This window comes from Perna viridis, chromosome 4, assembly GCF_037379345.1.
Source record: "Perna viridis isolate PV_CMFRI_1.1 ecotype Kerala chromosome 4, ASM3737934v1, whole genome shotgun sequence".
NCBI classification, from domain to species: domain Eukaryota; kingdom Metazoa; phylum Mollusca; class Bivalvia; order Mytilida; family Mytilidae; genus Perna; species Perna viridis.
In genome coordinates, this window is record NC_142448.1 from 32,782,181 (window position 1) to 33,070,538 (window position 288,358).

Here is a 288,358-nt window from a genome sequence, read left to right on the forward strand (position 1 = left end):
AATTGTTGTTAAAGATTTGGATATACAAAACTAAATAAATATCACTAGTTTTATGACAAAATTTATTCAATTCGAAAGTAAGGATTATTTTTCATTTAGTCATTGTTAGTTATATAAATAAAGTTTGATTTTGCGACATAAACCACTAATTGGTTTAGGTTAATTATATAATATTCTTTTAAATATTGGAACAGTTAGATTATTTTTTTTGTGGTTGCACTTTAATAAAATTATGTCGAATCATATCCTACGGATAATAACTTGCTTCAACGTGTTTTCCTTTCACATTTTAACTTCTAGTAGCAGAGGCTCCTTAGCTAGTTTTTTTCCTCATAAGTATAATTAATAACAAAAAATTCAGCTCTTACATCATCGCTTGACTTCTAAAACGTCATCATAAATTTCGGGTATTTTTCAACCCGAATACACATTTTAGCCAATACACTTATCGTCTAGACTACTAATTAGTTAATCCCAGTGACATGCAGACCGATAATTGATTTATTACCATACACAATACAGTTTTAACGGAACTGTTGATCTTATCATGCACGGCCCTACTTCAAACGGGCACTCGGTATGTCCCACTAGGTGATGAGAATTGCAATTAGCCCCGACGGGACATTAATTACATATATTTCATATCACATTGTATAGGTGTTAACTAATTATCATTTTCATACGGACAGTTATCACATTTAATATTGAAAAATGATATTTTAATTGATGACATGTGCTCTGGACGTCTGGTTCAGTCAACAAATTGTAATTTAAAAATGTGTATTGAGGATCGAGACTTTCTAATTCAATTCAATAGTTTATTAATGTTTCACCACATACATTCATATAAAACATGATAACAATAAGATATAAAACACACAAATTAAAATGCATGAGCCATTCTAAAAAGAATTATGAGAGACTATTGAGAACATAGTATTATATACAGCTAAAATACAGTTAAAAAAAGGTACGATTTATAAAAAGTATCATAGTATTTTTAATGATATAAAATACTATTTCTTCTCAGTAAAATACATGTAATTCTATCTACATCCATTTTACTACATCTAGACCAGTGTCTAAAACGTTGACCCATTGTCGAACGTATGAGGGTTTTCCAACCCATATCACCAGCTACCGCATCATTCTATTTCTGCAATGGAAGGATATGTAGAATTTGCTATCCAATTACTCGTTTTGCAAAACAAGTATCGTAAACCCTATTTTGAGACTACTTTTATTTGTTAATAAATCGATATATATATATTTCATCAAATCTCCTTTACATCTGAGAAATTTAAAAATAATTTAACTAACTAATACTAACATGTAACTAAGAATTAAAACGTCCAAATTCTATTATCCACAAATTACATTGTTTTAATATTTAAACATGCAAATTTATGCAAACTAGAGTAACCGCATTTTAAAAATTATTCAAATATTATTTGTCTTTAAAATTTATTTTGCAATCATTTGTCTTAAAGGCTCTATTCAAACTTGTTGAGAGTACAATGTGCATGTAGTTACATCTTAAACAACTAAAGACGAACGCGAGTTTGTGGCAATTATGACAAGAGCAAGCGTTGAATTGCATTGTATATCATCTAAAATGTATTCGTCTACAAAACTCATGCGTTTGACTCCGTTTTATTTGTGTACTTTCATAAGCATCGAACAAAGCAACGATTGCTTACGTAGAGTGTTTTATTTGTGTTTTGAAAATAAAAAAAAATAAAAAGTGTACCAATTGGATAATAAATACTAAAATTCTATGTTGTTCTTTCTACACAGCTTTATAAATTTTGATAAAACATGAAATATCGACACAAAAAATAAAAAATAAAAGACTAATATTTTAAACGAACATGCGCTGTAAATGTTTTTTTTTAATCATAGCACATTTATCACAGTAATTTTGACAAAGAAAGTAGATAATAAATAAATAAATTAGTAGATTGAAGCAAGGATAACTCCTTGATTGAAGTAAGAAAAGTTTAGGAATTTCCTCACCATAAGACAATTGTACAAATCCCATACAATGGCACGTGTAATTCCCATTTTAAAACAAAAATCTTAATGTACAGCTATTTCGGAAAGTTAAAAAATACACATGTACATATTATACGATTCTCATGTTTCATGAAATTATTCTATGTTTGTGAAAAGGTCATTGTAAGCAGAATATTACAAACGTTAATTACGAAAAGGCTGTAAACACGTAAAAAAAGATAGGGCTTTTTTATTATTCAAATTGAAATGCAATTTTAATGCAGTAAAAGACATTGGAAACTTACATTTTTATATGTGTAGACATTTATTTAGTACTTGTATACGCTATGAGAATAAAACGTTTGTATTTATTAATTAAATCAATAATATATACATATATGTACATGTACAAATATATACTATTGTAGTTTAAATTTTTGCCCCGACCTTCAGGAGTAACCTCACTTCTACTTTGTATTGTGTTCGTTTGTTTGTCTTCTTCGTTTTTGTTAAATGCGTCGAGCATTGTAAAGCTTAATAGAAATATTTACGCTTTATCCACAGCTACAGTGTATTTTAATTTCAAGAGCAAAGAGGAACGTGATTCTGAGGGAAAATGACCGTAATAAAATACAGATGGGGCTAATATTGAATTGACGACCACAATAAAGACAATAATTTTTTGTAATAAATTCCGTCTTCATTCATTCAATTATAATGTCTTCTTTGCTAAAATAAAACAATTTCAAGGATGTGTCCTAAGACTTTAAGGTCTTTAATACCCAAACGTGTCAAAAGGTGTTTGAAAATTCAATTTTCTCACATAGAAAGATTGGTAGAGATCTAATAATGATCGAAATAGATAAAACCACTAAAAAATCGTAATAATTAAAAAGTGTCAAAAAGGGATAACAGGGGACTTAATTCGCAGTGAATTGTTACGGATTAGCAATCTAAGGTCACAAACCCGATAATAACATTAGCAAGCCGTTACCACGTTAGAGCAAAGTGAAATCATCTCGGGCCAAAGACGGACTAATTGCAATTAAGATCCAATTTGGCAAACATAACCCTAATTTGTTAGTAAACATTGAAATCGGTAGCGATCTTCTAAAAGGTAGTGGTCGGAGTAAAAATCTGTTGACAAAAATGCGCCTCTTGAATTTAAACTTAACTTTGAAAAATTGTTATACAGTTCATTCCCAAATTTTAAATATATTACATTTTAAAACTGAAGTGACCACGAATTGCCATCTAAACAAACAACGGTACTTTGTATATTTTCAGCATATATTCTAGGATAGAAGGAAAATGTGCGTGTGGCTAGGTTTTTTTCAATCCAGAAGATTTAAAATACATTTACACTATTTTGTTAATTTTGTACAAAACAAATTCTTTTTATTCCTTTTTACTTGAATATTGTGTTATATTTGTATAGACCGAAGAAAAAATAATTAATTTCCAAAACAAAAGACGAAATGTAAAGAAAACTGCAACATCTATTAACACAAAGCCCGGAGACTACACAATATACAAATGTCCCGTACCAATTTTTTACACTTACTTTAATTTTGCAAAACAACCTCAAGTTTACCAAAATCTCAATAAAAAGGTAAACAAAAAGGAAGGGAACCCAATATCTGCGCATATACTAGGCCTGAATACGTACGGCTTAGATTTGAATAAAAACAAACCTTTTCTTTAATAAGTCATTCTTAACTTTCCAGAAAGACATGAATATAGAGAAATAAGAACGTTTACATTACATGTGATAAATCATACACATTAATAGATATTTGAATCACAAAGCTAAACTTTACAATGATTTTTTTTTTTGTAAAACGACACATTAGCAAGCCAAAAATAAAGCTAAATGTTTCTTAAAATTTCTGGGGGAGGTATTAATCATACACATCTTTGACACCTTTTTTATCCCACAAAGAATAGACTGCTTTTTATTCCTCTTCATTAATAGAGGGATTAGGTCTATCAAACATGTAACTAGATTTTCTAATGCTAATGAGTTTGAAGACATCTGCCAGCGAATTTTACCGAGGTGCAATACTGACCAGTTGTTATAACGACTTTTCACTGTCAGTTTTACAGAATGTCATTAAAATTTTTCGCATCGATTGCTTTTGATGTAACGATAGATATCTTAGAGATAATAGTTAAATCGTGTGAAAAGGGGAACAACTAATCACCCATCCGTATTAATACCCGGAATCGATTACTCCCCTTTCCATTATTTAAACAATTGATATTACACCGGCACTCGAGATACACTTGAACGCGACAACTGTTAAATTCTTTTCTAAGTTGAAAAACATGGTGACAAGAGGCCAATACTGACGAACATGCGTATTAGTTGAGTGCATTTACCTCTTCTTGTGTATGAAAAACGTACAACTTATCAAAGTCTCGACTCAGTCAAAGCTACACTACTCTGACGAAAAGAGCTGAGAAATACGACCGAACTCAATGGCAGCATAGGCAAACAAATTACTGCAATACAACAACACACCGTACATACGTGCAGTGTAATAGTATGTATAGAAGCATTAAAATGAACAAGAAAATCTATAGATATTTTGAGAAAACGATGTTAAACAGTGACTTCCACGATTTTCATTTGGCAGTGTCCAGTTTGCAACCTTTGTCAAGAGCTTTGTTTGATCGGTCATAAATTTCTGTAAACGACCAGTTTAAATAATCCCTTGAGAAAAGATAGAAAGACAAATAAAGACATTATCTTCTTTTGTGCAGGAAGAACAGATTGTTGCAAGAAAAATGACTTCGATAAAATATTTTACGGATATCATTTCAATTATAAATTATGATGCGGTTCAAACATAACGGGACTTGTAATCAATAATTCTTATGCAAATTAGCGGCGAACTTGTATTGCCAGATGAACACTTTAAAGATCTATTTCTTATTATGCAAATTAACTACAGGACATCAAACACTGAGTGAATACAAACACTCGAAAAAGACCGAGTACAATACCCGTACAAAGAGTTCCGTTTGATGTAATGACGTTCTAATGACGGTGCCCTAATACTTTTAGAGAGAAAGTACTTGAGAATTTTATAGGTGGCCATGTGCTGTGTTGTTGTGAAAAGTTGTCTTTGACATTAAACATGGGAAAGGTGGATAAAAATTACAAAGAGGGACTCGTTTTGTGCAATAACCTGCCCTCCATTTTTGACAGCTTCTCTTACAATCACTAGATTTCTTCATAATTTATGATTTTCCGACCAAGAATGTGTATGTTAAAATTCAGCAGTCTGTGCATATAAACAAAATTATTTAAAAACATTTCAAATTTATTTACTATAACAAGATGCATTTGATAAGGTTTATTTTAAATTAGTATGTAAAAGTCTTTTTTCCTAGTAAAGCGTAGGAATGTTAAAAAAAAACAGTTCATTCAAACCTTAGGAGTGCACTTGAAAATTGAGGTTTCCAACTGCCTTCGCGTGGCTCCACTGTTGAGATAGACTCCATATAAACCGCTAAAATTACAAAAAGATTTAGTAGAATCGCGATACAATCTTATATCTACGTTGGACACCATGTTATATATTTCATTTCATTTCTTATCATTATGATGAGTTTTAGGGTTTATAAACCAAGTTAATTTAACATTCTTTGAATAGTAATTTTAACTCATTAAGTGTCGCTTGTTACGCAAGAAAGTGCTATTTGAATATGAAATATGATTCAGATATATTATAGGGAGTCTGAAATTGATTATAAAGTGTACATTGCCGAAATTTCCATTGAAAATGGGGATCAAAGTAACTTCGTCTTTGGGTTTAGTAAGGATTTATTTCGCTTTAGGAGACATAATTTATTGACACGAGAATTAATGCTGCGAAAATGAAAAGTAAAGTAGTTTTTAACTGAAAAACATACTACCAGATGCATTTTTATATAATTTCGTACAAATTGCGGTTTGAATAATTCGAATTTTGATGAAGCTTTTCATTTTTCTTTTAAGCAGGGATTAATGGCTTAAAAAGAAAATCCCTTCTCTTTATGACGGAATTCACAGCTTTCATTTCTAATTAGTGACAATATTAAAGGAAGTTGAGTTTTGTCATAAAACATACGGCTCCCCATTCGGCGGCATCGGAACTATATACCCGCATCATTCACTTTTCCCCCTAAATTCAGAATCTGCGCTACATGATAGAGATGGTATCTAAATAACCCCCAAATAATCATCAAGTTACAATGAAATTCGAAATAAAGATTCTTAACTTGTCTGTCTGAATTAAATATGCGCTAAGGTCATTGTGACTTTAACTTAGACCGCATACGGGACGGAAGACGTTAGACATTTACAGTCTTTTTTAAACGCGGAGGAATTAAAAAAAAAGACCAATACATTTAAACAAAGTCTACAATATCCACATATTAAAAAAACAAAGAAATAAACCTAAACGGTACGAAATGGAACGGAATAAAACATAACACAAGTAAGAAGAAAAGACCGACACATTCCGTCTCTAAACTTGGGGTTGCCCGATACGCTTTCTTTGTACTATGCTTATTTCGTTTAAAAAGTTAAAAGCAATCTCACAGTGAGTGAAATAAAAGACAGTTTTATTTACAATTTGAAAAAAAGTATGTTTTTATTTTTACAGATATCTGATTCATGTTACTGAAACGCTTAAGGAGGTAGATCTAGGGTAAGGGACATAACTCATGAAATCAGTGATATGTTTGTATCATATTCAATTTCACCAAAGCCTCTCAAGCTTTTGTTTGAAGCAGAATAAAATGAATTCAAGTTAATTAGATGCTTACATAAGATTGATGTAAAATACTGAATACATACGTTCCAATGATTTTTAAGAGTTGTGTCCCTTACCCTAGGTCTACCTCCTTAACATCAATGTATCAGTATAAAATTATATAAAAGAATTGATGACCATGATACATTTAGTTTAAAGATAGACCTTTCAACATCTGAAGAGCAATCCTTTTATTCATTTAGTCAGAAAAAAAAACTGTGTACTCGGTATACTCTTTAGTAAAATATGATCTATGGAAATAATGATGAAAAATTTTTGGTTTGAGCGTTCACTGCCCTTCAGCATCGAGTGGTAGATTTTTTATTTTCCTGATGATGAGTTAGTACATGTACATCAAAGTTTTGTCACAGTCATTTAAAGATGTCAATTCTAGTGATCACTGGGGTGTTGCGGATGAGCAGATAGACTGGTGAGTGTTTTTATATTACAACACTACCTAAGCGAGGGATCATATCAAATGTAGTAGATATCAAGATTGCTTGAATGGTGCTTTTGTAATAAAAAATTAAAAATCATCAACCACTCTTAAATTATACATAATTCATTTTAGTTACATAGAAGCTAATATGTTACTTTCATTACTGGGTTCGTTAAATTAGAAATGATAAAAAAATAATGCATTTTTACAGTCAATATAGTCGGGACAACTAACGGAAGAGCGGTAAAATATGTCCTACCAGCGGATGGGCTGCTGTATTGGAGCTCTGGCCTATTCGCAGATCCTATACGTGGTCTGAGAGCATGTCCACATTCAAACCGTCATTGAGGCAAATGCACGCCAACTAAAGAGCGGTAAATACTTATGTACCGTGGGTATACCTTTGATAAAAGAACACCCTATTTTCAAATAAACGTCAGTACTTATAAATGTGCATACTTTAGTGCTGGGACGCTAATAGTTTATGTTTATGATGCTTGAAATAGCCTTTTCATGTTTTCTGATTATATTAACTAGCTCAAATGTGGACCAGAAACGGTTGTAAGCGGCCAGTCATATTACTGTAAACCAACAAATTTTCGCGGTTTAAGTTAGCGTACACAAATTTTCGCGAATCCGTGAGCAGAGTGAGTGTTTTTATTACGATTTGTTGTAATATTGCTGTGATTTTTAAAAACTCTTCATATATACATCTCATTTTTATTCAATAATCGGTATAGATGCCGATCAAAGAAAGTCGTGCGATTGCTTACCATAATTGTTACTCATTGCAAATTTCGACGGGTATACGTCCACATTCACAAGTAAAGACACACAAGTGCCATTACTTTCAGACATAAGTTTTAAGTTAAACGTTTAACAATGTACAGCAAGATTCATGTATGTAGTCTTGATCTTCCACATGAATATTCTTTAAAAGAAGATGACGGAGGTTTTAGTGTAGTAACAAGCTTATGCTCTCATTTTTTGCGATTTTTTTTCGGATTGTGTGCTAGATATATATTGCTCCATTATTTCTCGATTTTATGCTGTTTTTCCTCGAATGCATGTTAAGTGCGCTCCCTGGCTGAAACGCATATTCTTTCAGTCCCCGGAGTTTCTGTGTAAATATCATTACGAAAACGAGAGGATATATACATTATTTACATGCAGTACACAATTGCAAGAAAACTCGAGTTGCTTTATCTCTGTTTTATGATATTATTGTACACTTTTGCTTTTCACTATTGCCACTAGAAAGTTACACTATTCAAGAGAACACGATAATATCAACAAGAAGGAAATAAACTAAAAATAAAAAAATAATGACAATTATGATACTATGTATCAATATTTTAAAGATTTAATAACAGAGAGAATTACCAAAACTGAAAAAAAAAACGTTATGCATAGCATAAGGAAAACAAAAAACAAAACAATACATGAAAATAAAAAAAGTAAAAGAACATAAATATATGGACTGGATGCTTCGACAAGGTAAACAATCCCAGCCTAGAACTAAAATTATATTTAGATTTTCTGATAATCAGATGAGTATTTATTGAATTGAATGACAAGGCAAATTGTGAAGGATAAGTATCGCTTACTAGCGCTTTGTTACTAGCTTTTAACAGCACAGGCTAAAAGAGCCCTAAAATCTCCAAAGCTTCTCACAGATTTTCCCAGATCTTCTCGATAAATGTTCGAAGTATGAAAAACTGTAGCAGAGAGTATAAAACAGATTCCTTGGTTTCAATTACAAATAACTGTATCGTCAAAGTTTAAGACGTTTTCATATCCACGAAAAAGTACGTTAAGCTAGAAAGAGATTGTGCTCAAAGCCCTCGCTAGACCAGAATCACTATTTCCATACGTAGAGACAGTAATTCGGGGGCTTTCGTTATATTGCAATTATATTTGTTTGAGGAGATTGGATGTAATCCCTGGATGATGATGTTGTCGGCTTCAACAGAACGTTTTAATACCCCAGGATTACTGAAGGAAATTGAGTTGGCATATAGCTTCGTAATGATGCTCGTTACATCGACGGAAACTTGGTTTGAAGACAGTCGGTAAAAGATAAAATATTTTGATGTAAATTTCGTTCAATCACATCCAGGGATCTCCCCCGTTACGCACGGAGAAAATGTAATCATTATATCGCAGTTTGAATATAAATTTTTGTTTTATACGCAATAATATTAATTAGATATGTATTAATTTAGCATATGGAACGAATAGTCCGAGAAATATTGCTTTCACAAAGAGTGCCTCTTCGAACTAAATGCTTGTAAAGAGATTAAAAAGTGCAATAAATTATTTCGCTTTTCCTTTCTACTCAACCAAAGGTGATTCTTTTGTGACCTAGCCTAAATGCTGACTCAAATCTAGGAATACAAACATTTGTCATTAATGTCCTACTGCATATTTAATAGACTAAATATACATGCTTAATGTAACTTAAAATCTATATTTGAAAGAATTGTATTGGAAATAAAAAGTTACATCGAGCATCTCGTAAAATTTACGATTAAATCATTCTTGACTTTGGTACTGTGACTGATACACCCGACCAATCCTTCACTGAAAAACTACGATGTGGGAACTTTTTCAGCTGACATCAGACTTTATTGTAACCGATTTTGGAGGGTTGACTGCTTTAGCCGAACACTGACTTAATCATAAACGAGCTCGGTGTGGTTTCAACTGACCTCGCTAAGACATCTCTATAAACGACGTAGGGGATGTTTCACTGCAGATCTTAATATGTACAGCCATTTTTCGAGATTCGATTACTTTTATGTTGAAAATGAATTTCCCTCAGTTAAGACCAGACATCTAGATGAATGACCATGATACTCTATTAAAAGTTATTGGTACAACAGTTTTAAGGGTTTTTCAACGACAAAATGTGTTTTTGTATTTGTTCCTTTTCCATAGTTTTCCTTTCCTCTTTTGTCTACTCAAGACTTGACGTTTTATGAGCAACTCGGCGGGTGTCTCTAGAAAAGCAGAGAACGCTTACCCTACCGGTGCACCTGGTCAATGCTCCCAGTTTTTAGTGGAGTCCGAGTTGCTCATTTGCTTTTGTTTCTTTGTGTGTATGATTTTAGTTACTTATGTTCTTTGTTGTGTATGTCTGTTTTCCATGTTTGGTCTTTGTCCCTGGATTACATTCTTTTGATTACTGCTATAACCTTGGCTCCCTTGATTACTCCTTCTAAACATTGACTTCCTTCATTTTAATCAGTGAGATACTTATTTTGCACCGATATTTACAATTAAAGAACCCTAGTGAGCGCGCTCACATACCCCACGCGTCCATATATTGGACTTTGAAATAAAAAGTATTTGAAAAAAAAGAGATTTCAAGGATCTTAATTCACAGACAATCTCAACGAAACATAAACTTTATCTGTAACTCATCATGGTACACTAGTGACTCCTAAGAGAAGCTCGAAATAAAAGTATGTCATGCTACCGAAGGGAAGACAATTCGATACACGCATCTTGACACAAATAGGGGAACCAGTAAATACTATAATATTTGTAATCAGGGGTTATGTCAACGAAGCTCTCATAGGAATAGGATGTACTATCCCGAGTCATGTCAACAAAAGTCTCCTAACTAAGATACATTGTACGTCCTAAAATTTGCCCTGAAGTTAGGATACTTCAACAGGTATCCTAAGATGAACTTATGATATTCATAATACTTAAGACAAACTTAAGATGTCCTAATTTGAAGAAATAACAACAAACGTGGCGCTGTGTTTGTCCATCTCAGACAACAAAGGAATAACATTAGACGAAACAGAGCATTTAGAGACAGAGACTACCCATTAGTTTATTTGGGTTATTTAGATGATACTGAAAGTGTACGCAGGTAGAGATAGTCAAGGCTTCTGAATTTTTAACTTTACAGAATGTTCCAATAGGAGCTCGCACGCCCGACAAAACGATCACAAGCATTTCCAGTTTCCTTACAAATAATGGTGGCTCTTAGATTTTATGCGACTGGCAGTTTCCAAATGGTGAATGCGGACGTCCACCGAATTTCAATAGCCAGTGTGTCTCATGTCACTCGTGATATCACTGAATATTTAAAAGGGTTTTGTAATCATTACATAAGAATAAAAACAGACCAGGCAACCCTTCATGCAATAAAGCAGCATTTCTAACTTCCCTTATGTTGTAGGCGCTGTAGATGGCACCCATGTATGTATCAAAGCTCCAGGCATTGACGAACATTTATACGTCAACAGGAAAAACTGTCACTATATAACAGTAACGGGAGTTTGTGACGAAATGGTATAGAAGCAGCCAAGACACTTTCGTATTGAGCATTTCTAGATTATGTGAAATGTTTAATAATGGTGAAATAAATGATGATTGGCTACTTAGAGATAGTCCGTAGCTCTTGACTTCATTCCTGAACCTAACAACAAGACAGGAACAGTGTTATGATAGTTTCCATATGAGAATAAGGAACTTTTTTGAGCGTGGTTTTGGGGTTTTGAAATCTCGGTTCAGTTTTATAGATACTAGTGCAGGTACACTTTTTGTATAAACCAATGAGATGTTGTACCATTATTATAGCCATGATTGTTCTGCCCAATAGAATTCCACTTCCTGTTGGGAACAGTTTCCCTTGTGATAACGGAAATATATAGGTGGACAGCAATATGCCGGAAACTAGAAAGACTGCCTCGCTATTCGGAGAACTGATAATAAACAAGATTTAATTATTAATAAAAGCAATACATATCACTGAATGGTTGTCTCATTAGTATTTACTTCATTATTTCAACATTTTAGAACTGCTGAATGCTGAGGTAATATGTTTTCCTTCCAGAGGAAAATATTTTTTACTGGGAAAATTTCACGAATGGACGACGGACCAAGGTAATGATTTTAGCCCATCTTGATTTTCAGTCAGGTGAGCTAAAAAGACTGACATACTTTAAATATCTTTGGCGAAGAAGAAATACGTATAATACTTCATAATTTTAACTACTATACAGATATCACTTGTGTCAAGTGAAGTTGTTCCTTGGCTGTTCCAGTATCAAACGCTTGCGGTCTACATTAAGCCTCTCCTTTTCAATATCACGTTCGTCGTTGTCTATGGCCATTTCGTCTTTCAAAATAGTAATCTTCTTCGCTTTCTATTTTAGTGCTTGTTTTTTTTCCACAGTAAGTCTTTCTTTTTCATTGTCCAACCTCTCATGCTAATTTTTAAGATCAGAAGTTGACAAGGTACTAGTACCTCTACGAGTCTTCTGAAAAGGGACATTGTATAAAATGTTAACAACGATCATATATTTTACAGTAATTTTAGTGGTTTTACATGCGAGACATTGTAAGCGATATTTTTTCCTGGTTGATTGATTGATGCTTGCTGAACTCCAGTATCACATATTGTATGCATATATATGGTATGTTACAATTTTACCACTATTTGACATACGGAATCACGACGACCTTCAAGGACATACGGCATCACGACGACCTTCAAGGACATATAGTATAGGAATATACGTTGGTGTGACTTGTGTCAACATGGTCGAATATAATTCCTATATCCACTTTTGACTGGGTTTTTTTTTTATAGATTTAAGTGAAGATAACCATGTTAAATACGTGTAAATGTACAAAAAGTAGGATATCTCCGTCAACTTAATGGAAAATATTATGAAGATGCAAAAGTTACGGTTATACATGAACTTCATTTACTTTTTTTAAGACAAGTATTATCATATCATCTTCAAACACTTACCAACTTCCTCTGTTGCTGAGAAATTATCCACGTGTACTGAACATGATGCCGTTTGTTCCATGCATTATGGGTATTCTACAGATGCCATGTCTGTACCCCCTCTAATGTTATCACCTATAATTCCAACGACAATTTCCTCCATTGCTGAAATCTCATCAGGAGGAGGTCTACCACATGTCTTTCTCGATTCCCGTCTATGTTTAGCAAACTTTGCTTTGGTGCTACTCATGTAGGTTTTCCATTTCGTACGAATGACAGAATTTAATGTCCAAAGTTTACCGCATTCACCTAAAGGCAAATATTTCCCCACATCTTTCTTATTTAAGTGTAAGTGTTTGTAAGAATCACGCAAAATGGGAAAAATCAGAAACATGCATGTCAAAGCCCCACCGATCTGACAATGTAATATCACTCAAGGATGCTTTCTCTGTCTTAAAAGACCATTATTTGATTTCTGCTTCACTGGCTATGCTCAGTAATTTTTCAATAGAATGTTAGAAAATGAGGTCTGACAGAAATATCTGCCCTTAAAATGTTAATTTTTAGTGCATTTCAATGAAATAGTAACTCAATGCTGCAGCATGATATGAAAAATATTGTCTGTTTTCCTTGATTCTGATGATGAAAATAGTTAAATTACATGATCAAAATGATGGTTTTTTTTCATACCATGTTTCACCTACTGCCTGATTCTTACAGGGACTGATACTTAATAATTAGTTCTAACATTAGTTACTCTGTTGAATAGTGTTGCCCTATTCTTCGTATCTTCAGTCAATATAATTTTAATTTCACTTTCCGAAAAAAAATGGATTCCTTTTCCTACTACTCATTATTCGTGCAATACATGTTTAACGACTTGTGATATTATAGATGCAATGTAATCAATATATTCACCTTTCAGTTTTTGAATAATTACAAGGCGTTAAATCACGATAAACGTTAAATCATCTTCGGACCATCTCAGAATGATCATAGTTAGGATCATCCTAAGATAGCTTCGGTTTACACCATGTGACGTGTCTCACACGTGTCCTAAGACCATCTTAATTGTATTCCTAAGACATGACTAAAGACATATATCTTAGGATACTTTCATTTTGGACTGTGCATATAGAAAATTAATTGTTAGAGAGCAACTATTAGCTGAGCAATTGATATACGATGATGTACAGTTATTTTCGAATGATTGGTTACATTGTATTATATACACATTTATATATTAAGGAATGTTTTGTTTTCATAATACACCAACTGTATGTTTTAAATCAGTAATAATGGCCATTGAAAGACTACAACAGATTCCAAGTAATGCTTCGAACCATGCAGGCTTCTTTTGGCCATCATAAAATAGCTTAAATATATTTAAAAGTCTATAGAAACACAAGTCAGAAAAAAATTAAAACTAAAGCAGTAAAAAAGAAATAATACAAGAAGTTTAAAATTCACTCGTGATTTGACGATGACGAAGGTCATTTGTTGGTCGAAATAAAATTGCCAATATCCTCGTAATATATATTTATCAGTACTGTTTTCCAAATCTCTTTGATTTAATTTGTATTGTTATTCTTGACAATCTGGTACCTTTTAAGTCATTTATAACGACAATTTCTTTCGACCATATCCTACTGCCAGTGCATCACTATATAGACATAGCATGTTTAATTTTCCTAGCACATAATGTTTTCGATTCACGATAAAGATATCTTCGTCTGATATTGATTTGTTTTAATAATAATGAAAAACTTGGTGTTAAATATAAAGAAATGAATTTGTGCTGAGATATAATGCATTTAAAATGCTTTTAATGAGTAGTACATGATCAAGTAAGCCTTTATAATATATATTTATAGTAAATAAAATAAAATTATGTCTGTTGACCAGTAACATAATGATAAGATCAACAATGTATGCTGATGCATTGAAGAAAAAATATTAAGTAGCACTCAAGCTAAGGATCATGCAAAATGTGATTCATGGGTAAAAAACCTACATATTTTTATTTTTGATATTTCGTTTGAAATGTCACAGTAAACAGAAATTAACATGTGGTTTTTCATATAACCCGTGCTCTTAGGAGATAAAAATTTATAGAATGCACTGTAGATTTCAAAATGAAGGGAGATAACTCTGTAAATGACGCTCAAATACAATAGAATCTACTGGATTTTCAATGTTGATTATCTCCTAAGAGCAGGCAGATTTGAATGAATAATTACATATTTCATAATATAGACCCATAAAACATCTTAATTACAAAAATAAAAATATGTAGCCTTTTTCAGGGTGTATCACATTTTTCAGATTTTGCATGATTCTTACAAAGACAGCTACTTAAATATATAGGTTTTAAATCAAGACCAAAAGTATACCTAAACTTTAGAATCGATTCAAGGTGATCTCTTAATTGGTCGATTCCTCGGCGGGTTTCTGACCCTTTCTTTGCTGACATCAATGGCTACATCGCCTGTACGAAGACCAAATAGGCTATACTTTTACTTAATCGCTAGTTAATACAGAGCGTGTAAGTCAGCATGACACATACGAAAGGACATTTCATGCTATCGGGTAACTTAGAGATATAAGATGATCTGCTACGGTGAACTGATTCAGCGACACCAAGTAATATATTTAATTTTTTATATTTAGTCCAATAAATTTCATGAATATCTTATGAGAATTGATAGTATGAACTATTGTTTTATAAAGATTGAAGGGATTTCACGGACGTAAGCATTTTTTTAACGAAAACGTTAAAAATATTAAGCATTGCATATAAGTCCAACCAAAAAGAACCGTAAAAATACCAAGAAAAAAAACCACACAAACAAAAGGACTCTGACTGTCCTGTTGTACAATCATGCAAAAACTAAATGTAATTTTAACCCGAAAGCAGTCTTACAGAAAACCTAAAACTACGTTGCTCCTGAAAGCTTTAGAACAGAGATTAAAAAATATACACAGCAACAAAGGTGTTAACACCCAAACGGATAACGTGCCATGACCTCCTATTTTCTCGACAAAGACATGAAATTCACGATTCGCGCTTTTTTCCTCTACATAATTTTCACCGAGTTTGTACTGCTACTTATGATCAGCCGTTTAGGGAATATCTGATAGATTTAAAAATTGTTGTACTTTTCGACGTTTCTTGGTGAGATGTTTATGTAACGGAACGCATATTATTCTGAATTGTTGATGAATTTTAGTCAAGATTTCTAGGGTTTGTAAGGATCTTTATACGTACCTCACTCGTTATGCTAAATGAAAGCATAAAGCTTACATACATAATAATAAAAAGCCATCCCACCGGATCTAGCGAAAGCTTTAACGACGTTCAAAATACCACGAAGGAATGGACTATGGTAATTTTCTCGGAATTTATATAAATACAAACTTCCTAATTATTTGAAAAAAAAGAAGTAATTGTTATTAAACAAACACCTAGAGGGGTTTATTGGGTACCATGTGTTCATTTGGTAGATGGGACTAAACCGCAAAACCTCTTTGAATAACATAATTATTCAAAAGCTCAGACTAAATTGAAGTAAACTGATGAAAGTTTATGACTATCTAATGAAATCACGGTTTGCATTTCAAACAGATTAAATGACCCTCGCCGCGATAAGACATTTGTATGCTAATATCCAATCATCGATCGCGTTACATGCCGATCAATTGTCGAAGATGGATTACATTTGGCAGCAGGATAAGGAATGATTGGTATTATTACCGCAGTTAAATATGGATAATCAAATCCCTTAGTTTATTTCAATTTGCAATTGTACAATGAATAATGACAAAGATGACAATACGTCTTTCTCCAATGAATACTGGTGGGTCACTATGGGTAATTGAACCATACTTCTAACAAATGTTCTGTCAACGATGATGTAAACAATACATCAATTACAATTGAAATGGCGGGACCAGGGAGATGAGGACAATTTGTTTGAGAGGCAAATGAAACCTGCTTTGAAGAATGCTTATTACATTGCATACTGTTGGGATTTTTCTTTTTTTTTTAATGGACGGACAGTACCACATATATTCTGCATTATATAATCGTATTATGTTATTATGTAAAGTATAATACTACTTGCTTTGGATTTATCTCATAATTAGAAGTTACACAAGCAAGGAAACAAGCACAAATCACCATTTATCTCATTGACTTAAAAACAAAAAACAAAAAAAAACGAGACGGTAGTCACTGACCATGCTATTTCATTACACAAAGACTTAGCATTTATGCTGACTCAAGGCTCAAGGGATATCGAAATCTTCGATCCCCATTTGGTTAGATTTGTAACAGAACCATCTTAAATATAGATTGGACACTGTAAAAACATATGTTTGTAGTCAAACCCAACAGAACTTGAAGATGGAGAAATGTTTGTTTGTTTGTTTGTTTGTAGGGGTTTAACGTCCGAGCAGCAATATTTCAGCTATATTCAGACAATGAACATGAAATGGATGATAAAATGAACATGAAATGAAAAAAAGAAAGGATGGGTCACAAGGATAATAGGGTCGACAAATTTTGATTGCCACTGGAAAAAGGGGGCATGGGTAAGGTCGGGCAATTTAGCCTCCTGTGGCGGAGCGCAAAGGTTCCTACTCCTATCGAATACCACAGCAGGGTTCTTTAACGTGCGAGGAACGTGGCATCTTTCCCAACACGGTGCAACACTATGGTTTGCGGTCAGGTTTTCCGTATTATAGCCTGACAACCCCAGCATGTAACACGCCAGGGGTACCCCATTCCACCACCTGGGGCACACATCCCAGTTGCTCTGTGGGCAGAGCGCCTAGCCCCCGGCTAGGTTTCTGAGCACTATTTAGTCGCCTTATACGACAAGCTTAGCGCTACTGCAGGCCTATTCTTTTAACACCCGGACCTGCACGGGGCAGATGGAGAAATATAACAACTAGAATGTCTCTACGCTGATTACTTACTCGTTGGCCTCGGGAAGACGTGGTTTAGATTGCCGGTCGGGTCTTGCATGTACCTAGGACAAAAAATTGTAGTCCTTGTTTCTCAGCCAAGCATGCAGCATTTATGAGATGACTACTGTGTGGCTCAGAGTCGGAATAATGTGCTCGAATGAGTTTTTATATGTGTATGTATGCACATTTAAATATTTGTGTGGCAACACTACATGCTCAGTGCGTGTTAATAATTCTTTAACATCTATGTTTCGTGGTGTCAAACAGGGTTATTTAATTCCGCCTACGCTTTTTGCATTATATATTAATGATTTATCAACTGAGATTAAATCTCTAAATAAAGGTATTCATATTGATAATATAAATTTAAGTATGTTGCTACATGTATATACAGTTGATATTGTGTTACTAGCACCAAAATGAGGCGAATTTACAATGCATGTTAAATTGTGTAAACTAATGGTGTTACAGATTGAGATTACGTAACAATTGTAGTAAATCCAATATTATACATTTTAGACCTAGCTCTGTTCAACGTTGTAATTTAAACTTTTGCTGTGGTAACCAAAATTTAGAATATGTAGCCTCTTAAAAATTATCTCAGTATATGCATGGTTTTCTGAACACGTTACTAGAAGCAAAGCAGTGAAAGAACTTTCAAAATCTGCTAGCCGGGTGTTGAGTTGTGTGACCTCTGAATTTTATGCCTGTGGAAGAATGTCTTACAAAACTGAATGAAACTTTGGTTCAACCGATATTGTTATATGGTTCCGCTATATGGAGGCTCAAGGAACATTGACTTATTAATAACATTCACAATAGAGCTGTTAAAGTTTTCTTGGTGTGACGAAAATAACAGTGATTGATCAATTGTTGGGGTTTAACGTCCGAGAAGCAATATTTCAGCTATATTCCGGCGATGAACATGAAAAAAAAATTACAAAATAAACATGAAATGATGATGAAATGAAAAATGGAATGGGAAACAAGTATAATGGGTCGAATCGGGAAATTTTGCCTTCTGTGGCGGAGCCCAATTGTTCTTACTCCAATACAATACTACAGACGGTTTCTTTAACGTGCAAGGAATGTGGCATCTTTCCCAACACGTTGCACTACTATGGTTTAGGGTCAGGTTTTCTCTATTATGGCCTGAAAACCCCAGCATGTACATGTAACATGCCAGGAGTACCCCATTCCACCACCTGGGGCACACAACCCAATTGTTCTGTGGGCAAAACGCCCTAGCTCCCGGCCAGGGTTCAGGGTACCATTTAATCGCCTTTTACAAAGTTTGCGCTGCTACAGGTCGATTCTTTTGATATCCGGACCGGCACGGGCCGAAAATGACAAGCAACGCTGCAGTTCAAGGAGATTTAGGTTGGTTTACATGTCTTGCCAAACAGCAACTTTTTGAGTATACTGACAATAGCCGGTTGTTATTAAAGATACACAAAAGATTTTAAGCGCAAACGAAGATCATGGGACTTTAATGTGACCAAGTTTTGATATAGATAGCATACTTCAAACTGGAATTAGTAAAGATCTATTTCTTGAAGAAGTCAAATGTTAAATTCGAATTAATGACGAGCAATCACGGTTTATTAAATTGTGGAATGACAATTCAAATAGAAACCGCAATAAGCTGAGAATCTATAGACGCCATGAAAAGGATCTTATTCCCGAACACTCTGTGATTTACACTATGCCACGCCACCTACGAAGTTATTTAAGTAAACTTATATGTGGAACATCACCATTGTCTGTAGAGACGGGTCGTTATATGAAAACATCACTTTTTGTTTGTTTGTTGGGGTTTAACGTCCGAGCAGCAATATTTCAGCTATATTCAGACGATGAACATGAAATTGATGATAAAATGAACATGAAATGATGATGAAATGAAAAGGGATGGGACAAAAGGACAATGGGGTCGACAAATTTTGATTGCCACTGGAAATAGGGAGAGGTGGGTAGGGTCGGGCAATTTAGCCACCTGTGGTGGAACCCTATGGTTCCTACTCCGGGAGAATACCACAGTAGGGTTCTTTAACGTGCGAGGAACATGGCATCTTTCCCAACACGGTGCACCACTATGGTTTGCGGTCAGGTTTTCCGTATTATAGCCTGACAACCCCAGCATGTAACACGCCAGGGGTACCCCATTCCACCACCTGGGGCCCACATCCCAGTTGCTCTGTGGGCAGAGCGCCCTAGCTAGGGTTCTGAGCATAATTTAGTCGCCTTTTACCACAAGCTTAGCGTTGCAGCAGGCCTATTCTTTTGACACCCGGACCTGCACGGGTCGTACCTCTTAAACATCATAGACATGTGTTCTAAGTGTGTTTCTTGTCTGTATGAGAACGGGAAGTTTACATGAAATGATAGGTTAGCATTGAACATTACCCAGTTTCCGATTCAGGGACGGGCTCGTTACAAGACTATATAGGTCATATACATTAGCACGGCCCCGATATCTATAAATATTCATTACCAGTTGTTTAGCCTGGTTCCTAATCTGGTTCCTGGTCAATATCATAAGGAACCAAAAGATCGCTAAATTTACCTCTTTTAAAAAATATCATACACATATCTATGTATGTTTTTGCTTGTATGAGAAGGGGAAGTTAACATTAAAAGATAAATGAAGTAATCGGTTAGATAGCATTGAATTTATGTAATATTACTCAGTCTCCTATTCAAACACAGGGGCTCGTTACAATAGACTGTATAGGTCATAAACATTATCAATACCCCGATTTCTATAGTAAATTGTTGTTTAAACTGGTTCCAGGTAACCAGTTGTTTGGCAATCAAAATTTGTCGACCCTATTATCCTTGTGCCCCATCCTTTTTTTCTTTATTTCATCATCATTTCATGTTCATCGTCTGAATATAGCTGAAATGATGCTGCTCGGACGTTAAACCCCAACAATCAATCAATCGATTGAAAACTTCCGGCTCATCACGGTTACGAAAGAGTACGCAGTCATATCAAGGGAACCAAGATCCTAGCGGAAGTTACCCGATTTAAGAGCATATCGCATTTGTGCCATTTCGGATGTTGAAAGTAAGCCTAAAGCAGTGGCAGAGATTTTTTTACGATTAGCGACTTTGAAGACATCAGTCTTTTATTTAACTACATATTTTATTGATTATACATATTGCGTTATATTCCATGTAGACAGATATGTGACACTTTCATAAAATATGCTGTTTATATACATGTTTGATAGTTTTGTATTTACTTCTATGAGCTAGCATATTAAAAATCCGACACGCTGGACTAATTGAAGACAGGGTTTGCTCGATTGGTCAGGCTTTCTCGTCTGATTATGTAAAATTCATGCCTTAAAAAGTCTATCTACGATCGATCAATCAATTTATGCAACATTGTATGACAAACGGTCACTGATCAGTGTCATGTCTGATACACGTGGAATACTCACTGTGTGAATACTAGCATAAGCGCCAACTAATTTAGGTCTCTATTTACCTACGAATTACTTAAATCGTTTAAATATTGAAGAACTTCAAAACATACTGTAGTAAAATTAAAGCGAATAACTTCTTTAACTGTTAAGATTGCCTAGTTCGTGCTTTCACTTAAATTACAAGATAATCGTTTATAAAAAGAAACCATCCAATCAAATATCGCGTCATTCCTGCTTCACATAATCAGCCAGACTGTCGTTAAGATATCGGTTCCATCTTCTACGATTCAAATTATGATGAAGTTGATAAGTTAATTTAGTTAAATAGATTACTAATTAATCCTTTCCAAATGAAATGCTACGCACAACAATCGGTAACATTTCTCAGATACAATTCCCACTGGTGATAATACGAGATACTCGTCTCGATCTCACGAGAGCTCTTTATCAAGATAGAATTGTCTTGGACAAATCTTAGACAGAGAAGTGACTTCATAGATTGTTCTAAAAATGAACTCGGATGATTTTGAATATGCAGTTACCACACGATGTTAATTTAAGTGTAAATTTATCATGAGTAACACATTTTTTTTGTTGAAATCAGAATATCTCAATAATTGTAACTTTTTCCGTTATAGACAATACATGGGTGAAATGACTCTGCAAATCATGTTCTTTAAAACTGAAAAACAAGTATAATTAAAATAAAATTCTCTCAGATGGAAAATCATATTAAAGAAAATGACAAAGCTAATCGTTTACACAAAAGATGCTACATAATTATAACTTTTTAAAGCGCTATTTGTGCGCTTTGTATTATTATGAGGTCCAGATAGGTAATATAAAGTATGGTTCAATCTACCATTTCCATCGGAAATTCCTGTATCAAGTCAAGACAATCGTTCTTGTTTCCAACTTTCCGGGTTTTGTCTTGATATTGATATTTATATCATGGACATTTCTTTTGACAGTTGCACCAGTTCGGTATTTTTTTTTTTATTACACTAACGTACTACCATTTATTGTATTTTTTTTTATATTTGTTGTCTTACACTCAGTATACAGTAGAAGTCATTTCCGTCTGTTCTTGACTTAGTCCTCTTCTCTTGCGTTAGAGTTGAGGGTTATATCATCCAAAACTACTGAACATCGATACTTGTGCACACTGCCTATCGACTGTTTATCGCCACTTAACAATATGATGACAGAAAGTTTATTACAAAAAATGTATTTCCTTTTCTAAATTGCAGCTATTCAGTTTCAATTAAATTCTCGACCAACCGCCTGAAAGACTAAAACGGCGTGATAGCAAACAAAGTTCAAGTAAATAAGATTACAGGCTCATGTTAATAAAGACATTGACAGTTATTAAATGAAATTAATTCATAATTAATAAAATCTTTACGTCTTTGCAGATGCTGTAAACCTTTGTAAGAACTTGCCAACACACGGTAGCAAATGGCAATTCGGGATTCTTATTTAAAGCGTTCGTTTAGGCAACTTGGATCTACAGTTCAATGCTTATTAATTCATGTTTATATCGATCTAATATAATATTGACTTTAATAAATCTGGAAAATTAAAATTAAGGCAGATGACTTAATTATTATATTCCGTTAATACACATTTTACAGCATTTAAGTGATCTATGGTTTAGGGAGGATAGAGATATGACGCTTGCGCGGGATGTGAGCCCTAAATACCAGAGGATTCTGCAACGGTAAAATAGCAATTTTGACTAAGTCTGGATTTGTGACAGAAAGCTAGGTTAACAAGAAAAGTTTTCAACCAAACCTCAGAGTAAGCTGTTATAACATGATTAATAGGGTGATATATACCAAAAGAATCCGACTCTTATTAATGGCTTTTCCTCCGAATTAATTGCCTTTGAATTTTAATGCAGAATGGATTTGCTCGATTTTCTGGCTGAATGCATTTTCCGTTAGTCGATAAACCCAGTCATATTGTATTGTTTAAAGTTAAACGGCAAGAGTAAATGAGCATCGATACAATTCTATTTTGTAATTATCATCCAAAGGACTATTTAACGATCAAATGGCCGTAAACAATTCCGAATGAGATTACTGTCATGTCGATTGCCGTTCTCTTGGACAAACAAATCAGGATTAATTTGTATATTGAATATCTAAATGTGGTATCGTCTGTTTCCAAATCAGAAACGTCGATGATGAAAACGATATCGTCATAGAAACGACGTTCTTTTACAATGGAAACTGTCGACCTCTGGTCTTGTCAATTTTGTATCCATATCAGTATATCAAAATATTAATTGAAAAGAATGAACATTCAAGATATACTTAATTGATGCGATGGGTTACAATGTAGAAATTCTTTTTATGACAAAACAATTGCATCTTCATGTAGCTCATTGCATGAGTTTATTTTAGTGCTTAATTCAACTTTGTAAACAGTAAAAAACGATGATTGGTGTTTTGATTTTCTTTCAGTTGGGTGAATTATTATTGTTTCTTTCATTTAGAATTGATCATACTTTGTAAATATGGAATATATATTTAGTTTGTTTGTTTGTTGGGGTTTAACGTCCGAGCAGCAATAAAATATATATTTAGTAATTGGTACGAATTTATGTAGTAATTGGTACGAATTTAGATATCTTGAAGTAAGCTTGTGTCCAGAAAATTTGCATGAGAATGCATTTGTATTAGGATTATTTATTCATACGAAAACAACTATAATTAATTTTACAAGGAGTTAAAAATATAAATCGTGAGCAAAATGAATAGTCACAAGGTCAGAAAAAAAAAAACACCTTGACGGCGACGACTTAAAAACATGTAAACTCAAAAAAATAATCGTTAAAAGTTAAATCTAGTTAAAAGAGAATGCTAATATCTATCTAATGTTATCCATAATGCAATCAAATTATTAGTTTTGTGAAAAATCTATCTTTGAAATATTTGCAGACATAAATGATGCAATCGTGTAATTTTGGTACCAAATTATGGCATCATAATAAGTGGTTTTCTCAGGATCTAAACTTCAAAGTAAAAATGTGTTGGGTGTAGAGAATAGTATGTCGCCGCTTAGATCGCCGTTCTCTCGCGTGACAAGTGCTGTCACGTTTGATGTTAAAATTTTAGTATTTATTTCGAATAAATTGAGGCACCGTATCATGGAGCGTTTTAATTTTCTTGATATTTATTCGGGAAAACTAATAAGAAGATTTAATTTAACTTCGTGTAATAAAGCACATCAAACTCAATCCAATTAATATTGCATTTTATTATTTTATATGATGCTTGAAGCAATAATTATCAAATTTATACACTACATCTACAGGTTCTAAAGGGTTTGTGCTTGTCATCTTAAAACAAGTGTAATGTAAAAATTAAGAGGTACTTCTACCAGCTTTGAAGATACTTACAACCCTAATACCTTCTTCACACACTGGAGTGCGAATAAAAATGTAAATCTACTTCTATAGATGTCAACAAATTAACATTCACATTCATTGACCAAAGCTAATTATGTTGAACATAGAAGAACATGAACATTTCAAAGTTAGTGGTAATTAGTAAAGTTGTTAGCAAAAAATTAATATGAGGAGGTTACCACTTTCCCTTGAGAATATTTAAGCCAGCAAAATTTAAGTGCACCCACCTCCAAAATGACAAAGATGCCGATGATGTGGTAAATTCTCAGCGTTTCTCTTGCACGCATTGGCCATTTTGGATGTTCGTCCAGTAAATAATGAATTCTATATTGAATATGGACGGAAAAATATATTAATGTATCGAAATAGTATTCAAGAGCTTTTAAGGATCGCTTTCATACATGTGTATCAAATAAATAATTTTCTTGTGCATTATTTTTTTTTATAGTAACCGAAATTACCTATGATTAAGGCAGTTAGCAAAATGATTTTAAAAAAAAAGACTGAGGCTGAACCAAAAATTATTTGAAGTAACTACATTTGTACATTTATTTAACTACTTAAGTATTAGAATCTACTACTTCAGGTTCTTAACATATTTTAATACACTGTAGAGATTCAAACATTTTTGCCAAAGTTTTGCTTTTCAAACTTTTCCTTTGCATTACATTTTATAAACTACTTCCATGATTTGTTATATAAAACCATTGCCTGTTATTATTAAAGAACGCTTAATGTATTGTAAAATGTTATTAATGGCCATTATTTGCAAGAGGGTTCTGGTTTAAAGCGACATTTAAGCTATTTTTTTTAAGGGGAGTTCGGTTTGTTTGTTTGTTGGGGTTTAACGTCCGAGCAGCAATATTTCAGCTATATTCAGACGATGAACATGAAATGGATGATAAAATGAACATGAAATGAAAAAAAGGATGGGACACAAGGATAAGAGGGTCGACAAATTTTGATTGCCACTAGAAAAAGGTTTGTTTGTTTGTTTGTTGGGGTTTAACGTCCGAGCAGCAATATTTCAGCTATATTCAGACGATGAACATGAAATGGATGATAAAATGAACATGAAATGAAAAAAAGGATGGGGCACAAGGATAAGAGGGTCGACAAATTTTGATTGGCACTAGAAAAAGGTTTGTTTGTTTGTTTGTTGGGGTTTAACGTCCGAGCAGCAATATTTCAGCTATATTCAGACGAAGAACATGAAATGGATGATAAAATGAACATGAAATGAAAAAAAAGGATGGGACACAAGGATAAGAGGGTCGACAAATTTTGATTGCCACTAGAAAAAGGTTTGTTTGTTTGTTTGTTGGGGTTTAACGTCCGAGCAGCAATATTTCAGCTATATTCAGACGATGAACATGAAATTGATGATAAAATGAACATAAAATGATGATGAAATGAAAAAGGGATGGGACATAAGGACAATGGGGTCGACAGATTATGATTGCCACTGGAAATAGGGAGAGGTGGGTAGGGTCGGGCAATTTAGCCTCCTATGGCGGAGCCCTATGGTTCCTATTCCGGGAGAATACCACAGTAGGGTTCTTTAACGTGCGAGGAACGAGGCATCTTTCCCAACACGGTGCACCACTATGGTTTGCGGTCAGGTTTTCCGTATTATAGCCCGACAACCCCAGCATGTAACATGTCAGGGGTACCCCATTCCACCACCTGGGGGGATAATGGGAGTTCGGGTTGCACACTACATTTGTTTCCTTTAACTTGCTTTTTCAGGTATTTTATGTTATTTGTTATGTGTATTTTAACCGCTTCGTCTTTATCCTTGTAATTTTTCTTTTTGATTTCCGCTCGAATCCTGGTTCCCTTATAACTCCTTAACGACTACTTGCTCTCGTTTTTTATATTTAAAGAAAACATCACGATCTATTAGGTTACTGCTGATTTAATATATGTATTTATATCTGGGAAAGAACATGTCAATATTAAATGTATAAATGATTAAGAAAGAAGAAAACACAAGAACAAAATAGTAGCAGTTTTCATTCGAAATAAAATCGAATGTATAGAAATTAACATATCAATAGATTTACCTAGACCTGACAATATCTCACGAGGCTGTGTGGTTTGAGGTCATAGGGCTATTTCAAACAATAGGCTACATGGCAAGGTCAACTACTCGTTTGTCTCGTTAACTGCTATTACCCTACCCTGATGGGTCTACAACATCTGCCTTATTTGTTTTTGAAGATAATAATTTAAATATTCATAAGATTATGTGACCTATAAGGTTAGATGCTGTACATATCAAAATGTCGGGTTAGACAAATACAGGAAAAGTCAAGTATCCATCTGGTGTCTCTAAAATCATTTCTGACTGTCTTTTTAATGTATATTCGAATCAAAGCACTTGATATTTACTATAAGTTCAATGAAATTTAATCGCTTTTGTTAGACTGACTAGAGTTACATTGTCCTTTTTTGTACTTCTCGCATCAGTAAAACTTTGTGAATAAATACTATTACAAGCTGACATGCAAAAATAACATTGCTCTGAATATTTGCAAACGTCTAATTTTTGTTTTTTTATGGCATTATACGTGTACTATTTATATAAAAAAAAAAAACCCAGAATTTCAATGACTTCAATGTTGATACTGGGCATCTTTATTGGAGAAGGCAAATGGATATGTTAATAGCAGTTAACGAGACAAACGAGTAGTTGACCTTGCCATGTAAACTATTGTTTGAAATACAAATGTAGTCCTATGACCTCAACATACACAGTCTCGTGAGATATTGGAAATATTGAATATTGTCAGGTTTAGATTCTTTTATTTTTGGTAATTCAATAGTTTTCAAAGGCGTTAGGTGTCAAGTAACAATAGAGGTGAAGTCAATTTTTAAAACTACATTGATAGTATACTTTTACTTTCAAATAAAATATTAATGTAGGAGTCACGTACATGAATGACCCTATTGGATTACAAATTTGTAAGAAATGTAAGGAATATCCCTTGACCACTGACTTCAAAATGTCCGACGACAATCGAAATGCCCGTGTTTTTTGTCCAGTAAATTGTTTTTTTAAAGGAAATCCCAAAACCTTCGTGGAAAAGATAAGCCAAAAATTATCTATGAAAAAGAAAAATTGCAAGACCGACAATAGTATTTTGGACAATTTTGACAGAAGACAAGGTTGATGCGTAGTATAACTGGGACATCTAGCGGATATGCTAAAAGGTTGAACAAATTGTAGTTCCCCTGTTTATTTCATGATTACAAGACGGAGCATCGATACGGCCTTGGTTACATTCTCTATGTTCAATGTGAAAAAAATGTCCCTTTCAGACCACATAACGACTGTGAAAAGGCACAGAGAATATATTATGTCAGAATAGGAAAACATTGATTGATTGTTGGGATTTAACATCCGAGCAGCAATAATAAAGACCTCAAATAGAAACACAGTAATGACTTTGGGAGGAAGTTTAACTAGAAAGCCTTTGTTCTCTCTTGAAAATACTTAGTATTTGTGTGCGCTTTAAAATCACATAAGTTATATATAAACATTGTTTGTTGGGGTTTAACAACCGAGCAGCAATGTTTCAGCTATACTTAGGCGATGAATGTGAAAGGGATGATAAAATGAACATGAAATGTTGATGATGAAAGGAAAAAAAGGATGGGACACAAGGATAATAGGGTCGACAAATTTTGATTGCCACAAGAAAAAGGGAAGGATGGGTAGGGTCGGGCAATTTAGCCTCCTGTGGCGGATCCCTATGGTTCCTACTCCGGGAGAATACTACAGTAGGGTTCTTTAACGTGCGAGGAACGTGGCATCTTTCCCAACACGGTGCACCACTATGGTTTGCGGTCAGGTTTTCCGTATTATAGCCTGACAACCCCAGCATGTAACACACCAGGGGTACCCCATTCCACCACCTGGGGCACACATCGCAGTTGCTCTGTGGGCAGAGCGCCCTAGCCCCCGGCTAGGGTTCTGAGCACTATTTAGTCGCACTTTACGACAAGCTTAGCGCTGCTGCAGGCCTATTCTTTTAACACCCGGACCTGCACGGGTCAAGTAAATCTGTGATATTCCGAGCACATTTTTTACATTTTGCAATTAAAGGTTGGTTTAATGCCAGCACGGGAACGTTTTCGGTATATTCTCAGGTTTAGAAAGTCGCATAACAGTTTGCCAAAGTTTAGTCACGACATTTTTTCATACACTTTCCATTCCATTGAAACTATAGACGCGAGAAATAAAGACCACGAAATTTGAAACCGTTGAAATTTACTCGGTATACGGTATACAGCCTCCTGCTGGACCGGGTGTCAAAAGGATAGGCCCGTAGCAGCGCTAAGCTTTTCGTAGAAGGCGACTTAATAGCGCTGAGAACCCTTGCTTTGGCAGTGGCAACTGGGTTGCTTGCCTTAGGTTGTTGAATATCCTATCCGAGTAGGAACCTTGGCACTCCACTACAGGAGGCTAAATTGCCCAACCGTAACCATCTGTCCCTATTTCCAGTCGTAATCAAAATTCGCTGACTGTATTATCCGTGTGTCCCATCCCATTTTCCATTTCATCACCCGTTTCAAATTCATGATAAAATATGTAAAATAAAATGCCTCTTAGGAATTAAACACTAACAATCAATCAATAAAATACTATTTACACGAAAAACAAAACAAAACATAACAAAAATCCTATTGGTAAAATTTGCTACTCGTAACAGGTGTCGCAACATGCCTAATAGTTCTTAATTTTTCGTTGCACATTCACAATTATATAAATATGTAAATACAAATGCACATGCGACAATGTCGTAGTAAAATTTATCTGAAAAAAAATTGAAATATATCACAAGCTTTATTGAAGGCCTGATGTATTATTGTTTTTGTTTGTTTTTCCCTTTTTGGGACAAGGCGTGATAATGTTTTAATGGTTTAATAATTATGAGTTTTGTTGTTTTTGAACTTGTCTTTCTTGCTTGGAAATTGTCTTGATCTATACTTATGAATTTATATCAGATTGAAGTCATCACTACAGAAGTTTTATGGTCGTCATCATGAACTCGTGGATCGTTACGTTGTATCCATCTGCGCCATGAAAACTGATTTGTTCAATATATCATAGTTTTCCTTTCCTCTTTCGGCTACCCCGAACTTGACATTTTTATGAACAACACGGCGGGTGTTTCTAGAAAAGCAGAGGACGCTTACCTTATCGGTGCACCTGGCCCTGAGCAACTCGGCTGGTGTTCCTTGAAAAGCAGAGGACGCTTACCCTACCGGTGCACCTGGTTCATGTCCCAGTTTTTAGTGGAGTTCGAGTTGCTCATTTACTTTTGTTACTTTGTATATGTAATTTTAGTTACTTTACGTTCTTTGTTGTGTATGTCTGTTTTTCATGTCTGGTCTTTGTCCCTGGATTGCATTCCTTTGATTACCGCTATAAAATTGGTTCCGTTTATTACTCTTTCAAATTAAATCTACATTTTATTTGCAAAAGTTAGTATTATCTTATTTAATTAAAAAAAAAGTTTCTACACTTTAAGAACAATCCGGCGATGAAACAGATTCGCTTCATGCTTACTTTTGTTTTAACTGTACTTTATATCTAAGATCAGTTTTAACAATCAACACGAATTTAACCGAGTTAAATAAAAACACCAAAGCAAAGGGTACAACTGTCGCCACAACATACATCTATTATTGTTTCACACATTTTTGTGTGTATCTAGCATTTTATAACAGCCTTGGTAGAAAATGTACCCAACAATCAATCCAATTACCTGTTAATTAGTGTTTTAAAAGTACTCTTGAAATTAAGAACATCTTTTTTTTAAATAATGAAATGCCAAAATAACAATTATGTATATTGCAAATATCGATATGCTGTACGTGCATGTTTGGATACAAATCGTAGTTGTCACTCTTAAAATGTATTAATATTTTCAAATACTAAGCGTTCACTCCACTTTTTTTATTATATACATGGCAGAAACACAGTACATGCAATTTTAATACCATCAACACCAAGGAATATACAATACAAGACTTGTATTTTAAATCCCTATTCTCCGAACATAAACTTAACAGTTCTCAAATAAACACAGCGTATTAGCTCAAAATAAATAAACGGTAGCTGCCAGTCAGGAAAAGAAAGATAACTCTATCCTTTTGTTTGCAACATAAAGATGCATGCTTTAAAATTGGGAAGAATGTACAACATATTTTCTATGGATATTAGAAACATTCAAAGGGATAATTTCAGAAAAATATATAGCCCCATGTGAGGTAATATGGAATTGGAACGTTTGACGTGTGTGAAATTAATGTTGGGAACCCTCCCTACCAACAATTAACCAAAATCAGGCTTATATATATTTCATACTGAGGTATTGACTTTTGATTGTTTTGTTTGTTTGTTGGGGTTTAACGTCCGAGCAGCAATATTTCAGCTATATTCAGACGATGAACATGAAATTGATGATAAAATGAACATGCAATGATGATGAAATGAAAAAGGGATGGTACACAAGCACAATAGGGTCGACAAATTTTGATTGCCACTGGAAATTGTTTGTTGTTCTTTGTTGGGGTTTAACGTCCGAACAGCAATATTTCAGCTATATTCAGACGAAGAACATGAAATGAAGAAGGGATGGGACACAAGGACAAAGGGGTCGACAAATTTTGATTGCCATTGGAAATAGGGAGAGGTGGGTAGGGTCGGGCAATTTAGCCTCTTGTGGCGGAGCCCTATGGTTCCTACTCCGGAAGAATACCACAGTAGGGTTTTTTAACGTGCGAGGAACGTGGCATCTTTCCCAACACGTTGCACCACTATGGTTTGCGGTCAGGTTTTCCGTATTATAGCCTGACAACGCCAACATGTAACACGCCAGGGGTACCCCATTCCACCACCTGGGGCACACATTCCAGTTGCTCTGTGGGCAGATCGCCCTAACCCCCCGGCTAGGGTTCTGAGCGCTATTAAGTCGCCTTTTACGAAAAGCTTAGTGCTGCTGCAGGCCTTTTCTTTTAACACCCGGACCTGCACGGGGCACATCTAGATAGATGTATCCTAGTATGATGTAGAGTAGGCACAAGTTGTATGTATATGTAGCAAAATAGAATGTTTTGATATGTGTCCATTTATTTAAGTTGGGTTTGTATCAACTACATGTACATTTGAATAAACTTGGTATTGCATTTTGAACATATTATTTTAATTATATGTTTTAGATGTATTCCAGTATGTAAATTTGACATGGTTGGCAGTGTCAGTTGCAATGTTTGTGACAATTTCTGTAACTGTGGTGTTCAGGGTATACGGATGGCAAATTCAGGGTAATTTTCTGTCACTTTTTTCAAATCCAAATGGGATAAAATTGCTACAGTCTGCAGATTTTGTAAGGATTGTTATAGCTGTCTTCATTGACGAGTATCATGTTTTTGAAAAATGGTGAGAAAACCAAAGTTTTAAAGTGTTCGATGTTTGGAAGAATCTACATTTTCATCGTATTGAAAGTGTACTTTATTGAGTATTAATGGCACTATGTACATTGCAACACTCGATCAAGTGATACTTTTCATCTAGGTATGCTTTAATCTATAATTGTATATCATCTGAAAAGTATGGTTAAATGGAGACTATCAACGGACCCTCTATTTGTTTAGATTTCTTATTTCCTGTCTTCTTTTGGTATTCGTGCTTCCTATTTTGTAGTGATCTTAAAATTGAAATGGATATTCCTATTTCAAATTTTGTACTATATTGTGTCTAAAACTAGTTGTTGTTTCCATACTGAACTGGAAGTCCCTATGCATATGTGTGTGAAAAACTCAGTGTCCACACTTGCCCTAACTGTTACAGATTCGACCACTGTGGTCTTATCATGCTGTGCTCCATGAAGCTCTTTATTTAAATTAGGATCTGAAAATGACCACAGGAAAGCATTTCCTGGTTTTCTGAAGAGCTATATTGTATGAATGAAAGTATGATGATCTCTTTGATTTCCACACCCCAAAAGGTTTTGATTTATATTTTCAGCAATCAGCAATTCCTAGTCTTGAATGGAATTGTATGGATCTCTAAGAAATTGCTTTATTCACAATATTATGTAGGTATCATCAACATTTTTTCTTCAGTCACATTACTACAAGCTTATTACATTAAATCAGCAAAATTACTGAAAGACCAGTTTCCCTGATTTTTTTCTGAATGCTTTGAAATATTGAACTGATTTTTTTATGCATGTGTATATTGATGAATTACAGATCAGCTTGGACTTTTTTCCAGGTCCCTTTTTTATGGAATATTACCTCTTTAAATCAGAAAAAAATTCTTTGATCATTTTTGCTTTTCTAAATGACATGATGTTTGGTATGTAGGTTTATATTGCTCCCGTGCAGGTCCGGGTGTTAAAAGAATAGGCCTGCAGCAGAGCTAAGCTTGTAAAAAGCGACTAAATAGTGCTCAGAACCCTAGCCGGGGGGTAGGGCGCTCTGCCCACAGAGCAACTGGGATGTGTGCCCCAAGTCGTGGAATGGGGTACCCGTGGCGTGTACATGCTGGGGTTGTCAGGCTATAATACGGAAAACCTGACCGCAAACCATAGTGGTGCACCGTGTTGTGAAAGATGTGACGTTCCTCGCACGTTAAAGAACCCTACTGTGGTTTTCTCCCGGAGTAAGAACCATAGGGCTCCGCCACAGGAGTCTAAATTGCCCGACCCTACCCACCTCTCCCTATTTCCAGTGACAATCAAAATTTGTTGACCCCATTGTCCTTGTGTCCCATCCTTTTTTCATTTCATCATCATATCATGTTCATTTTATCATCAGTTACATTTTCATCGTCTGAATATAGCTGAAATATTTCTGCTCGGACGTTAAACCCCAATAAACAAACAAAATAGGTTTATATTGTTATAAGTTATACATATAGGTTGAATTCTGTTCTGGTGTATTTATTTATTTTTTTTTGTATGTAATAATGCCCATTGAAGTTCGAAAAATTGTACTGCAGGTGGAGGCATTTGTGTCGTCCAGACATCTAGTTCAGTGTCGACAAAATAAACATCCGAATTTATCTTGATATTGTCAACTCATTCTCATAGCTTAAATCAACTACCGTGAAAGTATTATTGTTCGTGGGGTGTCAATTTTAATGGTTTTGGTTCCCAACAAAAAGGACATTTTCCATTTGTATGTGATAATTCTCAAATCCACGAAATCAATGATTTACGAACTAATCATTTTGCACTGAACCATGAAAATTAGAAACCACAAATACAAGTACTTTAACAGTATTGTGTATGGTTGAATATTGTCCTATTGATCAGCACAGTTATTTGAATAGAGGATTAATGTGTGATGAAATATCAAATCACTACATCAACTTTGTTTAGTTTGGCACTATCTGCAGAATAAATGAAAAATACACAGCAAAAACAAGTAACTATTTTAGTATGTCTAGATAGAAATGGGTTTGAATTTGAATTATCTATGTCCAGCCATGCTGTGTATTATTCCAAAGTTCATAGGTTTGTCAGGAGTCAAAGAGGAAAAAGTCTGTATTTGTCAAAAGATGGTGTTGAACCTTACAATATAAGTGTAAGTTGTTCCATACTCCGTTAAAATCCCGACTTAAAAACATTATACATCGTTGTTTTTCCAAAAAGATGGTACACCTAGATACAAATATATAGTTCTTGGTAGAGATTCCTCATACTTTATAAGAAATAATTCCAAATCATCTTCCAAATATATAGAGGAAGATGTTTACAAAATGCTGGAATTTTTAATCGACAACATATTTGTCCAGCGTGGTGGACGTGTTTTTCAACAAACGGTCGGCATTCCAATGGGAACAAATTGTGCTCCTTTACTTCCTGACCTATTCCTTCACTCTTATGAGGCTCATTTTATAGCTGATCTGATCAGAAAGAAAGAATATCGTTTGGCTAGATCCTTTAATCTCAGTTTCCCCTATATAGATGACGTATTATCTTTAAACAATCCTAATTTCGTGGATTTGATACACATCGCATCTACCCAAAAAAACTTGAGATAAAGGATACTACAGACACTGTGAAGTCAGCCTCATATCTTGACCTACACTTAGAAATCGATGGTAAAGGAAAACTACTGACCAAACTTTACGACAAACGTGATGACTTTTCTTTCAGAATTGTCAACTTTCCTTTCATCTGTGGCAACATCCCTTCGGCTGCTGTGTATGGAGTGTTCATATCACAACTCATACGTTATGCCAGAGCTTGCCGAAACTACGCAGACGTTTTGTATCGCGCTAGAATTCTAACAAATAGGCTTCTGGAACAGGGTTATGTTACTACAAGATTGAAGTCATCACTACAGAAGTTTTATGGTCGTCATCATGAACTCGTGGATCGTTATGGTGTATCCATCAGCACCATGAAAACTGATTTATTCAACGGGTCATAGTTTTCCTTTCCTCGTTTGTCTACCCCAGACTTGACTTTTTATGAGCAACTCGGCGGGTGTTTCAACAAAAGCAGAGGACGCTTACCCTACCGGTGCACCTGGTCCTTGCTCCTAGTTTTTAGTGGAGTCCGAGTTGCTCATTTACTTTTGTTACTTTGTATGTATGACTTTAGTTACTTTATGTTATTTGTTATGTATGTCTGTTTTCCATGTCTGGTCTTTGTCCCTGGAATACATTCTTTTGATTACCGCTATAACCTTGGTTCCCTTGATTACTCTTCAAAAGCAGCTGTCCATTTTTCAAAAAAGAGAATGTGTGAAATCAATGGTAAGTTCTGAGAGAACAATGAGAGAATATATTGTGATGTTAAAACAATTGATTTCACACTTACATTTTTTTGTGAAAATGGCTGCAGGTTATTTTGTATGGCCTGTTACATGTAATTACATGCAATAAATACTGTTGTAGATACTTAATATAATTTGTAACCCACAGTTTTCTTTAACTTGCATAGTGTTTATACACTGTATTAATGTGCAGACAAATATATGACTATGATGCAGGTTAAGACCTATTTTCGGTTTTATAATTATAAATGTAGGGACATTTTTATCTTGTAGATGCCATATTGGGATTTTGTTTTTTAGAGACAACTTGAAAACACTGGGTTGTTGACCTTGGCCATTGGATTAAATGTTAAGTTTTTTGTTATGCTATAAAATCATGGAATATATTTTTTTAACATTCATATGGATTTCTTAATTTATTTTGTGGGATATTTTACCATATTTTCTGTAGAATGTAGTTACAGAAACCGAAAATGATGGATTACATCTCGTGACATTAGTGTACAGGGTCTATCCTCCCAGTTTTCAGTAGAGCAAGATTTCAAATGGTATAGCACTTTCGTCATCTGTGGATACATTGTCTTCATGCAATTACTTGATGTTTGTTTGTTTGTTTGTTGGGATTTAACGTCCGAGCAGCAATATCTCAGCTATATTCAGACAATGAACATGAAATGGATGATTCAATGAACATGAAATGAAAGAAAAAGGATGGGTCACAAGGATAATAAGGTCGACAAATTTTGATTGCCACTGGAAAAAGGGGGATGGGTAAGGTCGGGCAATTTAGCCTCCTGTGGCGGAGCGCAAAGGTTCCTACTCCTATCGAATACCACAGCAGGGTTCTTTAACGTGAGAGGAACGTGGCATTTTTCCCAACACGGCGCACCACTATGGTTTGCGGTCAGGTTTTCCGTATTATAGCCTGACAACCCCAGCATGTAACACGCCAGGGATACCCCATTCCACTACCTGGGGCACACATCCCAGTTGCTCTGTGGGCAGAGCGCCTAGCACCCGGCTAGGTTTCTGAGCACTATTTAGTCGCCTTGTACGACAAGCTTAGCGCTGCTGCAGGCCTATTCTTTTAACACTCGGACCTGCACGGGGCTTTTCGATTTAGAAAGAGCCTATGACACGACGTGGAAATATGGTATTTTAAAAGATATATTTGATATGGGGTTGAAAGGAAGACTTCCTCTGTTCTTGTCTAATTTTTTTGTCAGATCGTGCCCCGTGCAGGTCCGGGTGTCAGAAAAATAGGCCTGCAGCAGCGCTAAGCTTGTCGTAAAAGGCGGCCCCGTGCAGGTCCGGGTGTTAAAAGAATAGGCCTGCAGCAGCGCTAAGCTTGTCGTAAAAGGCGACAAAATAGTGCTCAGAAACCTAGCCGGGGGCTAGGCGCTCTGCCCACAGAGCAACTGGGATGTGTACCCCAGCTGGTGGAATGGGGTACCCCTGGCGTGTTACATGCTGGGGTTGTCAGGCTATAATACGGAAAACCTGACCGCAAACCATAGTGGTGCACCGTGTTGGGAAAGATGCCACGTTCCTCGCACGTTAAAGAACCCTGCTGTGGTATTCGATAGGAGTAGGAACCTTTGCGCTCCGCCACAGGAGGCTAAATTGCCCGACCTTACCCACCCCCCTTTTTCTAGTGGCAATCAAAATTTGTCGACCCTATTGTCCTTGTGACCCATCCTTTTTTTTTATCAGTTCATTTTCATTTTATCATCCATTTCATGTTCATCGTCTGAATATAGCTGAAATATTGCTGCTCGAACGTTAAACCCCAACAAACAAACAAAACAAACTTTCTGTTACTCTCTTCAGTATAAAAATTAATAGTTTAGCCCAAGTTTTGAAGGACAATATTGACGGTTCCTTGTATGTAGACGACTTTTTGATCTGCTACAGGGGACAAAATATGAATAATATTGAAAGGCAGTTACCAGTCTGCCTCAAAAGAATTGAGAAATGGGCTTTGGAGAATGGGTTTAAGTTTTCTACATCTAAAACTGTTGGTATGCACTTTTGTCGAAAGCGAAAGCTGCATCCGGACCCAGATCTTTTTCTTTATGGTAATAAAATCAAAATAGTGGAAGTAACAAAATTCCTTGGTTTACTTTTTGATAGTAAACTTTCTTTTCTTCCCCATATCAAATTACTTAAATCTAGGTATCTTAAGGCACTAGATATTTTATGTTTGTTTGTTGGGGTTTAACGTCCGAGCAGCAACATTTCAGCTATATTCAGACAATGAACATAAAATGGATGATACAATGAACATGAAATGAAAAAAAAGGATGGGTCACAAGGATAATAAGGTCGACAAATTTTGATTGCCACTGGAAAAAGGGGGATGGGTAAGGTCGGGCAATTTAGCCTCCTGTGGCGGAGCGCAAAGGTTCCTACTCCTATCGAATACCACAGCAGGGTTCTTTAACGTGAGAGGAACGTGGCATTTTTCCCAACACGGCGCACCACTATGGTTTGCGGTCAGGTTTTCCGTATTATAGCCTGACAACCCCAGCATGTAACACGCCAGGGGTACCCCATTCCACCACCTGGGGCACACATCCCAGTTGCTCTGTGGGCAGAGCGCCTAGCCCCCGGCTAGGTTTCTGAGCACTATGTAGTCGCCTTTTACGACAAGCTTAGCGCTGCTGCAGAACTATTCTTTTAACACCCGGACCTGCACGGGGCTCAATATGTAAGTAAACTTATGGCCTACCCAGATAGCCCTGACTAAGACTGTGTCATTAATCCTATTTATGTCGACATTTATCGAAAACATGAATGCAAAACCCCTCCTTTTGGAATTCGAATAAAACCTCATTTGGAAGCAATTGATCTGGAGACCAATGCAGTGACACGTGTTGTTACTTCAAAATGCCCTCCATGGGAGCTTCCACACCATTTTTTCATTTTTGATCTGCGTGAATATAAAAAGTCCGATACCAATCCTTTATTTTTACAACAACAATTTTCTGAAATTAAACCAAATCAGGCAGATTTTTCGATGGCTCGAAAGATGGCGATAGCGTTGCATGTGCTGCTGTCCATGGTGACGAAACTGTAACTGAACGGTTGCCGTTGAGCGCTTCCATATTCACAGCTGAAGCTCGAGACATCTTATTAGCACTTAAATTCATTACTCAATCTAATCTGTTATTTCGTCTGACTCTTTGAGCTGTCTTTTGGCAATTAAGAATCACAAACTGAACGACACTCTTATCTTACAAATTTTATATTTATTCATCGACTTCGGGAATTTGATAAAGAGATTGTTTTTCTCTGGTAACCCAGTCATGTGGGTATTCAGGGTTCCCAAGAAGGCATTAAATGAAATATTTAAGGACGTTAGTTTGCCATACACCGATTTTGAACCTTTAATAAGGAAATATATTTTAAATATGTGGCAGGACCGATGGGACGGTCTTGAACACAACAAACTCATTCCATAAAACCCGATCTAGGTATTCATCAATCCAAATCGGGCAATCGCAAAGAGAAAGAGATCATGACTAGATGTCGCATTGGCCATTTGTTTGTTGGTGATCCTAGACCGGAGTGTATCCCATGTGATTGCCCTTTCTCTATCAAACATGTTCTTCTAGATTGTGTGGATTTTGCCACCACCAGGCAAAATTATTTTGACTGCGCCAATATGTTTGATTTGTTCAAGACCGTTTCATCTAAAAACATTATCGATTTCTTGCGGGACATCTGTTTATTTAATAAGATCTAAATTTGATACCTTCCTTGATTTTTCCATGTTTTAAATGTTTTATCGAAGTGTTGTTTCTAAATGTATTTTATGTCTTAGGTTTACCTTTTGTGTACCTTTATACATGTAAATAGCTTTTCGTTTTAATTTCATTATTTTATGAAGAGACCTTGATCTTGCTTTTAATATTTTCATTTCATTAAATGTTCTTGCCGTGATATGGCCCTAGTCGCCGAAACGGCATTAAAACACAACAATCAATCAATCTAAGCCCCGTGCAGGTCTGGGTGTTAAAAGAATAGGCCTGCAGCAGCGCTAAGCTTGTCGTAAAAGGCGACTAAATAGTGCTCAGAAACCTAGCCGGGCGCTAGGTCCACAGAGCAACTGCGATGTGTGCCCCAGGTGGTGGAATGGGGTACACTTGGCGTGTTACATGCTAGGGTTGTCAGGCTATAATACGGAAAACCTGACCGCAAACCATAGTGGTGCACCGTGTTGGGAAAGATGCCACGTTCTTTGCACGTTAAAGGTCCCTACTGTGGTATTCTCCCGGAGTAGGAACCATAGGGCTCCGCCACAGGAGGCTAAATTGCCCGAACCTAACCACCTCTCCCTATTTCCAGTGGCAATGAAAGTTTGTCGACCCCATTGTCCTTAGCGCTGCTGCAGGCCTATTCGTTTGACACCCGGACCTGCACGGGGCCTAAGCTTGTCGTAAAAGGCGACTAAATAGTGCCCAGAAACCTAGTCGGGGGCTAGGCGCTCTGCCCAGAGCAACTGGTACGTGTGCCCCAGGTGGTGAAATGGGGGTACCCCTGGCATGTTTCATTCTGGGGTTGTCAGGCTATAATACGAAAAACCTGACCGCAAACCAATGTGGTGCACTGTGTTGGGAAAGATGTTACGTTCCTCGCACGTTAAAGAAACCTTTTGTGGTATTCGATAGGAGTAGGAACCTGTGCGCTCCGCCACAGGAGGCTTAATTGCCCGACCTTACCAATTTCTCCTTTTTTCTAGTGGCTTGTTTGTTTGTTGGGGTTTAACGTCCGAGCAGCAATATTTCAGCTTTATTCAAACAATGAACATAAAATGGATGATGTAATGAACATGAAATGAAAAAAAAGGATGGGTCACAAGGATAATGGGGTCGACAAATTTTGATTGCCACTGGAAGAAGGGGGGATGGGTAAGATCGGGCAATTTAGCCTCCTGTGGCGGAGCGCAAAGGTTCCTACTCCTATCGAATACGACGGCAGGGTTCTTTAACGTGCGACGAACGTGGCGTCTTTCCCAACACGGTGCCTCACTATGGTTTGCGGTCAGGTTTTCCGTATTATAGCCTGAAAACCCCAGCATGTAACACGCCAGGGGTAGCCCATTCCACCACCTGGGGCACACATCCCAGTTGCTCTGTGGGCAGAGCGCCTAGCCCCCGGCTAGGTTTCTGAGCACTATTTAGTCGCCTTATACGACAAGCTTAGCGCTACTGCAGGCCTATTCTTTTATCACCCGGACCTGCACCGGGGTTTTCTTATGGCAATCTGAAAAAGCTGAAATATTGCTGCTCGGACGTTAAACCCCAACAATCAATCAACCTATACAGACCTTACATAGACATCTACAAAGAACAAGATTTAAGCTGTCTTGGAAGGGTAATCAATGGAACCAAGGTTATAGCGGTAATCAAAAGAATGTAATCCAGGGACAAAGACCAGACATGGAAAACAGACACACACAACAAAGAACACAAAGCAACTAAAATCATATATACAGAATAACAAAAGTAAATGAGCAACTCAGACTCCACTAAAAACTTGGAGCATGGACCAGGTGCACCGGTAGGGTAAGCGTCCTCTGCTTTTCTAGAAACACCCGCCGAGTTGCTCATAAAAAGTCAAGTCCGGGGTAGACAAACGAGGAAAGGAGAACTATGACCCGTTGAATAAATCAGTTTTCAGTTTGGAATCAGGTCATTCGTATAACTGAAGTCATTTTATTGAAGTAAACAAGGAGTCGTAGGCAAAGGTCTTTTTTTTCATTGAATGAAATTGGACTATACTTTATAGGGTTTGGGTAAATATCTTCAAGTGAAATCCAATACAATTTTTAATACACAGCTAATCAATATATAGAAACATAAACAAATTAATACAGTTTTGGAACTTTGTTACTCTGGGGGGGGGAATGAAACGAGATGTCCATCAACAAATAAAAACCTAGTATAAATGAAGAAGACCCAGTCACTAAGCAGAATAGTTAACTAAGTATGAATATTTTTATTTATAGTAAGATACATAATACCGATGGTAGCATAAGAATTAGATTGGAAATATTGAATAACCAAAATGTGATGGAACGCCAGTATTGAACGATTATGAGAAGAAGATAGGTTACACAAAGTATAATATCATATTAATGTAGTTTTTCTTTAAATTATATCATATTACTGTACATGTATTGTCATCAGTTATTAAAACATTGGTGTTTTTTTCGAAATCAATTCGTTTAAATGTTAGTCTTGTCAATAGTTATATATCATTATAATAGAATAATAACCCCCCAAAAAATGACTGTATTATACCGGTTCAAAGTAAAGCAGGATAGTGAAGTTTAAGAGTCAAAAAACGTAAGTTGTATTTAAGATTTATATATATATATCAAACAAATAAATAAATAAATTAAAATTTTATATCATATCACTGTACATGTGTTGTCATCAGTTATTAAAACATTAGTTTTTTTCGAAATCAATTCGTTTAAATGTTATGTCTTGTCAATAGTTATATATCATTATAATATAATAATACCCCCCCCCCAAAAAAAAAAAAAAATGACTGTATTATACCGGTTCAAAAAAAAACCAGGATAGTGAAGATTAAGAGTCAAAAAACGTAAGTTGTATTTAAGATTTATAAAAAAAAAAATAATAAAAAATAAAAAATAAGCTTAGCGCTGCTGCAGGCCTATTCTTTTGACATCCGGACCTGCACGGGGCAGAAATTACCCCTGTTCCTCATAGTGCTGTGAAAAATGTTCTCATCTCATTTTAAAAATTTAAACAGTTTCTGAAAGGAAAAACATTTCTGTACACTTTATAGGTGCATTTTGCTTCTTGTGATGTGAAGCCTAATCTCCATAATGATTTCTAAATATACCCCTATCTTGTGAAAACACTGGGATTTCCCATGCTATTTATAGACACTTCACTTCCGGTGACCAGTACTGCACTGCAAGTCTGCTAACCCCACACGCCATTCTGAGGATTGTGAGCTGACATATGTAGAATCATGCGGATATACAGTCCTCTGCAGGTTAAAGTTAAGGTAAAGTCCAGAGCAGCCATTGAATATTGTGAAAATAGCATAGAAGCCTATGGGAATTGGAATTAGTGGTTTTTAGCCTACAGACCTTACCTACAAATCTACAAAGAACAAGATTTAAGCTATCTGGGAATCAGGCCATTCGTATAATTGAAGTCTTTTATTGAAATAAACAAGGAGTCGTAGGAAAAGAGCTTTTTCTTTGAATGAAATTGGAATATATAGGTTTTGTGTAAATATCTTCAATTGAAATCCAATACAATTTTTAATGCAGTTAAACAATATATAGAAACACAAACAGGTTAATACAGTTTTGGAACTTTGTTACTCTGGGGGGGGGGGGAATGAAACGAGATGTCCATCAACAAATAAAAACCTGGTAGAAATGAACAAGACCCAGTCACTTAGCAGAATAGTCAACAAAGTATGAATGATGTATTTTTATTTATAGTGAGATACATAATATCGATGGTAACATAAGAATAAAATGGGAAATATTGAATAACCAAAATGTGATGGAACGCCAATATTTAACGATTATGAGAAGCAGATTGGTTACACAAAATATAATGCATGATTGTAGTTTTTCTTTATATTATATCATATTACTGTACATGTATTGTCATCAGCAATTAAATTTAGTCGCCCTTTACGACAAGCTTAGCGATGCTGCAGGCCTATTCTTTTGACACCCGGACCTGTACGGGGCTCCAGCATTATGAAAACATCTTCGGTATATTAGGAAGATGATTTGTAATCTTTTTATTTCATACCCCCGTGCCGGTCCGGGTGATAAAAGAATAGGCCTGCAGCAGCGCTAAGCTTGTCGTACAAGGCGACTAAATAGTGCTCAGACACCTAGCCGGGAGCTAGGCGCTCTGCCCACAGAGCAACTGGGATGTGTGCCCCAGGTGGTGGAATGGGGTACCCCTGGCATGTTACATGCTAGGGTTGTCAGGCTATAATACGGAAAACCTGACCGCAAACCAGTGGTGCACCGTGTTGGGAAAGATGCCACGTTCCTCGCACGTTAAAGAACCCTGCCGTGGTATTCGATAGGAGTAGGAACCTTTGCGCTCCGCCACAGGAGGCTAAATTGCCCGATCTTACCCATCCCCCTTTTTCCAGTGGCAATCAAAATTTGTCGACCCTATTATCCTTGTGACCCTTCCTTTTTTTTGGTAATGTAACTGAAGCAAAAAATGTTGATAATACCTAATAGTTTGATAATAGTTTTCCGTCTTATAGCCTGACAACCCCAGCATGTAACACGCCAGGGGTACCCCATTCCACCACCTGGGGCACACATCCCAGTTGCTCTGTGGGCAGAGCGCCTAGCCCCCGGCTAGGGTTCTGAGCACTATTTAGTCGCCTTACACGACAAGCTGAGCGCTGCTGCAGGCCTATTCTTATAACACCCGGACGTTAAACCCCAACAAACAAACAAACTTTTTATTTCATAAGTTATGAGGAATCTCTACCGAGTACTATGTATCTAGGTGTACTCTGTATCGTCAGGTTGTGAAGTCTACAAGACCCGAGTTTTTTCAAAGATACTTTTAAAAATGGAATAGAATACAAAAAAAAGACCTTGTTTTTTTCTACAGCGGCAACTGCAGTAAGATAACCTTCCAATTCAACAGAAACATGGGATATCCGAATCTTGGTAGATGTCTGTCTTTTACTGCAGGAAGTCTTGGAATGATGATATCAGGGGGTGTTTTTGCAGTACCTGTGTACATAAATGCCATAAAGTTAAAGTTTAACTACGAGCAGTGGATAGGTATTGATGTTACTAAATGCTATGTACCGCTTTCAATACACACAAACTCTTGCCAGTATTATATGAAGAGACTTCAGATTAAGAAATACTTTTTCCATCATCAATAAAAACGTGAATAAAAGAGAATGTAAATCTATTTTACTAAGATTTCATTTGATATCTACAAAAAAATTATAATACTAACACTAACGGTCCTGATGCTAAATAGGGGGTAGGTCGGGTGTTTAACCGAACTTTGCCTTTATTTTCTTACAGCCTTTAAGAGATGCAAAATATTTTGAAAAATAAATCAAGCTTTGTATATCGATGAAGGTTGGCTTCAAGATATTCGACTAAGAATTTTTTTGTCTTTGCTTTGGCACGCGGTGGTATAATAAAAGACACTCACTAGATCCCATTCACAGTTGAAAATTTAAACTACGTTGCGTTCAAATATGAAAAGAAAACAAAATTATGCGCCCCACTCACGTATGAAGATGAGAGTTATATTCCTTAACAAAACAATTAACATTAAATTAAAAAAAAACATGAACAATTATGTAGCACTCAAGCTAAGAATCATGCAAAATGTGATACATGGTTGGAAAGCCTACGTATTCTTATTTTTGATATTTTGTTTAAAATGCTTTAGTAAACAGAAATTAACATCTGCTTTTTCATATAACCCATACTCATAGGGGATAAAAATTGTATAGAATGCACTGTAGAATTCAATATTAAGGGAGATAACTCTGTAAATGACACTCAAATACTATAGAATCTATTTGATTTTCAATGTTGATTATCTCCTAAGAGCAGGCAGATTTGAATGAATAATTACACATTTCATAATATAGACCCATAAATTAACTTAATTACAAAAATAAAAAAGTATGTAGCCTTTTTTGGGGTGTATCGCATTTTTCAGATTTTGCATGATTCTTACAAAGACAGCTACTTATTTACAATTCAGTACTTAGGAAGCAACTATTGAATCTTCGGGGCTGTAAGAGTGGGTTTGATTCGTCTGGAATTTGTTTTCTTAAAATCCATAGCCTTTCCCCTTCACAGAATCAAATGATTGTTACCAAAAGAAACTAAATTAACCTTTAGTTCAAAATTAAATTAAAAGATAAAATAGTACACAAGGAAAACATCGTGGTGTATATTCTACTGTGAGTACAAATATTTGTAATAGAATATTACACAAGTTAAGGCATCACAATTTCCAAAAAACATTTTAAACATCGAGGTTCATTCCATGTATTGTAGATTGTAGAATACCTCGGCACATGATTAGGCCTCTTTATGATTCGTTTCCTTACAATTATTTTTTGTATACTATTTTTTTTTAATTTAAATCTTCCAATGAGTTTGGTTGTTGTGTAGTTGATGAGAGATTATTCCTTCAAATATTATACAGCACACCTAGTTTTGTCTAAAATACGATAATTTTGTAATTATCTTTAAACATTTAAGACTTAAAACTTGATTTTAAATTATCACATGGTTCTCTTGGTTTTCTTTCAGTATGTATTTTAGTAAATGATGATTGCTTTTTTTAAAAAGAATTTTTTGTCTTTCATTAAAAAAAATTGTCATATTAACTACATTATTTAATTGCAGTAGATGTACTTTTGAAGCTCGCTTAAGTCTCTAAATTTTCATAATTTCAACGTAACAAAATTAGTAGGATAAATCTTAAAAGTGTTCCGATTTTGACACTTAATTAAGTGATGTCTATTTCTAATACATGCAAGTAAATCTTTTGAGAATGATTGACAAACCATTGTTGCTATCATTTTAGAATGCCATAATAAAACTAGTATCGAGAACAACCTGAAGAGAAAAGGCTAAATTAATGTTGTTTGTACCAAAATTTACTTTCAGTTACGTCTTTATTGACAAAATATTTCAATTTGATAAAATTAAAATACAAGTGTCTTGTATGTATTTATTTTCCTACAAAGAGTTCTTAATTTTGTTTTTGGTCATACTTGTAAAGGAATACATCATTCGAGATTTCTTTTAGATACGGTTAGTACATAATCACTCTTTATACCGGATTCACGGCATAACCTGTATTTTAGTTGTTTAGTTACTGAATAACATTGTGTAACTAACTGATGTTTGTTGCCATAGAAACGAAGTATCGTATAAACTTCTAAAATAAAACAATTTTGTATCAAAAGATGCAACACAGAATGTACTTGCGAGTTAGTAACAATACGTTTCATTTGATTAAGCATGGTTATATTACACGTCAATTATTAATTAAAAAAAATCAAACATTAAATTTCCTTACAAAAATTAAATAACAAGCAAACTATCAATTCACTTATTTATCTTAACGCATATGACATCTTTACTGTATTTGAAGAGGTTACAAGCATTGTGAAAAAAGTATCAAATGCAGAAAATTTCACTAAAATACAAAATTAATTGAACACAACATTATTTATTCCAGTGGAGCTTATAGTAGCTTTGTTCAGCTTTGGCATTTTTTTCCAAATGCCTGCAGGCATTCTCTGTGAAAGATTTGGTCCTTCGTGGACATCGTTCGTTGGATTTTTATTTGCTGGAACGGGTTATATGATGCAGTTGTCTACAACATTTTACGTAGAATTTTATTCTAACAAAGGAGAATTGCAAGCCGTTTTCCATTTCCTGATAGGTACGTACTTGAGTTGAATAAAATGCGTGCTTTTTACAGTGAAGTAATTATTCTCAAATAAAATGAGTTTTAATCAACATATTCTTATCCATCTATTCACATCAAAGTTAAGCACAAGAATAAATTAAGGTTTATATGATTTTAATGAACCTAGATTAATGTTAGTATAATTTTATATAAAGCTCCCTCCCACCCTTTACTGCAAAAAAGTTATAACTCCGAATAAATAGAATCATATGTCAAGGAAAGAAATGCAAAAAAAAAACAACAAAGAAATTAATCCAATGTAATGTATTCTGAGTTATTATCTACATGATTCATGTTTTTTATTTTCAAGGACTTGGTTATGGGTGTTTATTCATATCAAGTATAATGACTAACATCGACAACTTTGCACCACAACACCGTGGAAAAGCAGTGTCATTTATGTATACGGCTTTCAATATAGGAACCATTCTTACTTCTTGGATATATGGTGCAGCGTTTGTTAATGGTCATATAAATGACGAGGAAAATCAGGATTTAAAGGGATTTTATATAAGTACCACTGTAGTCGTTTTGGTTATTAGTATTATGTGCATAATATTTCTCAGGTCATTTCCTGTTGACTCTGAGTTGATCGGTTTAGTAGATAATGACTCCCTACCAAACACTATGTGGGAACATTGTATAGAAGATGTTACAGGTTGTCAATTATTTAAATTACTCGATTTCGAATTCCTTTTGTGGGGATCTATACTATCTGTATGTGTACAACTAGTATTTATAAACAACGTCGGAACTATCCTGAAATCCTTTCGCATGGAGGAATACTCGATAATATTTGTGACTGCTACATCTATTTCTCAAATGGTATCAAAACTGTTCACAGGATTCTTAACCGATGTATTGATTCAACGTGTTCCCCGAATAACAGTCATACTAGTATCAACTTTGATTCAAACGGTTTTTGCGATACTTTGTATATTTTTCTCTGACATCTTTACAATACTTATGTTAACTAACATTGTATTAGGTATGAGTGATGCTACTCTGTGGTGCATTGGTGCAGTTGCAATTCGCGAGTACTACGGTATAAAATATTTTGGCAGAAACGTAGGAATGTTTTCAACGATAACTGCTACAAGTGCTATAGGTATGCAAGTAATTTTTGGATGGATGTATCAATTAGAAATACCGAATGAAAATGAGAAAAACTGTTTTGGTGAAGAGTGTTACAAATTGACCTTTGTGCTACATTCAGTGATGTCTTTTCTGTCGGTATTGTTATTCATAGGCGTTTATCGAAACCACTGTAAAAAAAATGAGCATAAAGGTTAAAACTGTTTTAAATATTTATATGGAAATGTGGGAAAGTAATAATTTTTTGAAAAAAAAAAACAACTTGCAATAACGTAAAAAACATTTACACTGTTAACACTATATCTAGTCATTCAGCTCTCCATGCAGCACTTGAATGTGGTTAATGGTAACGTTTATTGTCAATTCAATTTTTGTTTTCAAGGTATGAAGTATTTTCATTTCCAATATGAAAACTTTTCATTAAAAAAAATAAAAATGGGAACTCCATGTTTGTTTATATATGTAATTTAAATACTTTGTTTTATGTTCTAATTTTATTGTGTTATTTATTTGGTTAAAAATTGACGTCTTTGAATTAAATAAATATATGGAATAAATACAATGTACTGACATGGTTTGTCTTTTTTTAAAATATGAAACAGCCATCATTGTTGGGTATATGTAAAACAAAAAGAACTCTTGCGTGGTATTATAATGAGAAAAATCAACTCATTTACAATCTGTATGCAACTTACTTAATTATTCCTTATTACAGCCCCGTGCGGGTCCGGGTGTCAAAAGAATAGGCCTACAGCAGCGATAACTTTGTCGTAAAGTGGGACTAAATAGTGCACAGAACCCTAGTACTCGCTGTGCCCGCAGAGCAACTGGGTTGTGTGCCTCAGGTGGTGGAATGGGGCACACCTGGCGTGTTGCATGCTGGGTTGTCAGGCGACAATACGGAAAATCTGACCGCAAACCATAGTGGTGCACCGTGTTGGGAAAGATGCTATGTTTCTCGCACGTTGAAGAACTCTCCTGTGGTATTCGATAGGAGTAGGAACCTTTGCGCTCCGCCACAGGAGGCTAAATTGCCCGACCTTACCCATCACCCCCTTTTTCCAGTGGCAATCAAAATTTGTCGACCCTATTATCCTTGTGACCCATCCTTTCTTTTTTTCATTTCATGTTCATTTTATGTGAAACATAAACACATCAGCCACATGAGCCTTACCCAGTTGACATATAAGCTACTTGAACAGTGCTATGATTTGATATCAAAAACAGTCCCTGTCCTTTATAGATATCATCTGGCCCCGTGCAGGTCCGGGTGTCAAACGAATAGGCCTGCAGGAGCGCTAAGCTTGTCGTACAAGGCGACTAAATAGTGCTCAGAACCCAAGCCGAGGGCGCTCTGTCCACAGAGCAACTGGGATGAGTACCCCTGGTATGTTACATGCTGGGGTTGTCAGGCTATAATACAGAAAACCTGACCGCAAACCATAGTGGTGCACCGTTTTGGTAAAGATGCCATGTTCCTCGTACGTTAAAGAACCCTACTGTGGTATAGGAGTAGGAACCATAGGTCTCCGCCACAGGAGGCTAAATTGCCCGACCCTACCCATCTCTCCCTATTTCCAGTGGCAATCGAAATTTGTCGATCCCATTATCCTTGTGTCCCCTCTTTTTTTTCATTTCATTATCCACTTCATGTTCATCGCCTGAATATAGTTGAAATATTCCTGCTCGGGCGTTAAACCCCAACAAACAAAGATATCATCTGTATATTGTTTTCAGACAAAGGTTTCAATGTGATTATCTCTATTTAGGTTGCAAACCACTGTCACTTTCAATAATTTCTTCAAAGTTTAAAGTTATATGGAGCGTTTTTTTCTGATAACCTGAAGAAGACTAAATTTCACCGGAGTGCTGCATGTATTCATGAATTTAGCTCTAAACATATCGTGTGAAGTTTACTATCTTGCAATGAGCTTAAGGAAATGAACATTAATTGCAATCCAACATTTTATACTTAATGAGGCCATCAATTCATCAACGAGAGATATATATATTGGATTTTCATGAACTTTCATATCACGATCTTCCACCGAAATATTTTGGTTCCTACATGAAAAGCTTGGACTGGTTTCAAGATGTCATCGGAGGGTCAACATAGCCACACTATCGTTGAGGCAAGGTTGTAAGGTTCTGAGCACTATTTAGTTGCCTTATACGACAAGCTTAGCGCTGCTGCAGGCCTATTCTTTTGACACCCGGACCTGCACGGGGGCCTCTGATAATAAACATTGGATGTAAAACGTTTTGCAGACAAAAACAATGTTGTTTTGGGTTTTGTCTGCTGGTACGACAACATACTTTTTAAGTATAGTAGACAATGTTTTTGCTTCATCGGGGTCTTTGAAAACTGATTTAACCTTGGCACTCATTGACCTACTTAAAACTTTCGTTTTAAAATTAAAGACCTCACGGCCATTAACCACTCTGGCAGAGAACCAATGTCTTATTCTCGTTTTATCCATTTTCTTGTAAAGTCCCCGACGGCATCCAGAGGAACTTTTAAAGTTATAATTCCAATTTATGGAGCGTGGTTCACGGTACTTGGGATATTACGCAAAGATTCGTTTTCGATGATGGTTAAATCTCCCGTAACGACGTGACCAGAAGGACCATACTTGAATGGAGAGCTTTTGCAAGAACAGTCAGGTGGTTTAGCATTGAAGTCCTCAATCTCGAGGTTCTGCAATAGCCTTCTATAATTGAAAATGTTACATGCAATGGGTGAATTATAGGAATATGAAATAATTGGTATGGATTTGTCTTTGCAATACAGGGGAATTATATTCACATATGATTAAGCAGTCAATGAGGCCTTGTTTAATTTTGATTTTGAATCAGTTTGTTTGTTTGTTGGGGTTTAACGTCCGAGCAGCAATATTTCAGCTATATTTTGAATCAGTAACCGTATGAAAAAAATATGTGGATACACCGTTGCTGGGACAAAACAAACGAAAATCCTTGATTTCGATTGTTTTCAGTCTAAATCATGGTATATCGACTGAGTGTACAAGCTATCTAATTCGCGAAATTCTTTCGTTGACGATACAAGCAATAGTAAATTGATCAAGCTGACTGGAAGCAATAACCATCACGAAAACACAAACTGGAGCATAGCCACCTTTTATTATTTCATGTACATAAACTTTATTTTATCTCCATTTTTTTTTTTGTTCGTATAAAGGTGTGTATATACAAACAAGTTTTTATGACCTCTTATTGGATAGTTAATTGCAGGTCTTAAATGGAAACAGTAGGTTCATGAACATCTATATAACTCTTTTTTTATATCAAGAGAAATTTACATTATTTTGCTGTAAGAGGAAGTTGTAGTGGTAATTAAACGAATGCAATCCAGGTACAAAGACCAGACAAGGAAAACAAACATACACAACAAAGGACATAAAGTAACGAACCTCGTACATACAAAGTAACAGAAGCAAATGAGCAACTCAGACTCCAGTAAATATTGGGAGCATATACCAGGTGCACCGGTAGGGTAAGCGGCCTCTGCTTCTCCAGAAACACCCGCCGAGTTGCTTATAAAACATGTAGATAACTCATTTTTGTTATGAAAAGAAATTTACATTATTTTGCTGTAACTATGGTAAATATACACGATATTGAAATCGGTCGGATATACTAATTTCACAGTTGGGTTTTAGAAAAACAAGATCTGCCCTTCCAGCTGACGTAAAATATAAAGAAAAATAGTATATTTGTATAAATATATCCCTTTTTTGCGTAAAATTGTTAAAATGATCAACATCAAGAAAATTCCTACTTTTGTTTAACTGGTTTCCAATTGTTGTCAGTCTATATTTGGCTGATGTGTTCGGTCTACAACAAATGTAGCCATAATTCATTATTGATCGTTTTATTTCCTTGTGTTTGACAAAATTAGTTTCACAAAGATATGTCACATGTTTAATCGACCAATTTATTTCATGCATAAAGTGGTAACATAATTTTTTTTATTATTCAAAACATTCTGTTCCAACAAATTCAAAGTAAAAGTCCAAAATAGACATCCCATTAACGGCAATAAAGGTGAGCTGAGACAGCATTAAAGGTAAGACGTATTACGGCATTAAAGGTAAAACGTTATTAATTTCATTATGAAAACTGGTGCAAAGGATTTCTTAACTTGTTCTCTTGACCTGCTATAACGCAAGATCTAATTTTTTCTAACAACTTACTATATATTTTATTCTACCTTTAAATTGGAATGTTGGCGAACAAAGTTAAATTTTACAATACAAATGTTTGTTTTGTTACAACAAAACTATACCAAGATGAATTTTAATCATTCTTAGACATTTAAATTTATTTAAAATATCTTACTCTCCCCTGCTTTATGGGAGGATCTACAAAGCAAGCACGCAATATACTTATTCTTTTATTATTATAGCCGAACCACTATCTGCAACCCTTCATACACCACTGATTAATATTAAAAGAATAGGTCTGCAGCAGCGTTAAGCTTGTCGTATAAGGCGACTAAATAGTGCCCAGAAACCTAGCCGGGGGTTAGGGCGCTCTACCCATAGAGCAACTGGGTTGTGTGCCCCAAGTGGTGGAATGGGGTACCCCTGGTATGTTATATGCTGGGATTGTCAGTCTATAATACGGAAAACCTGACCGCAAACCATAGTGGTGCGCCGGGTTGGGAAAGATGTAGGGCTCCGTTACAGGGGGCTAAATTGCCCGACCCTACCCACCTGTCCCTATTTCTAGTGGCAATGGCGATCTGTCGACCCTATTATCCTTGTGTCCCATCCCTTTTTCATCATCATTTCATGTTCATCGTCTGAATATAGCTGAAATATTCCTGCTCGGACGTTAAACCCCAACAAACAAAACTATATAGATACATAGCATGCACGGCGAGGATCAACATAAAATGTTAATACAATGATGCATTCATATATATAATGAAGTCTAAACTAGACCCCAACTCTAGAATCGATGCAAGGTTGCAAATTTGGTTGCTTCCTCAGCGGGATTTAAACCCCTTCACTTCTCTGATATTTATGGCGTATGGCGCCCCGTGCAGGTCCGGGTGTCAAAAGAATAGGCCTGTAGCAGCGCTAAGCTTGTAAAAAGCGATTAAATAGTGCTCAGGAACCTAGCCACGGGCTAGGTGCTCTGTCCACAGAGCAAGTGGGATGGGTACCCCTGGCGTGTTACATGCTGGGTTTGTCAGGCTATAATACGGAAAACCTGACCGCAAACCATGGTGGTGCATCGTGTTGGAAAAGATGTCACGTTCGTCGCACGTTACGGAACCCTGCTGTGGTATTCGATAGGAGTGGGAACCTTTTTTTTCATTTCATGTTCATTTTGATCATCCATTTTCATGTTCATCGTCTGAATATAGCTTTGTTTGTTTGTTGGGGTTTAACGTCCGAGCAGCAATATTTCAGCTATATCCAGACAATGAACACGAAACGGATGACAAAACGAACACGAAATGAAAAAAAAAAGGATGGGTCACAAGGACAATAGGGTCGACAAATTTTGATTGCCACTGGAAAAAGGGGGATGGGTAAGGTCGGGCAATTTAGCCTCCTGTGGCGGAGCGCAAAGGTTCCTACTCCTATCGAATACCACAGCAGGGTTCTTTTACGTGCGAGGAACGTGGCATTTTTTCCAACACGGTGCACCACTATGGTTTGCGGTCAGGTTTTCCGTATTATAGCCTGACAACCCCAGCATGTAACACGCCAGGGGTACCCCATTCCACCTCCTGGGGCACACATCCCAGTTGCTCTGTGGGCAGAGCGTCTAGCCCCCGGCTAGGTTTCTGAGCACTATTTAGTCGCCTTTTACGACAAGCTTAGCGCTGCTGCAGACCTATTCTTTTAACACCCGGATCTGCACGGGGAATTTATATTTCGTAATTATTTTTCATCGAAAGAATTATTTATATTTTGATAAACCATTCAATAGTGTTATACATTACATATTTTAGATATTTTTCCTTCTGCCTAGAATGAAATAAGTAGTATGGACTGTCAGGATCTTGGTAGATGTTTGTCATTTATTGTGGGTTGCCTTGGAATGATGCTAGCTGGGTGTATATTTGCTGTTCCTATATACACCAATGCTGTAAAAGAGAAGTTTGACTATGATCAATGGATAGGTATAAATGTATATTCTTGTGATGAATTTCCTAATTTATCTTCAAATAATATTCAAGTACCACGCAGATAAGAATATCATGCGAATTCTGTAATATGTAATACACCCCACAAAAATGTTGCACATTTTTATGTTTGTGTTTTAGTTGCTTTACAAGACTATAAGATAAAATGTAAAATTATTCGTTCCAATTTGTCAGGTCATAAGAGTTAATCCACATTGAAAATCCAATTGTTTCTATGGTAATTTAGTGTCATTTTTCTCCCTTAATTCCAAATTCTACAGTACCTTTTATATATATATAATTATACAAGTCTAAAGGATTGTACAACGATACCGATAATGATGTTAATACACTATAATAAAATATATAATGGGCAAAATTTTCATTAAATATTACACTCAGTTTATTTAAGGCACTGAAGAAGGTCATTTGTTGACTGAAAATTTGTAGTAAATGTGCCTTTTCATTTTAGCTAGTATACAAACTTACAAAGAACACGTGTCCGTTCTGATGTACGATCAGTATTTGATATAAATTTAGTACCGGTATGTAAAACAATTTAGGTTTTTTTGATTTTGATTTTGTATTATTTAAACAAAACATAGTAAATGAACAAAAACCAACAGTTTCATATAAAAACCACTATTCTATTCTTTTTCACGTATGTCTAATCTTATAAACGTCCAAACAAATTAAATATCTAAAGTTGAACTAGGACTACAACTTCATATTTTGTTAGCCCCGTGCAGGTCCGGGTGTTAAAAGAATAGGCCTGCAGCAGCGCTAAGCTTGTCGTATAAGGCGACTAAATAGTGCTCAGAAACCTAGCCGGGGTCTAGGCGCTCTGCCCACAGAGCAACTGGGATGTGTGCCCCAGGTGGTTGAATGGGGTACCCCTGGCGTGTTACATGCTGGGTTGTCAGGCTATAATACGGAAAACCTGACCGCAAACCATAGTGGTGCACCGTGTTGGGAAAGATGCCACGTTCCTCGCACGTTAAAGAACCCTGCTGTGGTATTCGATAGGAGTAGGAACCTTCGTGCTCCGCCACAGGAGGCTAAATTGCCCGACCTTACCCATCCCCCCTTTTTCCAGTGGCAATCAAAATTTGTCGATCCTACTGTCCTTGTGTCCCATCTTTTTTTTCATTTCATGTTCATTTTATCATCCATTTCATGTTCATCGTCTGAATATAGCTGAAATATTGCTGCTCGGACGTTAAACCCCAACAAACATATTTTGTTAAAGGTGGTTTTTGTTGTCAGTTTAATTTTACTTAAAAAATAAAAAAACGATAACAACAAAATATGCTAGAGTATATATGTTTCTTTTTCAGTTGAGCTAATGGTAGCCTTGTGCAACTTTGGCTACTATTTCCTTATACCAGCCGGTTTTGTATTTGAAAGAGCTGGACCTTCATGGACATCGTTAATTTGCTTGTTACTTGCTGGAACGGGATATATGATGCAATGGTCTACGACCTTTTACATAAAATACTATTCTAAGATGGGAGAGTTGCAGGCGCTATTTCATTTCTTAATTGGTTTGTGTTTAAAACGAAAATGATCAATGGGAAATAAATAAATAGTCAGTATTTTGTTTCCTCTAAAGCAGTTTTAAACGCTATATTACTTGTATGCTATAGTAAATAATTTTGATTGACGTAAACATAACATTTAAAGTATCCTTGTAGAATTTTTTTTTCATTTTTAAATACTTTGTCCTAGTTTAATATCGTTTTTTGAACAATTAAGCTCCGAAATAAGACAAAAAAGATATATGATCATTTGACACCGAACACTTCATACGGATTAGTATACCTATTAGATGATATGTATTTCGTTTTTATTTGGCGACGTTGTTGCTCTCTTGTTTGGTAAACTTCCAACTCTCCCAGACCCGTGCAGGTCCGGGCGTCAAAAGAATAGGCCTGTAGGAGCGCTAAACTTGTCGTAAAAGGCGACTAAAAAGTGCTCAGAAACCTAGCCGGGGGTAAGGGCGCTCTGCCCACAGAGCAACTGGAATGTGTGCCCCAGATGGTGGAATGGGGTACTCCTGGTGTGTTAGATGTTGGGGTTGTCTGTTTTGTTTGTTTGTTGGGGTTTAACGTCTCAGCAGCAATATTTCAGCTATATTCAGACGATGAACATGAAATTGATGATAAAATGAACATGAGCCCCGTGCAGGTCCGGGTGTTGAAAGAATAGACCTGCAGCAGCGCTAAGCTTGTCGTAAAAGGCGACTATATGGTGCTCAGAACCCTAGTCGGGGGCTAGGGCGTTCTGCCTACAGAGCAACTGGGATGTGTGCCCCAGGTGGTGGAATGGGGTACCCCTGGCATGCTGGGGTTGTCAGGCTATAATACGGAAAACCTGACCGCAAACCATAGTGGTGCACCGTGTTGGGAAAGATGCCACTTTCCTCGCACGTTAAAGAACCCTACTGTGGTATTCTCCCGGAGTAGAATCATAGGGCTCCGCCACAGGAGGCTAAATTGCCCGACCCTACCCACCTCTCCCTATTTCCAGTGGCAATCAAATTTTGTCGACCCCATTGTTCATGTGTCCGATCCCTTTTTCATTTCATCATCATTTCATGTTCAGTTTATCATCAAATTCATGTTCATCGTCTGAATATAGCTGAAATATAGCTGCTCGGATATTAAACCCCAACAACAAACAAATAAAATGAACATGAAATGAAATAGGGATGGGACACAAGTGTCGACAAATTTTGATTGCCATTGGAAATAGGGAAGAATACCACAGTAGGGTTCTTTAACGTGCGAGGAACATGGCATCTTTCCGAACACAGTGCACCACTATGGTTTACGGTGAGGTTTTATGCATTATAGCCTGACAACCCCAGCATGCAACACGCCAGAGGTACCCCATTCCACAACCTGGGGCACACATCCTGTTGGGGTTGTCAGGCTATAAAACGAAAAAACCTGACTGCAATCCATAGTGCACCGTGTTTGGGAAATATGCCACGTTTCTCACACGTTAAAGAATCCTGCTGTGGTATTCGATAAGAGTGGGATCCTGACCGCAAACCAGTCGTGCACCGTGTTGGGAAAGATGCCACGTTCCTCGCACGTTAAAGAACCCTCCTGTGGTATTCTCCCGGAGTAGGAACCATAGGGGTCCGCTACAGGAGGCTAAATTACCCGACCCTCCCCATCTTCTCCCTGATTCCAGTGGCAATCAAAATTTGTCGACCCAAATGTCCTTGTGTCCCATCCCTTTTTCATTTCATCATCATTTCATGTTCATTGTCTGAATATAGCTGAAATATTGCTGCTCGGACGTTAAACCCCAACAAACAAACAAAACCTTTGCGCTCCGCTACTGGAGGGTAAATTGCCCGACCCTACCCATTCCTCCATTTTATCTTGTGGCAATAAAAAATTGTCGACCCAATTCTTGTGTCCCATCCCTGTTTTTATTTCATCATCATCATTTTATGTCCATGTTATCATCCCATTTCGTGTTCGTCGCCTGAATATAGCTGAAATATTGCCACTCGGGCGTTAAACCCCAATAATCAATCAATCGTACATGCTGTCTCAGGAAGTCTTAGATGCTCGAACAATTACGTCCCACAAATTTTGGGCCCCGTGCAGGTCCGGGTGTTAAAGGAATAGGCCTATTGCTGCCGGACGTTTGTTTGTTTGTTTGTTTGTTTGTTTGTTGGAGTTTAACGTCCGAGCAGCAATATTCCAGCTATATTCAGACAATGAACATGAAATGGATGATAAAATGAACATGAAATGAAAAAAAGAAAGGATGGGTTACAAGGATAATAGGGTCGACAAATTTTGATTGCCACTGGAAAAGGGGGGGATGGGTAAGGTCGGGCAATTTAGCCTCCTGTGGCGGAGCGCAAAGGTTCCTACTCCTATCGAATACCACAGCAGGGTTCTTTAACGTGCGAGGAACGTGGCATTTTTTCCAACACGGTGCACCACTATGGTTTGCGGTCAGTTTTTCCGTATTATAGCCTGACAACCCCAGCATGTAACACGCCAGGGGTACCCCATTCCACCACCTGGGGAACACATCCCAGTTGCTCTGTGGGCAGAGCGCCTAGCCCCTGGCTAGGTTTCTGAGCACTATTTAGTCGCCTTATACGACAAGCTTAGCGCTGCTGCAGGCCTATTCTTTTAACACCCGGACCTGCACGGGGCGCTGCCGGACGTTAAACCCCAACAAACAAACAAACAAAATAAATGTAATTATAGTTACATGTTTCAGGCTTTGGTTATGGATTCATAAATATTGCAGTAGTAATGGCCAACGTCGAAAATTTTTCGCAACAACACCGAGGAAAGGCAATGGCTTTTATCTATGTAGCTTTCAACGCAGGAACTATGGCAAATTCATGGTTATATGCCATTGCATTTGCTAGAGGTTATTTAGAAGATGAAGGGAATCAGGATCTCAGAGGATATTATCTATCAGACGCTGTTGTTGTTTTCGTCGTCTGCATTTTATGCAGTTTATTTCTTAGATCTTATCCTGTAAATACAGAGCTGACTTGTCTAATAGTCGACGATACGCAAATGAACCGCGTTCAAGAGGTGACAGGTTATCAGTTATTTAAATTATGTGATTTCCAGTATTTTCTGTGGGGTTCTATATTATCCGGGTGTATACAACTAGTATTTCTTAACAACACTGGAACATTTCTGAAGTCATTTAACTTTGAGGAATACACGGTGTTATTTGTGACAACATTTTCTGTTTCCCAAATTGTATCAAAGGTGATATCAGGATTTTTATCGGACTCGTTTATTGAACATTTTCCAAGAACAACACCTATACTAGTCTTAAATGTGATTCAGACGATTTTACTGATTTTAAGTATATTTTTGTCGGACAATTTCACAATACTTCTTCTTACATACATAACAATAGGTCTGGCAGATGGTTGTCTTTGGTGGACTTTGGCGACCACATTACGAGAATACTATGGTATGAAATATTTTGCCAGAAACTTTGGTGTTTATTCAACGATCATATCTGTAAGTGCTATTGGTTCCAATGTGCTTTTTGGTTGTATGTATCAGATGGCGATACCGTATGAAAATCAGAAGGATTGTTATGGCAGAGAATGTTATATAATGATATTCACATTCAATTCTGTGATGTCTTTTATATCAGTAGTGTTATATGTTGGTGTATATAAAAACCACAGTAAATAGTAAATATCTGTGAAATGGAAAATCTTGAAAGCCAGAGGTAGAAACAATTAAACGGATAAAAGGTTTTGAACTATTACGAACGATATTAAATTGAAATAAATGATGCAACTCGAACCGTTACACTTTTCATGTACAAGTTTCGCATGGACCTATGAACCAAAAAGCGACACTGACCGTGAATAAGACTTATCTACTACATTTCCCAAAATAACCATTATAATAATAGCAATGTGAAAGGGAGTTTTTGTTACGTTCTCTTTTTTTTCACAGACACATACTAGATGAATTTTAAGCAATGCCGGTATAATACGGAAAACCTGACCGCAATCCATAGTGGTGCACCGTGTTGGGAAAGATGTCACGTTTTTCGCACGTTAAAGAACCCTGATGTGGCATTCGATAGAAGTAGGAACATTTTCGCTCCGACCCTACTCATCCCTCCCATTTTCTAGTTACAATCAAAATTTGTCGACCCTATTATCGTTGTGTCCTATCTTTTTTTTTTTTTCATTTCATCATCATTTCATGTTCATTGTCTGGATATAACTGAAATATTGATCGTCGGCTGTTAAACCCCAATAATCAATCATTCATCAAGCAATGCCGGAGTTTCCCTCCTTCATTTAAACCCGAATGACATCATTTATTTAAGAACAGATCTACGGGCGCTTAAAACTGCATTAGCTACTAAATTTGTTCAGTTTTGATTCTATTGAATTCTGCTGATTCAATGAAATTAATCATTGTAGTAATACAATGAGAGCAACTAAAGTCGCCCCGTGCAGGTCCGGGTGTTAAAAGAATAGGCCTGCAGCAGCGCTAAGCTTGTCGTAAAAGGCGACTAAACAGTGCTCAGAAACCTAGCCGGGGGCTAGGCGCTCTGCCCACAGAGCAACTGGGTTGTGTGCCCCATGTGGTGGAATTGGGTACCCCTGGCGTGTTACATGCTGGGGTTGTCAGGCTATAATACGGAAGAGCTGACTGCAAACCATAGTGGTGCATCGTGTTGGGAAAGATGCCAAGTTCCTCGCACGTTAAAAAACCCTGCTGTGGTATTCGATAGGAGTAGGAACCTTTGCGCTCCGCCACAGGAAACTAAATTCCCCGAACCTACCGACCCCTCCCTTTTTCTAGTGGCAATCAAAATTTGTCGACCCTATTCTTCTTTTTGTAATTTTATAGTGTGATAATTTCAGTGGAAAGGGTGAGACTAGAGGAGTTGGAGTTACAGGAGATAAAGATGGTTAGTTAGAGACAAGTTGGACTTTCATTCATGTGCTGCCCGACCCTACTATCATCTCCTTTTCATATCACAATTCATACACTATGCCATAACTTGTCGTATATTCGCAAACTTTTTGTATCAAGATTTAAGTCACCACTACAGAAGTTTTGTGGTCGTCATCATGAACTCGTGGATCGTTACAGTTTATCCATCTGCACCATGAAAACTGATTTATTCAACGTGTCATTGCTTTCCTTTTGTTTGCCCCTGAGTTGACTATTTACGAGCAACTCGGCGGGTGTTTCTAGACAAGCAGAGGACGCTTACCCTACCGAGGCACTTGGTCCATGCTCCCTGCAGTTTTTACTGGAGTCCGAATTGCTCATTAATTTTTGTTCCTTTGTATGTATTATTTTAGTAAGTTCTTTGTTTTCCATGTCTGGGTTTTACGTATTACGAGTAGTACGAGTATCTTAAACAAAGGTTAAAATCCAAGGTACGTTTTCAGATGCAGTGTCACTTCTCACACAAAAATTGGCCGATATCTATTTAAAGCATTAATGTTTTATTTTAAATTAAGTCTATCAATTCTACATTCATTAAGTCTACAATAATTCTGAATTTTTTTCACGTCGTCACTTCCTATTTTCGAGGCTGTGATCTAACTTTTTTCAATCCATTCAAACAATTCTACATGCGTGTATGATTCCTAACCTACCTAAACAACTCCACGAATCCATACGACAGATTGATAGAAAATAGTGCTTATGAGTTTTTAACATGTAGTACATGTAAATAGGCTTATCTCCCTTTGTAGATATCAGAGATCAAGTGATTTCTTTAATGCGTATCTACATATCATTCTTAACCTTCCTATTATACTCGCCCTGTCGAAAGAATAGGCCTGCAACAGCGCTAAGCTTGTCGTAAAAAGGGACTAAATAGTGCTCAGAAACCTAGCCGGGGGCTAGGCGCTCTGCCCACAGAGCAACTGGGATGTGTACCCCATGTGGTGGAATTGGGTACCCCTGGCGTGTTACATGCTGGGGTTGTCAGGCTATAATACGGAAAACCTGACTGCAAACCATAGTGGTGCACCGTGTTGGGAAAGATGCCACGTTCGTTCCTCGCACGTTAAAGAACCCTGCTGTGGTATTCGATAGGAGTAGGAACCTTTGCGCTCCGCCACATGAGGCTAAATTGCCCGACCCTAACCATCCCTCCCTTTTTCTGGTGGTAATCTAAATTTGTCGACCCTGTTGCCCTTGTGTCCCATCCCTTTTTTATTTCATCCACTTCATGTTCATCGTCTGAATATAGCTGAAATATTGCTGCTCGGACGTTAAACCCCACCACACAAACAAACCTATAAAACTCATCAATAATCAGTGTGGTTTTTGTTTTCGTTATCTTCGTTCAGTCACCTTTTGGACCATTTTTTCATTGTATGTTCGGTTCAATTCATGACGCAATTGTAGTGATTTTGCGAAAAGGTGTAAATAGTTGATCATGTGACCTGACGCATTCTATAAATTTGTTGATATCAATGAAAATGAAAGTAAAAATATTTTTTTTAAATGACAACGATCAAACTTAGCAGAGGGCAATATATATAGGCATTGACACCAAGCATAATTGTATTCAATATGTATAAAAAGACTAAGGAAGAATAACTACATCGTGGTTTTCAGTTTTTCATGCGTAATGTCCTTGGGATAGCATATACTGCTGAAGAATCGCTAAATTCAACATGCTCCAACTAAAGGTAAATTTCTCCGTAATAGGAGGTACAGACACACACACACATACAACGTCTCAGAATATGACGACTCTATTCGCTACACTGCTCCATCGGATCAAATTGATACTGGGAAGATAACGTAAACTTATAGAAGGGTCTGAAAAATTCCAAACGATGTTAGAACTGTCAAATTTGCGATGCAAATTTTTGGTCGTTCCCTCCGCGGGACTCGAATTCGTACCGCTGTGACATCTATGGCAACACAGCCTACACTATGTCCAGCGCCCTAGACCACTCGGCCAGCTAGGCTATATAAAAATGTAGCTTTCGCTGGCCGGGTCATTCCACCTCGTAGGATTAATCTAAGGCTGTAACTTAGTACATGATGTATGGTAGTACGGGACAGTTCATCTAGGTGTTATTATGTAGGATAGAGGATCAAATTAATGGTGCATGTCACAACAAATCAATATTATACAACGTCTCAGAATGTGACGACTCTTTGCAGTCAGGTTTTCCGTATTATAGCCTGACAACCCAGCATGTAACACGCCAGGGGTACCCAATTCCACCACCTGGGGCACACATCCCAGTTGCTCTGTGGGCAGAGCGCATAGCCCCTGCCTAGGTTTCTGAGCACTATAGTCAGTGGCCTTTTACGACAAGCTTAGCGCTGCTGCAGGCCTATTCTTTTAACACCCGGACCTGCACGGGGCTCTAAGTGTTGCACGAAATGTTGGTCATGTGTTTATCTTTTTAGCATAATGATTGCTGTGGTCTAATATAAGTTATAAGCTCCCAGATGACCGTCTACACTCTTCACGTTGACGTATTCCCAAATAGAGTGGGGAAATGCTCTCGGACCCACGTGGGGTCTGAGAGTAGGCTAGAGCGTCGACAGAGCAGCCCAGCCGCTAGTAGGACAAACTCTGAGTTCTTCGGTCGGGTATACCGAAGGCTGGGCTCCGCTACCTCCAAATACTAACATAATCCCCGTAAGGGGTGGTCGTGCGAGAATCGTAAGGATAATCAAGACCGTAAAAACCCCAATCATCATCGATGACCGTCTATGATTATCTAGACAGTAGATTTTGTTGGAGAGTGAGGCGTTTAAATCCCTCAAACAGATCTACTGTCTAAATAATCATAGATGGTTACAGGAGTTTAATAAGATATGTGTACGATTTTGCTTATCAATATTATGGCGTAATCAATTAATTTTTGTATCGAACTTATATTTCTTCGAAGTTATTTTGGAGATCCTTCAGCGATGACTAGGTTAAATCTATTTTTGTCTTGGCGTCCAGATAAAATGTTCACACTGGCCGGTGGCGTGGTTGAACTATCCAGGTCATATTGTTCCATTTCATTGATAGAATTATATTGGTATCAACTCATTTTGTAACTATTATTATCATTGATTATCAAAGGTTCCTACTCCTATCGAATACCACAGCAGGGTTCTTTAACGTGCGAGGAAAGTGGCATCTTTCCCGACACGGTGCACCACTGTGGTTTGCGGTCAGGTTTTTCGTATGATAGCCTGATAACCTTCGCATGTAACACGCCAAGGGTACCCCATTCCTATTCTTTTGAGACCCGGACCTGCACGAAGCTTCAATGCTGAAATGGTCCTTCCAAAGACTTCTTGAATCAAAATTGTTGGATTGATTGATTGATTGTTGGGATTTAACGTCCGAGCAGCAATATTTCAGCTATATTCAGACGATGAACATGAAACGGATGATAAAATGAACATGAAATGATGATAAAATGAAAAACGGGATGAAACACAAGTACAGTAGGGTCGACAAATTTTGATTGTCACTAGCAAAAGGGAGGGATGGGTAAGGTCGGGCAATTTAACCTCCTGTGGCGGAGCGCAAAGGTTCCTACTCCTATCGAATACCACAGCAGGGTTCTTTAACGTGCGAGGAACGTGGCATCTTTCCCAACACGGTGCACCACTATGGTTTGTGGTCAGGTTTTCCGTATTATAGCCTGACAACCCCAGCATGTAAAATGCCAGGGGTACCCCATTCCACCACCTGGGGCACACATCCCAGTTGCTCTGTGGGCAGAGCGCCTAGCCCCTGGATAGGTTCCTGAGCACTATTTAGTCGCCTTTTACGACAAGCTTAGCGCTGCCGCAGGCCTATTCTTTTGACACCCGGAACTGCACGGGGCCAAAATTGTTGGACAACTCCTTGTTAAAATTATTGCCTTTGAGAAACAAACTATAACCAGGTGAGCGATTCAGGTTCCTGGGAGCCACTTGTTTCTTGATATTACATCTCTTACTATTTTTGTTTACCCTGCCATTCTCTCTGATAGCAAATCACCAGCTCACTTAGATTAACATATTTGATTTATTTTTTCAGCAAACGCGATATTTTTTTTATCATATTGAGCAGTTTAATGAATGGTTCCAGCCACAATTGTTCAAGTGCAAAGGGAAGAGAGTTTAAATCGAATCACAAACAACATGGTATAGTTGCCGTTAAGGATTAGTTTCACTCATTAAAGTATGAACAACATTATAACCATTATATAATATTCGTCGTTGTTATGGAGTTTGTTTTACCACAGTAAATATTTTTTGTAATAACTCGTAAGCTAAATTGGAAAAGTGAAATTAATCATTCATCAACAATTTCTGACTTGGTCATTCACAACGTACATATGACATCGCCGAAAAGAATTCAGTTTGGTTACGGGGAAATTACTTACAAACAAGTGCCACAAGTATTTTATATGTATGCCTATTTGTATCTGTGATCATTTGTTGTATAAATCCAGGTGTCATGAATAAGTAGAAATAATAGTTTAGAATGTGGATCTGGCATGTGTTTGGTGCCGCTTCTTATTCAAAGGTTCGGCGAGGCGGGTCTTCTTTTGGAAACGGTGGTTTAGGTATCTTGTCGTGAAGTTCGTCGTCTTCGACTTCCTAGTCCCTCTAAATCTCATCGCCCCGTGCAGGTCCGGTGTCAAAAGAATAGGCCTGCAGCAGCGCTAAGCTTGTCGTAAAAGGCGACTAAATAGGGCTCAGAACCCTATCCAGGGGCTAGGGCGCTCTGCCCACAGAGCAACTGGGTTGTGTGCCACAGGAGGCTAAATTGCCCGGCCCTACCCACCTCCCCCTATTTCCAGTGGCAATCAAAATTTTTCGACCCCATTATCCTTGTGTCTCATTCCATTTTTCATTTCATCATTTCATGTTCATTTTATGATCCATTTCATGTTCATCGCCTGAATATAGCTGAAATATTGCTGTTCGGGCGTTGAACCCCAACAAACAAACAAACAAATTCAGTCTCATCTCATGATTACTATCATTGCCCAGAGAATTTGTGTATGCCGTTTTTGTCTGAACCATTTATTGTTCTTTGTAACTTACTTTTAACGCTTCTCTACGTCCTAGGGATTAATATCATATTTACGCATGATAGTTTCCTTATAAAACCAGACCTTTATCTAAATGAACGGAGAATACATGTATGGAACAAGAATGCGATAATATGTTGTTGAATATGTCCGTGTGTGTGTGATTTGAAGACATTTTTATTTTCCATTGTTTTACATTAATTTACTTATTTAACGGACCTTTAAATTTAAAACGCATTTATTAAAAAAAAAAATAACCAAAAATCATACTGGAACATTTTCATTTCAAGGATTTTGATACTCAAACACTAAGCTGTGAAGCTTTTTTGATCGCCAGGAATACAGCACTGTGACGTTATATTTCTCTATGCTTACCGAGAGTTTGAAAGTCTTAGCACAGAACGAAACATTTCAGAATTTTGTCATGGTATTGAAAATGATAAAAAAAACTATATTTCAATCACCTTTTAATGAGAATTCGAAGATACAAAATGCATGCTAGTTTTATGCAAATTAAAATATTTCTTCTTTGGAAGATCTAGTATTTAAAGTGACATCTCATTAGCATAGTTGATAAAATAATGACGTAAATCAAAATGCACGTTCTAGTTATTTTAATCAGAGGTTATATGAAACGCACACTTTTTTGAAAGCCTTTCAAATTTTCTCATTGATTATTTTATGTTATTATCAAGGCCATTTCATTACTAAATGTTCCCTTTTTCCCAAATATCTGTAACATTTTTAAATTGTACGAAGCAGAGCAACCGGTTTCTTCTTTATTATGTCAGTTTACAGTTAATAGTCGTGACTGAAATTATTTTTTTATTCTTTGTTGAATTCAAATGTCTTGCATGTGGTATAGTTAACTAACGAGTAATCAAGGGAACCAATATTCTAGCTGAATTCGAAAGAATGTAATCCAGGGACAAAGACCAGACATGGAAAACAGACAAACGCAACCAAGAACATGAAATAACCAAAACCAATACGTACAAAGCAACAAAAGTAAATGAACAACTCGGACTCCACTAAAAACTGGGAGCATGGACCAGGTGCACCGGTACGGTAAGCGTCCTTAGCTTTTCAAGAAACACCCGCCGATGTGCTCATAAAAAGTCGAGTCCGGGAAAACGAAAGAGGGAAGTTAAAATTATGACACGTTGAACAAATCGGTTCTCCTGGTGCAGATGGATACACCGTTACGATCCACGATTTCATGACGACGACCATAAAACTTCTAGGTTCGATCATGTAGCAATATAACACTGTTCCAGAAGCCTAATAGGTAAGAAGTCTAAGCGCGGGTACAAAAAGTCATCATTTAAATTACAGAATGTAATTTTGTTCTTTTATAAAATACTTTATTGAACTTTGCTTCGTCATGTATTTAATCGGTTCCACTAAGCTTTATAATCATAGGTTCAAACTTTAAATGATAATACTTCGGCTTGGCAATTTAAACTTTTAACTGGTATTGAATATATAACGATAATTTTGATGTGCACGAACAGTCATACTTGATTTGCAAATTGCAAACAATTGCATTTAACTTGCAGTCCAAGTATTAAACAAGTGTTTAATATATTTTAATCTTTTGACTTGTTTGCATTTCAAATGTTTCAAAACGACACATGTTTTCTTAACAGAGACACTCATATGTCTTGAACCATACTAAGTCCTTAGTAATCAGGGATTTTTAGATAATGGCTGACAATGCTGAAATTAAATTTGCTTTCAAGAGGCTAAAATTGTTACGTAAATTGTGCAATACAAATAAAACCCAGTGGAAAATTAACGGTTATTGGCATGTTATCATTTGGTATTTTAATTTAATACTTATCGGATGGATTTAGTACTGTCCATAATGCAAGTTAGTGCAATTTAAAAACCACGACTGTCAATATAAAAAAAAATCTTTACAGCAAACTCTTCTACAGTTTACGAATCCACCTGACAACTGAACAAGTGCATGAACATTAGTAAACATTAGTGATTAAGACTTCGCTTTTTCTATTTACATGCACATTTACAGTTTTTTTATACATCATTATGAACCGCCCATAAACTTGTTTCTAGTTACGTTCTTTACTTAAAAAATTTTTTAAGTATGCAAGAAAAGACCAGACATGCAAGGAAGGTAAAGGGTGATACATGTAAGAAAACAACCATGGATTGTTAAGGAAGCGTTGAATGATATTTTTTATACGATCATCCATATTAACTGCTGGTAAAAATAGCCTGCCGCATATATAGCAAACCATCTGTACAATGAAATGAAACATTGCATTTTCATCAATATCAAAAACACTTTGTGCGCATGTAAATATAAGGCATACACAGCAGTGTGTATTTCAACGGTTGCCAAATTGATAAAAAATAAAACAAATGTGCTTGCAACACACTTTATTTAAAATTGTGTGCAAGTACGAGTTTGCTTGTAGGACCTTGTTCTATTTGTGAAATATTTCAGTGTTTTAAGGGCCGCAAGTTTTAGAGTCTAAATTCTGCTTCTCTATGAGTTGTATTATTATGAAAATGTCTGAGTGCCTCAGTCTGTGTGTAAGATGACGACGGAATGTGAGGCCCAACATATGGGTAATGTGGTGTGATCATTGAAGGAAGTGGGAAGGATGTTGTACACGCTACTGATCTTTGAAGTTCTAGCTGCTTCTGATATAATGAATTTGCAATCAGATGATTGTTCCAATTAAATACAGAAAATGGTGGTAACTGAAGCTGACAGGTTTCTTCCGACGAACTATCTGAAATTAGAATTGAGGGTTTTCGTTAAATTTCAATAACATTAGTATTGTGCATACAATAATATAAACAGGAAAATAAAAAAGTCATTTATCAAAACAGCCTACATAAAACGGACGCAAATATGAACATATATAAAATCATCACAGTTAAATTCTCATGCCCGTGCGGGACCGGGTGTCAAAAGAATATGCCCGCAGCAGCGCTAAGCTTGTCGTAGAGCAACTGGGTTGTGTGCCCGAGGTGGTGGAATGGGGTACTCCTGGCGTGTTACATGCTGGGGTCGTTCGGATATAATACGGAAAACCTGACCGCAAACCATAGTGGTGCACCGTGTTGGGAAAGATGCCATGTTCTTCACACGTTAAAGAACCTTGCTGTGGTATTCGATAGGAGTAAGAACCTTTGCGCTGCGCCACAGGAGGCTAAATTACCCGACCCTACCCATCCCTCCATTTTTCTAGTGGCAATCAAAATTTGTCGACCCTATTATCCTTGTGTCCCATCCCTTTTTATTTCATCATTATCATTTCATGTTCATCGTCTAAATATAGCTGAAATATTGCTGCTCGGGCGTTAAACCCCAATAATCAATCAGTCATAATAAATTAATATCTAGTCATTATTACTCCTACAATCTTTTTTGCAAAAAATATATGCTTTAAACTAATTTAGCAATAATTGTTTATCGTGTGTTTGTTTTCTCCGTTTCAATTTTTCAACAAAAAAAGTTTGATTACATGTTCCCATGTTTCTTGAAAAAAAAATAGATCTTGAAAACTGCACGTTACTACGCTATTACTATTACATTTAAATCATCATAACACCATGCAAATGAGGATATGTAGTGATAATTTTCCTCTTTGTTTTAATTAGCAGTCATTTTAAATATCAGACAAGTGACTCATGCATGTCAAAAACCCACCGAGTTCAGTTTTATTTCTTGTTCATTAAGATACCCATATAGGTCACATTTGGGGTTACGCTTTTAAGATAAAATTTGTATAGATTGTACATGAAATTAGCACTTTGCAAGAGTTATCGTTCTTGATTTTGTCGATTTTAGTGGATGGTTAAAGTTCAGTTTTCTCAAATACCTGCATTTGTTGGTGCTTCGCTTTCTATATCAAAAGTGGTTTGTAATGTTTCAGATTTTATACTACGGTCATCTTCACCAGTACATGTAGCTCCTGAATCGTCTAAGCACAAAAAAACAATAATAAATTATAATTAATAACTTTTATAAGCGGTTGACTATTTTTTTGCAAAATAGGGTGCGAAAAAAAAACTATAATTAACGCGATTAAAAGTGAAACTTCAAATAATGATTTACATACCACACCCACAGATTAGGTCCTTCCAAGAACTTTGTAGTGTATATCCTCAGAAATCGTTGAATGGATTTTTACTCAACTTTAACTACGATTGAAACAAGAAAATGCTTATAGTTTCAAAGCATTTTTTTTCTATGTCAGTCTCTTGGGACGACCTTGTATACTGAGAAATATACGGAACTCTAGTAAATTATTTATTTGCAAACGCTCTGTATTTCTAAACGTATTTTTTCATTACGTAATTATTACTGAGACAACTAAAACAATCAAAATAAAGTATAATAAAATCTTACAAGAAGACTAACCTGTTGTTTTTCTTATATTTCGATCTAATTCCTTTTCTGTAGAATCATGGTCTTCAGTTTCGTCTACAACTTCTATAATTTGTTCATCAGAACAAGATTTTTCCTTGTCGTTGCCGTCGGTATATTCGATTGGTCGGCCTTTTTGTTTCTTTCTGTATTTAGCTCTTCGGTTTTTAAACCATACCTGAAACAACAATAGTATATTTCTCATCAGAAACCCGTTACTGCAGTCAGAACAAAGGATAAAAACGATGGATTATGTAAACCGCATTTTTGTTACCCTCCCTCCAAAAGTTCTTCTTTTTTTATGGTAATGGTAAAAAGAACAGAAAGTAAAGTCGATGAAATAGCACAAAGGGCTGTGTGTTGATGGTGAAATAAAGTGATATATTGTAATTCATATTGCAAGGTTATAGAAAATTATCGGCGAAATATGTAGAACAGCGAAGAAAACTTACTGGATTATATACACTTTAAAACTTCACAATTCAGTATCCAACTTCAATTACGATAGATTAACGTACATTGGTAATTTTGTTTAAGAAGAGTGATTACATTAACTCTTTACAGAGTCTGAACAAAGGTGAACAAAGTATCTTAATTCGAAAAAAAAGATTAAATTTTAATAAAACTACTGTTATTTGATTAAAAAGTTATATACTTATATTTTTATTACCTGCTACAATGAATAGTTTAGTTTAACCATAAAGTGTCAAAAATCGCCATCGTAAGATACAAAATCTAAATGAAAAGTACTCCTTTTATTGTACTTCAATTACGTGTGTACAGTAATTATAGTATAACATAAAAGTATCGTACATGCCCGTAACATACATATATTAATGTGTGAGAATATAAAGTCTTAATTGTGTATTCCAACTCACTTGAATTCTTGCCTCCGGTAAGTTTGTCATCATTGCAAGCCTCTCTCTCATAACAACATCCGGGTAATGTGTTTTAGTGAATGTTTTTTCTAATGTTGCCAACTGATGATTCGTGAATGCCGTTCTACTTCGTCTTTGTTTCCGGTGATGACCAAAACGAGCTTCAAACAGCAGGTCAGCTGCAATACAATCATATTATTTTATTCTCATTGGTTTTTAACATACATTGTACATGTATAAGCTTATGCTTCACTATTTTATTTCATATTCACTATGAAATTTGGGTTAATAGCTGAAGATGAAAATAGTTAATTTGTTTCACGCTAATAAGGAGTTGTCATACAACAAAAACCTTTGTTGACTTTCTAGTGTATGCCTTAGCATTTGAAAGTTTTCATGAAGCACAGCGGCTTGTTCCAACTATCAAATATGCGGACCCACTATTATATAACAACAAAAAGGATGATTGAAGATTATGGGGTGCTTCGTTTCAACTCAATTATTTTTTTTCAAATAAAATCGAATATATCACTATTTACTGCTCAGCAATCACTTGACTAATGATGAATCTAAGGAATAAACACATGTATCACCATCAAATACTTCTTACTGAATCAACACAATGATTTGAACATTCAAACTCCAGATTTCTACAATCGCTTGGACCGAACGTTTAACTGCTGCGACTTTGACATCGCTATACAGACAACAGAAAGCGCGGGAAAAATGTGTTCCTAGAGATATCGCAATTACGTACTTCTCCGTCTAAGAATGAGGCGAAATGGGACTACATGTGAGTTGTGGCACATGAAGAAAAAAAACAGAGATCTTATTGCATCAACGAAGTACATGTATTTACACCTCATAACCTCCAGAAATGTGTTTTTAAAGTTTGCCTTTGTAAGATATTGAAAGGCCAAATTTAGTTGAAATGCGCCATGGAAAAGTGTTAGGATAGTTTTCCCACACTTTTTTCCATATAAGCAGGCAAAAAATTTGTCACAGCTGCTTCATGATTGCTGAGAGTAAAGTAAAGAGTGATATATTTGATTTTATTTGAATAAAATTGAGTTGAAGCGAGGCACCCCCTTTTATAGGATATATGCTAGTGGAGCTGCTTATTTGATATTGGGGGCAAGCTCCTTTATTTACATGTATGTATAAATTTCAGAACATTTGATCTTTAACTTTATATAACACAACAATAGATCATAGATATTGAAACCGTTTTAAAGGAAATGAAATGTATCTCTGTGTAAATTCAATGCACTTACATGACGACCGTAAAACTTGGATGATATTAACAAGGGCTGAACGTGTCCCTGACTAAGAAGTTTGATTGACAGTATCCACAGTCCGTGCACAGATCACAGGCTTGACAGTAACAGGTTTATGAAATATGTATACCCTATAGGCAGGAGATGTCGGTATATTACCACCGAATAAGGGAAAGTTTACAATTGGGAAGTAAAAAAACATCACGTTTGTCATAAAGTTCCCTATGTTTCATTAGGTCTAGGTAATGAGGCAGAAGAAAGAGTACACTATGAGTTGTCTCTTTAATTTTAAAGGAACAGTGGGTTGTCCTTGGGGCCTCAAAACATGATTTTTTACATGGTCTCATACCAACATTGATAATGAAGGGCTTGCTAGTAGATTACACAAAGACCCATAACTGATACAATGTATATGTTCGATAACGATATAGTATTTAAGTTCGGGCGTAGGAATGAGATAAAAGCTGTATGTATCTGTTGTTTCCTTAATTTTAAATTCATGCGTGTAGAACCTCTCGACCTAGAGTATCTGTTCAGCAAAGATATATCATTGAAAACTTGAAATAACAGAAATAATAAAAAAGAACAATTGTAAGTTACTGCGTATTTTTTTCTGTCTTTCAGAGTTTACTTTAGTCAAACAATAATACATGGAACACAAATATTTTATAACCATGAAGTAAATGTAAAATTCTTACCTGCCAGTCGCTCGGCAATCGACATTGATGGGAACGAATGGGGGTATTGCGGAGGGAATGCCTGTAAAGGGCCCGTAAAAAACGTTGGGGCTGGTAACTGTCCGTGTTGCATTCTGATTAGGGTAGAGGCATGTTGTGACAAGTCACCAAATCGCTGCATTTCGATATAACCTAATAAAATTGTAAAATACTTATTTTTAAAACTGTCTTTTAAGTTATGAATTTTGAGTTTTACATGTCTATCAATTGATATATTTAGTACAAAGTTTACATATATACATGTAATAATGTTGATGATTTGTTATTGTTTATTGTTAATAAAAATTTAAATTGTAAACTGTATTTCTACGAAATAAAGAACAAATGAAAATTTCATCGTCAAATATGGTTATTTCACTTATGTCTTCCGACGAAGGTTTTGCAGAATGACACATTTATGTCAGATCAGGGGGAAATCTTGTTCCGTGTGTCATAATTAATATCGGCAAAACAGTACCCATCGTTTGACACTAACTTCATTCGTTTGGTGGTCAACAGGACTACTTTAGAGGCAAAACAGGTAGGCTGCAGTTGGTAATGTCGGTTCTGGTCTTAGATCTTATGAAAAATAAGGCAAACTTTATATAGCCCACAGGACTACCATAAACATTTTTCAGGTAGTCCTCTCCAAAATAAGGCTGGCACAGGACTACCGGACTACTGTTAGTGTCCGTCCATCCCTTCCACCAAAGCGGCATAATTGGAATTTTTCAAATACGACTGACTGATTTATTGATCGGAATTTTACACCCAAGCACCATTAAATTTGGACGGGCACAAGGAAAATAGGGCCGACGAATTTTGATTTGTAATTGGATCTTTAATAAGCAGATGAGGAACACTGTAGTTGAAAGTTTTTAGTTCAGTCATAATTGTGTGTTATAGAAGAATCAAGAAAAAGTAAATTAGCTACCGACCATTTTATAAGCAGGTGTAGGGGCTGAGTAGTCAAATAATAATAAATGTTCCAAATTTAGGGATTTTGTTTTACTTATACATTTAAAGAAATAAAAATAATGATTCCGCATTTCCTCATAACTTAACAAGGCAGATTTTCAAATCAAAATATTGATTTTGGTTGCTGCTGAAATATAAATAAAAATTTTGCTCTTACGCGAAAAATATCTTATCCGACTTCAAACTCAAAACCCCCCACCCCCATTCATAATAAAAATGGTCCGTGTCTTAGTATTCCAAGCATACCATGGAATACATGTTTTCTTACAATATAAAAAGTAATATCGTGTACACAAAGTTACAATGAAGATGAGGTATGTTTTGATATGACGATTGATCCACAAACTTTTTTGCAAACTTAAACCGTGCAGAGAGATGAAATTCAATATAAAATGAACTTGCTAAAACGTCGTTTGAGCATCTAAACAAATAAATCTTTACAAATAACTCATACCCTTAAATCAAAGGCTAGGTGTTGGCTAACACACAAGACCAAAGACGATATAATTGTTTGATAACGATGTAGGTAAAAAAGTTGACAAACATCAAATGTTAGTGAAAAAAATATCCTAAAATGTAGAATCAGTTAAATGTAGAGTAAGGAACATTCATAAGGTTTTACTTCCTCAAACAAGAAACAATATTTTAACTTTTGAAAATTACTAAAACGTGTGGCCGCTTTGCCGCTGCTAATTGATTTCTTTTTTTTTCTTTTTTTTCAGATTAAAATTTTCGAAGGTATACATTTCCGCAGGGAAAATGTGTTTTATTTACCTGTCAAACATATCCAATAAATTTTGTGCTAAATCACAGTGTAAACGGTGAAAATTGTTATGTTCAATCGAACCAACAACATTATTCGTAATATCAATTATTAATCAATCAATAGATGCATGCATATTCACATACCGGTATGCAGTTGCACTTTAGCATAAACCATACATTTCATTTACAATAAAGATATATACATACATGGTCATGTTAACTCAAATGACCATTACAAATTGACTTAAAATGTTTAAAATATTTTAAATTATAAATAACTTTCGAAATAAAAATTGACTAAACTTTTAAACTTAACTTACAATTTCTTGCCTAAAGCAATCTCCCCAAGGGTGTTGCAGTATGAGAAGAGTTGCCAGTTCAAGTGAAGTTTTGATTTTAATTTAGTCACGACTTTTTGATTTAAATGGATAGTATTTAATTTACTCACCTCGTTAATAGGGCTTTGAACGGCAGCGTGTGAGGTGAAGAACATACACGTACTAAATTTGACAAAAATACGTCGAAAACAAACAAAATTATGAGACCAAAAAGATAATTGGTTCTAATCAAATATCGCTTTGTTTGTAGAAATCATTGACAAAATTAAATAAATGGCGATGTGATGGTTCTCTAGTGTCATATTACTGTTTAATTCCCTAAATATGCTCATCCTGGGTTTTACCATAAAGATGGTCTCACTTAAACATATTTAAGAGTGTTTCCCAGCTTAATCTGTTTGAAGAAGGTGTAAATTTCTATATACTGATAGGATTATTTTTCTACCCGCTGTTTACACAGTAATTGTCAAAGAAAAAAAGTATAAGGTTCCTAAATACTGTTAAACGCGATCAAATATAATGGTACTCTACCGATAATAGGGTTTCATTTCATATGATTAATTACAAAATATTTATTGAAGAATATTGCTTTTTTACACAGAATCATGAAATCTATGTACAATTCTGAATTAAAAATAAACAACATTGACCTTAATTTGGTCTTTTTTACTTAACTCGAGCTGTTTTTCAAGGTTTACGTGAAAGGCAAGATTTAACCAAATCGTTATAGATTATTAATTTTCATTGGCTATTTACCTTGTAAATAAGTTAGCAATAGATTTTTAGAGAAAATGAATGAAACGTGTACTAAGGGTATTATAAATTATAAGAGTATATCACAGAAAATCTTTGGTATAGTTAAGTAATTTATTGCTTCTAATATTATTTTCATGAACAAAAATAATATACGTAAATGTACGTAATTGCATAACAGTTTTTAATTTGAGACAATAAAACAACTAGGATAAAAAAAACTTTTATAATCATAATTAACCTTAATAAATCTCTCTTTCATGTTGTTTTAAATAAAACTGTATCCTTTACTTTAATAAAACTCTTTTTGTTTTAAAAGTAAAAATGTATCGCATAGTTTAATACTGCTTTTCAATCAGATAAGTCCCCAATCTTGACTAGGATAAATAAAGGTGTAATGTGTGACCGGACAGACGGGCGCGCCGGGCGTACATTAATGTATTCTTCATTTCTTATAAAATAGACCGAAATGAAGAAAGTTATACCAAAAACGGAAACAAAGAAACTACAAGAACATTGTTTTGTAATCGTCGACTGGACTGAAAATACAGATAGTAAAAATCAGTTTATTTATATGAACGTGAATTATCAAAATAAACAAAAATCAATTTCATTGTAAATTTAAAGATTTTCTTAAAAAGTCTGCTTTATATTTCCTATTGTAATCATAACTGTAGGTCAAGACGGATTGAAGTGAAACCCCATTTTGATCAGCCATACCGTAATATATAGTGACTACCCTGGGACGGATCCAGACACTTTGAAAAGGAGGGGATGCAAGGCGGGTTTCCTCAGAAAAAGGGGGTGCTAGGACATTATAATAATAATTTACCATTTTTGTTAATTTTACACATGAAAATGGCTCATTTTCCAATAAAAAGGAGGTCAGACAACCCCTTGCTGATATAATATATAATTATGTTGTACTGCTTAATATCAAATTTCATCTGTGCTCATCAGTAAATCAACATTCCTACCACAAATAGTGTTATTGTTTGAACGAGGACACTTTATTTCAATAATAGAAATTCGTTATTTTTTCATAACCCTTTTCTGATCTGATTTAGACCACTTAAATGTTATTATATTAAGAGTCTAAAGGTGTGAAATATTTGATAAAAGTACCAACCTTATACATAAAATAAAAGTCGGTGTAACCAATGTAAAGCATAGTTTGTAATTAAATATTGTAACAATTAACTTTGATTCAAATAACATTGCTTAAAGTGACATGTATCCCAGTATTGAACACTGCAACAAACCGTTAGTATAAATAATTATGTATTACCTTTTCCTGTCTGTAATTCCGATCAGCAATGCACAGACAGGAATTAACAAAGTAACTTATAATGGAGACAGCTAAGGGTTTACAAGAGGGAGGAATCAAATCAGATCAAAATTGAGAGTAGCCACTGGTAGCGTGCAACGTCAACAAAATTGATCACAAGAGTTGCAACATTTTACTATTTAAACTTGGCTATATTATATGATATCATTGAGGTTACAAGAGTTATGTTTTGGAATGTTCGGCCAAACTAGTCGGGTCTGATGAGTGACAAGTTACGGATTATCTGCTGTGACAAGTTTATACTACCCCCATTAAATACTTGAACTGTGATATGAATATTAATTCCGTTAAATATTTACACAAATGAAAAGCGATTACACAAACTAATCAAAGACTTTCACCTATTTTTGAATTGGCGGGCTATGTGTATCAATGTATTGCTTTGGGTTTAAATAGCGACCTATGAGGAAACGGTTTTTAGTTGTTTCCTTCTATACGCATTAAACTTGTAAACAATATTATATTATCTTTTGGTTCAATTGTTTTTTTTTATTTTGTTGTCTATGCTGTAAAGGATAATTGTATTTGTTAAAATGATGATAACAGTTATATTTTACAAACCTCAATTAGTTGATACTAAAAAAGGGAGACGTTTTTAGTTTTGGAGTACATCGCGCTTTTGTTTTGATTGGGAATAATAGGGTATGATATATATTGAAAGTTTACACAAATCACGAGTCCTACTTATTTAAGATTCTACATTTTGTCGCAATAAGATTAGACAATATTCAGCTATTAGCATCAACGCAGGTTTATATATTTTCTATATGCCTTCTGGGGTCCTACAATTATTTTAATTGATACAATAAGTAATACATTTTCTTTACTTAAGCTAGATAACTCGTCATGGGAATGATTTAGAATTTGGTATTCAGCTTCGATATCTTGTTTGCTGCAATGTTTGGCTGCATTTTTAGGAGGGGGTGTAATTAAGAATACGATAACTTTTCATGGGAATTGTTTGCTATGAAGCTTCAGATGAAATTGTTGTGCTAAACTTTTTAGGTAGCTTGTCGTAAAAGGCGACTAAATAGTGCTCAGACCCCTGGCCGGGGCTAGGACGCTTTGCCCACAGAACAACTGGGTTGTGCCCCAGGTGGTGGAATGAGGGTACCCCTGGCGTGTTACAAGCTGGGGCTGTCAGGCTATAATACGGAAAACCTAACCACAAACCATAGTGATGCACCGTGTTGGGAAAGATGCCACGTTCCTCGCACGTTAAAGAACCCTTATGTGGTATTCTCCCGGAGTAGGAACCATAGGGCTCCGCCACGTAAGGCTAAATTGCCCGACCCTACCCACTTCTCCCTATTTTCAGTGGCAATCAAAATTTGTCGACCCCATTGTCCTTGTGTTCCATCCCTTTTTCATTTCATCATCATTTCATGTTCATTATATCATCCACTTCATGTTCATCGCCTGAATATAGCAGAAATATTGCTGCTCGGGCGTTAAATCCCAACAATCAATCAATCATAATTTTTTTAGGTTGTTCTGTACCATCCTCGTGCAGGTCCGGGTGTTAAAAGAATAGGCCTGCAGCAGCGCTAAGCTTGTCGTAAAAGGCGACTAAATAGTGCTCAGAACCTTAGCCGGGGGCTAGGGCGCTCTGCCCACAGAGCAACCGGGATGTGTGCCCCAGATGGTGGAATGGGGTACCCCTGGCGTGTTACATGCTGGGGTTGTCAGGCTATAATACGGAAAACCTGACCGCAAACCATACTGGTGCACCGTTTTGGGAAAGATGCCACGTTCCTCGCACGTTAAAGAACCCTACTGTGGTATTCTCCCGGAGTAGGAACCATAGGGCTCCGCCACAGGAGGCTAAATTGCCCGACCCTACCCACCTCTCCCTATTTCCAGTGGCAATCAAAATTTGTCGACCCCATTGTTCTTGTGTCCCATCCCTTTTTCATTTCATAATCATTTCATGTTCATTTTATCATCAATTTCATGTTCATCGTCTGAATATAGCTGAAATATTGCTGCTCGGACGTTAAACCCCAACAAACAAACAAACTATACCATCTTCTTACTTGTCATTACGTGTTTTATTTTCTTTTAAGGTTTTGTGTATTTCTGTCCTGTCGCAAAAACTCGCGATCCATTTTGGAAACAATTTAAAATTTAAAATATAGCTTCAAAATTCTGAGTTATGGCCATGATTGTACGTATAAGCTTTGGGGTATTGTGAATAGAAATTTCATTGGGTTGTTAAAACTAAAATCACTAAACGTTACTACAGTATTCACATTGGAAGGCGTAAATTAATTTGTAATTTGTAGACTACGCCATTCTTGTTATTGTACTTCTTAACCCCCTCCATTTTGAGTGGGGATAAAGAATGACGTCATTTCCTTTATGTTAATGAAACTTTCACACAATCTTTATTACACATTCCCTTTGTGAACGTTTTCTTTTAGATTTTGATCCAAATCTACTCGAAGGTCAAAAGGTTACCAAATGGGGGAATGGAGAATGAAGTTCGTAAGCATTGCTTATAGTGTTTTGGTCTGTAATAGGGATGGTAAACAACTCAGTAGTGACCCGTTTTCTTTCTGTACTGTCAATATTTATCGAAGTTTGTATTTTATTTTAATTTTCAACCACGTGGAAGCCTCTATGCTGCCTATTTATTTTATCTTTAGTATGTAAAGTTTTACAAAGTATGAACTGTAAGATAGCCTATAAGGATGCAAAATAATTGTATTGGTTCAAATTCTTTTTACCTACCCTATTATCCTTGTGTCCCACCCCTTTTTTCATTTCATCATCATCATCATCATCATTCCACGTTCATTTTATCCTTTTCATGTTCAGCGCCTGCATATAGCTGAAATATTGCTTCTTGTGCGTTAAACCCCAACAATCAATCAATCGTACCCTGTCTATGAAAGTCTTGTTTATATAAGCTTTTAAATTCTTTAAAAAAAATTGAGAGGTTGATTTATCGTCTGAAATGTATCAAAGTAATGGTGTACATGTAGACTAAATTTAAGATTTGTCCCGACTCATACAGTAATATTGAGATGTGGTTGAAAAAGGTCCGTTAGAAATGAAAAATTTGCAAAAGTCAATAGATTAATCCACGTTTTATAGGCTAAGAAGTTATATCTATTAAGTTTGAATGAGCTGTTTATACATAACATAATCAACGAAATCAGTTATAATCCAGATATTTTTACAAAACTTTCAAAGTTTAATATCTTAGACTGTAACCGTGCACGAAACCCAAGGTCTAGTGACGCTAAAACATTCTCCTGTGTTTGTTTTTATTATTTTACTAATGCAAAAACTTGTCAAACTGTCATAGTGTTTGTGTTAAATATTTTAAAATATCAAAGAATCCTAAATAATGAAATCAAATGCAAGGTTTTTATGCTTAAAAAAGATACTTCAATTTGAAATATTTTGAAAACCTCCAACAATTTAAGGACAATTGTTTTATTGAAATATGCAAACTCATAAATCATACTTAGCTTATGAGGATTTCTAAAGACAGAAGCGGCCTATGATCAGATCTACACAAACCATTAATCGAACAAGGTTCAAGCCGTGCACTACGTTGTAGCCAGTGAATGTAGCCGGCTTGAAGAACAACATAAAACAACTCAAAATCCACTCCAAATAGTTTTTACAGAGAAATCATCCAGTAAATTCACAGCATCTATTTCGAGAGAAGCCAATGCATATTCCGTAAAACAAGCAGCGATTTGGAGGTCATAGAGTTAGATGCAGAAAGAGCATTTGATACAGTGATTCATGATATCCTGCTTAATAAGCTGTACCACGAAGGAGACATGTGGACTACTTTCCAACACGAACATGACATTAAAAGTAAAATGGGATGGCAATGTAACAAGACATAGCTATCAATCAAGGAACACGATTAAGAGCAAAACTATCTACTCCATTATACAAGCCTTAAAACAACACGATACTCAAAGGCATTACGGCCAGTAGCCTGTTTATTTTATCATCCATTTCATGTTCATCGCCTGAATATAGCTGAAATATTGCTGCTCGGACGTTAAACCACAACAAACAAACAAAAACAAGCCAGTAGCCTAGAATCGAAAATCGGACAAATAAATGTAGCTTCTCCGGCCTGTGCAGATGACAGTCTTGTTAGGACCAAACACTGAAATGCAAGTCATGACCGACTTATTTCAGTTTAACACCAGACGAGATCTCGTCAAACGTAATGCGGAAAAAAACAGAATTTATCAAAATGTCAAAAGAAAGCAGCCACACACTAGAAAGACGGAAAGTAAGAAGAGTTCAAGGCCTTAAACACCATGGAATAACCCATCAAGAAAATTCTCAAGTCAACGTTGACGAAAGAGCACAAATTGGGCGGAAAGACGTTTATGCGCTTAAAGGATCAGGTCTCCATACTTGATCAGGAATATCACCAGTTGTCCAACTGAAAATATGGAATGTATAAGTAGATCCCAGGTTCATGTATGTAACAGAGGTACAAAAGCCAAAACAATCTGTCCTGAATAAGTTAGAACATCTGCAATGATCCATGCACAGACATTTCCAATGCTTACCAGACCGTACTTCATCTGCCGCACTATATACATAATAGGGGCTGAACCAATAGAAGCCACTTATGATGACCTATGTCAGAATTTACTTTATGGAATAGCCAGACTAGACACAGCTATCGAAAAACAAGTTGTACTATGGGAAATGCAGAATGCACACCAAGAAAAGGTATTTTCAACAACGTTGCACGTACTTTGGAGAAATATCAACTACCAGTCCAACTGAAATTTTGCAAAATCCACCCAGCAAAAATATATGGAAGCATATTATAAAGAAAGCCTTCAATAAATATTGGTATGAGAAATACTGTGCTGAAGGGTCTACAATGATTAATATTTGTCACGTTGATGTATAACAAGAACAAAGTGGAACTCCACATAAAATCTGAAAATCATTTTAAAAAATCATGAGATATAGAATGCAAGGGTTAAGTCAGGCTCGTCACAGTTACATGCATGTTACAATACCACTTGATAAAACTCAGGAAATGTACAAACGCAGGGCGATTCAAAATGTGAAGGGAACAAATAGAGGACATAGAACTTTTTAAATTGCAATGCAAGGCCTTAGATGAATGCAGATAGATGCATCTGAGATCAAGGAGGTAGTGGATGGAATAAAGGGGTGGCGAAGAGCTACTGCAAGCTACATGTATACTACATAGCACAGCAACAAATGTGAGTAGTCTGCTCAGATATGATCACAAAACTCGTGTGGTTGTAGAAAGCGCCTCGCAAAGACTCTTATGTGCTCCAAAGAAAAAAAACGCAGTGCTAGCATGCTCAACATAGCTCAAATAAACACTAATCTACTCAAAATATATTAGATTTTAGATCAAATGTAGGAATAAATAGGTATGCGAGTGCTCCGAAGACTGAGGTTTATTTCACTGATATTTGTTTGTTTTGTTTTATCATTGCTTATTTCATTGTTTTCTTAAAATAAGATGGGTTTTGAGACCTTAAACATATTTACGTGCAGAGTAGTGAAAATGTAAAAAAAAACATCAAAAATTAAAATAATAATAATAATAACCTTTTCCTATGCAGCAATGATAAGAAGACGTAATATATGGACGATTTAATCGATAACAACTTTACGACCTTTTAATCAAACTAGCAGCTATATTTATCTTGAATAATAGCCAATATAGTAATCACCTCTTATAAAACCAATAAGTTTGAAGTACTTCGGAGATGATTTGATGGAAACAAATCCCATTTGCTACAGATTATGAACCAATTGGGTTGTTTATTTTGTTGTTAAATTATGGTCTTAATCAGATAAATAAACGGGCTAACATAATGATATGCTACTTTACAATTAATTATCCCCCGTTTCTGTCGGGCACTTTTCAGGTTTGTCCTAGAGCTAATTGGTTTGGGATCCTTATAATGACATATACCATAACATTGTAATCTGATTCGTGTCATCAATAAGACTACTAAAGCAAATTGATGATCGGATGAGAACTTTGGATTAGAATGCTACTGTCACATCATCGGTCATACGAGTACTTCACACTGCATTTAGTGAAGGTATTGCAGATTTAACCCCCACGATTCAAGTTCAAGAAGACAAATGCTGTTAATATTCCAATAAATATTTCAAAAATATAATTATCCCCTTCCGCATCTTGTTGGTTCGAATATGTAAAGTAAAGTAAGCGCTATTTTATTTAAGTATCACTACCCAACCATTGATTATATTATACATAGTTGTCGCATATAGCAAATGGTTGAAAGATTCTTTTAGTACAAATTTTATCAAAAATGGTGATTTTTTGTAAAAATTGCAGTATTATTCTTTCATTTTATTTCAGAAATTTAGACTAAAGTTTTAGACAGTTAATTTTCTTAAGTTAGATTTTAGAATTATTAACATTTTGTGAAATTAAATAAATCAAGTAAAGTATTTTGCACATACAAGAGGATTACATCCGATATATTTCCTTTCGGGTAAGCTGTGAATGTTTTGTTGTTAATTAAGAGTTATAGCAATTTGAACAAGTCAAGTCAGATTAATTTTCTTTGTTGGATGTTGGATTTCCTGCCAGTAATTAATTATGTAAACAATAAAATAAGTATGTCCAAGAGGTAAACAATTTAAGCTCCTTTTTACATACTTTAGCACTACGCGACAAAAATTAGTTTTAAGGTTTTCGGGTTCAATTCTTCCGCTCATTTTACTAAGCAACGAGATATATTTTATATTTTGATTGGTTGAAACAAGAAAGTGTGATTTTAGTAAATACAGCAAAAAAAGTAGTTCCAAGCGTCACTTTTCATTGTGCTTCGGAACAATAAAGAAAAAAAATCATTTTTGTGTCTTAATAAGGCTAAAAACCACTAATTCCACTTCCCATAGGCTTCTATGCTAATTTCACAATATTCAATGGCTTCTCTGGACTTTACCTTAACTTTAACCTGCAGAGGACTATATATCAGCATGATTCTACATATGTCAGCTCACAATCCTCAGAATGGCATGTGGGGTTAGCAGACTTGCAGTGCAGTACTGGTCACCGGAAGTGAAGGGTCTATAAATAGCATGGGAAATCCCAGTGTTTTCACAAGATAGGGGTATATTTAAAAATCATTATGGAGATTAGGCTTCACATCACAAGAAGCAAAATGCGCCTATAAAATGTACAGAAATGTTTTTCCTTTCAGAAACTATAAATTTTTTAAATAAGATGAGAACTTTTTTCACAGCACTATGAGGAACAGGGGTAATTTCTGCGTAGGACTATTTTTGCCTACGTTCCAAATGCTCATTGGTTGAATTGGTGGTCTGTAACCTTAAACATATACATGTATTTCAGCTATGCTGTATTATATTTTATATTTAAGATTATTTAGTTGTAAATATTTTAATTAAACATTAATTTGAGTTTTTTATCTGTAATGAAATGAAAATATTATTTATAATAATGTTAGTAAATAGTTTTCAAGAAAAATATGCCATATCATGCAAGACAGTTTATTTTAGTAGTCTGGCAACTTGTAAATACATAAAACTTTGTAAATAGTTTTAAATAGAAAGAAAAGATTGCGAGTAAGATTGTTGTGATACGATTATATTATCATTGCCACTGTCAATTTAAGTGGTACGTTTAGCCTGATATGGTGGTATTAAAATTATTTTGTGCAAGGGAAGTAACCATGATTACAAATGTTGAAAAATAACAAGTCCTCTAATTTTTGATAGTTTAAATAGAAACAGCTGGTTAGCAAGCATGAGGTTTGTTTATTTAGAAGCCAATATGGCAAGATTTCTCTTTGTGAAGTTTGTTTTGAAGTTTTTACTCTGAATTTTCATAACAAAATGCAAGACGGTTTTCCTGCACAATGAGTTACGAAGCTATTGTTACACAATTAATAGAATAGCGGATATAACGTGCTTAAGGCATGAAAAAGTATCCCGTAGTATAGACATAGACATTCCCCTTTTCATATTTTAAGTTATGTATTCATCAACCAAGTTCAGTGAGCTAATTTAATAGAGTTATTCCTCTTCATCACTTTTATTGTGCAAGTTTGACTTGCACCCATGACTTTTAAGTCGGTTAGCTTTTTGGATTCATTCATGTATTAAAGTTCGTTTGCAAGAGTTACTTAGTAACAATGTATAACATATATGCTACATGTTTGTTTAGGCATTATTCAATATTTTACATTATTGTTATATTATTTTTATAATTTACAATTATTATATGGTCACTACATTGCGCTTCGGAACAATAAAGAACAAAAAATCATTTCAGCCCTTTACCCAAAGTCTACCTAGACGTAATGAGGTCACGTTGGCAAGAGTTCAACCTAAGAAACCTGTAAACAAAAATCCGATACTCATACAAAAAATACCCCGAAAAGCAACTCTGACACATTGTACTGCATCACTTGACGCCCGTCGTCTGTGAACAGAAAAATATTCTCCTAAACCTCACGGAAAACCGATTTGGTCATATTTGTTTTTATTTCTCTTATGTTTGTCATAAAAACATAGTGGGTTTCATAACTTTATATAACATATAATGTAACTTCTGTGTAAAGAGTACTTTATCAAAACTAGAAGTGGTAGAGAAATTTCCAACATACTCTTAAATTCGGAATTAAACCCAATAAATATAAATTTGGTCCAAGTGAAACTTCATCTGATTGATGCATTCGTTCTTGTATTGCTTTGTCATTTTGTGTATTCTCTAAAAGGACAAAAAAACTAAAAATTTATACAGAAACTCCCATTGAAAATCTGCCAATAATATGAAAGAGTAAGCAAGGGAACCAAGGTTATAGCGGTAATCAAAAGAATGTAATCCAGGGACAAAGACCAGACATGGAAAACAGACATACACAACAAAGAACATAAAGTAACTAAAATCTTACATGCAAGTAACAAAAGTAAATGAGCAACTCGGACTCCACTATAAACTGGGAGCATGGACCAGGTGCACCGGTAGGGTAAGCGTACAAACACAACAAAGAACATAAAGCAACTAAAATCATACATACAAGTTGCTCAAAGAAAATGAACAGAATTTTATCACAGAAATTCAAGACACAATAAAATATGTAAAGCACTTTACAAACAACTCTGTATAACATAGACCTTGGTTACAATTCATTCTCTACACTAAATGATCATTAAAATGCAAATTTCTATTGACATTAATTCGTTTCGAGGTGATTATAATATCAATTAACAAAAGACAGATCATGTATAAAACAACGTCAAAACCATTTTCAATGCTTATTTCAACAAACTCCCGGCTGTTGACACAACCAAGAGGAAATGATATGTTGATATTTTTTCATCCATGCTATGTTTCCTCTGATACTTTCCAATGCCTGCTCTCTGCCGCGTTCTCCAGCGCCAGCTTCTGGGTATTGTTTAAAAAATGCTTCAACCTAAAATTTTACAAAATACGAAACTAATTACAAAAGAGTTAAAAAAAATAGTGTTGAACATCAATAGAAACAGTGTGTTTAAGAGAATGCAAAGCTTGCTAAAGCTCATGTTAACTTGTCTCCTTGTTTTTTTGTTGTTTTTTTTTGTGTGTGTGTAAACATGTAGAAGCCTGAAAAAGAAAACCGGAACACATAGAAAGACGAGAGGCAGCTTCCATTTATAACAATACGTGGAGAAAAATAAGTATAATCCTTAAAAGCGGACGAACGAAACTTAAATATCAAAGAAAATAAAAACGTTATTAAATTAATACCCTTTTCTTGTGATTTTGACATCTGATTTTATTCGATTTTATTTATTTTATTTTTTTTTGGTTATCATCTCCTGTATGGGAAGGATAATTTGCGGGTTTTAATATAGTTCTTAATGGGGACACATAATAACGAGTTGTAAAGTGCTTTTATATATGGGGAAACTTCCTATTCTACGTTAATGGTGATTTGAATCAGGAAGATGGAGAAATTAAAGTTTTAGTATGAAAGATGTACTGGATTAAATTAAGAAATGACATTGTAAATATCCCTTAAATTAAAATTTTATTAATTTAACTTGATAATGTGCATTGTACATATCGATATGAAATATGCAATTGGAATCTTATAGGGGATGGTGATTTTTCAATGGGGAATGGGTAATGGGGATGGTATATGGTGTAAGTGGGAAATTTATACCATTTAAGAGCTTTATTAATTAAAAATATTCAAGTTCATCGAATGGTCGAGTTTAAGGTTCTTTGCGTTAACCATTAACTTGTATAAGATCTAGCCTAATTGCCTTTCTATACTATAATATTACACACCTTCAATCTTTATAAGAACTCAAAGATAGTTGAGAACAAAATCATAATTTGTAGTAAATATAACATTTAAGTGTAAGTGTTCGTAAGAATCAGGCAAATTTGAAAAAAAAAATCAGAAACATGCATGTCAAAACCCCACTGATCTGACAATGTATTATCACTCAAGGATACTTTCTTTATTTGAAAAGACCATTATTTGATCCGTGCATCACTGGCTTTGCTCAGAAATTTTTCAATAGTGTGTTAGAAAAATGAGGCTTATGACAGAGTTGCCTGACCTTGAAATAGTCATTTTCAGTGCATTTCAATGAAATTATAACTCCATGCACCAACATGATATGGAAAATATTGTCTTTTTCCTTGATTCTGATGGTGCAAATAGTCAAATAACACTGTCAAAATGATGTTTTTTTCATACCATGTTTCACTCACAGCCTGATTCTTAATGAGACTGAGACTTAAATCAATTTTGCATTTAATGTAATTATGATACACACCTCGGATAATTGAAATTCTGTGTTGAAATTTGAGACAATGCTGGGTATTAATCTACCAAATGATCTCGAAAAGACCGTAAACCTGAAACAGACATTTTACTATGTATCACATTAAGTGTATTATTGTATCCAAATTTCAGTGGAGCTCATCTTAGTATAAATTATATTACTCGTGTTAAGCTCAACTAAATATATGAAATAATTTTATAAAGGCGAAGAATTGTTCTGAAATAGCTTCATTCCCCACGAAGTAACTTAAAATACAAGTCCAACCTGAAAGTATCAGTCCATAGACTTGAAGGGAACAACTCGCTCTCGTATTAATTTCATGATGAGGTACCTTACTTTCTTCTATTCACGAATCAATTGCCCTCCCCCCCCAACCCCACCCACTTTTACTAGAATATTATTGGATTCTTTTTCAGTATAACTATGTCCAAATTTGTAGAGCACAAAGCTAAAACATCAAAATATGTTCGCTTTGTTACCTTCTCAAGGGTCGAACACAAAATGCCATCATACATTAATAGAACAACACATAATGTACTGGGTGGTTTTAAATATAAATCAGTTCAGCATACATACATGGCTTAACAAAAACTAATAGTAACCAATCCAAATACGACCATTACGACTAAAATGTAGTTAGTACCAAGTTTGCTTAAGTTTGCTTTAACGGCTTTACCATTCATGGAACTATTTACTTAAACATCAAGATCTGGCTGTTCAAAAGGTTTATCATATGAAAAACATTCCCCCACATTCATCAAGTACAATCTATTCTTTTACCAAGTAGACCAGACTGCCAACTACACTGGTCATGCGTTCCGTGTACTCACCGGTGAACCATGTATTCCCAGTTAGTTCTCACCCAGTCCCAAGCCAAACTACGTCCAACTGGATTTCGCGCAATATAAGTTATAACAATGAAAAAGTCTTGAGACTTAACCTTCGTTGTGTCTTTTGTGTATTCCAAGTACCTAGATAATTAAAAATTATCAATGAATGACAGAAAAACAATTACTATCTTTAAAAAAAAGATAGCCGACGCAGTAAAATTTGTTCTTTTTACTTCTGATTTTCTACATTTCATCTAGGAAATAACTTCAATTTTTGATACAGGTTTTTCAAACGCCATTAAGTTATCACTATTTGACCAATCGCGAAACAGAATTGCGATCATGTGACTTGCGTTTCCAAGGAAGAGCGTCTATAAAGTCAAGGGGTAAAAAGCGTACCGAATGAGCCGGAAAAAATTAGGAAAACTACTTCGCATTAATCTACTATAACAGTGGAATAAGAACAAACTACATAATCATATAAAATTACATGATTTACCGCTATAGTTTTAAATTGTTATATTCTCTATCAATTTATATTATTCGATTTAATTACATGTACAACATCTTCCTGAAAGCGGTTTCTATCATATTGTTATTTGGAAAAAAAGACTTGTTGGCGAAGCAAATCATGCATTGTACGTTACATGTTACTGCAAATAGGAATTTGCCATTTATTAAAACACAGTTCTCTGTACATGTAACTAGTGATGTTCAAAACCATATTAGTTTAAATGATAAAAGATAAATGGGTATCGATCGGTTGTGTGTTTCACAAGTCAATCTACAGATAGTGTTAGAAATACTGATCAACTAAACATTTTTTATACATGTAGAAACGTAATCTGAACGTTTATAGATACAACCTCATTAAAAGCCAAACTGTACGTGTCCTGGATAAACCATATAATAATTTAGACTGTTCCTGTGGAACGGTTTCTGTCAAATATTTATTCCACATATAATTCCAGTCGCTTTCAGAGTTAGTATTCTGTATACCATATTTATACACCAATGATCTCAGATTTGGTGGAATGCTGTTAACAAAAATAGATACTCATCTGTAACATGGAGACAAAGAATTCATAAAATAGTCTTCTTCATATTTAATAGGGAAATCCGAATTTCTTAATTTCTTAAAAGTGTTTCATGAGTTATTGGTATTTAATTCTTTCATAGTACACCTAAATACAAATATGTAGTTGTTGGTAAAAATTCCTCATACTTTGTAATAAAATTATTCCGAATATTTTTTCCAAATATAACGAAGATGTTTTCAAACTGCTTGAATTTCTTATCGACAACATATTTGTCCAGTGTGGTGGACGCGTCTTTCAACAAACGATCGGTATTTAAATGGAAAAAAAAATTGTGCTCCTCTACTTGCTGATCTATTCCTTTACTCTTATGAGGCGGCTGACTTTATAGCTGATCTGATCCAAAAGAAGGAACATCGTTTAGCTAGATCCTTTGATCTCCGTTTCCGCTATATAGATGACGTATTTTCGTTAAACAATCTATTTCGGGGATTTTGTACATCGCGTCTACCCCAAAGAACTTGAGATAAAGGATATTACAGACACTGTGATGTCAGCCTCATATCTTGACCTACACTTAGAGAGCGATGGTAAAGGAAAACTATTGACCAAACTATACAACAAACGCGAGGACTTCATTCCGTATTGTCAACATTCCTTTCATCTGTGGCAACATCCCTTCAGCACCTGCGTATGGAGATTTCATATCAACTCATACGTTATGCCAAGGCTTGCCGTAACTAAGCACACTTTTTGTATTGCGCAAGACTTTTCACAATTAGACTTCTGGAACTGGTTATTTTGATACAAGATGGAAGTCATCACTAAGTCTACAGAAGTTTAATGGTCGTCATCATAAACTCGCAAATCGTTACGGTGTATCCATCTGCACCATGAAAACTGATTTGTTCAAGGTGCCCTAGTTTTCCTTTCCTCTTTCATGAACTCCGGACTTGACTTGACTTGACTTGGTGGGTGTTTCTGGAAAAACAGAGGACGCTTACCCTACCGGTGCACCTGGTCCACGCTCCCAGTTTTTAGTGGAGTCCTAGTTGCTCATTTACTTTTGTTATTTTGTATGTAATAGTTTGGTTATTTTTATGTTCTTTGATGCGTGCGTCAGTTTTTCATGTCTGGTCTTTGTCTCTGGATTACATTCTTTTGATTTCCGCTAAAAAATTGGTCCTTTTGATTACTTTTTTGAATTTCTAAGCGTTGGTTGTACTTTCAGTTCTTATTTTTTTTCTTTTCGTTTTTGTCCGTCTTTAAGTAGTTCCCCTATTATTACTTCTAAATTGATTGAATTACACCGTATAGTTGCAATAGTTTTTTTTTTTATTTTGGTTTAATCCTCTATATCAATAATTATTGTAACCAATACTTTCAAGCAGATTCAAAGTTGACAAAATTTACGGATAAATTATATTAAATCTTATGCAAACGTAAGTTGACAGTTTACCTTTGTCCCTTCTCAATCCAATTTTTAAATTTTTGAGTAGCATTCTGTAAACATTCACGATCACCAAGGTTACAGGCAAGTTCAATTATATTCGACCTCATCAGCCTAAAGCAGAATATCTTGAAATTAATCAATACCGCAAACATATGCTCTAAATAAATCAAATGGACAGATTCGGAAACTTTCAGTGTATAAAGGAGGGGTTTATTCCAGAATTTTGTGGAGTTGGAAAATTCCCAACGATGTTAGAACTGTCAAATTTTTGTCGTTCCCTCCGCGGGACTCGAACTCGTACCGCTGTGACATCTATGGCAACACCGCCTGCACTAAGTCCAGCGCCCTAGACCACTCGGCCAGCTAGGCTATATAAAAATATATAGCTTTCGCTTGCCGGGTCATTCCTCCTCGTAGGATTAATCTAGGGCTGTAACTTAGTACACGATGTATGGTAGTACGGGACAGTTATATATTTGTGTTTCTTAAATAAATATAAACAATATTAACTTAATTATTTAAGTAGATTATGCTTACTACAAATTGTAGCTGAAGGAGATAGATCTAGGGTACGGGATACAAATCTTACAAATCACTGGAACGTTTGTATTCACCATTTTACATCAGTCTCATGTAAGCATCAAAGTAACTTTGACTGGTTTCATTACGTTTCATTGGAAAGCTTGAAAGGCTTCGGTGACATTTAATACGATACAACATATCACTGATTACAATAGTTATGTCCCTAGGTCTACCTCCTTAAGTTTTTTGGGGGGGGATTTGCAAAAATTAAGTTTTGAAAAAGTAGTATAGAAAATGTAAACTATTTAGTGTGTTCATTTACAGCGGGTAACACATATCAAGTTATGTATTCAAAACATTTTCATCTATTTGAAGTCACAAACTCATCTTTTTAATAAATACATGTAGAATATTGTTTGGTTTTGTTTAACTGAAATAATAAGAATGAAATAAATTACATAGAAAGCACTACAAAATTAAAAACAAAGTGGAGTAACATTTTGATCTGCTCGTAATTTACTTGATTTGTTAGGGAACTTGATCATTTATTCTATGTAATTCACTATTGATACAGATAAACGGCCTGTCCTTCCTGTCTCCAATAACGAGTTTAACATTACATTGGAAAGAATAATTTTGGTGGAATAAAAATTTACCCTGTGCCACCCATATCTAGGACCTGTTTGGTTTCTACATGGACAGTCTTTCAAAAGAAGTTTTAAAAAGCTTAGTTGAGGGTATCACCCCACTTTTTGGACTTGGGATTTTGGTCATTTTTAGAGTGTACTTTAAACGTAGGCACACAAGTTAATGGACTTAACATTTCAAAACGGCCGTACTTTACCAAAAAGTAAAATTGTACCTGGGACTTCACCCAAAACATGGAGTGTAATTTGGACTTGAAGCGAGGGGATGATACCCCTTAGTTGTACCATTTAACATGTTTATTGAATACTTACTTCCGTAAATGGTCTCCATTGTCATCCCATCCTATTATGTCTAAAACTGGTTTTACTTTACTTAAAACATATTTCTACAAAAGATACATATTGTCTCTATGATCCATTTTCGTATATGTAATCGACATGTCTTGGAAACCACGACCTAATCATTTATGAATAAACTGGAGAAAGTAAACCATTGCATTCAAGTTCCATTTCTGAACATGAAAGAGAATTAGAGGCTCAAAACAGCCTGAATCGCTCACCTGGTTCGATCAGCAACATTCGTTTTTGTAAAAACGGTCCTATTTTTTCCTGGATAAAAATTCATAAGGAGGAACAATCATATCAATTTTCATTAAATTCTGTCCAGTAGCTTGTTACAAGTAATTACATTATAAATATCAAAAAGATGTCAAAAAAGGGCGATAACTCAAACATGGCAAAACAGATTTACATGAAAATTTGACCACAGATACAATGTAGATCTCTTTTCCCAATGTCAGAATTTGGCTAAACCTTGCAGTTTTGGAGATACACGCGAAAAACTTCCGTCTGACCCCTATGTTCTATTTTTTAGTATGGACGACCATATTTTTCGACGGATCACAAACCTCCGTATCAGTTCTATGCAGAAAACCCTAAGGAAATTCGTACTAATTTTGGTTCTAATTAGCCGGGCAGTATCAGAGCAGAAGATTTTTTAAGAGAAATAACATTAAAAACAGCGAAAAAAAAACCGCCGAGAAAGGACAATAACAAATTTTGGGCACTGATAGATCTCATCATTCTTAATACTTTCCCTCCGTCAGAGTTTTGATGATTCTAACGGTTTTGGAGATATTAGCTAAAAATTCTGTCAGACCCCTATGCTCTATTTTCAGTAAGGGCGGCCATGTTTTTCGAAGAATAAAAAATCCCCACATCAGTTCTATGCAGAACACCCCCCCCCCCAAAAAAAAAAATCATATTAAGTCTGGTTCAAATTGGCCCAGTTGTTTCAGAGGAGAAAAGTTTTGAAAAATTGTTGACGACAATGCCAGACGCCAAGTGATGGCAATAGCTCTCCTGGCCTTGTGGGCAGGGTGAGCTAAAAAGAAACCGGCCTTAATAGCGTTCCTGCTAATGCTAGCGACACTTGCGATTAAGTTTACATGTACATTGCCTCCTTTGAAAATCTGACCATATGTCAAATGGGATGCGGCGCAAACTAGGTGCGCAGCTTTTCCACTGAAAAGGTGGGTTTTTTTAAACACGATAAAAGTAGGTTTAACCTATAAAAAATAAGGTAAAGCCTTTGATTGAAAAAATAATTAATGGATTTGATACATTGTAAGTATGCATTTTGTGATGTTTCCTTTTACATTTAATTCTAGTATAATTATAATATACATGTACCACTATGCAACATGTAGGTGATATTATTATAAGGTAGCATGTGCATTTACAACTACATATATGTTCACTGCATGTAGTGAATGTGGATGTTCTATTGAATAAGTTATCCGTGTGCAAAACTATTCATAATAAGCTTACTGGGATGACAAACGAAATTTAAGGAAGCGTGACTCATCGGTGCAAAATTTCTAATTGTCGATCACATCAATTCAGGGTGACCCACATTCCAATACAAACAAAATTGGTATAGTAACTGTGGAAATACATGAACATGTATGTTGAAGGAGATCTTGAAATTAGTTTACAAATAAGTTAAAAATTCTATTTAACATTCAAACAAACCCTAAATCCAGAGAAGTCTCCACCATATTCAAACATGTCCCGTATATAACCAAGTCCCGATACCGCACTTTCCCATGGTAAATGGTCCATTTCCTTGTCTAAGTATTTGGTGAGGTCCAATGCCACATCGTAATTTAGGTACCCTCCACGTGCTAAATTGAAAGCGTCATCAATAAGGCCGGATTTCTCAACGTCAGACATCGTCTGGAAATATAGAGAAATAAACTTTGAAGGAAGTTCTGATTTCGGTATATCTGAGGAGAAATACGCAAAATACAAGTACATTCTATAAGTATTGTAATGCATAATTTAACCAAAAGATTTGGTCAAGATTCCTAGGTCAAAAATCGTTCTTCTCTCGTAGTACATTATTTTCATTAATATAATAAGATGAAACAAACTTTCACCCTTAGTAAAATGTGCATTTTTTATCTCACGACTATTAGATTCATGTTATATTCTTAGGGAACACATATTGTTTTTATCTGCAAAGTGAATCCGCAACTTTATCTTTCACCGTTGTAGGTTTTTGTGTTTACTTTTATGCTGTTGTTTACATTCAGGCAAATTCTATGACAATAACAACTTCAACTTACATTGACGTTTTGTTGCAGCTTTGCAGCGAAGATACGCCAAAGATTGTCTGGATACAATACTCTATAGAAGCCTGTTTGGTTGACGTTAAACTTAATCCATCCGTTACTGATATCAGTCTGAACATTAAACGTTTTCTCTGAAGCAAAAAACAAAACATATTGTTCAAATGAAGTTTGCATGTATTTTTTTCCGACGCAGTCTGTATAGTTTCGCTTTTTACCCTTTCACCTTAAAGACGCTCCTCCATGGAAACGCAAGTCACCTGATCGCAAGTCTGCTTCTCGATTGGCCAAAATACTGATAACTTAGTGGCGTTCGAAAAAACTGTATCGAAATATGTTATTTCCTAAATGAAATGCAGAAAGTTGTAAGTTAAAAGAACAAATTTTACTGCGTCGGTTATATTTTTTAAAAGATAGTACTTTTTGCGAGTTTATTCACAACTATTATATGCATATATTATTCTATTATTGCATGTATAACTTTATTTCAATTTTCTTTTCAATTCGATTATATTTTACATTGGATAACTGTCACTCAAATATATTTCTAAAACGCACTCTTAAATTACATATGTAATTTTGGCTTTTATACACATCTGTAGTCATGTGTTGGCTTAGATATCGTATAGGCCACAAAGACAATCGTTAATGTATATATGCCGTTAAATGATTGATAGAAATTATTCTGAATTCTTGGAAATTTCATATTATGTACATTTATTTAATGTGTTCCTCACCACTCTACTTACTGAAATTACATTTTTTTTATATGTACATGTACATATAATATATCACTTAATTATGTACACGCGTCTCAATAAATATAATAATGAAGTAATCAGAAAAATGGTCAAATGTAAATGTACATTCTAGAAGCTTAATTAATGAAGAAAAAAATCATTTTTGTTACCATCTTCCTTATTCATCCATATACCATCAGATTTTCCATCACTTGTTTCATAGTCCAGATACACATACCATTTATACCTTAAACATATAAAGTACGCTCGAAATCATTGCAGTTTACTTCTAAAGTGTTTCAATCCATAAAAAACTGTTTCGCTCGGATATCGCAATGTCAGGCTATAGCTCTTAAAGTAACAAAGTTTATCGTCTATCGTCACGTAGGACGCGTTTCAAAACATTACTTAACAGCAATGTTTCACCTTTGTTGATCAATAGATTGTAATTTTGCTTTAAAATCAAACTTCGCAAAGCATGATCAGTCCACCGATTGTCATTAACTTTCAATCAAGACTTTGACAAGAAGACCCATGCGCCTTTTTGAAGAAATAAAACGTTGGAAATGACGCTGTTGTATGCAGATATGGAATTTTTATGTTAGAAATTGTAGTATTTTGAACTTAAACTAATATTTTACACCATTCACAAGTTTAATAGGTAGGCTCTTTGATACACATCTTGCATGTTCACTGCGGAAAATTATGTAGCTACACACAAGATAACTTAAAAGAAATAGCATCAGATCTGATACCGAAATCGGATTTAGTACTATTAACGTGCGCAACTTTTGTTGTCGTTATCAGGAAAGGTATTTTTAACAAATTACAGTGTCATATACTTTATAAAAAAAATGGACTATTTCAAAACCGTTTCCATTTCAAATACTCACTTGTAAGGAGACTCGTTTTCATCATATTGTGTACTGATATCTGCGAGAAATCGTTTCTGTACAGCCTTAACAGTGGTCATACCCCCTGTGCTTGAAACTGATATATTGATATAAGGAAGTCCCATCTGACGTGTCCATGTGTCCATCATATCTTTTACACTTATCCTTGGTTCTGTCTTAAAATAGAAATTACGAAATCTTCCTGACATTATGCATTATCATAGAATAACAGTATACATGTACATGTATGATGATTCAAAATGCTGTATATTTGAATATTTAAAAGAAAACAACCTGAAAGGTTATGAAAACTAGCACTTGCTTTATGATTTATGTGCTAGTACATATACATATATTTTCCTATTATATGATGCATTCATGTACAATGAATGTGGTTTGAAACAAAAATGTAATATTTTGCATGATATAAAGGGATTAGATCTTGTTATAATGTTTATTTTCTGTTTTTAATTGAGATTACAAGTTTTAATAAGTTAGAATATCAGAAATCATTCATAAAATCGTTCAAAAATTTATTAAAAGTTGATGGACGCAGCTACATGTAGTTCAGGAAAATACGCACGCTGTCATTTAACTTACTGTAACAACGTTTCCCAGGGCAGACCAAAGATCGTCTGTTTTAGCATTTGCCCATTCATGCTGAGTCAGGTATTTCTGAAAATATAGATGCATGAAAATCATATATACAGATATAATAGTTGTATTACAAGACACGCAGTCTGTTTTATATTTTAGACAGTGTGGGTTCTTATATTTTTGAAGTCTTAGCTACAGGTACACAGTCCTCCTCTTCAGGTACACTGTAATGGTACACACATGTATACAGTATTTGTATGAGATAAACGTTCCATTCTATGGTATATGAAGGATGGGGAAATACGTTTTTTTAAGTAAATTTTGATATAAAAAAGATATATTATAGTTAGTTGAATAACAGTAAATGTTTGACAAAGAAAAATGTAATTGGTAATGGGAATAGGGACAATGGAGAATGGGGATGGGGACATTAGGGAATGGAAAATGGGGATGAGGGATGGGGGTACGGGACATGTGTATGGAGTAAATAGAAAGTTTTTCAAGACTTGTAAATTATGGTTTTGATCAGTTGTTGACTTGTATTTTTAATAGTTGGTTAGTTACATTAGTATAAGCAAACATACATGTAGATGTATATCTTTTTTCCTGTCGAACGACTTCTAATTAAAAAAAGTTTCTGAATCTATTATTTAACAAGTATTTCAAATTTGTGTATTCAATTATTCAAAGTGAGAAAATACATTTTTAATCCAAAAAGAAGAGAAAGAGAGTTTACAAGTGTATAATAGTTGTAACTTACACCAACACCCTGGAAAAATCTGTCACGACCCATGATACCCTCCAACATCGCAATTACAGAGGCTCCCTAAATGGAGTTAAACGGTCAGATACATATGTATACTTCTTTTAAATGTAATTACAATCTAATTACTTTGTTTTGATATTTTGTGCCATGTCGCGGTTAAACTATAACAGTTGTTATATACATGTGTATGCATGTATATATTGTTTGGTACACCAATGACTCTTCGTGATGAAGCAAATTGCTATCCTGTTTGGAATGTGTTGACGTGTGTTCCAAAACTGAACAAAATTTTACAAGATGCCGATGGTAAAATTTTAACTGAATATTCATATATTCATAATAACTATTTCTATGAGGTCATGTTTGATACATTTGTATGCAAATAGGAATTATTATTTTTCGTGCACGCAGTATTAGATATTGAACTAAATAGAATATATGCAAAGTGTTTTTTTTTCAAATTTATATTTTTTCTTATCAGTTACCTTGTCTTGATTATGTGTAAGTTTTTGTAAGAATCAGGCGAAATAAAAAACAGAAATATGCATGTCAAACCCCACCGAACGAACAACACAATTTCACTCAATAATGCTTTCCTCAATTTCCTCCATAATGGTCGCCATCATGAACTCGTGGATCGTTATGGTGTATCCATCTGCACCATGAAAACTGATTTATTCAACGGGTCACACTTTCCCTTTCCTCGTTTGTCTACCCCGGACTTGACTTTTTATGAGCAACTCGGCGTGTGTTTCTGGAAAAGCAGAGGACGCTTACCCTACTTGTGCACCTGGTCCATGCTCCCAGTTTTTAGTGGAGTCCGAGTTGCTCATTTGCTTTTGTTACTTTGTATGTATGATTTTAGTTACTTTATGTTCTTTGTTGTGTATGTCTATTTTCCATATCTGGTCTTTGTCCCTGGATTACATTCTTTTGATTACCGCTATAACCTTGGTTCCCTTGATTACTCTTCCCTATTTGAACAGACAGTTATTTGATCTCTGCATCACTGGATTTGCTCAGATATTTTTTAATAGAATGTTAGAAAATCAGATGTTTTAAATATCTGTCCTTTAAATGATCATTTTAGTGCATCCAGTGAAATTATAAATCAATTGACCTAGAAGTGATATGGAAAATCTTGTCTTTTCCCTTGATTCTGATGGTGAAATAGTCAAATTAAACTTTCAAAATGTTTTTTTTTTCAACCCTTGTTTCACCCACTGCCTGATTCTTACAGAGACTTACACTTAAAGTTTCTTCATACTTACCTTATTATAGGAAATACTGTCGAAGACTTCATTAATTTGATTCGGGTTCTGAACATTTACTATAATTGGATGGGAGGATACTTTTGAATCAGTTACCATCACTGGTTGTGCTTCTTCTGATGGAAATTGTTCCATCTGAAATACATGTGTAAACTGAAGATCTCGTTTTGTAGCTTCTCTGTTAATAGAGCATAGTTTTACAATACAGGAGCAAGCGGTTCATTCTCCGAGGCCGGGGTCCTCGATTATCTGAATTTTATTTTTTTTTTATTTTAGAAGCGGTCAATATACATCCCTATTTTTATTTATATTATTGACCCTGTTTGTTTACTTTCTGAATTTAACTTTCGAAGATCCGCTCCCTCCCCCCCCCCCCGATTTCCGCATGCAGTCATTAAAAAGTCAAATCATAAATTCAAAAGGTTATTGGTATCTCTATGTTTGTTAAAAATACCTTTAAAAAGTCGTAAATATGTCAGAAAAGAAAAGATAATTGTAGTAATTGTATTTATACCATTTTCCATTCTGGTTTGAACGAGTTAGAACCAACATACTCCATAAAACTGGCAAATCCTTCATTCAGCCATAAGTCATCCCACCAGTCCATGGTGACAATGTTGCCAAACCACTGCATTAATATTTGAAAATACACATGTGCATTGTAATATATTTCATAGTTTGTGTCAATTTTTATATTGGCAGACTAAATTTACATTCTTTAATCTACCAAAAGTGACTGAATAATAATGCTCACGATCTTACAGTCAAAGATCTCTGGCATCTAATGATATTCTTCAGTATGTTGTTATGGTGACTTTTGATCGTTTAATCATTTGAATAACACTGAACTTTATGCTTCGTACATTGTATTTGAAAAAAAATTCGGTGAAGCAAGCTAGGTTTTCATTTTTTTTTTGTTAACCGATGAACTCGGGAAAGAATACGTTATTATTTTTCTAGTTTTGTATTTCTTTTCGTGTGAATACATACATTTGTTCAAAGAAAGCCATATTTTTTCACGTGCATTTTTTGTAAAGTAAAGCTTGGTTGGTATGTATTATTATGCCACGTCTAAGTTGCTCGACTCTTCGGAGGTGATTCAAAAGTAAAAACCAACTATCATACATAAATGTGACAAAAACATATCGAAAAATGGCAAAAGGCGAAATTGTCCCATATCGGCAATACTTTCGTTAAGTAGCACTCAAGGTAAAAAACCATGCAAGATGTGGTTCTTGGCTAGAAAGCCTACACATTTCATTTTTGATATTTTGTTTAAAATGTCATAGTAAACAGAAAGTTACATGTGGCTTTTAATATGACCCTTGCTCTTATGAGATAAAAAAATACATAGAATACATTGTAAAATTCCAAATTAAGGAAGTTATCTCTGTAAATTACACTGAAATACAGTAAAAACTAATGGATTTTCGATGTGAATTATCTCCTAAGAGCAGACAGATTGAATGAAAAATTAAACTTTTCATCATATTGACCTATATGGCAGCTTAATAACAAAACAAAAATAAAACAAAAACAAAAATGTGTAGTCTTTTTTTGGGTGTATCACATATTTGCATAATTCTTATATGGAGTGCTACTTAAAAATGACAAAACAACACTATCGAAAAAATGTAATGTCTACCTAACGATAATCTTCACGAACCTGATGTGATATTTCATGAGCAACGACTACGGCCACCCTTTGTAGATTTGCTGTAGAAGCTTCTTGAGGATCATACAACATGTTTACTTCTCTGTAAGTAATAAGGCCCCAGTGTTCCATAGCACCAGAGACAAAATTTGGAATACCAATCATGTCTAGGAAAATAAAACAATTTTTACGTCTTGAATTTCCCATATTTACATGTACATGTACGAATGTTTCATGCTTGTGTCCTTTTGCTTGCATTCAATATTAACCGAAAATATCTTCAGATAGATTTTTAAGTTTTTATGATACCATGTACAAAAAAATCCGTAGAATCTAGTATACTGATTGCCTAATTTTAACACAACTAACGTATAGCAATTATTTTATACAAATGACTATAGATGCCAGATCTAGTTGCGGCTTTCGTGTGGGTATAATAAGTCAATGTTTCAGCCTCTCTTATGAGATTGAATTTAATTTTTCAAAATGTGATATTTTTGTGTTAAAACATTGAAAAATGATAAGACAGAAATAGTGTTCAATGAATAATTAAACAAATTCGTTAGTTATAATTGTAGTATTAACACAAGGCAATGTGAGGGGTATTTAGCGCCCCTGGTAAGCCCCCTCCACACCATCGTAAATTTCGGAATCCGCCACTAAGGAAGTTTTTTTATTTTCAATTTGAAGTGAGTAAGGAGTAGAACAAGACCTTGTTTTGGAAGTGGATATGATACATTGAACAGATCCTGATATAACTCCATTGTGTGTACAGCTATATCCAGGGAAAACTGGGTCTGGTTGACTCTGTCGGGTGTTGCGAATGTTCGAACCTATTAAAATAGAGTTATCATTCTTTATTCATGTGTGCACTTGACGTCACTATGTATATTGCTTTTATTTATAGGAAGAAGGTACACTTTCTTTGTTTTATCACATTTTCTGTCTTATCGCACAATTTTAAGATGTATTTTTCATGTATTTCAAAGGTTTCTACATAGATAATTTCTAAGACTAGTTAAATCGATTTGTCGAGGGACAAGCTCATAAATGCACGACCACATGACCGTACGCCATTTCAATACCGTTTTTAAAAAGTATCAAAATTTTACAAAAACGCCTTGTTGATATTATTAAAAAGGGTTTCTTCTTCACATGTCGCGTAACATCAAGAAAACGTCTTTTTAAATTGCTTCAAACTTTACATACATGTACAAATCTGAGTTTTTAATGGTTATTTTAACGTCTGTATATTTTTTTTATGGAAATCTTTTTTTTTTGTTCACAACATATGGCAGTGTTTAGTTTCTCGCCAGATGAGATGCTCGTGGCGCAGCTGTTATAAATGCATATGTACAATTATGTATGATTATGTTCGGTTTAATTAAATATGTGCATGTATATTACACTTGTAACTAGCAATCTTAATTTAAGTACTACATGTACCTGTATTCCATGCTTAGTGTTCTTGGTAAGATATTTAAAATCACACACTATGAAACACACAAGGTAAGTGCTCATTTTCACCGATGTTTCGAAAACTGTCTTGTAAAGGGATGAATCCTCCGACCACTGAGTTTTCCTCTGCATAAAAAAGTGTCAGTGTACAAGTTGAAATATTCATTATACACGTAGCTACACTAGTTTAGCTGAGATTAAAATACATTATTTACATTGGTTTTTTTTATATTTTTGAGTCGAGTTTAGAAAAGAACAACAAAGGATAAATTAAATTCGTTCTGGAGCGTTCACAGCTGTATGCTACAGTAACTTTGACTGCCAAGAAAGATTCCTGAGTGGAAAATATGACGATCATCTGAAGAGACCCTTGTAAAAACGACACTCATATACCAATTAATCAATGTTAATCTTTGGTTGTAAGTATGAGGAAAAAATCTGCGGGTGGAACTTAGTCCTAAGAACAGGCCCGTCCAAATACCATGCAGTGATTGATTTAACGCTTTCTACATTTGTACTAAGAGTTGAATAAATGAACACACTATCAGGACAATTCGATGGTTCTCTAAAATATCAATGCAAAGTTTTGTCTTTCAAACCTATAATGAGCAAAGATGTACATGCACATATTATATCATATATATTTGTACGTGTACTACCTCTTCTGGCATATTTGATAGAGCCGTGAATCCATTTCTGTGAACAAGATGTACTGTATAGTTAGCTTTAATGTTGGGTTCGTCAAAACATGGGAATGCCCTTCTAGCGTTGACTGGTTCAAACTTTGATGATACAAGATAGCTAAAACAAAAGGGGAAAATGGGGTACATGTACGTATGAGAAGGCTTGTTTTGTTCTTATGACTTGAAAGCTCAGCCGTCAAAACTGTTCTCGGTATTCGTGTTTTTTCTTTGAAATCTTCTCCATAATAGTCTCCGAATGTTCCTTTATGATGCCGTACCGAATTTAGATTTTTTTTTTTAAGAACAAACTGGATTTTTTCATTGATTGTTAACCGGAAGATAAGTAAATTTTATTTGAAGGTAAGAGTTGGAGTGGAGGGGAAAAATCCATATTGTCATTTTGCGCATGCATGCAGTTTTCCTTCCATCTTATGAAAGAAGCAGAGGAGTATTCCGTTGAAGAGTAATCAAGGGAACCAAGGCTATAGCGATAATCAAAAGAATGCAATCCAGTGACAAAGACCAGACGTGGAAAACAGACATACACAACAAAGAACATAAAGTAACTAAAATCATACATATAAAGTAACAATAGCAAATGAGCAATTCAGACTCCACTAAAAACTGGGAGCATGGACCAGGTGCATTCTTCTTCCTGGTGAAAAAACAACTTATATATATATATAGTACTTTTAAATTGTATTTGGGCCGTTATAACAGTTATTTGGTACGGAACAGTAAATCATGTTGAATATTCTATTAAGATGTCAAAATATACCAACATAAATAGATTCTGTATTTGCGTTTTAGAGATAGCCAATTAAATTTACAATCTTGTTTTCGTATTAAAATTTAAAAATTGTTACACCAAGTAATAAAACAGTCTGTCAACGAAAGTACAAAGAATGGATATAGCACTTTGTTATCTTATCTATAAAATTGTAACGTGAGAGGGACTAAGAAATGCTGGAGTTCTGCTGATCTCCCGTCCGTCCGTTACAGCTTGAAAGCGCTCTCACACCTACATTTCTCAACGGATTTATATAAAATTTCAACTAAGTATACTGCTATGAAACCTTCAAACAAGTTTGAAAATCAACGACGGCCGGCTGATATCATGAGTAATTACATGTACAAGTACCTTGGACGAGGGCATGGTACACTTATCTTTTATGTTGTTTTAAGTGGTTTGATGGATCACCGAGGTTAGGCATGATTGTATAATATACAAATTTAATCTCGTATTCTTATTGAATTTTTTAGCATTGTTCCACTCTCATAAAAGTGTATACATGTGCATACATTATATTTTCTAAATAATACATGTATCTGGTTTTTTTTTCTTTTTAGTAATACGAAAATGTACCTTCATTTTTATTGTTATTCTTCATAATTTATCTTCATAATTATTATTACGCAGTAAATAAACATATCCAGTTGTTTAAATGAAAATGGCCGAAAATAACAGTTGACCTTTGGTTGACCTTTGGAGTAATCAAAACAATCAATTAAATATCAAATTGATTTTGTTCGCTTCCTTCTAATATGTAAATGATTTTATTCAAATAAACAAAATTATAATAATAATAATAATCATAATGATGATGATAATAATAATAATGATAATAATAGAATGGTAGCCTGTTAGATATCAAATATAAACATTCCGCATCTACGAAAACAAACAATTATAATTCGGACTCCGGATTTTCCATAGACCTAAATATAATAAAGATTTCACAGTACTTTCGCTTGACCGAATTCGTGCACCTCGTTTATGTTTTGTTTAAACTAAAGTCGTTATCTTACCAATATATTTCATTTACTTGATATATAACTTATTCTTTCCCCACTTTATTTTTGCCACGTAGATATTTAAAATGTTACGGTCAGTTAAAAGGTAAGCACTTCATCGGTACTTGGAAATACAGATATTTACATGCTTATAAATGCAAAATTTGTTGACTTGTCTCTGCCGCCCTTGTGAAGATGATAGATGTTCTTGTTGTGTAGAACCTAAAGGCCGTTCTACTTAACTTGATCATCCCATCACGGGAGAGAAATGATCATGAACAAGTCGATAGTGGGTGTCAACAATTGCAGCTTGTTTGTAAAAAAAATCATGTTTAGGGTCGTTACCAACAATATTCAAATTACTTTTTCGACAATTTCAGCAAAACTACAGCTTTTATGAAACAACCCAAGAATGTCTGATAAATGAGAATGGGAATCTCGAACTCTAGCAGCGGATCTTCTTGTGTCGGAAGATGGGGATCAAGACTAAGACTATAATTACAAATCCTTTCGAGTCCACGATAATAAGCAACAAATTAGTCAATTAATGATGCATTATTTTCTTTTCTTTTAACTTGTTATTGATTGCTGATATAATAATAGAATTAAACAGTTCATTCCTTTTATTTGGCCGTGATGGTTTCTTTCTGTCGGAAAGTCCAATAACAATATCTGCATTTCCTTTCACTTCTCATATAGATAAAAACCCATGTGCATGTGTAACCTTTTAACCTTTTATAATACGTTCATATTTTACATCCGTTTTGATACATGTTAACTTGGTGTAAACACATACAATTGTAAGCATAAAAATGTTAGTTTATGAATAAATTAGTATCACGTACACTTGCAACATGGTCCTGAATAAAATATGTTTAAGGACATCCTGGTGATATTTTTATTTAAGTGATACATACACACATTTTGTACATCTACAAATTCGTATAAAATGAACTGATCCCCTTTTCTCAAAAGAACAATATGAAGTTGCATGCGTTATACACTCATTTATATTTGCTGAGGAAGTTCATATAGGATAATAATTAAAATACCTTACATCGTATCCCCATTTATACAAAGCCACATTCGACAATTGAAATCAATCAATCCATGGGGAGTCGAGATAATTGCGATGACATTCTGATGGACGGACGGGCAAGGTGATTCCAATAAACCATCCGCTTGTGAGTGATGGTATAAAAAATGTCGATAAACATACATGTATGACAATTAAAAATTAACAGTTACGCGAAGGAAAATGGTATCCCAACCTCTATTTCTAGTATGTTAAATGCCACAACTTTCGAACGAAGTTATTAAATTTAAATTAAATGAAAAACGTTTGAAATTTTCTTTCAATCACATGAAGACAAACACAATTCAAAAACGTGCTTAAGCTATTGGTTACACCTCCAGTACATAACCGAATAACCGTTTTCTGATTAACCACAAATTATCCTGCTAGTTTAAAATTACATCTGTCACACATGATGTGCAGTTTTTCTCTATACATGAACTGTATTTTATTAACTATCCCTGAAGCTACTAACGTTGTACTGTATTGACTTACATTACGAGGTCGGAAAGGTATTGAGTAATTATGAGGCCAGGTAAGGTATAGAGTATGGCAGAGTAATAAAGGCTTTGAAATAGCGAATGCAAACTGTATATATCTCTGTACAGGAGATTGCGACAGTGGTATTCTTAATAGCATGTACAAAGATTCCAAACCATCATTTGCTATTTCGAACCCAAATTTTGCACACACACAAAAAAAAAAAAATTTTTCAGACAAAATTTTTTTTAAAGGCATGAAAAAAGGAATTATGTGTATAAACATGTAGGACTTTACATATGTGTTATAAACAACGAAATTTAGTTGAAATATCTAAGGAGGCACAAAAATGAAATTTAATTAATACATGTACTTAGAAGTGCTTGTGTTTTTTTCGTAACTAACGATATTTTAGTAATTGTAAAATTACTATTGCAGCGAGTGATATTATGCAGAAAAATAATTTGGCATGTTCAACTTGCCTACACGAATGTCCATGTACAAATATTTTTCCGTTTGAACGATAATTTGTTATTCGAACTCTTTTACCTCAGCACGAATTTATTTGCTTACATAAACTGATATAAGTGATGAAGGCAACGAAAAACAATGCTAACATAACATGTAAGTTGAAAGGTGAAAACAGACAGACGGGCATGTGATGTCCTTTAAGAAATGACAACACTAAACGACATTAAGACAGCCTTTTTTTATTTGTAACTATCATTAATATCGTTCATGTTTACAATGTAATACACATAATTTATCAAATTACTTGTAAATTATACTCAAGTAACATGTACTGTTGTTTTTTGCACATGCTGCACATAACTTTTAGATAGAGCATGACTTACGGCAACCTATTGTTTTGTATCTGTATATATATGTATTGTTATCAGTAGAGAAGATTTCGTATGTATATCTCATTCACTTTTGACTCATCCGTCTTGTGAATCGAAAATATATGTAAGAGTAATCAAGGGAACCAAGGTTATAGCGGTAATCAAAAGAATGTAATCCAGGGACAAAGACCAGACATGGAAAACAGACATACACAACAAAGAACATAAAGTAACTAAAATCATACATACAAAGTAACAAAAGTAAATGAGCAACTCGGACTCCACCAAAAACTGGGAGCATGGACCAGGTGCACCGGTAGGGTAAGCGTCCTCTTTTCCTTATCTTTTAAGTAAAAAGTAAAATTTGGGCAGTCCTGTACTTCAAAACCTGAAGTCGGATTATGTTCATATTAAAAGAACCCAGTGTGATATTAATGTTTATGTACTACATACACTTCGTGTACATGTATGTTGATAATTTTGTTTCCGAAGCATGCAAAAGATTTGCCATCTTGAAATATTTTAAAGGGAATTTTTAAGATCGAAACAGCAAATCATTCAGCATTAAAATACTTTATTAATATATTACTTAAGGTTATTTTGCGGTTTTCAAAACTTTTAAAGGTGTAAACAGGCTTAAAAACAGTTTTTTTTTATCACCTGTCAAAAAAAAAAAATAGAAACCTCCCTGAAATAAACTTTCAATGAAAAAATATGACTATAGTTGCACATTGTCCATTTGTAATGATTAGAAAAAGAAGATATTAATATCAAATTAAATAAGCTTGGTTTAAAACCGTATCATACATTTGTAACATCTTTTACCATATTTTATGATGTCTGACGGAGCAGGACATACCTACCCTTTCAGAGCACTTGTTGTAACTCCCGGTTTTTTGTGGGAGTTTATATGGCCAGTGCTTTCGTTTTTCTTGTTTCCCTTATCTTCAGTTTTTATGTTTGATATATTTTGTTCAGTTGGCTACATTGTGTCTGCAGATCGTTCTTGTTCCATGTGTTCACTTTTAGGCCATGTTTTTTTTTTTTTTTTTTTGGGTGGGGGGGGGGGGGTTGACGTATTTGAATGATCCCACTGCTAACGCTTCGGTTATTTTTTTGTGTGTGGATATTTACATATGTTAACCACTTATATAAAACATTATGAATCACATCATTGAATGCCAACTTACCTCGTCTTATTAGTGATCGAGTTGACATAGCTACTTTTGTAGAAACCTACAATGGACCTTGTAAGCGACCCATCAAACTGAAGTTCAAGGAAAACTGTTGAGTTAGCCTGAAGTGGAGATATGGTTTCAATTATCCAGAATTGGTTTTCATCATATCCACGAGGTTGCTTAATGCCAATTTCCACCTTGTTTGCATCTCTAAGAACTGTTTTTGTCATATTTAAATAAAGATAATGTATAAGAATAAAAGAAGTCGTTTTATAAACTTCAATTTCCACGGTTTCATTACCGTAGAACCAACTATTTCCATCGTAGAAATCTGGGTATAGCGTCACGTTATAGTGAACCGGAAGAACATCCCTTGAAAGTCTTAGGTTCTTCCATGGTTCTGAGGGAGATGGCGGAAGCGTCGTCCCGAACGTCGAGGTAGGTTTACTAGTCACTAAAGTTGATTCAGCGCCTCCCTGGTTTGCACCAGAATTTCCAGCAGTGTTCGTGTTATCATCACATTTTGGCATGAAATACCATACTAATATACCAACAGCTATTGGGATGGCTATGAATAAAAATCCGACAAAGTACACTACTCTTTTTTTCACAGCGTATGCTCTATGCTCCTTAACTTCCATTCTAAACTTTGTTACTAATAAATACGTACGATCTTCGTAGTATTATCACATAGAACTAAAGGTATGCACAGTGGTGTTCGGAAATAATTTACTACAAACTATCAGCGTCTCTAATACTTAATTACCTACATTTTTGACAATACATTCGTAAATCCAAGAACCCGTCACACATTTAGCATTGTCGGCAAACGCCCATCGGATAGTACAATTCTTATTAAATGCACTTTCTTTCATTTGCGAACAACGTACCGGTATTAAGTATATACAAATAGATAATGATTTGTACTATATACAACTGTAGTAATCTGACCGTTTCATTTGGTACTCAATGTTATCAAGTAAATTTATACTGGTAAAACGTTTGTAAAAACGGCGTCACCTAGAATTTGAGCACACAGTGATCTTAATTTTGTCCTCGGTTCAAAACATGTTTACTATGATCTTAATATGAGAAATGTGAAAATATATACTCGTTAAAAATAATAACAAGGCATTAGCTGCGTTATATGATGTTTTACAGTTTTGTTACATATAAACCGTACATACACGTAGAGTATTAACGGTGATTGAATGAATCTGTATTGTGTAGTAGGCATTGTATGAGAGCATCGTGTGGTTCAACATTTTGTACAATTTATAAATATAACAGTTCTCCACGGATGTTGGGAATATTTTACATACAACCTGTGACGTAAACAACTGCATATCAAACAGAAGCAACTGACAGCTATGCACAATTTCCAAAATGATTACCAATCCTATCTTAGAAAAGCTATGCTTCAAATTGAATAGTAAGATCGGACCTATATTTTATCTTGCTTCTATAGGGTCTTGAATAGCAAATGGAACTTCGGAGATACATGTAGATGTGTAAGTACATGCATGCAATTTTTTTTAAATACGACTGTTCCATGAATTGAAAAAAAAAGAGCAGAAGAAAATAAAACGATTCAATGCGTTATAGACGAGTGTATATTTTCCATGTTTAACCAATGGCCTTAGAACCACTGAATATCTGATTTTAATCCCGGTTACATGATGAATCTTAATCTGAAACTTTCCTCAAATCCATCTTCAACTCAAATGATGACTAATCAAATCGCTTACAGTTCAAGATTTGAGGAAACACTTATGGATTTGTGGAAATATCAATTTGAGATTTTTTTATGAAAGTCAGGCCAGTTGCAAATACGGCAGTTAAATTTCAATCTCCTGTGCAATTCTATAGCCATTTCCTGATTTACTGCGTATCGCTCCGTTTAATATAAACAATATCACCGTCTGTGGGTTTAACATATATAAGACAACTTGACCTGAAAAAAGTCGTCCAAAATCGTCACCCAATCTCTAGTTTATACACTCCTTGAAACTTTCACGTTACCCATATTACCGTTCGTACATCGTTTATCGTACATTTTCACATCGTTTTGCGTTCGTTTAAATGCTAGATAAGCGTACGATAGAAGCGTTCGTGTAAACGCACGCTGTTAGCTTTCGTTTAAACACACGATAGAAGCGTACGTTAATTTGTATACGTTCATTATTTCCTTTATTCAACTGTTATTTTGACATTTTTTTGTATTTTCATTAGTTCTATTTTCTGTTTTTTTTTCTTCATGTTTGTTTACACATGTATTATTTTGTTTTTCATCTATGAGCTATGAGCGTTTGTCTATCGTGCGTTTAAATGCCTGTTACATTTAAGAGCTTTCGTTAACGTGCATTTGGTGAGCTTTTTGCGTGTGTTAAGGTATCGTGTGTGCGGGAAACCTATAATGTCTCAAGAAGTTTAACTTCGCCCATATACAATACCTGCTTTATATTATATTTATGAATTTGTTTGTTAAAACATCAACTTACCTAGAAACGAATGTAATTCAACAAAATGATGCAAATTTGTAAATCATTATTGTACTATTAAAACAAGTGAACTTAATTACCTTTTTCCATTTTTTTGGTGGAGGGTCCATATTTTCCCTTACTTTATATCTGCGTGAATCTGCCACTAAACAAAATGCATAAAAGACAGGGGATGATCGGGGATTCAGTGGTCACTTTTGAGAAGGTCAGCTGTAATAAACATTTCATGATACAGGGTTTTACATCGAAATGTTATATTAAAAAAAAACGCTTTAACAGAATAACTACAGAACTAAGATTAAATAAATACAGAATATAAGGCGATTGGTTTATCACAGGTACATGTATCTCAGGTCGAATCAGTTGGATAAAGAAGTTTAATTAATTTTAGTTCTTTGGTAATATTTGTGACATTTTCCTTGATGTATGCTTGTCACAACGTACAGGCACTGATGCAAAAAAATGACAGGTCAGTTTTAAACCAGGCATGCGTAAAAAATCGTAACGTCACAGTGGAGTTGAATGACATTGGCTCATCCGGACACAATATATATACAGTACTGTTTGTCATTTCAAAGCTTTTTTTCAAGGGCGAAATAATGATTTTTCTATTTTACTAACTTACAAAAAACGAAAATAAAAAAGTTACCTATAAATTTTCATTACATGTACATACAGAATATTGGGCGAACATCTGTGCTTAAAATACATTTGTATATATTGTTCTTGCTCCGTTTCTTATTGTTTTTATTTTTATTTTCTATTGTGGGTATGCCATTACATACATTATATAAAGGGATTGGTTTTTGATACTGGATTTCTCACGGGAATCTAAGGCTCGCCTTAACGGAGTCGACCTGAGATACCTTTAATAAACCATTTGACTATATCTTTATGTAATGACACCGAAGAGCGTAAGTGTCAGTCCCTGTAAGAATCAACCAGGAGATGAAACATGGTATAAAAAAACCCATCATTTGATAGTGTAATTGTAATTTGACTATTTGCACCATCAGTATCAAGGAAAACAGACAAGAGTTTACATATCATGCTGGACTAAATGCCCTAAAAATGAATATTTCAAGGGCATGCAGATAACTCTGTCAAAAACCTCATTTTTCTAAGATTCCTTTTAAAAATTTTGAGGAAATCCAATGATGCAGAGATCAAATAATAGTATTTTCAAATAGAAAAGGCATCCTAGAGGGATACATGTATAACATTTTCACATCAGGGGGATTTTGACATATATATTTCTGATTTTTTCCCATTTTGCACTTCAACAAAATAATCGTAGTGGATCTATATAAAGGTACTAATGTACTGTGGTAAAATACTTTTAAAATGATGATTCAGCCTAGAAATACATTACTCTAACGTGTAGGAAAGGTTTTAACTGATACATTTTTCTACATGTACATTTTTGTACTACTGTTATCTACATGTACATAAATTTTGTATACGAACTATTATAATTGATATCTACATGTACATGTGCATTTGTATCAGATATTGTATTATCATGTCATTTGTACATTCAATTTAAATATTAGTTTTACAAGGGGATCATGATAAAGAAAAAAATGTATTTTGATATTAAAATATAATTTCGTTTTTTTATCAGGATAGTAAGAATTGTACTTCGCCAAAAGCTAGGTGTTTTTTTTATTAAGCACTCCTGCTAAGAATCATGCAAAATGTGATGGAAAGCCTTAGGCTACATATTTTTATTTTTGATATTTTGTTTAAAATGTATAAGTTAACAGAAATTGACATGCGGCTTTTCATATAACCCATGCTCTTAGGAGATAAAAATTATATAGAATGCACTGTAGGCTTCAAAAGTAAGGGAGATAACTCTGTAAATGACGCTCAAATACAGTAGAATCTATTGGATTTTCAATATTGATTATCTCCTAAGAGCAGATAGATTGGAATGAATAATTACACATTTCATAATATAGAAGTATATAGAAGTATAAAGAAACTTAATAAGAAAAATAAAAATATGTAGCCTTTTTTTTATATTATACAAGTAAGCCTCAGGCTTTGAGACCACAACAGTGGTTGATTTTCGCTATTGCTCGGGGTAAAATAATGCGAATAAATGGACAGCCCGTGATAAAATAACTATAACATGGAACTTCCGTGATTTATTTCTTAAATATATATATATATATATATATATATATATATATATATATATATATATATATATATATATATATATATATATATATATATATATATATATACACCACACATAATTATCTGATAAGAAACTAATTGGATGACAGGTGCATTCCAGAAACCTCTCTTGATGAGTTCTATTGACATGATCCTACTTCATTTGTGACATCAATTGTGGATGTGTAACTATTTACCTTAGTACTTATTGAACATTTATTTCATGTACGCACATACTTTTTGCATTTGTTTGTCATTATCAATGCTTAGTATCAGCACTATATCATTTGGGTAATTATGGAATCTTATAATATGCACTATACATGTTATAATCGACTGATTTGACTTTGTGAAGTGCACGTTAGATAATTATTTACCAGAATTATCCATGTTATTGCGGTTAGAAAAAAGGAAAGAATTATCGTGTTTTTATCCATTTCTCTAGTAATAAGCAAATCTAACATTTCGCAATTTTAAAGCTCAATTTCAATTAAGCTACCAAAGTATTGCAGAAGTTTTAAATTCTTGTTGCTTGACTCCGTCAAATTGAATGAAGATTATTGCTTTCGATCGAAATGAAATATTTTTCATTGCATTTGAAAAGCTTGTCATAGGAAACGGCTAAGACTTATTACATGTCAAACATACTAGTAAGTATGCTTATTATTTTTTCTAACCGCAGTAACATGGATAAGTCTAGTAAATGTTATCTAACATGCACTTCACAAAGTCAAATCTAATCGTTAATTAACTGGAAATACAGAAATATCAAAAGCAAATTTCTATTTGAAGATTTGTGCGATGCCCTTAACGACCATTTTCGTCAGTATTTATCAGTTAAAAATTGAATCAAATCATTCTAAACGTGATAGGCAAATGTATACATTGGATATCTTGAGATTGGACACAGTGTAATCTCTTGTTTATATTGATAAGGTATGAAAGAAAGTCGTGTGTCCAGTTCTCAAATGTCATAATTAAGTAAATACGTAGAAGATAATAGCAGTGTATGAAACGTCAACTAGATAGGGATTAGATTATATACGGGATGTTCGTAAAACTCCCAAACGAAGTTAACGGTCTAATTTCTTATTTCAAGGACCTCAACCTATTTGATGCAAAACAAATTCGTTATAAGTGATGAAAGATGCATCTTCATGTACATTCATAATTGTATTTATTCTTCAGTCGCACAATGATTAAGAAACTACATCAAAGAGTCTCTGATTTCGTTATGAGGAATCACTTGGTCTATTGACACCAATTCTAAGTCCAAGTCTAAACTGCTAAATGTACGAACATTTCTAATAGCTGGTCCATTAAACACGTTACTTCAAACTTTACCACAAAAAAATAACCAAAAACAAAACAGAACAAAAACAAGAAAACAAAACATGTAGTATTTTTTTCTGTTGCATAATTTATTATAGCAGAAAAAAAGTAAATGATATCTACGAATCTGCAACTTTCGCAGTCCACCTTACCAAATCATGCAGTTAAGCCCGCTCGGTTCTAAAGATAGTTTCTGCCATGCCAGACGAGTACTGTCATCAAATGTATTCTCCTAGTGGTATCAGTCTTGTATTACATATTCCTGAACAGGTGTACGTCAAAACATGGAGGCTAAAAAATATAGTGCGCTTTCTTTTTGCCTTTTCCTGTTTTTGTTTCTTGGCAAATGACTATCATTTTTCATCAAAAGTACAGAGTAAATATCAAGCTATGACACAAAAAAAACTTTTTTTGAATTTTTGAGGAAAACAGTATTTTCATGAAAAATAATGCTTCAGAAAAGGGGTATATTTTATTAACTCAAAATAAAATTGAAAGTAGAAAAAGTCTATGTTTAGTTCGACCAGTCCTGGTATACCAAAGTTCGTGCCTTTTTTCTAAAATGGACCTAAAATTATTTTTTAACATTTCCTTAATGGAAAAAACATGGTCAAAAGTTAGATTGAAACTTCTTGCTTATTTTTTTTTTTTAAATCATGAAAATTTAAGGTATACTATAGAAGCCTATGGGGCAAAGAATACAAGACTGAGACCTAGTAATGTATGACACAGTTTATATTTTAGTACTAGGGTTATTTCTCTTTGCAAAGAAAATAAGATGGTATGAATATTTAGTATTTATAATTAAATGATGAAGACCACAATCCATATTTACACTAAAACAATTACCTTAAGATTGCATTATTATTTGTATATGTTACATACAAATGTAGGGTAAGAGGTGCGTACATGTAGTTTGGTCAACAACCTTGTATCCACATATTTACACTTGTGGGCGAAGTGTTGAAATTAAAGAAGCTTTGAAAGAAACCACATTCTTGTTGTCAAAAGATCACTATAATAATAATCAGAATATAATATTTTGCATTTTTGTATCGATAATTCTTACGACTTCAGCTTCAGTACCACTTTTTAAGCAAAAATTACTAACATTTCATTGACTATGATCTATCATTTTCCGATGAAATTGGATACAGAAAAAAGGTATTTATTTTTAATTCATTGCTGTGAAAATATCCTGTAATTAGAGGTGTCCTACTACACTTTATCATATAAAATTACATGTACGATTTCATACAAAATTTTACGTCCGTATGACAAACCCTTGGATTACTTGCAATGCTGTTTTAAAGATAACACGGGGAAGGTATTTGCCTTAAGTCCGAAGCAAAACCTTTTCAATGAAGTCGACTTCATGCCATTTATTAATTTTGCCGAGTTTGATTAGGATACTTTCATTAGTGGAAGCCTGCGAAGAACTCATTTCTGAATAAATAACGTAGACCTCTTTTTAAATGGTTGTCTAGGCTGCATTTTTGTTATTTCTAAAGCTTATATAGATCGAGATGTAGTGTTTCGCGTTGACGATAGTTTTTCGAATGTCAGTATGATGACATTTTAGACAACTCCTATTAATTTAAAGACACGATTTATCTCCCTTTTGCAAGTTCCGTTTATAGTGAGTGTTGCAATATTAAACTGTCTTTCCAAGAGCGTAACTATCACCAAGATTGATTATTATGTTTTACCTGTCAGAATGACGAACGATCTCCTGTGCAGAGTGAATATGCACTATTTCAAAGTGAAACGAAGTAAATCAGAAACCTGTTATCAGTCTAAGAAGGAGAGCGAAAGAGGAGTTTTAAAAGTTAACCAACGAGCATCAGTGGAACTAACACCTACGACAATGGAAAATATATAAAAGAAACAACAAATTTAAATTTAACTTGCATGCATATGTTATTCAAGGGAACCAGGATTCGAACGGTAGTCAAAAAGACTTATCAAATTATTCCGGGACTATTGACTAAGCAAAGAGAAGTGCTCCAGGTGCCCCGCCCGCAACGAAAGTAAAATTTAATGGAATATTATTTTCTTACCCCATAACCTTCAACTGTCCAAGTTTGGTATAATTCTATGTAGGCGTTAAAAAGTTATGCTCTGTAAACCAATTTTTACCCCCAAATTTTATTTTGTTAAGTCTGTGTGACCTTGACATTTAAACTAATGACCTCAAATTCAATAGGTTTCTCTCTAATCCAATAAACCTTCAACTATCCAAGTTTGTTGATATTTTATGAAGGCGTTCAAAAGTTTAGCTTCGGAAACCAATTTTCGTCCACAAAATTATTTTTTATTAAGTCTGTGTGACCTTGACCTTCAACCAACTAACCACAAATTCAATAGGTGTCTGCCTTACTTCAGAAGTCTTCAAGTGTCCAAGTTGGTAAAAATCTATGAAGGCGTTCAAAAGTTAGCTCCCGAAACCGATTTTAGCACCCTAAATTATATTTTGTTAAGTCCGTGTGACCTTGATCTTTAACCTGCTGACCTCAAATTCTATAGGTGTCTTTCATACTCCATTAGGCTTTTACTAATCAAGTTTGGTGAAATTTTATGAAGGCGTGCAAAAGTTACGCTCCAGAAACCAAATTTCATCTAAAATATTCTGTTTCATAAAGTTCATGTGGCCTTGACCATCAACCTACTGACCTCAAAATCATTAGGTATCCTCCTCATATCGTAAGCCTTCAACTGCTTAAGTTTGGTGAAATTCTATGAAAGCGTTCAAAGGTTACGCTCCGAAGACAAATTTAGGACGGACGAGTGGAAAGCCGAATTCTATACTCCCACTTTAGCGAAAAGCTTGGGACAAAAACTGACACACACAGCAAAGAACACCAAATAACCAAAATACACGTAACACGCATATAGAAACAAAAGTAAATGAGCAACCTGTACTCCACTAAAAACTGGGAGCATGGACCAGGTGCCCCGGTAGTGTAAGCGTCCGCTAACATAATTTATATATTGCTAAATTTTGTCCGACATGACATCGAACTAGTTTGTTGTCACGAACAGCCAAGCCTTACGATATTAAAATTCAGGTAGTCAAAGGCTTTAAAAACCCCTCAGTCAGTAAAAAATCGAAATTATAAAAAAAATGATAAAAGGAAATTGAAATAAAACATACAGGAAACTGAAAGGGATTGAGGAACCTAGACTTCACCAATAACTGGGAGCAAGAGCCGTATAACTCCCCCGTCTACTTTTCTGACTTTTACTGTCTACTAATACCTTATAGATCAAATGATACTGATGGAATTTGAAAATGTAGAATCTTTTAAGTTGACGACTTTCCATCTTTTACTCTGCTACAAATTTGGAAAATATCTGTAAAAAATACACGATACAAAAAGTAAATTTAGTTTAAAAATCAAAGACTGAATTCTTCAAAGTCGCTAATCGTCAAATATTCTGCGCAGATTTTGTTCTAAAATCGGATGACTTCCGCTAGTATCTTGGTTCCCTTACTCTTTCGTAACCGTGATGACCCATATGTAATTAAAACAACTGGTTACCAGGAAGTGCGGGTAATGATTTCGTTCCGCAAGTTTTTCACAAATTATTAGCGATCTTTGGGTCGCTTATGATATCGACCGGGAACCAGATTAAACATCTGGCAATGACCTATATAGTAAGTTGTAATGAGCCCCTGTGTCTGAATCGGAAGCTGGGTAATATTTCATTAAGTTCAATGCTAACCAATCATTTCATCCTTTAATGTAAAACTTTCCGTTCTCATACATGAACAAGCAAAAAACACACGCAGAACACATGTGTATGATATTTAAGAAGAACATTTTGATCTCGAATAACGCTAGAATTGACGGTAAACACGGCACCGGTCAGCAGCATAATGTGGTGTAGTAATTATAATTATGCAAATCATATGCGAATGCAAGTACTGAAACTACAAGTGGCAGGAAGTCGCTAACAATATTAGCGTGTTAAGTGTATACTATATAAACGTCTCAGAATGTAACGACTCTATTTACTACAGTGCTCCTCGTAGGATTAATCTAGGGCTGTAACTTAGTACATGATGTATGGTAGTACGGGACAGTGGTCTAGGGCGCTGGACTTAGTGCAGGCGGTGTTGCCATAGATGTCACAGCGGTACGAGTTCGAGTTCCGCGGAGGGAACGACCAAAAATTTGCTTCGCAAATTTGACAGTTCTAAAATCGTTGGGAATTTTTCAGACCCTTCTATAAGTTTACGTTATCTTCCCTGTATCAATTTGATCCAATGGAGCAGTGTAGTGAATACAGTCGTCACATTCTGAGACGTTTGTATAATATTGATTTGTTGTGACATGCATCTTTAATTTGATCCTCTATCCTACATGAACTGTCCCGTACTACCATACATCGTGTACTAAGTTACAGCCCTAGGTTAATCCTACAAGGGGGAATCACCCGGCCGGCGAAAGCTATATTTTTATATAGCCTAGCTGGCCGAGTGGTCTAGGGCGCTGGACTTAGTGCAGGCGGTGTTGTCATAGATATTACAACGGTACGAGTTCAAGTCCCGCGGAGGTAACGACCAAAAATTTGCTTAGCAAATTTGACAGTTCTAACATCGTTGGGAATTTTTCAGACATATATATATATATTGAATGTTGTAACATTTTGTGAAGATGTATTTTAATTCAGTTTTATATTGCGTCAGTTCTTAATAATATAGAAATCATGTTTTTTCCCTCTCTATCTGCCTTTATTACGATAGGTTTGCTTTCTAAATCGATCGTCGATTACGGGTTGAAACCACATCTTACTATTACATGTATTTACAGGAAGTCCATCTAAAGTGTTACATGTACTGAAAAAAGCTGTACTTATTGGAGTCCGAGTTGCTCATTTGCTTTTGTTACTTTGTATGTATGATTTTAGTTACTTTATGTTCTTTGTTGTGTATGTCTGTTTTCCATGTCTGGTCTTTGTCCCTGGATTACATTCTTTTGATTACCGCTATAACATTGGTTCCCTTGGTTACTCTTACATGTACTTAAAAAGTTTTTCAGGTTTTTTTTGTTGTTGTAAAGTGTTAGATCCAAACAATTCGATAAGGAATTTAAACATACGTTTTTTTCAGAAATTTTAAAACGCTAGTAAGCCAGTTAACCTGAACCTCAGAAAAAAAAAATAAGTTCTGCATAACTGCATTTTCTCCTGATTGGTTTAAGAAACGTTTTCTCTTCCATGTAGACTTTTTGTCCTTAGTTTTTAACTCTATCTGATGATGAAAAGTTTATATATTTATTTAGTAATGAAAACATATGTTTTTATACTGCCAAAATCTGCCATGATATTTTAATTCAACGAAAAAAAATATTTTATATAGTTAATTTTAAATTTAAATTTTTTATTTGAAAATGTTTATTTTACATGTTTTAAATGTAAATATAGTCTCTCTTAACTCTTTAGAAAGTGACTCTCAATTGTATATGTTTTAAATGTCTGTATATACTACTAAATTTGTTTGTGTATTTATGTGAGAGGTGAGACTTAAACTATTTTGTCTTTTGTCTTGTCTTTTGTTTTGTCTTTGGCATCGGCAGACGATTGGTTCTAATTCAGTCGTAATGTCTCAAAACCATTTGTGTTGCTTAAGGCATTACACTCAAGAGGCAATTTCTTAGTTGTTGTTGCCAGTATCAAGTACAGACCAATATGATAAGTCATGAGAGAAACAATATTTTTTACACTGCTTTCCTTGTCAAACCAAATTTTTACCCTCTCGAAAGTAAAATTTCCATTGAAAAAAAAACATGCTAGGCCAGACTCGTGCTTCAAATTTGAAATTTCACCTATCTTGGATATAGTGTAAGATTCTAAATTCGCTGTACCTATATATCATGTACATTGTATACATGAACATCGCTTTGCGCCATGAAAACTGATTTGTTCAACGTGTCATAGTTTTCCTTTCATCTTTCGTCTACCCCGGACTTTTTATGAGCAACTCAGCGGGTGTATCTAGAAAAGCAGAGGACGCTTACCCTACCGTTGCACCTGGTCCATGCTCCCGGTTGTTAGTGGAGTCCGGGTTGCTCATTTGCTTTTGTTTCTTTGTATGTATTATTTTAGTTACTTTATGTTCTTTGTTGTGTATGTCTGTTTTCCATGTCTGGTCTTTGTCCCTGGATTACATTCTTTTGATTACCGCTATAATCTTGGTTCCCTTGATTACTCTTTCACAAACATTTGCAGGACGAACATAACTGATTGATTCAAAAAGAGGAAAACAAAACTATACAGTAGAAATAACCTCTGTAACTATTACAATGCAAAGTGGCTCAAATTCGCTTAATCAATTAATAAGCTATCCGTAACAAAACTAAACAGTAGAAATAACCTCTGTAACTATTACAATGCAAAGTGGCGCAAATCAAATTCGCTTAATCAATTAATAAGCTATTCGTAACAAAACTACAGCAGCTTGATTCAAGTTTTTATTTGTAATAATCTAACATAAATTATGCTAATTTTCCATAAAACAATAGTTACATGTATGCTCATACACCATCACCTCAAACTTTCAACTAAATATTTTAACAATAATCATCATTACAATCAGAAATATTTTCTTTAAAATAAAAAAAAATACTACGATAATATCAATACCGCAAGTATTATGACCTGGCAAAACGCTTAATCTATATTTTTTTACACATTAACTTATACAAATGATTCGGCACTTTTTTTATTTATACCAAAGACGGAAGAACAACACTGGTGTCTTAACAGTGCATCACATTCCACGACACACATCACATATATGTGATACTAAAACTCAACTCACCAAACTTAACAAACTTTAAAACCATAACATGATTGTGTTTATATTTATCGAGACATGATTAACCTAGTATAAAAACAAAAAATCTAATTCATTGACAGTGTGAAAGACTTGTCAGGACAAAATAATAAGGAATCACTCATTTTTGCATTATATTTCTATCTTAATCCTGCATGCATTTTATCGTTCTTCCGTTCTTCATTTTTCGTATATTTCGTCTTTCTGATTCTTAACAGTCAATGAAGACAGTATACCATTTTGTACATGTAATAGGTTTTGTTTGATATCAGCCTGATGGTTCATGTTTTTTGTAGATTATCGTTAAGTAATTCAAATAAGCTTCCGTTACTTAACTTCATGACCTGAACTTCCAAGTCTTTTTGATCTCGCTAGTCGTCTTGGACTTGATGCAACACTATTGCAATCGCCATTCGAAACACGAGGCGTGCTTCCGTTTCGAACCTCCGGGTTACTCTTTACTTCAAGAGAATTTTCACGGACAGTTTGAAGAGGTTTACACAACTCCGATGTTTTCAAGCATAGTTCCTGCATCTGAAGGAAGCTGCTTTCCAATGTATATGCAAAATAATCTGATCTTGTTTCAGAGTGACTTTTAAACGAAGTAATGCAAACAAGTATATTGTGAGGGTGGGGGTTGTAACATACACCGTATCCATCCGGTACAACGGGTCCGTAACACATCATTGCATCCATTGTTGTTGGAACCTGCAAATCAAATATGCAATATGATTGATCTCGAACAGCTCATGGAAAAATTCATGTAGCATGTGGTTATTAAAATCCTATTCATACATTCGATTTTTGATGTTGGAAAACTTGTTCGTTAGTAAAATTAGTTTTTCTCACTTATGTTCATTTCTAAGAAAATGACATGTGTCACCAGGTACGATGCCAAATGCGAACATTTTTTTCAAAAGAGGTAAATAAGTACAAATTCCCACTTTTTATCGAAGAAAACCGTAGGTGGCGCTTGTACAACCTTTGTGTCTTTAATTAATTATTCCTTTGGGAAACGGAATTTTCAGTCTTTTAATTTCAATACTACTTTTTTTCTTTGATAAGAAATATAATGGCACAAGAAGAAGGAGTCGATGTTTTCTCAATGAACGAATTTTATTATTTTTTCTCCCTGTGTTTCGATCATGATTAGTACCTAGATTGATTGGCGTTTGGTATATAATTTACATAAAATCGTAACTTGACAAAGATATCTAATAAATGTTAACAGCCATTTAAAAAAAAAATACATATTTTAGTCAACAATTCAAACAGACATTATTGTGTGATCGAGATGAAATATGTAGCATATATACAGTAGACAGCACGTTACCTTTAACTTAAGTTCATAAACTCATTATGTATTACTATTTTTTATTAAATACTGGGTGGTCCAAATTAATTTGCATACGAGTCCAAGAATAAAAAATGATTTCTGCTACGTAAATGATTTTTTGTTATCTGTATCTATAATAGACTACAACTCAACTGCATATGAGAAAATACTAATCATGAACTCGAATGAATAAAAGCCAACTTACTAAAGTCTGGAATGGGGGAATCAAGAAAACCATGAATCGTGCGGTATCAAAAAGAAAATTATCCTCGGCTAACAATTAGACCAAGAAAATAGACACAAAGAAGATAATCAAAATCACATACAGCTTACAATAAATATGGGAGTAAGGACCAGGTGCCTCGGTAGGGTAAACGTCCTTTGCCTTCTTAAAAAACCGCCGAGTTGCTCACAAATGACACATCCAGGTTAATAAATAAAGGTAACTGATAGCTACAGAAATGTATAATGTGCATAATCCGATAGAAATGAACCAGAATCATTCCTCCTTTTTTATATTTGTATTATTGTATTTCATATTATCATACAATAAAGCCTATTGATTGTATAGCTGATTGATAGGGTCAATACAAAAATGACCAAGGATGGATAATGGAATTTTTAAGTTTTTAACAGCTTTTAAAAATAACAATGTTTATTAACCATGTTTTTACATGTAACAACAGCGTCCCAGTGAATTGTTGCTTTAGTGTAGTTTCATAGTTAATGATTGGAACGGGTATATAGCCAAAAGGTTTTTTAATTGATTTTTGAAAATGGTCAAAACGTAATCGAGTCAATCGATAGACTCCATTTATTGCATTTTTCAGTGATTTAACTGGTGTTCAAATATTACTCTCGAGAAGATACAAGAGTACGCGATTCTAATTGGTTCAATAACAGAACTTATAAAATATAAAATGTAACATCGCTATTTTTTTCTAATATTTTATGTATATTGGTGTCATTCTATTAGTCAACCAATGATTGGCAATGAAAAGTCATCACTTCAATTTTCATTAAGGTACATAAACATAACTCACCTGACTCGTTGACAAAGAAAAATGGTTCGCAATTTTATAACCATCATCAGTGAATATTTCTGGAATGGGACGTCCTAGTTCATTTGCCATTTCCCTCAATCCAAGAAGATGACAGTCGGTCCCATGACCAAGGATATTCTTTAAAACAATTTTTAGTATTTCACTGCGTAATTATGTTTGTAATATTATGAAAGAAACATACGGATTTTTCGAGTTTTAACTTTCGTATTTCATCTCGGTGAGTGTCTCTGGAAAAGCAGAGGCAACTTATCTCCTCGCTGCATCTGGTCCCAGCTTCCAGTTTTTAAATGATCCGGGTTACTCATTTACCTTTTGTTCCTTTTCGATTGTTATTTTTGGTTGTTTCAAGTTATGTCCTTTGTCTAGTCCTTATTCTTAAATTATGTTACAAAACATATTGTTCAAATGAAGTCTGCATGTATTTTTTCCGACGCAGTCGGTATAGTTTCGCTTTTTACACTTTGACCTTAAGGATGCTCTTCTATGGAAACGCAAGTCACCTGATCGCAATTCTGTTTCCCGATTGGCCAAATACTGATCAATTAGTGGCGTTCGAAAAACTGTATCGAAAATTGTAATTGCGTGCCATGTGTTATTTTTTTTTAATGAAATGTAGAAACTTATAAGTAAAAAGAACAAAACTGTACTGCGTCGGCTATCTTTTTTTAAAGATAGTACATGTGTACTTGTTTTATTTCCGTCTGAATCCTTCTTCCCTTGAATTCCTTTCACCCATAATGGCAATGTTATCAAATTATCACTTGTATGATACATGCGTATAATGTTGATAATCTTGGTTTTACACTTACAGTTATGTGTTTTATGCTACATGTAAGGGAATGCTCTTCCTTATAAAAGTGATGAAACAGATTAGATGTCTATGGTTTTTAGAGAATAAAGATGTATATATGAATAGATGAGCTAACATACTTGAACAAAAGACGGGTTGTATTTTCAGTATGTTAAGGAACGTGGTAACGGATTCTAGGACATTAGAATTACATTACCTCTGTCATAATTTCGGTCTGTTTTTGCATAGCCTTCCTCAAGAGTTCCATCTTTTCTGTATCCTTGAAAATGGGAAAATGTTTTTTTTTTAATAGGTACATACAGTAAAGTTGTGATTATTGTTTGTGATCTATATGTAAAAAAATGTTTGCAATTGAACGATTAATTAAGAGCTTTTTAAAATATTTTCTTGGGTGAAATTTAAGATGTACATATATCTACATTTTTTGGGGGAAATACATTAATTGATTATATAAATTATAACAAATTTATGACTGAAATTTCCCGTGTCAATTTATATATATAATGTTGCATTACAGTATCGTTTTTAATAGGACTTTGTTTATATTATTGTGTAATATGCCCTTATAAATTTTAAAACTCTCACGCAGCTTTTTGACAAAAACTGATTTAATTTAGATTTTTTTAAAAGTTTGAATTTTTTAAAACTCGGTTCATTAAGTGTATATGGTAAAAATAAGTCTTTATTAACACAAATTTATGTACACCTTATTCTAATTTTACCAAAAATGATAAACAGTCATTTGTATATGGTAAAATGGTATCAGGTAATAAATTAATTTAAGATAAATACTGTAATATGATTGGTTAAAATAATTTTGTTATATCTCAATGGATAAAACAAATATTGACACGCCCCTATTCAGTTAAATTCAGTGCTACTTTTCTCATGTTTAAAGATATAAACATGTTTTTAAATTAATTATAAGAATTGGCTATGAAAAAAATTTTCTCAATTGAAAAATAACATAAATTTTCTATGTGCATATTTTGTTTATTGCACTTCGCGCAATAAAGTTTAAAATATGCACATGGAAAATTTATGTTATTTTTCAATGTACAAAATTTTTGTTATTGCCAATTCTGAAATAACAACAAACTTACCGATAAAAAATAAATTTATAGAAATATTTTTTGTTTTGTTTTGCGGTCTGTCCATCTTGAATAAAAAACACAAAAATAAGTACATGTAGATTCAAAAGCACTTTTCCCGTGAAAGTACATTTTTCTTAATCTACTTTTTTCTATCTCAAATACATTTAAAAAAATGTATACCAATATCATTTTTATACCCATACGGAATGATCTTTTCAAGAAATAATGCTTCAGTTATTTGTCTAACTAAACAAAAATAGCAGATATCAAATAAGGTTTGATCGACACGTTCAATGTAACCTTTGCTGATTTTAACTATTCAAGTTTAAGTTTTTGTAAGAATCAGGCAACACGGGAAAAATAAAAAAAAAACCATGCGTGTCAGTAACCCAACGACCCGACAATGTAATTTCACTCAAAGATAATTTCTGTATTTGAAAAGACCTCTATTCGATCTCTGCATCACTGAATTTGTTCAAAAAGTTTTCAATAGAATATTAGAAAAATGAGGTTTTTGACAGAATTATCTGCCCTTGCAATGTTCATTTTAGCGCATTTCAATGAAATTTTATCTTAATTTACCAAAATGATATGGGAAATCTTGTCTTTTGTCCTTGATGGTGCGAATAGTCAAAATACACATTTTAGGTGGTTTTTTTTTCATATCATGTTTCACCCATTGCCTGATTCTTATATAAACTGTTACTTAATTTTCTTGTTCCCAAATGTGTTTAATGATATTCAAGAAAATATATTTTCAGGTAAATTGTCAACGTTTTATCATTATGAAAACTTTTTAAAAGATCAATTGTTGCAAATGTCATTCTTATTCTCAACTGGCCGCTTAATAACTTTCAATCGCCGTGTAAAATCACCGAAGAACAATGAAGCTTGCGATAACATTTCATAATGAAAAGCGATAGAACTATGAAGAAATTAAAATGATCTGAGCATTTTGTCTCGAGAATATTTATTGTAGTGTATTACTATAAACATCAAAAATATTTCTTCGGTAATGAGAAAGGTTAACACAGTCAGCTTTATCTTTAATTTAAAATATGAATTTAGGCTTCGTCTATAAGAGTGGAGCTATTTGTACTCAGATATAAATTTTACTTATCACGGACCATGTCTCCAGAAACGGGAATATGCTATACTTCCAATAACAGTTAAAAGTTCCGAACTGCACATGTCATTTCCGAAATATGTCAGTTCCGACAAAACGATTTTGAGCCATTCATATTTCGTAACATCTACATATACATATATATCGGGCGTCGCTAAAGCTTCGTCCTTATAATTTTCCCTTCATACTGTTTCGTCAGTGACATCAATTGTCATAATGTAAATTTATGTCTTAATTTGTTCTGTTTGCTGGACATCAATATATACATAGTCCATAGATATCACAGCGGTACGAGTTTTAGTCCCGCGGAGGGAACGACCAATTTTGACAGTTCTAACATCGGTGGGAATTTTTCAGACCTTTCTATGATAACTTCATCTTCTCTGTATCAATTTGATCCGATGGTGCAGTGTAGCGGATTGAGTCGTCACATTCTGAGACGATACACACACACACACACACACATATATGAAAGATCAAAATGATAATATAATAATACAATTTTAAATCTATTTATGTCAGAGACCAATCTAAATAAAATTTAGAGTCTTTTTTCTCATCCACAATTCCGACAAATAAATCACAATTGTCAGCCGAGACCTCATCGCTGAAAACTTCGACCATTTATCAAGTGTTTAGCCATTTTAGGAGAGTCATGCAATCATTGATACCAAAAGTATATTTTATTTTTTTTAATGTCAAGGGTAGTCAATTTTTGTAGATGGTACATGTAACCAAAGTTTTAACTTTAATAACTTGGTCAATGTTCAATGTCAATTAACTTCAGACATAATGTCAACAACGTAGAGAAATATATGATCGTCTACGATGACTTGGAAATCAAATAATTTGTAATTTTCAGAAATGCTTTCTACACTTCATTTTTCATTATAAATTCTCTTTAGGCACCGAAGAGCAAAAAAAAAATAAACAAACAAAAAAAAACTAAAAAAACAAAAAACAAATACAATGCCATCCTTTCAAATTAAATACTACAAGTCCTTAGGCAAGGTAAAGAAGTCACTTGTGTAAAATCAAAAGTACTCAGGATCATGTTTGATGTTAGAAAATAATTATGTCTTGTAGGAGTGAATTTCCTTCTATTATGAAGTATACCAAATGCTCTTTCCGCCAATGAGCGAGACATATGAACTAGTACTAGTAACGCTTTATGAATCATATCATTTGAATTTCTATTAAACTTCAGGAAACTTCTTGTTTCATATTTCAGTTTAATTCTGAGAGTATTTATGTATTTATGCGATTGACAGAGAAACATCAACATATAATCTAAATGTCTCTTCAGAGCAGTAAATTGATTTGACATTGACTTACAAGGAATTCGAGGTGAACAAAAATACAACAAAATCAAAAGTACAAATTAAAGTTGAAAATCTTAGCCAAAACATAAATTCTGATTCTGTTTACCAAACATTGAAATATCAATATACAATAAAGTGATCAGGATGAAACTTGAGTCTAATTGATTAAAACTTCATTGTAAAAATTGATATGATAAATATTTAGAGTGGTACTGATAAAAAAGAAAACGTTTCACTGTTTGGATAGTAAAATGTCATCATTAACACACACCCACAACTATTTGAATGCGAGAACGTTAATGATAATTGTTTCATATGCTTTTAAATGTTATTAAGTATATAACCATGATTGAAGATCGTATCGAAAATCTGACAGCATATTGCATTGAAAATATATGGTTCAACAATCTGTTTGTGTCAATGCAGGCATTTATTCACATATGTATATTGCATTGAAAATATATGGTTCAACAATCTGTTTGTGTCAATGCAGGCATTTATTCACATATGTATATTGCATTGAAAATATATGGTTCAACAATCTGTTTGTGTCAATGCAAGCATTTATTCACATATGTCTAGGCTTGTATTGCATAAGGTAGAACCTCTCGGTGATGGATTTGTCTTCCTCTTTCGATAGACTTGGTTTTGAGTACTTCTTGTATACAACTAATATTTTGATTATGATCTTCCTACATATTTGATTTTAATGCTGCTGATTAGGGGTTACTCCTTGAAACACGTGTACAGCATATCGAAATTTATAATATATAAAACTGGTATTTTGTTTAGTATTTAAATCCGTTTTTTTTTTAATTGTAAGGTAATGACATAGAAAACCTTCAAACTTTAAACAGATTACCATTTTACATATTTTATATGTTAATAGTATTTCTTATTTGTAGACACATAGCTGTATATGATAATCAGGATGTTTTTTTAATGAAATATTTGTGTTTGTGGTTCAATACCGGATTACTTATGACAATTTACACAGAGATGAAAACCATTTATATTTATGTTTCGTCTTTGTATTATATTTTTCACTAGTCAATTTCGATTATTAACGTACATACAAAATAAAAAAACCTGTATATTTTGTATGTCGCAAAAAATATTTTGATTGTTAATTTGATGTAAAATACATCTGTTTTATAAAATAATTGACGTACTGATGATGTTAATTCCCCTGTCATTGACTTGACCCATTCCAGTGCTGCAGGAGAGTTAGCCCTGATGTTGTCTACTCGCCCAAGGCGGAATCGTCGCGTTGAAGCACTTTCGTATGTCGATACAAGTTTTCGATGTATTCTGAAAAAGTAACAAACATATTAAACTCATATAAGAAAAACATATTACAATAAATGAGAGTAAAACATGAATCGATGCAACGCTAAGCATTTCTAAACCTATTTGAGATGCGACTTTTACAATTATGGCAGCTGTTCTAAGAGTAATCAAGATAACAAAGATTAGAGAAGATATCAAAAGAATATAACCCAAGGATAATGACCAGACAGGGAAAACAGATAGATACAACCAAGAACATGAAATAACCAAAATAACACGTATAAAGGAAAAAATCGACTTAGCAACTCGGACTCTACCAAAAACTTGGAGCTAAGTTATATGAGATAGGCAAATCAACCAATAAGATGTTTTAGACTAGAGATCCAATTTTCGTTTGATACATTATATGTAATATTTACTTGTAGATTATGAAAAACGTAAATACGCAAATATTGATACATGTATAATAGGTCTGAGGATAGAATATCTCTTGCTGACAAAAATAACGTATTAACAACATGTTTTATGATAGAAATTTTGAAACGTTTTGAATGATTCATAAACAATGTTATCAATTTCCTGACAAACCTACTTGTAAAATGTAAGTTGCAATGCAAGTTGAATGAAAGAATCTGGACTCATGGACTGTGCCTTTGGAAATTCCCTTCCGAACTCCTCAAACCTCAGAATGTACAAGTCCAGGTCTTGTATTTGTCTGCAAGTTTTTGAAGAAAAGAATCTCGTATAATTGTAGTAAATGAAACATAAACCCCGAAACAGAATTAACTGTGTGCAAACTTCATGTAAAGCTTGGAACATTTTTTTTTATTTAAAACGTATTCTTATCTGATTTTTTTTTAACTTAAGAACTGTAAAAGCTGTGTTAAGAAATGCGTTTTTTTTGTTACTTTCTTCAAATTAGTTTTCAGGGTAAAGTGAAAGTTGGTAAACTTCAATGCAACAGTCCATTTAAGATTGCTACTAGTTTGCTAATACCTTATATGTTGCTTTTTTTTGTCATTTTTCTGTTTTTCTTGCCAACACTATTTTATCCCTTAATACCTCTTTGGAATCCGTTTCCCCTTGCTATTTTTAAGTAAAAGTAAGTATGAATTACTTGTTAAGTCTTTCGGATACTACTTCAAATGCTTCGTGAACTTCTGGAAATATTTTCCAATGTAACCGTCGTGGACATGCTAATTCACAGACAGAATTCATTCGCACCAGCTTACGTACTCTGATTTCCTCCCTGAAATGTATTCAATATAACACCACCATATTACAATCAATTAGGAAAATTAACACATAATTTAGAAAAAAAAGTGGATTATAGTTTAAAACAGACCTGAAATAATTTCGTCTCATGGCATTTAATATCTTTGAATTATCCCTTGTTCTTAATTAACGGTTGTAGAGAAATGTGTGTATTGAACTAAATAGTGGCATTCATGGTAAGAGGTGAAATGGCCAACTCAATGAGTTAATCTCCTTGTTCTTACAAAACTTAAGTTACTAATGTTACTGACGGGTTTCCATGTTTCTTTCTTACTTTGTTCAAGATTGTCTTTCATTATTTTGCCGACTTGTTTAATATTTCAATAAACAAAAGCATAATTTGACCTAAACTTACATGTATTTTAGCAGGTGTTCTATCAACTGAACGACAGCTATTCCCTCCGATGGAGAGTGTTCGTAATTAAGCCCACAAGCACCATCTTGCGAAATAATAAACTGCATAGTTTTATCATACCATCTATTAGCACTGTTATGATTAGTCCCCATACCATGTAACATTTGAAAGGCTAAAGACACATCATCTCGTATATGTCTATTTGTTTCATCGATACTATTTTGATGATTAAATGATATGGGTATCCCTTTATCCAGGCACAGTACAAATATACTACGTTCTATTGCGTCTAAAGAATCTCTGTTTGTTGAATCTGAAATAGTAAAGGAATTCAAATTCGGTATACGAAACGTTAAAACGTCTCACTCTAAACTTCAACGGTTAAGGCATACTTCTTTTATTTCTTTATACGTTCTCTTTACACCTATTTTTATTTCCCATACACATTTTCCGCTATTCTCTTTCCTAAACGCGACTCATCTTTCAGCATTTACAACATACAAAATTTACATGCACTATTCCCTATTCATAACTCATTACCAATACACAACACCCTTGAATAGCCATTACAATTACACAACACTCTTGAATAGCCATTACAATTACACAACACTCTTGAATAGCCATTACAATTACACAACACCCTTGAATAGCCATTACAATTACACAACACTCTTGAATAGCTATTACAATTACACAACACTCTTGAATAGCTATTACCAATACACTATTCCCCTTTCACCATGTATCAACTTTACCATTCCCAATACAACGATATCCGACCGTTTCTTTATCATTTCCCATACAACGACATCCGATTGTCAATTTATCATTCCCCATACAACGATATCCAACCGTCACTTTACCATTCCCCATACAACGATATCCGACCGTCACTTTACCATTCCCCATAGAACGACATCCGACCGGTACTTTAATACTTTGTTAACTAAATATCGTATTGAACTTTTTAAGTGATAACATAGAAATCTTATTTTCGGCGAAACTGGGCTTAAAGTCCACAAAAATAGGGCGTTCTCATTATATATGAAGATAATTCATTAAACCAGTTGTCAACAAGGAGGAGGAACTGAAACTAGTTCTTGCATTCATTTGTCAACTGCTGCAAAAATAGCAAGTGAGATTGTTGACGAACGGAACAATGTCGTCAATTAGTTGTAACTCGACTGTTAGAGAGATTGGTTTATCTATCAGAAAAGGATTGGTTTCTCAAAAAGGAAATAAAGGAACTTTGTTAATTAAAAATGGAACTTATAAATTCATATTTGATGTATTTATTTCAGCCATTTCCTAAGAAAAAAAACTGATTTATTTATTTTTCTTCGTTTTTTAAACTCTTTCATTATGGTTATGCAATTATGTTGTTTAAATCACGTCAAATGTTATTATGAATAAGATATGATATCATAAATAACAAAAGTTGAAATTAGTTACTTATATGACGGAAACATTATTTGTAAATGAATGAATTTTAAATTAAACTATTTCTATTTTATTATGAATGCAATGGTATGATAAAAGGATGATTGTTTACTATTAGGATATATTCAAGAACACTAGTTCATGGTCAGATAACTTGACAATAGTTAGGCCTAGCTACATGTATCTATTTGGTACATGTTGTTGTTCTTTCCTCTACCCCAGGCAAGACTTTTTATGAGCAACTCGACGGGTGTCTCTAAAAAAGCAGAAGACGCTTACTCTACCGTAGCACCTGGTCCATGCTCTTGGTTTTAGTTGAGTTCGAGTTGCTCATTTACTTTTGTTTCTTTGTACATAATAATTTAGTTATTTCATTTTTGTTGTTGTGTACATGTTGTCCTCGTCTGGTCATTGTTTTTTTTTTATTGTGTTCCTTTAATTTTTCCTTTAGAATCTTGGTTCCCTTTATTACTCGTTTATTTATTTAATGAAGTCTTTTGCCGTTATAATACTTTCTGAGCTAACAAACTACAAACTGTTTAATCTGGTAATGTAGGTGAAAATTTTCATTTTTTTTAAACTCCACTAATTGTTTGAGCTTAGCACTTTGTTTTGACAAATTTAAAGAAGTTTGCTTTCGTTGTTCTTAGATTGCTTGATTGTTGGGGTTGAACGCCCGAGCAGCAATATTTCAGCTATATCCAGGCGATGAACATGAAAGGGATGATAAAATGAACATGAAATGATGATGAAGAAATTAACAGGGATGGGACACAAGGATAATGGGGTCGAGAAATTTTGATTGCCACTAGAAATAGGGAGAGGTGGGTCGGGTCAGGCAATTTATCCTCTTGTGGTGGAGCCCTATGGTTCCTGCTCCGGAAGAATACCACAGTAGGGTTTTTGAACGTGCGAGGAACGTGGCATCTTTCCCAACACGGTGCACCACTGTGGCTTCCGGTCAGGTTTTCAGTATTATAGCCTGACAACCCCAGCATATGACACGCCAGGGGTACCCCATTCCACCACCTGGGGCACACAACTCAGTTGCTCTGTGGGCAGAACGCCCTAGCCCCCGACTAGGGTTCTGAGCACTATTTAGTTGCCTTTTACGACAAGCTTAGCGCTGCTGCAGGCCTATTCTTTTGACACCCGGACCTGCACGGGTCTTAGATGTTCATGATGAATCATTAACACGTTAACAGTTCCGGTGGTCGCAATTGGGTTTTTGTTATTTTAAACCGCCGTGAAAACGATTTATCAGAGAATAGTTACATACAAGTATAAAGTCGACACAAGTTTCTAAACCTCGTCTGTGGAATTTTTTATGTTCTTTTGAAAGTAACAACTGTACAGCAAATATCCTTTAAGGTCATTTCAATGCAAAACAAATATTCTTATGAAAATTACTTTGTTAAAATACTAGCCTTCCATTAGCTTCGCTCTGGCACGAGACCACTGGTCCCTGTAGGCTGCTGTCAGAATGCCCACGGGGTCTGATGTGTCTTCATTTTCGTCCGCCATTCGGTAGATTCTGTTAAGCTGCGTGTATAAGTCATCCTCGCTTAGTCTTGTAAAGTTGTTAATCACGTCCAGGACAAAAAACTTTGAATAACAAAATAATTCCAGATCTTTATCATCCATAAAAACATTAAATTGATATTCAAAACTAATATTCAATGCAATAAGAAAAAGTATAAAACTAAAACTAAAATAACGAACTGCACACTAAAGTAAAAATAAAAAAAGATGAAACCCGCATATACAACCAGAGTAAATTAGCAATAACCCCGGACTCAACATAAAGGGATTGTACGAATCAGATGCAAATTATGATAAACGGCATTCGGCTTTTTAAAAATACCAACTATGTTGCTTATTTCCAGTCAAGCTTTATAAGGGTGAATGTCTCGAAATACCAAATAACATAACGTATGGGTAACCAACATAGTAAACAAATGGATAGAAATCAGGATCCTTAGTCATATATAACATAATATTCGGTGTAATATCATGTATTATTATTCATAATGGTGTTTTCCCATTTTTTTTTTTTTTTTTGGTTAACATTTATTGATAGCAAATTTCCATGCACTTTCAAAAGTCAAACAAAGCCTTGGTCTAAACAATAATATCAATATGTACTGAATTTCCTATAGAAACTGGTAGCTAATCGAGTGTAGAAAAAAATCTCATTTTCTTTTAAGAATTTTATAGGCATTTAATACTATTCGTAGTCTGGTTAATTTAGGCTGTTCAATTCAACAATCATTGAATCTAGGTCATTGATTCCAATGACGAATTGCAGTTAATAGAGACCGAGTATCTCGGCCATGATTTGTTCTAATAGTGAAATGAAGAAAATCCATGGTAAATGATATCCAAATCACAAGGACAAAAAAGTAAAAGAAAGGAGACAAAAACACCAAACAAGATAGAGATACGGAATACTTAATGCAAAATCGGGCAAAGATACTTCTTCACTCCTTTTGGTGTAATAAACAAGTCTCAGTGAAAAATATAAAATGCTTATCCAATCTACCATGGGCTGGTCAAGGAACATTTAAAATAAAGATACCTGATGATTTATAGATTATGTTATACGATTTGAAATCACTTGAGTTGTTTCAACGTGAAAAAAATTTCGAAATTTACGAAGTCAATCTAAGAAACGATTCTCAGTCAAGTGCAGTTTCGAATTATCAACCGTCTACCTTATTTGATACCCCCAAAAGCTACTAAGGATTTATTACTTCATTGGTACGATGTTTATCTTCGTGGAAATAGCTCCCTTACGTTTTTTATTTATTATTATTTCTATAAGATTTAGACTCTAATATTGTTTTTTAATTAGACTTAATTAGACTTGTTTCGGTTCATTTTTTGTGCTAGAAAAGACCATCCAGCTTAATAATGCATATATTTTAGAAGATAAACAGACAACTATAGGTTGCAATTCTAGAAAAAAATGTATCATATGCACAATTATACTCATCTAAATCTAGCGTGTATATATATTTTTGTGGAGACTTTTTCACCATTTTGATAATGATCTATTAAATTTTGTCATGGAAGGAAAAAAACCTTTCCTCGCAGGCAATTTATTACTTATATTCCTTTCACGAAATTCGCAGTCATGAATTTGTTCACACCAAGAAAGGACGTAGATTTTGCCTAACAAGGTCATTAGCCTTCAGAACATCCTTGTCTTTCCAATTAAATTAAAATACCACAACGACCAGACAAATAATACCAGACTCCCAGATGTAAAATCAAGAAGAGTTGCAATGTGTAAAGGCAATATCTAAGCATCAAGATCAAGAATCAAGGAGAAAGAGGGGTCACGGATATGTTAACAGAATAAAAATTGCACTAAATACAGAAACCGAAAGATCACACAATAAGAAATTAAGGGTCAATAAGCATTTTGAAAGCAAGGACTAGATGAAACCGAGTTATTCAGGCCATCTTTGATTTTTTACCTGATACTATCAAACTGCAAGTATGATGATTGAAATAAATCTATCCTCATCATAAAGTGAGGTCATTTTGGTGATCGAGTCGCAATGAATGCATTTATGAAAGTCAATAATTCGTAAAAGGGACATATAGTCATGTGGCTTGCATGTATCACCGACTTTTCATCATGACATCCTATGCCTTCCTCCTTCACCTGACCTGACGACCATGTGCGTCATATATTAACACACTAGACTGTAAAAACACAAATGACTATTACAGAGGTATAAGGTAATGGACTATGAATATAACATATGTGTAATTATAGTATAGGCTTTGCCTTTAGGATAGGACCCAACTTTGTTAATCTTTATACTTAATGTATCTTCATGTTGTTACATGTTTGATGTCTCGACCAAGGGGAATACATAGGAGACTTCCTATAACACACGGTATGCGTCTGCAATGAAAGTTCAAACAATAACTTCATGAATTGTAACTGCATTCGTTTTTTTCCAAAATACGTAACTTATTGCCGTTCATGTTTCAGTGTGTCTACACATGTAGGACGTGGCTGACCCTCCTTCTCTATTATATGGTTTACATACACACACACACACACACACACATATATATATATATATATGAAAGAATGACTAGACACATATATGCTACAGATTTACACTTATAGCTCGATTTGGTCTGACGATATATTATGTCCTTCAATAAATGGTATTTACAAGTAGGTTAGGGATGCTTCGTTCAACCAGGACCACAGTGGCCCTTTTCACAAAAATCGTAAGAGTAAAATTAGTCGAAAGTTATGACGTCACAATGCTTTTATTTAGTATGACTCACGACTAATTTTACACTTACGATTTTTTGGTGAAAAGGACCACAAAATCGTGTTCCATTATAGGTTCGTACCAAGTGTTTCGCCCCAGATGACAAAGCAAACGAACCGGAAGTTTTGTAGTTTATGTTCATGTTGATGTTTATTTTTTTCATGTTGATACTAGAAGATTGCTTTATTGTTTTCTTCATCATGAGGTAAATAAACATATCAAAAGCAGCATTTTTGTAAATTAAAATCAATGTTCAAAATCACACTGCTATGCCGCATACATCTTCAACGTAATTTTATGTATTTATTGATAAAACCTACCTGATTTTTACAAATAACAATGATATGTTCCGGTTCAGGCATCAGGTTTGTATGGTTAGAGATCAGCATGTCTTTCTTTACACCCGGAATTCTATATGATGTAAAAAGTTTGTAATACTGTTCCATACACAGCGGTTGGCCCTTTTCTTTATGTCGTGCTCGGTCTATTGGTAATCCACGTCTGAAACACAAATGTTAGAAAATATATATAAATGGCAGGAAATTATTCGCATGTAAAAGGTTGAGATTGATATTTTTTCACGCCTTTGAGTACTAAATATTATTCCCTTTTGTTTCATTGTTATTTCTCTACTGCATGTAGTTTTTTTTATTTAAATAGTCCCTGATTCATTCTGTCAATTTTCATATCCGACGATATCCTCGATTAAACCACCTTTCTTTTGTCTGTGTCAATACATAAAGATATCATTACATAATGATTTCTGTATTGCTTTCTTGTTATTAGTCCTTGGTCAGGATTATTGGCCTTTGGTTGCGCCTTAGGCCAATGTAGGGAATGATGTAACAATATCATAATAGTGATTACTTATATGTAACTATTACTTGTGGTATTTAATATTAAGCGTACATAACTAGTTAGGTTGTAAAGCGAATAAGAAACACCATATATTGTTTATTTTATTTTATTTTTTTTTTGTTACTATCATATCCAAACTGATAACGATTCGATTCATGAAAACATCGGTTACTATAGATATTCCTATGCCATTACTCGACATTATAATCCTTATAAAAATAATTTTCGAAATCCGTTGTTCTAATTAAACGTGTATACCGCTTGAAATCATCCTTCATTGTTTTATGCTTTAGATCTTGTTTAAGAAGATGATTTGGTGTAGTCGCTAACTTAAAAAAATATGTAAACTAAGTAAAAAAAATTCATGTTTCTCACTCAGGTTAATGTGAGACATGGTCATTCACTGTTGATAGAAGTGTGTGTGGAATGTCATCGTTAAATACGAATATATTAAAATCAGCTGATGAAAATAATAGAGGGCTCATTTGACGCATTCTATGGTAGAATTATTTAAGCTATATAACATGCAACGATTCATATCACAGAATGAAACGACTACTTGACGTTGTAAATATGATGGCTTAGATGCGTCAAGATACGTACATTCTAATATTTTCGAAGTTGTATGAAAACTGCTGAATTCGTAAGATATCACGTTTACATTTTTTAAAAATTCGACGCTCCATAAAAATCTTTAAAAGTACTCTCTATGCAGAAACTTAATGTAATAAAATACTATTTGCTTTGTTCTCTCAGTTAATGGCAATAATACGTTCACATACTGCGCAAGTATCATAAAACAGTTAAGTGTTTTCTCGGTTAAGAACTATGATGCTTTCGTATACTGCTCAAGTTAAGGGCAGGAATACTTTCATATGCTGCACAAGTTAAAGGCAAGAATACTTTCATATACTGCACAAAATAAATACAAGAATAATTTCGTATACGGCACAAGTTAAGGACAAGAATACTTTCATATACTGGTCGAGTTAAGGTCAGGAATACTTTCATATACTGCACAAGTTAAGGACAAGAATTGTTTACATACTGCACAAACATCTGAAAACAGTTAGCATTTTAATAATTATCGTTAAGTATTTGAAAAAAATGGCTGTGCAGTGCATTAGAATAAAACCTACAGGAATAAAATTACGTGTTACTATTACTTTAATGGACTTTGGTCCAGATTTAAGAAATTTGCTTTGAAAATTGGACAGGGTTAAATTTTTGTACCTATAATATAATCTGATCCAATTTAAAGATTAATTATAACATTACGATATCCGCTTTTGGATCATGTGCACAGAGAAACCTCTTTAAATTGACCCTGATTTGTTTAACAAAGGTAGGCGACAGGCTTGAAATTCTTTACATATATAAGTTTACGTTATCTGCCCTGTATCAATTTGATTTGAGCAGTGTAGCGAATAGAGTCGTATCATTCTGGGACGTTGTAAAATATTGATTTGTTGTGCATGCTTCATTAATTTGATCCTCTATCCTACACAATAATACCTAGATGAACTGTCCCGTACTACCATACATCGTGTACTAAATTACAGCCCTAGATAAATCCTACGATGAGGAATGACCCGGCCAGCGAAGTTGTATTTTTATATAGCCTAGCTGGCCGAGTGGTCTAGGGCGCTGGACTTAGTGCAGGCGGTGTTGCCATAGATGTCACAGCGGTACGAGTTCGATACCCGTGGAGGGAACGACCAAAGTTCTGATATCGTTGGGAATATTTCAGATCCTTCTGTAAGTTTACGTTATCTTCCCTGTATCAATTCGATCCGATGGAGCAGTGCAACGAATACAGTCGTCTTATTCTGAGACGTATATATATAAATATATATAATGCTGATACTGTCACACAATTTGATCGGTAAAAACATTAAACAAAATTTTTAATGCAAAATTACATCAACAACAATTCTTTAACCTTTAGTTTTTTTCTAAATTCCCACTATTTTTATCTTTATGCTGTGGAAGTATTATTGTTTGTCTGGGTATCAGTTGTCGAGGTTTTCGTTGGTTTCGTTTACCACGAAATTTGGTTTCCAACGAAAAGAAAATTTCCCATTTGTTTGTATGATAGAGTTGTCAAATCCACAAATTCAACAACCGACGAACTGGTCATTTCAACCTAAACCACAAAAATTGGTGCCCACCAATTACTGAAAACAAAAACTTAAGTATTTCTTTAACTCTTCTTACTATGAAAGCATATACATGTTTTGAAAATAATTGTTTTATAGTACCTATCATGTCATTCATTTCTTTTAGTTTGAAAACTTACACGTGTTCTGATCTTACATATTCTCAAATATTACATCGGCCATATATCAAGGGGAGTACATATTGTGTTATGGTACTCTCAAAATGTTTGGGACGCTTCATCGTTTTTTTTTTTTTGTTTGTTTTTTTTGTTTTTTTTTTTTTGTTATGTTTTATATTTTTTTATTTTATTTTTACAAGCTAAGGATAGCCAGAAAAGTCCATAATTCACTACATGTAAGTACATGTGACAGGTATGGTTTGCTTGATCTTAAAGGGACTTTAATGCCTTTAATAGCAGTCCAACACCGGACTGGTTTCATACATCTTTCAACACATGTAGCACTTAAGTGTAAGTGTTTGTAAGAATCAGGCAAAATGTGAAAAATCAGAAACATGCATGTCAAAACCCCACCGACCTGACAATGTAATATCACTCAAGGATACTTTCTGCATGTGGAAAGACCATCATTTGATTTCTGCATCACTGGTTTTGTGTAGAAATTTTTCAATAGAATCTTAGAAAAATGAAGTTTTTGACAGTGTTATCCGCCCTTGAAATGTTCATTTTCAGTGCATTTCAATGAAATTTTAACGCAGTTGTCCAGCATGATATGGAAAATCTTGTCTGTTTTTTCGTGATTCTGATGGTGCAAATAGTCAAATTACACTATCAAAGAGTAATCAAGGGAACCAAGGTTGTAGCGGTGATCAAAAGAATCTATTCCAGGGACAAAGACCAGACATGGAAAACAGACATGCACAACAAAGAACATAAAGTAACTAAAATCATACATACAAAGTAACGAAAGTAAATGAGCAACTCGGACTCCACTAAAAACTGAGAGCATGGACCAGGTGCACCGGTAGGGTAAGCGTCCTGTGCATTTCTAGAAACACCCGCCGAGTTGCTCATAAAAAGTCAAGTCCGGGGTAGACAAAATGATGGGTTTTTTTCATACCACGTTTCACCTACTACAGGGACTGACACTTTATGACAAAAGTACACATATAAACATTTAAGAGACACGTACAAAACACGATATAAAGTTTGAATAAAATGATCAAATATATCAAGGACTCAAGAAAATTACAGAAATTTTAAAAATGAACCACAGTAAAGTACACGATTTACACAATAAATGTTTGCTCTATGTTTAGATCATAGACATTGACACCTTAACAACAATGTTTGTCTTTACCGACCATTTAAGCCATACCCAAACGGATATTTCCGAAGAGAAAATGATGATGCTAATTGTTCCATAAAATCGAGTATACTTCCTTCATCGGATATTATGCTCGACTGTATTTACTGTAAGCCGAACATAATGACCCATTCCGATGTCATTTGTGCATATAAAAAGGTCACCTTGAAATCTTAGAAGTGTTCATTTTCTGTGACTTAATTTGCGTTTGGTTCAGCAAGTCGTGTAATTGGGAAAATGTTTTCTATGATAGAATAATTTTAGCTATAGAAGTGCAAATATTCACCGCTTCTGATATCATATCGCACAATGAACGACTACTTGATATAGTTAAGTAGAATTCTTTGTAAGAATCATGCAAATTCTGTAATATGTGATACACCATCCAAAAAAAGCTACACATTTTTTATTTTTGAAATTAATTTGTTTTATAGGTCTATATGATGAAATGTATAATTAATCATTTCAATCTGTCTGCTCTTAGGGTACTATAATCCACATGGAAAACCCAAAAGTTTATATTGCATTTCTGTGCCATTTACAGAGTTACCCCCTTATTTAAGAACAAGGGTTATATGAAGAGCCGCAAGGTACTTTTTGTTTACCATAACATTTTAAACAAAATACCAAAAATAAAAATATGTAGGCTTTCCAACCATGAAACACATTTTGCATGATTCTTAGCTGGATCGCTACATAAGATGATAGCGTAGATGTGTTAAGATATGTTCGTTCTACTATTTTTTTAAGTTGAATGAAAAAATGCTGGATATCACATTTACGCTTTTTGAATTCAACTCCATAAAAATCTTTAAAAGTACTCTCAAGGCAGAAAATGATGTAATTGTAGTTTATCTGTTTTCTCAGTTATAGACAAGAATACTTTCATATACTCCACAATCTTAATTGAACAGTTAGTGTTATTTTTGCGAGTTTAATTTTCAATTAATTTAATACTTACGCATCTATTATTATTTTATAGTCAAGAATTCCAGAAATCAGTCTTGCTGCATACCTGTATTTAAATAACAATAAGATTGTACATATTGTGATAAACATGGCTCTTTGTATGCGTTCGCTCTGTAAAAGATAACTTTTGAAAGTCTAAAAGTTTTGTTGCGCATCAGCTTTCGTGTTAATAAACAAAAGTATTCTAATCAATTTAATAAAATCTATGGGTCACCATTGTACAGTTAAAAGTACAAAAAAAAAGAACACACAAAAAATGTAAATTGTGAAAATGAAAGAAAAGAAATGCACAAGTAATGATTTACGGTTACAAAAAAATAGTTAGATGCACGACCTATTACTAAACGCGGTAGATTCGGCGATTTCTGTAAAACGAATTCCTTGTGTAATGTTCGGTGAAAATGAAAATGAAACATGCAATACTGTAACAACACTGGCCTTGGAAAAAAAGATGGACACATCAAAAATATAAATGGAAACAGTAGGAAACTTGGGACAAGAAACATCATAATATTCATTTAAAAAGGATTTAAAGTATTAAACCGTCAAGAAAACTGAACAAGGATATCATACACTAATGTAATTGTGTTCACAAATGATGAAAAACAAAATAAAAACAAATATACGAACAAACAAAGCAGCGACTGTAGATGTTTTTTTTTCTTTCATAAATAGCACCCAACCTAATTAAATTGGTCCAGCATAAGAACATTCATTTAACCACCAGCCAGGTTGCTGACATCATATCCGGTAACAGACATATATGAACAGTTTTTGACAAGTGGTGGAGACATGGAACATAAAGAGATAAAACAAAAAATATTTCTGTCTACTTCCTTATGTGGTGGTGCCAAAGAATGACATTTACTGATACTTTTATTACACTTTTATTTATGCATCATAAAATATGCAAGAAGAGTAAAACGTATAAGCGGCATCTACTTGATCTATTTTACTAATCATCATACTTTATAAACAAAAAATTTGAATGCCATGACAAGAAGATCAGCATTTTAAAGATATGTACATGAATCCGTTATTGTTTTAAATTGATGCGTATAAAAAATTCGAAGAAATATGCCATACATGCAATAACTTAATGAAAGGGATTTTCGAAAACGCCAATTCAATAACTAAAACCCGTTTCACGTCCTTGCATTTGAAAGCTAAAATCAAGTTATTATATCTTTTGCTTTCCAAAATACTATCATTCAATCTTCGAGTTTAAGGTTCACATTGTGTTTGCTTATTAATAGAGGGAAAAACTTCCAGGAAAATCAGTTTAGAAGACCTTTATGAACAATAAAACCCTTCTTGAATATGAAATCAATATGCAGCAATGATTGATGGTTTTATCACTCTCTAGAGGCTCGCATTTATAATGAACGACAGAGGATGCAAGAGCAAAGCCGTCAACTATTGTATCATATACCTGAGTGATAAATGTCTATTGTCGTATTGACGATGCTAATGACAAACAATGTTCATTTTACACCACTGTTCCCCTGAGACCCAGTCTGATTTGATCTGGTACCTAACGAAGTGTACAACACCGGTAATCAGTTTTAATCTCAGACATTTAACGATAATAGCATTATATTCTTTCAGCTAGTTCATTAGAGCTATCTAGCGCACCATAGCTATACTGCACTAGGGAATTCTTTCAGAGATCACGATTGAATTCTTTCTAATACGGTAAACAATATTGGCTATTTTCATCTTTTTAACGCGTCATGTCATTCCTTTGCTATTCTTTAGAAAATGTGGTATTAGTTGTCCTTTTACGATTGATGCATATATTTCATAAAAGACTCCTGGGAGACGATTAGCTCATCGAGTTAAAGACCTTCATAGTTTCGTTATTAGCATGAGAATATGGTTACAACGGTCAAAGTCTTGAAAGGTGCATTAAAAAGAAAAGAAAGAAAACACCATAGAAATCAAGCTAAAAAGTGTAAATAGTTACATTCAGTTAAAAACAAAAGTTTGGATATACACATACATATAATAATTCCAGTATAATATAATTTCACTGAATTATGGAGAAATCTACCTTTTAAACCTTATTGTAATCCAAAGATGACAACAATCGCTAGGTGCAATTTTTGTTGCCTTGTTTTTGCATTAAAACCGTGGAAATTTTAGAAAAAAAATATTCAAGAATCGGTAGAGTTTACCATGATGGGATATTTTTTAATGTTCTTGACAAAATTTCGATCGAGGTTATCATACAAAGCTTAACCCTGAAATAACTATTGAGAGTAATAAACATTTATTTTACTACAAAAATTAAATGTATTGTACCCATAAAACACAAAGCGATGAGACACATTATTACAATAAGACTGGTTTGAGCCTGGACTTTCGTTGCCCAATACCATATTATAAACTTTGACCTTGCTGTATGCATATATGATGTGCAGAGACTAATATCATAAAAAATCCAGTGGCGGTAATACAAAATAAAATTGAAATATTTTTTAAACCTTATTATCTCTTTTATTGGCATGTAATTTGTAGAAAACACACATGACATAGGTATCAAGTTTTATATAACAAAACTGTTAGTTAACTACTTATACGGACAGATTGTGGAATAAAATTTACTGATACAAATGTATTAGTTAAATTGAATCGTACAGGAACTTTTTATTCGAAAACAGATCCTGAAACGTTTGGGAGCAATTAAGTACTAATTTAAGTACTTTATGTTGCTGAAGGGTGACGTTTATGTTTTAAAAAGGTTTTTTAATGTCTGGAAAAAGTAAAGTTATAATGCTCTAATAGGATATATCGAATTTCCTACAAATAGCAGATGATATAATTGAAAAGTTCAAGATTCCAATTTTAAGACGAAATTCTTTTTAAGATTCTTGTATGTATAAATTTTGCTTGAATGAAATGGCTACGATAAAAATAAACCATTATTGCTTCAAAAAACTATTTCTCAAGGTGTACCCAGTCAAAATAATACAATTTAAAGGAAAGATTTGTAAAGTTCTTTTTAATTACAGCCATTTCACAGGTGGTAACCATCATACAAAACACTATGTTCTGTATATAATGAACGAAAACCGTCAATTTTATACCAGTAAGGCAATGTGAAAATCGGAAGAAGGAACGAGTTCTTTAATGAAATGAAGAAATACAGGTAAACATCAAAGTTGTCCACCTGTTATTGTGTAATCTCTTCCTACCAATCATTCAGATGTGTCGTTTTAGGGTGATTTGACAGAGATGCATATTGTTACATGTACCACGTGTATTTATGCAGTTTAAATTAAAACAACACTTAGTGATTGTTCCCACGCCACAGTCTCGATGTGTTATTTTTTATCATTACATGGTCATTATAATTCGACACAACATACATCGGAAGTTGATGCTAAATTATGGCAGATCATATATGACTATAGGAAAGTAATATGACACTATTCATGATAAGTAGACGAAATCAGCTGTGTGATTTTTACCTTAACTGCTGTGCTCTATCAACGAAATGCTGTTTTGGGAAAACCATAGCAGGATTTGAGTTGATTGGCAAGGGAAGCCTGATCTTCATGTACATGTCATCCAACCACCAGTTGTAAGCCTATGAAATAAATAATTTTAAGATGCAGAGTCTATAATGTATAAGTAATGGACAACATACCCTGAAGTGTTCATTTTTTGACATTTATCTTTAAAAGATTTTGTCCAACTTACTCCTGATATTTGAAACATGGCTGTCAGCACGCCCAAATAGTAATATGTGCATGGCAAAAGATAAGATCTACCTCAAAAAATACATTTGTAAGATAAATCACTCAAGTATTTTGACGCAGTACTGCAAAATTGGACAATAGTTGCTTTTGTGGAGGACATTGTTATGTTAAATTGATATCACACGGGACAGTGATATTGTCTGAAACACTGATAATGCCTCGAGCCGCATGTACGAGGGCATTCTCAAGTTTGTAGGCAATATCACTTCCCGAGGGCAATCATCCATTTTATGTTCATCGTCTGAATATAGCTGAAATATTGCTGCTCGGACGTTAAACCCCAACAATCAATCAATCAATCCCGATGGCAATCAGTTTTCGATAATGCCTTCTAAAAAAACAACTATTGTGTTTTTTTTATTGAATAATCTGAAACGAGCATCATCATGTGATATATTTTTGTACCGTCTTGATATTTGAATGCTCTTTGATTAATACCACATGACTATTTTTTAACCAAACGAAAATCTCATTCTTCTCTGATATGAAGAAATTTTATTTAAAATTATCTAGGGACATGGGTGTATACAAAAATACCAATCATATATATATTGCACATTTAAGTTTAATTCAGTATTTGAGTGCAAGCGATCATTTACAAACTGTTATCTAATTTTAATCTAAATTTTAGCGTATATTTCAAGATAATTGAATTTCGTCACACACTCTCTCTCCCTCTTCCACCCTATCCCCTCTCTCTCCAATCCCACCCTCTCTCCCTCTCCATTTTTCTAAGAATATTCCAAATTTGCAAAGACGTAACCTCATTTCTTCTGTCTTGAATGAAATGGTAATCAAAACCATGTTACGTTTGAACCCCTTTAAAATAAATTTTCAAGACCTAGTAAACATACGTTTGGTTTCTGTTATCTTAACCTGACCTTATACATGTAATATGTACTAATAGGAGAATGTAGGATTTGAAGAATCAAAAGTGCGCGATCTGTCAACCTATTCCAACGGGGCATTTCAAGTATAAACTACTTCTAGAACAAGACATTTGAAGTAGGACGATTATTTAAAAAAAATCTGTACATTTCATATTAAAGACATGTGATCGCCTGGGCAATTACTGCCTACAAGTGTTTTAATTTCCGGTAGAAATTAAGTAAAATTATTGAATATGAAACGTTACTAACATCAATCAATTTTGAAATCAAAGGTTAGGGAAAAGATAGGAATCAGAATCAGTCAAATCGTAAAAATACGGCTAATTAATGTGATCGATCAGAAAGCATCACGCAAAATTTCTTATTAACTTGTCAAAGAACGCCAATTATCATTTTAAGCAAGCAAACTACCGTTTGTTAACTATTATAATATGTGTACCCGATGCCATATCATAGAAAGTTATCTTGTAGAGTTACATTTGTATATGGAAAAAAGACGCAAAATCGACTATTGTTGAACCGCTTCCTTCTACATTCATTCGACTTCCTTCAACTTATGATTGTTATTTCCTAAACATATAATTTTCGTAGGAATTGTTGCCGAGATTGAGTGATATTGAATCATTAACGTCAAAAGATAAAAATGAACACGCGAGTTTGTGCACAAGAGCGTAAAAACAACAACCAAGATATGCATAATATCTTTTATATTTTTGTAGTTTTAAGACGTCAAGATCGATAGAAAATTGGATGAAATCTTGTGGTTTACTTAAACTTAATTAACAGCTACATTTCCTGTAACAAGTATCTCTATTCGTTTGACAGGTTACAAATATTTTGTCTTTATCTAGATTATATAAATAACTATATTTTTATGGTCAGTAAACTAATGGAAGTTTGTATCACGTATCCAAGTAACATTTCAATCAGTAATAGCAGGAAAGGTCACATTGTCGTCATGGTTCGTGGGAAGGAAATCTCGAAGCTCATCGCAATTCTCGAGCTATGGAACTAGTTGGTTCCTGGGGATCGTGAAACTTGTTGGGTTAGAACCAACAATGTTTCAGACTCTTTGATCTTAGTTTCATTGTCGACCATACTACGAATAAAATCCTTTAAAAATATTCGTGTGTAGCGGAAATGTAATTGTTAAGAAATGTATTTTATGAGACTTCTTAAATTGTATTATAGAGGACAATAGTCTTCATTACGATTATCATAATGAATTCAACATTTGACCTTAGAGGTCAATCTGACAGGAAATGAACCTGTAATACTGAGTAAGGATCTTTATTTAATTGTTTCGTATCTTTAACAAAATAGTTTAATGTTGATCTGTTTATAGCTTCCATCTTAAAGTATTTTTTTAAGTATCAAACCTTGAATCTTCAATCTCTTACATGATCTAACACATGCCAAATATTATTATTACTGACGACACAACAATGTTTTTTTCGCCCAAACGCCTCACACCAAAGTTGTTTATTGAACAATGAAATTTGTTGTATGAACATGTAATTATCATTTAAATAATAGTGTTAAAAAAGGAAACAAACTAAAAGTAGGAGTAAGAAAAAATACTGGACTGATACTTAGATAAAGCATGTTAGTAATTACATGTAATCAATAGAAGGAAAACAATGGCATTTATAGTCTGGAAACAAAATGCGAACATTTCTATAAGCTCTTTTATTTATGGTTCGCAAACTAAACGAAATATCTTGTCACTTAGTTAAATGCGCAACTTCTCAATGACCATCCTGTTTCTCAGACAAAAAGTCTCTAAATGAATATCTCATATCGGTAAGCAAAATGTATGGATACGGATAACAAGTTTTGTTATTTACATCTTTACAGAAAATAGTCTCAGCTATTTTTTGTTGATATTTTATTTCTGAGTGCAAATGCGCATGATCGTTAAATGTAAACGTCATGTGATGTGCCTACCCGGCTTTTACAATGTACGTGTTACCACGTGTTGACGTTTTAACAAGAAAGTCACTACTTCATACAGTCCGACATCCCAGAATTATGATATAGTACATGTGCATTTAGCTAATAGAAACAGCAGTTCAAAATTAGGCATGCCATCCCACTCAGACGCATTATTCTAAATTCGAGCTGTCTACTCGTCACCCAAGCCAATAAAGCTATGTGCTACTGCTTGGTGTATAATGTTTAACATTGTATAACATTGATATGTCCAGTCTGGGGCTCAAACACAAAACCTCTTGCATTTGAGGCAAGCAATATTTAATCTTGTACGACTTAACTGAGATTGTTTAACTGTGTAGTTAGAGGACGCTTACCCTACCGGTGCACCTGGTCCATGTTCCCAGTTTTTAGTGGAGTCCGAGTTGCTCATTTGCTTTTGTTACTTTGCATGTATGATTTTAGTTGCTTTATGTTCTTTGTTGTGTATGTCTGTTTTCCATGTCTAGTCTTTGTCCCTGGATTATATTCTTTTGATAACCGCTATAACCATGGTTCCGTTGATTACTCTTAGATGTAAACTCCGTATATCCTATCTTATTTGATATTGAGGTTGGGAAAACAATTAATGATATCTGGGGAAAAGTTATTCTTCAGAAATTCTTAAGATAAATCATACATTTTTTTCAGTAATATTGTTACATCTAGATGTACTGCTTCGTTTACGCTTCGCCTAATTACCAACTGGTAATGGAAAAGTGTCAACACTTTTATTTTCTCTTAATTGTTGCAGTAAATTATATTCATTATCATTAAAGATTTGCTACTTAATTTTTTTTCTGCACACAACCAGACATCTGCATGTTTGCGTGTTTATTTTAGCAGAAAACTTTTTTTTCTTTTTCAACTGATTAAGAGTGGTACCAAAGCACAAGTAAAATGTTCGAATCCTGTAGCCCTAATGAGGGACCCATAGACTTTTCTTAAAACATGTAATCATTTGATGGATAATATGAATAATAGTAGACATTAACATCGTTCAGTTTATAAAAGACGATAACTAATTGGGTAATCTCTGAGAAAATGAACAATTTCAAAACAAATGAGTCTTTGATTAGAACTTTTGCCGGACCGCTTCAAACGAATTACATCAAGCATGAATCGCTCGTTATTGCAAATCAATAGGCCCCAATCCAATATCTTACATCAAGAATGCTGGTAATTGGAAAGCAATTGTATTTGTCTTAGAAAATTTCTCTTATTTGAAAAATAAACTGGATTTTGTTTTCTACAAATAAAATAGATGTATCTTTGGTTACATATAGCATTCAACCAAAATTTAACAAAATAGCTTGATATTATTTTTTATTGCAATGCAGTCTGCGTTTACGGTAGTTGTTTTTATCCACAAATTAATTCAATAAAGAAATGCATGTTTTAATTATAATTAGAAATTTAATTCAATGCCCTTGATTCCTACAGTGTTTTTGATTTTCTGACGTAGATGTAGCCGTTAGTTAACCTTTGCGAAAGATTCATGATATAGTATTTTACAACAATGACTAACTTTGTTGATGAATTTCAGTAAGACATGAAGCAAAATTAAAATAAGAAATGGTTACAAAATATTTTAGTAATTTGAAACAAATAAAATTATTAAAATTATTATATAAATAACGGATAAATCTGTCGATTCCATGTTTCCGTTTTTTTGTAAAATGCTTGGTGTAAGGAATGTACGGACAAGTAGTGTATATTTTCTAGGATAAGATAGCCGGCTTAAATGCAGCGCTTCTGTGTTTTTATAAGATGAGTCTGTGCAGGATGTTGATTTTCACTTAACTATGCCCAGATCTCATGTACTGAAATACAGGTTGATGCCAACCCTACAAATGGAAACTTATCAGAAGTCCAATAACCCACATTTTTTTTGGTGTAAAATAATAGAAAAAGATTCATTTGCTTCATCGTACATAATTGCACACTTGCGTTAAAAGGCAGATCCAGCCCCACGCGCGTGTGCGTCCTCCTATTCTTCAGTTGTATCCGTCCCTGACGTGTACCTAACCTTATGTGCAAATGATCAGCTTGTACAGTCGTATTATTACCGCAGGTACAGATGTGAAAATCTCCATTTTACACAAGCGAGAATCTGATAAACTTGCCTGGATGTGATATGTCAAGTTAAATATATATTGACCTAAAGAGTCAGGGTACAAAATGAGTATGACAGAGGTGCACAGAAATGAAATTATCAGAAAATACACCTCTTTAGACAAGATAATCAAATATTGGACGAGAAGTTATCTAAAGTAAAGAACATATTTAAAAAAAAAAAAGCATCCAGGTCAAAGATTACTAACGAAATGTAGTATCATAGAACATTCAATCCCATCAAATGATAGCCCCCTTACCCAATTGTCTTTGACATCTGAACATTCTTTAAGTTTTGCCTGAAGATACTCTCCCTCTCCCCCTGGTTTTCCAAAGTCTTGCACAATGTCTCTAGTCTTGGCATACTGCGCTGTAGACAAAATTGGCTGTATAAGTTCGATGTACTTTTCAAGAGTCCGTTTCAGATCTGGAACTGGCAGTTTTGGAAGCGGTTTCTATAGAAATAAAATAATGACTAAAATACAGAGTTAAAATAAAAATGATATACATGGACAATTAAGAACTAAGATCGTCGTCAACGGATGCATATAACTATAAATTCAGAAATTATTGCGACGTTATCATTGAGAAGATGCTTCGGACTTTCAATGGCAATAATAATAACTGTCACATTGTGAAACATTATTGATGCAAGGTGTTTTTTTTTCTCAAAATCGCAATTATGAATATTTCAATTATTATTGTATCTTTAAAATTAAAACATGACAGAATTGCAGTAACTGATGCATGCAGTATATTCTGATTTATCTGTATATCGCTTATAAGATTTGTAGTGTAGATGTTTTTACTTGTACATGTACATGTACCTGTAATACTATTAAAAATTGTGACAATGTACACCTTGAATCTCTACTAAAACATGAATTGGATATCGAAAAAACGTAATATTTCAAACCCTGCAATATTACAAATCATTTTCTCAGATTAAGTCCTATGGATGGGATTGCAACAAAACTATGCGGAAATAATACATATACATGTAGCAGTCTTGTTTTGTATGTAAATTCGCATAAAAGATGCACCAGAACGCGCAGACCACAAAAAAAATACTCTTTTGCGGGAAGTCAGTTTAAATGTAATTGAACGTGTTTTGTTTATGGATTGAATTGGCTACATTAATGTTATTTTCTCAAATCCAGACAATGAAGATCACAAATGATAAAACATTAATGGGTAGAACGTACGTGTATGGATAATCGGCAATATGTATCATTTTAAAATCAATTTCAAATGCCAAAAAGATACTCAATGAAATGAACCCAGGTTCTTGGCAGGTAGATAATGTCTTATTAAAGTATAAACACAATATTATTGAATATTGTGACAGTGCTACAGTACATGTCCAAAAATTAAAGATATGTAAAAATACTATAATTAGTATTTTAAATATTTTTTATTTCTCACTATTAGCAAAAATATTCAATATTGATATATTTTCCTCAGAAGAATGAAGTAATATGCACTTTATTATTAACTTAAACTGTTTTATAATAAACCAAGTTTACTCCGGGTCTTATGTAGAAAATCTGAATAAGAACGAGAACTAGCGTGTTTGTTTTTATTATCAAAAAATGGAAATGAATTAAATGTTGGGAATTTATTAAAGGTTTTGACATCAAGCTGAAGTGCATTTGTACATGTTGTATACTCTCTGCCTAATTTTGCAAAAAAAAATCAACAATTACTTAATCTTGTTAATGAGATTTCATCCTCATCAACCATGCCTATTGTATTCTATTCATTTCATTTCATGCAACAATACAGTCGGAACTGCTTGGCCATTTCCGCTACACTACGCGAGAAAGTGTGAGAAGTTCCGTTTGGAAACAATACATGTTTATTTCAACATGGCTAAGAATGAAAGAGAAATTACTATTTTCCTGTTATGTTTCTACGCATAAAACATTTTTCGTTACATACCCACCATAACTAACTGTTAACATTGACTTGTTCTCGTGTCATTCTGTAACACATCGATAATATCGTTGTGACAGATTTCTATGCATCAGGTCTATTTATTTAATAAATTTCACAATGTTATAAGTATTCATACATTGTAAATGTTGCAATGTTACAAAAAGGCTTAAAACCAAAAGAACGTATGATGTTCTAAAATTAGTTCTTTTAAAATAGAAATAGACGGATTTGCTATTTCTGTATTTAAAATATTACTGACCTGATGTACATCGTTCTGTTATTAAAAACAACGGATTTGCGGTACTTTCGGGATCAGTTTAAATTTTTTAAAGTGTTTAACATATCTGGTATCTATATAATCAGATCACCATTGACAGTGTAAAAGAGTAATTAAGGGAACCAAGATTCTAGCGGAATCAAACGAGTGTAATCAAGGGACAAAGACCAGGCATGAAAAAATTCAAATACAACAAAGAACATACAGCAACTAAAATAATACATACAAAGTAAGAAAAGTAAATGAGCAACTCGGATTCCAATAAAAACTGGGAGCATGGACCAGGTGCACCGGTAGGGTAAGCGTCCTCTGCTTATCTAGACACACCAAAAAATAACATTTCATTGAGGTGGACTATTAGCGAGGACGGGTTTGATAAGGATTGAGGACGAAGTTTGTTTACATTAAACATGATTGTACCATTTTCGGCTGAAGTAAAAAAAAATCACTCAATACACAATACTACATATCATAATTTGATTGACCGATATAAAGTTTCTATCTCACAATGTACATACCCAATTGATTTTTTTAAGGTGTAAAAGGAAACAACATATGTTTGTTTCGGCTTCACATTGATATTAAAAATGCTGAAGTTTTCAGTTGATGTCTTGTTTCCTTGCAGTCGGTTTTCATATAAAATTGTTTTTTATTCTATTAATTGCATTGTGAATGTAGGTGTTCTATATTTTGTTTTCAAATTAAGATCATATACTTGGATTTTTGGTGTATCTGAATTGTCATATTATTTTATTGATGTTTCCTAGATTCAAGTATCATCCTGCTAAGTCATAAAAGACAAATATATACAAATGTGTTTTTGTGCTTAGTAATTAGGGTTGGTTTGATTGGGTCACTCAATGATAATAGAAAACTGACAAAACATGTACAACATACAGGCTTCTGGTAATTATGCATCCAAATATGCAAGATGGTGAGTGAAATGATGATCAAAATGTCTGTTTTTTTTGTTTGGGTTTAACGTCCGAGCAGCAATATTTCAGCTATATTCAGACGATGAACATGAAATTGATGATAAAATGAACATGAAATGATGATGAAATGAAAAAGGATGGAACACAAGGACAATGAGGTCGACAAATTTGATTGCCACTGGAAATAGGGAGAGATGGGTAGGGTCGGGCAATTTAGCTTCCTGTGGCGGAGCCCTATGGTTCCTACTCCGGGAGAATACCACAGTAGGGTTCTTTAACGTGCGAGGAACGTGGCATCTTTCCCAACACGGTGCACCACTATGGCTTGCGGTCAGGTTTTCCGTATTATAGCCCGACAACCCCAGCATGTAACACGCCAGGGGTACCCCATTCCACCACCTGGGGCACATATCCCAGTTGCTCTGTGGGCAGAGCGCCCTAGCCCCGGCTAGGGTTCTGAGCGCTATTTAGTCGCCTTTTATGACAAGCTTAGCGCTGCAGCAGGCCTATTCTTTTAACTCCCGGACCTGCACGGGATCAAATGTAGGTGATTACATGCAAAATATATGCATCTTCTATCACATTTGAAATAGAATAAAATAATCGAATTGTCGACTGTAAAAATGATATTTACTAATATCATTTTGAAGCATTGGCTTAGTTCATCAGCCATTATACTTTTAGTAGAACAAATACAGCGATGATTTCATTTTCATCTAATTTTACTGTTTTAAAACTTGTCAGTTAGTCTCACAATTGTAAACGGTGAGTATGTATCGCTTGTTGTGCCCGCTAGTGACTCATTTACTTTAAAGCATAGAATTTCCAAGTTGAAAAGTGATAAATTTGAATTTTGTAATTTAATTGGAATAATAACATTAATTTTCAAACCAGAAACGAAGAAAATGAAATATTTCTACGATGCTGATGTCAATTTTACGACCCCTGTCAAATGTTCAATGACGTTCTTAATAACCTCCCGTAAAGAGAAAACCGTTTATTATACGGGCAATGATACGCTTAAATTGTTGATTTAGATAGACCAGTATTTTATATTAAATCTGTAATTCAATGTGATGACCCTTGGGGCTCTGGTTATCGATTCCAAAAAGCTTTACGCTGTATAATGTTCTGGAGGCTTTCAATTTTTAGCTTCATTTACCTTAGTATGAATTAATTGGCGAAAGTGTCAGAGGTTTGTTTCATATTCATGCATTGCCTTTCATGAAAAATGGTTGCAATCGCTATATTTTGACATTACACTGGAATCCAATATGGATATTAATTTTCCTTTTATTATTTCGAAAAAAGATTTAAAAGGAATTCGTCTCTTTAGATAGACAATGCCAAGAACGATTTTGCAGTATTTTTTTATTATATGAAATTAAAAAAGTGAAGAGGCGATCAGTTTAGTGCTTTAAGTCAGTCAACGCAACAATTTTTTTCAAAAAAAAAGTTTGCATTGAGGTAGCCAAAGGTGTCAATGAGGAAAGGATTTACGAAAAGTGCTATCTTTTTTTCACCTTAATTGTTATTTAATTAGTACTTCATTTTGATTTACTTCAATACGTTGCATTATTACAATCAAATGTTAAATCTTCAAAAATTTACCATTGGTAAATTTAAATTGATTGCATGTACATGTAGTTGCAAAACTTCATCTGAAGACTCAAGTTTTTCATGTGCTAAAGCCAATTCAGAGAGATGTCAACTTGGTTACGTCGATTTAATTCTGAAGCATGGGAGATTTTATTACTACCCTATCCATTCCTCCCCCACATCAAGTGTATTGGTATATATACATGAACAAATAATAATGTGAGCTTACCTTTTTAGTGCTCATTATCCCAACTTATTAAGAGATGGTTTGTTTTTAATGCATATGAATACATGTAAATTTAAAAACATTCTACCTTCTTACCTTGTGTTGCGCGTATGGCCTTTTGGACTTAGTCCCATTATTCTCTTTTGTCCTCGTTTATTTTAATAACTGAAGTCAATTTTCAATATTATTCGCCTGTCGTCCACCTTTTAATTCAAGTTTGTATTGTATGGTACTTCCCCTCATATGCACCGCATTGCAAAGTATTTCCCCTGATACGCACTGTTTTTCAAGGCTGTATTTCACCTTATACGTACTGTATTGTAAGGTATTTCCCTTGATATGTACTGTTTTTCAAGGCTGTATTTTCCCTAATACGTACTGTATTGTAAGGTATTTCCCTTGATATGTACTGTTTTTCAAGACTGTATTTCACCTTATACGTACTGCACTGTAAGGTATTTCCTTTGATATGTACTGTTTTTCAAGGCTGTATTGTAAGATATTTCCCTTGATATGCACTGTTTTTCAAGGCTGTATTTCACCTTATACGTACTGTATTGTAAGGTATTTCCCTTGATATATACTGTATTGTAAGGAACATAAGGTTATTTTTCGCATATTCGCACCTGGTTTTCCGACGAATACTCCTTCAAATTTAAGATTCGAGTTTCATTGTTCACGGACTGGTGTATTCGTTTGCATTCTTTAAACGCTTACCCTACCGGTGCACCTGGTCCATGCTCCCAGTTTTTAGTGGAGTCCGAGTTGCTCATTTGCTTTTGTTACTTTGTATGTATGATTTTAGTTACTGTATGTTCTTTGTTGTGTATGTCTGTTTTCCATGTCGGGTCTTTGTCCCTGGATTACATTCTTTTGATTACCGCTTGGTTCCCTTGATTACGCTTTTACTACAACAAGTAGTAAATATACAATGGTTGTTTTCCAAAACATGACTTCTTCAATTATACCCGTCTATTACGAACTAATTTTGTAATACAACATCGTAAACCAAATCTTATTAAATTCAGAAAAAAACCCAAATGATTCATCAACTGATTTTAATAATTGTAAGATATCTTCTATTTGCGCAAATGTTTGACTTTTTTATGCCACTTCCTTTTTTTTTACAAAACTTATTTGCACCATAAAACAAGTATTTTGATAATGTCCTTATGAGAAAATAACATGCAAAATTGAAAGACAAGAAAATATGGTTAACTTTTGAATACTGGAAAAAAAAAACAAATTAGACATTCTGATTTTGGCCCACCAGTTTTTGCTGACGGAGTTAACGCCTTTTTTTTCAATGGTTTAATTTCTGATTTTAACTGAAAAAGGATATTTTATCTTAAAGACAAAAAAAAGTAAATGAAAATAATCAAAGAAAAATATTTATTTAAACACGTATATTTTTCAAATTAAGGGCTGAAATTTGTAAAATAAAATACAAAAATACCAATCATGTATGTAAGACTCGGAAGTGCGATGGGGATGCCGAAGTGCGATGGTCGCACTGATCTGCGATGGTCAACGCTGAAGTACGTTTGATGTTTAACGCAACGGCGCGGAAGTGCGTTGGTGCACTAACGTCCCACGAAATTTTACGTGCATAAGCGCGTACAATGTAACAGAGAAAACTAACAATCTGGAAGGCAAGTCATGAAAGTAGCTAGTACATTGTTGCCTGTATAAACAAACGTGGCATGCATCATTATAATTATTGAGTGTTAACAGTACATGTATTTAATGCAGTATCAAAACTTAAAAGATACGTTACGATACTCGAGGTAATTCAAGAAACATAAACTGTAGCTATAGGTTACAAAAGATAGCGGATACTGAAAGTCGTATTTCAAGCATCATGAAAACAATAACAGATATAATTAAAAGATTTACCGGGACAACTTTGTTACATGTATAATTGTATTAAAAATCGGAAAAAAATATTGCTTTTTTATAAATTTGATATCATGGAATTTTACCTTTTGAAAAAGTAAGACACAACGAATCTTGGAGCGTATTCTATAGTTGAAAGGCGAAATAGAAACTGCAATATACGAGTTAAAACTGTAATAGAATGTCGAAGTTCCGGTGGACTAGACTGGCACGTTTCTCTTCATATTACTTCGTCTGAATATAGCTGAAATATTGCTGCTCGGACGTTAAACCCCAACAATCAATCAATCAATCTCTTCATTTTACTTATAGTCTGTTAATCCATCAAATCTAGTAAGACCTCTGTAGCATCAATCATTCTTTGATAACCTTAGCAGTAGTGTATATGATGACACACATGCAGAAAAAAAGCGCCGTCCTATACTACATTACATTTACATTTGCAGATTGTACAGGTACTAAAGATCAGTCTTGTATGTAGTTCATGTAGTTCATACGCTAATACATTAGTCTTAAAGCTATCTACAACCATTTTACAGTTAAGCTAGTCAAGAAATATTTTCATATTAATGAGTTCTCATATTCTAAGAGACTGCCAGTTTTATACTTCATACTTCCAACTATCGAGGAAATTATAAAAACAAATTTAATATTTTTTCTCAATTTTTTTTTTCCTACACCCACTTGAAAATTGAATAAAACAGTTTTTTTATTCAATTTATTGAAAGCAGTTTTTTTCTGATTGCATGTAGACTAATATCAAATCGGTAGAATTTCAAGATAATCGTATATTTACGGTATCAATGGAAAAAAATCTACATGATAGTCAAAACATTTCAGCGAAGTACACAACAAAACCGCATCTCCTCGTAGTGGCCAACGCATTTATGCATCAAAACAATCATGTCTAACATCGCAGTTCAGCGTGATCACTAAACGCACTTTGGCGTACTACCATCGCACTTCTGCGCGACCATCGTACCTCCGCGTCCCATCGCGGTTCCGAGTCTTACATATAAATTGCAAATTTTATATTCTATACACGTGTTTCAAGGAACATTTGTTCAGCAGCATTGGAATCAAACATATAGGAAATCTAAATTTAAAACTAAATGTTTACAAGAAGTACTCAAAACCAGAATTTTCGATATTGGAAGAATAATCCTTTCACCGAGAGGTTCTACCATGTGCAATACAATGAATGAAGCCTCAGTGTTTTAGGTAGTTAGAAATTTTTAGTACAGCAAATTTTGATTAATATGATAAAATCTGATACTTTGGGGTGGGACAAGTCTTGTTTGGTGAATACCATCGGGGACCTCTGGTCCACCAGAAGTGGACAAAAATATCAATCAAATATATTGCAAATTCACTACATAAAGTATACTCGGTAACCTACTTCACCATTATGATTTAGTTAGGTGGTACATTTCTCCCGACTTTTACATTCCAGCCCCGTGCAGGTCCGGGTTTTAAAAGAATAGGCCTGCAGCAGCGCTAAGCTTGTCATAAAAAAGCGACTAAATAGTGCTCAGAAACCTAGCCGGGGGTTAGGCGCTCTGTCCATAGAACAACTGGAATGTGTGTCCCAGGTGGTGGAATGGGGTACGCCTGGCGTGTTACATGCTGGGGTTGTCAGGCTATAATACGGAAAACATGACCGCAAACCATAGTGGTGCACCGTGTTGGGAAAGATGTCACGTTCCTCGCACGTTAAGAACCCTGCTGTGATATTCGATAGGATTAGGAACCTTTGCGGCCACAGCAGGCTAAATTGCCCGACCTTACCCATCCCCTCTTTTGCTTGTGGCAATCAAAATTTGTTGACCCTATTGTCCTTGTGTCCCATCCTTTTAGTGATTGAAATGCATGTAGAGGTAAACGGGCGGAAATGAGTTTCCAATTTTGGTGCAACCCTGTCTAAAAATGTATGTTGCGCAAATGATACCTTTAAAGAACGTAATTCTTCAAAAAAAATTCACATCGCAATATTTGGAAAGTTTTTGATATCACTGGGGAGTTCATACGATTATGCGTGCTAGAACAATAACTTCATGTACAAATTAAAACGCATGTATAGGAGTTTTGATATGCATATTAATTTCAACAAATTTTACTGAGCTCTGTGCTAAAAATTCATTTTTGTTACTTATCTCGTCTCTATACCTTCGGCACAGTTTCAAGTTGACTTGTACTCACGATGTGGACATCGCTGTGAATTCGAGCTCCACGTGTGTCAACATAGGAAACCGATGGACAGATTTTACCGAGCTTCCATTATGTCCAATCTTCCTTAACTAACACAGCATATTTGTACATGCATGTACTACATTTGTAGCAGCAAAAAATGATTTTATTGTCATATATGAAATGACTTAACTACATACGCAGCTTGTCACTGCGAAAACTAAAAAGGATGTTTAGCAGGATTCAAATGTGACTGTACAAAATACTAAAGAGTTTTTATCTAAAAATAGCCTCTAAATTCACCGCATTATGAGGCGGATCTTAAATTACATGTACTTTTAGTTAAATGTTTTCATTACTTTGAAAATTGGGTAATACAAAAAAAGCCCTCTGACTAATATCGTTTTCCACATAATAAATTCACATTATTTGTCCATTACCAAAACTTGTTTTACCAAAACTATCAATTGTGCTTTAAGATACATTAATTAGATCGCTTTCTCCTGAAAGCCGAAGAAATAGTACATTTTGTTATCTCACAAACATTAGTACTTCTCATATAAATCAAATTTCTTTATGTGTGTTTATAAGTATAGTATATTATCAAGTCTTCAACCATGGGAAGGACTAACGCATTCACACTGTTACAGCTACAAATGTATATACACCTTTATCTTGGATTCGCAGTTTGTTTTATTTTATCTTGACTATAGGCAGTTCAATTTAAGATAGCATTTCAACGCAGTTAATTAATTACAATGTATGTGAATACGAACAAATTCCACCTTTTGACGTTGTGCATGTACTTAGTTTGAAGGGTAATCTAAACTTTACTTCGGATTAAAGAATAATACATTTAATGCTATTTTGTTCTTTATTTATTCCCCCGTATTACATGTATAGGATAGGATAATAACGGTACTTTTTTTTACATTTTCGTGACCTAGTACGGTAACCTTAGACCCGCCAATTTTGGCTCTACACTTTGGGCTAGCTATGTCAGTTAAAATGGTCGCAAGTAAAACTTTGTTTTGTATTTTATAATGCAGGAAAGGGCGAATTAAGTAGTACGATATTAGATATGGCAATAGTGGTTTGCATTATAAGGTCACAGTGTTCACACATGGACAGGTATAATGTTTCATTCATTGACGATTGTTATTATTTGGTTTCATACATGTACATGATGGCGCACGTGTGGCGAATGCTACCGAGTATGTGTGTAAATGAATTTTATGGATTACAATATAACTTTTCTAAAACATAACGTTTTTCATTTTTAAAAATATGAATTCGATGTTCATTCACGCTACTGAAATGAATGAAAATAGATGATACACATCGGAATGTTACGTGTGTTTGTTTACACGATTAAGGTGGACAGTAATTTCACACACAAAAGTCACGCCCAATAAGTCGCGTGCTGCGCATAGAGCAATCAAAAATCGACCACAGTTGGTCTCAAAGCCTGTTAAGCACGTTATATCAGAATTGTTCTAAGACTCACTAATGGACAAACATCTTAAGTCTAAAAATTGTTTAATAAATAAATTAACCATTCTTCTTTTTGGAAAAAATTAGTAGTTATAATTATTTTCATTTGGATACTGAAAAAAGTACAATGGAAAACACCATCCAAACTAAAAGTCCTGATATTATAAGGACTTAAGTGGATTTAATTTGTGTTTACACTTCAAGAAGGTTTTCAGCAGATAACATTGGATCATAGGTTTTTTTAGTAAATATTTTAAAACGACGGCTAATGGTATACAGTACTTATTAACTGAAAGTTCATAATGACAGACTTCCGTCATAGTGTACCACTACTCTAGCAACATCGATTGTTATCTCAAAAATTGAAAAGTGTCTTTTATTTATATTTATTATTAGAAAATTTATTTGAAGTTCTTTATTAACTGTAGTTTAGAATAGAATACAAAGACGATCGACTGACTGAGTATTCATCAATAACATTTCACGTGAGTAAGACCGCTGTGTTTCAAGTCAAACAAAAGAGTTGCACTAAATTAATGTAGCAACAAAAACTTTCCGTCTTTGTTATTTATGTTGTTGGGATTTCATTCATTTTCGCTACCTTCACAGACAGACAGACAGACAGACATCTTGTAATTAAAAGATAACAAGGTGCACTACATATATCTATACCTAATATGGCAGGGGCGGATCCAGATAACAGCCGGGGTTATTCAGAAAAAGGGAGTACTAGGACATTATTTGTCATTTTTTGTCAATTTTACATACGAAAATGATAATTTTTTCTATAAAAGAGGGGTACCAACCCCACATCCACCCACCCCCCTTGCACACTATATGGATGAATGGAAAAATATAACTTAAATTCTTCATTAGCGTGTCAATGACAACAACACCGAATAAAACAACACTTGTAATTAATGTTTTAGCCATACCTTCAGGTCCCATTCAGGATATTGTTCTTGGTCAATGGAAGCTACTCGTTGGATGTACTCTTTAACGTGTGACGTTGTCATCCTGTGTTGTAACTAAAAATGTGTCAAGTACTGTATGTCTGTGAGTTTGACATGGTAATTCCCTTTACAGTTCCAGGTTTAAGACATCTGATCAAAATCTGCAAAGAAACACCAGACACAATTTCGATCATAAAATCTACATCAATCTTTAATAATGTATTAAAAGAAAAACAAATATTAAGCGCTGTTTTATCCACTATCGAACATTTTTGTTATCTCCAATAAATTTTACTTCAAATATTTATTTACCAACGCTGTACTGTTTTCATTTATTAAAGAATTAAATCCATACATGGGAAATTTTAAAATAATAATTTTGCATAATTTATGCATGTATTTACAAACAACAAAAAGGTGAATAAACATTTATTGATTGGCATGACCCACAGACATCACACACGCCAACATTAGCCCAAACTCGGAATAAAAAAAAGTTTTATATTATAGAATATATTGAAAAATTGAATATCTATCAGATACAACTTTTCCACGTCGTTACAAACAATCGGGAAGCAATTGCAATTTCCAAATATAGATATATAGTACTTAAAAAACATTTAAAAAAAACGCTTATTGATATTTGAATATACATGTAGTTTTGAAACAGCATTATCAAGATTTAACCGAATCGGTAATTGGCTTATATAAAACTAAATTATATGGAGATACATAGAAAAACTATATTATAAATGTAATTGATCTGTATAAATAACCCTCCCCCATATAGCTCCAGAAGTAAGCCCTGATAACAACCAACTGGAATGGACACATAACAATCAGTCTTTTAATTATCGTTTTCATTTGCGTCGTCGGTCATCAATTAAAAAAGGTATAAATCCTATATTTAACTCTAAATGTGCAACTGAATATAATTGAGAAATACTTAAATTTTAATAAGTTTTCATTATTATGTATTTTGAAATCAAGTGATCATTATCGAATACAGCAGAAAGCATAGAGTGTTGACAATTAGACGAACAAGGAACCTTCAGCACTAAATGTTCAAAATAACGCCTTAAAGCGCTAAAATGAACAAGACATCTTCTTACACGAAAAAAGAGAAGAAATATACTGGACCTATTGTTGATCAATTTTGAAAGAATAACGTGTTTCAATATTATTGTGCTACATTACTACAAAACAAGTCTCCAAAGGCACGTCTCGATGGAAAAGTACAGCTTACATTACAGGTAATATTTACCACAACCTCAAAATAAAAAAAAATAGATCAGTTGTCAAGTCACATTTTTACGACATTTACATTTTCAATATGTCTTCATCCGTTATCATTTTTTTTTGTTTCAGGCTACTTTAGTGATACCGAAAATATCGTCGAAGGAAGAAAAGGACAATTAAGCACAATTCATTCCGAGGGATAGACATAATATATACATTGTATGCATTGTATGCGTGTAAGGAAAAAGGACGAAACAAATGAAATAATAGATACTACAATAAAAACATATAATAATTGCAGCAAAGACCAAGGGTTTCAGTTTTAATGATTTTTTCATTAAAACCATCCACCGGGTGGTTCATGTAATTTGTGTGACAAGAACATACTATATAACACAATAAGTAAAGAGACAAAACAAGTCACCAATTTTCTGATACAGGTTGTTATTAAAGTATTCACCAAAACAATCTTGTTTTTTTTAATTGAACTAGTCCCTAGTATTAGCAAACAATTGGTTCAAAAACGTTTTTCTACCCTGGACTTGACTTTTTATGAGAAACTCGGCGGGTATTTCTAGAAAAGCAGAGGACACTTACCCTACCGGTGCACCTGGTCCATGCTTCCAGTTTTTAGTTGAGTCCGAGTTGCTCATTTGCTTTTGTTATTTTGTATGTATGATTTTAGTTACTTTATGTTCTTTGTTGTGTGTGTCTGTTTCCATGTCTGGTCTTCGTCCCTGGATTGCATTCTTTGATTTCAGCTAGAACCTTAGTTCCCTTGATTATTCTTTACACCAATAACTTGAGGTACAAAAGTCAATCCGTTCTCCGTCTGGTAGTATAAGTAAATGACCAAAAGATGTTCAGTGTGAAAATGGTTTAATCTACTAAAGTGTAAAACTTCGGAATTATATTTTCATGATTAAATATGAAAACAAGGATAAGGTTCATAGTTCAACTTTCTATTGAAAAAAACATTATTTTGTACTACGTAAATGGTAGACATGCACTTATTATTAAGCGACTTGCTTATTGATGTGTCTGTAGACATGAACAGAAATATCTGCTTGCCATCTTTATGGCATAAATACTTTTAAAGCAAACAACTATCGCAGACAATCAAGTGGAACATTAAATCAAAACAGACCAATAAATGACAGCACGATATTGACAAATGGTCATTTTTTAACCTTGTAAAGAACATTGATACCGGTATGAAACGTTTTGATGCCGAAGCAAATACATTTCAACATGAAATTCCAGCATTGTTTCTAGCTGCCTTCAATTTATCTTTAGTCTTACATAAACTTATTGACAGATATCTTCAAAGCACAAATTTATTTTGAGTCCTGACTAGTAATAAATTTCTCTATGATAGATTTTTCTTTGAAAAATAAAATACATCATTAATGGTCTCGTTAGATCCGGTTCTAAGAACAAACAACAATAATTAGAAAACATTTATTCCAATTATCGTTTTTTCTTTCTTCAATCTACAAGAAAAGTAAACATATACTCAACAATTGATGGGTGGATTACTAACGCTCAAGTGGAAATACCAATATTGGCACCTGTGAGCTCCCATAGAAATGTCGATTCCTACTTAGTCCTTCATTTTACTTTCACCATCCCAGTAATCCTTTAAATGATATAATTAGACTACTTCAGCTTTAATACATTTTAAAGCTTATTTCATTCATTGTAGGTGTTATAAGAGTGTTGTAAGAAGCTGATTAACTATACTTTTAAACATGAAAATATCAAATTAAGTAGCTTTTATCCTTTGTTCTTCATGCTAAAATCAATTTCAAGGGTTTTTACCCATTGAAGCGATTAAATTGATGATTGCACATCGTTTTTTTTCCTTTCTAACTTTAAGCTTACATTTCTGTTATAAACTGCAAAACATTCTCTTTAAGTGTGTTTTGCCATCAGACAAAGAAAACTTTATATAATAGGTAAATATATTAAACACTTGAAAATTTCTTTCTTTTTCTATGTAATTTTGTAATGAATGAGGACTATGTTTCAAACCTTCGAATGTTTTGTTCGTATATAGGGTATGTAAATCTCGTCATGTGACCCCGTGATTTCACGAGAATGGGTCCTAGTCTACCATTCAAAGGCATAGAGATTTGTCATTTAGAGAGCATTGGGTTCAATGTTAAAGGCAAAAATCTTTCTTCGTATAAAATACCGATAAAAATGAAAAATAACTATTTCTACATGATAAATGTAGTAAATAAAAAACATAAACTAGAAGATTTTGCCTTGTTATACAGCGTTTCAGGTACCCGGAAGTAAACGATAAAATACAGATAGCTCTTCGGTTTTCAATACGTTGTACATCGAAAATTCCGGTAAAAAAATGAAACTAGAACGAGACTTACATGCCCTATTTCTATGCAAATACTGTCTTGAAGTGTTAAAGGGTCTGGTAAATAAAATCATTGTATGATTGAGAGAGTAGTCAAGGGAACCAAGGTTATAGCGGTAATCAAAAGAATGTAATCCAGGGACAAAGACCAGACATGGAAAACAGACATACACAACAAAGAACATAAAGTAACTAAAATCATACATACAAAGTAACAAAAGCAAATGAGCAACTCGGACTCCACTAAAAACTGGGAGCATGGACAAGGTGCACCGGTAGAGTAAGCGTCCTCTGCTTTTCTAGAAGCACCCGCCGAGTTTCTCATAAAAAGTCAAGTCCGGGGTAGACAAACGAGGAAAGGAAAACTATGACCCGTTGAATAAATCAGTTTTCATGGTGCAGATGGATACAACAACGATCCACGAGTTCATGATGACGACCATAAAACTTCTGTAGTGATGACTTCAATCTTGTAGCAACATAACCCTGTTCCAGAAGCCAATTTGTTAGAGTTCTAGCGCGATACAAAAGAGTCTGCGTAGTTTCGGCAAGCTCTGACATAACGTATGAGTTGTGATATGAACATTAATGAAACATTACTACACATTATTAATGTATAGGGTTTTGGTTTTAGGTAAATAGAACATACATGTGAATTGTTGTATGGTTTTGTATCTCCAAAAAGTATGCATTAGTTCAGTATATATATTGGATTAGTTTACTTTTGACTTTTTTTGCACCTGGTCCATGTTCCCAGTTTTTAGTGGAGTCCGAGTTGCTCATTTGCTTTTGTTACTTTGTATGTATGATTTTAGTTACTTTATGTTCTTTGTTGTGTTTGCTTGTTTTCCATGTCTGGTCTTTGTCCCTGGGTTACATTCTTTAGATTTCCGCTAGAATCTGGATTCCCTTGTTTACTCTCAAAGACGGCTAACCTGTAATGTAACAGGCAAGAGGCTGAAATACGATAGCCTTTGTTGATAAAGTCTTCTTTGTTCGAGGTTAAAAAGAACGAATGTCTCTATACAGTACATTGTTCAAAATGAACATGGTAAAGGAGGGGGAAATTCGTGAATAGTAAATTAATATCAGACAGCTTATCCTGAGACATTTTAATATTTGGGTATTCACAATTTAGGTTAAGATGTGTGATACAAATTAAAGAATTGATTTTCTGCTACGACCACCTCAATTTCCAACTAGTAGGATTCTGTCATTCATTATTTTGATTTCACAAATTTTTGGCAGATTCTAATACGTGTTTTGTTATACCTAGCAATTACATTGTATATACATGAACATACAAACCTGAAATTATATATTTATTATATGAGGTCTCTGTTAAAATGACAAATATTCGACCTCTACAACATTTATACATGTAAAATGAGAGTAACGACAAAATTACAGAACACTAGTCCGATTCATAATCAAGTCAAGTCTAAGATAAATCTGGCAAAATAGATATTACACCACCGGAGCAGCTGGTAAAAAATTAAGTTTTAGTCACAAATATAAACGTTGACAGAGTTATCTATCCATGCATTCTTTTAAAAGAGACCTAGCAGCCTGATTCCATAAAGAATCCCATATTAAGATTTTCTTTAAATCATTCAAATTCCTCAACTCAAATTTCGACCAATTTAGTTACTTGATAGAGTTTTTTTTATAAAACCAGGGCGTGCATTTTATTTTCTGATTTTGGTGGCACAAACAGCTTTCAGTTAAAGATTATGTTCATTTATCTCATCTTCTAAAAACTACAATTTGTATAAGGCAATAGATATCCTTATATCTGAATAAATATACCTGTAATGTTAGACAATACGGGATATCATTATTTAGGTATAAAGTATATAAAATACATAATTACAGTTCTAATTATATAATTTGTAGTCTCAGTGTTATATACAACCTGTCCGAATTATCCGTGGAATTTTGATTTAATATACAGACGTTGTGAGGTATATTATTTTGCTGAAATGATTACATTCTCTGATGAGTCTGTGTGTATGTGTGTTTTCTTCCAGAGAAGCATTTATCTTTTCCGTTGATATTATTTATCTGAAATACCGCTCCTTTGCTGCAGTTAACTCTATTTAAACTTTTGACTTTTCAACATTATATACTATATTGTCCAACGATAAATTGAAAAACCATCTAAAAGAAATCATCCACTGGAATTAAACCGCAAGAATTGTAATTCTCACAAATTTGTTGTTTGAGGCTACTATTCTACGTATTTTAGCACCACAAAAAAAAGAAAAAAAGAAAAAAAAAAAGAAACAATTGCTACACCGAGCAACACGTGATTACTACGCTAGAGTTTCTTCTCGACAACATATATGTCACTTTTGGAAGAACAATTTTTCAACAAAGTATCGACATTCCAATGGTCACTAATTATGCACATCTCCTAGCCATTCTGTATCTTTATTCTTATAAATTGGTGTTCCTTCAAACTCTTGTGAAAGACAAAAAAAACTAGATCTTTTAATTTCATATATCAACTTTTTGACGATGGTCTCTCCATTAATAATCCTACATTTGGAGAACGGCTTTCGTTTATTTATTCACCACAACTAGACACTATAGAGAATACTTTACACAGTTTCCTCAGCGTCAATTATAGACCTTCACCTCAAATTTGACGACAATAGTCATCTCAGAACAAATATATATGACAAACGAGACGAATTTGATTTTTTTTTTTTTTTTGGTGCAGTAATCCTGGATATGGAGTTTACATTTCTCAGTTGTTAGATATGTCAGAGCTAGTAGCGACTATTCTGACTTCTTAAGAAGCCTTCGGTGCCTAAGAGACAGGCTTTAGACCAGGATTTTAAGTAAATACACCTCATATTCTGCCTTAAAAAAGTTTTATTTCCAATATCCATCTCCTGAATATGGCTGAAATATTGCTACTCGGGCGTTAAACCCCAACAATCAATCAATCCAATATCCATACCTTATTGAAAAAAAAATTGTTTCTGAAAAATAGATTATAGATTATGTTGTTTTTATTTATATATTATAATTATTATATCTTAAACTTGACGCACCTTCTACACAAAGTTCAGGCTTTTTGAAATTTGCATCATGTTTATTTTATTTAGTTCTTTTTATGTTTATTTATTTGTTGTTCTTATCTTCCGCACTGTTTTGACTATTGGTTTTGCCGATTTCGACTGGTGGAAATTTGTGTTGAAATATACCGGAAATAATGAACTTCCCAGTTATGCCTTGAAATTGCCATTTGTTATACGGATTTTCCTTTTGGACTATTCCTTTTGACTACTGCCTATATTTTATCAGTTCATTTATTTTGTTACAGTGACTTTCCTACAACTATAACACTCTTTTGTTACCAATCTGGTGAACAATACAAAGGATTGACAAAGCTATTGGCACATTTAAACTGACCAGTTGCTATTGTAAGAGTTGATGAATAGGTAGGCACTCACCCATGAAAATTTACCTGGTCTGGTGCAAGGCAGCCAATACTGGCTCCGTTTCACATCATATAGAATTTTCCCAGCTTGTGAATATTACTCACAATGTGTTTTGAGGGAATTTAATGGTTTTTTTTTTACATAATTGGTATTTTTTTGGACTCGCTAACACAGGAAAAGTACTCATGTGGAAAACTATTGGTCGTGAATATTGTTTATATTTTTTCCAAGAAAAAAACTTCAAACCCACAGGTCCCCAAGTGGATAGCAAATATGAAATGGCAAATTAAAGTAAAATAGTAAAACTTTCATGAAATGAACATAACTTGAAGTTACAATGTTATTCTTCTATTTATTTGAATTGTCCCATCTCAAAGCTGAATCCATTGAATACTGGTTTTTAAATATATGCATTGAAATATACTCCTTCAAACTATCTACTTTAACAATAGTTCGGATTCTTATAAATTTATTTCACATGAATTCACATTATTTAAAATATACATGTCCAAGAAGTATATATAGTTCTGATGAAATTCAATGCAAATTCAGCCATAGTATTATTCCAATAAAATTTATATTTTTAACATAAAACACTCAAATCAGAGCTGTAAATCATAGCACCTAATCCAGAACAACAATTACAATAAAAATAAAACTAAGAAATATTCTCCATATAATACCAGTTACATGTATATCATTGCACATAATCCCAAGCTGTACTTCCAATGAAAAAAAAACCAATTAATTCAAATCTTTAATTTAAAAATAACCATTGCACAAGATCACAAACTACATTTTACGGTAATGCAAATCATTGCACTTTTAAAAACAAAGCACTAAATCCCAAACTATTACATTTGAATGAAAATCGTCGCGCTTTAATAATCCAAAATAGTTTCAAACAAAACAGCATTAAAATCCAAAGCTATAAATTCAATGAACTGCACTTAATCCAAATATGTTTCAATGTACACAACACTTATTCCAAATCTTGAATTTCATTGAAAATAATTGCACTTATAATCCCAAATTATAATTTCAATCAAACTCAATGCACTAAATCCCAAACTATAACACAAATGAAAAATATTATTAATATGACACTTAATCCAAAACTGTGAAAATCAGTGCAGTTAATCCGGAACATCATAATTCCAATGGAAATCCTTCACAATTAATAAAGCACTTAATTCACTTTTAAGCTTACTCATACCCAAAATTGAATAAAATAAAATCATAGCACTATTTCAAAAATTGTAATTCACATGAACCTCAAACATTTTGTATAACACTTGTTCTTTAACTATAGTATGAATCACATACTTTCAACTAAAAGGGCACCATGGTAGGCCTTTTCCAGTTTTATGAAGGAGGGAACAAATATTAATTGAGGTCTCATTTTTTATAATAATATATAAGACTTCTGTGCAATGTAGTGGAGATAAAATAAATACTTTAATATACTATTCCAAATCATGTCAACAAAATCCAAAACAAAATATAATTTATTAAACTTGAACTCCCCTCACCAATGAAAAATAGAATAGCCCAGGTAGCTGCTTCGGATTTAAATAACTAGGAGCTAGCTTTGAAAAGATTCATAGGTGAGTATTCATCAACTCTTTCAATAGCAACTGGTCAGTTTAAATGTCCCAATAGCTTTGTCAATCCTTTGTATTGTTCAGTAGATTGGTAACAAAAGATTGTTGTTGTAGAGAAGTCACAGTAAAACCCTTAGAAAGACGAACCTTATTTTGATTTATATATTTCCCCAAAATGCATGAAGAGAAATTGATCAAATTAATGTACGATGTAGTTTGTTTTAATTATATACTCGGTTATTTGGTATCGTGGTGTTCATTTACATATATTTCTTACTTTCTTTAAAAAAATGTTTTACTTTGCAAATATGAGACACCAACTTTCCGTTAAACAAGGTAAGTGTTGTTTTGTAAAAAAAAATGTTTTTTGATACTGACAATTAAGTATTTTTATATCGGTACAAGTAAGTGTATTTCTTTTCCTATATTTAGTGCGGCCGGTCGCTGGTTCGACCAAGACGTTATATACTAAACGAATCTCGAAACATGCGGGAATTTGTACCCAAGCAGGTTCCAAGGACGCACACCCTACCGGTCCATGCTCCCAGTTTTTAGTGGAGTCGGAGTTGCTCCTTTGCTTTTGTTATTTTGTACGTATTATTTTCGTTATCTAATATTTTTTGTTATGTGTGTCTGTATTCCATGTCTGGTCTTTGTCCATGGACTACATTCTTTTGATTTCCGCTAGAATCTTGTTCCCTTTGATTACTGGTTTATAATAAAATTATTTGAATATCCCACATTATAGGAATTGAGATACATACATATGTAAATTGGCATCTCTGTAAATTTGGAAATTTTCCAAAAACAGCGACTTTAGTCAATTTATACACTGCACAAGCTTCATATAAATTCTGTTCGTAAATTGCCTTGTCAGTAATGTTAGAAGTCGCTTACGTCATCAAAGAAAAACAATAAATAACAAATCAGAGAGTGTCATTTAACTACCAATAAAAACTGATCCATTATCCCAAACTTGAAAAAAATTCTACAAATATAAACCAAAAGTGTCCGTTACAAGAAACTATTTGTTACGTGGTATGTTCAATATTTGCATTATTATCAGAATTGCAAGTAAACTAATTACACAGCCAAGTCTTATAAATCATCAGCTCCTTAAGATAGACCAAATGTACATTTAACGTTCATGGTACGGTAAACAATTGATAGACTTTGGAAATGGCTAATCGTTTTATTAAATCAGTAAATAATACTATCTACAGTCAGCTTTATAAACAGACACAGAGTCCAAGCGTGGAAACATAAGGTCTGAACATGCCGGTTGCATTTTTTCATGATTTAAACTAGACTCATTATCGCTATAAATCAGTATTTGATACAGATTTTATTTTTTGGTACTTCTTGTATACAATTCGGTTTTGGATTTGGACCTTATGTGTTTTATTCTAATGCTACTAATGAGAGATTACTGCTTGATACACGTGTACTTCATTTAGACATTGGCAATAGTAACACATTCGTATGAGTGGTATTTTTTTTATATTCAACAAATACAGTAATAAACCTTTTACATCTCATCTATTAAGTAGCAGTCTTTATAAAAATCAGACAGGAGGTGATTCATGTATGTGAAAAACCCACCTAATTTAGTTTTAGACAGAAACAGTTACTGATTACATTACCAGTCTTAATTTTTTATGTGATTGTTGCACTTTTGAGATGAATTTTAGTGGGAGATAAATGTATGATTTCCTCAAAAGTGCAGATCTGAATACAGAAAAAAATTATCGTTAAGTGAAAATATAGCATATGTACACTGAAAAAAAATCGTTTGTTTGGTGAGTTTTTCTACACCATGAATCACTTTACCATTGGCAGTTCCTGGATTTTATACTATTTTACTTCGCAAACCTTTGTTATAACATCCGTCAACAGATTCGATGGTAGTTCGTGGCCAACAGACGATTATAGATATAATGTCAATAAATTAAATTTAATGATAATTTTTCTCATTTAACTCAAATTATTGTTTTAATTGCATTTTCTTTAGTTGGAAACGACTAAAGGGTGATGCCGCACTGAAAGGAAAAAAGCGATATAAACCTGACACAATTGAAAAAAAGAAATGCTACTAGGAAGAAACCATTTACATATCATCCCAATAAGCTAAAATTTAAGTGCAATTTTAAAAATTCAAATTTAATTGCTAATTAGAGTAACAACACAATTACAGAACACTAATCCGATCCATAATCAATCTGACAAAATAGATAGTATACCACAGGAATAGCTGGTACTGCAATGGGCTTGACCTTTTACAGCAGTTTTAAGAGAAATGGTGGGTTAAATCTAGGTTTTACAGCGCTCAAAACACTCTTCTTCCTTTGTGATCCGAATACATCGGTGTTAGATATTTACTTGTGTTGTTAGATGCGTGACTGTGTTTAAAAGGGTTACATTTAATGTTAATAAAATTGTTTAAACATATTCTTAATTATCAAAAAAACAATTATTCAAAAAATTACGTTCACCGTTTCTATAAGTGACATTGACTTTGTCTTAGTCAAAACTTCTCATCGTATAAATGGTTCATAGATACGAAAATAAAACATCATATAAACACTGTCAATTCAAGTATGTTGTAAAGGTATTTCAAAGAGTGACCTCTTTTAAGTATTATTCGAACTATATATACATGGGAAGATCTAAATCTAAAAATATGAATTGTATAAAAAAGTATTTTGTATAAAACGAAATATGCATAGGTCAAGTAATGAAGCATCAATCAGTTATTTAAGGAATACTACAACGATCGGAAAATACTCTATAATATAGTTCGGGTCAGACAAGTCTGACTAATGGGCTCGGGAAACTTTGGTCCGTCAGCATTGTCATCTAGACAGCAAATATGAAGCGTGAGATAAAACAAGGATTACAATCAAAACTTTTCTGGAAGTTGATAACACTTTATTTGTATCTAAATTCAGGTTTATAACTAGTTGGAGAGCGAATGTATGCATAATTAGTCGCAAATCTTACAGAAGTCTCACAAACGTACTTGTGTTGCTGATAGAATGAGTAAAGCTTGCTACCCAATTTAAAAGACAATTGTGTAAGAAAATTTAAAATCATCTGTCACTGAGTTTGTATAGTATTTATGTTTAAGTTTTTTTTAAACGGCAATATACAAGGTGTACTCCTGTATATATTTCTCTAAATGTTTTGGGTTAGAACTGGAATAAAATAACACTTGAAACTATAGCTTGAAACGCGAATTACAAAACTTTCCACTCAAAATAACGAGTCACGTAAACTTGATTGATATGAAATTGGCCTTCTTGGAAAAATATCACACAATCTACAAAACTCATGGAAAACCTCGTTAGCAACCATTTAAAAAGTATAGTTCACGATAAATTGTACTCCTTCATCCTTTTTGCATTTACTTACGACGTTCCATGACAAGTTTAGCGTGTTTTACGCATTAAAATGTCGACAAACCCTTACGTTTTAGCTGTTAACGGAAAACTCTGGTATTTGATTGAAAGTAAGATCGGATTAATTATCCTGCGGATTGACAAATAAAGAACCAATTCTGAAGTATATTACACCCATTGTAGCGATAATCAATATTCATCCGCGCCTTGAAACATACATCTTTTATAAAAGCGGTAAGTGCCATGTCGGGGAGTGAAATAACTGTCAGTTCATCAACACGCAAAGGAATCAGAATATCCATACGTCTAAAAGATTTGTATAACACAGGTTCTTGTTCGACCACGACCAGCTCGTAAACGTTTACGACGGTTGAAGCAAATAAAATGAAATAATTCCGGATATAGAAACCTATAAAACATGGATCTTGGCTGTAAATATAAGGTTGATGAATATTTAATGGGGTAATTAAAGCGGTGAGATTTAACGCGATAACGTCGAAAGTCACATACGTCATGATGTAATAGTTCCATGTTTATTGTAAGGGGATACAACACTAACTGCTATACATGTTGCAGTTCATGTTATTTTGTTGCAGGGTAATGTCAAGAATACTTGATGTATGGGGTGTAGCTCAAGTTTAGGGTTCGTGTTACGCATGTTTCGATTTTCGTAGAAGGCCGCATTTGGGAACCAAGATGAATTGTTTTGTAGTGTGAAGAGGCACAAATGCGCCTACACTGACCCCTGGCAAATACATTATATATATATATATATATATATATATATATTTTGTATAACATCTCAGAATGTGACGACTCTATTCGCTACACTGCTCCATCGGATCAAATTGATACAGGGAAGATATGTAAACGTATAGATAGGTCTGAAAAATTCCCAACGATGTTAGAACTGTCAAATTTGCGATGCAAATTTTTGGTCGTTCCCTCCGCAGGACTCGAACTTGTACCGCTGTGACATCTATGGCAACACCGCCTGCACAAAGTCCAGCGCCCTAGACAACTGTATCAATTTGATCCGATGGAGCAGTGTAGCGAATAGAGTTGTCACATTCTGAGACGTTGTATAATATTGATTTGTTGTGACATGCATTATTAATTTGATCCTCTATCCTACATAACAACACCTAAATGAACTGTCCGTACTACCAAACATCGTGTACTAAGTTACAACCCTAGATTAATCATACGAGGAGGAATGACCCGGTCAGCGAAAGCTACATTTTATATAGCCTAGCTGACCGAGTGGTCTAGGGCGCTGGACTTTGCGCAGGCGGTGTTGCCATAGATGTCACAGCGGTACAAGTTCGAGTCCAGCGGAAGGAACGACCAAAAATTTGCATCGCAAATTTGACAGTTCTAAAATCGTTGGGAATTTTTCAGACCTATATATGAAATAATGTTTACAGAAATTGAAATAGTTTTACGAATACACTTTTGATAAAAGAAAACTGGAAAGATAAATATTGGCCTGTGTTTTTTACAAAAAAATGTATATATGTATCTATATTTCATGAAATTCTTGACGGTATAATTCCATTGAGATGTTTAGAATAAATATAATAAAACAAACAGGTGTCTTATGCTTAACTTTATTTGTACTGGGCATAAGTAGCTTAAGGTCACGCGAGACTATGGGCCAATCCACGTTACAGATTTAAATCTAGCCAAAATATTTAAATATAGTAAGGTACATCTTTTACATTCATAAATATTTGTTTTTTTTTTAATAAACAAATACAAGAATTTATTGGATTAGGCATCAGTTGAGATGGTATACTGAAATCCAAACAATAGTCAGAAAAAATATTATTTACGCACTAAAAAAAATCTCATTGTAGTGACACATGTAACCCCTTTTCATGGTGACTGCTCACACTCAAAATATCCTATCAAAATTCATGAATTATGGCTATTTAAATGTACCTGCATGCATAGTGCAAAAATTAATTATGAGTTCAAATTTACAGATTGCGCTTTGATTCAAGTATCATAATTACTCCGTGAATCTGAGATTTAATCCGTTTTAAGCACGTAACACTATTAAGCAGTTAATAAAAATCGAAGTAAACAAACATGCAAGCGTAAGTTGACTTTTTGGAGTAAAATTACAACTTCTATCAATGAACAAATTCCCAGAAGTGAATTAAATGGTTTAGTCTTTTACATGATTTACACATTAAAATTAAACGTAAAAGGTTATTTCGTGGTTTGTACAATGTAATGAAAAAAAAACTCAAGTAAACAGATGTTCATCACAGAGTGAGAGAGTTAATGGATTTAATTAGGTCTTAGCACAAGAGAAAACGAATGAAATGTCGTGCATGGAGTACTTTTACACGATCCATTTCCTATGATTTGACGAATATAAAAATGAAAAATATAAGAGATTTTGACTTGAAGCATATTAAACGGAGGCTAAAATATGATCCACTAAATGTTTGTGCTTAAGTAGGATGCAATGCTCATTAGTTACATAAATGTTGCGTTTCGAATGCCAATCGTAGAATGTGTTCCATTTCTATAAACTAAGTCATCATTTACCGAGAAGACCGAAAATGAGTTTCCCTAAACTTGTTCAAAATTGAATTTGATATGACGATTAATTAAACATAAGCAATATAACTAAAGTTTAAATGAAATTAAACCTAGGCATCAATTACGAGGAAAACAACTATTATCCTGTCGAGTTTTACATCGATACAGAAACAATCCAAGATCTGCTTTATTCTAAAATATTAATTAATGTAATTCACTGTAAACCATTATTTAATGAAGTATCATGGAAGGCCTCATTAAGCGACTGGTTTCTTTCTCATCATGCATATAAATGCACTCGTATCGAAGATGTAATCAGCTTCATGCACGGGATTTTATTTCATTGAACTCATTTCTTTTCTATTCTTCTGTTTTTTTATTTTGTTTTTTGTTTATATATATATTTATTTTGGTTCGGTTTTGTGAATTATTAATGAATTTTTGACTTTATGTAGTGTTTGCTTTCTTTATCTTTATCGTTAAATTTAATATATTCTTGAAAAATTCCTTGTAAATCTATATTCCAAGAAACTTCCGGGTATCCAGTCCTAAAAACATATTCTAAACCTGAATTTCGAAGACAAAAATAAAAACAAAACAACTTAAAACAAATGCAGAGAATATTAATCAAACACAAGCAATTCGGACTTCAAAAAAAATTTTAAAAATTTTGAGGCACTGCATGGCGGTAATTATTGCACAAATACACAAAAATTTGTTCTAATCTTCCTGAAATATGTCCGCACATAACATTAACTACATTGTATCTCAGTTATAACTTACGCCTAATTTTATTCTTACGATTTATTGTGAAAAGGGCTGCAGAATTATTAAGTTCACGACTCATCAGACCTAAATGGAGAAAATCTTGTCGAATTATCCTACTAGTGATCATGTGAACAATACGAATAGCATAGAAGTTAATGGTTCTTCTATTAAATACAAGATATATTATTTAATGACCCCCCCCCTTATTTATGCATTAAAGTACAACATATTAGAGGAAGAAGTTGTCTAGGAATAGATACGATAACTTTTATGAATTAGTCCTTTAAATCATAAAGCAATCGAAGCGCCTTTTATTACCTAGGAAGGTACGAAATGTATCAAACTTCCACAGCAACGTTTATGGCAAGTTCACATTTTTTTATTTTTTTTTTGTTTGTTTGGTGTTTACTTCAATTACCTGAGTCAGTTATTTGGTTTTCAAATATTATGATCATGTTATTGTTGTAGTATGCAATGTATAGAAGATGAATATCTATCTTAGTATTATTGTTCATGGCTAAATATGAATAAATTGTCTTATTGTTAAAATGTACAAAGAAATCAGTAATTTTCAATATGGTATGTTTTCTGAAAGAAATTTGAAAACTAATGAACTTTATACTATCAGAGATTTGAGCATGTTATGTGTCATGTGCAAGCTACCTAAATATTATTTGTTGTCAAAGTGTTTGTCCCTCTGCTGTGACTTATTTATGTAATTATTTTTGCTATGCTGTTTACAAATGACAATATTATATTACTGTTATAGTATTGCTATAGCACAGGACAAGATTTTCCATATCATGTTGGTGCATTGATTTATAATTTCATTGAAATACACTGAAAATGCATATTTCAAGGGCTGATGACTCTGTCAAAAACCTCATTTTATTGAAGAATTTCTGAGCAAATCCAGTGAGGCAGAGACCAAATAATGGTCTTTCAAATAGAAAAAAGCACCCTTGAGTGATTCATATTGTCTGATCTTTGGGGTTAAAACATGCATGTTTCTGATTTTTCCCATTTTGCATGATTCTTACAAAGACTTACACTTTATTATTAAATTGCCTTCTTTTTTCTTCTTCTATATCTAGTTTTATGTATTCCCCCCTTTTCTATTGTCATTGTATTGTACAATGTATATGTCATATTATTATTTAGTATCGTCTCTTCTATCTATATTGTAAAGAAGATGAATAAAACTCGGTATTGTAAAACATCACATTAAAAAGAGTATCTTGGTGTATTTACATTCATGGATAATAACGATTTAACTTTAATTTCCAATTAAGCAGTACTCAAGATAAGAATCATGTAAAAAATGATTCATCGATGGAAAGCCTACATATTTTTATTATCGTTATTTTGTTTAAAAATATTATAATAAATAAAAAGAAAAATGTGGTTTTTCATATAACCCTTGTTCTCGGGAGATAAAAATGATATGGAATCTACTGTACAGAATTCAAAATAAAGGAGGTAACTCTGTGAATGACACTGAAATACAACAGAAACTGTTGGATTTTCAATGTAGATTATGTCCTTAGAGCAGACGGATTGGGGTTTATAATTATACATTTTATCATATAGAGCTATAATGCTACTTAATAACAAATTTAAAAAATGTGTAACCTTTTTATATATAAAGAAACGTTAGTTCATTGCATGGTTTGAAAAACAAATCTTGAAATTATGATATCTTTGATCAAGAACGCCATTCGATACAATAAGCTGCCCTTGTATCAAAGGCGCCAGCGGTGTAACTATTCTTGCTAAATGCACATGTCTACTGAACATATTTTTCCAATAATTATATTTATTTCAAATAAACACCAGGAATTTTGTATCTTAATATGGTCTTTGATCTTTTCTTTATACATGTTATTAAAAATGATAAATTCTTTTGGATTGTCGATATTTCCTTACATTGACATAAAACATTGCAATATCAGTGATATTGTCAATTCAAAATTACCAATACTCACAATTATCATTGCACGGTTTTTAACTGAGGTTCTATCTGATGAATAGGAAGTCTGGATAGAAATTAACTATTGATTCGCCGTTTATCATAGAACAAAAATGATTAAAGCTAAACTCAGAAAATCATATCCATCAAAATAGGCGAAACGAAAGTTAAGATTAAAAAATGTCTTTTAATAAAGCGGTTCTGGAATTGTTTGATCTATATATACCGACAACAGGAGATTTGAAATATAAGTCAATAGAATATCGTTTTGGAAAAAAAAAACATTTTTCTTGTGGTTAATTTACATTCACGATCTGGACGGATAAAACAGTGACTTTCGATGAATGTTCATCGTTAATGAGAAACAATGTAACAAATATCATTAAAATCCGTCAAATCGTTTCGTTTGATTGTACAACGTTTGCACGGACAGATTGTATCCCATACAACGTCTTTAAAAAGACGCGTTTATAAAAAAATCGTCAGCTTCATACATGAAAGCAGTCCTTCTTTTACAAAAAAAATTAATGTAACACACTACCTTTTTTTATTGGCAAGAATGAATGTTACACTCAGTGGACAGTTCCAGAAAAGCATATGCGGATGCTTATTTTCCTTAGGGTGCATTTAGTGTGTTATTTCATTGACTTCTTTTTGTCTTTAGCATATCTAGAAATTTGTAATATTATTATGACAGTTAGTTTTTGTATTTGTTTTGTTTATTGTTTTTACTTATCGTCTTGTGAACTTCCGTTTCTCAATTACGTTACGACTTCCCATAATTTTACCCTGAAAATGATCATTACTACTCTAGGTAACAACGTGTTTTGTCTAAGTATTTTATAAAAGCATTAACTACAAAATTAGGGTATAATGAGTATGTCTGTGTCTGATGAGAAATGGAAATCTTTAATTTTGTTCAATTAAGTTTTTAGCGTTTATGTAACAACTTTGTCCTTTCCAATATGTAGAAACTTTAAAAAAGAAATGAAGTTAAACCAGTACTGCTTACTCTTTTGTATATCTTTTTATCTTTTCATTTTTTAAACAAAAAAGTATTTATTTTCAAGATGAAGCCATCTAGTACAGTACTCGAAGAAAGTGTTTTAATTTATTATTTCAGACAAAATAACTTTCCAATCATTGAGACAAAGCTCCTCGGATAAAAAACTTGTAAATTTGGGTTATAATTGGTTTTATGGTGCGATTATTAACATTATGTAGATGAGCATTTAACAACAAAATCTCTCTGTCAAATGTACAGTGAAACCTGTCTAAACCGGTCACTGATTAATCCGAAAACCTGTTTAAATCAGAAAATGCCCCTTTATATAAACTGAAATGTATTTTTAACCTAGATAAACCAAACATCCGTCTAAACTGAACCAATTTAGATAGGTTTAACTGTATTTACAATTAAAGCATATTTGTCGTTTGGTGCTAGTGTATTAATCCTAGCAAATAAAATATAGATCTTCATTGAAGAATACTTAATACTTTTAAAATAAAATTTTACAATACTGAAATACGTATTTCTGATATGGCCAGCCAATGGTCTTTAGATATTTCATCGATAAGGATACAACATATCTTTACTTGGTCTGGACTATTCACTTACGATTGCTCGGACGTTAAACCCCAACAATCAATCAATCAATCAATCAATCAATTACACTTACGATTGATTAGTTGTAACCAAGTATTCAGATCTGTCGTATCCGAACAATGAATTATATATTATTTACCGAAATTTGCCGTATCTTAAAACCCCTTAAACACGAGGCTTCAACTCAAACTTAGGAGTAATCAGGAATACAGTAATGTACAAATACGTGCATGGTGGTGCTTCCTTTTTCATTACTTTTGGTTTTAAGATCTTCATATATATAATATATATTACTGAATCTTGAACTTTTTGAATATTTGTTCAATTGCTACTGATGATAGGTTACTCACTGAAACACGTATACAACATACCGCAATTTTCAATATTTATATAATTGAGTATATTTGTATTTGTAAAGTTCAAAATCGGTATTCGGTTCCAGACACGGAAGTTAAAAACTGGTCATTCACTGAAAACGGACTATAGAATTGAATATATGATACATGTCATCCATACAGGTCTCATACAGAAACTTAAACCGTTAAACGTGACAGAAATTCGAACTGGTTTTTACAAAAGATTTGCACTTCCTGTGAGAAATTCAAAGCATTTTTTTTAAATGAGCTTTTTCACTTCGGAAATATAATTTCAGAGAATAAAATCTGACAATTTTGTAAATTGTACACGTAACCTAATCGTTCACGTCAAACATAATATATTACCAATTCAAACGAAAACTCGGCAACTTTAATTTAAATAATATACACGGATGGACTTTAAATGAAATAAACCTAAACACTTATGAGATAGAGTTTTAAGTTATTAAGTGTAAGTCCCTGTAAGAATCAGGCAGTAGGTGAAACATGGTATGAAATAAACCATCATTTTGATAGTTTCATTACTATTTTCACCATCAGAATCAAAGAAAACAGACAAGATTTTCCATATCATACTGGACAATTGAGTTACAGTTTTATTAAAATGCACTGAAAATGAAAATTTCAAGGGTAGATAACTCTGTCAAAAACCTCATTTTTCTAAGATTCTATTGAGAAATTTCAGGGCAAAGTCAATGACCCAGAGATCAACTAATGGTCTTCTCATATAGAGAAAGCATCATTGAGTGATAGTTTATTGTCAGATCGGTGGGATTTTGACATGCATGTTTCTGATTTTTCCCATTTTGCCTGATTCTTACAAACAATTACACTTAATTACCATCTAAAACAAATATACAACACCAGTTGTTGCTGCGTTGTTTTTGTGGAGGTGCATGACTTTTAACAATACGACATTAACATGTGGAATTATGTGTTTTCATATATATTCCACAAAGATCAATATTTAATTTAGTAGACTTTGAAAATTGTTATTTACTTTTTGAATCTTTACAAACGTTACATGGAGTCGTAACTGTTAAATCTTAGTCTGTGATTTCAATCCAAATTGTTGAAGACGTTCGTACGTGAACGTTATCCTTTTTGATTCAAAGGATTTTTAAATATAGGAAAGGACGGCTGAAATACCCGTACAATGGCTCGTGGCTGTGGAAATTGGAAACTTTAAGTCAGTGTTTACTGGTACATTTCATTAACTATGATTATTTCTTATGTTGATTGTCTAAATATTATTTAAATAAAACGTGTTTCGGTCAAAGCAATTAACCCAACGTTAAAGCAAATCTAGACCTTGAATTCGATGGACAGACAAACAAAGATAAAGTCAAAAAATTTAAGAAATCAAATTTCAGTTTGGGGCCCACTACAAGAAGTCATGAGATAATGACTATTCTTTGTCTTGTAAATGTTTTGAGGAATTCTAGAGGTCAAGGTGACATTATATATTAACAAAACATTTTACAGATGTTTGTTGTTGTAACCGTATCTATAAGAATTTCCTCCAGGATGGCATAAGTGGGCTTGAAGCTCGAATCTGATTTCCAATATCATTGAAAACAATCGGACTGAAGAAACATTTGTTGCAATATAATTTCTTTGATGTTTACTCCAAACACTATAGCATTAGACTAAAACCACCTTTATCAGGGCAAATAAATATGCATTAAAAGAATAAAGTGACCTATACATAGTCAATACGTTGGGCGATAAGCTTTATTTTTGTACAAAATATTGACAAATTTTGCCTAGACTTCTACTTCATCAAAAACGAAGAGTATATGATGTTAGGAAAATATTGTCTGGAATAAAGATAGCAGCTATCTGACTAGAAATAACACACCATGTCTATCGAGCCCAAACAAGATAAATGGTTAATGTCTACTGTAAAAAGAAAATGAATCTGGTTTTGCTTCGAAGTAGTCGATTTCCTCTGATTCTCCGTGATAACCATTTTGTGAATGCATCGGTTTTCCATTTGTCACTTTCAAGTGGTTTTCGCCGTCGATTGTGCCTACTTCCGACATCTTTCCGCCAGTGATGGAGCCGTTCTGGAGATATGTGTTATATTGCTTTGATGGCGGATCAGAAACAAGTACATCACATTCGTTGGTAAATGGTGTATACTCGTAAAAATTTCTCAATTTGAATAATAATGGCGCATACAATATATTGCTGAGAAAAATTGCTACATTAAGCCATGTAAAACCGATTGATTGGACTATTTGTCCTGCTACAATAGGACCAAAAGCATATGCTATTGAGTACGAAATGTCAGCTATAGCATATACGCTACCATATACGGAAACATAGCGTACGTCGACTAGATATCCTAAAGTCGGTAGAATAGCAGTGTCAACAAGAGCTATTCCGATACATAAAGACATGATTGGAAATAATACTACGAAAAAAGCCTTTGAGAAAGGCATGATTAAACAGCTAACGCCTTCTATAACTAATCCAACACAGCAAATCACCCAATGGTAACGTGGAAAATTTCTAACGATTTTTATAGTCATGTATACACCCCCAAGGTAGGGTAAGAAAGACGGCAGCCATACTAGCCCGATTTGCCATTGAGTCGCATGCATAGTTCCTTCCATCCACATGGCAATAGTTGGTTCTAAGAATGCAAGGGCAACATTAGACATGGCCAATGCCCCTGCTGCAACAAGAATATACGGGTCCATTAGTAATCTGTGGATCGGGGTTCCTTTAGGTCTATCTTCTTTTGGAGTAAGTTGTCGTTCTTGGCGGAGCGGTTTCATCACAAATAAAAGCAGGATACCATCTATAAGGCATATGGAAGCCAATACAATGAACGGTACAACTTTTCCTGCAAACTGATATAAAACTCCACCTATTGGAGGTGCAACTAAGCACCCAAAAGATATAAATGCTTGAGCAATACCTAGAGCTTTTGTCCGCTCAGCATCCTCACGATATCTGTCTGCAATCATGGCGAAGCCAGATGTATCAGCGAAAGCCGATCCTACGCCTTGCAAACTCCTAGCGAAGAACAATACTGCATACGATTCGCCAAACGCAAAAACAATTGTTGAGAAAAACATGACTGTTAGTCCAAACATTAATGGTCGATCATAGCCAATCCTGTCTATGAGAGTACCAGAAAAAGGGTTAATCATTAGTTGCATAATAGCTTTTGAAGCAAAAAGTATTCCTATAGCACCACCACCTTCGCCATAGTTTATTGGCGGAGGTGGAATATCATCCAGAGGGCCCTTAGTAGTTGTTGTTGTGTATGTCTTATTCCAGTAATCACCATTATACAAATAAGTATAATTGTAAACATCGGTCACATTTCCGGTTGTCGTTATATCTGTAGCTCTAGGTTCTTCGGTATTAAACATATCTTTTAAATATATTGGAATAATTGGTACTATAACCATGTACAACATATTATCCAACAGTAAAGCGATACAAACAATGATTAAAACGAGACGACGTTGAGAGGCTGGATTTTGTATTCTGTCGTTGGCAGTTCTCACCATGTCTGATGCTTTTGTTTTCACGAATTCCAAATTGAACGAAACCATTTTTGAAAAATATTCCTCTTATAGTTGTAAAATAAATAAATCCTAAATTCCAATTTACTCCTATGAAATGTTACCTTGGGTTTCTTCCGCGTGTAGCACTCTACATCCCAACAATCAAAGTTCAACTTTGGAATGCATAGTTCCTCTTCTAGTCTGTTCTTGTGACGTCAGCCTTCGAAGTAGAAGAAAGAATCATGTCAGTTTTCTCTCCAAAGTCAAAATCATAAACACTGTTAATGATACAAGTTCTTGCAGTTCTTTGAATTTCCTCCAAAATCCGACATGCGATAATCTTTTCGGCTCAAAAACAGAAGTCACAACTCATTTTTGATTTATGAAACTGGTATAATAATATTAATGGAACACTGCTTATTACAAATAAAATAAAAATTCATTGCTTAATAATCATATACGAAGTAGAAGTTCAGCATACATTCAAATATGGTTTAAAAAAATGCATGGGAAACTCTAAGAAGTGCAGCCTTTCTTTGTTGGTTTTTACAACTGTAGTAAATTTTATTATTCATTAATCTGAAAAAATGAACAGTTATTGAAATCGGGGGCTGTGACGGATGTAGAATCTTAAACAACTTAATTTTAACCTAAGGAATAAACAAATATTACTTTGACTAAATACGACGACGTCTTTAAAATGTAGTTACTTCGTTTGTGTCATTTTGAGCATTTAGATTCGTTTTTGTATGTTTTTGCAGCTGAAATGATGAAGTTATAAGAAAATATGTAACATTTTGTATATCAATGAACATGTATTATGTATAATATATACATAAATTTTTAGGCATGCGTTTATCATACATGTACATCTTGTTTACCTTCATTCTGTTGTCATTATTTTTCCCTTTCGTTAATAGTCCAGAGTATTGAAATATAAACGTTCTGACACAAAGGCCTTAGTCATTTTGTACACATTTACCGCATGCTACACACCCATTGAATAGCTTGTTGTCAGGGTTTTTGTTGCGAATAAAGACTGGTGGGGCCTATGTATAGTAACGATAATTGTTTTATCTATAAGTACCAGTCCATCATATAGTCAGGCATTCATGAAATAAAAATTAATAGTCAAAGAATTACAACAGACTGAGGGTTACAGAATAACCCCAACTATACAAAACCACTTATGCGATTGTCATTATTCTTTATTATTATTATTATTATTATTATTATTATTATTATCCTTCTATCTTTTTATCCTTCTAGTTTTTTTTATTTTATCTGTATTCTTTTATAATGTGTTATCCAACTTCCATATAATTATGGTAAATGGATTAAAACTACTTTACCCTACTAATACTTATACCGAGCAATCAGAAAAGTTAGAACTTAGACGTGCATTGGCGTGAAAGGCAACATTGTTTCACATTTTTAATACATATGATATGGATTTTTTCAAGAATACACAATTTAAGATTTGACCATTAAAAATAATTTTACAACATGTTTTGATTTTAAGTATGATGGCATAAAATCGGGGACTGGTACATTAAATTTGACGATAATTGTTATACCTGACTCTTACGAGTGCCATTATAAAACAAGATAAAAGCGGTGCTACGAGGTCAAGTACAACTTGCGAACGCTACATAATCTTATTATTTCCCATTTCAGATCATCCAAATATAATGGCCACTTTACAGTACTCGTATCATGTCTCGGAGAAAACAGACTGATGCGATAGTGTTTGCTGCTGCAGTTTGTATACAACAAACGGGGCATGCAGGGGCAACAGATAAATTAATTTCCTCAAAATCTGACTGGAATAAAATAAAACGAACAAAAACCTGTCTGCAGGTGTCATATTTGCAAACAGGACTCTCGAATAACAATTCATTCTCAGTATTTCAATGTTAGAAAAAGTTGAATAGAAAATAAAATGAAGGAAAATATTTTTGTTGATAGTATTTTGGTGCTTAAGTATCAGTCTCTCTAAGAATCAGGCAGTGGGGGAAACATGGTATAAAAACACCATTTTGAAAGTTTAATTTGACTATTTTTACCATCATAATGAAAAAAGACAAGATTTTTCAGATCACTTTTGTAAAAATTGAGTTGTAATTTCATTGAAAGGCATTGAAAATAAACATTTTAAGGACAGAAAACTGCCAAAAAAACCTCATTTTTCTAACATTCTATTGAAAAAAATCTGAGCAATTGCAGTGATGCAGAAATCAAATATCGATAAAGCATCCTTGTGTGAAATTATATAGTCAGAATGGTGATTTTTTCCCATTTTGCCTGATTCTTACAAATACTTACACTTAATACTTTATAGGTCGAAAACAGTTATACTACATCTTATATTTGTCGTAGCAATCCATGAGTGATATATGTACATAATTATAAATTACATGTTAACCAACCATACTTGAAAATAATGTGCGACAATTGTTTAAAAGAAAGTACCGGAAGGGAGATAATTTCGCTTCTTATTAATTCCAGTGTCATTACAAAATATGCATAACATTTTTGTATGATCTGTCTGGTAATATTTTGTGTGTAAGTCTTTTTAAAAATGAAACATTTCTTCATTTTTATGTTTGTGTTTCTACTATTTCTTTAATTTTTTTTTTAATTAGCACATGTATATGCAAATAAGTAATACAAAATTTAACAAGTACTATCTTTTAAAAAAGATAGCCGAAGCAGTAAAATTTTGTTTTTTTATACTTAAAATTTTCTACATTTCATTCAAGAAAATAATACATGGCACGCAATTTCAATTTTAGATATAGTTATTTCGAACGCCACTAAGTTATCAGTATTTGGCCATTCGGGAAACAGTATTGCGATCAGGTGATATGCGTTTCCATAAAACAGCGTCTTTAAGGTCAAAGGGCAATGAGCGAAACTATACCGACTGCGTCGTAAAAAATGTATTGTTAATGTTGAATACTAGGATAAAATAAAGAAATTAAATTCTGTACTTTCTTTATCTGCCATTCAGATGGTATTTTAGATTAAAATTCATGGTGTATAACTTCCGTTGCGGTCTCTCCTCAGTTTGTGAAGGACGTGGCTTCTAACCCGGCTGAGTCACACCAAAGACCAAAGAATTAAAATTCATGGTGTTTAACTTCCGCAGCGGTCTCGCCTCAGTTTTTGGTAGTTGGCTTCTAACCCGGCCGAGTCATACCAAAGACCAAAGAATTAAAATTCATGGTGTTTAACTTCCGCAGCGGTCTCGCCTCAGTTTTTGGTCGTTGGCTTCTAACCCGGCCGAGTCATACCAACGACCAAAGAATTAAAATTCATGGTGTTTAACTTCCGCAGCGGTCTCGCCTCAGTATTTGAAGGTCGTGGCATCTAACCCGGTCGAGTCACACCAAAGACCATTAAATTTAGAAGTCACGCCTGGTGGTATTTAAGGGGAAAGGATAACGACTGTGGGCCAATGTTAGAATAATGTGCCCCATGCGTACCTGCTGGTATATTTACTCCATTGTAGCTAAGCAACGAAAATCAGTAATGTATCTTGATACTATGATAAAAAGATAGAGAATGAAAAAGGCATTAAGAGAATGACAAATAAGGAATGATTTAGAGGCACAAGTTACATGAGCTTATTCGCTGAGACTGTAATCTTAGAAATCACTGCAAAAAATAAATGGCAATTGCTAAAATAAATAATACTTGTGTCATAAACCAAACTAATAAAGAGCCCATGGAGACTGGAAAAAATCCATCCGGAGAACTAATCTTTTGATTATATAACGAGGAACATTTTGTCTGAACCATCGCTTTGAATGGCTAACAGACCAAAGTTAATCAGGATTTAGCTGACAAATCCCGTAATTAGAATCGCTCCTTGTTGATTTAATTAGAGAAGTTAAAGATGCCTATAAACTCTGCTAAGATATTTTCAATTGATCTTGTTGGTTGCGCTTCAAGCCTTTTTTGATCTGGGATAAGAACTCCATCGATTTTATCAGTGTACATTGTATAAATTTGTTTATTCAAGGGTAAAATAGTTCCGGAGTCAGATTTGTATATTTTCCGCATGACGCCATTTTCGTCGTGTAGGAAAGATAATTTTTTCGACTCAAATGCACAGATTTTGTGCAAAATTAACTTATTCCAATTTGATGCGAACTTCATTTTGTTAACTAATAGACTAAGTTTATTTAATTGCGAGAGGCTAGAGAAATTGCATTGTAGTGGAAAACTTCATTTTAGTTGATATAATTTTTAAATAAGTTTACTGCAAACGTTGCGTCAATCGTTCCGAAACTATACAAAACCATAATTCTTGATAAGATATTAGAGTGACTTAGAGATTAGCAAAGTTTCAAGTAGTGCTATTTTCTATTGCTTACACGTACAACAGTAACCGGTGAAATAACGAACGGGGAATAAACATAATCAAAAACAACGACGGTAATGATACCCAGGGGAATGATAGAAGGGACCATATTTATATTGCAAAATACGAGTGAAATAGGAGGTCATCAATAGGTCGTTAGCGTATCTAAATTTGCACTGAACTGAAATATCTGTCAATATTTCTGGTTTAAGAGTTAACTTTCAATATTCTTTGAGTCATTTTTATGACATTGTTATAAATGGTCTCGTGACAGTTAAAAAAGTAATCACATGATATTCTCAGAACACTATCTGCTTGTTCTTCATTTGCAAGAGTAATCAAGGGAACCAAGGTTATAGCGGTAATCAAAAGAATGTAATCCAGGGACAAAAACCCGACATGGAAAACAGACATACACAACAAAGAACATAAAGTAACTAAAATCATACATACAAAGTAACAAAAGCAAATGAGCAACTCGAACTCCACTAAAAACTGGAAGCATGGACCAGGTGCACCGGTAGGGTAAGCGTCCCCTGCTTTTCTAGAAACACCAGCCGAGTTGCTCATAAAAAGTCAAGTCCGGGGTAGACAAACGAGGAAAGGAAAGCCATGACCCGTTGAATAAATCAGTTTTTATGGTGCAGATGGATACAGCATAACGATCCACGAGTTCATGATGACGACCATAAAACTTCTGTACTGATGACTTCAATCTTGTAGCAACAAACCCTGTTCCTGAAGCCTATTTGTTAGAGTTCTAGCGCGATACAAAAAGTCTGCGTAGTTTCTGCAAGCTCTAGCATAACGTATGAGTTGTGATATGAACACTTTATACGCAGGTGTCGAAGGGATGTTGCCACAGATGAAAGGAAAGTTAACAATTCTTAATGAAAAGTCATCACGTTTGTCGTAAAGTTTGGTCAATAGTTTTCCTTTACCATCGATTTCTAAGTGTAGGTCAAGATATGAGGCTGACTTCACAGTGTCTGTAGTATCCTTTATCTCAAGTTCTTTTGGGTAGATGCGATGTATCAAATCCCCGAAATTAGGATTGTTTAAAGATAATACGTTATCTATATCACAGAACCGCCAGACAATAATACAGACGACAAAAAAAAAACTTTTTTGCATATATAGAAATTGGAAATTCGATCGACTAATTGTATCTTAATCACAAGGTAAAAAAATCATATAAAATATACCAAAGGCCTTGGTATTATAATGTTGCTGTCTTGTCTATATTATTCTCTTTCTAATGTTACTTTCCATCTTTGATATATTTTACAGCATTCCTCTTGTGTATAATACTAAGATGTACAGAGATTTAAAAAAAAGACAAGCAATTACGCGACGGCTAATTAGTTGCCAAGACTAATTAATCAAGAGACATACGACTATAGGACATGAAAGAAATTTATTTTTTGCAACATGTAAACCATACTTTGCAAAGTTGTAAATCTATTCAAAAGTCATGAATACACTGAACTATATTAAAATTGATGCTTCTAGCAAATGTAAGTTAAACCATATCAAATATTCAAACTTGTAAAGTATGTAGTCTTTTAAAAGCTATTTTTATGCTGAAAGCTGTACAAATTTTGTAAAACTTGGTTTTAATCAACTTTAAATGCAACGTCTGTTGTCTATGTCTATTATCCGTATAGAAGAACACAAAAAGAGAGCATTAGACTTTTTCTCTGTGTGTCATAACTATAATGTTTCTGTTGGAAAGTATACAATGTGAAAAATCGGTTAGTTATTATTCTTTCTTTGTACATTAACATTCGACAAAATATGTCTAAGTACTGGCGTACTTTGTGACATGACATTGTTAACAAATATAGGCTTAGCATAGTCGGCAATGGACAGCCTAGCATACCAAAAAACTTGTTACTGACAAGGCTATTATCAAAAGAGGTATCATACTTAATAATTTGAAGTTTCTATACTGAAAATTATGCCATTTTTTCAACACATTTTATAATTTCAGTGCCCTCTTTTAAATTTGTGAGGAATACTTTAATACGCATATTATTTTCATTGCTAAAGTTTTCTTACGATAATTCGGCGAATGTCCTCAAACTATTCTTGGACAGAAACCACGTGCCGTCAACATTTGTCAGGCCCATACTACATTTTTTGTGCACTTGGCGATTTCTTCCCTTGTGTTTTTTTAAGAATCAGACTTTGTAAGAATCATGCAAATTCTGTAATATGTGATACACTTTAAAAAAGGCCACACATTCTGTTTTTTTGTTATTAAAAAGCTTTTCTGGGTCTATATGATGAAAGTATTATTATTCATTCCAACCCATCTGCTTTTCGGGGATAATCCACATTGAAAATCCAATAAAGTTATCTCCCTTTACTGTAAAGTTTTAAACAAAATATGAAAAAAATGTGTAGGCTTACCAACCATGAATCACATTTTGCGTGATTCTTACTTGGAGTGCTACCTAAGCCGTTATAACTGAGGGAACATTTAAATCACCATAAAGTTTTACTCAGTTACTTCTTTCTAATATGTTTACAACAGATTCTCTAATTTCTTCTTTTTCTTGAAAAAAAAATAAATATGCCTTTCAAATACCCCTTCCTCTGCATAAATAGTTATTTCACAACTAAACGTAGGGTAATAATATTATAACCGAACTAATAAAATCAAGACAATAGTCTTAAGGAATTGTTAATAGGAAAGTCCGTATATATAACAAATGGTAATAACAAGGTAAAGACGGAAACTTGGAAACCACCGCTATTGTCTTGACTTGTTACTAACTACGCCCTCTATCGGCCACTGGCAATAAAAGGTTAATGTAGTGGTCGATAGTGAGTGGAATATAACGGCTGAAGGTTACAGACCACCAATTCAACCAATGAGCATTTGGAACGTAGGCAAAAATAGTCCTACGCAGAAATTACCCCTGTTCCTCATAGTGCTGTGAAAAAAGTTCTCATCTCATTTAAAAAATTTATACAGTTTCTGAAAGGAAAAACATTTCTGTACAATTTATAGGTGCATTTTGCTTCTTGTGATGTGAAGCCTAATCTCCATAATGATTTCTAAATATACCACTATCGTGTGAAAACACTGGGATTTCCCATGCTATTTATAGACACTTCACTTCCGGTGACCAGTACTGCACTGCAAGTCTGCTAACCCCACATGCCATTCTGAGGATTGTGAGCTGACATATGTAGAATCATGCTGATATATAGTCCTCTGCAGGTTAAAGTTAAGGTAAAGTCCAGAGAAGCCATTGAATATTATGAAATTAGCATAGAAGCCTATGGGAAGTGGAATTAGTGGTTTTTAGCCTGAATCACTCAGGTTAACTTGTACAGACCTGGTGGGTCAGACTAGTTTTATACATTTTTAGCGCTTCCGTTACGGTGCATCATTTCAGGTGTATTTCAATACGAACGCGGAGCATGAAATTGCCACCGTTAAAATCGGTGAATAAGGAATGATTTCCTGAAGGTTCTTCATGGATGGTTTGGTGTTAGACTATATATTTCATTCAAGTTACAGGATTTATTTTACATAAATAATTCATTACAGTTGCGCTTCTAAAAATATCTTATAATGTAAATAAGACTTCTTTACATTGAAATAGACCAAACCCGCGCACACATGTATATGTACTTGTAACATGGATTAAACGATTGCTTAAGTTAATCGTGTAATGGTTATGCAATCTTTTGACATAAATTGCGCTAAAAAACAAAACGAGCATAACATGTTATTTTATCTGAAAAATCAATTCATAACCATCTGAATAAGTATTGGAGTTTCATGTAAGAAAGTCCCTGAAGAGGGCCTGATGACTATGGAATGAACATTAAATACGTGAAATGTAGTCTAAATAAATTATGTTGTATCGATAAACTGCAGGTGCTTTGTCCAAAATCCAATTAAGAAGTTTACAATAGGTTCTTATCACAGTGCGGGACATCAATATGCAATTACAGTTAAACGCAGATAAATATTTCACATCAGACCATTCCATACGTAGCTACTTTTCCTTTGTCGAGTTTATTGAAATAAAACTTGTCTCTCAGTATGGGTTAGCACTACTGGGTTTTAAGATAAGAAATAGAACGCGAAATTAAAATTACAAGATATTGATAATCAATAGTCATACAAACAATACTATGTTTTTTCCTACATTTTAACATGGTCGTTAATTGTTTTGTTATATAATAAAGATATTCTAAACAGGAGTTAATGCTTGGAGCTCGAGACGGAATCCCATGAGTTTATTTGATACTTTCATTTTGTCCGAAATAAATGCTAAAAAATCAAAGCTGTTTCCTTTCATTGATGTTTTAACTAATGATACTAATTTCATTTTTGTCTTTATTATCGAGAATCATCTCTTGGTAAAATCTGATTGTTTGCCAGCAATATTTAAAATAGATTTCTTAATTAAGCACCGGAAACAAATTGGAACATGTTTGTAAAATAACTACTGCTATAATTTAGAAGCTATATCTTCGCTGAATACAAATTTGTTACTATACGTTAATTTAAGTCCTTGTAAATAGATGGCGGTACTGATTTAACATTCAACATCATGTTTTATCGTGGAAAATCAGACCATTTTGCAGTGGCATAGTTAGGAAGAAGTTTTCACTAATTGTTTAAGTTTCAAAGAAAATCGTTTGCGAATGTGTGGCTAACGACATACTGAAGTTTAATTTGCTTACTGAGAATTTGTTAAACATCATCAACCACAAAGAGTTGTTGATATTTTATAGAACTACAATATAATACTCTGCTTCACTTTCACGCAAATGCTCTGAAGGTTAAATTTTCTGTTTAACTGTAGTTTGATGAAAATTTTGTAATATAAATGGTTTCCTGTAGACACCGGAAGTGGATGGGAGTATCAGAGTTAGGATACCTCTATTTGACATAAAACCTTACTTTAAAAAAGGGTCACAGGGGGTTGGGAGACTCAACCGGCGTGTCGGTCCTGTATCTGCCCTTAGTCCCTTCTTTCACTAAGCCTCCTAGAATATTAGATAGTAACATATTGTACCTACATGTACTTCATTCTCTTATACATACAAGTAATTATTCAACATAACCGATTTTACGTAGCAAAATATTGTACGGGAATTTCGATGTAAATGGGAGTGAATAAACAGGCGATATAATTGGGGCAATACATTAGGATGGTAATACATGTCATAAACATATTTTGGATTTAAAACAAGTTTTCCCTATCGCTTATCATAGAACATGCTATAGCAGGTACATGTATTTTTATCAGATAGTTGAATCAGTTTTGTCATTATGTTGAATTATAAGAAAATATCACTGAATTATCCTAAATCTGCATAATATTTAGAAATGCTGATACTTTGTATTTGAAAAGGCATTTGAAGTTTTAGATGACATTAAAAAGGCATACATGTATTTTCCGTACATCATTTTTATGGAATGTAAATAGATGCCCGAATAACTATATCAATAAGAAAATTTAGAATTATGTTTTGTAGAGAACAATGTTTAAAAATTGGAAAAACTTATCCAGATTCTTGGATCATTAAAAAAATACGTACTTCGGTTGGTTCTATCATTTCCTATCCTTTTGAATCATATGTTTGTTGATCCTAATCAACTTTTTTTTTAAAACGTTGCTTTAATTTGTGCTGCAAAGTTTTCAAATTTGTCAATTTAATTTTTTTTTTGACATTTATTGGCTATAAGTTTTTGTATGTAAGAACAACGGATAGGGTTACGGTTATCTTATGCAGTCATGTGCACTTTTTTATGCAGATCGATCCAGTTGAACCACATTTTGGTCTTTCATAATTGGTTTGTATCAATGGGTGCGTTTTAGTCGACGTATCAAACGAACCAGAAATAATGAGTTCAGTAAGAATTAACTGGTACGAGTAATGGAAAACAAAACAAAACGCCGGACTTAAATGGTAGTGTCTTAATCAGTTAATTTTAGTTTTTTGTTACTAGGCTTGTTTTTAGTTGTACAATGTGACGTCTGTTCCCATTTTCCAATTTTCTCACCCTTGTCTTCCACCAACGTCTGTTAATTTTACGAAATTTTTTATATCTTTCCAACCACAGCTACCTTTATTTAACTGTGTTACATTGTTTGAACATTAACACTGTTCCTGCTTTTAAAACATTATAGCAATAAGTTGGGATCCGTACACCCAAAAGGAAATAAACAAACTCGAGGCAGTACAGAGGAGAGGGGCAAAAATCACCACAAGAGACTACAAATCCAGAAAGGAAGGGAGCCTTACAAGTAGACCTGTAATTATCAGTACTGCAAACTAGATGCCAGCAAAAACGGCTGATATTCTTCTTCAACGTGGTTGAGAGGCAGATACCAGCGCTTTCTCCAGATGATCTGATTACAATTCAAAGACCAAATCAGAGCGACATCGTACAAAAATTGTGTCACCAAAAATATCATTGATAATCAAGTCCGTGATAACCGAGCAATAGTTATACCACCCTACAAACCTGAATAAAAACTCATTAATTGTACGCACAGCAGTAGACTGGAATCATCTAAAAGGTTCTATAGTGAGCGTATATATCTATTTTGTTTGTTTGTTGGGGTTTAACGTCCGAGCAGCAACATTTCAGCTATATTCAGACCATGAACATGAAATTGATGATAAAATGAATATGAAATGATGATGAAATGAAAAAGGGATGGGACACAAGGACAATGCGGGGTCGACAAATTTTGATTGCCAGTGGAAATAGGGAGAGGTGGGTAGGGTCGGGCAATTTAGCCTTCTGTGGCGGAGCCCTATGGTTCCTACTCCGGGAGAATACCACAGTAGGGTTCTTTAACGTGCGAGGAACGTGGCATTTTTCCCAACACGGTGCACCACTATATTTAGCGGTCAGGTTTTCCGTATTATAGCCTGACAACCCCAGCATGTAACACGCCAGGGGTACCCCATTCCACCACATGGGGCACACATCCCAGTTGCTCTGTGGGCAGAGCGCCCTAGCCCCCGGCTAGGGTTCTGAGCACTATTTAGTCGCCTTTTACGACAAGCTTAGCGCTGCTGCAGGCCTATTCTTTTAATACCTGGACCTGCACGGGGCGCGTATATATCTAAGGAGTAGCCCATAGGGAACCTGTAACGTACCAATATATTGTAAAATTGTTTACAACTTCTTCACATTGATGTCTTGTTTCCTTAGTTTCTATGTTTCTTTTTTAACATTAAATAAATTTAACAAATAGGGGAGGTTTAGCAAATATCGAAAATTTCCTTTCAAGTTCAATTGCCAATATTAATTCGCATTTAAAGTCATGAGTAGTTTTGAGCAAATTGAAGCATTATATTTGCTCTGCATCAACACCCTCAAAAGGTGCAGCACCATATCGATTGCTGTGACGTTATGGAGAAAGTATGGAATGTAATATAATAAGCAACTTTTATATTGAGTATATTTTTTGTAGGAGTAAGAATTGATTAATAAATTCGATTCGCAATTCCAAACACGGAATTTTTCTGTCAGTCATGTCTATTTAAAATAAAAGATTTTTTAATTAATTTTATCAGAAAAGGTGAATATAAACGTACTAGAAAATTCAGCCTTGTGCTTGAATTTAAACCGTATTTCTTATTATAGGTTAAAAACGAATTAAGTTTTTATTTCATTCTGCAAACAATTTTTAAAAAGTCAAAATATAGTCTAGTCAGATATTACCAGACAGTTCGTTCTATTTCTGTAGTATAAACAATAAACATTCTCTAGTTTAACATCTTAACAATGGTTGTGCATAGTTCAAAACGAAACGTTTTCTTATTAAAGTGTTTACAATACGATTCTCCGCGATTAGCTCTGAAGTTGTGACGAGAAAATTAGACAATTTATACCGCGACCCATACGGGCTATTACGCAAGAGGTCGTATGGAGTTGGAATTAAGAGAAATTGTTCAGGCCTACTGATCCGTAATTGTCTTTGATTTAAGGTAACAAAATCAATCTTGCGTTTTCAATCCCGGATAATGAGCCATTTAAGGGAAGGTTTGATTGGCAAAAACAACCATTGTTTTACCGTTGCTATGGAAACGTCCCAATAATGCTTGACGTTTTTGGAAAATGGTCAAGGTTTAATTACTGTATTCAATCAAGATCATCCACATGAAAATAATAGATGGCCGAACTACACGCATAAATTATGTCACAAATAATTCAAATTTGAATTTATTTAATTAAATCTAATTCTGAACATGACAATTAATTTCAGAGTTAAAAAAAAACAAAATAAAATGAAAAAAAAAATAAAACAAAAAACAAAGTGAATGGAGATTATATTTTATGACAACGCATACAAATATACTGCACAAGTATTCTACATGTAAGCATCTCAGGTTTGGAACGAGTATTTTATAAGCACAGTAGACATTTGTTTTGAGTAAATTTACTAAGGTACAGATGTACGCTTTAGGACGCCAATCGCTGTTCGGTGATCGGTTGCTTTGATGATACTAAATCCTTACATCTCTCTTTTAAATTTAGATGACAGCTTTATGGCATCTTTACTAAGATAGTTTGTTCGACTGTATGTTAATGAAGTGGGATAATTCTTACCCGAAAAATTGAAATAAGATTTGAAAGAGGTAAAAACAAGCAACTTCGTCCAGACTTGATTCTGGAAAATGATTCAAACATTACGAGACATCCCTACTGGCAGCTGGGAAAAGTAAAATAAGATATGTTTTACATATTTACCAGTTATATGATACATAAACTCTCATTGTATTTTACATGCACACCTTAATAAAAAGGTATCGTGGATAATGGCATATCTTATGCTAATTGAACAAGTTTTCGGAATGATTCAGTATGTGGAAACGGAACAAACCGGACTAAAACACAAGGAGGTCCCGTATCTTGAACTTGCTAAAAATCGCACCAAAATTAATACCAAATCGTTTCCTACAAAAAAATAAAAGTATCAAAGCAAAGAATGGACCTTCAAATAGACTCAAGATGTCAACATTGAAGAGAAAGATGAAAAAGCAACCGTTATAAACATAATACATTAAAAAAAAATATCTCCTTTGTTGAGATAAAAATTGTTTGTTTTCTTCTTCTTCTTTTTCTCTCTCTCTCTCTCTCTCTCTCTCTCTCTCTCTCTCTCTCTCTCTCTCAAAAACAGCCAACTTACGTTAATAATATGAGGACCAGATTGCACCACAGTTGTCACCGTGAACGCAATGGCATTAATGATACACTACCTTGATACATTTTGTAAAACCACACTGACAACCCGAACATTGAGTTCAGGACTCTTTGTTTTTGACCTGAATCAACTTTAACAACTTGTAACATGGCGACAATACAACCGAGTTCAACTCATTGACCCAATGGTCTTGTAAAGATATCAAATCGACTAGTTTTATCGTGCCCTTTTCTACTACGGACTATGATTGATTCATATGAAAGATTTCTTTACATTTAATCATAACTTGAACTTCCAAAGAAACAATCACACTCGGAGTTTTGAGAAATTCCGATCAATGCAAATTTCAGATGAATATACACCATATATGTTCCATCAATATAATTCTGAATGGCAGAGCAGCAGTTTATATCGGAAATTCGGAAAGTTTCTTGGTGTGATTGAAAAGAATAAGCTAACCTTTCTACTTGGTGGAACATCAATATGCCTACAGACAGAGGATGCTGCCAGAAATCTTTAACGATCATCGTCAAGTTGAAACATCTTATATTAAGTTACTTTATATTTGAGTTTGTATTTACGATCATTGTACATTTTTCGGTTATGGTATTGCTTATTTCCGGACTTGAGAAGCCGTCATTGAAGATTAGTTATACTAGAAAGACATTGTTAGCAACGTTAACGATTGTCTTTTGTACTAGGAAGAATTTCACTTAGGAATCTTCATGGTCCAAATGGTTCACACAATCGTTGGGAAAAAGAAGTACATAGTATTGTGAAACATTCCAGACTCGCACTAAGCAGTCAATATGGCATACAGAATTATTTGTACATGTCAAGCAGCTGTAAAATACATTTTGTAAGACGTGAAAAGGTTGTTAGGGACATATTGCATAGAAAATAGTAATAGAGTTGAGAAAAGGGACAAGAATGAAATTATGATTCATTGTTGATATTTTAATCAGTTAAACCCAGGCAAGACTCATGTGTGTGAAACGCTTTGTTAATAATAACATGGCATAATAACAAGAATAAGAATTAGTCTTGCAGGGGTGGATTCAGGCAGGGGCGTGGCGGGCGTGCGCCCCCTCCCTAAAATTTGCAAAGGATGGGTTGTCAGGGGTAGATTTAGGCGATTTAGGTTGAAACCTTAATTTCTAGTTAATTTTACCACAAAGATATCTATATTGCACCCACTCTAGAAGAATATTTCAAATATTTAACTCCCAAAAAATTTTAACTGTGCTCCCCACCTAATCTATAATCCTGGATCCGCCCCGCCTTGTGTATTTGGTTAACTTTTTCGGAAAGGGCTAAAACAACAAAATTGGTAACGAGACGAAAACTTCCATATGGTCAATTATAATCTGCTCGAAGGAAACTAAACCATATTTTGTAACCTATATAAAAATCGGAATCCCTTTCTTAATCCCTCATTAAATATAGGCAAACATACCGAAGTGTCAACTATAGGACATCAAAAATCTAAGGGCGTAAACGTTATAATAAGTGTACACAATGAGTGATGAATAATTAATGAAATTCAGAAATGTATCTTTAACATTTATTAAAAAGAACTTCACGAAAGGAACAAAATACAGGAATTGAATGCAACTATGGTATTAGGTCATAAAACTAAGCATTGATAACAAATAGAAAAAAAGGAAGGAACAAATGAGAAATAAGATCCAGAGAAGAGACCTTAACTATAGAAATCGAAACACTGCAAATGATGTTTGTTTGTTTGTTTGTTGGGGTTTAACGTCCGAGCAGCAATATTTCAGCTATATTCAGACGACTGCAAATGATATTCTCAAAGTTCTATGAACTATTAAAGAAAACTTTATATCTAATACGACTCCTTAACTCATTAAGGAAATATTGATATTAAATATGAGATGCTTAAACATGATGTATAAAAGACTTGTTTATCGCTTTAGTATTTCCTTTGAACAAATGAGCATTCTCTTTATTTAACAATTGTAAAATTATCCTCTAACACCAACAAAATCAATTTCTTTGTTAGAAGTCCTTATCAATTGGTCTTTAACTGCATCGTTGAAAGTGACTTAATGGTCTTGCGATAGTTTAATTGTGTATGCATTACACAACTGGCATACTAAGACTTGATATTGCCAAGAATAGTAAGAGTATCTAAGTGCAAACGAGCATTGTTTTAGACTAACGACCTATTGTAAATGCTGTTGAGGACGCCGAAGTCGCATAGAAAAAAGATTACAACTTTCGTTGAACGTTAAGTTAATGCAAGCATAATAAGGTAGCAGTCGATTATCAGTAGTTTATCCAGAGAATTACTTAAGGAGGCACTAATGGTGGGGGGGGGGGCACAAAAAAATCAGTGATAAACGAATTAACACCAAAATAAATCCTTCCCTTGGACTCGCCTATGCTTATATCAAATGGAACTCTAAGTCTATTTGTTTATACTTAATATTATGACGTTATGTATTCTATTATACAGACAGCCGTAGTTTTATTTTTTACTGTACACGTAACACTGAAAATCCAAAATGCAAGTGTAAAAACTCCCGACTTTTGTCCCGCAAAAACGTCAAAAATGTTTCCACTGTGGCATTTATGCTATTTGACGTCACTTACGATTCAGAAAAATCGTATGTCTGTTAAACTTTTACACAGAAAATATTCGAAATATTTGAGGACTTAATATTGCTTTATTACATGACTTCATTATGTGCATCCTTGTCATCAAATGGCGCGCATAATAAGACCAGACATTTCTATTCTTGCAAGTTATTTAAACTTGCTGATACTCCAATAAATACTACATTTGATTCCATTTCATACTATACTCGAATCTTGTGAACTTGAAATCGTAACATACAAATTATGAAATTCTAATACTGCAAAATAAGTTCTTTGCATCCAACACATTTCAGCTGAAGCACTGGCACTCTGTACAGAATGCATGTACAAATCAAAAGTTTGAAATATAAATACACGGCGGGTGTTTATAGAAAAGCATATGACGCGTACTCTACCGGTCAACATGGTCCGGGCTGCATATTTGGTAGAAGGAGCTAGCCCATTTGGAAATGGGTTAAAGAGTTAACAGATAAACACAGTCGAACTTCACTCGCTCGAACTCGGATAGCTCAAACACCCAGAATTTTGCAAACTGTTGTTTAAAAGTACGAACTTTTCATTTTGAACTTATGACGCACTTTATAACACCGGGGGAATTTGATAAACCGCCATTTTTCATAACAATGAATAAGAAAGTTCAAGAGAAAACATTGTGTTTAAATCCATATAACATGTGAGACTTCCATTGAAAGTACACGATCTTTACGAAAAAAAAAAATTCGCTGTTTAAGAAAAAATAGAATAAACGTCCCAAGGCAACTGAAAGGTCTATGATCATGGCAAACATTGCCTTTTTATCATGCAATGTGTAGGAATTCTGCTCCACTGACAACGTGAAATATGTGTTGCGTGACAATTAAAAAGAGGAATAACCTATAAAATTCAGGTTTCATTACTTAGAAATGTGTGCAATTTTGTACCATATTAAGTAATATTCTGACATTTTTGGGATTAATTAGGACTTTTATTGAAAGAACCATTGCATAAAGCCATAAAGAATGCAAGGTATATTACGCTTTATTTCTTTTTGATCGACTTTCCTGCCATGTTAGTCCAGAATAACACCAGATTAAATTAATAACAACAGACAAATCAGCGATCATTCTTTCTGACTTTCATTACCCATATTTTATATCACTTACTTGCCTGAAAGCGGTGAATTACAGCGCAGCATGGTTGAGACTGACCAAAATGTGATTGTAGCCTGTTTGAATCAAACACCTAATTTCGATCACGATGAAAGATTCAGCGCTGTCAATTTTGAGAGTTAATGAAACAATAAAGCTCGTTATCTTGAAAGGAGACATTAGTTGTGGTAACCACCACGGCATCGGTAACAATGATGGAATGCTTTGGGAGCTATATGCTGCAGTACATATTAGGTTACGGCATTGATAGGGTATCAAAAGGTCTTGCCAAGAGTCTTATAGTATATGTTGTTTGTCTGGAAAGCATTCAACTCCATTTTAGTTACATATTTACACTAAATCCCAGCTGTGTTGCGTAAACAAATGTTTTCGGCACAATTTTGTACTCCAGAAGCCTATTATTTTTAACAATCCTTAACATTTAAGTGTAAATTGACATATATGACATATAGCAGACTGTTGTTGATCAAAAACGAAGTTAGAGATCTTTAAATGATTACAGTCATCGTTAAATTTTATGTTCAGTAAATTCTGAACTCGTTGCTTGTTTTTCTCCATGTTATACTACTATTCTATTGTAATGCATCCCGAAAAAAATCAATATAGTCATATTTAGATATAAACTAAAATAGAGGAAGTTTTGTTATTGCGCTGACAGTCCTATCACTGGCTATTTCATACTAAAAACGAAGCAAATGTTTATGAAATTTCAATACATATATCTTTAATTTTTGATACTTCTCTACTTAATGTACGGGTTTTTTAAATACATAAATGCATTATAAAATAAAATGCAGCATGCGCTGTGTTGGAGCTTGTTATAATCTCGAGGTTTAGAGACATATAGTAAAAATGCTAACTCGGAAACACAGAATAACATATAGCCGTTTGTGTCTCAGTGAACCTAACTCAGAAAAATATATGACAATAATATAGCATCGGCGGCCGTTAGAGATAGAAAAATATATGACATTAATCTAACATCGGCGGCCGTTACAGATAGAACACACACTCTGACGATTCAAATGCTTAAAATTTTCAACAAGCAGAAAAAATGTTTCTGAGAAAAGAGTATGTCATCTAGATGTCATAATTTAGGTTAATATATATTTGCTTATGAATATTCAGAAAATTTTTGAGATTTAATCAAACACAATCGTTAAATTATCCGCGAAAATACGCGACATGAAATCTCTCCATCTGAATATAGTCAATTACATTAATCCAGAAACTAAACATTGTAAACATATACAATCGAATGCAGTGACTGAACCCAGTGCCATTGGTACGGATATTGATAAATTGGCAATTTATCAAACAAATTCAAATATGACAAACGGGAGAAAGGAGTGTAAGAATTGACCGTAGACTTAGCAATGTACAAGCTCAAAAATTGTAAGAAATATGATCGATCCAAATGTCACTTTCATGAGGTGATTGATGGGTAAATTATAACAACTTTCCTTTAATTAAAATCGTAGATAAGTAACAAGGATTCTGATTTACTTTTTTAGCGGTTGGCATTTTTCATTTTCGCTTCGTTGTTAATAGCAATTTTAAACTACATACGACAATTGCTGTCAATAATTTAAGTTTGGTTAGAAATGAAATGATTAAAGGCACTCAATATTATTATATCCAATGTCTAGTTCTAGTTTTGTAACATCGCATCATTTTTGTTATCTTTGGTTTGAGTACTTCTTGTAAACAATTAGGTTTTGGATTTATATCATCCTATGTATTAGATTGTTATGCCGTTGGTGAGATGTTACTCCTTGAAACACTTGTACAGCATATAAGTATGACTGGTATTTTTGTATTTTCTGAAAGGTAGTATTTAAGTTTGGACTGACCACCAACATTGATAAGTTTTTCCACATAAAATCCTTAGATTCAGAGTCTAAATCGCACTGGCAAATTCAACATAAAATACGGAAAGTTACACAACTTTACTAAACCGTTGTCACACTACGCAAGACATTTAAATTAGATTAATGATATGCCTTTTGATTGGTCTGTTTTCTTTACTAACATAGATTATTTTGTGTAAAATGATTTGGTACTATGCTGACATTACATTTTATTAGCCCGCAGTTCACGATTGAAATAATCGGTAACTATGTAAGTTTTTATTAAGCATCAGTTCTTAATTTTGACTTGAATCGATAAGAAATTAAATGTAAAAATTTTGACACCCATGCCTGTGAGATAAATTTCATAACAAATTACCCAATATCACGATGGAAAAGGGAAAAAATCTGTATTTCCAAGTACAATGTAGTTATTTTGTAGCCTTTGCTATAAATTGCGATGCACACTATGACGATTTGCTATAAAATGTCAAAACATATTTATATAAAAATGGTTTGACGATTTGCATTTTATATTATTTGAAAAATAACCAAAAAAAAAAAAAGAAAACATATAGATATGAAATGATAAATGTACAACACTTGCCAAATGTTAGTTACTGTACAATAACAACATACAATACTTTGTTTGTATATATAATTATATACATAATTTGAAATAGGGCTTAGTGAAATGACATATAAAAATAAAAATTCTCTTTGTATTTGTGCATGCTTACGCCTAGGACTCATAATCATTCGACCAATATGTTTCTTTTGAAAATTGAGTAGTAGTTAATTCTCAGTAATTATACTTTCGTCTACCACTAGATTAACAAGGCGGGTACTGTACATAATATATGATAGCAAATGTTATTAAAATGTTAAAGCATTGCTAATTGGAGTAAGATCAGGTGTTATAACCATTCATGAAGCAAATAACTTTAGTACTAGAGAATTTTATATTCAAATTTATTAACAATCGGATGACATTTGAATATTTTCTGTTATAACGACAAGGGAATGATATATGTTTGGAATAAATGGCTATTATTAATGTCCAATTATTCTAGGCAATGAAGTTTCAAATTCCTATAATTAGCAGACAAAAGTTGGGTGCGTCATGTACCTGTTCATTATGCTTTACATGTATATTTTGAAAATGTTGGTTCAGTCCATAGGTAAAAATATCAAAATCACAGTGCATTTTTATGATAGATTTTCTATCTATGAATATTGTCTAAAAATATGGCGCTAGGGCGCTCCACCCACTGAGCAACTGGGTTGTGTACCCAGGTGCTGGAATGGGGTACCCATAGCATGCTTCATAGTTTTTCACTTGGGTAGACGCCAAGTTCCAAACATGTTAAAGAACCCTGCTCTAGTATTGGACATTAGTAACAGCCTCGGCCTCGCCACAGGAGACTAAATTGCGCCACCTCTTCCTATTTACAGTGGCAATCAAATCTTGTCGGCTTTTGTTTCCTTGTGTCCCATCCCATTTTTCATTTAATTATCATTTCATGTTCATCGCCTGGATATAGCTGAAATATTGTTACTTGGGCTTAAACACCAATTAAACAGATTATACTTTGTTCTAGTCCGTCACGATAATACGGATCTTTATTGTGCTAGCTTACAAATGAAACATACCACAGGTTGGTATGCCATTCCATGCGGCACACTATTCTGACTTCGAGCCATTCAATCTTCACTCTATCCCTTTAAATACCACGTTCATGGAGAAGAAGCCTGACTATGAAATTTGTTCGGTGTGGCTCGGCTGATGAATTAACACACGCCCTTTAGCACTCGAGGTTAGGCGGTGCCCACGTTTAAGACGGTGGTTTAGTGGGTTATAATTCTCAAACGAAAACTGTTACAATAAAGGTTGCAATAAATTTAATTTTAATTCTGATACCAGAATATTTCTAAAACCAAAAACCAAAACAATAAAACACACAATGTTGAGAAATAGGGAAAACAAGATAACCAAACAAGCTAGAAAAGTCCATATAAAGAGTTTAAAGGCCATTGTACAATGAATCTGATATTTTCATTACCTGCTTCAGTTGCTAATGACAGGACACATGAAACTACGGAAGATTGAATTATAGCCTCTAGAACTATTGCTTACGTGAGCAGTAAGCTCAACAAGAAAGATACAACTTAGATGAATTGGAAGTGGTACATTTATACTGAAGGTATAAATACGATATATTAATATTTCCTTTTATAAATTGCTCTACTTAGTGCCATCAGCTTTATAAAACGTTTGTTCAAGACAATTATTGATAAGATTTTAGGAAAATCTTGGGTAAAACAAATATTTTGGAGATTTTTTACAAATTAACCGAGTTATTCATGCCTTTTCAGTATTGCATCATAATAACCCGTACGACAACACCGCTTGATTGTAAGACTTAGTAATGATGTCATGTTATTATTTGGTATAAAGTTATAATGTTCGATCAATTTTATATATACAACTTTTGAACAGTGAAGTGCTTGTCTTTGTATCTTTCGGATTTCATCGTTTACTCTGTTACAATGAAACTGTTGCTTACAATCATATTGTGTGATCTTTAACAGTAGGGTAATGTTGTTAAAAGGTCAAGCGCAATTACTTTTAGCAGATATTGTACGAAACTGAGAGTAGACAATGATCTTGAAATCTGCGTATAAACTTTAGTAACTAAACTGCAAACTTCATAAAAATTGTGAAAAGATCATTATGTTTTTTTTAACTATCCAATCAATTAATATGTAAAAGGTACAGTTGTCTGTCGATGAAATATGATATAAGATAATACTATAGGATAATATTATGTTTTTTATATTGACCACTTAGGTTGTCCAAAGACAAACATGGTTGGTCCTTGGTAACTACATTGGGCAACGCCGATGCCTCTATCCGCGGCTCAATACGGCTTGTCTAATTTTGTTGGTTCTCATCGGTGATTATTTATTGGGGACTTGCATACAAAAGCGGTTAATGAAATCATTTGTACTCAATTTCAAATACATTAGCATCACATGTCATCGTGTGTATAAAATGATGTATGACATATTTGCATTGAACAAGACATACAAATCATGCTGACGCAAAATATATTAAATTGATTTCGAATATTTCAAACTTAAATATCGTGTCTAGTATTAAGACTTTTGTAAATAGTTATGAGACCTTTATATCCTATCGATTCAGAAAATTAACACATGTTTAATGATAATTACCTATTAAGGTCTTGAATGACAATTTCTAAAGCAAGAAAAATATCATTAATTGCAATATCACTTTTGTACGCGGGAGCGTATGAAATAAATCGCTTCATTAAATCAAGATTTTAAAAATATAATGGTATACCTTTACATGATTTAACTGTTATTAATAGACAAACAGCTTTTTACTGTGTCTATTAATGATAAATGTAAAAGAACTAAGAACTAGAAAGAGCAAATAATAAGCAGTCTATGAGCTTTCAAAAAATGAAGTTTTAAAATAAATGTTGAATTTTAAAGTTGAAATCACATTGGAGTTAATTAATTTAGTTCTTCATTACTTCATTCAAACACCTGCCAAACGTTTTAGTTCTACACACATGTAATGAAAAACCACCACAAGCTGATCGGATTTACGCCTTTATTAATTGACCATTTTGTGAGGTTGGTAGTTATGACTTTTTAAGGATCTAAGTAGCAGTCTTTATGAAAATCAGGCATGAGGTGATTCATGCATGTTAACCAACCGAATTCACTTTAATTTCTAACTCCTAAACAGTTATAGACCACATAACAAGTCTTAGTGTTTCTTTTGTTATTGCACTTTCGATATAAATTGTAAATAGTTTATGTTTACAATTTGTAGTGTGCAAGAGTTATTGTTCTTGATTTAGTTTCATTTTTGTTAATTCTAGTGGGGATGAAAATAAAGTTTTCTCAAAAATACGGATCGACCCGACTATCGTTTCGTATAAAAGCATATGTAGACGGAAAAAGCGTCGTTTGTTCATTTGGGTTCTTTTACACTATGAATCATCTCTACTTATAGCAGTGTCTGAATTTTACATGGACTGGTACTTAAACCTTAAACCAAGTTGTTTTTCATCACAAACTTTGTGTATGTGCATTTGATTTATTATTTTTAAAATCCAATACAGTTTTAATTTAAGCGTTTTATTAACATTTAACAAGAAATTTCGTAAAAGAACTTATTTTGTCATTTGTTATACGGACTTTCCATTTTGATTATTGTCACGAGTTTATCAGTTGGGTAAGTATGTTTTGATACTCTTCATCATAAACAAGTTTTTTTTTTCAAAAAAATACACTTTCAAACAAATGCAGGTTTTACAGTACCGCAATTAAGCATCCAACAACAGTTTGTCCTTTTATTTCATTGTAAAATGCTCGGACTTCAATTCTAGATTAAGTATTAAATCTAATGCTTCAGAAGCAAAATTATCTATTTATAATATTGACCCAAGAATTAAATTGTCTGACAGTATTACGACAGAAAGTTGGTTGTTATTATATTTCATCTCCTGTCATTGTGGGTTTTATTAGTTTACATTACATTATATACCTAAAACTGATGATATTTCTAAAATGTCAATTTAAATCTTCGTAACGACAGAATACTGAGAGAAAGACAAAAAATCTGCTTACCAGTTTAACATTCCAAAAAAAGTGTAGTAGTAAATGATCTATAAAAACAAGCTTAATCTATGATACCAAATTTTATAAATGGTTTGATATCTAAAAGCGACAAATATAGTTTTCAAACTTTATGAAAACTTACGAAGTTCAATAGATGCCTTTGGATATCTACATTTGACGGACTGTCGATTTGCATAAAAAAATCAAATATATTTCTTTTAAATCCAATGAAAAGTAATTACATATAAAATATCTTATTCTTATAATGTTCTTACAGAAGAAAACATTATATAACATCATTATTGCAAAGTTTATTGGATTGAAAATTGATCAGAAATAAAATTCCTTAGTAAAAAAGTATATTTTATGAAAAAAAACAGCAATTGTTATAAACGCCATTTTATAACATTAAATCAAGAATTGTTTTTAAAGTTTTCTAGACAAAATGGTAAAACGTGAAACGATAGTCTCTTTGCAAACTGTGTTAAGCTTTAATTTTCATGCATTGTCTTCTATGAAGTTTCTACATGGTTAATTTCCTTTTTATATAAAATGATGAAAAAATATTGTCCATTCGATAAATGATAAGTACAAGGAAAAATATCAACATAATTTGATTTTGTGTTTCAAGCATAAATAGATGCCTATTTGTTTATTTTTTTATAAATCCCAACTTCGTAACAAGCTATGAAATAGGTTTAAGAGCACTTAAGATCATAAAAGATTGTTCATATTGACTGTAATTCATTTCAAACTACTTCCATAAAACAATACAAACAAATCTATTGTAATTGCTACATATCCGTGCAATGAAATGATTGCTATGGAGAAACATAATTGATTTTGAAAAAAAAGCAGAAAAACAACATCAAAGAATTAAAGAAACATTGTTACGAATTAGTTTCATATCGTAGTATTCAAATCCAGAATAAGGATTATTAATAAGACATACTTCTAAAACTTAATGAACTCTATTTTATTTCAACTATTTACTTTAATTTTATTTCTATCTAGTGTGTATACGTATATTTCTAATACACAAAGCAACTACAGAATGTTCTTACCTTCATCAAATTTTCTTTACAAGTTCTTTTCGAGTTTTCCCTATTCGTGAGCTATAGATTTAATATTTTACTTAAGAAATATTGAAGAAACATCTCAGCGTCAGATTTAAATAACATTAATTGGCATCACGTGATCAGCTGCGGGCAATGTGATCAATATCGGGAAACCTACATCCCTACCGGTCTTAAACACGTCAGTGGAATGGGACAAATCACAAACAGTCCAAAGATCTTCAAAGAAGAGAAAACGTATGGATAATCGAATATTTAGAAGAGTGAGGCTTGGCGTGGCCACAGTGTCAACTCGGTGTCGTCATTTGCATACGATCAATGAATGAAATTAATCATGCTATAATAACTAATTGTGGCCATCTCTTATTTCTAGAACCTTCATTAGTTAATTACAAGATATTGAGAAGTATCGCTAAATTTGTATGTAGTGCGAATTCGATGAATACCAACACATGTGCTGCGAATGACAATATGTCACATTGAGAAATTCGATATTCAGAATATCTCATTTTGTCTCAAATTTAATTACATAACTAATAATAATTGTTGTAAACTATCTTTCACAAAAACTTTATACGAAACAGAGAATACTTTTGAAGATTTGTTTAACCTATGACTTTTTACTATTAAAGTTTGAAGTTCTGACAATGCCGATATTGTATCCACCATATTAAGACAGCTAGAAATTCACATTTGTAAGGGATATTTTTGTCATCAAGTTGCTGTGTCAAGATTTTCACCATTTCCAAAAACCTTAATGTACACAATATACGCAACAAGTTAGTTTAATAATATAAATTTAATTAACAAATATTTAACACATTTTAAATTTTTTTCTACTCTCTTCTTTTTAATTTCCTTTTACTAACATATAGGTAATTTATAACTATTGAAAAGTTTGTAAGTAGAAAAGCTGATTCCCAAAAAAATCTGTTTATTTAACACACATGTCACGTATTTTTAAGTAATATAAGTTATTGTTATTTTTTAGTATAAAATATGATGAAATTTTCATTTTTCCAAAAATAGGAACAACTAACAAGGAACCCTTGACGTTTACTTTCAAAGTATAGCTATATGTAGTGTCTGTTACAAACATGAACAGCGACATTTTCTGCTGCCTAGGACAGTCTCTGTCTTGGAGAAGGCTTGACTTTTTAATCCGCGCATGGCAGATGAATTGCAAAAAAGCGCTGAAACTGTCCATCAATTCAGAGAAGCTGAAGTATTTTGTGGGGTAGGTGTTGATTGATTATTTGTGTGTACCTGTTACTTCCTTTGTATTGTGAGATATGCTTTTTATCACACGTTTTTTTTTTTGTTTTTTTGTTTTTTGTTTTTTGTTTTTTGTTTTGGTTTTTGTTGTTTTTTGTTGTTTTGCTTTTTTATGTTTTGGGTGTTTCTGGTGTTGTTTTGACCATTTGTGTCTTTTGTACTACTACACGTGCTTTGAATTATTCATGAATTGGCGACCTCTCAAGCTAAGATCCGATGAAAAGTCTAACATCATGGATAACAATCAGCATTTTATATGGGAGATGGGGATTCGGAACGAGGAGAAACGGAGAGCGATTAAAAAAAAGTATTTATATACATAAAACATACATAAAAATAATACAATTAAGAACAAGCGCTTGAATGTTGAAAAAATTTACATCTATGGAGAAGTGGACCGTTTTTTGTATTGTTATTGTTATACCATTAATGAGCTGTTGCTCTCTTAAATTCATCACCTCTTGGTTCTTTAAATGATTAAAATAATAAATATCATGATTTGACTGGGAGACCCGTTGATGTTGAAAATGTGCCATATGATTAAATCTGTCAGAGAGGTAACATTGTCAACTCCATATATAAACACTTAAACGTAAAGAGAGGTTTAATTGTTTTCATGACAGAAAAAAATATTTGTACTTTTTATGAATTAAACATCTGTTACCAAATTGTGTAACAACAATATCCTTTATCTACAAGATCTAGATTTATAGTAAAAACCAGTGCAGCTGAATAAAGTATTGAAAGATTCTGCAACCGCATTTACCGCAAATAGGGTATCAAGTTTAACTGATTTAGACGTCATCTTTACGTTTAACGGGTTTCGCACTATTAAAAAAGTGCTTATTGACATTAGGTAAATCAATATCAATTTTATCGGCAAAAAAAATAAAATAAAATAAATAAATAACAAATAACAAATAACGACCAGCGTGACAGGAGAGTATGTTTTTGAAAGGCTGACACCCAAACTAGGGCGCTGACGTAACTCGATAACTACCCTTTTTAATGTCAGAGAGAACATCTTTTTTCATGCTATGACCGCCTACTGGTCAGTCAACATCATAAATGATAACTTTTGTTAATGAAGCATACTAATCAGATATATGCGTGATAAGTATGCCCTTTAATTTCCACCTACTCTACAATAAGTGTTCGATAGATTTAAAAGGGTGTGTTTTTTAAACACATACTATTAAGTCTCTGTGTTTGTAAGAATTAGGCAGCGGATGAAACATGGTATGAAATATCACAACACTTTATTTGTAATTTGACTACTTTTACCTTATACTAATTGTAGCTTGGAATAAAGACAAAAATTTTCTATATCTTATGGTAAAATAAGTTATACAACGCGTTTGAAATGCTTGTATCAAGTCAGCACCATTGGAATACCAGCTGCTCCGGTGATGTAATACCTATTTTGGCAGATTTATTTTGGACTTGACTTGATTATGGATCGGATTAGTGTTCGGTATTTCTTTTCTACTCTTATCCATTGAAATGCACTGAAAATGAATATTTCAAGAGCAGAAAACTTTTCAAACATTGATACAAAATGAAATAGTTGTCATTTTAAATAGAGAAGACTCCTTTGAGTGAAAGTATATTGTCAAATCGGTGGTATTTCACATGTATGTATCAGAATTTACCATTTCGCATGAATCTTACAAAGGCTTGTTCTCAATAAATGAAGTTAAGTTTTCAGATTTTTTAAGATAATATGTAGGTTGGTACGATAAAATGTACATTTACATCATACAATGTTTGCCAACTTGTTCCGTAATTTAATGAAAAAAAAGAGAAAAGTTATTTTACGATCGCATTCAAAGAAAGAAAAGCAACAAAAAAAAGCATTGCAATGCCCCCCGCTTCGACATCAAAAGAGAAACTTACAGATATTATTGTGTGATACTCTTCAAAGGTTGCCATAACTACGCAGACTTTTTTTGTATCGCGCATGTCTTCTTACCATAAGTCTTTTGGAACAGGGTTATGTTTCTTCAAGATTGAAGATATCACTACAGTTTTATAGCTGTCATTATGAACTCGTGTATCGTTACGATGTATCCATCTGTACCATGAAACTGGTTTGTTCTACGTGTCATGGTTTTTCTTTCCTCTTTCGACTATTTTGGACTTGGCTTTTTATGAGTAATTCGGTGGGTGTTTCTAGAACAGCAGAGAACGCTTACCCTAACGGTGCATCTGTTTCATGCTCCAGGTTTTTAGTTGAGTCCGAGTTGCTTATTTCCAGTTGTTACAGTATGTATTATTTTGGTTATTTTATGTTCTTTGTTGTGATTGTTTTCCATGTCTGATCTTTATCTTTATCTTTGCATTCTTTTGATTTCCGTTAGAATTTTGGTTCTCTTGATTACTCTTTGTTAAATATCCATCAACCCACACCATCCATCATTTTTTTTCGGTAAATAGACGTGTGGTTCCGAACACTTGTAATGTTGATTGTTAGCACACACAGACAGACGGACTACCACCACTGACACATATTTGTGACATCAAATAAAAAAAACAACTACAACGCAGTCAAAGAACGTGTACCATGTCTTAGATATACCTACACAGGCAAATATTTTTCACGTGAAATTCATGTTAATCGAGCTTCACATGAAATTCATGTGAAAATTCACATGAAATTAACATGATTTTCATGTGAAATTCACTAAACACGAATTTCATGTGAACATTTCGTGTGAATTTCACGTGAAGGCTCTATTCACCTGAATTTCATGTAAACTCTGTCACTTAGTTTATTTGCTCAATTCAGGTGAAAATCATGTGAAGTTCGTGTGAAAATCATGTGAAATAATTTTTCCTGTGTATTATGTATAAAAAACTGAAGATAAGAAAAACAAGACATCATACAAAAATGAACTGAAGCACTTGCAATATGAAATCCTACAAAAACTCAGAAATTGCATTAGGTGCTTCGGAGGGGTAAGCATATCCTGCATCACTAGCTACATCATCTTTATAACGCAAACTGAAATTAAAAGATTTGGTTAGTCTCGTCCATTGTCTTCTGTAGTAGAATTTATAAAAACCTAACTTCTACAAACATAGATGTCTGTTTGTTTGTTGGGGTTTAACGTCCGAGACTGCGTAGGAGAATGCTTATGAATAACTAATGGAAATCATACATTATACTAAATTATAATATATTACAGTATGCAGTCCCCTTGATCCTCACTATACACTACATGAAAAAGGATTATTTATGACGAATACTGATTTGACTTCAACAATTAAAGTTCCACATTTATTCTCATATGTCCCTGTAACTATAGAATTTCCTTGATTTTTATATGGACCTAAAATGATTAGAAACAAGACCCAAATCTTAGGAAACAAACATTAAGGAAAAAAAAACCCATCGAACAAACAATGTTGTTTTTTTTTTTTTAGTTTTGTTATTGTCTAGTTATTATTTTTTTCGTTCGTCTACATGTGGTATATTTCAAATAAAGATAATCCTTTCTTTGTAAAAATCTGTGTTTTAGAAAAAAAAATCGTGCGTTCATCTCCCACTAAAAGCCACTAAATTAAATCGAATCACGAACGGTTACTCTTGCAAAATGCCAATTTCATACACAATCTATACAATTTTCTCCTAAAAATGGAAGTACCAAACTAAGAACGGTTTCTGGAACCGTTACTGAATAAAAAAAAAATATGAATTTGGTGGGTTTTTACATGTATGAATCAATTTATGTAGACGATTGAAACTTGATGCGTGTGTTTTTGTACATTTAAAGAGTAATCAAAGGAACCAAGGTTATAGCGGTAATCAAAATAATGTAATCCAGGGACAAAGACCAGACATGGAAAGTAGACGTACACAGCAAAGAACATAAAGTAACTAAAATCACACATAAAAAGTAACAAAAGCAAATGAGCAACTCGGACTCCACTAAAAACTGGGAGCATGGACCAGGTGCTTTTCTAGAAACACCCGCCGAGTTGCTTATAAAAAGTCCGGGGTAGACAAACGAGGAAAGAAAAACCATGACCCGTTGAATAAATCAGTTTTTATGGTGCAGATGGATACACCATAACGATCCACGAGTTCATGATGACCACCATAAAACTTCTGTAGTGATGACTTCAATCTTGTAGCAACATAACCCTGTTCCAGAAGCCTATTTGTTAAACTTCTAGCGCGTAGTTTCGGCAAGCTCTGGCATTGACTTGTGATATGAACACTCCATGCGCAGGTGCCGAAGGGATGTTACCACAGATGAAAGGAAAGTTGACAATTCTGAATGAAAAGTCATCACGTTTGTCGTAAAGTTTGGTCAATAGTTTTCCTTTACCATCGATTTCTAAGTGTAGGTCAAGATATGAGGCTGACTTCACAGTATCTGTAGTATCCTTTATCTCAAGTTCTTTGGGGCAGATACAATGTATCAAATTCCCGAAATTAGGATTTCGTTGTGTAAGTCAAGTTTTTTTACAAAATAAAATACGAAATCTTAATAAAACATTAAATTACCATAAATAGTCAAATCAATAAAGCATAGCCTTTTGTTTATATTTGCTTGAACACCCTTTCCACAAGCCTAGACATTTAACGAATACCATGGTCAAAATGTTTATTTTACGCACAAAGACCAACATGCATATTGACTTATAAGTCCTTTTCCTCTCCAATATTTACAAAACTACCAATTACCGCAAGACAAGATATACTTAATTTAGGCTCCAAGTTTGACAGGCTGTTATTTGTTGTTGGAATAAGACTTCAATTCACTATAATTTCTGTTTAGTGGTTCTGTTCGGAGGGATTGATTTTCCTCCATGTATACTTGAATTGTTAATCAAAACAGAGAATTGACTACTTCTAGTTTCAAAATATTTCAAAATAGATATTGTCACATACTGATCATGACACTATATTTATGCATGTTAAATGTAGCAAACGGAACATAATTGTTCTAAACTTTCAAGTAACATCGTTCACGATAGTGCAGAACTGTTGAACCACGAATCATGGATGGGAATCGGAAATTTGGAACGAGAATGGTGTATTGTGAATCTAAAATCTGGAATTGTACACTGCCTTCTGAGTAGTTTGAATATGTAAGTGTACAGTACCACGGCAGCGGTTTTCAATATAACATATTGAAGGTTAAAATGTAAATAACAGAGAAATTGCCTTCTCCGTAGGCAAATGTTGTGTTTACTTCCTTGAATATTCTGAAGCGAGCAGAGGACGCTTACCCTACCGGTGCACCTGGTTCATGATCCCAGTTTTTAGTGGAGTCCGAGTTGCTCATTTATTTTTGTTCCTTTGTATGTATGATTTTAGTTACTCTATGTTCTTTGTTGTGAATGTCTGTTTCCCATGTCTGGTCTTTGTCCCTGGATTACATTCTTTTGATTACCGCTATAACCTTGGTCGCCTTGATTACTCTCTCTTACCGTGTGGTAATTCCCATAGTCATTTGTCGCATATTAAGGAATAATACTAGACAACGTTTTAACAAATAGCTTTTTTCTGTTATAAAGTCATCTTTATTATCAAATACGGTAGACAACTTCTAGATAAAAGTGTCCCCAAATGTTCATTGTAATAAATACTAACTTTCCTGTAAGTTTTTACAGCACAGAAATGTACTGAGGCAGATTAAATGAGTATATAAACAATGAAACAGGTCTTTAAATCGTATCTCGAAGTAAAAATTGATAATTTGAAATTATATTTCTGGTATTCATATTATGTTACAAACTACGTATGGTATCAAAAAATGGGCTGAGATAATCCCTCTCTTCATCCTTTTAGCAACATGTCAAGAATGTTGAGTTTTATATAAAGTAGGTAGTGCTAGAACATTTACATGAATTCTTGATTAAGCAGTTGAAGGTAATAATATTTTCTGATTTATTGAATGTCGGAAAATATAAATTAAGTCTCCAATAAAGAAATACAATTACATGTTTAATTACATTTAATCATACAATCGAACAACTCGGGCATATGGAAATATTAACGATGATTCCTAATTGATCTCGAGTTAAGTTTGAATAATTCAGCTTTTAATAGAAGATTTTATTGTTGTAACATGGATTTTGTGTTACATGTGAAAAAACAGTAATAATTTCACATCAGTGATCATAGAACTACTGTCCCAAACAGCTTTGTTCTAGTAACCGCGAAATATGTATTCCATCCAAGTGCAAAACTGAAATGGAGATTTCCTGTAGAACTGATTTCTTTTTGCAATGACTAACTTGAGGGAAAACTATACTTAAATCGATGGGTTATTATAAAAGGATAATCACGATGTATATAATACTAGCAATGCGTCTTAGCTAGAGTTTCGGTATTTTTGCTTAACCGATGATGTTTGAAGGTTTGCGAAAAGTCCAATTTCCAAATGCACCCTCAAATTCACTTAAACTACCCAGTGTTACACCAAGTCTAAAACTATACTAAAATAATAATTGATTTACGTGTAGTTGTTCATACACCACCACAACAAACTTGGAACAAGGTTGCTACAAGATTGAAGTCATCACTACAGAAGTTTTATGGTCGTCATCATGAACTCGTGGATCGTTACTGTGTATCCATTTGCACCACGAAAACTGCTTTGTTCAACGTGTCATAGTTTTCCTTTCATCTTTCGTCTACCCCAGACTTGACTTTTTTACGAGCAACTCGGCGGGTGTTTCTAGAAAAGCAGCGGACGCTTACCCTACCAGTCCATCTGGCCCGTGCTCCCTGTTTTAGTGGACTCCGAGTTGCTCATTTACTTGTGTTTCTTTGTGTGTATTATTTTAGTTACTTTATGTTCTTTGTCGTGTATATCTGTTTTGCATGTCTGGTCTTTGTCCCTGGATTGTATTCTTTTGATTTCCGCTGGAAACTTGGTTCCCTTGTTTACTCTTGGATCAAAGACTGACACACGAAAAATCTCATTTGCAATGCTATTGTAAAATGAAACAAAAGGTTTTATGAATGAAAATGTTTCTTTCAGAGCCTATTTGAACACAGTCTAGTCTTGCTAGTTTAAATTAAAAAGTAAAGCGATGATATGGACTCTTGAGCTTTGTAATTGGCAAGTTAAGAGTTATGTCGTAAATTTCTCAACGAGGTGTTAGATACTATGTATATGGTGATAACAATACCAGCATTCAGTATTCCGTATTCCCTTTCCCCGATTACAATGTAGAAGACGAACAACTAATTACATTTAAAAGTGCGACTTAGATCGTGCCTAGCTAATAAATACAGCAAGAATAATGCAAGAATGATTTAACGAAAACATGGTTTCTTGTATGACATTTCCCAAGACACGGTAACAATGAATCAGTACTTTATTAAGCTGTTTATTCCAATAATACACTGGTTTGTATCTGTCCATTAATTTCCTTATCAATTGGTTAGCAGGATCAAGGATACACCATATACAATATTCTGACATAGTTATCTTTTCCCTAGATAAAAGTTTAGGCTAATAAACACTGCGTCACATTGGCAATAAAGGCTAAATGGGAATCAAGAACTGTCATGAAGTATGAAAATGGTTTAAGATAGGGCTCTGTTGCATTGTTGTTAATGTACCTCAATCTGCCTTATCTTGTATGTTTAAGAATATTAGATATAGGAAAGCAGGTGTAAGAAAAAAATACGGTGGGACTCATAGTCGGGTAACTTCAAGGAAATACAAAACCGAACTAAATCCTCTCAGAGGCTGGATCGCTCACATAGGTCGATAAGCAACTTTTTTTCTTTTTGTAAAAAAAGCGGCCATCTTTTTCCTTAAGGCAAAACTTCTTATGCTCATAATAATCATATTAATTTTCATTTAATTCTGTTCAGTAGTTTCTAAGTAAATTGTTTTTATTTTAAGTAATAACATTAATTATTGCAAAATAACTTAGAAAAGGGCAATAAATCTAATTATGCTGAACATTTTACGTCAGCAGAATTTGGCTAAACCTAACGGTTTTACAGATTCTGTCTAACATCCATGTTTTCGATTTTTAGTAGCGGCAGTCATGTTTTTTTCAGGGGATCGAAATTCCCCACGTCAGTTCTATGCAGAACTCCCTAAGTAACATTTATACCAAGTTTGGTTTTAATTAGTCTAGTAGTGTCAGCGGAGAAATATTTGAAAGAAATCACTTTAATATGGTGAAAAAATGTTGAAAGGCAATAGTTTCAACATGCCTGAACATCTTACACCAAAATTTGACCACAGACGGATCGCATCATGTTAAACGCTTTTCCCCTGTCAGAATTTTGCTAAACCTAACGGCTTTTGAGATATATGCGAAAGACTTCTGTCCTTTCCGTAAGTTCTATTTTTAGTAACGGCGACCATGTTTTTCAACGAACCAAAAATCCCCATATGACTTTTATAGAGGACACCACAAGAAACATTTATGCCAAGTTTGGTTGCAATCCATTTTGTAGTTTCAGAGGAGAAGACATTTAAAACGTTTACGTCGGACGACGGACGCAACTAGATGACAATAGCGGCCAGGTGAGTTAAAGAGGAATGCTTTTTTAACGAATATCGGTAGCGTATTTAACCTATTCTAAAAGGCTTCTACTGTCAATAGACACAGTATCACAACCATTTTCAAATAAAGTTAGTATATACAAACAAATCAAGACTCTAATCATTGTATACATACCTTTGTTTGTTGTTTATGTATGCAAATAACATTCACAAATTGTCATGTATATACCTTATACAAATCGGATAAATAAATATTCATTAAAAAGAATAATTATTTGGAAGTTTGTATCTTTATCAGGTACCCTTAATACAAATATACAAATATTTTTAAAAGTTAGTTTTTTTACAGAATTATCTCCCTAAATTTGGAATTCTACAGTACATTCTATATAATCTTTATATCAATGAACAAGGGTTATATGAAAAACCACATGTAACTTTCTGTTTACTATGACATTTTAAACAAAATATCAAAAATAAATATGTAGTCTTTCCAACCATAAATCACATTTTACATGACACTAAGCCTGAGTGCTACTTAAAAATACAATAGAAAGTTGTAGAAAAATCCAATTATCTTAATTGGACTTAATTATAATATATATTTGGATTATATATTGTCAGAAATACAAAATGCAAAAAATATAATATATAATGTATATTTCGGTATGATGTACACGTCTTTCAGGAAGTAAACTCTCGTCAGCAATATTAGAATTAAATATGTCGGAAGATTGCAATCTAAAACTTAGTTGTACACAAGTACTCAAAACCAAAACTATCGAAATAGAAAGCCGAATCTATCACCGAGAGATTCTTCCCTGTGAAGTACAAGGAATGAAACCTCAGAGTTTTAAGTATTTTGAAATTTGTAATACTGCAAAGTTTGATAAATATGATAAAAAAAAATGATTTAATTCGGATTCAGTGAAGTCTGTGTAGGGTTTTACGAAAATGACACATGGTAATACACCGTAGTTGTTTCTGATAAAGAAACTGGTGCTAGTTAAATGCGATAACCGATGGATGTTTTTGTTTACAGAAATACTTTTCTACTCCATTCTCGATAGTAAATTCCATCGGTTATCATGATCGCTTAAGCTTGCATGTTGGAAACCAAATCTCAGATCGAGAACTTAATCAATTTTCTAAAATATATATCATTCGTCTTTACCAAGCAAACCTCACATTTAGGAATATGTGAGTATTAGGATTAAAAAATATTATGTAAAGTAAAGTAGAGCCTGAATGTCTAAATTTGCAAAGTTTGGTTTTCGTTTTGTAGCTTTTATCGATGAAACTTTTAATTTAATACAACAAAACGGAAACACTGCCATATTATCAACTCCAAGGATATTTGTGACCTTGTTAATTTCCTGAATCCGCCATCTAAGCTTCTTCCTATAAGGCAATTGTCTTTTCATATGATTTAAGTACACTTTGCAGCTAAATATTGTAATATGTCTTTTTAATTTTGCAGGGACCATTTTTATGACCTATAAAAACTAAAATCATTATCTTTGCACTTTTACAATAGTGGTGTGCAAGGGCTGGACGTTCAGAAAAATTCAACTGTAATTAAATGTATGCATTAATCGAAACGAAAAACGTTTTCATTAAATTTTGAATATGTTTGATTGTTGGAAAATGATTACATTGACCATTTACTTCTTCGGTTTTATATTGTAATTATATTTTATTTTGTTTGCTACATTGTACATTGTTATAACATATTTCTGTTTTCATGTTTAGGTTATGTACTTGGATTTAATGTCTCTTAATATTCCTTTTGATTTTGTTGCTGTGGTATTGTTTTCCCGATATTCACTTCTCTTTGTTTTGTTATGGTTTAATATCATGCTCCTCTATCTATGTTTGTAACTGTATTGCTAATTTCCGTTCGATTTGTCTTCTTTTGCTTACCCCTATGAGCGTTGTTATTTAGTCGCCACCACATTTTTCAGTTTTAAATAGATTTACTATTGGTTAGCTACATGTAAGTAACATTGATAGTGCTTAATCGAAAAACTTGATAATAAACAGAAAAAAACATGTTGATATAAAGCAGCTAAAACACATGCTGCTTAAAGCATAGTGTTAATATTTCATTGTGTAATAAGTCCTTCCAGTTAGCAGGTGCCAAATATTGTCTCCTTGATGCTGGTCAATAGATATGTAGGGTTTGTGATGATATTAAAACTCCCCGTGGACTAATGGTATAGTATATGACTTTACTGAGCTCAATACAGTATATAATTATGTTAAAAGTAGTAACATCTGATCGCAAGAATCAGCTTTCAATAATATACAAGTGTAATATTCGTATTATTCTATATAAGCATTCTTCTTTCACTTACACTTGTCTTAAACGTATATGTATAACCAACAGATATACACATTTCAGTTTTTTTTTAGGAAAAAAAAGTTAAAAAATGTGCAAATATCGAATAAATTTGTCTTGAATGTGTTGATTTAGTAGTTCTATCACACTATTGAAAGGGAAATTTCCATTTCGTTACGAGCCGAATGTCGTAAAACCATGAAAATCGGTACCCAACGAAAAACTTCCACTGTATTTATGGTTTTCTTTTCAATGCTCAATATCATATGGGGTCGAGTAAAACATGTGTAGAAGGATTTTAGAACAAATTATTTTTTTAAATTGTCTTACCTACACTGCACCCTTTAGTATAATGTATATTAAAGTGATACGTGGATAGCGTTCTTATGTTTTTAGCCATGTACATTTTAACATTTTGACATGTTTTTCAAAGTACTTTCTCATTCAGAAAAGATAACCTAAAATTGAGTCTGATATGACAAGGTAGTTTTAGTTTGCAGATTGAAAAACATTCTACCGTACCGAGTTATTGGAAAGAACAAGTACAATATGTAATATTAAGAGTAGTAACAATATTACCACACTGATAAACTTTTGACAATAGTCAAAAAGGAAAGTCATAAAGGAAAGTCCATATAGCAACTAGCAATTACAAGCCAAACTCCACCCACGAAACGGAATGTGATATTTCAAACATCCTAAATTGCGTCACCATTCGGTAAGTAATCACTTTAAAAATGATGCATACGATATACACTGTAGTTGATTGAGAAAATATCATTTTGCATGCTAACTTTAGACCGAAATAGAGATTTTCCTATTCTTACATACTATATAGCTACGAGAAATCATTGTATGTCCGACTTAATTATCATGATGTCTTCGTCGCTTACCAAAACCAAAACTCATTATAGAAATATCACAAGGGGAAACAGATTGTTTATCAAGGCGGGCTTAATACCTGAGAATTTACATGTCTTTATAGTAAAGTAATTTTATTTTGCTAAAATAGTAATTGATAATAATATTAGCTAAATATCCCCCTTGAAAAAAAACCAGACAAACAAGATAAGTTTATTTAGTAGCAAAGTCAAATGTTGGTTGATACATTGAAACCCAATTTTCTATGTAAACCTGGTTGAGGAGAGCTAGGAATGACCATTGTATTAAGCATTCACCGTGTATTGATGATAAGATTCAATCTTATTTCTTACACAGAATATGACACTTTTTATGCGTCATATTTCAATGAATCTTTGTATAAATAGGCATGGCTAATGAATAAGATGTATTGTTAAATCAGCATCACGTACAGGTCATTCTAACTGAAGTAATTTCGTTAGGACAATTGGTCACTTAAGAATTGGTTTATCGTCAGTGTAGTGACAATTACAGAAAGGAAATGATAGACAGCAGAGCTAGACAATAAGTGTTTTATCCAAGAATGCCTCCTTTACATAAATACGTGTAATTAAACAGTTCAGATGAAGTCCTTGACTTGTAAAGACTGTGGCATAATTAGTTTATCTTAAATGCATCTTACATCATGAAAACAATACAAAAATTTAAATACACGAGTTTGTTACTAAAAAATTATTAATTTTCAATACTTAAAATAAGTTATTAACCTCCGGAAATATAACAAAACCCAGCCTTTATTTTTTAGTTTCATTCTAATTGAAATCTTAGGATATATTTCTATATATAGAAATTTCTATATATAGAAATATAACAACTTAAACTAGTCTTTACAAAGAAGTCTTATGACTAATTCAACTTACAAAATCTTCAATATCAATCTTTTTTTAAATATTACACTGGAGGTAATTTGTGCATGTCGAAAACTCCCCAAATTCATTTTTATATCTTATTAATAAACAGTAACAAACTTTATAACCAGCTGTGGATTTTCATTTGGTTGTTGCTCTTTTTGCTATTAATATGATATAGAGAGTATATGAAACTATAACTTTGCTAGCGTTATCGTTCTTGGTTTGATATACATGCATAATTTTATCCAAAATACAGATCTTTATGCGAAAAGGACAATATTCATATAAAAATATAAATAACGTAGATTAAAGAAGCATCTGTCGTTCGGTAGATTTTCTGCACCAGGAATCACCACTACATTAGCAGTGTCTGAAATTCATATGGATGTATATACATTGGAACCGTTCAGTTTGGGGACAAATAATCATATATTTACAGTGGATTACAACTTATAAATAATTTTTGGTGTTTCCTAAAAAAATGATTGCATGTATTCTTTGTTTTTTTTAATGAAAGTAGCCACCAATCAACAATTTATTCATTTCTACTAACCATGTGATAATATCGGTATAAAAAGTGCATGTATTGCACTAAAAGGGACGGTAGTATTGTACTGATATTGGGGATTATTCTTCTGAATAGCTGAAATGTTGCTTCTCGGACGTTAAACCCAAACAAACAAACAAACAAACAGTATTAAACTTAAGATTGGCAGTGCAATGTGTCTACTACTAAGAAGAATATACCTCAATATTAATGTAAGAACAACTACATTAAACAGAAATTTAAAAAAAAAAAACATATGCCAACGGCAAAGACCGGACTGGGAAAAGAGACAACTCCAATTATTCTTTTATTGTACAGCAAATCGTAGAATTGGTTAAAATAGATAACCTCATACTCTTTAACTTATCTTTGTACTGGCGTGTTATGTATTCACAGAATAATTTTACTTTAAAGTCTCATCGGCATGCTTAAAGTAAGAAAGTTGATAATCTTTTGTTGAACAGATGACTTTTTGATGGATTTATTGGGATAATTGTTAGCTAAAATGATCCTGTTTTTTCATATTGTATTATATTTCCATGAAAGGGACCTTAATTGTATGTTTGAATTTTCTAAGCAATTAGACGGGTTGGCACTTTCCGACAGTCTGTGTAATTGTAAATATAACACACAAAAAAACGAGTACATGTGTCTGTGCAGGTTTTCTAGGAAAGTATTATTAACTAATAAGGTTTTCAACTCTTGGGCAAATAAAATGTAACATTGACTTAGAAGTATCTTTCTTAGATGATAAGCGTAATCATGGGAAAAATATTTTAGCGGAAATCAAAAGAATGTAATCCAAGGGACAAAGACCAGACATGGAAAACAGAAATGGAAAACAGATAATCAAAACAAAGAACATAAAGTAACTGAAATAATACATAAAAGTAACAAAAGTAAATGAGCAACTCGGACTCCACCAAAAACTGGGAGCATGGATAAGGTACACCGGTAGGTTAAGCGTCCTCTGCTTTTATAGTAACACCCGCCGAGTTGCTCATAAAATGTCTGGGGTAGACGAAAGAGAAAAAAAACTATGACACAATCAGTTTTCACAGTATCAAGAAAATTGGTCAAGAGTTTATTTAAATCAGATTTCGCCATACAGACAGTTCAATACTGCTCTCACCCAATATAGTCAATTTTATTTTATAGCCGATACTTTTTTTTCTTAATGTATACGCTGCAACTCACCCTCAAGTCTTGTAATCATTGCATGATTTGAGTTAGGTTTACAATAGTAGGAGGGAAACTAGAAAAAAACATGAGCACTGCATACTAAACTGATACCATCCACTCCCTGCATTTTATAACATTCACCTTTTACGTGTAACCAAGTTGATTCTGAAAAATAGGTTGCATTATGGTAATACGTAATGAAGATTCGGTTTAAAGTTTTATTCAATACCATGTAGAATGAGTTACGGATACAAGATGGGTTCCCCGCATCAGGGAAAGATAAAATCCATGTTTGTTGATGTGAAACCTAAAACACCCCAGAATTTAAAATGGTTCACATATTGAATACCAAAGCAAAATATTAAAGCTGCATTAGCTGTCAAATTTGTTCAGTTTTGATTCTACTGAATTTTTTTGATAAAATGAGATAAGTTTGTAGTAATGCAATTAACGCGATAAATGTCGATGATACCTTCAGAATATTGTGAAAACAAAGTTTTTTTTAATCAAAGAAGATTGATAGCTCAGATCTAATTATTTTTCGTCATTACTTCCGAAGATTGCCGACAGGACATTAACCTTGGTTAAAAATACTTTAACCTTGGTAAAAAAAAATAATAACAATAACGGATACACAGGTAAGCACGTGTCTTGTTAACAATTCATTTCATCTATTTCTGGATAAGTTTTCAAATAAATAATGACAGTTACTGACCATATTTGTGCCACATTATATTAAAATACGTAAATTTTAAAAAGATCCTTGTATTATATTCGAACTTTTGTCTTCTACGGCTTGAATCCGACGGTCTTCCTTGCCATTGATTACCACTTTCGCTTTGCAATAGATTTGTTTTTAAAAAGAGACACTTTCAGGACATGCGTGGATTAAGGTAACCAGAAGTTACATGCATACGGATTTATTTAGGTCGATTTTTTGTCTTGCAAGACAATAAATATATAGATACCTATTTCATGTATTTAACACATTTTATTTGTGGATATCGAATGAAATTATACAGGAAAAGTACAATTTGGCAGAAATAATTCAAAGTTCAGATATATATTATAACAGAAACAAAAATTTACGAAAATGACATTTAATGCAGCTTTAAAGTTGCATTACATTTCATTCAGCAATATAGAGGGAGTAATACATAAGAAATGTGTACCCTGCGTCTCAAATGCGTAAATGACGAAGTCTGTGTTCTGTTTTGTAAAACCCCAAAATTAATTTGGATCAAAATCTAAAATAGGAGGTTCACGATGGAAATATATATTAAAACTTTTGTGTTTAATTGAATTGCATTTAATGGTGAAGGAGGAGTAATGGACAAGAGATGAGCCCTTCTCTGTGTAACAAAAGGGAAGAGGGACGGGCAGACAGAAGGGAGGAAAGAACGATATCCTTATCACTTTATACCATGTATGGAACTGTGTCAGCTTTATATTTTTGTCTGCACATATTTTCAGTTAATGAGTAAACACAATGGTAAGTTAAATAAATGGTGTGCTATCACAGCATATATACTGCTAAAAACATAGCTAAGTTCAACAGGTAAAATCATTTTTAATATTTGTTAAATTTGTCAATGATAGGAGATCCACATCTTCATAATATGTATAAATTCTGTGCAAAGTTTGAATACTTTTGGTTACGCACATTACACAATGTATGTACGCCAAAGCATGACGGACGGCTACAAGAGCTATTTTTACCGTTGGTGACGCGGGGAAGAATCAATTCTGTTCATTTTAAAAAACTTATTAATACGACAAACGCGATGACTTGGCAGTCGTATTGTCAACTTTCCTTTCGTCTGTGGCAACATCCCTTCAGCACATGCGTATGAAGTTTTCGTATCTCAACTCATACGTTAAGCCAGAGCTTGCTGTAGCTACGTAGATTCTTTGTATTGCGCTAGACTTTTTACAATTAGTTTTCTGGAACAGGGTTATGTTTCTACGAGATCGAAGGATTGAACGTTTCATAGTTTTCTTTTCATCTTTCGTCTACCCTGGACTTTTTATGAGCAACTTACCGGTGCACCTGGTTCATGCTCCTAGCTTTTAGCGGAGTCTGAGTTGCTCATTTACTTTTTGTTACTCTGTAAGTATTGTTTGTATTATTTTATGTTCTTTGTTGTGTTTTCCATGTCTTATTTGTCCCAGGGTTACATTCTTTTGATTATAACCTTGGTTCCCTTGATTACTCTTCACACGAAATTACATGAAAGAACTTTTATGTAAATTTCGGATTCACGAGATGAGGGGAGACAATTCAAGTGCAAGTGCTGTAATTGATATTTCCTTTTTTTTATTTATTCATTTGTTTTTGTTTTGATTTTTGCCAGATTTTTGCCAGATTTTTGCCAGTTTAATCTATAATTTAAAACAAGAAATATCAAAGGACAAAATTGAATTTTACTCTGAGACCGATTTTGTCAACAATATGTGAAACTCAATATTGAATGGCATTTTTTAATTATCTTGGTATAGAAAAATTTTGCCTTACATGTATGTGACATTTTTATTTTTCAAAACTACTGCACTCGTTGTTACATGCGACTTATACTGTTATGTTAAAGGGCATTGCTGTTTGAGTTAATATTGATTCTGCAATTTCATTCGACAAAATATGTTATTTAAAGCTTTTTATTAAAGAAAAATACACAAACACAAGATTTCTAAGATACAAATATACTTTGTAATTTGTAGGAAGACTATCTTATAAGATACAGTACGTGTGAGAGAAAATAAAGATAACAAATATTGTAAACATATGAAGTTTTTAATCACAGTAGAACGGAAAGCGCGAAATATAGTAAAATCTGTAAAATTGATTTTAAAACTATCTAACGCTAATCTTTTTTGAAACCGTGAATATGTTCACTAGACAGAATCCACAGAACTGAACAACGGAGAATATTTATATGTTTACAGTATTCTAAAGACCGAAAAGGACTATTGAATGTTTATATTCATTCAATAAGGCTTAACCAGCTTCTTAATAACATCGAGTTAAATGGCAAGACTTGTATATGGGTAAACTGGTAAGATATAACTACTAAAAAGGATTTCCAACCAGAAAGATATAACATTAGTTTTTTTTTTTAATTTTCACATTAATCATTCAGATGTTCACTTTTCCTACATGCAAATTTTTATTATTAAGTTGATTAGCAAATGACCTCATTCAATATTATTAAAAAAACCGAATTCATCATGATGTGTGCTACATGTTTAGCAGTTTAGTAGGGCAGCAGTCTTCAAATATACAAAATTAACTACAACACATAGAACCAAAATTGTATTACAATCCAATACATTTCATTTCAAAGCATGAAAAATATTGCACGAATTATTCATTACTGCCTTTGATTCTACTGTTAATAATGGAAACACATGAAGTGAATTTACAAATGATTAGAACCACCTTTTTAGGTTCGAAAACTCCATTTTATACATCGCAAGCAGTATTTCCACGTAAGATTTACATGTATTGGATGATTGTAACATCTAATAAATACGTCATTGTTGCCGTTAATTGCATTTGACCATCGGATGATATGGGTTTGAATAATTGAATGTTAAAATCAACGAAATGAATTGTTGAACTGTGTTTTCTAGACGAACAACAAAAAGAAACTGATTGTCAAGATCAATGTTTGCATAGAATATGCAGAAAACATGATAAAAGAATTAAATAGGAATAAACTAAACCATTTGAAATAAATAAAAGGCAAAACATTCACACCATAATATCAATATATTAAAACAATATTTTATCACAATATAACACAATAAATAATGTTCATGTTCTTTTGATAAACATCAATGCTGTCTCAAAACTAATTGAAAAATGTCATTTTTGTTTAAAAAAAAAAACATAAGCCTAACGCTTATGCTGAAGTATTAATTAATTCATCTAATATTTCGATGAATTTTCACTGAAAACTGTTCCATGTACTATTCTTCTAAGTTTTAGTGTGTTTAATCCAAGTAAACCTTACATACAGAAATATTGAAAACCATAGCCAATATAAAACACACTCACAAATAAACATAAATAAATTGTTGATGCAAAAAGTATAAAAAAAATATTTCACTATAAACTAATATTTCGAAAAAATGCAATTAAAAGAACGATTTCTCTATACAGCAAAAAAAATGTTTTCATTAAAACCATGTTTCTTAAAACATCAGCTAGTACTATCTTTAGATCTATCTATTATGCTTTTTATGTAGTATGAGGAGACACAAAGTCTGTGTAGGAACAAAACTTAAAAGTAATATAAATTAACATTTCTGAAGATTTACAAGTAGTACTCAAAACATTCAAGTATAAGTATATTCTTACAGACTTTCATCTATTGCACATATCCAAATCAGTCAAATCTAAAAAAAATAATATCACGTTGTACCATTTTTTTCATGTTCTAAAAGGCCGTACTAGGGGCTCCTTCTTGATCATGTGGAGGTTTGACAGCTGTACTTTTAGTGATTATCTTTAACGTCCTGCCGCCAGATGGCGCACGCTGTGGTGGCGTTGCTTCACGTGATTGTCCTGCTGAACCTGTAATAAACAAGTTAGTTATGATTGTCTCTAATAACGTTTCTATACCTAACGACAGAAAAAATAATATAATATTCATAGTATATTTCAGAGAAAATTGTGTGTTTAAACTGTATCAGTAACTGACGAGAAAAATTTTTTTATCTGTTGTATTAATACTGGTGTGTCCTTCAACTATGAAACTTATGACGTCTTTGTCTACGATAATATTTTTGCAGACGTTAAATTGTCACTTGAAAAATTCTCCGGTGTCACGTGGGACCCCTAACATGGCTCAGTATAAATACTAATGACATAATAATGCAATAGTGATCTTAAAGTAACACAAACCCGTGTGAGGAATTTTTATTCAAAGTTTACTTGCATCACAATCCTACATTTTTACATTAAATTTGTTGGATGAAGTATTAAATCTGTAAACTAAATAAATATAAAATATGGCATTCTACAACCCTTTTCTATTCATGCACGAAATGTACTTTGAAATAATGAGGTTGGGTTTTGATTGATCGAGTTCAAAAAAACTAGCTATAGAACGAAAATGTGTCATACTGTTTCAAACCATCATGCAGAAAACCAAGCCCGAAAATGAGACAGTGAGTTTCAGTTCTTAGACCAGTATTTGAATATGTGCAGCCATTTTAATATCATGACGCAGCAAATATTGTTGTAAAAATAATCGAATTTCAAATGACGGAGATAAAATCAAATAATAAAAAACACAAAGAATAAACTGCAAATAGTATAAATTATCGAACCACCGAGACTTGGTGCATGCAATAGATTCACTACTAGAACAAAGATCCTATGCTAGTCTAGGACCAAATTAAGGTGGACACTTCGTCCGTACATCCATATGTTCATCCTTCGATTACACAGAGCGGAACCAGCCTCTTATACGTTACTCCTCCTACACCATTGAATGAAATTAAATAAACTTTTACAGAGATTTCCATTGTGCACTTCCTTTTTAAAATTTGGATCGAAATCAATTTTGGGAATTTCACATTCGCAAAACATGGACTTTGTCATTTGGCAATGGGTACCAAACTCTTATCCGTAACTCTGACAACAGTACAGAATTGAATTCAATGAAACAGAATATCAATCATATATTCCCATTGGAGGTCAAACAGTGCATATCATCGACCAGGGGAGTGTGGTATCAATGTAGTAACATAAATGATTATAATTGCGGCCGTTTGTACAGTAGTGTTCTCCATATAATTTATGGGAGAGGGTGATTTTCATGAACAAGGAGGGGCGTACAAAGTGTTCATCCCAGATTACAAGGAGGGACCATTGGCCCCTTGGTTGTAAAACAGGGTGCCAATTTTGGAAAAGTAACACTTTGGGGCTGTAAAAATAGGGGGTCATTTTCATTTTCCTTTACATTTTTAGATTTGCCTGCCGTTCCGTGATTTGTTGCATGTCGTCAGCAGTATTACGGGAAACGATCTTGTCCCATTACATCACCGTCTGCAGTTTCACTCGAACCTCTCGGGCGTTTCGACCCAAAACAGTTCAACAACGACTTCTCCGACATGTTTATTGATGTTTACTATGAAATCATCGAGGTCATTGGCGCTTTAAAAAACAGAAACACGTCTAGACATCTGGAAACTCTGAGATCGACCTACGGAAAACTGCGCACAAGCCATACTTTTTTGTGCGTTATACGTTATTAGGTTTCGGTCTTGAATGAACACTGCGTACATGTTCTATTTATTTTGAAGAGTATTATTTCTTCCGTACAGTGTCATATTTCAAAAATTGCAAATACAAAATCGTAATATTTTGATATCCCAATTCTTTACGATGTGAAAATAGACTTACAAAATTTATTGGGCAATATCTATTTAGTTGGGCATTTATTGGGAAATGCTCTACTTTTCTCTATACAATATCAGAGTTATCGTTCATTGACATGCGAGATGAGCTTGATGTCCCAAAATAGAAGTGGTAATTTATTTCGAATATTACGCTTCATTTTCACCTTCTAAAGACTTCACAATAACATGCCAATGAAGAGCTTGAATTTTCAGATTCTGATTGAACTCTCCTAATAGTTCTAACTTGTCTTTAAGCATGTCTATTTGACAATCATATTACACAGAAATTTAAAATTAGCCTCGAAACTTAATTTTAGTGTCTCGATTGTAGAAATACCGGAAATAATTGCTCGCAAATACGACTTTAGTCAAATGCTTACCAGAATGAGATATTGTACAATAATGAGTGTTTTCCAATTGTCGTAAACGGAAAGATAACTAGTCGAAAAAAAACCATACGTATGGAAAGCAAATAGACATTTATATCCTATAACAATGTGTAGCTTTATAGAGCCCTTTGAGAACGATATAATCATAATATCTGATTAGAATTTATCTTGTCTGCAAAAATACAAATCTTTGGTGACAGTGCATATTATACATAACGAACACAGATCACCACGTACTTTGTGCGATACATGTTTAATTTGAACCAAAGCAAGCTATTGTAAGATTATCTGGTTTCGTGATAAATCATTCATTCGTCCGTTCTCCATTCCAACTTACCCTTCCTCATTCTCCATTCCCAAATTCTCCATATCCCAATGCCGTATACCCATTATTATTCCCAATTATTATACTAGAAAATGGACGTTTACTCCATTCAGGGTTTAATAATTCATCGTAATTGAATGAGTAAATCATAGTACTCATTATAAATGTTTTCCTGCTATCAATATTCTTTATACATAAAGACGATTGAGTATTAGTATGACACACGAACATTAATATGGAACTACACAATAAAGAAAAATGGGATGCGCTAGTGAGAATTTTTACCATTTTGTTCAATTGCATTATTTCCCACTGACATCTGTAAAACTTTAAATGAACGTGATGGAATATGGCCTCCTTTGTATCGCTTGTCCGTCAATTCATCCCCACTGAGTGTGTCCGGAAGTCCATCGTCATCATCACAAGGGAGATCATCATCATCCGTTGGTTGCTTTGGGGAACTTCGAGCTATGAATGATGTGGGTATATGAATGTTGTTGGGATCATGCAAAAATACAACTGGAGACAAATTTACAATATAAGGAAGGTAACAACCTAGACTGATATACACTGAGCCAAAAGGTAGTATTACCACATCTCTTTTATAGATACTGCCAATTAAAAATCTTTTTTAAACTTTTTCAGAATACAAAATAAAAACTGTATTATATATATTTAGTTAACGCAACTTTTGTTGTGTGGAATATTGTATAAAGACAATTAATCAAGGGAAACATTCAAAAAGATGTACAACAACAAAAGACTGGAGAGAAATGAGCAATGTCTACGTATATACTTGTAAATGCACACATACTTCTTAAAGAACAATTACCTGAATTTTCATCGTCTTCACACTTTGCCAACCTTTGCAATACTCTAAAGGAAGGTGATGGTATATGCTTTCCAACGTAACGGATAGAGCCTTGTTCATATTTGCCTACAGATCCTTCTTCCTCTTCTGAAAAAAAGAATATGAGCTAGATTCAAAAATATATTAACGCTTTCAGAGACCGTATGCAAGGGCCATTCAAACAAAAGCGTATCACAGAAAAAACACCATACCAAAAGCGTCATTCGATTCATTTCATGCAGACCAAAACAGCTCTTTAACATAACGACTTTACAATGACAATTACGACACTTCTTCCTCGTTTTTGTTCCCTGATTAGTCAGTATCATTTTTCAAATAAGTGATGAAATTATTTTATCAAACTGAGGGTCTCTTATTTTGTAGAATAATTGATATGAGGTTTTAGTAACTGAAACATAGGTTTCGTAAAGATTTTTTTATTTGGGAAAGTCCTACGAAATTTCAATTATATTGTCTTCTCAGTTAATTACTTAAGTGTATGTTCTAATCTTATGACTTTCTATGTATTCAAATATGATTTTAACAGAATGCTATCCTTCCATTTGCTTTTATTATATCAAATTCGAAGTCACACTTAGATTAACTTCTATGATGTTATTAATTGCTGTAGATCGGACATGACGATAGGTAAGAGGTCAGAATAGTTTTGTTTAAAATGCATCAATATATTTATTTCAAACCTACCATCCTCTCGGTATTTATCATATGCATTAGACTGCTGCTGACCATTATATTGGTCATCGTCATCTTGGTTAGAAATACGGGTCAGCTTTTGAAATGCTTTTGATGGGATATCGGTCTTCTTGTTAAGTCCAGAGAAAGTCATTTCGTCATCGATCGAATTATGACGTAATAATGGGTCTCTTGGCTGATGCTTTTTACGTGGTGTACCTGGTAAAGCAGGAAAATGTGGGTAAGTATGTTATTAAGTTACGATATCATAGAAATTTTGGGTTTAAGATTCAGTTCTATTCGAAATTTGAGTTTTACATGTTAGTTGAACAAAACAAACACTCAGAAACAAATAAAAACATGAATCACAATCGTCATGCACTTGAAAACAAAAAGATTGCATGTCTCATAACTCATAAACAATGACAAAGTAAAATGTTTCATTTACAGTAATTTAAAGTGGTGTTGAAATTCCTTTTTTTTGGTTACTATAAAAATTAGGTACAACCACACTCCAAGTATAAAATTTCCCCGCTTTTATTATCAGCCTAATAAACTACATATGAAATTTCGAGAGGGGGTCAAGATTTGTGTGACAACATTTTTCAATATGCTAATAAAACAGTTCACAGGACGCAGCGTAATATGACCACATGAGTCGAACCCTGGACATCTGGGAGAAGTAAGGACACACCATAACAATATGGCCAATTTTATTTATATGGCCCCTTATTTCTCATCCGATCAAGTTACAACATCTAAAATAATCTTCCTTTGGGATTATAGTACATTGTGCTTATATGTCGAAGTGATCCGTAAATTTGCACTTAAGTCATAAAAACTATGCTGGCTTCGTTTGGTCTTCATTCCTTAACAGTTCATTGTACAAAACCAAAAATAAATCCAATCATTCCATAAGCGGTATGGCACGGCCACCATGCCTGATCCCATTTCGCCCCTATTCTTAAACGGTTCACGTTTCAAAAGAATGTAATCCAGTGACAAAGACCAGACATGGAAAACAGACACACATCAAAACCAAAATAATAAACGAGCAATTCGGACTCTACTAGAAACTTGGAGCATTGACCAGGTGCATCGGTAGGGTAAGCGTCTCCCGTTTTTTTTTCTAGAAACACCCGCAAAGTTGCTCATAAAAAGTCAAGAGGAAAGGAAAACTATGACACGTTGAACAAATCAGCTTTCATGGTGCAGATGTATACACAGTAAAGATCCACGAGTTCATGATCACTTCTTGACAAAGGTATGCAGAAAAACAAATTAGTTAATACATCAATACATTGTACAATTGTTGAAGAAGCATTTTCAACTTACTGAGTGTGGATCTGGCAACTGTACAATAATGGTCAAACCATGGTTTATCTTTTCAAAAGTATGACTTATTTATCATATAAGTATTGTCCGGATGCTTCGGACGAGAATGACAACGACAGCATAGTATCATTAACATAAATGAAATGACGGACAGACAAGGGGGTTCTAACCAATGAGAGATTGAGTTTAAAAACTTCAATACAAAAAAAAAACACAAATATTAGAAATTTCAACGAAAAAGTAGGTGTCTCTGGAATTTTATGTATGCAACCATTGCTATTAACTAAGTAAGACATTATGAATTTTTGTTTACGCATAACTTCGAATAAATATTTTTTGTCACACACAATGTTAATTTTTTTTGTTATTGTTTTGTTCCTAAACCACAATTACACTATTATGAGACATTAAATCCAGATTATGAAGAAACTCAAAATGAACTCAATATAGAAATGCACATAGTATATAAAAAACAACAGATAGAAGTACTTTATAATTTATACTTTTAAGATAGTATTAACTGTTTAAAAAATAATATATGTAATAAAATTAAAATAGTGATAATATAAGGAAACGGCAAGTAGTTTAGACAATGAACTGTGTTATAGATATACATGTAACCATAAATGCAAGTACATATAATACGTAATTTTTTTTTACAAAAGTGAAGGTACATTTTCTACTAAAGCGACCTCATTCTTTGCAAAAAAACAATTATCAGATATATACCATAATATTCAATCATTATGAATAAAGCTCGTTAATTAATAATGAAAAGTATAAAGCAAATATACTGACAAAGCTCATGCAAAAGCCATGCGTATTATTTTTTTTATGTTGATTATTGGTTAAAAATATGGCATTTAAGTTGCATTTGCCGAGGACCTCAAAAAAGCTTTAATCGATAGGCATTGTATACAATAGAAAGTAAAGTTACAGTTAAGTGACAATGGAAAAGAAAGGAAGGCAGAAGAGTGTATATAGATATGGGATATAAATTGAAATTTTACACTCATTATTTGTCTCCCTTTGAGCAGCTTCCGCCTCATTGTCATAAAGAGTTTGTAACAGTAGGAACGATAATCCTTGCTTCTGCGAATATTCCGGAACTGGACATAAGGGGACTTCACTCTTACCTGAAGATTCACTTTCCTTAATCATTTTATAAACTGCTGACTTCTCAATATCTGCAGACGATTTATCTGCCATTCTGGAAAAGAATATAATATACACTTGAAATCAATTTTAGGACACATAGAATTGCAGGATGAGCATTTCGTGTCGTGTGTAGAAAATGAACGTGAAGCAATATAAAGATCAAAATAAAATGTTCCTTACTGTTATTAAAAGTCAGTCGCACTAAAAATCCCTTTATGCAAAAAGTGGTAACTAGATGCCCTACCAAAGTACGTAGACTAGATAGACGTCCTATTTACTTCTGTCATTCGTTTTTTGTCTATTAACCAATTTCGAGGCCACTGAACGTGGTGGCAACATAGGTCAAGGCAAATAGAAAAATAATGGCGGTAACAGGTCAAAGGTTAAAATGAAGAGAAGACAACGTTACTAGAAAATAGAAATTAATGAAGATAAAATTGAAAATGAAATACAAAGAACTGATAAATTATACGGTAAAAACATAAAGATGGGAATTAAACTACATCAAAAATAAGAACATAAAATAAAACATCGAACGAAATGTCTATAATATTCTCTTATAAGTTGTTAGTGAAGTTAATGGCATGTATGTGTCCCATATTCCTTCAAGTATTGTTCTTTTCTATGCTCACCTTTAAAAAGCAACTTACACACTGAAGTATAATCTTTTACCTTTTTTTATATTGAATTGTATCCTTATATCATAGTGTGTAACAGCTTAACATACATGTACTTGTATTATCTCAAAACTACCCTTATTAAAGTCATTCATGTATTCGACCACAACTATTTCCCTACAGTTATTTCAGGATACTGATTTGAACCACAACATCAAACACTTACCAATTCTTATTGACTAATAGTTGCACAATGTCATAAACCAGTATGTTCAATGAACAAAATCTATTTAGTAAATAAAATGAACCCGACGACTTTACTGGAGGAAGTCGTTATACCACTTATGTGTGCTTCCTTTTACATATAGGTATTTGTATATATATTCTTATCCAAACATATCCCAATTAGAATTACAGTAAAATCTGTTGAAGGAGGTAGATCTAGGGTAAGAGACATAACTCTTGAAATCAGTGACATGTTTGTATTATATTCAATTTCACCAAAGCCTATAGCTATCAAGCTTTCATTTGAAACAGAATGAATCAGTCTAAGTAACTTTGGTGCTCACATGAGATTGCTGTAAAATGCTGAATACAAATGTTCCAATAATTTGTAAGAGTTGTGTCCCTTACCCTAGGACTACCTCCTTAAACCGAATCCTCTATAATCAGAAGAACTATCTATTAAACCAGACATTTTTAAAGTCCCGAACACGTAGTCCAGTCTAAACCAACCAATTCTAAATTAGACACTTTAAAGTCTCCAGCACATGAGTCTAAACCGACACAATACTAAATAAGACATTTGTAAAGTCTACGCCTAACTAATTCGAAAGTCCGAAAGGGCTTCGGTTTAGACAGGCTTCACTGTGAAATACATTTCGTATATTTATTGATTTATTAACTAATATTTTTGTCTGTTTCTGTAGATCGTGATTTGTTATCCCATCAGAAAAAATACAAAATCAAATTCAATGTAACAACGCAGGGCCAAAATAAAATGAGACTCAATTAGATGATTATCATATGTATTTCACTAATTGTAATGCCTCAACTAGTATGCTGTATTTTGTACTTCACATCCGGGAAATATCTTATGTCTTGAAATGTGACGAAGTATAACTTTACAATAAAACGTACCTATACCACTAATATAAACTATACCTTACTATCAAGTACATGTATTAGAAAGTACAAATGACAAACTAATAACTAAGTTAATATTCTACTGCTAAAGTTATGAAAAAATGTATCATTATTGTATAATTAATTGGTTATCTTTGTCCCCATTACATGTAAGTTAGGTAACATAAAGACTGAAATTTGGACAGATACGATTAGTTCTAACATTTCAATGAACACGTGTATTTTACATTCAAGATATTTCAGTATTCCAATAAGATTTTTTGTAATCCCGGCTAAAGAAATTCTTATTAATTTTCCAGGTCTTTGATTTCATGTACAGTATATAGAGTGGTTCGAAATTTTAATATATCTTTAAATTTTATTTTTCCATTAACCATTTATGAAAAAAATCAATTTGGAAACGGATTATAAATGATATGCCATATCAGTAGCAGATCTGGGTGGTTCAGGCAGTTGAATCTCCCAACCCCCACCGGTTCCTCTTATGTTAAAAAAATGTTGTTAATTCCTTGCTAAACTTCATCAAAATTAGCAAATAATAGCCTGGGACCCCCTTTTCTGTAATTCTCTTTTTCAAAATCGTTGGATCTGCTCCGGCATACGATTGAGAAATTAGAACTAAGATGCATTAGTATACGAAACATTGTACGCAACAGTACGAATGAACGGTATATGAGAGGTATGTTCTTGTAAAGGTGATATTTCTGATGGCATGTACTTTACATGTACATATATCAATATATTGATGAGGATGTTATCGTCAGCCTACACTATATTGATATCAAATGTACAGTATGACAAATACAATGTATACGGTTTAAACATAGACTTTCAATGCTTATTATGTAAATTTTTTACTTTTTTATAATTAGAACAAAGAAATAGAAGTCGTTTGCTAAATTTGCATAGGCATTATTGCAGAGTTAAAAGACAAATTTCTAAAATTCTGCGTCGTATGTCGGGCTCAACACTGCGCCAGACGTTCTTTACCTCTCTTACAAACCACTGTAGACAGCTCTTTGAATTTTTTTTTCTAGCAGTTTCCAAATCAAACGTCGTTGGACAATTGAGAAAGATCGTGTAAAACAAATCATCTTGTCCCGACTTGGCAAGATTTTTGTAATTTGATAATAGGGCTGTTTGCAGAGTTTAAAGCGAGTTCCGAACGATCGAAGCTGTTTGGAGCTTGCTAATGTGCATCGAACGTCTATGGTTAAGCCGGCTGAATTAGAATAACTACAGCTAAAGCATACTCTATCGTACAGTATGCTACACATATAATTAAGATAGACAGAGATGTTTCGCTTCGCTAGACGTTCATGCCGAGAATTTCTACGCCGTTTTGCCCCATGCTGAGATTGTTTTTGCTGCCTCACCGAATAGTCCTCATAGGTACAACATAGTTAAACTGCGTATCAGATTCTGAACTTCGACGGCTTCGCCGCGGGCTGTAATAAATAAGCGTCTTACATACTAGCATTTTCTAATTTCAACAGCACGACTTGTTCGTGTATCATATAATATATTGCCAGAACAGAAATCTTAAATTTGGGTGTTTAATTATCATTGGTAGTGTACTAAACAAAACTGTAGTAAAACAAATATGCAGTTGTTAATCTGATTAACAAAACTTCAAACAAAAGTTCCACACCAGAACAAGTTAAATTGATGAAGAATTATTTTAAAGTAGAAGATTAATGAAATGATGATTACAACATATATGTATGCAGGTTTGAAGGGTTAAAAAAAGCTAAAAATATATATTGTAATTGTGTCCCCGGAAATAAAAGGGAGTGATTTTGACACTTGAATTTAAGTATCAACACTTGAACGTCAATTCAAAAAATGGGAGGACCAGAAACAGTACACATTTCTTATATTACGAATAAATTGATTTTCTTCAAATTACACTTATCACTTTGTTGCCAAGAATTTCCCCATTTTCATTTTTGTTATGCTTACCCAGAAACAGCAGTTACCGCCCCTTGACTCTGTGTCCTCAAAGCATCCTCGGCATTTTGCTTGGAGTAAACATTGATCGGATTATTGTACTGGATATGTTTATAAGCACCAGACTGTGGTTGTTTAACCGGCTTGGGTTTGCTAAATGCCACTTCCTCTGGTGCTCCTCCATCGTCTACGTTCGGACCTTTGTAGTTTTTTGGCATAATTTTTGGCGGTGGACGACTGCAATCGCAATTGATTCGTAAGAATTCATTTAAAAAAAGCTTGCAACTTGAACTCATATGTGTACTTGTAGGTAATGGACTAAATTAAATGTACAGTTAAGTCAACAATTATATGCTTAAAATTAAGTCATGTGTTTTTTTCAAATTGCAGGAACTTTTGTGTGACCCATCTGCTACCTAACTATGGACTAGGTTTGGAAGCAATATTTTGATATTTTTGGTCGTTAATCACTAGATTTCTGTAATAGGCAAAAACAAATACGGCAATAACAGCAATTGTCTTGAATGCAAAACGATTGTACGACGAAATACCAACGGAACTGACTTAAAAATCCTGCGTTTCTGAAATATCTTATATTAATTGATCAGTACAAACTAACTTACTTCCTCTTTTTAAATTCTTTCAAGTCTATACCACCAGTAAAATATGCGAATGGTTTTGGTTGTCCACTGCCTTGTTGTTTCAACATAGTATTAAGAACAGCATCGGGAACCTTTCCTTCCTTCGATTGCTCATCTTCCGTCGGAACCTTTAAGTGAAAGGATATGTAAATTTTAAGTTGAAATGTCAATGGTAAGAGAGCTTAATAACAGTATACCAGCTGAACGCATGTATTAGAATAAAAGTACAGAGTATTTCCATTCCTCTTTTTGGTGTTCTAAGTCCGATAACCATTGTTTTTCGCAAGCTCTATTTCAGCAGCAACCGAAATATTTATTTTTACTTGAAAATCTGCCTTGTTAAGTAATAGGGAAAATATAGCATCATTTTTAAAAGTTTTTCCAATGGATTAGTAACAAAAAAATTGTCAAAATTTTGAACATTTTTTTTTTCAAAAACATCCCAGGTCCCCCCTCGCTAAAAAAAACGGCCATTGTCTCCTTCATCCCATGACGCGTTGATGGTCGAACAAATGGTGGACAGGGGTACAATGTACACTCTAAAGTATTCGTTTGAAGATAGGCATTAAATTTTTGTAACAAAATTATATTCCATATCTTGTTTTTATTTTGGGATCTTCGACCAGTTGTCCGCCTTCCAAATGAACTTTGAAATAGAACTCAAATGTCGAAGAACGCGGCTTGTTCCCATGTTTATTAATAAAACAAATGACATGAATTCTGATTTCCATTTTCAGGTTAAGAGAGCACCCTTAATATAATATGAATATGAATAACCTACAGAATTGTCCTGCTTAATTGACCTTTGCTCTACCTTCTGCTAAATCTAAGACAAGAGTAAAACTTGGGATTTTAAGCCCATTTAAAAAGTATACAATTCGGGTCCAAGTATGTTTTTAGCAGATTTCAAGATGTGTAGATCATGTAAAATAATGGATTAAAAGACAGATTTCTAAAACGCAATAAATATATTGTAAGTTCACTTTTAAGTTACCCTTAATTAGATGGGGACGTTACGGGGGTGCGGGGTAAAACAAAAACAGTAGCCGGTCGTTTCCTAACCATTGACATTGAGTTATTTGTTTCCAATATGAGAGATCTAAAACATTTAGTTGAACCCTTTTAATGTCACCGAGTTTTGAACCAGTTGACTTAATAAATGAACAATCTAGTTTGCCATTTGTTTAGATGAAAACTTTCAAGGCACTTCAGCAAATTCCATCGGCGTAAATCGCTAAAAATAATACTTTGAAAAAGAAACCCCCTATTAATTTATGATATCATTAAATGTTTCAAAATAGAATCATAAAAAAATAGAAGATACCGAACTCTTCTAAAAAGATATAATCAAATTCTTTAGATACGACAATACGATAATATTTAGAACAGTATTTGTAAAAGATACCTATATATTCATAAAATATTGAAATATCAGAGATCAATACACGCTCTGTTATTGGGGTATCGTCTGCTTGCTTTGATAGGGATTCACAGGTGGTTTATTCATTTACTTGGCAGAAAACAAGAAGAGCTATCTATGTTTATCTGCATTCCACTCTTGTAACCAAAGTGAAGGGTTTGTTTTCTAATTAATGACACAAAAATGCTGCCAAGTCCTACAATGGCATGCATCTGCATTAGAAGCAGATGCATTTAGCTTGTTCAGAAAATGAATATTTCTAGTAGACTGTTGACTCCTTTCAACGCTATGTCTGTAGTTCTTCAATTTTTTTCAGCTTTGTAAATGATAATTACAAAAAAAATCTAAATTGATTGACTGCTTTGCTTATCATTACTATCAATACTGAGTTATGTTTTGAAATTAAGTAGCACTCCAGATAAGAATCATGTAAAATGTGATTCATGGTTGGAAAGCCTACATATTTTTTTTTATTTTTGATATTTTGTTTAAAATGTTATAATAAACAGAAGCTTACAAGTGGCTTCTAATAAAACCCTTGTTCTAAATACAACTTATGTAGAATGTACTGTAAAATTCAAAATTATGGGAGATAACTCTAAAAGTGACACTAAAATACAATAGAAACTGTTAGTTTTTCAACATGGATTATCTCCTAAGAGCAGACAGATTTGAATGAATAATTATACATTTTCATCATATATACCTATAAGGCAACTTAATTACAAAAATGAAAATATGTATCCTTTCTTTCTGGGGGGGAGGGAGGCGGGTATATCACATATTACAGAATTTGCAAGATTCATACAACGACTACTACTTAAAAGAATATAAATTAACAATCATTTAGCATATAAGTATAAAACGTCTATATTTGTGTTGGTTTAACATATTTCAATTGTTACTGACACAATTCTGGGCACACATGAAACACATTTTCTAGATGATTATGTCGGTAAAAAGAGGACTCGTGAAAAGTCAGTTTGATAAACAACATAAGCATCTGTCAAGCTTGGTTCAAAACGTTTAATTCACTTAGATGGACATTTTTGCGATTCTTTTAGCATATCATACGGATATAGAAATATAATACACAACATTGCTTTTAACAATGAATCTCTTTTCCAGTGCGACCTGCCTAGAGCCGTGAAAAATACGTCCTTTTCATTATTTATTTTTAGAACAGGCGTTGTTGAAAAGATAATGAACGAGAATGAGCTGTATTGTATATTGTATATCTTGCAAAGTCTTTGATTTCTATTCCATAGTTTGACTTCACGAAGAGTTAATCGATAACGAAATGATTATTCAAGGTCATGCACATGTTCATATGTATTAAAAAATATCTACAGAAATCTAAGGATGGAACAAAGATAAGAATAAAAAAACATGCAGAGAACAAAAGTAAGAAAAACATGGATTTGAAATCTTACCTTGATCTTCCTCTTCGGAGGAGACCACATTCCAGGTGGCCCCAGGGGAGGGGGAGGAGGCGGCGGTGGTGGTTGGAAGTCTATGGGTGGTGGTGGTGGTGGCGGCGGTGGCGGAGGTGGTGCAGGTTCCGCCATCTTAGGGACAGGAGGAGTTTGGGAGAAGTCCTCCCTGGTAGGACTGTATACCGTGTTGTACTGGTTCGATTGATTGTCCGATACGGTGTCTTGATACGTAGGACTAGGACGCAAATCTGATGACGCACTCAGCGGTGACCCGAATGCACGAGGAGGTTCCGATATATCCGAAGCGACACCACTGTCTGTCTCGTGCTTAGGTTCATTGGATTTAATAAATTCGTTATAATAATTAGGGAACTTCTCGAAAGGTGATAAAATATCCTCAATGCTACTTATTCCAGTTGGCACATGACTTTTCTTAGGTGTCACAAATTTCGTTTCATTCTTATAATTCTGATTCGATTCGTTTTCATTTTTCGACGACAAATATCCTTCAGACGGAGTACCAGCACTACAGATTTTAGCCTCATACACAGGTGTTTTAGGAAAAGATCCACCGGAAGTTTGTCGTTGAATGTTATGCCGAGATTCCTCCCTTACAGGGGGAGATGGTGGTTGTTGAGATGGCGGTGTTTGGGGCTGTTGCTGTTGTAACCCGCGAGGGAAAGCTGTTACCCTACTTACTTGTGTGACTTGTCGACCATCGTGAACTTGTGGTGTTTGATCATAAGAAGGCTGGCGTTGGTATCCTGATGACGTTTGCCTCTGTACTAGATTATCGTTAGATTGATAATTTCTCTGCTGATTATCATCAAGTCTCTGTTGATCGTACCCATTGTAAGATCTTATTCCAGAATCTTGTCGTTGGTATGGTGACTGTGAATCACTGTAATTTTGGTTTACATAATACCCCGCATTAGTAGGTCGAGAAACAGGTGATTCATACGTCGAAACAGTTGGGTTTTGGTACATAGGTTGACTTTGATACGAATTTTGTGAGGTTTGTCTTGAATATGATGGACCACTTGAATTACTCCCTCGTCTTTGGTGCTGAGTTTCGCCATAAGTTGGAGGGGCTATACCATAACCAGGACCTGGACCAAAGTTTGGACCGGGAGAGCGGTTTGCATATGGATCTGGCTGATACGGTTCGTACATATTTTGTTGTAGTTCACGTCCATACGGTTGACTGTTGTACCCGTATTGGTCTCTTTCGTTTCTCATTTGGTTGAATTGTTGTTGTTGTTGTTGTTGAGGCTGTTGAAAGCCAGCATTTGGTCGATACGGCGTTGGTTTCGGCATGGTTTGAGTACTGTACTCGTCACGCCTGACTTCTTGTTGCTCATAAGGGTCAAAATTTCTATACCCGGTTGCATGCCTTGGTAGTGACGCAAACTGTCGTGGACTCTCCCTGTCTTCCTGGTACATTCTCGGTTGGTAAGGATATCCTTGCTGATACATTGGGAAGTTATCCGAAATTGGAGATAAACTTCTAAAGGAACTAGGACTTTCTGAATGTTGGTAATTATACTGTGATATCGGTGTTGGGCTAACTGGGGCACTAGCAGCAACCCTAGGACATCTGAAAACATACAGAATTTTCTGTTAGATTGTATCGAACACGTGTTTAAATCAAGCCTAAGTAAAATATTATAATTTGAAAAAGTGGTACCCTCCCCTTGGGCTTGCCTTTGACTGTTAGGGGAACATATATTTCTACGTATTTTTAAGGAGTAATCAAGGGAACCAAGGTTATAATGGTAATCAAAAGAATGCAATCCAGGGACAAAGACCAGACATGGAAAGCAGACATACACAACAAAGAACATTAAGTAACTAAAATCATACATACAAAGTAACAAAAGCAAATGAGCAACTCGGACTCCACTAAAAACCGGGAGCATGGACCAGATGCACCGTAGGGTAAGCGTCCTCTGCTTTTCTAGAAACACCCGCCGAGTTGCTCATAAAAAAGTTAAAAACTGGGAACATGGATATTTTACACTGAGTAATATGCACATTTAAATAAAAGTATGTGTCTAATGAAAGAACTTCAATGGAACACAATCTTCATACCAGTTCGGTTTATAAAGCTTATTCTTTACCTTAAAATTACCGTTCTCTGGTCAAACTTTTTTGAATTCACCGAAAATTCAAACTAATTACCTAATTTGATATAATATTATAAAATCTAGGATCATTTTCTGTAAAAAATGAGAACCTCCATTGAAGAATTAAATCACACAAAAACGTTGAAATATTTGAAGCGTTGCTAATCATTCAATTTTAAACAAAAACTAGACCAGTGTATTTAGTATTGTGTTATCAACGTAGTTTTGTTCAGTACTTTTAAGCAAGTTCAAAGAAAGATAACTCTACCTTTTGATTGTCAATTGCAATAAGTCCCCGGAATACCGAATTAAGTCCTGACCCTGGTTATGTGACACATTTGTGACGTCATTGTTTCCGATCTTAAGAAGTATATCCCCTGGCACTAGAACGTTTCCTGCCACACTGCCCGGTGTTACCTAAAATGTAAACAAACATATCTTTTATTTACATTTTGCCCAATATTTAGTTGAGGATTTGGCTGTCTTCAGTAAAATGGAGGTGCGTCACATAAATATAATCATATACATGTACTTACGTTGTTCAAAGAACATGGAAATGTTTTTTGGGGTTTGATCAAAGTTAATAACAAGCCTTTTTATTCAGTAAATATATTATTTAACAATTTAAAAAAAAGATACCCTATGCTATCAGCAAAAAAATGCAAAATACAAAATTTCTACAAACCTTTCATTGAAAGATGAAATAAATCTAAAAACTGAAGGATTCAATCTCACAAGGCTTACAATGTACATGTACCTCTAACACATGAATATGCTTTTTAAGTTTCTTTATGTTATACACAGTCTACAATCAATGTACATATAAACTACTACCATGCTCGTAAACTTATCCGTATTGAAATTTGTATAAAAAAAAAACATATTATAAGTCGATAAAAATATGATATACGCAAGGCCACCAGATTGGCTGATTATAGAATAGTTTCCTAAGTAGAACCTGCTTTTAAATATCCATATTGAAAAAAAAACAATAATGAACCTACCTCAAATTTTGATTTCATTGTTAGTAAGATTTTAACAAGTTAAACATCTCCATCAGTAACTTATACAATGGATTTAAATGTTTTTTGATTGAAGGGTTCGATATCCAACAGTTAGGGTTAAATACCCCCTTTGTACCTAGTAAGATGTTTATGAATGAAATTTGTAAATCAATTACTTTACAATTACAAAGCATTCTTTTGTTAGTATTGAGGGGGAATGTAGTTAGGTGATATTTTTTATGCCTACACCGTTTAATCATGTCAAGTTCACCGCGTTTAATATGTGACCTCTGAACAATGGAATGTCGGAAGTCAAAGCAAAGAACCAGGGATCAACAAACGGGGGTCATTGTGATTTATAGACGATTATTGTCGTAAAAATGCAAAGTCAGGCTTGAGTATACGACTCTAGTAAAGAAAACGATAAATTGTTGCTAGAAATATAATGGGGTATTAGGTGAAGACTGGGAAAATGAATCTTTAACGACTGGGAAAATGATGAAACTAATATTGTAATAACAAACGGACAGTTGGTACAATGTAGCAGTTTTGTTCATAATTTATTTTCTTTTTCACAAACGAATTAACTGAGTTTTAAGCTTTTTCTTGCATTTGTGTAATAAGTAGGACTATAAACAAGTGTATATCTATGTCCATAATGCAGATGTAACACAATTTTCATAGTAAAATTGGTACAATCGTGTCAAACAAATATTTTCCAATCTTTACATCATTTTACGAAAATTTGTAATAATTCCTACGTTCGTATATTTAGTAGAGATGAGTTCAAACGATTTAAATGTGCATTTTACCCAGTGTAAATAATTAAATGAAAGTAAAAAAAATACATTTGACTTTATGTAGAAGACAAGCAAGTAAGGAATCAGGTTTTTTTTTCTTTGACAAGATTGCAATATTTTTAAACAAGATAATGTTTAGAACTAGGACCAACCACGGACTAAACCTGACAAATATCTTAATTAGATTCATTCTTTATCGTTTCAATTGTATTCAACCCGCATTGTATACAATTAACTTTATTTACGTCTGATCAAGCTTAATAACACCCCATTAAAATGTTAGGAATTTTCGGGGGTGTAATAACTCTTATCGATGAAGTACATTTTGTTCAACAACAGTCTTGAACAGAGATATAAATGATTAATGAACTAAGTGTGTAGAATGTTACAATCACTGAATCGGCTCTCTGAAGAGCACATTGCCAAAACAACCCACCAACATGAAAAACTATTTAAACGTTCGCTTAACCAAGAGTTTTGGCACATATGAGTCAATCGTTAGCTATCTACAACTGTAGATGTTAACCTTCACAAGGAGAAAATATTTATAGTAAGAGAAAATCTGGTATAAACATTAAATGATATTTCTGTTCGTCTGCTCATTATATAAAGTGCTACTTGCATACAGACAAATCTACAAAATTCAAATTTGATAGTTTCTGTGTGATTCTAGAATTAAAAAAGGGATCTGAGGTAATGGAGTTTTTTTTTTCATAGGAATGCCCATCATTATTTTTTTTCAACAGAATTTACATCATTAAGTTGGTACAGACCTGAATCTTACATGAACCTACAGAACTTTTGTGCACGCCCGTAATCGGGGGGGGGGTGTGTGTCTTTGTTATCATGCTGATTGGAGAAAACTACGGAGAATATATGTGCAAAGCAGGTCTTCATATTTACCAAGACTAGTTTTTGCGAATAAAATTTTCATACTGAATTGCATTAATAAAGTTTTTTTCTATGTCGTATATGGCCGTGTTCGAATAGCTGAATGCTCAGGTCATGTCCTTCATGGAGACAGGACACTAATAATTACCGTTGCTCGAAACATAGAGCGTTAACATGGGAAAATATACGAGGCTAACTAGAACTTAAAGTTGCCTGGAATCTATAATTTTAAAGGTTATATCAGATTGAAATGTCGCATCTTGATAAAAATATCATCAGGTTTGACTTACTACGAATAAAATTGACATTGAGCAAGAAAATCTTAAAACTTTTTAAAAGTTAGCTTTTATGCCACACCATAGTTGGCATTTGCTTTCGTGTCCCCACTTTTTGTATAGTCTGACAAAAATTAGTTAGAATACTTAATTGTTTTTTATACCTTTTTGAGGATACTTTGTTTCTGTTTTAAATCTTGATTACGTCATGGGCAAAAGTTTGTTCTTTTGAATTTTCTATATTTTCATTCTTTTTTTTGTGAATTGAAATAGAATTGCAGGGATTACATAGCTATATACATTTTTAGCACAATTAGCGTCTATTTAAGCAGCCTTTCCTAAACAAAAGACAGGTGCTCAAGTAAACAAATAAAATATTGAGTAAGAGGCTGAAGAACAGAAGTCTTAGATAAGATAATTGAGATGATGCCAATATATATTTTCTCTGAAAATAGCAAATTTTATCTGCAGAATACTTTCTGATTCATTAATTTTGCTGATTTTAAGTACACTCTAATGTACACCAATGCTATCTAAGCTTGCTACAGACGTTTTTATCATTTAGATAAAAAAGTTACTGATTAACATATAAGCAAATAAAACATTTTAGTAGAACAAAATATGAAACTAAGACCACGATTTCCGTTTTCTTGTATGTCGTCCAAAATATGATGTAAGTTACATCAATAATATTTCAACGTTTGGCTAAATTATAGGTGAACAATACATTGAAGGTTTTTTTAAGAAAAAATATTACATGCACAATGTAAAATACAAGCGACGGATCAAGAAAGGTTTAAAAAGGGGGTTCCAATACAGAAAATCATTAGAGGGGATTATAGGCTTTCACGTGCTCATTTTTTGTCTAAATTTTGCACAAATTGAACATTTTTCAACAAAGTGGGCACTGTTCTCAATAATTTTTCATCTATAACCTTTCATATATTGATTAATTTTTATAATTGCTTTGACTTACCTATAAATTGGAAATCAGAATACAACCTATCCTATCCTATATAGATTAACACCGAACAAGTGTGGCAGAAAAAAAGATCGGAACATCTGTTTGGAATTAATGCAAAAGAATAATCACCATGCACCAGATTAGAACAATTTGTTTATTTTTATTTACAAAGCTAATTGAACGAGTCTTAGTTAATAAAAACCAGCCGGTGGAACGGATGTTATTATATAAAGGTGTCTGTCTACAAGTAAATTAGTGTATTGATGAAAAAAGGGGGAGATAATCTTATGGCCGTAGGGTGTAAAATGACGCAAGATTACAATACCTGTAATGTACTTCAATTCTGATTATTAACACATATTACTTTTAACATGTAATTGTTATTTTACGGGGGGTTATCATTAAAGATCTCAAAAGGTCATAATTGATGACTACATATTCCACTAAACGTTTACTTTTTCTTTTTTTTTTCTTTTTTTTTTCTTTGGGGGGGTGTACTTAAAATGTTTCGCGTTTGCTTTAAACCTTTCTCACTGAATTAATATATAAAACTATATCGATAAATAGAAACATGTGTTTTCCTACTTTGCTCACTGTTAGGGTATACATGTACATTTACAATTTAAATATTCATGCGCGATCACATAGCAATATATCAAACAATCTTACCTTCTGAATCGATAAAGGTTGGGCGAATTCCCGTCCCCCTTGCAAACGAAATCCCCAGGGGACTTCACTGCTAGACCTCTGAAGCCATATCGTCTCCATATTTTAGTCCGGCCCTTTTCCCGGGCCTAAACCTGTAAGAGAAGGTGGCTAGAGGAATGTACGAAAAGTTTGGAAGATGCAGCTACAGAGATAAATTAAGATAAGACGTAACCATAGTAACGTTCATACATCACGCGCTTCCTATCGTCTGCTGAAGAAATAGCAGATACATCTTGTCTATTCGATGGTTTTTATCTATCTAATATGAAATTGCTCTTCACGCAAAATCAAAAATAGATTTTCTATTTCATTTGGTCTTTTATTTTTTTCAAATACCGGAGGTTTTGAAGTAGATAAGTTGCAGATGCATTAGGGTAATTTAGTGACTCATTACGTTGCGAGTTGCCTTGCCCATGAAAATAGAAAAAAGAGAAGTTGAATTTAATTTGATTTCAAGAGAATTAAATTAAAGCAGTTCCATTTCTGAATCGAGAATAAACAAAGAAGTTAGGAATGAATATTCTACCATCTACATTAAGTGTGTGATATGTAAATATGAATTTCCACATCACGTACACGGAATCACAATTTTTAGAAGAACACATTAAATACTGCTTTATGTTGCTAATGTAGTACTCATGATCTCAAATTTATATATTTTTCTAACTGTATATATTCAGCTAATACTATAGTATTGATAAATGTGTTTTCCTTGATTTACCAGTTATATGCCCAAGGTCTGTAATAATGATCCAAGGAAGACTGTTATAATAGTTCATGGCAACTTCCCAGCATTAGACATTAATATTTTAGTCTCAATTCAACTTTATTATATTTCAAAAAACGTGACTTGTTCAAGTTAAATCTTTATTAAATTGGTTCATCTCTATTTAATATATTTGACAAATCTCATCCTCATTAATCCGTATTTCAATTACTTCACAAGTCTCATCTTTATTTTCCCACCATGGTGACTATCTTCAGAAAGATAACCTCTCCACGTTCTTATCGAATTCTTTCCTTGTGTAATTATAATAAGACGTCAGCATTACATTAATTACACGTTTTCTTGTTAATGTTAATATAATATATTATACTGACTGTCGAGTGAATTCACAAGTGTAAGCACATACAGAGTATTTACACAGTACTGGAAAAGTTTTTTTTTACCAGTTTGGCGTGGTCATACCGCGGTGTTCATTCATAAATGTATTTCTTGCAGATTATTAAGTTAGCGAAAATCACATGCAATGATTCAATTCTTCGATTTAAAAGATATTTTTTATAAGTTTAGAAATAAATATTTTACAGTAGTTTATTCTAAGACTTTTTAATGTACCCTTGCGTACATGAACATTAACATGTATGTTGAATAAAATTCTTTTGATTTGAGTTGTATATGTACACTTTGTACCTCTAAATTACTATTAGAAATATTATACTTTTTTTTTAGTCTTTTGGAATTTCATGCATTATTCTTCCGTCAAAAGATCGATCCCGTACGCCATGATCAGAATGCTGTGTGTATTTGGTGTTTTATTGTGAGTTTCATCTTTATATTTTTTACATGTGTATGAGCTCTCTTGACTTTTCTAAAAATAATCGCCAGTTTTAATTTCTTCAGTCTAATTTGAGATTTATTAAGCCTTCAACCTAAAGACGCAGAAAAATTCCATAGTAAAGTTTGCGGAATTAAATGATTTTCTTCGTCGGGAATGAACATTTTATTGTAGTCTCGGGCAACATTTTTTTTCTGAGCGCACCTCGAGACTCGTTATTTATTTTTTTTCCTTTTTTATTCTTGTTACTATTTTTTTATTATTAATTTTTGTTGGTGTTTTGTTATGTTATGATTTAAATCTATGAAAGTGGATTCGTTGATTGATTTTATCACAGGAGGTTTTAACCCAAAAAGTATACATAACAAATAAATGATCAGGACTATTGACATAGTTATACTATAAGTCTTGGACTTTGACCTATTCAATGCTATTCAAATGTGAAGGGTTGTATATGAACACATCTTATCGATATACTAATTTGCCTAGTTTACCACTATTTAGATTTCTTTATATCATATATTTAGGTCAAAATATAACTTTTTGTACATATATTATATACTGAATATAACGTGTCAAAATCTGTATCACATGCGGTATCAACCCGAGACTCCTATATTATCCCAAGGGCATCGTCCCGCGTGATGATATACGTCGAGGGTTGATACAGCATATGATACAGATTTCAACATGTCATGTTCATACTTCAAGTACTAGTATGGTCTGTGAAGGGGTGCGATATAAGGTATGCAATATAAGTCTAGGGGTGCGACATAGGGTATGCGATATAGGTCTAGAGGTGTGATAATGGATAGAAGATATAGGGTTTAAACAAACACTTACATTTGAATAATGCTTATACAAAAAGTTATATTTTTATCTAAATATACCCCGGCCCTTGGGGTAATATAGGAGACTCGGGTCGATACAGCACGTGATACAGATTTTGACATGTAATATTCAGTATATATCCAAGATCAAAAACTATAATAATCCACATGTCTATGTAATTATCAACTTACATGACAGACCGATAAAAAGAAATGAACCCTCATATTTATACTTTTTTCACGAAAAAACTGTGTCTATCCCCGCAGCGACAAAGAAAACATGCAATAACCAGGCATTACGATTGAAACATGTGGGGAGGCGGACATAGGTTTTCAAGTTGGGGACGAAAATAGAAATTGAGGCCAAGAAAGTCTATAAAAAATCCCAATTTTAAGGAGAAACGTCGGGTCAGCCCACTATGAATCCGCCCCTGCATATATCATCCACGATCCTTTAGGTATACACAATATATTTTATATTTGAGTAAGATCTTTTGCAATTTGACCTAAATGATGACTGGCTAATGGAGTTTATAATTATCTATTTTACTTCAATATTCTTAAATGATAATCTATACAATTTACTGATATAACTATCAATTATATATATTTCACGTATCTATATCACAATGAAAAAAAAATCATACCCACCTGTTACAAATGTAATGTACATTGATTGCCGTGTGGGAGATTATACATTGCATTAAAATAAGTTAATAAAAAGTTCGATTCGCTTATCCGAAAAAGGGATCTGAAATCAAATTAAACTAAATCATCAGTAGAAAGAAATACAAAGATCGGGAGTAATTATACAAATTTTGTAAGTTCACCTACCTTAAAAGTTAGTCTTAGCAAAAGTATAGTATTATCCTACGAAACTGACAGAAAGTGAAAATATATCGATTACGTAGGCCTTGATCTATATAATGATTATATAATGATGAATAACTCACACGCACACATGTGTTTTGTGTGTAAACAAAGATGTGTAAACATGTTGCTGAAGTAACACAAAACACTCATTGTTACATGAGAGAGCTTTGGTTTTATCGTGATATTTTTATTACTTTTTCAGAGTGAATCGGTTTGTATTTTTCGGTGCAGTTTACATCATAACTCTTGAGTAGTTAAAAGCGTGCCTTCCTTTTTTAGCTGACGGCATGAACGATATATGCGATTGATATCAAATGACCACTCGACGCCATGCTTGATCAAGAGAGTAATTCAAAAAGTTTCCTACTTCTTAAATAATCCGAATTTCTATTGACCCTGCATTTAAGTCGTTGAGTCAATAAATCTGTCATACAGTTGTTCATAAAGGATGATTGGTACACTAGTGGATTGCTACGTCGAGGGTTTCAAAGTTCTGAAAGAAAGGAAAATATTTTCTCTGTGCCCTGAACATGTTTTTACCAAGTACATGTACACACTTTTTATTGCTTTTTTTTTTTTTTTTTTTTTTTTTTTTTTTGTAAACAGCAACGGGTAACAGTTTCGTCTCACCTTTATGAAATAATTTTGAGCTGCCGAAAAGTAACTTAGGATCGGCTATCTAAAGCGTTGAAAAATTAAACTATAAAAATTTCAGATACATGAAGAGTTTTTTTTTCAAGAAATGAATTATAAGTTGCTTTGTTGCAGCCTAAGTCCACTTACGATTAGTATCATGTGTACTTAACAAACAAATTCAAACGTACGTGGTATTGAAATACAATGTAGTAAAGTACAGGGACTATTCTAGCGATCTATTTTCATCGAGAGTGTAGGTTAGCTTATTTTCTGAATCTACATGTAAGGGGACTTCCAGGCTTATTTCCTAGTGATTGCCCAAATTTCGCACAATATTATTTATAACAAAATTTTCCAACAAAAAGGAAGGGTTCAGACCCTGATTCCTCTACTAGCGTAAGAAGCGTTTTCCAAATTTAACGCGTGCTAATTTAGCATAAATTTGATAAAACGTTAACGATATGAAGAATGACACTTGTGGTCGTCGTTTGTTGGTGCGCACTGTAACCACACGTTTGAGACAAGTAGTGAAACTATACCAAAATCGTTAAAACTGTGAATATGACATTAATTAAGGATACATGTTCATGCAATCATTTTTCCATACATTTCAAATTGAAAGAAACATACATGTAGATATGTATTACTGTAACAGTTTGACAGGGATAATTATACATACAACAGAGTAAGTTGGTTTTTTTTCTTTTATTCTATTTCTATTTCAAAAAGTTCTACAGGTCTAATATTTATCAATTTTTTAATGCAACACTTTTTGCGGACTTAACAATCACCTCCTATTCATACAACGTCGTCATCACTGTCCTCAAAATAATCTATAACCTCCTAATTTAAGTAAATATGTTAAATTTCCCAAAACTGTAATTCGCATTGTGCGATCCCTAATCAGACTCTCGTGTCTCCAAATGGTATAGTTTTTCGTCAAGTAAATCAGCACCTTTGAACATTGCATCAGCCCGTTTCGTCGGAAAAAGATCGTAGTCATTTTCATTCAAACTTTCTTCGTTATTATTGATTGACTTGTGGTCTCTATCGGTCGTTTCTGTGGGTCGTTGTTGTAATTTTAATAATGTGTTTTTATTTATTGTCTTTTGTTCATCAACGGTTTTGGTCAATGGGTGTTTTGCCTTTGTAATCTTTTTGTTGTTTTCGATATCGCTCAACTGGTTTTGTCCCTGTTCATACTCTTCATTGTTGTTTTCATCGTTTGTAGTGGATAATTTGCTATTTCTCTTTTCATTATCACCATGTTCGATATCTGATGGTTGTGTTTCAGAAAATTGCTCACGGTTCCTAGACAGTGGCATCACAGAGATCTTCGTTTTTTCAAAATGTGCTTCGTTTTGCTTATTCTCACCATTTTGCTCTAAATCTCTCTCTTCCTCGTTCTTATTAACGCTAACTTGGATACCTTGTTTTCCATTCTCTGATTGGTTTTGGAGTTTTGCTTTCCTTTCTGTATCTTTCAGCTCTGTAAGTTGCTTTTCATCTTCAACATGTAAGAGTTGGTTGTGTAACTTTTCTACGACTGGTTGTAGTTTATCACGCAGTTGGTGTATAGTATGCAATTGGTTCTCTAGTAGTTTGTCTTGGTGTGTATCCAGTTTGTTCTTTTGTGGTTTGTCAGTGGTATCTTGTACTTCGTCTCTTTCTTGTTTCTCACTAATTGACACCTTTTTATCCTCGCTAATTTTATCTCGTATGTTTTTATCTATGCGACGGGCATTTTCGATATCTTTAAGAGCGGTCGTAATATTAATTTCCGTTACGGGCCTTTCTTGTCCACCATTGAATTCAGTGTTTTGTTTCTGAGATTGACTTGGATTTCTCCTAGATTTATCATTTTCAGTTTTTGTAGATAGTATATCATCAGCATTTAAATCAGCCGGTAATTTTTGTTTTTCTATAGAAATTTTCGATGCCATGATTTCCATGATCTCCCCTAATTTATTGATTTCATTTTCATCTTTTGATAATTGTGTTTGTAGTTTAGTTTCAGCAGTCTTCAAAATATCCTGAATTTCTTTCGTCGCTTCGAATTGTTTTTCTAATGCTTTTTCAACATTTTCGAGTTTGGTTTTCGTCCTCTGTACAGTGTTAATTCTATCCTCAAACACGTTTTCGGCTTTATCCAAACCATTTAGGACTTCGTTGTTTTCTGAAATTTGTTTTTCGATAGTCTGTCTAGCTGCATTAGAACTTTTAAAGTTCTGACGTGCTTCTACTCCGACAACAGAACGGATTTTCTGGATACTAGCTGCAAATAGACATGGACAATTTCCAAATGTGGAGCTATTTGCATTGCAAGATTTATCTTAGAAATTTTGCGTCGAGTGATTTTTTTACGAAATAGACTAAGTGTTTGTCGTTTCGTTTGCTTGTTGTTTTTTTTTAACGATTCTAATTCTCATTTTAATTTTATAGTATATAGTGAGTTAGGAATATTTCCCTTGGAAATAAATTATTGTAACACAAAACACGATCAGGTTCTGGACTAAATTGATAAATGATGATAACAAATTGTCATCAATTTTGTATAGGTTCATGTTTAAAGGGTCCATAGAAATACACAAGAATACCCCAGAATATCCCAAAACATTATAGAATAATCATGATAATTAAATAAATTCTTGCAAACACTAGCCACAAATCATTGAATAAACAAATATTATCGAACGATTAGTTTTCAACAGAAGGTAATTATAAATAAAAATAAAATCAATCACCGAAATTACCGCCTGTAATTATCGACACACTGTGGTATTCTTGGGTATTTCTATGGTCCGATGTTTAAACTTCATATACATGTAGGGAATCCGTTGAAATTTAAAAGAATTTCATATATGTAAAATCTATGTTTGGCGATTGTGATTTAAGTTTCATCTGGAATGATTAAATACCGATGGACAGATTGTTATTAAAAAGTCTCATGAGCAAAACCTGTATGATCAGTTCATTCAGAACTGATTTTCCAAACTGAGTAATTATTCTAGGGGAGAATTCTAATCTTCTTTTAATGGAGAATTTAAACCTAATTTATATGTACCGAGGCTTAATATGACTGACCGAATATATATAGCCAACCTTAAATGCTCAAATATTGAATTTCCGATTGAAACTGGACGATGGTCCGGAATACAGAGAATAAATAGAGTCTGTCATCTTTGCAACGATGGTTTGGGAAGTGAATTTCACTACCTTTGTGTATGTAATATTCAAAGTACTCATGTACTGAATCAATTTATGTCGATTACAAGATAATTGCAAATGCTACCAAGCTTTACAAATCTAAAGGCTCTGGCGATTCCTCTATCAATTCTTCGATCTAAATTGATAATAATGATATCACAAATCTTCGTGTATTCGTTATATACATATACCACAATACTACTTTCAAATCCCGAGAGAATATAAACTAAGGGGGATGTTGTCAGTCTGTAATGTGCAAACATAAAAAAAAACTGAGCCAAGCCATCTTTATCAGAAAAAAATATAACAATTTATTTTAACAATGTATACTGAACCTATATGCTTACTTATTTATGTGACTAAGTGACATTGATGTCTTGTCGTACTGTATATATTGTGTGAATGCATGTTTGCTTGTGTTTTGTCCTCTTGTACACACATGCGTCTAAAGGTAAATAAAGTATCTGTCTAATAATGAGTTATTGGTGAATCCATAGATCTGTTCAGAAAGTCGTATGATCAATTTTTGGAAAGGAAAGGTAAAAAAGTACGGATATGGTGAAAAGCACCAAATGCACCAGCGTATAACTTAAATCCTAAATAGTAAATACCTTCAGAAGACTGACTCTATCTGGATCTCAAACTGAACTAGATATACATAGAAAAAATTATTACAAGCAGTTACGCAATCGATCTCCAAACTTTGATTCGCTTTTCCACAAGTTATTTCTTAGGTTTAAGCATTTCTTTGATACAGATGAAACTATTTTTATTCTTGAAAGGGTTAAAAAACAGTCACGAAATAAATTTTAAAGACAAATGTTATATTTACATGTTCATATAAATACAGTTTTATATTGTACCGGAATCATGGGCATGCAAGTAAGAAAACGTCTGTAAAACGGTCTTTCTTTCGGAAGTATTGAAAAAGCTTATTATATACGCTTCGTAATATCGCAAGACTCATGATTTATTGTTTTCGTATAATTGTAGGCACGAGACCACATTTTTTTAAGCGCATTTCAATATACACATTTTAACAGATGAAAAAAATTCCACCGGTGCAAACTGAATAAAACTTCTCTGGCCTAAAGATACCTACAAGGTGGATTATAGATCTAAATTTTTGAAAAATGCCATCGTTTTCTGAAATTAATTCATAAGACCTGTAGATGGGGTGAACATGACAAATGAACTGAATTAAAAGTCCTAAACTTTAACATCTTCCACTGGACTAAATCACAACTTATAGTCAGAAATGACTAATAAAAAAATTGACCTATTTTTCTACCAATTAAGACAAAACTTTAGCAAATAAATTTCTGGTAAAAAATATGAAAAAAATGAGGAAGGTACCTACTACCAAAGTTGGAACTATTTCCCCCTTTCAGTGTTTCAAGAACTAAAATTCATTTCATTATTAACCAGCACCAATTTGATTACACAAGACATGATTTATATTTTTACAGTGGATTTATAAAATGTTGTTAGCGCTCGTCGAGACGATAAACGGTGAAGATGAAGAAAGGTAAACCATTAGTATAATTAACCTAAATGTACCCCGTGCAGGTCCGGGTGTTAAATGAATAGGCCTGCAGCAACGCTAAGCTTGTCGTAAAAGGCGACTAAATAGTGCTCAGAACCCTAGCCGGGGCCTAGGGCGCTCTGCCCACAGAGCAACTGGGGTGTGTGCCCCAGGTGGTGGAATGGGGTACCCCTGGCGTGTTACATGCTGGGGTTGTCAGGCTATAATACGGAAAACCTGACCGCAAACCATAGTGGTGCACCGTGTTGGGAAACATGCCACGTTCCTCGCACTTTAAAGAACCCTACTGTGGTATTCTCCCGGAGTAGGAACCATAGGTTTCCGCCACAAGAGGCTAAATTGCCCGACCCTACCCACCTCTCCCTATTTCCAGTGGCAATCTAAATTTGTCGACCCCATTGTCCTTGTGTCCCATCCCTTTTTCATTTCATCATCATTTCATGTTCATTTTATCATCAATTTCATGTTCATCGTCTGAATATAGCTGAAATATTGCTGCTCGGACGTTAAACCCCAACAAACAAACAAACAAATCTAAATGTACATACATGTACTTGTCGGCGATCTTTACCAAAATATATTAACATGTGGGAACTAACGTGATACTTACACCATAAGTTGTTATTTGGTGCATCTTTCTCTGCGTCGGTTTTCTTAATCCTAATTCCAGTAATCGGTGAACAATAAATTAAGTTCAACATGAGCACAGCCGAAAATAAGTATAGTCCCAACATTTTCAAAATTCCGAAATGACAATTTCTTGAAAATTGAGAACGATATTTAGATTAATAGTAATTAGTTCTTTTATATAGTGAATTAATTAACCATCTGCTCCAATTTCTCTGAGTCAATAATGAATTATTTACGTAACTACAGTTAATTTATTACTCATTAATAATTTAAGAACAAGGACTTTTTTTTCAAATTTGAATGTGAAATTCAATTCGCTGTCATAAAAAAAAACTTACATGTTTTTATGTTTTTAACAAACGCATGACACCAACATAGAGTACATGTACTTATATATAGGTTTACACTTGCAACACTGCTTCAATTTTAATATTTAAAAAAAAGTTCTTCAGTAAATATAAGCTACTTTAAAAGCTTCATAATAAAAATAACTGTCCTGGCAAGATACTAAAGCTGTGTGTGTTTTAGTTTTGAGTCTGTTTTGGTTTGTTTGATACATAACTGTCTAGTTGATTGTGTCATTTATTTATGTAATCAAATATGTTACGACCTTTATAAAGCAGATTTTTATCACAAATTGATCTCACGACATTATGATAAATGTAACTTGAAAATATTACTTTTTTTTTCGAAATTGAAAATTGAATAGTATATCTAACTGTTTATAGGAAAATTAAGAGTTAAGTAGCAGTCTTTGTAAGAATCATGCAAAATCTGTAAAATGTGATACACCCCAAAAAAGGCTACATACTTTTTTATTTTTGTAATTAAGTTGTTTTATGGGTCTATATTATGAAATGTGTAATTATTCATTCAAATCTGCATGCTCTTAGGATATAATAAACACTGAAAATCAAATAGATTCTATTGTATTTGAGTGTCATTTACAGAGTTATCTCCCTTAATTTCGAATCTTTAGTGCATTCTATATAATTTTTATCTCCAAAGAACACGGGTTATATGAAAGACTGAAGGTAAATTTCTGTTTACTATGGCAATTCAAACAAAATATGAAAAATATGTAGGCTTTTCACCCACGAATCACATTTTGCATGATTCTTAGCTGGAGTGCTACTTAGTCTCATTTTATAATTGTGTATAAAAGATGGTGCATCATACGCCTATCTGACTGACTAAAGATTTTTAAAATATGTACACGATGTTTTGTAAATTAGTTTGCACTTTAAAAAAGCATTTTTTTTCTTGCTCTGTTCTGTAAGCAAGAAAAATGTACATCTACAGTGAATGTCTTACTTCAAATTGTCATGTAATTATTATTATAGATCTAGGGTAATTTGAAAATTAAATGAAAATAATATTTATTTACGAAAGTTTACAAGTTACAGACTACATAAAAGTATTACAAAACAAACAAGCAACTCGTAGCCATATGTCCCCAGTCGCGGAAAAATGTTTAAGTGCAAAAGCCCCATAACCCCGGTAAAATTTGTTGAATCATAATGGCGGTGCAATATGATCAACCTAAAATCTTGATTAAGAACCTACAAAATTTGAATAAAATCCATCAAGCAGTTTCTCAGGAGTTGCGTCCACAAGTGTGACCAGACGGGCACCAGTAATCTTATGTCCCCATCCGCGTAGAGGCGGGGGACAAAAAATGAAAATTTGACAATGAAACTTGTGTCACAGGTATTACAATACTTTAGAAATGTTTGTGAACGACGCCGTGCATTTATTATTTTTTAAATCTGTATAAATATAATTATTATAAGCAATGTGTACTCGATTTATTTTTAAGTACCAGTCCATATAAAACTTATACACTGCCTCATGTAGAGGTGATTCGTGGTGTAGAAAAACCAACCAAACAATTTATACTTTTTTTTATCTACAAATACTATACTTTTGAGTAATAATAGTCCTTTATGTATTCAGATGTATAAGTTTGAGAAAACCATACATCGATCTCCCACTAAAATCAACAAAATTAAGCCGAATCAAGAACGGTAACTCTTGCGAAGTGCCAATTTCATACACAATCTATATAATTTTATCTCGGAAGCGCAACGACCAAATGAAAAACTAAGACTGCTTATATGATCAGTAGCTGTTTCTGAACAAGAAAAAAGTGAGTTCAGTGGGTTTTTGACATGCATGAATCACCTCCTGTCTGATATTGATAAAGACTGCAACTTAATTGATTTTTTTCTTCAAAATGTTCATTTCCCCCTCAGGTCTATGATTTCACTTTTATTTTTAATATCTAAGTAGCCACCAAGATAAACATAGTAGCAGGGACAACTTTTGTTGGTATGGCATGTCGTACATTGTACCTAAAACTTTTTTGGAAAAATTAACCAAAAAAAAAACAGGATATTTACCATGCTCCCAGATCCCATAGCAAGGCGTCTGACCACCACACCAATCGATATTTGGGTGCTACGCCTATAAATAGCTGACTTGTGTACGACTTAAAAAGTTGTAGCGTAGTATGATAAATTGGATTGTGTAATGATCATAATATGTTCATAATCCGTTTCTTTGAGAGAAAAAAAACTGCGCAACAACAATTATTGATTGATATCTGAATAAAAATCTTTAAAGATCCATGTGAAAGAATGACAAAAACAAATATTCACCTTCCGGAAGTGACATGTCGCAGAGAGAATGCAAAATAACAAATTTTGTACCCAATAATTGTTTTAAAAACTTAATCGATGTCTTGGACGTCTTAAAATACAACTGAAATAGCATAAGAGAATTGGCAATACTTTATGAGAACGTCAAATTGCAATCAAGTCATCCCTTTTACTTTCGTCCCGAACTCAGTTCTAAAGACAAACAATATGAAAATGCCCGAATTTTTGGTTAAAGAACAAATGCGTTAATACCGTTCTAAACACGCTTAAATATTATATTTAATATTTCTTGACTATTCAGTTATCTCTGCTGACTACGTACTGCTCATGCATGTTGTTCTGCATATTCCTTTTATAATGAAAACTCAAACTCGTTAAAAAAATGCTGAGTTCACAAAAGGCTTATACAATAAACATATCGGCTGTTTTTAGCCACACTTTACTATTATAGTTTCCTATGGATTTTTGCAGTTTGAAATTAAGAGCCTTGGGCAAAGAAACTAGCTTACAAACTAATCGTACTTCATACATTGTAATAGAAAAGTTTTATACTAGCTTACAAACTTTTCGTAATTCATGAAACAATTTAAATTATTAAACTAGACTGTTTTTATATTTATTGTATGCCTCATCAAATTAAACAGTATAATGATGTATACAAAGCGAGATAACTCTGCTTGCTCAAAAGATCTGTAAAAAAAGAAAGAATGTTTTGAAATTGTGATCAGGTTATATAAAATAATCTTGTTCAGACAGTTTACATAAAAATTATGCAAGTTCTGATGAATTATAGTCAAAGTCAATAATTGCGTTATTTAGTTTTTCAATAAATTAGAATCGCGGACTAAGTTCGAAATTCTTAACAATCTTACGCCAGCAATGCTAGAGGTTGTCTGGCACGCTATTTTCTGACTTGGTGCCATCCTAACATCTAGCATCTGACATGTTGAAAGCTACCGCAAATGTTAATTAGCTAAACACGTGTTTTAAAATACTTTATGTCTTTTATTTACATAAAAGAAGTTTAACCAACCAGAAATCGAACGATAAAAATCCTAAATATTTGTTAAATACCTAGAAAACATTTGTAATGAAGACAGTTGTCAAAATGACCAGCAATTTTGAATTAGGTCACAAATTTTACGGAATACAATATATTTTTGACAAAACGAACTTAAAGTTGGTAAAGGCAATTCCTTGGTTAATTTAATATGTTCGTTTCGCAAATTTTCAAAACCGTAATTTTATCAACCGGAATTGCACACTTAAAAAGGCTAACAACCCAATAAGAAGTACATTTTAACTGCTTTTACAAAGGATTTCCAGGATTGCTGGATTTTCTCATCAGGTTAGTCATTTGTTTTTCTTCAGTTTAGTCACCTTCCGCCGTGTTATGGTAAAGAAACTATATAAAGCGTTTTAAAAGGCAAATAGTTAACTATAATTCTGCCAATTTCAAGGAACGGCGGAACGAGCGTTATGCAATATGGCGCTCGAAAGTAAGAGGGGGTATGAAGGAACGGAATTCCAACCTCTTACGTTGTAGGCGTATAACAATCTGTGTGTGTGGAGATTCTTGATCTGTCAAAAACATGCACGTCATTACTAAAAATTGTGGATAAAACTCGAAAACCAATGTGTATAGCCAATTTTTCACGGAGTTAAATTGATCAGCATGGTGAGACAGACCTATTCCGAAATTTTCATAATATCTATTGATCGACGTTGGAATTATTGCCCTTGAAGATTGAAAAATGACTTTGAGAGATTTATTTTATAATATGAAAACCGGGTAGGTTACTAAGATGTTCTCTATTGATTAAATGGCTCTTGTGACAATAATACAGTAAGGTCAAGAGTCCAGTTTTACAAAGCTTAAAAGGCTATTTTTGACCAGGTAAGCGATTCAGGCCCTCTAAAGCCTCTAGTTTTTGTTAGAAGGAGTAATAGACTGGTATCATATTATTCGCTACGACTTACATCAGGAACCAGATTACATGTACTAAAACGTTTTAATAATTTCCGCCACATTAAAAATAATTTCTGATTGCTGCGTCTTGCCATTTCATTAAATAGATATTCCTTTCCATTATTCGACAAATGCGATGCATGTATGGGGCTGTCTTGTGAACAGAGTTTTACGGACAGACGAGAAATATTTGTTTTGCAATTTCTGTGAACACAGTCAGGTTGTTGCTTAATTTTGTGGGTAGTATTTTGTAAATATCCCAATCCATTTCATGGACGTTGTTTCATACTGACATTCAACTTATTAACTGGTCGTTACTTTTATTGACTCAAATAACCAGGTGATCACATCACTATCAGTAACCTATTTCTTCGCCAGATATGATACTAGTTACCATGTATCCATCTGCATCATGAAAACTGATTTATTCAACGTGTCATAGTTTTCCTTTCCTCTTTCGTATACCCCGGACTTGACTTTTTATGAACAACTCAGCTGGTGTTTCTAGAAAAGCAGTGGACGCTTACCCTACCGGTGCACCTGGTCCATGCTCCCAGTTTTTAGTGGAGTCCGAGTTGCTCATTTACTTTTGTTACTTTGTATGTATTAGTTTAGTCGTATGGGGTTGGGGTCACCTATATTGACCCGAGGTGATCGAAATCCAACTTAACTTTGACTTGATACAGGATTCATATGAAAATACCTATTTAATGACACCTTTATTTCCGCTAGTATCTTGTTTCTCTTGATTACTTTTATATATCAATATTGATACAAATTTGTAACCCCCTCATGCATTTATTTCGATTACGATTGTCATATTGGTCATGGAAAGTGAAATTACCTTAATTTTGACTTGATTAGTAATATTTATCGATCTATTTCGGTCTGTTTACATTGATATTTACAAGCCGTAACGCTTAATTTTACGTCCTGTTGAAATGATACAGTTAGTTGACGCTATTTATGATTATGGTTCCTTAGGAAAGTATCCTTACCAGATGTTGAGATCATTATATATATGATTTGTATTATTTTTATTAGCAAACATTGCGTTTTCCTTTCTGGAGAAAACATAACCTGCGACCGCCATTCCTGTTTACATTTTACCGGGACATTGCACGTGTTTGTGAGAAGTATTCTGATTGGTCAGTGGGGATATCATTAGCATATAAAAAGAGGCCTACTTTTGGCTTCAAGCAGATTCTGAATCTCAATGGCTGCTTGAGCAGTCACTTCCGAAGTAAAACAAAAAACAAAAAAACAGAACCATACCAATCTTGGCTTAGTATCACTATGAGTGATAAACACCAGAGAAAATCTGAATTAGGCATGGTATGATACCTATTCACATATGCAAATTAGCCATATGCTTGGATGAGTCATCCTCCTTTGGGATTTCCCCTGTTAGCTGTCAACTTGGTTGAAATTATATACCGTATGGAGAATTTGATTCAAAGTTCCAAATAAACTTCTAGTGGATGATTACTCACCAGATAACCTTCTATGAGTTGTATAAAACCTTCTGTAGGCTTAAATTATTTTAAAAACCAACATCAGGTACTGATAGGACACTAGGACCAAATTGGGTTTTAGAGAAAAAGGATATTGATTTTGTCATGTCATTGTTGTATTGAAAAGAAGATTATTTATTCGTATAAATATTATGAACCTATCCTGACTTTGTGTTGAATCAACCAAATACCAAATCAAAGGGATCCATGCAAATGAATGTTTCGGTTTGGCCTTTTTAATCAATACGAATAAACCATTCGGACTGAAAGACGCCTAAACCGTTACAATATTTTGGTGTAGTTGGGCATAAAGGTAATAATGAAAGGTCTGTTCGCCAGTGTTTCTACAAGCTCGAGAAATTCAGATGATGTAAGATATCAAATTATAATTTGATGAAGTTTGACAATTTTACTTTGCATGTTTGACTCGCAAAATATGGCCCGATTGTACACTGCTTCCCCTATCAATTTTATATTTTCAAAGTATATGACGTGCTACAATACATTACCCACAAAGGTCTAATTCACGTTGGCTGGTCTCTTATATCTAGGAAGTACATAAGAATGATTTTTTTTTTGGCTTTTCTATCCATGTGCATCGTTCATATTTACAAATACAATCTACTTGGTGAATGTGTTGTTATTTGAACTGTTTCTTTTTACAAAAAATACAACTGCTCTGATGAAGTGGCTTTTCTAGAATATCCCAGTGCTCCATCCATTGAAAACTGCTATTAGATCTATCTGGTTATCGGCAGATTTATGTGTGATTTCCTACCCTACAACCATGATGAGTATGAGCAAGACATAAGCACCAAACAAAGTGAAAATCACCACGTCTCAGAAAGAATGAATTCCTACATGTAATTAATGTTAAAAGTGGAAGGTAAGATAAAAAGTGTGTTACTACAAAAAATATGGCACAAATCAGATCTATTCATACAGAAAAAAAATACTGTAAACCGTGAAATTTTTGCGGCGGTTTTATTTTGAACAATTTATAGTACGTTCTCATTATATACTGTAAATACCGGTACTTCTCAGCACATAAAACATCATCCATAAAAAGTTCAAATAGTATATGAAATCAATGTTATATATATAATAATTTTTAATGTTTACAGTTAAACATTACAGCTAATAAATAACTACCTTTTTACAATAACTAATACTTGTATGTTTAATACTCGTGTGTTTGATACTGGATATTTTCACTCACATTTTCTAATTCAGCAAATAAAAATAGTCCAAGTACAGTCGTATGGGTTGGGGGTCACCTATATTGGCCCGAAGCGAGGTGGTCGAAACTCAATAGGACTTAACTTGGACTTAACACAGGATTCATATGAAAATACCCGCGTTTTAAGACACCATTATTAACTAACCTGTTTAAATACTCATCTGTATAAAGACACATATTAGTTAAGGAGTTAGACCTAGGGTAAGGTACACAACTCATGAAATCAGTGATATGTTTGTATTATATTCCTTTTCACCAAAGCCTCTCAAGCTTTCGTTTGAAACAGAATAAAATGAATCCAAGTTAATTAGACGCTGACATAACATTGATGTAAAATGCTGAATACAGACGTTCCAATTTTCAAGAGTTGTGTCCCTTACCCTAGGTCTACCTTCTTAAATAAATAAAATATTCGTATTAGACCACTAAATCCGTACGAAATATTCAATTTATTCGTGCTTTTGTTACTTTGTATGTATAATTTTAGTTACTTTATGTTCTTTGTTGTGTATATCTGTTTTCCATGTATGGTCTTTGTCCATGGATTACATTCTTTTGATTACTGCTAGAAGCTTGGTTCCTGTGATTATTCTTTCATATACATGTAAGTCTCAGCATTTATTAATAATCATATCTATAAAATTCAAATCACATTCTGCCAATACAAAAACGGTTTCATCAGTGTTTGGTCAATTTCATTTGGTCAATTTCATTGAAATTATAACTTGCATACTTCTACATGTGAATTGAATTTGTGAAAAGTAGGCAGATCTAATTTTTTTTAATTGTGTATATTTGGGCTAAAGTCCATCAGAAAGTTGTTTTTCTCCTGTTTTCTTCCTTCTGCCAAGGATAAATGAAATATAATTTCTTGTTGCTTAATTAACTTTTGATAATAGATTTTTTTCCTTTTGTGCTATTGAAAGTAAACTCTTTTAATACATTGCTTTTTTTAATTTAATATGTAAATGCCAAAAAAAAAATTTTAATTTTTGTTTTGCGTGCCGGGTGTTTTCTGTTACTTAATTATTTTGTACATTTGTAACAGTAACTTGTGTGTATTTCAAAACCCCTATCAATCAACATCTGATGTAGATATCTCTAAAGCAACATTCGTAAAGAAACATTTATTCTTTGTCTTTTTTGTACTGTAAAAAAACCCCATGTATTTCGAACCTGTCAATCTTTATTAAAAGATATTGAAGCTTTTTTTTATCAAATGTTCAAAATGAATGTTTCGCAGCATTTATTATTTATTTAGCTGGTGGATTCGTGAAGCACGTGCAATGAATTATATACCGGAAGTTGAGATTCTGTATTTAAACCAACTAAAATCCATATTTAGGCCAGTAAATTCTATATGAAGACCAATAATTTTTTTTCTCGCCAAAACAATAGTTGAAAGATGATTCTCTATAAAAAGGTCAATTTCTATTGTATTTAAACACATTTGTTATTAATAATCGGATACAATGTATCAACGAGTGTCTTATTGCTAACGTTTTCTACAACATATACTGAGTTCATTGAATTTTTGTGACAGATTTTTTATCAGGATATACAATGATTATGAAAGGAAATTTTTCGATTTTAGAATCAGACTTATCAAATTGGTTTAGATGTAATCGTTTGCTTAAATGCTTAGATACCAGTCCATATAAAATTAAGACACTACCTATAGTAAAGTGATTCATGGTGTAGAAAAACCCACCGAACAAACGATGCTTTTTTCAATCTACATATGCTATATTTTCACATAGCGATAATCAGTTCTACATTCAGATCTGCACTTTTTAGAAAATCATACATTTATCTACCACTAAAATCAACCAAATGAAACCAAATCAAGAACGATAACTCTTGCAAAGTGCCAATTTCATATGCATTCTATATAATTTTTTATCTCAAAAGCGCAACAACCAAGGGAAAAAACTAAGACTGGTTATGTGATCAGTAACTGTTTCTGAAGAAGAAATAAAACTGAATTCGGTGGGTTTTTGACATGCATGAATCATCTACTGTCTGATATTTATAAAGCTCCTCTATTTACATCACAGATTTTTTTAACCCTTTCATTTCATTGACACATTGATACACAGATCTACAGTCAACTAATTAAAAGTAACAAAATTGAAGCAATAATAGAAGAAAGGGACATGGATACAAATGTACATGTAGATCTCGTTCCACTTTAACGATATCGCCGTTATATAGTAAATGGTTGCTTCTTTCCATTTTAGACTACACATCTTGGTAAATCACCATTTTTACTTTCAGTGTACACATGATTTCTGACCGCTTGTTTTGTCATTATATCTTTCATTCTCCTTGATTTGCGAGATTTCGATAAATTTTCCCGCATTTCTTCCTCGGTAGTGGTTTGGGCAATGTCGTACACAGTCATAAACTTTGAAGCAACGATCGGTATTACTAAGGAAAAGAGAACCAATCCGAGCACAGTAGCGATCGAACCTAATATTCTCCCGAGCAAAGTTTTAGGGACCATATCCCCGTATCCCAATGTTGTCATGGAAACAAATGTGTACCACCACGTAGCGGGAATGCTTGTAAAATCTGCCGTCTTTTCTGACATGTAAATAGCATTTGATAAAACAACCACAGCAACGCCTTGGTACAATACAAGAACAAGGATTTCTTTTAAACTTAGATTAAGGGTAAAACAAAGAATCGTAAAGGCTCTAACACTCTGCAAAACTCTGAAAATTCTCACAACCCTGAACACTTGAATATAAAGCAGAATGTCAAAGACAACGTGCAGCCCTTCGCTTTTGTAAGCTTCCATTATGTAACGAGCAATCGCACTCATAATAATTAAAATTTCAGCAACATTAATTTTATCCAAAAGAAAAAGCCTTATACTTCGACAGCAGGCACATCGACAAAGTAGGTCAATAGTAAAAAATATATTTGTAGCTACGTTAATATAGAAAAATATATAATAACTTGGGTTTTCTGGAATGGTCATTTTCTCTGCTGAAACGCAATGTTTTGGTTCCGGATCTGAGATGGAAACTCTTATTTTTTGATCTCGTCTTCGGAAGGAAGTTTGTTTAAAAGCTGCTGATATTTCTTGATTTTTTGTCATCAGTGCGCTATTAGTAAATGTCGAGTTTGGAGTATGTAGTAAGAATAATCCCTGATCAACGCTTTCTTTAGTTGGGAGAGGTGGGGTATATCCAAAGGTTGTCATTTTTTCAGTTGTATTCAACGTTGTGTTGTTATCAGTGATCACAGGAGGAAAGATAGGCAGAGGTTCATCTCCCTCAGGCAAGCGACCACCTAATGAATCAGTATCCCGATCCTTTATACACTTCAGCGGTCTCTCTGTTGCGTTTATAAGTACTCGACGAAATTCTGGCAAAGTGCTCACAGCAATAGTCAACACTGATGTCATTATGATCAGAGTAGATATAACAAAATATGCCTGAAATTATATAATGTAAATATTAAGGTAGCAGTCATTATAAATATCAGACAGGGGGTGATTCATGCATGTCAAAAACCCACACATTTCATTTTTATTTCTTATTCAAAACAGTTACTGACCACATGCACGTTATGTAAAAAACAACTGGTGCTTGAAGATGAAAAAAAGCATCGTTTGTCCGTATTGGACTTTTCCCATTTACACGATGCACTATCGCCGAAAAAAATCAATTAACTAATATAGCCAATTGGTCATACAGCATCCCACTTCTTCATTTAAACGACCAAAGAATAGGAATTTATCGCTGTAGTTTCTTTTTTCTTCGATTAATACTGTCTGTTACAATTGATAAAGATATCCGGTAATCTTAAACCCTTGGATTAATATATCTTTCGTCAAATAATCCTGCAGAATACCTGAGCAAAGATATCTATAGCATACTGTTATCTCTTCAGTATTAAAACAGGTATAAAATACTTAAACTATTTTCCTCAAAATTCAAAACCTCTCTATTCCATGAGAAAGGGTACCCAATGGAACCAATATTCCAGCGGAAATCAAAAGAATGTAGTCCAGTGTCAAAGACCAGACGTGGAAAAGAGACATACACAACAAAGAACATAAAGTAACTAAAATCATACATACAAAGTAACAAAAGTAAGTGATTGATTGATTAATTATTGGGGTTTAACGCCCGAGTAGCAATATTTCAGTTATATTCAGGCGATGAACATGAAACAGATGATAAAATGAACATGAAATGATGATGAAATGAAAAATGGGGTGGGACACAAATATAATAGGGTCGACAAATTTTGATTGCCACCGGAAATAGGGAGAGATGGGTAGGGTCAGGCAATTTAGCCTTCTGTGGCCGAGCCTTATGGTTCCTACTCCGGGATAATACCACAATAGGGTTCTTTAACGTTCAAGGAACGTGTCATCTTTCCTAACACGATGCACCACTACGGTCAGGTTTTCCGTATTATAGCCTGACAACTCCAGCATGTAACACGCCAGGGATACCCCATTCCACCACCTGGGGCATACATCCCAGCCCCGGCTAGGTTTCTGACCACTATTTAGTCGCCTTTACAACACCTTTAGCGCTGCTGCAGGTCTATTCTTTTGACCCGGACCTGCATGGGCTCATCGTTTTTGGAAAGAGAAAAGAGGAAAGCACAGATTTATGGTTATCCTTTATCTCTTCTTTGAAGATTGTGGTAGCAGTATAGGTCTTATTACTGCTATTATTTTCTACGGATTAAACTTTGGATGTAATACGTTTTGAAGACAAAGACAATGATGTTTTGGCTTTGTCTGCTGGTACGACAATATATTTGTCATGTATAGTAGACAATGTTTTTGCTACATCGGGGTCTTTGAATATTGATTTAGTGATGACACTCATTGACCCACTTAAAACTTTTATACGTTTAAAAATTAAAGACCTCACAGCTTTTATCTACTCTGACAGAGAATCAATGCCTCCTTGTTCTCGTTTTATCCATATTCTTGCCTAGTTCTACACGGGATCCATAATAAGAACTTTAAAGTTATAATTCCAATTTATGCAGCGTGGTTCACGGTGTTTTAGAAAGGACCTTGCGTAGAGAATCGTTTTGGATGATGTTTAAATCTTTAAAAAAATGTTTAGAGCCACAACTGATTATGGCAATGTGTAAAGTGGGGAAGACTGTATGATAAATAATGAAGGCTTGAGAAACTCCATTACACAAACAAATTGACAGGAACTGTGTTTTTCCATGGAAATATTCATAATATAAACAGTGTTCTCTTCAGTGAAAAGCCCTTTAAAAAAAGATCGCAAAGTATGCAGAGAATATCATTAAGTAAGACTTCAGAGAAAGCTGATAAGAGAATTACAATTATAACTATCACCCGGTAAGGTCAGAATAAAGCTTTAACTTAGTTCTAACAACAAAAATGACAAATGGGTATCGAAAGAAGAAAGTGAAACGGCATCACAGTGGGATATAGGTACGGATTTCAACAAAAATGAAATTACCCAAAGTAGAAACCATGGATGAATAAGGGATAAGGAGTCTAAACTCTTTACAAAATACAGGAAAGATAGTTTAAACTTATAATGTAACAGGAGGATATCACATAAAACTTTAAACTAAGTTGGAATAGAACGAAAAACGAAAAAAGAAATTATAATTGAACGGTTATAATGAGAATGGATATGGTGAATATGTCAAAGAGTCAAAAACCCTACCGGAATGAAAATAATGTCAGCTCAAGGCCACCAATGTTCTTCAATGAATGAAGAGGAAATCTTCACACCACAGGGTAGGCTTCAGCTGAACACAAAATAACACTATACGCTGGTATAGCAAAAGAGTTGACTCCATATACTCCAGCAACATAAAAGTAGACTGAAAGTGAAAACAAAACAATACATACAGAGGTCAGAAATTCTTCACTGGAACAGGCGCAAAAAATGCGACGGGGTTAGAGTACTATGACGTTGATCACAACCCTTTCCCTATTAAATATGGCCACTGTGGGAATAAAATATTGCACAATTTAACACACCTAAAATTAGTTCAAAGAGGTCACAACAGAAATGAAGAACAAAAATACCAAACTATCAAGATGGATAAAGTTCTTACAAGAGAAAGTAATGAAAAATTACGATGTAGCGATCAAGTGGATGATGAAGTGTGATAAAAATCGGGTCCTCGCAGAAGAAGCAGCAAATTGAGTAAAATGGAACCAAGCAAGCATAATAAAATATGTGAGATAGATATAAAAAGGGAAACAATAATCAGTATAACAACTGAAAAACAGTATGAGCAATAAATAGCAACTTCAGCTTTTCCCAGTAATTTTGGGTGACAATGAAGACCTGAACTAGGTGTAAAATAAGAAACATTTTATCTCATTACTGAGAAAACTGATTTTTGAGAGGATGACAAATATAAAATCGATTTCCGGGATTCGATATTACAAGGAAGGTGATCTTGTTTTCCTCTGACATTTTAAATGTGTTTGAGGTATTATTTCCCGATAAACGGAATGTCAAAAACGACAATATACTGTCAATGGAACGTCACACTGACATGTCTAGTTGCTCATCACTCTTTGTGTAGGTAGATTGTTGTAAAAGAGTAATCAAGGGAACCATGGTTATAGCGGTAATCAAAAGAATGCAATCCAGGGACAAAGACCAGACATGGAAAACAGACATTCACAACAAAAAACATAAAGTAACTAAAATCATACATACAAAGTAACAAATGTAAATGAGCAACTCGGACTCCACTAAAAACTGGGACATGGACCAGGTGCACCGGTAGGGTTAGCGTCCTCTTAAGTAAAGAAGAGACGCGATTTTTTGAAGAAATATATACTGCAATAGTTTCGTTTTTTAAATTCATGGATGTCGTTCACATATTTGAGAAATTCATAATCTAAGTCATTCCCATGTGCTCGACTCAGGACATGGACATAATTTCTAATAGCCATCGAAGAATCTGCAAACTTTAACAAGAGCATATGTAAGACCTATTAATCACCTCGTAATTAGGAATCTTCGTCTCTTACAAGTTCAAACATCAAAATCTGCAAAGAAGTGGGTTTCTGAATAAACTTACTCGACATGCCGTTGTTTGCTGCTTAAAATCCAGAAAATTCCACAGCTTACAACGCCATTTCATGAATCTATTTGCCTTTTCAGAGATGTTTTGAGATGTTTTACCTTGGTAATCAATAAAGTCTCTAACCAAAGTAATTTCATTCATCTGACGCTTGACATTCACATAACAACAGGGACTGATACTAATATCTTCAATTCCCCAGAAAAATAAATCCTCAGTTAGTTCTTTTTGGCAAACCGTTGGGGGAACGTGAAGGGCAGATCCTGCGAAATAATTTAAAACTTTTTCAAAAATGTCACGATTTTTGTAATAGAAATATTCAGTTTTTGAAAAATCCTGCAAAGAACTGTTACATAATTCCACTCTTTCCGCTGGTGGAAGCTTAGAAAATATATCCTTTGATAACGTGTAACGTATTCCTGAAACATTTACTGTGACAAAAGCTGGAGTTCCAGTTTCCATTTTCATGAAATTATATAGACTTAGAAAATATTTAAACCTATCACATCAAAATGATATGAGCTTAAATAGAGTAAGTACATATCAATTAAGGAATATATCATCACGGTATATTAATAAACCGATTTATGCTAAGGGTACAAAGCCTCGCGAGATTAAGAACACATATCTTCAAATCATGTATAATGAACTGTAAACCAGTTTCAGAATTTAAGATGACCATTTAGTAAATTAAGCAGTGGCTGTTGATAAATTATGAAGCTTGGTACCATGATACATCGAGATATTTTACGTTTGATATTTTCTAATGATCAGTTTAATGTTAAAACTATTCCTCAATGTTTACCAGTACATTAAGCAAAACGCACTAGACAATATAGCCAATGAATAATTTAACACCAAACCTATGTACTATAATATTGGTAGTAGATCCGGTCAGGTCTTGCACGCCAGATTGCGCATGGACAGCAGCTCTCTCAATGAGCATCTGTACAGGCGACGTCTGGTGGCCAGTCCGAACTGTATCTGTGGACAAAGAGAAACAAACAGCCATTTTCTACTTGAATGTTACAATTACTCTGAGATTCGACGTAACACCATACATACTTTGAATTCCTATATCGATATTGACATTCTCCGCAAAGGGTCTGATGCTCTAACTTAAAACAAAATACAGATTTATTTTTAAAGGTGCAAACTTACATTTTAAAAAGTAAACGATTTGTAAAAGCTTAATTGTGTATATACATATATCTGTTTGTATTGTGTTTTATTTCCTGTTCATTTCAACTCCTCAATACCCTTTTTGTATACTTTCCTATATATCCCTCTTCAATTTAGATTCTTTGTGCAACTTTTACTTCTCCAATAGATACTTGCATCAAAGATACATACTTATTCAAGAGCATGCTATTATTGTCTTAAAACAGTTCGTTGTTTATTAGGAGACAGATATTAGCATAAGCTTCAGCTTGTTTCCGAATCCTTATTGTATTATAATATCGTCATTTCATATATTGATGTATTCTTTGAAATAAAAAATATGTTTAAACTAACACCAAATCTAGATTTATATGAGAGAGTAATCAAAGACCAGAGATGGAAAACAGTCACACACAAAAAATAACATAAAATAAGCAAAAAATAACACAAAATAACAAATCAGTGTTCATGGTGCAGATGGACACTCCGTAGCGATCAATGAATTCATGATGACAAACATAAAAATTCTGTAGTGATAAGTTCAACCTTGTAACAACATAACCCTGTTCCAGAAGCCTAATTGTAAGAAGTCTAGCGCGATACAAAAAGTCTGCATAGTTACGGCAAGATCTTACATAACGTATGAGTTGTGATATGAAAAACTCAATTCGCAGGTGCTGAAGGGATGTTGCCACAGATGAAATGAAAGTTGACAATACGGAAAGAAAAGTCATTGCGTTTGTTATATAGTTTGGTCAATAGTTTTCTTTTACCATCGATCTCTAAGTGTAGGTCAAGATATGAGGCTGACGTCATAGTGTCTGTAGTATTCTTTATCGCAAGTTCTTTGGGGCAGATGCGATGTATGAAATCCCTGAAACCAGGATTGTTTAACAGTAATGCGTCATCTGTATAGCGGAAACGGAAATTTAAGTGTCTAGCTAAACGAAGTTCACATGTTGGCATAAGGCCATTCATTACCGTAGTCAGTTGCGAATCGTAAATTTACCTAGCCTCTACTAAATGAGCTCTATCGCGATTCAACAATATTTTTTTTCCTCGACACATCACCATATAGTTGCAGTAACATAGAGACATCCAGTAGTAACAACACATGCTGTAAAATTAGTATAGTGTGTCTGAAAAGTCAACTGTATTGTTCAGACATTTTTCTTTTTACAATTGATGATTTAAAGAAACGGAGCGTCAGAAACATCCTTTATACTTTTTAATATGTATGAATGGTTGAAAATCGTTCTGTCGGAAATGACAAAGGTAACTAGGAAGTAATTGTTTGAACAGGCGCATAGTGACTGTTCTAGGAAATCAAGACGACAGCTGCAAATTTCAAACAAGTGAATGATTGCCTTTCCTATCTTGGGAAAGCTATGCTTCGATTTTGATAAATAATCGGAGTTATAATTTTTTCCGAGGTGGGTTGGGTTCTTGACAACAGCAACAGTGGAACAGCGGAGATACACGTACGTACATCCACGTGTTTTTTCCCGAAGTTTTTATAAACATAACATTCACTACCTTAAATGAGTAAAACAAATTAGAAAAGTCTTGAAAACTATCAAAAAAGATGAATCTATTTTTACTGAAACGTAATCTTAACATATATTTTTTATTTGTTTGACTGAAGGAAATGATGAATTTTCTCCGTATGGACAGTCACTTTTTGGTACTTCCGGGACATGATTTTTTTTTAGTATATTGGGGAACCTTAAGGAAAATTTAGAATATACACGTAATAACGGTAGAGCTCACACTGCTTCGCGGCGCTCATTATAACTCCGATTATATTATCAAAATCGAAGCATAGTATTTTTAAGATAAGAAAGGCAATCATTTACTTGTTGGGAATTTGCAGCTGTCGTCAGAAATTTGTTTACGTCACATGATATGTGTAAAATATTCCCACCATCCGTGGAGAACTGTAATATTTCCGGTATCTATACATGTACAGATTGATCTGACATGCCAAAACTGAAATGGATGTTGCTAGAGATGCCCTAGAGAAGGGATAAAAAAAGGTATTGACCATTTTGAGAGCGAGGGGAAAGGGGGTATGGCGTTGGATTTATTTTTTTGGGGGGTGGAGGGGGGGTGGGGCAATTGTTCAAGTTATTCATTTACTGAAAAAAAACATTAATTAAAAAGACAGATTTTCAAATAGAAATATTGATTTAGCTTGCTGCTTAAATATAAATGAAAATATTGCACTTGCTAAGCAAATTATTTCAACCGGGCCGCCCCCTCTTAGTAATATCCTTTATTACTTTTTACAAGTCTCGCACAGACGGTACATGTATGGTAAAGCTCACGGTGATCGCTGATTTAGGCAATGCCTACCCCATATTATACTTATAACCTTCAAATATGGTAAATTTTTGTAATGATATATGTCCTAAAGTATTATACTGATTGTATTTTTATGATATGTCTATTGGCCGAAATGTCCGGCATTCATAAGGAATTATTGGTTGTCATGGTCGGAAATGTCTTTGGGTCGAATTATCCGGCACTAATAGAAAAAATGGGTCTTATTATTTGCGAAACGTTTTAAAGAATTTCTTTTATTCAATTTAGTTTCGCTTTATTCTGTTTCGTTTAACTATGTATTTATTACGATTTGATTCATTTAATAGAAATGTTTCGTTTTGATCCTTCTTTTATCGATTATTTTCGTTTCGTTTTGTTTCGTTCTTGTTTCGCAATTTTTATGACATAAGAATCATAGGTAATATTGATTACGTAATTTTCGTAAACATCTGGGCGCCATTGTGCAGACTATTATGACCAACCCAATCTTGGAAAAGCTATGATTCGATTTGTACTTAATTATCGAAACTAGCGAATATTTTCCGAGACTGGTTTGGCTCTCAATCGAATATATACAAGTATACGCAAATGAAGCTGCCATTGTGCTGTTTTTCAGCTTCTGAAAGAGTAATCAAGAGAACCAAGGTTATAGCAGTAATCAAAAGAATGTAATCCAGGAACAAAGACCAGACATGGAAAACAGACATACACAACAAAGAACATAAAGTAACTAAAATCATACATACAAAGTACCAAAAGCAAATGAGCATATCGGACTCCACCAAAAACCGGGAGCATGGACCAGGTGCATCGGTAGGGTAAGCGTCCTATGCTTTTCTCGAAAACCCACCGAGTTGCTCAAATAGTAAAGTCCGTGGTAGACGAAAGAGGAACGGAAAACTATGACACGTTGAACAAATCAGTTTTCATGGCACAGATGGATATACCGTAACGATCCACGAGTTTATGATGACGACCATAAAACTGCTGTAGTGATGACTTCAATTTTGTAGCAACATAACCCTGTTCCAGAAGCCTATTTTTTTAGAATTTTAGCGCGATACAAAAAGTCTGCGTAGTTTCGGCAAGCTCTGTCATAACATTTGAGTTGTGATATGAACACTCCATACGCAGGTGCTGAAGGGATGTTGCCACAGATGGAAGGAAAGTTGACAATTCTGAATGAAAAGTCATCACGTTTGTCGTAAAGTTTGGTCAATAGATTTCCGTTACAATCGATTTCTAAGTGTAAGTCAAGATATGAGGCTGACCTCACAGTGAAAATGAAGGTACAAACCGAATATTGATGCTTTTTCTTGCCATAAGTATACAGAACCAAGTTGATTAACCCAGGAATATTTTATAATAGTTAAATGTCTTCCATGGCTATTGAATTACTTCAATGCTAAACATTATGATAATTAAACATAAAAGTGTCTGAAAAGGGTTTTCTTAAAGGGTACTATAAAAATGTATAATTCAGCCATTTGAGCGTATTAAAAATATCATCAGCTTTTTAATATTGCAAACAAAAAAAAAAAAACATTAACCAATATTTCAATAGTCATTGTATATGATAGTGATATCTTGTAAGTGATATCTTGTCAGATTATATTTTAAGAAGGTCATCGAAATAGAACAAACAAAATTTGATACAGTTGACATGTGATAATACGTATCACTCTGCTTTTTATCGAATTGTCATTATTAATAATATATTTCTGTTAGCTGAAACTGTACCACTGTCACCTCCTTTGCCAAGACACATTGCCATATGATAAAAGTCTTTATTTCTTAATTTGGCAGCAGTTAAGATGCACATTTCTTGCTTTATAAATCGTTATAACCACGAAAGACGCATAATTGATTTTAAAAACTAATGTTAATTCAGCAGTTGAACATTAAGCTCTTAGTCTTCTAATTAGAGTGAAATAAAAAACTTTGAACTGAGACGGTCAATGGACGATTTTCAAATGTCATGTTTACCATAGTTTTAAAAATTATGTATATAATACATGAATTAATTCTCATATAACTTATTTTGCTCTATATGTCATTTCATAATTTATGCCATAGAAGTAAATTTATTTTCTTTAATTCATGTGTGGAAATATGATACCCCTGGGCCACAAACCTCTAAGAAAATTGGTAATTCTTGTGACGTCATCAGCTACTTTGATTGAAGTTACCATGGAAGAATATTCCCAGATAAAGTACTTTTTAACTGTTGATGTTGCGGGTGACATATGGCTACGTGTAACAATCTTGTCCTAGGCAGAGGTGTTTTTTTTCTTCTTATATATCTCTACTGTTTTAAGTTTTGTTACATTTTCTTTTTAGTTTGTTATTGCGAACATTAATACCTGAAATTATTTTCATAAGTCTTAAGTCCTTTTCTTAATTACATGGTTCCAGGTTACACTAACTTTAATCAAACCAAAACTGATTAATGGAAAGCCCAAATATAGAGTGACAGAGCCTTTATACATTTAAGAAACTACATGTATATTACACGTAAACAACATTGCAAAATGACGGATAGAAGGTTGTACTATTTTGTCTTATTTATTTTATACAGTTTTCTTGTCAATTTATTAAGTAAAGCCTTTGATGTGTCCTTGGGGTTAATGAAAACAATGATGATGTTAATTATATGTTTAATAAATTCAACTTCAATTAAAATCAATAAACTGATATGTTCATATTTATGCTTTACAGTTAGACACTTTGACCTTGGTTAACGTTGTTATTATTTCAATCATGTAATACAGATATTGATTGATTTCAATCATAACGTTTTTCTAATTTATATATTTCAGACAAAAAACATATACGTAATGTTTTTTTTCAGATTCTAAAATGGCAACAAACCAAGAAATGTGTGGGCCTTGTTCTAGCCTTGATCAAACATCTAATGCTTTCATGTTCTGTACAGACTGTGATGACCCTCTGTGTCAAACGAGTGCCAAAGCGCACAAAGGGAGCAAAGCATCTGCATCGCATTATTTAATAGACTATAAAACTGTAGCAGACAGAATATCAATTTGAGAAAATACTGCCATAATCTTGATGACGGCGAACTTGAGTTTTACTGTCAGGACCATGATACTTTGTGTTGTCGGACATGTACTGTCAATGAGCATCGCTGTTGTGGAAAAATGTTACCATTAAATTTAGTTGCTAAAGGTGTTAAACAATCTGTATTGTACGATGATACGAAAAAAACATTGCGCTTTTGTGCAAGAATGCAGAGAACATTAAATTGAACAGACAACAAAACAAGACACAAATAGAAAATGGAAGGACTAAAGTGCAAAGGATACTGTTTTTTTTTAAATAAAAAATTGATGAAAATTTAATCGTTTTCAGTTCGATTGTCTTACTATGGTTGATAAAATGATAAAGCAACAAATGCTAATAACGACGAACGAACTAGACAACTCAAAAGAGATCGCGAAAGCGGCCAATGAAATTCTCACGAAAAACGGTTCCAATAAAAAAAAATGATTATTTTCTTAGGACTTAAGGCGACTTTGGCTGCATATTTTGATGAAGATGAAAGATAATTGGATCTCAGTACAAACGGCGGTCGACGAGTTCGATATTTCGTCACTTTTCCCAATTGAAAAGCAATCATGCAAAAGCTACTTAGATTTCGAGACATCAAATCAATATCAAGCACCGGGTAAGGTAAGAAAGGAAACTTCCCCATCAAAATTTATTCTTGATAGAAAGGTCTGCTTTACTGGACGAACAACGTGTATGATAGTCACACATAACAAAATGTAATATTACTATGCAATAACAGTGGACCGACAAAGGCACTGTCGCTGTGGACAGAAGATGGAACACATTTAGAGGACAGTTTCTTAGAAAGTGGACCATGGGCCATGTCATTAATACTCTTCCAGATATTAATTTGATTCAGTTCGTCGACATTGCCGCAATGAGAGCTGGCACGCAGTATAGAATTGAAAGAGTAATCAAGGGAACCAAGGTTATAGCAATAATCAAAAGAATGCAACCCAGAGACAAAGACCAGACATGGAAAACAGGCATACACAACAAAGAACATAAAGTAACTAAAATCATACATACAAAGTAACAAAAGCAAATGAGCAACTCGGACTCCACTAAAAAACTGGGAGCATGGGGTAGCCAAACGAGGAAAGGAAAACTTTGACCCGTTGAATAAATCAGTTTTCATGGTGCAGATGGATACACCATAACGATCCAAGAGTTCATGATGACGACCATAAAACTTCTGTAGTGATGACTTCAATCTTGTAGCAACATAACCCTGTTCCAGAAGCCTATTTGTTAGAGTTCTAGCGCGATACAAAAAGTGTGAGTAGTTTCGGCAAGCTCTGGCATAACGTATGAGTTGTGATATGAACAATACATACGCAGGTGCTGAAGGGATGTTGCCACAGATGAAAGGAAAGTTGACAATTTTGATTGAAAAGTCATCACGTTTGTCGTAAAGTTTGGTCAATAATTTTCCTTTACCATCGATTTCTAAGTGTAGGTCAAGATATGAGGCTGACTTCACAGTGTCTGTAGTATCTTTTATCTCAAGTTCTTTGGGGTAGATGCAAGGTATCAAATCCCCGAAATTAGGATTGTTTAAAGATAATACGTCACCTATATAGCGGAAACTGAGATTAAAGGATCTAGCCGAACAATATTCTTTCTTTTGGATCAGATCAGCTATAAAAGTTCACGGAATCGCTACCAAGATAGACAAAATATTTCTAGGTGGTGGTGATGGTATAATATACATTAGAGATATGGACGGTAAACATTGGTATAATTTCAAAGTCGGAAATTCGGTTAACTCTATTCTCAGTTTGCATGTAGGAAATAATGATGTTCTCTTCTGTTATAAGACAGGAGATATTAAACTATACGGCTTGCAACAAGATGGCACACCACTGATTGAATATTCTGCTCCCACTCTTGCTGGTTCTCTATGTATGACTAAAGACATAATAGGCAATCTGTACATTACGTGTTGGACATCTAACACTGTTCACTGCTTGTCCCCAGAGGGAACTTATTTATATACAATATTGACTAGTAAAGATGGACTCGACAGAACCTACGGCATAACATTTAACAGAAACTGCGAGGAGTTGTATATTGCTAATGCACCATTTAGTGATGAAAAGGGTTTATTGATTTATAATTGCAGTAGTTAAAACACGAATGTTTTAAGAATATATCTACATTCTATTTAATCACCTAAAATGTGAAAATGTTGATATGTAAAATATATGAAATATTATCACTTCATATTAACATTTTAAGTACACAGCAATATTTCTATATCATACAACAAAAAGCTCTTGCCCATGATAGTTTGTAATACACTCTTTTGGTAGCTGAAAAATTAATACACGTAATACTAGAACAAAGTCCTCCGATCTGTTACCAGGAAATCTTATGGTCAAAATATAAGGAAACTGGGAGCATGAACCAGGTGTGTGGTACCTCTTGATTGACGAATGAAGAAGTCCACGGCTTGTATTATGGAACCCCAAACTTCATTTCCATGGAGATGCAACATATGTTCGCTTTATGTACATAAGGGTCTGGAAAATTCCTTACGATGTATTTCCCTCCCAGGAACTCAAACTCGTACTGCTGTGACATCTAGGGCAACAAAACCTACACTACATCCAGCGTCTAAGACAACTTGGCCAGCTAGGTTTTACGAAATAGTTTGCTGGTCGGATCATTCCTCGTCGTAGGATAAATCTAGGGTTTTAAGTTAGTACACGATGTATAGTAATTCTTATTTCCACATAAATGCATCATACTCAGTTAAGTATTTTATAAAATACATATTATCAACACAATAATTTGCATTTACTTACTTAAAGTATAGAAAAGAAAAAGTTGTTTCGTTTGTATATTGGTTGGTCTCTTTACTATTGTTCCGTTTCTTATTGGCTGCTATGTAGTTTCATTTTCTGTGATAGATAGGACATGATATTTAACGAGCATAGATTGGGATATCTTCTGATGAGTTTAAACTGCTAAACATTCTAAATGTACAAATACTAACCGTATCTAAATTGCAAATTTCGGTATGCTGTACACGTTCTGGAGCAGCATTTTCCAAAATTCTCAGGATTTTTAAGACTTAGTAAATTTCATATAAAAAATCGTCAAAATCATCGAAATATGACGTCAAATCTAGCATTCATAAATTCTATGATGGATCGTTATGGTGTATCCATCAGCACCATGAAAACTGATTTATTCAACGGGTCATAGTTTCCTTTACTCGTTTGTCTACCCCAGACTTGACTTTTTATGAGCAACTCGGCGGGTGTTTCTAGAAAAGCAGAGGACGCTTACCCTTCCGGTGCACCTGGTCCATGCTCCCAGGTTTTAGCGGAGTCCGAGTTGCTCATTTACTTTTGTTACTTTGTATGTATGATTTTAGTTACTGTATGTTCTTTGTTGTGTATGTATGTTTTCCGTGTCTTGTCTTTGTCCCTGGATTACATTCTTTTGATTACCGCCATAACCTTGGTTCCCTTGATTACTCTTTCTACCAAAGCATGTCAAAGGTCAAAGTTGTTACCATTATAGCAACTGAGGTTACTCGAGGTTTTAGGGGGGGGGTAAATCCTGTTTGCATATATGTGTAATTTTTAGTTAGTTTACTTTGATCGTTCTTCGTATTTCTTCTAAACATGTTATTCTTTTTGTGTTTTGTTCCCATATTTCTTATCTTTTGATAATGTGTTTCTCACTTTGTAACAAATCAAGGTATTCAATTAAATGCAGCTATTATATCTTTTTCCCGAAATAGCGTAACATGATATGATTTCAGTTGTACTACCATTCATTCTATTATACTAACACACTTGGGGACATTACTACGGAAGCCGGTTAGAATCATTTGAAAAAAAAATTAAATATGTCGAAATTACGACATAGCTATGTCGTAATTTCGACATTTTTTTCCAAATGACCCTAACCGGCTTCCATAAAGATTTAATAAGATAACTTAGAAATAGCAATAAGTTGAACTTGAAAGAAAAAAATCCATCAAACATTTACTTGCTTTATAATGGAAGATTGTAACTCCATATTATTTTCTTTTTTCCAATCACTAGTCTTGGAAGTTTGGCGATAAAACATAAACCATTATGATATTTCATTCTCTAGAGATTTCTTGTTCATAAGTTGAACAGTTTTTTTTTTTTTTTTTTTTTGTTTTTTTTTTTAAATCGCTTAATTGTAGTATCGCTTCACTATTGTTTTTGTAAGTATTTTTTAATAGATTCTTTAGAGGAAATTAAAAACGAGACTCCTTTTTGGCATGGTGCTTGTATATTCATATATTCATATATTGATTAAATCTGCGAAAATTTTAATTAGAGTTGCCCTTTATATTATTTATAAATGCAGTAGTTATAGTAGATAGAATGCAATATATTTATACATTTTTTGCACATAATTGTCCAATTTTATAGGCCGAGTACAGTTGTTAATAATAATAATAAGATATATATATTACTATTGAAATGCTTAAAACAGTCTCAAGGTCTTTAATTGTTAATTGTCATATTGGTAAGGGAATGAATAATAGATCCCAAAATAAAAACCCTTCAATGTTAATATAATGTCATTCGTTGTTGTTTTAAAGACAGGTAATTTGTATAGAATGCATTTGGGAAAATTAGAATTCTGGCCGAAAATTTTAAGAACCAATATAAGGTTGTCACCTATTTTAAAACAATATACTTTTTTCAAATTCATCAAATAATATTATTAAAGAGCTCAATAAAGAAAACAATCTGTCAAAAGAGAGGAAATCCGTTTTAAAAAATTAAGTCACATAATTAAAAAGCCAACAGAAGAAAAATATATTGAATAGAATTGAAACGTCTAGACAGATATAAGCGCAACGAACTACACTTAAAATGAAAAGATTTCGTTGTTCTAGATCCATGCTACACATTGAGAGTCCGGTAAAGGAGAAAAATATCTATGACAGATGACTCCGGTCAGTCAGGCCATAGTGGCGACTGCAATTTTTCCGAGGCGACAAAAAAAACTCTTAAAATCAAATGCAGTGGTTACGAACCAGTAAATGAATTCCAGTACACAACTACTCCTTTAATGCAATTAAACAGTTAAAAGTATTCAATATATGTTTCCTATCGTCTTCCTTGGCGGTGAAGGTCACTTTGTATTTCATACGATTGGCATGGGTGACGTTTATAATCTTTTCGCTCTGCTGTGGTTACATTTTGAACGTTTTTGGTCGATTTACTCTCATGACTGGTTTATTACTTGTTGTTTAATCATAGAATAATCTGTAGATTTTTACACGATTCAAACGTTATAGTATCGCTGCTACTTCTTCATAAGATTGATTTTTAATATAAACCACAAAAAGCCATACTTGTTAGACTACCTTTAAGTCATTTTTATAATTTCCTCTTTAATAGTATTGCGCTGTATTACATATCTTACCTCACAAACTAATTACATGAGCTGGTCTTGGATGTTCAAAACAACATTTTCTTTCCAAACCCAGTGAAATAATTAAGTATTTGTGATCGTAGACTGTATTTCTTTAATGATGATTTGTTATTAGATATTTACTGTTTCGATAAGAGCCTAATGTTTTCTTACGACCATATGTCTTTAGTGTCAACTTGAATTTTTTTTTTCAGTAGCTTAATACATCATATTAAATACTTCGTTATCAAAACTTTTAATTAGATATCTGAGTCATGGATACACTTTTTTTTATAAATGTCTGTGTAAGATTTACATGCAACATGTCTTATCTTCATGCTACATTTCGTTCATATTCATATCTGTACCCAGACTGGGTTTCCAGAGTACAGAGAAGTTGCGTTTTAATGAGATATTAAATGAGAGTGCAAAGATTATGTGGAATTGTTTTCCATTTTTTGCTGTCCACAATGGCAACAAGTGAATTTTCAGTGAGGCGGTGGTAACGACGGTTTTAGTGAAAATAGTAATTACTGGAAAACTGAAAAGGAAAGACAAAGCAAAGAAAATGAAAAATAAACATATCTTTCCATACTCTGCAAAAAGCATTAGGTTTAAGGACCAGAAACATATTAGGTTTGGCGTAATCAACTTCTGTAGGGATATCCACAGCTCTAATAATGCCATGTCCAGTATGAGTCTGCTCTCATTGTGGATATAACACATTTGTCGGAGAAATTCATTACAGTAACTTTTGGTGTAGATTTAATTAAAATTCGTTAAAAATGAAGGCATCAAAGCGTATTCAAGGTGTGATGAACGCACAAACCCACAGCAATTCGCATTTCGGCGGAGGTCGTTGTGATTATGCTGACCTTATGGAAAATACAGAAAAACGTCCGACAAATTCTGGATTTTGACTGAGTGTGATAAATTTCAAATTGTACCAAGACGAAATATAACTGCGTTTCTTATTAATGTGTTCAAGGTAAAGCGCGGGACATAACTAATTTGTAGTTTCTGTAAGCTTTCAAATAACGGACGAAGTAAGAAGTTGTAAGAATTGAACACAAAGCCCACTATATGAAAAGCCCCATTGTCCTCCTACAAACCATATAGGAAACTACATATGTTATTGCGGCAGAAAAATCAGATAGGAATAATAGTATCATTTGACAATAAATGTGAGTTTCAATATCCATTCAGCGGTTTCTGATTATTTGCGTTGAGAAGATACAACCCCCTTGGTCGACCAATTTACACCAGAAACCCAAAAGACATTCAGATAAAAAAAAGGCGTTATAGTGTATTCACATTGCATCTTCGAATTTTGAATAATTTTTGAAAGTCCTTCCAGCGATATTAGAGGAATTATGGATCAGAACTGGCGACGAACGAAGGGTAGACAATGGAACAGAAGGACAACACGATCACTATATATTTTACGCTTTTGCAAGAATATAATAAAAACT

At 33.8% G+C, this 288,358-nt stretch overlaps 7 protein-coding genes across 26 annotated transcripts; 2 read left to right on the top strand and 5 right to left on the bottom strand.

Moving 5' to 3' along the window:
* Nucleotides 1-41,900: 41,900 nt before the first annotated feature.
* LOC148619799 (uncharacterized) lies at nt 41,901-48,782 on the top strand. 2 transcript variants are annotated; one of them, XM_088576954.1, is made up of 4 exons: nt 41,901-41,976; nt 44,278-44,453; nt 46,900-47,106; nt 47,444-48,782. In XM_088576954.1, exons 2-4 carry the CDS (start codon nt 44,318-44,320, stop codon nt 48,424-48,426), a joined length of 1,326 nt encoding a protein of 441 aa, XP_088433080.1. In that variant the 5' UTR covers nt 41,901-41,976; nt 44,278-44,317; the 3' UTR covers nt 48,427-48,782. The 2 variants fall into 2 exon arrangements, with proteins under 2 accessions (XP_088433080.1, XP_088433081.1); XM_088576955.1 differs by lacking the exon at nt 41,901-41,976 and adding an exon at nt 42,431-42,673.
* Nucleotides 48,783-54,227: 5,445 nt separating this feature from the next.
* Nucleotides 54,228-60,850, top strand: LOC148619800 (uncharacterized). The gene is made up of 3 exons (XM_088577059.1): nt 54,228-54,388; nt 55,729-55,935; nt 60,795-60,850. Exons 1-3 carry the CDS (start codon nt 54,253-54,255, stop codon nt 60,848-60,850), a joined length of 399 nt encoding a protein of 132 aa, XP_088433185.1. The 5' UTR covers nt 54,228-54,252.
* A 5,605-nt stretch (nt 60,851-66,455) lies between these two features.
* LOC148619801 (diencephalon/mesencephalon homeobox protein 1-like) lies at nt 66,456-77,379 on the bottom strand. 3 transcript variants are annotated; one of them, XM_088576956.1, is made up of 7 exons: nt 77,350-77,370; nt 73,724-73,806; nt 73,210-73,380; nt 71,235-71,413; nt 70,351-70,534; nt 69,809-69,910; nt 66,456-68,713 (listed from the first exon to the last, which is right to left on the bottom strand). In XM_088576956.1, exons 3-7 carry the CDS (start codon nt 73,367-73,369, stop codon nt 68,442-68,444), a joined length of 897 nt encoding a protein of 298 aa, XP_088433082.1. In that variant the 5' UTR covers nt 73,370-73,380; nt 73,724-73,806; nt 77,350-77,370; the 3' UTR covers nt 66,456-68,441. The 3 variants fall into 3 exon arrangements, with proteins under 3 accessions (XP_088433082.1, XP_088433084.1, XP_088433083.1); XM_088576958.1 differs by lacking the exon at nt 73,724-73,806 and having other exon boundaries at nt 77,350-77,379; XM_088576957.1 differs by lacking the exons at nt 73,724-73,806; nt 77,350-77,370 and adding an exon at nt 75,291-75,375.
* A 9,105-nt stretch (nt 77,380-86,484) lies between these two features.
* On the bottom strand, nt 86,485-109,637 carry LOC148619802 (aminopeptidase A-like). Its single transcript, XM_088580079.1, has 19 exons — nt 108,805-109,637; nt 103,400-103,541; nt 102,729-102,866; nt 101,995-102,115; nt 101,295-101,449; nt 100,143-100,256; nt 99,629-99,763; nt 98,352-98,417; nt 97,595-97,669; nt 96,995-97,170; nt 96,272-96,348; nt 95,359-95,495; nt 94,763-94,966; nt 93,041-93,114; nt 91,566-91,670; nt 89,936-90,106; nt 89,070-89,210; nt 88,231-88,312; nt 86,485-86,873 (listed from the first exon to the last, which is right to left on the bottom strand). Exons 1-19 carry the CDS (start codon nt 109,431-109,433, stop codon nt 86,721-86,723), a joined length of 2,895 nt encoding a protein of 964 aa, XP_088436205.1. The 5' UTR covers nt 109,434-109,637; the 3' UTR covers nt 86,485-86,720.
* Nucleotides 109,638-121,279: 11,642 nt separating this feature from the next.
* LOC148619803 (putative vesicular acetylcholine transporter-B) lies at nt 121,280-210,661 on the bottom strand. Of its 2 annotated transcripts, XM_088580080.1 has the most exons (14): nt 210,419-210,658; nt 162,613-162,791; nt 151,386-151,580; nt 145,859-145,977; nt 142,378-142,431; nt 137,394-137,574; nt 134,197-134,374; nt 131,327-131,639; nt 130,814-130,945; nt 130,289-130,411; nt 129,579-129,717; nt 125,061-125,123; nt 124,033-124,170; nt 121,280-122,361 (listed from the first exon to the last, which is right to left on the bottom strand). In XM_088580080.1, the coding sequence occupies exons 2-14, from the start codon at nt 162,691-162,693 to the stop codon at nt 121,981-121,983; spliced, it is 2,097 nt and encodes a 698-aa protein (XP_088436206.1). In that variant the 5' UTR covers nt 162,694-162,791; nt 210,419-210,658; the 3' UTR covers nt 121,280-121,980. The 2 variants fall into 2 exon arrangements, with proteins under 2 accessions (XP_088436206.1, XP_088436207.1); XM_088580081.1 differs by lacking the exons at nt 121,280-122,361; nt 124,033-124,170; nt 125,061-125,123; ... (8 more) ...; nt 151,386-151,580; nt 162,613-162,791 and adding an exon at nt 183,693-185,723 and having other exon boundaries at nt 210,419-210,661.
* Nucleotides 210,662-228,676: 18,015 nt separating this feature from the next.
* LOC148619804 (uncharacterized) lies at nt 228,677-254,584 on the bottom strand. 16 transcript variants are annotated; one of them, XM_088580083.1, is made up of 12 exons: nt 254,399-254,537; nt 251,137-251,267; nt 246,802-246,950; nt 244,405-246,004; nt 241,534-241,679; nt 240,923-241,147; nt 240,337-240,408; nt 237,050-237,249; nt 234,717-234,923; nt 233,994-234,119; nt 233,447-233,629; nt 228,677-230,615 (listed from the first exon to the last, which is right to left on the bottom strand). In XM_088580083.1, the coding sequence occupies exons 2-12, from the start codon at nt 251,233-251,235 to the stop codon at nt 230,479-230,481; spliced, it is 3,144 nt and encodes a 1,047-aa protein (XP_088436209.1). In that variant the 5' UTR covers nt 251,236-251,267; nt 254,399-254,537; the 3' UTR covers nt 228,677-230,478. The 16 variants fall into 16 exon arrangements, with proteins under 16 accessions (XP_088436209.1, XP_088436211.1, XP_088436212.1 ...); XM_088580085.1 differs by lacking the exon at nt 240,337-240,408; XM_088580086.1 differs by lacking the exon at nt 254,399-254,537 and having other exon boundaries at nt 237,176-237,249; nt 251,137-251,321.
* Nucleotides 254,585-255,772: 1,188 nt separating this feature from the next.
* Nucleotides 255,773-260,580, bottom strand: LOC148619805 (uncharacterized). The gene is made up of 2 exons (XM_088576959.1): nt 260,437-260,580; nt 255,773-257,348 (listed from the first exon to the last, which is right to left on the bottom strand). The coding sequence occupies exons 1-2, from the start codon at nt 260,558-260,560 to the stop codon at nt 255,973-255,975; spliced, it is 1,500 nt and encodes a 499-aa protein (XP_088433085.1). The 5' UTR covers nt 260,561-260,580; the 3' UTR covers nt 255,773-255,972.
* Between the last annotated feature and the right edge of the window lie 27,778 nt (nt 260,581-288,358).

Bases quoted from the DNA above. Each gene is read 5' to 3' on its own strand.
- LOC148619799 (XM_088576954.1), top strand. From the start codon at position 44,318: ATGGGATATCCGAATCTTGGTAGATGTCTGTCTTTTACTGCAGGAAGT. The intron at 44,454-46,899 runs GTATTGATGTTA...TATTTATTCCAG, and splicing joins TAACTACGAGCAGTGGATAG to TGGAGCTTATAGTAGCTTTG. The intron at 47,107-47,443 runs GTACGTACTTGA...TTTATTTTCAAG, and splicing joins CGTTTTCCATTTCCTGATAG to GACTTGGTTATGGGTGTTTA.
- LOC148619800 (XM_088577059.1), top strand. From the start codon at position 54,253: ATGGACTGTCAGGATCTTGGTAGATGTTTGTCATTTATTGTGGGTTGC. The intron at 54,389-55,728 runs GTATAAATGTAT...TTTCTTTTTCAG, and splicing joins TGACTATGATCAATGGATAG to TTGAGCTAATGGTAGCCTTG. The intron at 55,936-60,794 runs GTTTGTGTTTAA...TGATAATTTCAG, and splicing joins GCTATTTCATTTCTTAATTG to TGGAAAGGGTGAGACTAGAG.
- LOC148619801 (XM_088576958.1), bottom strand. From the start codon at position 73,369: ATGCAGCGATTTGGTGACTTGTCACAACATGCCTCTACCCTAATCAGA. The intron at 70,535-71,234 runs GTGAGTTGGAAT...TTGTTGTTTCAG, and splicing joins TACCGGAGGCAAGAATTCAA to GTATGGTTTAAAAACCGAAG. The intron at 68,714-69,808 runs GTATTTGAGAAA...TTCTAATTTCAG, and splicing joins CGAAGCACCAACAAATGCAG to ATAGTTCGTCGGAAGAAACC.
- LOC148619802 (XM_088580079.1), bottom strand. From the start codon at position 109,433: ATGGAAGTTAAGGAGCATAGAGCATACGCTGTGAAAAAAAGAGTAGTG. The intron at 102,116-102,728 runs GTACATGTAGTA...CTATTTTAATAG, and splicing joins ACACTAAGCATGGAATACAG to GTTCGAACATTCGCAACACC. The intron at 95,496-96,271 runs GTAACAAAAATG...TTTTTGCTTCAG, and splicing joins ATGGATGAATAAGGAAGATG to AGAAAACGTTTAATGTTCAG.
- LOC148619803 (XM_088580080.1), bottom strand. From the start codon at position 162,693: ATGACAACGTCACACGTTAAAGAGTACATCCAACGAGTAGCTTCCATT. The intron at 142,432-145,858 runs GTAAAAATCACA...ATTTAAATACAG, and splicing joins GATAGAGCACAGCAGTTAAG to GTATGCAGCAAGACTGATTT. The intron at 124,171-125,060 runs GTAATGTAATTC...ATTGTTTTAAAG, and splicing joins AGACCGAAATTATGACAGAG to AATATCCTTGGTCATGGGAC.
- LOC148619804 (XM_088580083.1), bottom strand. From the start codon at position 251,235: ATGGAGACGATATGGCTTCAGAGGTCTAGCAGTGAAGTCCCCTGGGGA. The intron at 246,005-246,801 runs GTAGAGTTATCT...GTATGTTTTCAG, and splicing joins TTGCAATTGACAATCAAAAG to ATGTCCTAGGGTTGCTGCTA. The intron at 241,680-244,404 runs GTAAGATTTCAA...TTTCACTTAAAG, and splicing joins CTCCGAAGAGGAAGATCAAG to GTTCCGACGGAAGATGAGCA.
- LOC148619805 (XM_088576959.1), bottom strand. From the start codon at position 260,560: ATGTTGGGACTATACTTATTTTCGGCTGTGCTCATGTTGAACTTAATT. The intron at 257,349-260,436 runs GTAAGTATCACG...GTCTATTTGCAG, and splicing joins ACCAAATAACAACTTATGGT to CTAGTATCCAGAAAATCCGT.